At 30.3% G+C, this 243,793-nt stretch overlaps 1 protein-coding gene and 1 long non-coding RNA gene across 4 annotated transcripts; one reads left to right on the top strand and one right to left on the bottom strand.

Annotated features, from left to right (window-relative positions):
* The first annotated feature begins 12,113 nt into the window (after positions 1-12,113).
* On the top strand, positions 12,114-113,290 carry LOC129976316 (protein pangolin, isoforms A/H/I/S-like). Of its 3 annotated transcripts, none has more exons than XM_056089830.1 (10): positions 12,114-12,352; positions 12,465-12,552; positions 17,845-17,936; positions 99,700-99,826; positions 101,262-101,349; positions 103,243-103,440; positions 104,282-104,504; positions 106,627-106,786; positions 110,057-110,129; positions 111,680-113,290. In XM_056089830.1, the coding sequence occupies exons 1-10, from the start codon at positions 12,209-12,211 to the stop codon at positions 112,086-112,088; spliced, it is 1,602 nt and encodes a 533-aa protein (XP_055945805.1). In that variant the 5' UTR covers positions 12,114-12,208; the 3' UTR covers positions 112,089-113,290. The 3 variants fall into 3 exon arrangements, with proteins under 3 accessions (XP_055945805.1, XP_055945798.1, XP_055945815.1); XM_056089823.1 differs by having other exon boundaries at positions 104,258-104,504; XM_056089840.1 differs by lacking the exons at positions 12,114-12,352; positions 12,465-12,552; positions 17,845-17,936 and adding an exon at positions 99,194-99,268 and having other exon boundaries at positions 104,258-104,504.
* A 47,015-nt stretch (positions 113,291-160,305) lies between these two features.
* Positions 160,306-161,784, bottom strand: LOC129967281 (uncharacterized). Its single transcript, XR_008784363.1, has 4 exons — positions 161,683-161,784; positions 161,380-161,545; positions 161,067-161,252; positions 160,306-160,409 (listed from the first exon to the last, which is right to left on the bottom strand). It is a non-coding gene; the product is annotated as an uncharacterized LOC129967281 (long non-coding RNA).
* Positions 161,785-243,793: the final 82,009 nt, after the last annotated feature.

The following is a 243,793-nucleotide window of genomic DNA, read 5'->3' as shown; positions in this document are numbered from 1 at the left end:
AGATGGTATTTACAATTTATTCAAGAAATCAAAAAGAACCAAGAGGAGAAAAGTTACATTCGCATTTATGGGTTTCGAATGAGAGTTGTTTGCTCGTAAAAGTGGACAAAATGCTCTCAAAAATTTTCCTTGTTTTGAGTACTGTGTAGCAGTGACAGGCATAATATAGACACAATGACATATGATTCCATTCTTTTCCGGACTCTTTTGCATGGAATTTGAGCGAAGAACAAAAATAACCTCACTTTTCCAAGCTCATGGCACTTCTTATGTTTTAGAACACGGGTCCTAGAAGACTATTTGACAGCACTGTCTTTTTTTAGATCCTTACCATAGTTCCATTCTTCTGGTACAGCTTTTAGAATCATACATGAATGAAAGAGTTTCGAAATACAGGCGGACAGTTTCACGAGTTCGTTCACATCCTATTTTGAGATATTTTATGAAGTGAAGAATTTGATGGCTAATATCTATAATCAGATTTTTTCATGCTTCCCGCTGACAGAAATATTTTAAAAAAAGTTTAGAAAGCTTCAATTTTTTATTACTAGGGGCCTGAGTCCCTTGCTTGCTACCGGTTGCCAGTCCCCTATAATTGCTACGCTATTATCTTTTTGTTTGTTTCGCAAACAGAATTGACTATTCCATTGTAGAGCAATGCAATTAATTCTTATTTAACATTTTTTTTTTTTTTTTGCCGTGTGTTAATTACATCTCGGTTATTTTGCCAATAAATACTGTCAGTTTCAGAATATTCAGCTGTATGTTGCTATCGATAGCGTTTATAATAATCGCATCCATTATTCAGATTATTTTTAAGCAAAATTAATGCTCATAAACAACGTAAACAAAGCGTAGTTATGTTGAGCTGAGTTGTAACTTTTCAGCAGATATATGTTCTCGCTTTTCATTGGCTCTTTGGTGAAACTCATTGTTATGCCTTTTGTGATTGGTTATATGTTAATGTCCCATTAGCTTTTTATATTATATAGTGATACATAAGCATCATGTATCATACGCGTTTTATAGATAAATTTCTACACGCATGTTTTTTTTTTTAAAAATTAGGTGAAAATATCAGTAATCTATAAAAATATCTGTCTTTCCCTTTTTCATTAAATTAAAACCTGATCTCTCCGAAACTCTCTAATAAATGTGCCTGTACATCATTCAGGGCTTGCCATCGGGGGGGGGGGGCAGCAGATGCTATGCATCGGGTCCCAGCGATGGAGGGGGCTCCAGCATGATCAAGAACTAAAATAATGTTCTTAACAGTAATAGCGAGATGGAAAGAAGACTGAAAGAAATTTAAAGACTATATAAAGGCAGCCACGTATTAGAATATCCAAATGGACTCTGCTTCAGATATTTCCCATAAAAAACAAACCAGTCTTTATTAGGTATATAAATTTTGAAGAGAAAAAACTTAAGTATTAATGAACAATTTATAAATTTATTGGTTATTTCAACGTAGGTTATATTGAAATAACTGATGCGCCTGGAGAAGAAATAGAAAAAAACTCTATCGGAAATATTAACTAGATTTAGTACAGGCATACGACAACGGTGGCAATATGAAAGTGAAATATAAAGGTGTATAATCTAGAATAATTGTTCTAAATCCTCATGCAATTTATGTTCCTTGCTTATCACACTTTTTTAATTTATTAATTTGCGATTCCGCTTCCAGCAGTTTATATCGATTTTTTTTATTGCAATGTTTATATTACTTATTTTCTGAAAAAGATATTACTTCTTTTCTTTTTTCTTTTCACTCTCGAGAAATTCTACAAAAGCATTTAAACGCTACTCTTAAGCTACTATGCGTCACTTTTTGGGTAGATCACTCATTGGAACCAAAATAGATTCGGTTAAAGCAATGTATGTAAAGTGTGAAGAAACTTGTAACGCTCTGGAATAATTTATTGATGAAAATGACAAAAATGCAGCGGTATCCGAAGCTAAAAGTCTATTGGATGCAATGCAAGAAATGACATTTATTTTATGTTTAATAGTATGGTTTGCAATATTGTTAAAAATTAGTACTATCAATAAACTATTTCAAGTAAAAACAATTGTTCTCGACCGGGCTTTTAATTTACCCAATAAAATTAAAACTGATATTCAAAATTTAAGAACAAAATTTAACTCATTTTTAGACAAAGCTAAAGTGATGGCAAGTGATTTGAATATTATAGAACATTTTCCGATGTAGCAGAAGATGAAATTACAGAAAACCAGATTGAAGAATTTCGATGTTTTTTTAAACTCTGTAACAGATACTGTTATTGCACTGATAAAAAATAGATTTAAAAGTATTTCAAACTAATCACTGGTAAAAAAAAACTTTTAGAAGAATATGAATTAGAAAAATGTTCCAAAGCTTTATAATGTTTTATAACAAAGATGTAGATGAAGACCTAATCCAAGAAATTGTTTTGCTGTGGGATTTGATTTTGAATGAAAGAGATGTAAATAACGCACAAGACAAATTCCAATACATACTAAACAATAATTATAATGAGTTATTTCTAAATGTATTAATTGTGTTAAAACTTTTCGTCGCCGGCGTCCTGACATTGGGGTAGCGCGTCTTACTCGTGATCTGGGCGTCCTGGGTTCGAATCACGGTTCGAACATGGTTGTTCTTCATCTGTTCTATCTGTGAGAAGTGTGAATGTGCCCCCTTGTAAAAAGGAGTTGTGCTAGCGAATGTGATGCGTGAGTAGCTAAGACGTACTCTTGGCCCTAGTTGGCGCTACTAAAACAAGAGACGCTACCTTGGTTTAAGATTGCTGACTTCGTCAGTGAGCCTGTTCATGACAAGTGCCATTAGAAACAACCGCAAACTTTCCTTTACATTGACAGTTGCAATAATAGTTGTACTCACTTTCAGCAAATTATAATTAATAAAGAATTGTTTTCGGTCAAGTACGTGTACATAACGCTTAAATGCACTTGCTATACCAAGCGTCCAAACAGAAATTGTAAAAATATGTATTTTTCCTCAGTTAATTAATAGCAAAAACAAAATCACGCATTAAATAAACATGCAATAGTAATTTGTATTCGTCTTTGTAATTCTTTTTATTTACTTTGCAAAAAATTTAGGATCCCAAAGGGTTTCTTGCACTCGGGCCCCTTCAGAGAAAAAGCCGGCTCTGATGTCATTGATGAACAATAGTTATGAAAGTATTTATTAATTCTTAGGAAGTTGTTAATAAACAGATATCAGAAAACAGAATGTGTATTTTGGACCAATTGGAACCAAAATTTCATATAGAATTACGAATTTAGTCATAAAGTCAGATACCAAATTTCATATATTTAAGTCATTGAATTTTTGAGATTCCTCATATGCAGACTTCTGAAGATGCAAACCGACAGACGGTCAACCCCTTGACGGATTTTGCTTCAACTTTAATAAATATATACACTTTAGATGTTAAATCGGTGTAAGAAAATCCTGTCTAACTCTCTTCGTTTTGTAGATATCGTTTAATTTATATTCGAAAAACCGGACCGGTATGCGTTCTCTGAAATGATTCGTTCAAAATTTGAGAGAAATCTACAAATGTGGAGTAGAGACCATGTACCAAATTTTTCCTTCTACTTCAAAGCGTTTGTGAGTTATCGTGTTTACAGACTGATTTAATACCAAAAATGCATTTTTTTTTTAAATTTTATTCAGGGAGATCTGAAATGTGAAGATGCATCAAAATCTCGAGATTGAAGTCTTTGAGAATTGTAATATTTTCTCTTTATATAGTTCGTATACGGTCGAGATATTTCAAATTGTTCAACCTTCCATCAAGGGCGTATGGAAATTAAGTTGGGCTCGATTTGCAAATTCGTATCCAACAGGTCTTCCTTGGGTTAATCTGACATATTTAATTTTCAAAAGGTGTAGCAAATATATTAAAAAAATTTAGGTAAAAGACATTTCCCTCTCTAAAGAGCAAAATTAAAGTCGATAAGAAGAATTTTATCAGGTACATTTATATTCATGCTCTAAAATTCTTATGGTCCTTAAGTTTACCATTATTATATTAAGATTAAAATATGGGTCCAATTATATTTTCTTGTTCACATTTAATCATTAATTCTTATGCTAGCTAAAATTTTCAATTAATACTTTATTTGAATTATCCATTTGTTAAATGATAAAATTCATTTCATTAAATGTGCACCTAAAAACAAGATGGATGCATTTTCATCCTGAGAATTATCTTTTCTTGCGTCAGTCTTATATTCAGAAAAACTTTTTACCATAAACTAGGTTATTCGATAAAAATACATCGGCTAATAGAATTAATTCAAAAAAACAAATGTCACGGTAAACGCCACCAAACATCTATCTGCGTACTGTTTTGTGCTATGCCATCTATTTTTCCCCTATAATGGGCGCAAATTATATGATCTGGATTGATTTCTTTGCAGAGCTTTCAAATACATCCTCAAGATGCGCCCGAATTTCTGCCGCCGGTCAGTGCACATTTTTACAACGGCAATGGATAAAAGCATTGCAGATTTTTAAGATGGATATTGCAAATGGATAAAAGCATAGCAATTATGAAGTTTCAGAAATTATAATTCAAATGAAAAGAAGGCCTGCTGAAAGATACCGTGGGTTCAAAGGCCTTTTAAAGTTACGAGAATAAACTTAGAAGCGAGAGTCTTTGGCAGTGTTAATAAAGAAAGGCTCCTTTGCATCTAGTAAAATTTTTGAAAAAATACCATGCGCTCGAAGACGTTTAACCATATCTTGCTCAAGTTTCATTATGACTTAATTTTTTGTGTGCCTTTTTTTGATATTTTTTAATGAGCATTGCAATTCATCCAAATCAGTAATATGATTTTATTTTAAAGTATAAAATACACTGAAACACATTTATTTAAATAATAATTAAATGGTTATCGCATAAACAATTTTACATGATTGAATTACTCTAGAAGCGTTTTAAGTAAGTATTCGAAAGATTTGATTCTAGAAGCAATATATGCGTAGCAAATCCTATCGATGTAATTTTATAGGTGAGTGATTTCAATCCATTAAGCTTGAGCTATTATACATTTGAGTGCAAAGTTAAGCATTGTTCTTAAGTTTCGAAAAATTTGGAATTAATATAGATACACTCCTTCATAATTCTTTATGGAAAATGGAGGGAACTCGCATTTTACAGTGATGTTTCAAGCATCGGCCAGAAAGTGATAAAAAAATGATTTGTGCTCTGATTATGATTTGAAATTTCCATCCCTGATTTTGTTTATATATATATATAAATACATATATATATATCGCCAGTTAGATTGTCTAATTTTCATCATTTGTTTCGTTTCTTGAGAAAAATAAAATATACGAATGGTTATCTATGTTGTTGCGTCAGCAATTGAAAATCTCCAACCAAAATTATTGTTCTTATATTTTAAAACTGAAATGCTTTATTATGAACTACATTTACAAATATTTTTAAAAATTTACTAAGATTATAGAAAAAAAAATGGCGTTATTGAAAATTGATTCCAAAAGCTTAATTTGAGCTTCTATGGTTATAAAAATTGTGTTTGTGCAATGATCAAGGTTATCGGAGAAAAACATTGAAATAATTATTAATTTTTAATAAAAATTTAACAAAAATTTTGAAAAAAAATTCCATTACCTGCATTTACTACCTAAGAATTAATTGCATGTTAAATTTGATAACTCTAGGTTTAATAATCTGCTCTGTAGAGTGGTTCAAATGAGTTTTTTCAGCATACGTGTAACAGTTTACAGCTAACTTACACATATTGTAATTCGTTTTGAAATATGCGAAAGCGTTGAGTAGTAATAAACTGAAATGTCTCTTTTTTTTTTTTTTTTTTTGCTTAAAAGCTAAGAGTTGTTAATACATTCATATTAAGTATTCACAACTATGCTATTTAACGTTCACAATTACATAAAGGAACAACATTATTGAAAAATAACATTTAAAATTAACTTATTATTTAAAGTGAAAAAAAATTACACCGAAATGAAACTGATGTTAATATTTAAAACCTTAAAGTGTCGTAAACTGGTTTCAGTACGATAATATGCTTTAAATTTATAGAAAAAAAAAGCTTTAAAATTTCGATTACTAGTAAAGTAATTAAAAATTTAATTAATCTTCTAAAAGATTCTTACGAAGTAAGATCTTATTCGCCAAGGAGTAACTACGTTCCAGTTATGTAAGTTTTAGGCATAATGTTCTGCCCTAGAGAACGTTTCGTATGATTTTTGCGTCGCAGATGATACATCAAGCAATTTACAGATATATAAAAATAAAAAAATATCTCTATATATAAAAAGCTAACATACGTGGCACAGAAATCACTGTTATTATTTATTGTAGAATGGCTACAGTCAAATTTAATGAAATCTCTATTCGAACATTTCAAACTGCTTAACTGAACTATTTTTGTAGCTTCACTTAATCCAGCACCTCGCAAATTAGTAAAGCTGCAAATGCTTAAAAAAAAAAAAAAAAAAAAGACTGCCTGATGACATCGATTTCATTTTTTTTAACTTTTTAAAGTCTAATTTGATAAACAAACTATAACGATGTTATTATACTATATTTATTATTGAAATGGATAAATTGCAATTTTTAGCAGCAAAGGTTGTCATTCTCTAATACTAGAGGTCAGACTTCATAAATATCAAAAAATTTCAATAAAATATAACGTTATGCGGAAATTCAAATTCATCAAACAAAATGCTCAATCACGTGCTTTTGCCAATGCCAAAATAATAATAATAATAAAAAAATAAAAAAACCATTTGCTTTGTTTGGACCATAACTCCGACATACAATTCTCACTTCCGCTTTTATTTCGCAATACACATACTTTTCAATTTGCACGCAAGAGTTTAAGTGGATTAATTTAAAAAATTTCATTCTTTAAGTATGAAAAAAATTTAATATAATTACCTTCAAAACTCATTAATATGGGCGGACAAGCTGGTCTCCAAAGACGGCTAGTTTTTTTTATTTATTTTAAGATTTTATGATCCAGTGAAGTAGAAATACCAAATATTACTAAGAAAATGAAATACTAAAATGATGTGTTAGAAAAGGATGGATTAAAAAAAGTCTCATATTTTACAATAATATTTTTTTTCGTTATATTAATTTATGGAAGTTAAAGAATTTGACTAAAGCGTTTAATGTCCGGATTTTCAGCACTGCATGTTGGGTCTGTCGTTTAAAGCTGTTGCATAAATCATACCCTTTATACCCTTTCACCGTCTACGCCACATGAATCTTTTAGAAGGGTAGAGAAAGAAAGGGGAGGGGTTGAGATGCGGGGCTCGATAAGATTTGAATTATGTCTGTAGAACTGCTTATTTGCGGGTCCATTCATTTTCGTCTTAGGTGAGTCGACGCCTTAGTTTTAAGGACAAAAGAAGAGTCTAACTGTCCGCTCAAGAAAAGTTTTTCACATACCAAACAGACACATTTTTCTCTAATCGTACGCACCCCTGTGGATTCCATGAACTGGCGAGGGTGATCTTCCCGAAATTTTCTTGCATATTCTCTAATAAATGTGCTATCCCAGCGAACGCTTTGCATGACACCGGCGTACAATATGTATGAACTGTTGACTTTTGTCATCAATTTTGCAGCTTTATTGAATCTACCGAGTGATACTTGAAGATTGATACTTGAGATAGATAGTGAGTGATACTTGAAGATACGAGTGAAGATTAAACCTAATAGTATCCGCACATCGAATTAATGTTATAGAAGTATTTTATTTTCAACCGATGGAAACTAAAAGTTCAGAGCAACACTTGCAATGACAGAATCGCATTCTATTTACTTAAGTTTTTCTCATTTAAATCGATCGCCTTTACATGTTTCTGGAAGTATAGACCGACAGATGGTCAATCTTCAATTGGATTTGGCTCAAAATTTTGTATCTACAAGATAAAGGTTAAATCTGTGCACCGAATTTTATTGATCTAGCTTCCTTCATTTTGTAAGTATCGTGCTAACTTACAGTTGAACATTCGAACAGACAGACTTTCTTTGAATGGATTTGGCTCAACATTTGATCTAAATCTACAAATTAATGTAAAGACCATGTACCAAATTTTATTCATGTCGCTCGATGCGTTTTTGTGCTTTCTTTGTCTCAGACAGACATACTGCCAAAATTGTATTTTTAGAATTCATCGAGAATTAAAACATAGGAATTCGTCAAAAACTCGAATTCGAATTTTTCGATTATTACAATACTTTCTCTATACTTTGTTAATGAGAAAGTAAAAATAGGCTAATCAATTCTTGAAGAAATTCATTTACCTTTTTTGAAACATTTTAAAAATATTATCACTGGACGTTCTTTTTTTTACATATTTACAGATTTTACACATATTTTCTTTATACACTTTTCGCCATTTGGTTAAAGATACACTCTCTGTCTTTTTAAAAATAAACTGATAATTTTCGCCTCTGTTATTTTTATTATTAACAATAGCATAAACAATAACAAGAGGTAAGATGTTATGCCCTTTCTGTTAGAAATGATAAGAATAAATCAGATTGCTATTTTTTCCCTATCTTCTTCAGCATTTTTCCTTTTTCTTCAATTGTCATTAATATTCAATAGATGTTTATGGAAAAAATATAGCTATTGTTAACGCCATATACAAATTTTAAAGCAATTCTTCAATGGACACTTTGCCAATATGATCATTATCGTACGGTGTGCTTAGTAACTGAAGCTGAGTAATTTCCTCTGATAATTAGTATTCATTTCTTTCAAACATGTGTAAACATTTTTGCTTTTACTCAGAACATTTTAATTGTAATTCGAAAAATATCAGAATTTACAAATCAACTTTTAATAAAAATAAAAATGAAAGTGCCCTAAATTATTACTTTTAGCTTAAAAAACATTTTGCACGATGTGCTTTCATTTTGAAGGATCTCTCTCAAATGACTGTTAACTTTTTAAATTACATTTCAGAAGACAGAATGGCTCAAATATTCTTGTAAGCAGTTTTATTCAGTCTTCTCAAGTTCACACGGCACGCGTCAAGTATGCTGCTCTTGTTTAATCTCGGAATAAGTTCATTATACAATTTTAAGAAGGGAAAAATAGATATGACATCAGAATACAATGAGTAGCAATAAACAGTTCGATATTAGACGATGTTTTTTACGAGTTCATTCTTCACTGTGCCACAACCAACTATTGATTTCCCTTAGTCCCTTACGCGATTTAATTCAAACCTCTCAACTTAACAATTTCTTGTAAAATTCGCAAACGATAATTTAAACAAATTCTTTCAGAACTCTTTTTTCTTTCAATTCCTACTATTAGTTCACACTCTCCCTATATATATCTATATATCTAGTTCAAATTTTCAATCGTTAATAAAATACTTTTTATTCATTCATTCAAGTTCAAATACATTTTTTAAAACTTGTAATGGATGACACTTCATGTTAATACAGTTTTTTCAAATATTAATTCATTAATTAAATTTAATATTTTAAATAGAGTTTTAGCAGTTTGTAATGGAAATCGAAATCAACAGGTAGTAGCTCAATCGGTAAAGTGCAAGGATTTAAATATTTTTCACGTGAAGGTGAAGAATGCGGGTTCAATTTTTGCGAAAATCAATAATTTTTTGATACTTAATAATTTTTTTGATAATTATTTAATAAAAAATTTCTTTGTTAACCTAAGTAGGAATTAAATTTTTTTTTTAAATGATGTTCTTTTTTTTTTTTTTTTTTTTTTTTTTTTTTTTTTTGTAAATATTAGTTTTTATAAGAATTTTTTTCTTACAACTGTGGGCTTATTCTGTCACACAAGCTTCCAGTTTCATATCAATCTTATGGATTAAAAGAATCTGATATTCCAGAATTTTGATAATTAGAGAAGTTTAGTTAATTTGAGTTTCTTATTTCTAATATTTTTTCGTAACTAAATGTTGATGCAACACTCTTCAAAGAGTAATCCGTATCAGAACTTCTAAAATAGCGGATCATTAATCTTTAAGACAACAAACTGGAATCACGAAAATTTCTACAGGTATTTCTTTTCTTTTCTTTTTTTTTTCTTCAGATTTCCCCCTTTTTTATGTAAAAATAATTGAGAAAAAATTGATTTAAAAGACTTCTTTAACATGTTTTTGAATATTTTTTTTCTCATTGAATTTTTAAAAAAAATTATGACAGATAGATTATTTATTTTCGTTTTCAAAACTAAGAAGTTTTAAAGTTATTGTATTCTTTTATAGAACCTCTGCCTTAAACATCGCTTCTGTATTACTGAAATCTGTAAAATTCTTAACAAAATTCTAAAATTTCAGATAATGCTTCACCCAATAGCAAATTAAATTAATATTTCTGCATATATATGCATGGAATCAAAAATATCGAGAAAAAAAAATCTGGATTCTAAGAATACTTTTTTTTTTTTTTTTGCAAAATATTATACAGATGCGAATCATTAAAATGCCCTATAGCTTTAATCGTTCTTCGCAAAAGAATGCGGAAATAAGTCATACAATATGAAATTTCTGTTTTATTTTTTTCTGTAATTTTTGAAACATTCTCTTCTGGCCGAAAAGATGATATCACAGACCTATAACTGGGTAACAACGCAGTTAGCAACCAACAGCGTAACAGATTTCAGAATAAGATATATTGAAAGGATCTGAGATTGCTATCTATATTTAAAATAAATATAAATTTATAGTAACACAACTCGTCAACTACAATCAAACAGTTATCGACTTTTATTTGAAAACACTTTTTAGAGACATGAACAAAAGTATACTATCTTTTATGTTATGATTAAAAAAAAAAATATATGGGATAGGAGTGTGGGAAAAGCGGACCATTTCAGTACATTTTACTACTAAGAATAATTATTAAACCATGTTCATTTGAGAAGCATACACCTAGGGAAAGTAAAAAGAGAAAGAATCTGAGAATTATGAAATTTCTTGTAAATTTTATTTCTTAAGAAATTATAACATCTATAAGTAAAAATTTTGAAATTCAAAGTATCTGATTTTGGAAAAGATATTTCAAAATTAATAATTCAAAAGCATGTGGCAACAGTTAAAACTATTTAGACAATATCCTCCCCACCACAAAAATGGATGAAAATATAATTAGCAAAAAAGATAAAAAGCAATAGAAATTATAAAAAGCAATAAGGAAGAAAAAAAAAAAAAAACTATTGATATTAGTGTGATGAACGAAGCCTTAACTATATTGCTAATGAATTAAAAACTGGATATTTTTGTAAATACCAGCCAAAAATGTAGAACGAAACACACGCTCTCATCAGAGGTTTACGTCATCTAAATTTTTTCATTACGGAATTCGTTTTGGCCCGCAATAGATTGGTTAATCGAAATTCCTCTCCCAGCTTTGCAATAACCTGAAGAAGGAGTTTTAAATGCACCTGGGAATACAGAGCATACATATCCAATGTCTAATTGAAAAAAAAAATCAATAAAATCTTCTTCCTAATTGCCTCAATTTTCTAAATATGAGCCCACTAATATTTCTCTAATATCCTTTCATTTAATAGAGTATTTAAATTTGTTATTGTATATGATTCGAAATAAAGAATCTTTACATCTACTCTAAAAATGTTATTTCAGTAAATATCTAGAAAAATATTTTGTGAAATGCTTTATACGAGAAACCTGGTTAAGAATAAAAATTTTTGCGCTACGTCTGCTTACGTCGGTATTTTCAAGATAAAAAGTTAGCTAATTCTTTCTAATAAATGCCTTTAGTACTTATCAGGTGTTAATTTTCATCCGCTATGTTATCCTCGTTAACAAACTACTTTTTAACATTTTTTCAGATTGCTCCTTGACAGTAGAATTTCAACTTTAAACAATTAATGCATCCTAGTGCAACAAGGCGACGATTTCAGCGATTCGCCATTAGATATTTTTTTTATCACCAAACGAGCGTACGGTGAAAGAGTTGGCGTCCTAAGTTCGGAGTTCCTTGGCGCCTTCTCGTCTGTCGGAGTGCAGCAACCCTTGTGGCGCTCTCTGATTTGCCCGAAAGTTGAAGACATTCCCAGAGTAGAAAGAGTGATAGTAGTGTTCCACATGTCGGTGTGCGCTTTTATTTGTGTGTGTTCTTCGCGTGTTGGATATCCGTCACTTGACCGCTAAAACACTTGGACTGAAGGCATGCCCCACGCTTCGGACATTTCCCCTGATGATGAGCTCAAAGTGTATCAAAATGAAGGGGAGGCAGAAGACGAGGAACGATCTTCAGCTGAGAACCTCAAAGAGGTCAAAACAAGCCTTGTTACTGAGGTCGTCGACGAAGAGGTAGGCGTGATGATCGTTAAATAAATAAATAAAAAGCTACAATCTTCGAAAGATAATAAAAATATAATATAAAATATCGCTTCATTATTTTTCATTCGATTTTGTTTTTCAGGAGCAACATCGGAAGAATGCTTCGAGCTTCATACCTTCATCGAAACCTTCCAGATCCCTTGCCGAGCCGATCGGCCCTCATCTCCCTGGTGAGTGTGCCGGACCTTTTTTTGTTTTATTATGTATGAGGGTTTTGGAACGACCTTGACCGGGATTGTTTCCATTTGGCGTCGTTTACCATGTGTTTACATTTGATTGCATTGAATCTACACTTCGAAGTCTGTTGAAAATTAGCAGGTTTTAAAAGCCTAAACAGTTTTAAACTGCATACTTGGTGTGATCATGTTTTCAAAATACAGCTTCGCAAAAGAATACAATTCAGTTTCGTTAATTTTCTTATTTTCCCTCCGTAACTATGTAATTATTCCTCCACTTTATCATTTGGAAAATTATATGTAAAAAAAATGTTTCAATTGTAAGAAGATAATTATCAATTTTTGAGATAAGAACTGTGTGTGTCAAGTTTAAAGAGCGATTTTATTGCCTAATTTTAATTCCCCTCTTCTTTTAGAAAAAAGCAGATGAATTTAATAACTGTTAAATAATATCTAAATATAAAAATAACCACAATTTTTTTGTGGTTATTAAATTTAGTCAATTAAATCACTGGTTTGTTACCGATTCATTGACTTACATTGTTATTTTTAGTTTTATTATTAGATTTAAATAATTATGTTTCTTTAACAACTGTAATTTATTTGTAGTTATTTCTTAATTTAACATATATGGTTTGAAAACAAAACAATATATGTTAAATTAAGAATTGACAAGCCCATGCTTGATTAATTAAAATTTATAGTGCAATTTTTATACTCTTGATCAGATTTTTTTTACAAAGATGAAACACTTTTCAAAATCATATGTAATCAAAAACTGGAGTTCTAAATTTTCATTTTATGCTTTTATGAAAGTTATATCATAATATAATTCAAACTTTCTATGAAAAAATTGTTCAGGTTTGGAACTTAGTTTTAAGCATTTTCTAATTTTTGGTTTTAGCTATCTTAAATGCAGGCTTAATTGAATTTGAATGGAAGTTTTACTTGTAGGAAATATGTGATATTATTAATTCTTTTTGCAAAAGAATAGAAGCTTTTGAAATTATGATTATCAGATGTTCATTAAACATTACATTTTTATTCATAGTTTAAATAGCTAGAAAATTATCTTCAAATCCTGATATATTGCCATGTTTTTCTGTATAAAATTTATTATTTTTTTTAACATTATATTTGTATTTCATGTGCTTTTATGGCAATGGATCATAATGTTTCCATTTCTATTCTTTGGATTGAGATTTGAGGGTGATGAGCTAAAAAATTTTATTTATCAGTTTGGTAATTGGATTTTGAGCCATATGCTTTCCAGCTATGCTAGCTACTTTATATTAAATCGAGCAAAACTTCCTCTTGTATCCAGGAGTCAACCTCACTATTCAGTTAGTTGCAGTTTGTAACTGAAAATTTAAATAAATAAAATTTAGATTATCCATTATATAATTTACATATTTTCTAATTCTTATTATTGACATTAACAATTTTTGTAATCAGTTAGTTTCTGAAAATTTTATTTGAAACTATGCAGTTCTAAAAATTCTTATCTTTACCAGAAAATGAAAGATATGTTCCAAGTTTTGACTTTTCTTGAATAATGAAATTAGGTTTTGTTTTGACAGATTTGTGATTCTTTATACTTTATCGAAGGCTTTATATTATATTATAGATTAATTTCTCTGATGAAAAATACTAATTTTGATTGTGTGTTTTTAAAATCATTGTGTAATTTCATCATGAATTTTGCAGGTTTGCTCTAGAGTTTAGCATAATCTAAATTCGAATTGAATGGTATAAATTATGCCTCTAAATACTGCAAAATAATGACACTTTTAAGAAGGTCTAATTGTAATACTTCTCTTTTTATTGTTCACTATCACTTTTCTTTATGTATTTTTTAATGATTTAATAATCAATTTTATCAGATTTATAAAAGTATCATATGTTACATATAATATTCTAAGAAATATCCTTCATGGTGTTAATTTAGCTAACGCAGAATGAAATATATGCTTAAAAAATCAAAGTATATTCATATGTTTACATTCTTAAATCTGTATCATGCATTTTCTTTTTGATTTAACTGCTAAGTATTTTGATTCCAACAGTTCTATTTTTAAGATGATAATTAATATATGTTTTTTTTCTCTAAGAATTTTTATTTTGGAAAAATTCATAAGGGATATTGTTTTCTAATTTTTCTCTTTGAATAGGTCCCTAGATATCTTAAATCTAGTTTTATACTAATAAAACTATTCAAAGGAATATTAATTAAATGCATCCTCCTTCCTTCCCCAGTTTTTTTTTTCTTTATTTATTTTGCTGTATTTAATGGTACATGTTGTGGTTTTGTATAAAAAATATTATATTTTGGAAATTATTATAATCATTTATTATTTTTTTTGTACTTGCATGACTTGGTTTGCATTGTTTGGTTTTTGTAATTATTATTGAATTACATGTTGAGAAGGGAGATCTTTTCACAATGATGACTTTTGGTGACGCTGGAGCAAATTTGAAGTTGAAATCTACCTATAATAATGTATTATTTAGTTATACCTTGATATGCATAAATTGAAATTAAATTAAAAAATGCTATTCTAAGAAATACATTAGTTTTCAAATGTTATGATAGATATATTTTAATTCATATCATTGTTACAACATTAAATACTAATGCGTAAAGTGGGTAACCTTAAAAAAATTTATGAAAACAATATTCTAATTTTAATGTTTTATAACCTTTATCTAATAAATTTAAAAATTCACACTGAAATATTTTATGATTGAAATTGGTGTTGGCAAATTAACTGTTGTATCAATGTAATTCTTTTTTTTTTTTTTTAATTTCTACAAGAAATCAATAGTAGGAATAATTTTTTTATGGCAAAGCATAATTAAAATTGTCTTTTGTGCCATTTTATTCTACAAATCCAATCTATTCTCTATGTAACTGTGTATACTTCCAAAGATAGGGACTGAGATTTCTTAAAGTAATAACTCATGTTACCATTTTTTATGATTTTTATTTTATCTCTACTATCCTGAGCATTATTACAGTTTTTTCCCTTTTTAAAATATTGTTCATTTAACTGCCAAATTAATTATAAACTTGACCTAATTGCTGGATCTTTGGTTAGGTACTCCAATGTGCTGTTGACATTAAAGGATTGCAGCTCTTCATTTTTTATCAACTCATTATTATAGACAATATCATCCATTCATTTATATAAAATGTCATGTTGACATATCAGAAAAATCACTTAATATATGATGATATAGATGGAATTTCGAATATCAGATTTGCTCTCATAATTTACATGCAGTTATTATTTTTTGGAACAGTTTTCCATTTTACCTATAAAGCAAGTAAACAATTTAAAATTTATAGACACTTCATCATAATCACATTCCATTACAACCAAACAAAGCCAGTTTACCTATTAATGTGACATTGGGCACATTTACATTTGAGAATATTATCAAAATAGATTGGAATTATTATAAACTTATTTTATATTGCAGTTGGAAAATTTTTAATAGGGATTTTCTTTACTATGGATTTGATTTTTAAAAAAATCTTATGTGGAATTGATGGATACATTGCTATTGAATTAAACAAAAATACATCACTATTCTAATGATAAATAATTTATCAAATAAATAAATTTGGCTAAATTAGGTATATAATCCAGCTACATGAAATTTTTAGCATCTTTTTTTGTAAGATGTAAAGGTAATTTTTAATTGATTTCATTCCTGGTAATAGCTAAAATAAAATAGAAAATTTTATTTCAGCTGTTGCCATGAAGTGAAAATCCTCCAGTCAATCTGTAGTAGCACTTTTCTGTCTACGAACAGTAATTGAATTTATTTTATACTTCCTGTATATTCAAAGTAAAAAAATTGTTACTTAATAATTAAAAATAATTAAAACTTTGCTATTTTTAGTAAGATAATTTGGGAACAACCGACTCATAAGTAACAGTTAGCTTTTTTATTAATCACATTTCACTAGTAATGTAATTGCTTTATTTATGTGTTGTGAAACACAATTTAATTTGAGATGCATTAGGAAATTACTCATTTTATTGTAAATATTTTCGTTATACGCGGCAAATACATTAAAAATTCTTTATTTGCTATACAAATTTAATTGCATTTGATGTGAGAAGTTGTTTTACCTTTAAAATCTACAAAAACTACATTTTAAAACTTAGTGATATTGTTCCACTAAGCCATCTTTCAGTAGAGTATATTGTAAAAATATGCGTTTATTTTATAAATAAATACATTTAAGTGCTTCATAATGCGTAAATTTCTATTCTTAAATGTAAAAAAGTTCTTTGAATTTTTAATTATTTTCTTGAGAATCAGTTTTCTATGAATCTGAATATAGCTCACTGAAATAATATTTAATTTGTTTATGAGATAGACTTGATCAGTGTCACAGTTATCAAAGCACTCAAAGTCTGATTGTTATTAAAATTGCTGAAAACGTTACATTTTTAAAGGAAAGAATAATTTTGAAAAAGTTAGTTCTCCTCTCCCTCGTTTCTTTTTACAATTTGTATGGGATACAGTCTGAATTCTATCTTATATTAAATAAATTGGCGGCCCATAAGCCCATTTATGCGTAAAACTTAGGGATAGTTTTCAAAACTGATTATAAAACTATTATAGATAAATGCTTTAATGGGATAAAATGTGGAAAAACTTCTTATAAATATCACAAATATTTTTTTTTACAAATTCTGCAATAAAATTATTTTTTTTGGATTGTAATATTTTGTTTTTAATATTTTACTTTGTTTTTATACATTGAATAACTTCTAATAGTCAGTTTTATTTTAAAAATAATGTTTAGAAATTTAATAAAAATCATGTTTTGAAATTTTGGGTTTTTATTATTTTTATTTTCGGATTTTTTTTTTTATTTCTTTATAGTATCTGTAGAAGTAACAATTTCACTCATTATAAAACTTTATAAGAGCATTAATAATGAAAAGTTAATTTAACAAATCATATTTAAGTAGCACTTGCAGAGCTGATGTGAATTGTTATCCATTAATTCATTAATTATGAGAATTCAATGGTAGTAATTCTATAGCTAATTTCATTTTATTGGAATAAAGGATTAATTATTAACCCTATGCCACTACTAAACTTTTATCATTTGAAAAATAGTGTATGCAGATGAATGCATTAAAATATATTTAAAAGTGTGTCAAATTTTTTTTTATTGGCTTAAAAATAGTTTTCTGTATAAAAACAAATAAAATGAACGTATTTTTTTGTAATACGTAATTATATGTTCATTTCTTATAGGCAAACATTTTGAGTATCTCTCACCAACATTTGGATATGTTATGTCACCTTATCATCCTCATCCAAATGGACCTTATGGTGCTATATCCATGGTAAGTTACATTTTTTTTTAGTTGTCTAGTGAATAGATTAGTGTTTCCTTCCTCAATTAAAAAATGGTAAAAGATATAGGAATATTTTTGATGAGGTTTTAAAAAAATATAGAAAAAGAGAGTTCTAGAATTTTTTTTCAATGGAAAGTGGAAAAAAAGTAACTAAAATAAATTTTTATTTTTCGATTTATCTCCTATCTTCTTTCATTTTTCATTCTTTTCTGATTTTATCTGCTGACTATATGCAGATGATTATAAAAAAGAGCTGGGGGGACTAAAAAAATTAAGATAATTTTTATTTGTTCTGTAAAAAAAGAATCTGAATTCATAGATTACCTACACATTTAATTCTACGTGAATCATCAAAAAAATCAAATAAAAAAAATTTCAAGTGTTTGGAAATTGAATTTCTTATCAAAATGTATTAGTTAGAAAAAAAAAAAATGTTGAGGATAGAAAAAGCGAGGGGGGGGGTCTGTATTTTTCAGAATAAGCAACTTTTATTGATTATCATAAAGAAAGTAGTAATGTCGTCAATGTTAAAATAAAATAAATGAAAAGGAAATTGTTAAAACAGCATATAGTGGGGGGAGATACCTTTCTTATGTGCTGAAGGGGCGATGATTTTGAATAGTTCTATACCTTTTCTTCACGGGCGTGGGGGACACGTGCACTCATTTTTTGCTTCCCTCACAGTGCCCCCAGGGGTTTTGTTCTATTGTTCCTTTTTGAAGGAGAATGTTAAATCATTCTACACTTACAGAAATTGTTCCTGGCATAAGTAAGTAGGGAGGGTATGGGAAAAAAAAATTCATAAAGAGAAAGGAGGAAAAAATGGTTGTTGTTGATCGTCTTCAATGTTGAGTTATGACACTGAATACAATTCTATTTATTTCTTGGTTTAAGTTAGTAAAAATATATTTTCGAAAATTACAGTGAACTATATGTTGTACTAAAAATTACTATAATATACTATAAACTCGTTTTTATTAAGATTTATTTAAACCTTCTATTATGCTTTCATTTGAATTTGAAGTTAAAAGTGGAATTGTATTGCATTGAAGTTTAATGAAATTTTTTTCTCGTAAATTTGGAAATTTAATCTTTTTTTTTAAAAAAAAATATTTAAAAATAACTATTTACACATTAAATAAAACTACTCTACCATGTCATGGAAAGTATCCTTTTACTGAAAGAAATGATGAATTGGATCATGAAAATTCTTTAATAGCATTCAATATAAAGACAAGAAAAGTTTGAGTTTCCTCCTAAAAATGAAATTATTAAATAGTAGCCTTCAGTCTAAATTTTGTTTTGAATATATCAACAAAAATTGTCCAATTTTAAAAGTTATTTAATTTTACAGTGAACGCTTCAAACTTCGAGATGCTAATAGGTTTCGGTGTGTAATCTCTATTTTAACTTCTGTTAAAAGTCTATAACAGTCAGATCATGGATCTGCTGTTATTCATTAAAAATTTGACTACTAAAAAAAAGGAGAAAGAGTTTGTATTCACGACGAAATGTTAATTCGGAAGTTTTGAATTTTTTGCTTGTTGATGTTTAGAATCTTATCTACGTTTTCAGTAAATGTTTTGTTTGATATAACCTTATCGAAATCTGTTTGAGTTTGAAGAAGCATCCGTATTTACCTCAACGCATTCATCGAAAGCTCCGCACTATCTTATCGCAGTGTATTTATGAATTCTAATCGTTTGTTTGTTCTCTCGTGGTCAGTTCTAAGAACTTGTATTATTTTACAGACATATTATCAAATATTATATACTAATTTTTTCTCCTCTCTTTCCTGAACGGAGGAAAGAGTGTTTATGATAGTCTAATATCACTATTACTAGTTTGCTTTCGTAACTAGTTGTTCACCAATCATATTAATAGTATTAATCTAGCCATGATGATCAATATAAATTATATATTTTCAAAATACGGAAAAAAAAAAGCGCGATTTTAAAATTGAAAATATACGTACCATACTGTTTGGCTAGCAATATTTGCAAAGTTGCGAAAAAAACTGACGATATCGATTCGTTTGTAGAAGGTGCGGAGTTCTGAAAGGCTTTATTATATAAGGCTTTATTATGGCAATATCTCTCTAGAACAGCAAAGATGAAGGGAGTCGGCAATTAATGACTCATCTAGAAGTCAAGAACTTTCATATAAAGTAAAATATTTCGAAAAGGCTGTGACTTGGGAAATGTCAAAGTTTTTCGTCATAGAGTATATGTAATAAAGTAATGATCCCCCACCCCCCTGAAAAGGGAGAGTGATGGAGGGCAAGTGACCATTAGTGACATATCTTGAGGTCATAAGTTTTTATTTGAAAGAAAAAGTTACGAATTCTGAACAGTGATTGAAGTTAGGGGACTGGTTGCTTGGTTTTCCTTATTATTTTTAGTATATAGATTGACGAATAAAATGGACGTAATAAGTTCGCTTGTTAAGACTGAGGTCTGTGCAATAGCTTTATTTTGCGATATTTCTCGAAACTTTATGATGGTGAGGGATAACCGATCATTGATAATGGGTCTAGGATTCCTGAGCTTTCATATGAAATAAAAATAGGTAGTCTTTCTATAAGAAAATACCTAATTCGTAAAAACCGTACAGTGATTGTGATTGAGGAACAAAGTTGCGCTTTATATTTCCCATAGAGAATGTACATCGAAACTTCTCTGGTAAATGCAGGTATGTGGAATACATAAACTTTATATGACGGATCTAAAAATTGTGACCTTTCATATGAAATTTAAAAAAAATAAAATTGGTGCAGTGGCGGAATTGGAGAATTCTTTTATGATTTTTTCTAGTGAAGAATGTACAGTGAAATAGTGTCTTTGAATAATTCCTCGAAAATAGATGACAAACGATAGCATATCTAAAGGTCTTATTATGAAATAAAATTGATCAAAATCGGACCAGGCATTGGGGCTCGGGGAACTGGTTCATTGATTTCTCTAACTTTTTTAAATATGTAGATGTATTAATATCAATCTAAATTCGTGGCCAAAATTTTACTCTGATTGTTCAGCTCTTATGCAGCTTGGTGACGATTATGGAAATTTGTCGGACCATTATCTGACTCGTAGAGGATCAAATTTCTTCTCAAAATAGAGAAAATTCAAATGTTTACCTTATTTATTTCGTATTTATTACGTACTATTATTACTATTTATTTCATATTATTATTTACTAATTTTGAATCAGAAATCTTGTTACTAGCCATGAATTCGATTGTTTAACGAAACTGTCACCAATGTGCAACACAATTCGGATAAATAGTCTCTCTCACTTTTTTTTAAAATTTCACGAAACATTTTTTTTTTCTTTTATCAATTTTGTAAATCTGTAATTTTTAAAAATTGAAATGCAGGATAAAAAACCATCAAGTTTATGTACTTCCCAAGATCCTTGCCCCCTTGTTTCCGAATTTAGCTGAAACAACGATAAAATATAGAGAAAAGTCTCTTGGCTACGTAAGAAAGTTTTAGTGAATAGCTTATAAGCCAGTCATGTTACTGGGCTGCGAACCACAAGGTTCCAGGTTTTATCCTCGCTCATACTAATCCGCCACAAAGTCATTAACTTTCAATAGTTACTTTCCTTGTTTCCCTCCAAAACTATAGGGAATGATCCTATAAATAGTAATGAATTATTTTGCATTTTATATTTTAATTTAAAATTATTTTTCGTCAAACTAGCCTATAATTACTTGGAAACTTGAGCTACATTGGGTTGTGGTCGATAGCTGTTTCTGAAAATTACCTTTCTTTCAACGTCCGTTCCCTTCACTGATAGAATGACCGCAACATTATTTTATTTATTTATTCACTTCTATCTTCTCTGAGGATTTTTTAAAAATATGCCCGATGATATTTACCGCGAATATTTATTCCCGATGATTCTTTGAACAATTCAAGCTATATCTGTTGTGAATGAGTGAGTGCTTAAATTTGCCCTTTTCCATTTAATTATTTATTTAAAGGCAGGAATATTTTAAAATTGAAATTCAATAGACAAAAATTATTTCTGTATTTTTATTTAACAGTTTTGAAATGAGAAGAAATATACTGGTGAAAAACAACATGAAAATATTTTTCGTTAGCGCATCTTGTAATTCAGAATTTTGAAAGAGTTTTATTACGCCAGCTCTTGAAGAATTACCTCTCTGTTGATGTAATGAAACGTTTCAATATTTTGAGAAAGCCTGTTTGTTTCGGTGATTTGCAAGATTATTAGAATTAGTTTCATTTTTTTCTCTTCTATTTCTTTTAATTCTGTTTCGTTTAGACCCCATGTTTAGAGCTTCCACTATTTACATGAGTTTAAAAATCTTATTTCCCTTAGTTTTTTTGTGTTTCCGTGAACCACATTGAATGCTACCTCAAAACTTAATTACAACGAATGCATGTCGCTTTGGAACTATATGTACTCAGATATCTTGGAAAGAGGAAAGGGTTGATAATGTCACCGTTTTGTTCTTTTTTTTTTCCATTAGTTGATGAGCTATGGGCATTCCCGAATTTATGGCGTTCTATGAATTTTAAACTTAACGTCAAAAAATCGGTTATATACTATGTATAAAAGCAAAATTGTTTTGACTAGTTATCGCACTCTTGCAAATGGATCTTACATATTTGTTTCTTAACCTAGTTGTTATCTCCCCATTGATGACCACCAAGTTCCCTTTCAAGGTCATTTCCACCCGATACTGCGGAGAAGCGGGGAAAGTAATTCTAGAAACGACTTGTCTGAATTCCTCCTCCGTCCTCTCTGGAAAGGAGGGTGGAGGGGCAAGGAAAAGGATATGAGGGGTGCATTCGCTGATTTACGGCACGGCCATTATGAAACTGATGTTTATACGTGTGACTTGCTTGTGGGAAATCCGTTTACTTTCCCCTTCTAGATGGAAGTTACAGACTTCATTTTCTTGTTAGTTTTATTTTCAAACAAAACGATCATTATCATCATTGTGAAATGTAAATCTTATGAAATTGTTGATTTCATTTGTAAAAATTAAGGTTCGTGCGTTTCATCGCCATCCATTTTTGCAAGCCAAAACTCTTATTTTTTTTTCTTCTCTTGAGCGAATTTTGCATTTGTTAAATAATTAATAAAGTAGTGTACATTTGGAGAACGTTCGATGTTTCTTAGAAATACTGCAGTATATCCAAAATGTTTCGAATTCGAGGGATTGCACTGTAAAATATATATTTTATAACTTATAATTTGCTTTTACGAAACTATTTCTAACGTACGAAAATGATTAAAATATCGCGATCTACTTTATCACAAGGAATTTTTATTTCCAATCATGTTTTCTCACCTAATACAGTTTTTTCACGTAATGGCAAGTTGGTTGAATTTCTTTGACTACTACACGGAATTAATGGAACGGTTCTTTATATTTGTTTGAAACACATAACCATTTGTCAGATTTTTTTTTCCTTTATTTTCTGTGTGAATAATAATATATTGGTTGGATCAAGATTTTATGCGATTGGTGTGGTCCTTTGTTTCACTGGAATGAAAGGAGGAGAGGGGGGGGGAGCAAAAAAAAACCATTTTGAATTTCTCAACAATCGAGTAGTTTCGTCCGCGTCACGGGTGTCTTGACAGCCGAGAGGGATTCTTGAAGAGCAGCTGGCTTACCCGTAAAAAGAAAAGAAAAAGAGTTGGGGAGGGGGGAGGGAAATCGGGGAGAGAAGGCAGGTAGTGCGCTGCTGTGTAGCAGTTATGCGGGTGATTTGTCAAACACCGGACGGTCATCGGGGGTCATCAACAAATGGCAGATGTGCTTTAAAAGTTGTGACAGTCTATTCAGATTTATAGTATAGTTGAATTCCTTTCAGTATATGAAATAATTTGAAAAATGTTATTGTCGTAAAAACAGTAGCGAATAATACCCCGAATTAAATTATTTTTATGTAAATTTAACAAAAAATTAAATTTTAAAAATTTAAATTTTAAAACTTTTTATCGGAGCCAAAATATTTTTATATATTTGAGTACCATATTTGATGAAACTTTCCTATTGGAATGACATGTGCAATAGTTAAGGAAATAAAGCGCTTGTTCCACTTGTAGAGGCAATCTGTATAGTTCCGATGTATAGTTCCGATAAATACATGTACAATAAATTGATAAGCATTTTTTCCTTGATGTTGTGCTATAGTTAAATCTTTATATTTTTTTGGAAAAAAAATATTTCTGTAACTTTCCTTGCTTTCGATATTTTTGGAAGAGCTTTGTAAAGGCTAAATTTATTTCATTATTTTAAAACATTTAAAATGGTATTCCATGCGATTGCTCTCTTGGATTTCATTCAGTGCTTCTTTCCAATAATCTGTGCTTTTTCCCTGGTAACGGGAATGGGTGTTTTTATTATTTTTGGAACAGATGAATGTCCAGTGCGCTTTGATTCGATAGCCCAAAAATGAGCAGCTAGTGTTTATTAAAAATGATTTTACATTTGGCATTACCTTTTATACAGCTTTAAATTGTTATTCTGTCGAACTGTTTCAAATTATATGATTGATAACAAGATGAAAAATCGAGTACGATAACAAGGGGGAAAAATGCAGTTTTATCCATTTGAAGAAAACAGTCTCTCGACATTTAAGACCGATTGTTGGTGCGATTCATGGTATTTGGTTGCTGCATTTCCTGCTACGTAGATAAGTTTCTTCTCTGTAAACGTGACAAATTTTTAAAAATGAATGTCGCATCGGATTACTCCCAAGAATGTTAGATTTTCTTGACATATGAAGAGGATGTTCAGATTGATTGTCGCACTATGGAGCAAAACTGCTTATTAGATTTGTCTCTTCATTCATTTTGAAGAGACCTGAATTGAATATTAACGAAGGTTTGGTCTATTAGTTTCGATTCCAATTACCAGTTTTTGTGTCATCGATTATTGAAAATATTTTGTAAATTTTAACGTTGTTTCACTACCTGAAATGATTGAACTATAAAACGTATCTTTTGGAATCGAGAATTTGTATATTTAAAGTCAATGATTATGTTTGTATTAAAGTCGATTATGTTTGTAAAATGTTTTTTGACAAATTGATTTTTTCATAATTTTTTCATTATTTTTAGATACATTGCCATATTTTTTTCAAATGAATATAATATTTTTTTAGAAATAAGGGAATTTCTAATAAATTTCAATGAAATTTATCCAAATTGGTTAACACCTGCGCCAAATTATAATGGCAAAATTGTAATTTTCTTTGCACACAGTTTATTGGGGGACGATGATTTATAAATTTACCTAAAATTCAAGAAAAATTTTGAATCTTTTTCCAATTATTTACTAGTGAATTTTTATATAAACATCTATAAATGATAAAGTATTTCATCAAATGCAAAAATGTTGCCTCATTTCATTACCCATATTATATTTGAACCTTCCAAAATTTTCAGGCAATTATCTTCGTTATGTTTTCAGATATCCTGTTAATGATAAGGGGGGTTCTTGTGAAAAATAAAGTTTTGACGCAGTTAATAGATATCCTTTAATTGAAAAACATGACTGAAATAGTCGCAGAAGTTTAAAGTTCCCACAACGATAGATCGGATCTTCCTTTTTCATATTTTGTTGTACAAAAAGTTTTTTTTGCTTTTGGTGGAGAATGTCTTTTGGAATCATTAATAAGCTCATATTCAATTATTGTCAATCCAATTAACATATAACTTCAAACTCTCAATTTAAAACTGCTGTAACTTTATCATTCTAATTAAATGAAAGTACAAATATAAATGATCCTAACTGCATTGATTTTTTTAACTTTACCAAATGCTGTTTTTTAATTCCACAACATGCCATTAAAATATTCATTTTTGTTTTATGTTTTTCTGTGTACGCAATTATTATTACCATTTTATCTTTGAATGACTTGCCGAAGACCTCTTGCACCAGTTATCAGTATCTTTCCGGCATTGGCAATACGACTGAGAAGAAACAGTGCAATAATAGTGCTTTGCATACCTTGTAAATTGCCTTTGTTGCAACGAATTATAATTCTTTGATTGCAATGTATCAATAGATCAATTTTCCTTTTCCATTTAACTCTTTTGTTCATTTTTCTAGTTTTTGAGTGAAAACTCCAATCCTTTGTTATACATGCCCAACACATTGTAAATTTTTCACACAATTCTTACTATAAATGACCTTTACTGTACTAATGCAGAAAAATTGCAAAATATTACAATTATAAGGTGAATTTCTGTATTAGGATGGTGCTTTCGGTGTGGTTTTATTTGAGACAAGGTATATTGTAATTGTCATAACGTTTTATCTAATTCACTTAAGGAAATTTGAAAGCATTTTTGGAGAGAAAAAAGTGTGATCTAAAAAAATTAATTAATTAATTAAAAATTAAATTATTGTATTTTAATATTTCAATTCTTATTAAAATGTGGGATGTCTGGAATTTGTACTTCAGCTTTTAACTATTACTGAATCTTATTGTAAAGATTGAACATAGTGTTTCATAAAAAATTGACGGAATATTATCTCACTGTTTTGGTAATTATTATTGTTCATTTCACTAAAGGTTTGAAACAAAACAAAGTAAAAATGAAATTTCAAACATATTTAAATATACCGAACAAACATTCGTTACTTATGAAAAAGTAATGAGGCTGCTAAATATTGACTGGATTGTGGTTAAACACATGGACTTCTGAAAAGGACTTGATCGGGTGGGTCAATAAAATTGCAGTTCGATTTAGAGATGGATGGAAAATACTATTTTCATTGTTAAGTATTGTTATTTTTTAAACTATTTAATTGTTATTAATTTCCCTTGCTTCGTTACTTAATAATTGTATGAGGAATAAAGTAGTTTATTTTGATATTTTAATTCTTATTGAGCGAGTTGCTTGGCATTGTGCGTCAACTTTGACCTCTAATCGAATATCACTGGAAACAAACGTAACCATGATATTTTGTTGGGCGGGGGAGATGATAGATTATTGCCTCGCTATTTTGATAAAATTTTATTATTCATTTTGCTAGACGTTTAAAATTTAAAATAAAATGACATGTTACATATATTTTATTAGTAATATTTAATGTGCTACCTTCGTTTTTGAAGAAATATGAATAATTTATCTGCTATAAACTTATTCTTCAGTTTAAAATATTAAGAATTTTTTAAATTAAAATTTTTGTCAAAGGGTCAAGTTCATTAATTAATATTCATTTGGCACTACATCAGAAGATAAAAGATGCAACAAAGTGGTATGCATTCGACCTTTTGTGCTCGTGGATTAAAATTTTCAGCGTGGAGGAGACCCTTACGGGGTTTCTACCAGTCGCCTCCCCGCAACTGCTTCCGAGAAGGGAAGAGACGTGAAGCAATCAGAGGAGGGAGTCGAGATATAACTGGCGCCACATGTTGGCGTCCCTGTTGGGGATACAAACACCCCCTTTACCTAGAAGCTTTACCCATTAGTTTTCTTCCACAGTGGCATGTGTCTAACATATCTGTTGGATGCTCAAAATTAAAAACAGTCCATTAAAGAATGAGAGCTGCGCATTTTTAAAGTTTTGCCAAATCAAATTGAAAAAAAAAAAAAAATGTTCTTTTACTGCTCCCCCCCCCCCGAAATGGTGAGTATTTACGGAACTGCGCGATGCACATTGAATAATGTAAATGCGATGAATGATTTCCTCTTTATAAAACGCAATGCATAAACAATTAAAGGAAAGAAGAAAAAAAAAAAGGAATTTATTCTGTATCCACACTATCCAAAACAGTGATATAGAATTCACTTTATGTGTGTGTCAATGAGCACCGATGGACTGAATGATGATTGAAAGTAAAATAACAAAAATTTGAGGAAATGGCACAAATATTTTTTCCAACCTTTTGCTGTGTAGTACCATTGATTGTTTGGCCATATTTTCTCATAATTAATTGTCTACTCACATGTGCTTTAGAAAAAAATGGGATCCTCACCGTCATATTTTGCGTCATCATAAACGGCACCAGAGCAATGGCATAAAAACAAACAAACCTATCTAGCATGATTAATTTAATTTCTATATTTCCTACTTAAGTTCTTACTCTGATTTTGCGTGTTCGGATTATTAATCTATTTCAAATACAAAAATTGTACTTTCTGCCCTAATCTACGTATTTGAAATGGAAAAGTTATAAATTTTAAAACCCAATAAAAATTCAAATATCGTCAGAAAAAATGTATGAAAACTTCCATTTCCATTGATTGATTTAAAATTCTCTGCCGAAATCGTTATATTTGATTTCAATGATCCTTTGAAAAAGCTCGTGATTATGAAATCTGAGAAAGTTCTAGTGTCATTTATAGAGATGTACGGAAGCATCCACTTATTTTACATAATTCTTAAAATTCTATAATTATCTATTTTCTGCATTTCACTTTTAATATTCCTAATGTAGACTTGGAGATCTACAAAATGATGGTTATATTGCATTTTATTCACAAAATCACATACTTTTAGGTGAAATTCTTGAATTTTTATTTTTCTATTCTTGTCTGGTTGAAATCGTTTAAAGGTTTTTAAATCAGCTCAGTATTAATATTTTTCTGATTTTTATGTCTTATTTTAAATTAAGACTTTCTTAACCATTCGCTAGTTTTTCAAATTCAATTGAATATATTTGGCTTTTAGTATAATATTATTTGGAAATAATATTTGGCTTTTAGAATACACTTATTCGAATTCATAAACCAGAAACGAGTTTCCAAAGCTGTTTAAGAAATTTTAGTGAGATTTTTTTATAATATTGCTTCGGTAATTTAACAGTTTTGATCTTTCTGCAATGCTCTTTTACAGTTTCTTTTTGCTTTAAAAAGTACTTCACGTGAAAGATGAATAATAAATTTTGCATTTATAAGTAAAATTTCTAGATATATTATATAAAAATAAGTTAATCGATATGTATTTAGATAACATTTTAAAATTCTTTCTTCGTGCCATTGAAGATCCTCATATATAGCATATGTAAAGTTTTTGCTTCTATTTTTATTTACCCAAAAATATTCCTTTAAAAATAATTGACGAAATAAAATAAACCATATCCTTGATTTACAAAAGATTCGATACAGTCATGGTGTATTAACAGAAACAATATTTCTCTGCTAACGAGCGACTGCGAGTTTGGCTTTCGATTCTTAACCATAATTCAGAAAGAACTAAAAATATCTCACTTTTGCGTCATGTAGGGACAGAAAAAAACTGTTTGGCTTTCCTGTCCTTCTCTTCCTCTGCACACCCGAGAAGAACGTTAAAGTGGATGCGTGTTGTACATCATAACTACTCATTTTCTTGCAAAATCCGACTCAGGTCCAAATATACACGTTTCATTTGTAACAGAATTTACAATAATTCTAACACTAGTATCTTTGCAAATGTCTATTTAGCTGATATTTTTATTATATTGTAATTGCATGAAAGGCTTTTTTTAAACTGAAGTATTAGTAAGGTAAAAACATTTAAGAAACACCTGATCGATATCAAATTAATATAGTTAATACTAAAATTTGAAGTAAATCCTTTTATTTGGCGATTTGGCTACTAAATTGCTTTCTTTTGCTCTTGTCTTGTTCTGGTTTTTTGAAGAATTTATTATTATTATCATAAATATTTTCTCATATTTATGATAATTATATCGAACTTTGTTTGAAAGATCAAATCATACATTTATTTAGAATGAATTTTTGTAATTTTTAGGTTTAAAGCCGCAAATTTTTAAATTATCCGGGGATTTTATGAATGTTATGGAAAATGACACTATTTAACAAATCTTCTTGAGATTTTTAAAAAGGGCATTCAAATGGGGTTATTTGGATTCTATGAGTATAAAGGAACGGAATACGATATCGCCAAGTCTTCAACTCTAAGCTATATGGAATATCAAATTACAATTTACAATTACAAATTACAATTTTGTGGAATTTGCAATACCTTCCTCACATTTATTAGCAAATTTTATGTCAGGATATTAATATTTGGGTCAGTGTGCATAATAATAAATAACCACATTTTTTGCGATTGCAAGCGGGTCGCATCTTTAGATCTCCCAACATCCATTTCCCATCATGTCTTTTCTCAATAACCGCAGTGTTTTCGTGGCTGATATCAATGTTTTGATTACGTATGGATCACTATTTTTTTTTTTTTTTTGTCTCTTTTCATTGAATCTAAGAGACATGTGACCTCCAGGCTAACAGTAGCACATCGATTTTTTTTTTTTAATTGGACGCACACTCATTTTATTTTTCCCCAATTTGTCTCCCCAATCTAAAGACCTACAAAGGTATCCCTTCCTGTTTTGTATGAAGAACTATTGTTATCAAATGCTTGAAACTTTTACTTTCTTGTTGCCAACTTTTAGTAAAGCTCATTGGGTTTCGTTTGATTTGTAGTTTTTGTGTAGTAAAATCTTCTTGTAACTAATAAGAAAAAAATGTCGTTAATAGCTGAATTACAATTTTTCGCAGTCAACGTTTATAAAATAAAAATAAGAATTAATTATTAATTTTGTCCTATCCTTTTTTGCCGCATAATTTCATAGGTTCCTTTTGTTCAGTTTTCAGTATAATATTGTTATTGAATGACATTATTTATTCAATATCGTAATTGTTTGAAAGTATGCCATGAAATTATTTGGAATTTAGAACTCTGATTCTTAGAATTTTTAAATGGTTCAAATTTTCAGCCGTTTTATTTTATAAAAATAATAGATTTCTGTGGAAATTTATATTTTACTTCCTTTAAAAGTGCATTCAAGAATGTGTTTTTATGCAATCTCTCTCATTTATTTATAAAAGTGTTGGATTTTTAATTACCAACTTTTGGTGGGGAATATATGGAGAATTTATTGTTTACTTCTAGTTGCGACGTATCCTCTTATTTTGAAGTCCGCTTATAAAAAGCATTTAATATATTAAATATTTGAAGGAGAAAAAATCAGAGGGAAATTTTTACAGACTACATTGTAGAAAATGCTTAAATTTCTTAAATCCTAAGCTGAAAGTTATCTGAAACCTTTATTGTCCCTCATTCTGTTAGAATTTTTATTATTATGTCATCATTTAAATTTCATTTAAAAACAATGCTTCCTGAATGTATTTAGAAGTCATTAATTAGTAGCAAAATTCGAATAATTGGAATTCCGTTTTATTTCGCAGGTTGCTGTTTGTATTTGCGTTTATACTCTTAACTTACGAGTTTAGTTTCCATTTTTTGTAAGGTTCTGTTTAGTATCAAATTGGAAGCTCTTGGGTTCTCATGTCTATGTAAATAGGTAGTAGAAGGGGCCCCATCTTTGCTGATTCCTGCTCCTTCTTCAAATTAGATTTACTTCCCTTCGTTACTCGAAACTCCCCGGTTCATTGATCCGTCGTCGATCTCTCGTTTCAAAGTGAAGCCGTATTTTTTTAGGCATGAAGATCGAGTTTTCTCTTCATTTTCTTCTGACTCAAAAGTACGTTTGCCTCTCATAATCATGTAACCGTCGTTCTGGTTCTTTGAAATTAAAATGGATAAATACGTGTCCACAGCAATGCTTTGTGAATTTGGTGACAAGAGTTTTGATTTAAATACGTGTTAATATTTTCACGTACATAACGTGTTCCCAAGCCCTCATCCAAATACTGCAGAAATATAACGATCCATTTGTTTTAAGGATATGTAAATTTTTCAGTTTAACTTTTATTTAGTATTACAATGGATGATGTAATCGTTTTGGGTCCAAACCAAAGAGATCACTGCATCCGAATGATGTGTACATCCTAAGTTTAGAATAATACGGTTCTATAAGGATAGCAGAAACTCTAAGCAACCCAGCATAATTCTTATTAATTAGAAATAGAACAATTGTTAGAATATACAAGAATGAAAAATATTCATGCGTATTTAATTTTGCTGCATTTAGTCAGAGGCCTTTTAACCACAAAATTGAAGCAATGAATTTCAAAAGCCTAATCTCATCAACTATCTCCAAACCCTAATGAATGAATCCTGCCCCCCCCAAAAAAAGATCACTCTCTATTCAATATTTAAATGGTTCGTAAATTATATATATATATATATATATATATATATATAGGGTTAAAAATAAGTATTAAAAAGCAAGCGAAAATTATTGACAACTGATCAACATTCAAAAACTGACGGCACATTGACAGAATTACAATGTACCTATTTTGAATTTTGCCGATTTAACATTAATTTGTAAATGGCGGTATTAAAATGCAGATACGAATCCATTTGTACTTACACGTGCTCGAAAAAAATATTCGATTATAACATTCTAGCGCAGAAAGAGCATCAATTGAGGATTGTAATTAAAAAAACTGAGGGAATTGTAATTAAAAAAACAAAACAAAAAACAGCTGGAGTAGATTCCTCAAAATTTTCTCACACACTCTCTAATAAAAGTGTTATTCCAGAAACGCTTTCCATGGTATTGGCAAACAATACGCACGAAATATGAATCTTTGATGTGAATTTAGATTTTTACTGATTCTATCGTGTGATCCTTGGTGAGTTTTTTGGCGATTCATCCCAGGCATGCAATTAATTACGTTTTTCAGTTACTACGTTTACATGTTGTTGAAAATACAGACCGACAGACGGATTATTGGATTTGGCTCAAAATTTGATAGATGTCTGCACTATAGATGTTAACCCTAGCTCTCTTCTTCGTTTTGTAGATTTCTTGTTTAAATTTGTTCGATAAGCTGGACAGATAGGCTTCTTCTATACGGATATTTCTCAACATTTGACAGAAATTTACAAATAAAGACCAGATACTAAATTTCATTCATCTGGCACGGTGCGTTTTTGAGTTTCCTTTGTCACAGACGGATGGACATTTTCCAAAAATGTGTTTTTCGAGTTCGAGGAGTCTGAAACGTGGAGATTCGTCAAAATCTCTTGTTCAAATTTTTTTTTAACGCTTTCTGCACTTCATATACGAGAAAGTAATAAAACCTATTTTCCAGATATTGATAAAGTGTTGTGTTCGTAACGTCCAATTTGAAGATGGCGAGTTCATCCTAAGGAGACACCGAGCGCCTTTATTTCTTGGCTTGATGGCGAAAGACACAGCCACCGAGGTGTAGCGTGGCGTTGTTGAACGACAGGAAGGTGGGAAAGAAGTTGTGTCGTGATCAAGTGACAAGGGTCGTTTTCGCGCCCGCGGACGTTGCGTGCCGATGAAGTGGGCGAGCGTGTCTAATTCCTCGCCTTTATTTGCTTCGCGTGCGGGAAACCTTGTTCTCGGTGGCCATTAGGCGTCCTTTTTTGACTCAATTGTCGCTACGCAGAGGATCAAATCACTCCTGTCAACGGACGAAGTTGTATTTTACAATTCATTCATGTAACATCTCATTTAGGCAGGAGCTACTGTCGATTCCGATTTGAATACATGTTCCGAGTCCAATGAAGATTTGCTTTAAAAACGTTAACTGCAAATTTAGGTGATTTCATTGAATGAATGACAAAATAGACTTGGGGGGAGAACATTTTTTTTTTTACTATATTATAAATACATTTCTATTGTGGAATGAGGTGTTTGCCTTGAATTAAATTTGTATGTATTTTTTGTAATGAGAGTATGACCCCTTAATGGAAATCTTTTGAGTTTAAAGGTGAAGTTTGGCTTGGTGAAAGACTTAGAGTGGAATATGGACTCATAAAAAATATAAAATTTCAACAAATATTGAAATCAATAATTTTGAATAAAAATTGTTGTTATTTATACTTGTAATCATTGTTAATCTTTAACATTTTCTTTGTTTTAACGTAAAAATATTAGATGCGCGTTAATATTTTCATTAAAAGAAACTGAATGAAAAATTTACATTATGTATTTTTTCTGTGTATTGAAATTTCTAAACAACAAATTTTACTCTAGAAAATTTTCAATATGTAAAGGTTGGATTGTATATGCATTTCTATTCAGATTCATATTTACTAATTTTTGTTAAAAATCAAATAACAATAAAAAAATGTGTATTTGATATTCATACGTCTTCTAATATCAAATTTACAAATGATATTTATTTAAACTGTAACTTTTGATATTTCTTCGCAAGAAAGCTGTTTCATTGCAATTACGTTGAGAGCGTGGATATATTTGTTTTAATCAGAGTCGTCTCCTTTTATCGAAAACTGTTTTAATTTGCAAATCTGCGTTCACGGTTTGATCTTTCCCCGCTTAAGGGTATAATTGCGATCCCGTAAGCGGAGAACTTAAGCTCTTGTTGCATAATTGATCGTGCGCTGGGGATACTTCTTTCAAAGTGATGTCCTGATCTTGCGGATTTCTGCATTCAATTACGAGAGAACTTTCCGTTAAAACTATCGATTTGGGTCGCCCCTTGTCTTGAGAACATTTCCACAGAGCAGCTCTGCATTCTGTCCTTCTTTACCGATCAACGGATAAATTATGAGCACTTTTCATTGCTTTGCTGTACATTACTTTGGATTTTGATGCTGAAAATTCTCCTGGGAATAGATTTCATTGTTACGGTTGGAATCAGTTGCATGTTTGCATGCAATCTACATTAACTGCATGTTGTTTTCTGTTGTATCAGTTTTAATCATTTCAATATCAAAAAGCAGTGCATCTATTTACGTGGTATAGAAATACCAATTCTCTATCTATATCGCATGTTTGCAAATGAGTAGCGTGAAAATGTTTTTAATTCTTACTGATATATCCGACGTTCTCAGGATGGAAATAATTTCTAGTCTTTCTACAACAGCAACAACAACAAAAAAAGTAACTTTTTAATTAAGTATCGTAGAACATCGCTTATCATAAAAGCCCTTGGCGCAGTCTGCAAAGCAGCCAGCCTTCCTTTCCCGGAAAGCAAACTTTTTTTTTATTAATTGAAAAGGAGTTATCAAGTAACTGATTTTCAATATTTGTAGAAAAATTAATGAAATGATGGTAATGACATGATAAATATGAGTACCGATAGCTTGCGAAAATATAAATGATCATTATAATGGAATGAAGTAAATTCAAGATTTGAATTTATTTAATCAAGTGGCTTACTGATCTCACTTTGCCAGTGAAAAACAAATGTCTAAACTTGTGCAAGATATTTTTGAATGTACTTAGAGAACAACATTCCCGATCTCTTCGACATGCTCTGTCCGCATTCTGTTTTGTACCTGTTGACACATACTTTTTCATTGCACGTACGAGGGGAATGCGAGTCGCGATTTCCACCCTCGAAACGTGTGGCTTTTAGAGGATCTGTTGTGGAGTGGAAATAAGTGGATCACCGGCACGAAGACTGGGGGGGACTGTTCAAAAATTAAATTCGTTTTCAACCCGTGTATAATCGTTTTCTTTTCCATTTCTTTTTCTTTTGCTTGACTTGTGATGAAAATTAAGATTCATCTTATTTTTTTTAAACTCTATTATAGAATGGATGTTGTGAAGGTGCCTTTCTAACGTTTTACTCTTTATTATTATTATTATTATTTACTGTATATATAGCTAAAAACCAGATTTCTTACCATACGAAAACTTTTTAGCAATTTATAAATTACGGTGTTTACTACTTCCTTGTTTTCAAATATTTTATATTGAAATAATAACAAAAATCAATGTTTGAAGCAAATTTTGAAATTAAAAGCGCATTGTGAATGCTTTAAGCTAACACTAATATTCACACAAAACGCATTACTAAAAAGGACCCTCCCCCAGTATCTTAAGTGAGGCCGAATAATTAAAGATAGATATTGATTTTTAAACCTCAGCTCCATTTTCTTAGTTGACTTAGAATTCTTGCTCAGCTATGAGTCCTGGTGTAATGAATAACATTTTATAAACTTCTGTTCTTTATTCTGTGATAAATCTTTATCATTATTATGGATTTTCTTTTCTGTGAAAAATAATAAAAAAAATTATAAACTATTATTACTCACTAAAATTTACTTCTCGGTGTGTTTTAAAGAATTTTATTTTGTCTAACAAGGAATTGGATTTACTTTAAAATAGTTCTTTAATAGATTTCTTGATTTTAAAATTATTTTCCAGATGTTATTGGCGTTTTATGGAAGTTTAGTTTTTATTTTCAAACAAGATTTGTATATTAATATTGAGATAAAATTTCTTTCACGGCCTCTTTTGCTAAATGTAAAAAAATTTAAGTGTCTAAGGTGCTAAATTCTTGTAGAAAACTTTTATTTGTTTTCATCGAAATATCTTTACATTGCTTACTCGTAGATCTTTCATTTGATCTGTATTTTGAGAATTATGTCATATGAATTTCATTTTAATTATTATTTTATTTTTTCCACATTTCAGCAATTTTTTAAAAATCAGCCAGATTCTCCAATGAATCCTGAGAAATAAAGCATTTTTTTTTTTTTGCACAATTTACATTAGGTTTAATTTAATGTGTTAAAATTATTTCATTTCCATGAGGTAATGGAACAGAGATTGTTGTCAGTTTAGCCCAAGTTTTCCTTATTAGTAATTTTTTTTCCTATGATTAACGAATGATGTCCTTTTAAAATCTAGAATTTTGTAACGAAAAACAGGAAAAAAATGAAAATGTAACAATCTTGTTGATTGGAATACTAAAATAATAAAAATTACTTAGATTTTGATGATTAAAATAAAGAAAAGTGACCGGTTTCCCGAAATTTTCTTATACATTTTTAAATAAAGGTGGTATAGTTCGTCAACGGATTCTGAGATGACCACGACTCCATCTCATTAAGGGGTGAGACGCGGAATGATGAGTGCCTTTCCGGTATTCCCTTTGACCTTGGATTTTCCCTATTACATACTAGTAAACGTAAACATCTCCTCCTTTCCTCTTTCCTTTCACCCCTATTTTGAAGCATTAAACCCATCCTAACGTATGCGCAAAAACAATCCGTTGCTTAACTATATTATATCTTCCTTCCCTCGTATAGGAATGTTGAGATTTTTATTTTCAGTCTCACATACGAGAGTTACATGCTTAGCGGTGCAGAAAATTTGTACTTGTATATTAACAGCATAGCATTGTCGAACGATAGTTACAAAAAACCCTATTAGCGGGAGATCATTGGCTGACATTTAATTGATTGATTGCCGGATTGCGGTTAATATACAAATATCAAAAAATCGAACATATATTTTGGATATACCCCTTTCCCTCCACCGACTGAAACCAATTATTACAAATGTAGTAGTTGTAAGATCACATACCAAATTGGATTATTACACTTTTTTTTTTTGTTGTCGCGTTTACATGAGGAAAGTATCGACTGACAATCCTTTATCAAATTTAGTTCAACATTTAATGCGGATCTACATTCTAACATGTGTACCAAATGTTATCTGTCTAGCCATTCATGTATTGTAGTTATTGTGTTCCTTGTGCTTCGATAGAGCCATAGATTGACTTCCTCTGAATGAGTTTCGTTGAAAATTTGATATAAATCTACGAACTGGGCGTAGAACCTTATACTCGACTTCATGCACGCTCTGTCTGTGAGCACGTTTGTTGGCAGAAAAATGTGTTTCTTGGACTCGGGATGGTCTGAAATTGTCAAAATCTCGAGTTCGCACTTTTTTTGATGATCACAATACGAAGAGAGATACTTAATTCGTCTAAGAGAAAGTGAAAACTACAATTTGGACATTAAATAAGAACAATTTTCCATTTGCAGTTGGTCCCTTCATCCTTTGCATAGCAGAATCAGTATAACATGCGTACGATTGCATTTTGGGGCAAAATTATAATAGAGAATGGGGGATGTGTGCATGACCTCTCTTTATATAGTCGGTGTAAAATGAAGAGGGGGGGGGAGTGATGTCATTATAGGGCCCTGCGTGTTTGGAATATAGCATATCGTGTGGTATGGGAGGGGAAGAGGGGGTGACCTTGGGTGGAGTTGATAGGCGAGCGTCTTTTTAGAGGAAGATGAATTCCGGATTTTTATGGGCGTCAGGTATACGACCCGTTGTTTTTGTGTTCACTGCAATTTTTCTCGCACTTGTCAGGGAGGATGGGACTATCAACTTGACCTGTCTGCCCCCTCCCCCATGTGATACGAACTAGACGAGTAGTTTTCGCGACATCTTCCCGGTTAAGAACCCGATCTCAGATAAACAGTAGTTTTTTTTTTCGGTTATTTTTTCAGGGAAATGTTTTTATTTTTTTTATAATAACTGTGCACCATAGGAAAGATGTTCGTTTGAAATCGCTGTTCTACTTAATTTCAGTGTTTCGAACTCTGTTGGACGTTACTGACATTTGAATAGGCCTACTATTAATGCAGGTTGCCATTTGTAAACATTGTTTTTGAAAATACAGTTGCAAGTTATAGTAACCAGTGGGATGTGTTTGTTCATTATCATTTAAATTCTTGCATTCCCTTTTAAAGATGATTTACTTTCAACTATAATTATTTGACTTTGTATAAATCATTTGTTAAATCGTCGCGATTATAACCATCAGGTATTTTAGAAGCTCAATGTGATTTTCTTTTATCTTATAATTTCGAGCCATGTCGAAAATGCCTCTCATTTTTTTCATGAAATTTGATTATCTTTGCTGTTTATAGCTTTGAATGAATATAAATATCAAAATGCCTTGTTTTAAAAGTATTGAGATTTATTTTCAAGCATTACAGGTAAAACGCGATTTAAAATAGCCATCTATTTTTTCTGCGAAATTGATTGGAGAATTGTTATTTATTGTAAAAACCATTCTTTTCCCTCCATATTTGGTAGTTTCAACTCTAAGAGATATTTGAAGTCTTGAAAATAAATTCTAAACTTTACAGTAGTGCGTGTTTTATCTGCGTCGAGAAACGGATGACCGCGTTTCATTTTTCATAACTTCGGAAGAAGCCGAAAGTAACAATTATACCATTTTATTTTGTTAAATAGGCACGATTTAGGCATCGGGCGGCTCTGGGCAAAGCATATTTTGGAGCCCCCTGTTTTAATAATAAACGATTAGTTTGATGTTTCTCAACAATTTTTTTTCTTCATTGTTACGCTAATGATTGTAGCTAATTTTTTATTATTATTTTGGTCATTTGTGAAAATATATGTTTTTATTTATTCATTTTAGAATTTTATGTTTCAAAAATTCAAGTAAAAAAATTCTTAAAAAAATTAGCCATAATTATTAGTTAATGAATTTCCTATTTACGCATATAAACAATTAATTACTATCAAAGATTGTAAAAAAATGAATTTCAAACAGATATAATTCTGAAAATTAAAATTTTACAGAAAACCTGCTAAGTCAAACATAAGCATGAAGAGAAAATATTCTATTCTAAGAAAGTAATATTTATATTTTCGCTTACGATTTTAATTATTCAGTGTATGCACACATTGCAATCCCAAAATTTTATAATTCATAATATTTATGTGTCTTCCAAAAATTTTATAGCAAGACTTTTTTTTATATTAAAAAGAAAGACTTTTATATTGGTCATTTATGTCGGAACATCTAAATTTTTACTTTAAAAATCGATTGCCAATTAAAATATTAGAAGCTTCTTGAAATTCCTTTAGGAAATATTGCATTATTTTACTGCACTCTGAAGTACTTATTTTTGAATTGTTTAGAAAAATGCATTATTTGAAAATTTCGCCTGTTCTTTACCTTCTTGAGAAATAAAATGTTATTTTCAGCGTTCTAGTGCACAAGGTTATTTGAAAGTAACATGTGCTGCTACTCTATATTGTTGTAGTATTAGTGGTGTTGCGACTGGATGGCATGAGTGGTTGATATAGATGCCCTGGTGCTAGATTTATGTAGCGCCATTGGTCCATTGACATCATTTCTTGAAATAAATATCATGAGGGGCGAAAAGATAATGACATGCCCCGGTCGCCATCAATATTTAAAGCATCACAGTTGGCAAATGAGAGCAAAAAATATTACATTATGTTCTCGCTATGCTACTAAATAACATTATATGCTGTAAGCAATTTGGTTTGGTTGATTTATCATTTCTTGAATGGGTTGAGATCAATTGAATGGTTTTGTTGATGATTGTGCTGACTTTAATTATATAATTGTTTACTTTTTAAAGTTATCAAGACAGACGGGAGATGGTGAATGATTTGAGCTGTCAAATGGGTAGTTGGCATTGTTTAACCATTCTTTTATAATAATTATAAAAGCTTCATGGCCTTATTTTTAAACATAGAATAGGCTTAAAGTTAGTTCCATCAAACATTGTGTATTTCTTTACTCAATGTTTTAGGGAGAACATTTTACAATTATTGCAATAATTTAGGAAAGCGATAATTTTGAAATTTATCGCAAAAGCACTTTTTATTTTTCTAACATTTTTCATCAATAATAACATTTTGATGATCGCTCAGGATTATGAATTTTAACGGAGAAAAAAATTAAGATAGATTTCACAGGTTTTTGCACATACTAAAAGAACCTATAGATCTCAAAAACAGAATAAATTTTTTGTGGGCACCAGATTAGAAGAACAAGGTCATCATTAACCCCTTAACTGTTTTATTTTCTTAACTATCTAATAAGATGACACCTTACATTTTAGGAATATTTTCTTATTTGGATTCATGGAATGGAAATCTATTGAATACTTGACTGGTATATGTATTCGAAGTAATTTTAATATTGAATTATAATTGTTATGGTTTATTTTTTGCTTACAACTATCAAAATTCGATAAATCGATGCATGTATGGCACTCGGGCAAAACAGTTAAGCGGTTAAGGTACTTTTAAGAAATATGTGTGTCATCTCATCTTACAGATGAATAGCGTTATTTGAATTATTTAATGCCTTTTTTTCTGGGAAAAATTCTTTATATCAGTGGAGAAAAGTATTTAATGAATATATTCATATTTTAATGCTGCCCAGTCCTTTCACACATTATTTCATATGTAAAAGTAACTTCGCGATTCAAATAAGCTTTGGAAATATGGCAAATTTTCAGCCTTCACTGCCGTCCGCTAACATCTCGCCCATTTGTCGACGGTAGAGTTGACTACTTTCCTGGTAAGGGGTTACAAAATTGACAGCAAGTGTCCACAAATGTGCATCTGCCTTGCTGCGCCCTTTCTGTCGGGGGGAGGGGGTCTCTTTTGTACTGGAATTTCTTTTGTTAGTCACTGGACACAATCTTCAAAGAGCACGTGGCAAGCCTGAATCTCACAATAGATGGTTGACATTTACGTCTGTTTGTTAAACCTAATGATTACATATTCAAGGATTTACACGAAAGTCTCCTTTCGTACAAAGCGCAAACATGCGTTTCCCCCACTTTTGCATGAAATTTGTGTTTTATGGGTGCGACTACATTACTGAAATATTTTTTTTTCATTGTGTTTCTACGATATACAATGAAATATTTGCAATTGTATTTTTATTGTTGGAAACTGTAATATTTCTATTAATCATATAATATTTTATGACGCTTATATACATATTTATTAATAATTATTACTTATGATTTAAAAAAACACTAAAGCAAAAAATAATTAATTTGAAAACTAAAACTTTTTTAAATTGAGGTTTTATTTAGACTGCAGTCTTTCTTCAGCTTAGGACTCTGTATAGTTTCACTTCTTGTAGAGTAAGGGGTAATTATTTCGCTCATACTTTTAAATTTAAACTTCTTTTATCTGTTAGTTTGTAGTGATAATTATTGAGTTCCTGTAAGTAAAAGCTTTTGAATATCGAATTATTTAATTTTAGGCATCTGGTAATTTAAAGTAAAAATATATTTTTTTTGCAGACAATTAGTTAATCCCCCCCCCCTCTTCCTGAACATGCCATTAACTACACACTTTATCTGTGTGGTTTTGATTTCAATTATACTTTTAACTTTTTAAATCATAAGTTAAAATATTTTAATTTATATTCCTTTATTTTCTTAATCTTAAATCTTAAATTTGATACCATATTTATGCAATATTAAATTTAGATCAATAGATAAAAACTTATTTGAGATTAAAAATTGAAACGATAGAAATTGTAATTTGGAAACGAAGAATGTGGTCTGTTATTTGTAAGAAGAAGAAAAATTGATTTAACTCGCTTTCAAAACCAGCACTATTTTGGACTAGTCATAAAATATTTTGCAAACCCCCATTTGAATAGCTACCTGTGGTGTTGATTTGAAACAAGTCCATTTTTAATGTGTCATTCGAGCTCTTTAACCACCTCCCGTGACAGCCATTTTCTTGCTGCCGGAGGCTGTGCTTTTGTGTGCTCGAATTCAACAAGGTAAAGAGCAGGGAGAGAAAGCAAGGGGGGGGGGGGAGATGATAACAAAAAAAAAAAAAAGGCCGGCTTCCCCCACCCCACCCCCCATTCTGGCATTCTTAGACCGATCAGAAATTCCTCCCCTTCCTCGCGAGAAGCTGGTAGGTCCGGTTTTGTGTTGAAGCTGGTGATTGAGCCGAGTGACGCCTGTGGAAAATGGGGGTGCTAACTATTTGGCCACCCACGGTCTTTTTATTTATCGCCTGCTGATGATGTATCTGTCAGAATGTCTGCAAGTATATAATTAGAAATGGTTAAATATGGATTTGTGCATCGCACGTAATTAGTACTCTTTAGGATCAGTACTAGATTGGGAAGATCCTTTTCTTTGTCGTTAAATAAAAGAGAGGAGAATGAGATGAACGTCAGCACACGCACCGAGTCTTTTTTTTTTTTTTTTTTTGACGCCATTCTTTATCTTTTGTTTTGAAATTTAAGAACTTTTGGAAGTTTATACCTGTAAATATTATTTAATATCGTAATGAGGAACTGAAAGAAAATTAGAGCTATAGAAATCAATGAAGCAAGGTATCTCATTTTGTAGCAGAGGGTTGGGTTCAAATTGACCTCTGCCTGTGCTAGTGTTTGGTATTCGTTTGATGTTATGGCTATAACAGCGGCCAAATGTAAGCAACAGAGATCCAGAAAGCTTCACGTAATAGTTTAGAATATAACATACTGATTATGAAAATGGGGATAGCTCAGATCCATCAAATATTGATGAAATCTTGGAAAGTGATCGTGATATAAAATTGGAACAAAACGTAGATTCTGAGTACTTTAGAAATTCTGATCGAAAATCTTTTTTTCTGCTTGTGAAAAAAGAGGCAAACTTTTATATAAAATGTATTCATAATTTGAACAAACTGTCTTGAAATTTACATTTAAAATTCATTTTATTTTGTATGAGAAGTGATAAGTGATTTTGAGTATGTATGTAAAAATGAAAGACAAAAGTTATGAATTTTCAAAATTAGATTTAGAGTTTATTTAATTTTTGTTCCATTTTGACCCATTCAGATTTTCAGGGATTTGCAATATGTGTACGAAGAGGGTCATTGGTGTTTCAGATCTCCACTATCCGTAAACTAATTTTTTTTGTTTTAATCGAAATGAAAATTTCGTTAAAACGTTGAATCGTTTTGCGAAATGTGCATTTTGGAGCAATTAATTGCATCCTTCCCAAATGACAATAAAGGAAATTAAATTCTCTTGACATAATTATCAACCCGAGGGCTTGTGCAGTGGCATAGGCATGCAAATTTGCATGTCTTATCCAGAAAATATTGGTTAGTTTGGTACCTTTTTTTGAACGGGAGAAAAAATAAATTGTATGGAACTGCTTGTAGAAGGAGATATTTTAAGTACTCAATGATTACCCCCCCCCCTTCTTCATGGTTAAGATCATTCATTAGGTAACAAAGTTTGCTCAGTTGCCGTGTATCAATTTTTTTTTCTTCGTTTAAATACTAATATTTTTTTGTGAAAATATGTGCACTTATTTATATGTCGCTCATTATTTGAACTACAGATTTAAATACCATCACCCAAATATTTAAACCAAGCAAAAATGGACCCCATATTTATGAAGGGGGAGGAACAACTTTCATTAGAATAATGCCCTAACGAAAATAATTTTAGATTTTTAACAATAGATTAATTATAAAAAGCTGGATAATTTTGTGGAGATTCAGATCTTGGCGCCCATTTCACCCCTTTAGTTGTCGGAAATCTAACTAATGACTTTTTTTCTCTATCCTGGGATCTCACCAGGGGTTAAGGAGGGGAAAGCGTCTTTCCCTATCCATCTTCTGGGAGTCATATCTATTTAAGAAGGAGTGCTTTTGAAAGTCCAAGACCCCCGAGGGAGTGTGCCACTTCCTCTGATGGATGGACAACCCTTCGATTCTATAACCCATCATTTCTGTTCCTGTTTAGGAAAGATAACGACGCTGTTTGTGAGGCATGTGGAGTGTAAATATCAAGTTGCTTATTATTTATAAACTTATCATAGTAATTTTAACCCTTATCGTGGCAAGATTGCTTTTTTAAAGAAAAAGAAAAAAAAAAAAAAATGTATATAGGTTACGCTATAAAAATCATCAAAAAATAAATTAAAAAAATCGTGTAATAAAAATCGTTTAATTAAAGTAATTAATCGTTTAACTAAGTTAAAAATTATTTTATAGTGGTAGTATATTTTTATAAAGATGTATGTATGGTATACTATACAAAATGAACATAAGGGTTAATAAAAACAGTTTTCAAAAACGTACTTTAATTAGAATACTGAAAAAAAGTATGCTTTATAAAATTATCTTCGTTAGACAAGTTTTTCCTTTATAATTCATTATTATAAATATTATGCAGTTGTAAAAGAAGTTTTTTTTCCAAATTCACCATTAATACGGAATTAAAATTTAATGAATCATTTAAATGATTATTAAGTTCTGAAATTGTTAAAATACTACATTATCATTAAGAATGCAAAAGCATACAGAATTTTAAATGTACAAATCTTCAGGAAGTGAGTGCAAAATCGATTACAAAATTGCATCTTTATAAACGTGTAACAAGAGTTAAATGAAGATGTTCAAAACCAGAATACAAAAATCTAATCACATATTGTTATTTTTTCTTTTTCTTCGTTCCACCCACCTAAATGATTTATTGTAAAACAAATTCGCATTTTATCCTTGATACATATTGTACCCACTTGTTTTTTTTAAAACTCTCTATAGTTATTAATTTTTTTGCTGCATTGTTTACTTTTTTTAATACTTCGATTGAAGATTACGGTTATTTCAGAAACTGTTGCATCTTAAATTGTTCTGCCAAAATCAATGTTAGCCTATATAGATTTGCTATCCTCGAATAGATGATACCTTACCTGCATTATAATTTTAATGATTTATCGCCAATTCTGCTTGCTACCACACTCAATTTTATCTTTTTGATAAGCATTTATTTATAAGTAACTAGCAATTATTTTAGAAATGAAACTTCTATACTTTTCCCTGCCCCCTAATTGTGATTGAAGTTCTTTAGTATTTAAATTTTGTTCTTCTTATGGTACTAAAATTTTGTTCCTCTTATGTTACTGTGCTCGAATCGTAAGTTTATAAGCCTGTATCTAAGACCTACGTTTTTTTAAAATTCTTTTTATTGCTTTTTTTTTTTTTTATAATCCAAGGTAAAATTATTCGCTGCGACTTTGCTATTACGAATATCTCTAATGTTCTGCAAGTTGCTGAATACAAGTATCTTTATTTTAACCGGTAGATTGACTTTTTTTTTTATGAATATGACAGTTAATAATATGTCGTGGGGGAAAAAAAAAGTAAATCTTTCAATTTGTTCAACGTCCCTGTGCAGTATTATCGAATTGAATATGTATATTCTTTTTTTGTCTTCTATCCGGAGAAAATGGATGACTTCCCATTTATATCTCGACTCCGCCTTTTGGATGAAGAACAGTGTTGCTGACGTTGCACCCTTGCTTAACTGGCCACGTGCTTATGTGTGTAGCGTATGTATTTAATACCCTATAAAGAGAAGAAAAGTTAAATACTCCATTGAATGTAGTGAGTGGTCCGTTCCTTTGCTATATTATTCAAAGACGTTTCACCCCTTCATTACTTGCGCCATTTGTCACGCTTATGCATTTGTCTCTTTTTATAATTTCTCCATCTTCCCGCACTGAAAGGAGGAAGGATGTAAGCAGAAACACTTAAATTTTCAAATATAGAAGGAGACATTTTTTTAAAAATTAATTGAAGGATTTTTTAGAATTTTCGGTAATTGTCATCTATTTTTTTTATATATAAATTTTAGACTAAATTCATCTTGGTATGATTAATGTATTTAAATTTTTTTCTTAGCAATAAATTAGAAAAAAATTATAGTGAAAGCATTTATACGGCGAATTATGATACTGGAGTGGCGGATGCTGATAAAAAGGCAAGGACGATGAAACTGAAAAGTCGGTACTAATCATAAATTCTATAATCTTACATAAAAAAAAAAAAATGTTTTAACATGCTTGGGGGATTTGCTTGCTTAATTTAGTTATATTTGAGTTGTTCCTGAACTTTTTGAATCTGTTAAAAGTTTTTAAACAAGCATATACGTTGTTATACATATGGGATTTTATTTTAACCCTCTAAAAGGCCATTTTTTTCTAGTCATAGTATAGTAAAACATTTTTAGGAATGAGACTGGCTTAAGGAAAGTGATTCATTTAACTTATCAGATAAATTTAATTTGATTCATTAATTTATTGTGTTAATTAATAATTAAGTAACAAATCAAGACACACCATTTTGTGTGAGGCAAGGAACTGTAGCATCTAAGTTTCTGAAAAATTTCTTCTAAGTTTTTGAAAAATTTGTCAGAACTTAAGCCAATTTACATAACTTTACCCAAAGATTGATGAATTTGGTGGGAATCATACTTCCCATGGCCTTACAAAAGGTTAAATGAAAGGTTGTTATTTTTTTAAATTTTTTTCCTTCAGAAAATTCGTCATAGGATTTGCGAGGCAGTTTTTTTTTTTTTTTTTGAAAAATTGACATGCATTTTCCTGTTGATAGTTGTTTCGAGAAAGTTCTGAAATGTCTTTCCTAGCCGTTTTCATACAAGCGCCTCTTTTTCTCTGTTAACCATTCCCAGAAATGGAATCCCCACAACCGCCTCTCTGAACAGTAAGGGTCCTGAAAAAGGACATGCGAGAAATCTGGTCGACGTCGAAATCTTCAAAAGTAATGAGTAGTTAAAACATTTATGTTGTTTCATTTTCTTTTCGTTTACTTCTATTCATGTCATTTTCTGGTTGAGTGTCTTGATCTTCTGCTTAAAGCTATTGCACTGTTATTTTGAACACCTATCATGTATTTTGGAATGTTTAATTATTCAGCTTGTCATACATTTAGATATTATTAAAAAATTATTTGGTTTTCGAAGTATTCATTCATTTCTTTTAAAATTGTAAAATAATAATAATAATAATAATGAGTAAGAAATTTAAATCAACATGAAGATGGGAATCTTAACGGTTAACGACAAATATGTGAAGTAATTGATGTTTATTTGCCAATTATATGGGCAATGCTGTTTTCAGGTTTGAATGTATTTTGATCAGATTATTTTTATTATTTATTTTTTGGTTTCTTCCGCACTGTTTCAGAAAGTAATAAAAAAAATTTGTGACCATTTGACCATTCAGTCCATAGTTGTAGGGAGAAAGGATCTAATATATATTGAAGAGAAAACAAAAAAGTTCATACGAAAGCGCCATTTGAAATAAAGAGAACATTTTCTAATTTTTAAATAAATTCTATTGTCGTTTAGTTGCACAAAGAAGTTGCGGAATTAATATTTCGTTTAATTCTTTATTATAAACCGGTAACAATGAGCGTGTGTCGTATATTTTTTGGCTTCCTTTTTAAATCGGGAGAAGAAATCAATTTATTAGTAAACCTTGACCGAATCATTCAAATCTCAGTCCACCTTTTATTGTCGCATCTAGTAGCTGTGTTGAACACCGGCGCAGACCGGTTTATCTCCGTTTCTTGGGGGGAGAGCACTCGAAGTGGAAGCTCTCGAGGAGAAGATAATCTTATCACTCAGTCACAGTGCCTTTGTTACCTTAGCAAAGCTTTTCTCACGAATGACAGGATACCTCTTTCAGTATCTCTGGGGTGCAATCCAGCCTGTATTAAACATTAACCGGAATACCCGCCAAAAATGTATGTCACCAAGAAACCTTGATTGAACAATTTTATTACTGTAATTTATCTCTACGAAATTCACTGAGCTTGGAGATGAGATAAAATTGTGATTTCAAGAATAGTCTGGACTCACAAAAACAAACTTAGTGCCATGATATCATTTTTTTTTTATTCCTAGCTTAAAAGATTATTCTAACATTATCTTCCCTTACATGAATATTGCAATCTTGGGTTCTAACTACTTGAAATGACACCATAAATATATTGATTGAAAACGTATTCTTTTACATTAAATAGCATAATACTATCTATTATATAAAATTTTTTACGTTTGTTTTTTGATTAGTGGAAAGCGAGTCACCTGACCCATGACATTTAAGGTTTGTTTTGCCAGTATTGTTCGAAATATGAACATTTTTACTACGTCGTAATAAGTAATTACATTGCACTTGATGGTGAAATGGTGACAAAAAAGGAAAAAGAAAGCTTTATTTAATATTAAATGAACAGCAGTTCAATTTAAAATAATATTATTTGTTAATTTACTTTTAGATACATCGTTTATGGCAATGCTAATGAATAGCTTTCTGGTTTGTTTACCTTTTTCGAATAACGGAAATTTTTCATCTCTTGGCCAGCAATTGTCTGAATACCTTAGCAATACACCTGTTAACCCTACATTGTTTTTTTTTTTTAATAGTAATGGGGCGTCCAGCTTTATCAAATAAAGGTGGAAAAAAAAACATTCGAGAATTTGGCAATTTGAAAAGAAAAGCTGATCGCAAAGCTACTAACTTGACGAAATGTGAAAAATTGATTTAATATTTAGATTTTGGAGATTTAAGCAAATAATGTTCTGACTGTGGGGCTTTGAGTTTTGAATCAGGTAAATATATGTTGTCATCATAGAAAGGTTAAGCTTCCAGCATTGAAAGAATGGCCAGCGGAGATTAAAAACTTTCTAACTGGAACTGACGAACGTCGTGTACATTATCGGACAAAATCGGGGTTCACGTACGAAAACGAGCAGGGAGCGAAATCCCTTAGTATTATATAAAAATATATTCTATGCATTTTCCCAATCCCCCCTTCTCCTCCTACAAATATGTTAACGATGTGGTTATAATATTAAAAAGACTTATGTATTAATTTTCAAATTAATTTCTGCACTACTTTCTCTAAAAGATTTAACACCACTGTGGTGCAGTGAATCATTCACATTGTATCAACGAAAGTGAAAAGTTAACTAAACGAATTGTGTTAAAAATTATTATTTAATCTAATAGTGTACATTTATTTTATAACCGAAGTTGATTAATAAAATAATGATTGAAAATTGTTCATTTGAAAATTTAAATGATATTGATTGTTAAATGAATCCCATGTAGGGTTATTAAAATTTGTTCTAAGATATTGTTCTAAGATCATGTATCTGTGGGTGTACTTCCTGTTTTTTGTTTGCTACAAGACATCTGAAATGGCATTTATTTTAATAAGTCCAAAAGTAGGAATCAATCTTTTCAATTCATTGCAACTAGAAGCTTCTTTAGTGCTAACGAGTCTCTTTTTGTTGGTAAAGAGGCAGAGTGAATTGTCCTGAAAACGAGTGAAGAAGTCGAAGATGTAAGGGACTCCCCCCCCCCCTCTTTTCATTTATCACCATCAAAAAAACCTGTTGCACCTCTCTCCTCTCTCCCACCCGATTTCATCCCCCATCCCACCGCTTCGACGATCCACACCTATAATCAGGCCCCGGGCGACCACTGCCGATAAATCAAGGCCTAATTGACCACTCCGTGCAGATATCCCCCCTTTCTTGAATAGTTGAGGGGGGAGGAGGAAGTAGAAGTGATCGTTTCATGGATTTCGTTGTGGTTCACTCGATGAGCGAAGGCATTGGATTCGGAGCCGTTAAATAGTGTGTGCCTGAGGCAACTGACTCCTTTAACGCCTTGTTTTTATTTCATGATCAGCTGACTTCGTTTGACACCGCTAACTAGTTTCCATTTATTTAATAGTCTGTGCTGTTACATGAAGATAAGTGTTGAAGGCATTCCTTCATTAGATTTTGCACTGTCTAGTAACAATTTGTTAAACATGTAATGTAATGGTAATCATTTAATTTTGTTTGAAGAAACGAACAAATTGAAAGCAACTATAATAATTGTTCTCTAAAAATTTTTTTTAATTAAAAAATGTATTTATTCTAAAAATATTAGAACCTTTTCTAATGAAGAAATTTTAATTAATTTCAGTGTAGGACGTCTTTTTTATAATCATTACTAATTTTCCTTTGGTGATCAGTTGATTCTCCGGGAATATTGGCTATGTTTGATTTGCATTATTATTCTTTGGCATGCCTTGGGTGTTCATGGTCCCCCGAGGGAAAAAAAAAGAATTAATATTTGGCAAAGTTTAAAACCATATTTTAAAAATAATTTTGCATATGTTCTACTGATTGTGTTTACGACCCATCCGAATGGATTTAAACCTGATAAGATCATAGTGCTAATATAAATGTAACTGTCCATTTCATCTGACTTTCGCGGTACTTGTAACATCATCCTATTACTAGCTGGCTTTGACGATCTGTTGGTTCGCCGTGAGTATTGGTATTATTTCATTTTAGTTATATAGCTTCATGACCATGATTCTTTTAAATTGTCAGTTATTAAAGCTGTATTCTTTTAATTGTCTTGCATGTGGTTTGTCCATTTTGTACAAGAACCTTTTTACTGAAGATCAATCCCATTTCAACACAGCACATTGAAAGCGTAAATATCCAATTCTTCTATCATCTACATTTCAGGATATAGTAACTTCATTTTTTTATTCGTCTTGTAAATTTCACTAATATTATATTTTAGCTTTCAACATAAGAATAAAGTCACACGGTTAAATACTTTTAAAGAATTGCCAAAATTCAAGAAAAATTTATTCGGTTATTAAATTGGCATCGTTGAAAAGATATTTTTTAAAAATTTTAATATAATGTAAAAGTCATTTTTGAATTTTAATATTTTCATGTTATCGCGGGAAAATGCTAGAATTCAGCTTATTTTTAATTAATTAATGAATTTTAATTAAAATTTAAAAAGTCGCTTCGGAGTGCTGATATTTATCCTCTAAGGTATGTATGTGCCGAATTTGGTTTGTAGATCACCAATGCACATGCGCACTTTCATTTTTTATTATTAGTAAAGATACAGATATAAATCGCACAAATATTAAACATATATTTTTTTTTTCTTTTTTAACAGTGGGAAAAATCATGCTTTTAAATATTTGATGAAACCAAGAAAAGGGTTTGACATATAAAAGGTACTCAAATGATTAAAAATATGTTCCAAAGTTTCCCCCCCCCCAAAAAAAAAATCGCGATTAAATTGTTGTTATTAAAAAGACAGTTTTAAAAATTTGGAAATGTGTAGGAAACAGTTTTGTGCAAGAATATTTTCGGAAATTATCTGGGAAAAATCTTGAAATCTCGCATATTTTTAGTTAATTAAAATTTCAAAAGGTCCAAATTGCACATTCCCATCTTTCAAAATATGTCTGTCAAATTTGGTAGCTTCATGTCTGTCGATCTGTCCTGTGCAGCACCGACGCACATACATTCATCTTTACTTCTAGTAGAGATTTTGAGTTTCTCTGCTATTTGGCAATTTTCTTTTTAATAAAGATTTTAAAATTTATTAAAAAGGTTATTTTTATTGCATTTCTTTCCAAAATTAATTTTTTTCATTACATTATTATTAATATTTTTATTTTTAAGATAGGATGAAAAATAAACAGATAGAGGTTTCATGCACACTTCAAGAAAGGAAGATGGATTAAAATTAAAGCATTACGCTCATTTATTGTATTTGATTACATTATTGATTAATAAAAGTGAAGTTATACGAAAAACGTTACACTAATTGAAATGTCATGCGCTACATGAATTGTGGTTTTATAAATGTTATTTTTTTTGCATGAAAGATATCATTGTTAATAGACAGCTTTAATATTGTAAATTGAAAATATTTTTCTCATTGTAAATAATATTAATCTTTCAATTCATGCTCTCTCTCAAAATTAATTATCATTTTCGAATCAAATTGCGAAATTGTGACATAAAGAACAACTAGGAAAGTGAATGTATTTGCAAGCCACATAAATGTTGCATATTAAAGTAGCATATTTATATTATAATTACATATTAAAGTTAAAATATGTATATTTTATGTAGATATTTAGATTTCAGTGCTTATAAATCATGAAAAAATGAATCGGAATTGATTTTAAGGCGGATGTTGGTGTGCTGAAATATATGAAAATTTAAGCATTTCAATCTATTAATGTTCCCACATTTGTTGCAAAAGTAAACTGTGAAGCCCTATCAATGATGTGGTCTAGATCGAATTCGAAGTTCATTTTCGTCTTGCCTGCTTTGAAAAACTTGCCGGCCTGCTCAAAGTCTGGTTCTCAGTCTATAAAACACCTGCGGGTTCAGTAGAACGTCAAATTCGAGCTGTATAACAACGTCCCACATCAGTGACAAGCTTTTTCAGTTTTCTTTTACAGGAGTGATATGAAATACCTGCAGAAACTCCACAAAAACTGTTGGATAGTTTTCCTCATACACTAGCAACCGTAGTTGCAGCAAATGATAGCGGCACCTTTTATTACCTCTTTTATTAACCCATTGGCAGGATAAAAAAAGCATAATTGTGTCTGGATTCTCTTAAAATATATTGTAAATCCAGTTGCATATGTTTAGAACAATGTTTGTGCAACTAATAATGGATCTCATAATAGCTTTTTGTCATTTATGATGCTTAATTTGCTGTGATTGTGTTTTAAGTATGAAGAAGTTATATATATCTGGTATATGAAGTATTTTGCATATTGCTAACCTTTTATAAAATTTAGTGTTACTATCCGAAGATTGAATAGCAATTTTTGAAAAACACCTCATCATTTGGCCTCCTTTTAGAGAGTAACTGATATTCTGCTCATTACAATGCCGATGTCTCTGAATCTCAATGTTTTTCTGTTGAAATTTTTATAAAGGTTGTAATATTTAGCCGTGAAATTATGAAAGGAAAATATTATGTGTTTCGCCCATGTACAGCTAAATTGGTGTGTTAGAAACACTCATATTTTCTCGAACGCATATGAACTTCACTTTAAATTTTAATATGATGCTTATCACATATCTTGTAAGTTTCATTTAATTTGATTAAAATTGTATTTTATAAGGAAAAAAAACTTTTAGCAGCAGAGAATTGAACGTTGCGAGGCATTTTTCAGCTCCTCGAGAATTGAAAAACGAGCAAGGATTTTGTATTTCGAAGTTGTTATATCACAAGTTCTGAACGCAGAATATACTATTTATTTGATATAAGTGAAATAAAAGCGATTCTTTTCATTTTCCATATATTTTTGGGTCAGCTTATTTTGAATTTAAATTTTTTCACAAAATATCTGTGATATAAGCATAATATTTCTATTTTATAATAAACTTAGGATTCGGTATGCTAATTTTTTTTCGTGATTATTGCTTCGATTTTTTATTGGTTATTTCCTAAAATCGTTTGGTCATATACTTTTGAGACGCGCTATACAAGAATTATTTGATATGTGCTGTCGGTGACTCAAGAAGAAAATGTCGGAAATTTCTATTACTTTATGGATTTCGAATCATATGTTTATTTTAATTGCTTTTTTTAAATCATTATATAACATCTAGTATTATAGAGACGCTTTGCTCTGTTCCATTTGATTCAATATTGTTTGGAAAAATTTAGATAAAATGCGAAGAATCAGTATCCCTAATTTATGATTGGTTACAGAGGAAGTTTTAGGATTTGCTTAGCGCAATTATATTCATTATTATTATTTGTTGTATTAGCTAAGGTCTGAGTTTTTGAGGGTTACTAAAGGTTTGCAAATCTTTTACCTAATTAATAATTACTACTTTAAGCTTTTGATACAATTTGATTGAAAATACACGCGCATATTTTGTTTGCCTAGTGAGATGCCAGATTATGTATTTTAATTTTGTTGTTTTCTTATTTAAAGAAGCGTTTGGAGTGTCTTGTTTTGCAAGTCGTTTATAATGGACACCTTGCAATAAATCACTTAAAATGTATGAAAATCATTATTTATTAAAGTGAAAAGAAATTTGAATACAGTGATTTTCGCAAAATGATAACCATTCGAAAATTATTTCTATCATTATTTTTCCCCCCTTACGAAACGCGTTTCTTCTTTTGTGAATCGTTATCTCGTAATTGGTCTTTCAATATCGGGTGGTCGACCGGCTGGAACTGTGATATGAGACAATACACCGTAAACGTGTCCCGTACACTTGTCTGCCCGCTCTTTATGAATTCTTTGTCTTTGTTGTTAAAATCAGCACTAATATTCTCTAAGTCACATTCCTTCAATATGTCTATAAACTAGAATAAGCTTGAATCTACAAAAGTAGGACAAAATAAAATAAATGTTTGTGAAAAGAGTCAGAATCTTTATCAGTAGATTTATGGAATGAATGACACTTGTGACTTATGTGGTATGGACAAATATAAGCCCTATATATGCAATACATGACACGTGCCCTTTCCCCCAGTGAGTAGTTTTTTTTTAAAACTCAGAGGATCTTTGGCGATAGAAACTGAGTAGTTCGTAGTTATTTTTCGAAAGACCCTCCAAAGGCTCAGTTATACTGAAATCAGGGGAATAAAGTGACCATACTAGATGTTGTACTTCATCAGCGTGTTCTTTAAAGTAATTTTGAATGATTCCAGTACTGTGAATGGGTTTATAAACATATTATAACAAGGTCTTCATCAAGGAACACAATTTGCCCATTGGATGCGGACGATCAGCCAGAATACTGTCCGGTTACCCTCATTCTGGACATAACACCATTCCTTGCCTCTGCAACTATAATCATTACAATTATTCTGTTTAACCCCATACTGGACAACCAGTTGGCGGAGACCTCACTGTGATATCAGATCTCATAGAAACACTGAACTATGTTTTTTTTTAAACGTTAGAATGGGAACAATCAATACAATACGTTTCTGGTAACGTTCTCCAAACGTATAAACCTGTCATCTAGAATAATATGAACGATTGGCCTGATCAGATGATATTCTCCCATTATTGTTGTGTCCAGTTTGCTTGTAGCACCATTGTTATTTCAAGGTGTTGCATCGGGTAATAAATGGTTTTGGAATAGTCTCACTACATTCAATGATTACCATTTTAATTTTTCGGCTCCTAGAATCATGTCTCGTTTTAGGATAGAGAGATCAACCATAACGAAGTTTTAACGGCGCAGTGTATTTCGCATCTAATTACCAGCAGCGCTAGCAATAGATAGACTTATGTGTATGCATTTTCACTTGCTAGGTATCATACTTCAGAACCAGAGGATGGGAATATATGACAGTTTTCACTCGATCATTGCTATTACATAGGTGTTTATTTTGTCCAATCCCTGTTTATCCAATTATTAAGTAAATTTATAAAAGTAACGCAGCTAATTTTGATATTTTTTTTGTAAAAAAGTTAAAAATAGGGGTAAAAATTGGATCATAAATGGTGGCTAATTTTTAAACTCAAAGAATTAAATTATTATGACTGTTTTCTTTTGAATGTCTATTTTTGGTTATGTATTGTTTGGGTGAAAAATGTCATTTCATGCGACAAAAAAGTTTTTATTGTAGCTCATTTAAATATAAATAAAAAATGATGACACAATAAGATTCATTTGAAGTAAATTCTGATCATTATACTCTCCAGGAAAGATCGCAAAGAAATTTTTTAAACATAATGCTGATATTCTGCCATTTAGAATTTAATGATATGAACCATCTTCTTACATAAAGCTTAAGGCACTTCGGTTAACGAAACGTAATTTCTTCTTATTTTTCTTACCATTACTCAAATCTATTCAGCGGGAACCTCATGTATGGGGATAAATTTAAGCTTCTGGTAAGACGGTTGATTTTCGCCATCCAGCTGGATGCATGTTTGGCGTGGAGTCAGTTACCCCCTACTGTTCAGGGGTGGTGCTTCGGACGGGAAATGTTGTACCGTAGCCATTGATAACCCTTTGAACTCAAATGACCATCAATATTGGCGAAAGCCATTAGTTCTCGCCAATGCTGTCGTGGTGATCTGGTCTTTCAGTTTCTTCCTTTGCTTTCAAGTTGGGTCGGAGTATTCGCTAAAGCCATTAGTTCTCGCCAATGCTGTCGCAGCGATCTGGTCTTTCAGTTTCTTCCTTGTGCTTTCAAGATGGGTCGGAATATTCGTTTGTTTATCAGATACCAACAACTGTTTCCAACTGCTTAGTACTCTACAGGAAATGATTGCTATAATTTCCATTAAATAATTTGATGCACTATGTCTTTGGTAAGTGTTTTTGAGCTGCTGTACTAAAATGCTTTGTTCTGTCCACCAAATGATTTCAGCAGAATTGCGAGAAAAAAATTTTTTCGTATGCAATTTTTCCCCTCGCTTTCTGGTCATAGCTAGAAGTAAAAAGGCGAAGTAACAATTGTATTTTCCCAATAGTTTTCTAGACTTGTTCCTGATGTCGAAGCTCCTTTCTTTTAATCTTCACTATGTCACTGGATAACAAATGATTTTGTGCCACAAGCTTTCCTCCGTTTTCCAAAGTCTTTCCTGCATTGATAGGATTTTAGTTCGTTTATTTATTAAAAAATACTTTTATTTCTGTATAAATATTTGAATACAGAATAAATATTTCACTGGGATTAGAAATTCCAGTGAAAAATATAGTTTCTTTATATGTTAAAATATAGTTATTTATTATTCTATTGCTGTCCTAATTTAAATCATTTTGCAACTTACTTCAGTGCACGCAAATAATGCAATTAAGTTAATTTTTCTTTTAAATTCTGCTCCTTTTTAAAAATTATGATTACATTTTTTTTTAAATATTTATGCGCAATTTTTTGCTGTTTTAAATATTTTTATTGTATAGCAGTGATTTTTACTGTCAGTGTGTATATATATTAGACGCCTTTTGTGATCAAATTATTGACTTTTTAGACTGTTAAACTATTAATATGGGATGCATTTTTTAAAATTTCAATTTATTTGATACGATTTAATAATCTAAATTCAACTGAATCAATCTGCCACAAATTAAAAGTGTATATACTACGAAATTAAAACGGAAGTGAAATTCCTATTTCGGAATTAATGTTCAATGGAAACAGTTTTTTTTTTAAATCTTAATTTTAACAATGGCAGACATATGTGATTGAATATTTTGATAGGTGAGTTAAAATTTTATCATAACATAACATAAATTTTATCATAACAGTGTAAATTAAGCTTGAAAAAATATTTTAAGTATAATGTACAAAAATCAGATCAATATCATTAAAAAGATTTTTTTTTGTGTGTGTTTTAAAATAATTAAAGAAACCATTTTTTATGAAATTTATAGTTTTGGGAGATATGGCCATCTATATCCGTAGGCAAGTCAGTGCATTATTAAGCCTATTTTCGCACTCGATTAAACTTTCTGTTTTGACGAATATGTCTTTAGAATTCTTTTACATCTTTTTTTCTCTGAATGAATGAAGTGTTTGAGATGGCGAGAAGCAGTTATAATAATACATTTTCAGAACCATTAATTAGTGAAATATTGAATTGAGTGCGACTGTAAAAGCGCTGATTGTAACTTTCTGAAACGTTCGTTATCAATTTGTTTATACTTGATTGTTGCCATTCGACATAAGAGCGATTTCTATGCCACATACGCTAGCGTTTTATATATATATATATTCTTATTAACTCATCCGCCTAACGCTCACTTTACCTAAGCACGCTCTTTCGCGCTCACTTCTTGAGTGATCCTCTTATAGAACGGGCGAACCTTCTCAGAAATTACAGCCGCTGAGTAGAGTTGAACGCGCGCACTGCCGAATATGATAATTGGGCAAAGAAAGGGGGAAGCGAGAGAATGAAAAGGGAAATTGCCACGTTATTTTACAGCCCATTAAATATGCCTTACAAAAGGCTGTCCATCGTTTGCTCTTTTCTTCCATGGAAGAAACTAACGAACCATTGCTTAGGGGACCGTTCACCTGACGGCCAGCCGTGTTTACTGGTTGGATCTGCTTTCATCGGAGCTTTTTCTGGCGCAAATAGCAAATTTAAAAATTGTTATAAGTACACATTATATGGGATGAGACTTGATTGTTCGTATATTATCCTGAATCGTTCTTTTAATTTTAGTTTTTGGTATCTTTTCTTGTATGGAATCGCTGGTATAAGGTGGAAAAATTCAGTGATTAGAGAATCACGATTCCAAATTAGCATAGCAATGTAATTTGCTAATTGGTTGCAGTTAAAAAAATTCTTATTCTTCTAAAAATTAGGGAATCAAAATAAATAATTACGAAACATTTTTTTCATTAGTTGTGCATTGTCAATTCTCTTTCTTCAAATTTCGACTCTTTTTTTTTTTTTTTTGACACTACGCCATTAATTTAATTTTGGTTTGGTTTACAGGAAAAACCGCCGTGCAAGGGTTGCTGTTTACTGCGTTTTTAATGGAAAATCAACAAAACAATTATTTTGCTTATTATTGATATTCCATTAATGTTTGCTGATTTTTACATAAATTTTTTTTACATGGATTGCCTTTATTTGTATTGCACTTTAATACTTTTTTATTGTTGTTGTCGAAGTTATGTTTCTCGGTTTTAAACTTTTCAGTCATAATTTGTCGTGGTTTGAAAATGCAAGGGACTAAGCTTGATTCATAGTATGATTAAAATGTTATTAGTTATATGGTATAATTTTTAGATGAATTCTGGGACTTGTGCATGAAAAATATAAGGGTAAATATAAAAATAAATTTATATATATTTTGTTCGTCTCATATATTTTTCATGCACAAAAATTTTTAGTTCATCACTGTATATAAACACACACACATTAAGTTGCATCAGAAGACCAACTGATTCGCCAAGAACATCTACTATATTTGATTTCAGATGAATCATATCCAGAATCCTAAAAACTGTTTAGCATTAAGACCATGTTATTTTAATTGTTTTATTTAAATTTTGTATCTTACGTACATGAACTTTTCTAATGGTCCCATACGCATTGTTAGAAGCGTAAATATTTGGTTCATATATCTTTTAAATTTCGCGATATTTTAATTTTACTTTTTTGTCTTCTAAACTATACAAATGCTAGACAGAATCCTTTTCCTTAACTTTTAACAAAGGAGGAAAATTACGTGATTAAATATTTGATTATGCAATGAAAACGATTTGAATTTTAGGACAACAATCTTGTCTATTGTGGATTTTTTTTTTTTTTTTTGGCCAAAATTCATTGAAAATGCGTAATAAATTGTATCATTAAAAAGACAATATTTTAAATTTCAAAATCGCGTAAAATTCATTTTTGGGTACTAAATTTTCTGAAACTATTGGGGAAAAACACTAAAATGTAATTTAATTTTTAATTAATGAAAATTCTATTTAAAATTTAAAAAGATCACTCGAGGAGCATATTACCTCCTTACATGGTGTATATATGAAAAATTTAATATCTGCAAGTGAAACGGTCTAGACGCATGCACGCGGGCGCGAGCACACACGCACGCACGTACACACACACACACACACACCTCATTCATTCATTCATTCATCTATCTTTATTATTAGTATGTATACATTTATGTGTGGTATTTAGAACATGAAAATTCGTTGAAGGGTCTATCATGTAAACAGATCATCTAGGTGTTCGCTCCTCTAGGGGGAAACGAGGCTTGGCCACCCGTGGCGAATTAGTGCTCGTGCAGATTCCCTTCACGTCTAATTATTTTACGACTTCCTTTCGCGGGAAGTCATTCCGAGAATCCGAACCTGTCATCGTTTTCAAGCAGCTCCTCTTCGGAAGGGGCTGCTGAGCAGCTTGTTCGATGTTCATAATCGCTTGGCTGAGAAACTTGTTGCGAGACAGAAAGATTATCGAAGAAATGGGGCGATTCAGTTTGTCCACTCTAGGGATTGCAATACCGGACCAAAGTTTCAATACCGGTATTCGGTATTTTTTAAATCTTAATACCGGGATACCGGTATTAGAAATTTTAGAAAAAGAAAGAAAACACAGGTGTTTCTTTGTTTTATTTACCATTTTTGTTAGGGAGTGTAAATCTGACAAAAAATAATCTGCAACTTATAAATTATAACAGTATATAATCACAAAAAAGTAAAGAAACATCTTATTTATTTAAATACCAAAAAAAGTGTAAATATGACTATTCAGTCTGTGGTACTTTTACAAATTTTTGAAATATCATCTTAAAAAACATAATGCATCAATTGTACTGTCATTAAGACTGAAAAGTAATTTTGTGTAAAAATGACCCGCTGTCGAAAACGATGTTTCGGCATCTACACTAGTTGGTGGTACTGTTAGCAATACGCGATATACTTTTTCCAAGTATTTGCCTTTAAATCCCTCATCTTCAAATAAATCGATTTCTCGTCAAATGGTTTTGGATATAGCTGATTTCTGTATTGTAATTTGGTTCGTTGAATTTTTTTTATTTATCGCTAATTCTAATTTTTGTTCAAGAGACAATTCCTTTTAATTGTCGACAGTAGTTATATCATAATCTTCGATAATTTAACCGAATTCTACTGAATGTAGATAGGTTTGTGGGTAAAAAATTTTAAGAAAATTTACTCTAAGCTTAATCAGATTTGAATTGGTTATTTCCTTTTCTTCTTTTTAATTTTCATTTTTAAAATCATTATAATTATGTAAATACCATAAGACATTTTCTATTTAGGTATGCCTTTCTTCTGTGCGGTTTTTCAATGTAATATATAATTCTTCAGATAGTGATGTGTGCTATTCTTTCAGTGACTGCAACATGAAATTTATTGCTGCATTAGCTGTTAATAAATTAGAATCTCTCCGACATAATGTGTCAATAGTCAGTTTAATTGGAAGTAGAGCTGATATAGTTCTGGATATTAAGTCGAATTCACTAACTGAAAAATTAATTTACAGGTTTAAGTCGATTATTGCTTTTTGGATTGGATTTCTCAGTTTCAAAAATCGTTCCATCATTAGGAGTAAACTGTTCCAACGTGTTTTAGAATCTAATATTAACATATATTCTGTTTTATTTTCAGTTAGTATATATTTTAGTAATATATCCTTTTTATAGGGGAACGTTTAAATATCTGAACAATTTTTCGAACTTTATAAATTATAGGAAGCAATTCTTGATAGGTTAATATTTCATCCTTATTAGCAATATCTTCTTCAACAATTACATTGTCATTATCTTCATTGTCAATATCACTCTCACTCTTACTCTTTTCAAAGTTGGAATCCGAAGTTTCTATATCCACAGTATTTGGATTCTTCTGTTCTTTATTTTTTTGGTATAATACATCTATTACTCCTAATTGAATTTCATGTGCATAGCACAACTGCTGATTTGCACCAATCAACTTTCCAACTTTTTTCATAATTGTTGCTCCATCAGTCGTTATGGATACAAAATTTTCTTTCAGGGATAAACCATGTTTCGCTAATTTAGATTTAAGCAATTAATTAAGCCATTAATTAGCTAATTAATTTCGCCCTTTATGGAAATATAAAAACAAAAACGTATACTATTTTGCTATGTTCGTGATATCTGAACATATAGCGGAGACAATTTTAAAAATTTCTAGTAAATACCGAAAAACCGGTATTTAAACTTGTGAATACCGGTATTACAAAATTGTACAAATGGCTCAAAATACCGGTATTCGGTATCCCGGTATACCGGTATTGCAATCCCTAGTCCACTCAGAGCTAGAAAATTCAGAAGTATTTCATCTTTTGAGGAGGGATGCTTCTTTACAATTGCAATTTGGTTTAATAATGGGGATAGAATATGATGGAGACAGGGAAGGGAAATGCATGTGAAATTAAGAATGAAAGCCAGTAATAACTAATCCTGAGAATAACTTAAAAAAAAAGTCAGAACGATTTTAAATAATTCGATTATGCTGTTGTCACATGTCGTTATAGTAATGCTGTTGTCCTGAGATTTCTGTTTGGTTTTAAAGTTATTTGAATTTTTCTGATTTGAAAGCAATGGGAAAGGCTGCTCTTCTTCTCTCCTTCCAGATTACATTAACTTTTTTAAATTTCCAAATTTTTGAAATATATTTTTTATATTCCCTCTTGTTCAAAGAGAAAATGTTGGGATCTCAAGATAACGATGAATCACCAACTTTTAACCATCCTAAGTTCGAAATTATATCCCATTTTACCCAAACCTATTTCAGAAATTATGTCTGTCTGTCTTTCTGTAAATACGATAGCTGAAAAATGCATAGATGTGATTGGATGAAACATGACATAGTTTTGTCACTAAGATTGTAAATGTATACCAAACTCGTTGACAGGTTGTCGGGCTCTGCGTCTATGTGAATGCGATAATTTAAAAACGCAACGACTGAGACGAATGAAATTTCACATGTGGCTCTATGACCACCTTATAGATATGTAGCATCAAATGGACCAGAAGGAATCGTAAAGAATGCATATCTGGTTTCTTATTTCCCCCATTATACTATGAAGGACATAACACGCCGTATTGTATGAGTTTGTGATACATGCCTGTTGCATCAGCCCGACACGCCACCCATTTGTTACTTTCTCATATATTAAGTATAGAGAAAGTACTGCAATCGTCAAAGAATTCAAACTCGAGATTTTAATAATTTTCAGAACTTCTCAAGTTCGAAAAACACGTTTTTGGGATTGTGTCAGTCTGTGACAAAGAAAACTCTAAAACGCTTCGAGCTAGATCGATGACATTTTTATATCTATCTTTGCACCAAATTTGGAACAAAATATATTCAGAGGAGATTTTTCTGTCCGGCGTTCAAATATAAACACAATAATTACAAAATGAACAGAGCTAAATGGATAAAATTCGGTACATAGATTTAAGATCTATATTGTAAAGAGTAAGTGCTATCAAATGTTGAGTCGAATCAAACAAGGGGTTGAATGTTTGTCAGTCTGTAATTTTAAAAGCATGTAAATGCGATCATTTAAAAGCGCAAAGGCTTAAGTGTACTAAATTTGGCGTTTGATTTTGTGGCTAGAAGTATATGTTCATATTTAATAGAACTATGTTCATATTAAAATGTACTGATGTAAGTGATTTTATTTGAAACTTAATAATCGGAACTACCATATGCCAAATTATTATATATATATATATATATATATATATATATATATATTTTTTTTTTTTTTTTTTTTGGTTTGCAATAATTTTTTGAAACGGGAGAAAGACTTTGGCCACTCTGTATATCCTTCTGATTTCTTTATTCAAATTCTTTTCTGGTACTTTCTTTCTTTCTGCTCATTCTGATGATTTACTGTTGACAGACTTTGCAGCGACGAAAGGGGATAGAGACATTTTCAGAATAAAATTTCTTACTTTTGCAAATTATTCAACGTACAAAAAGCAAATGAAAATTGGTTTACAAAGAACAAACGATTCACCCAAAGAGCTGTTTCTAAGTGTTACTTAAAATTCGGAAGATTCATCTGCGTGATTTTGCACCGAATTAATTAGCTTGAAACAGAAGATTTTCAGTATTTAGAATTTAACTGAGGACTCCACCAATTTTTCATTTTTTTTTTTGTTGCACGAGAAACATAACTTTTAAAAATATATTTTTTATTATATGGGCATATTTTGGTATAAATTTTGGGACGTTTCTGGATTGGAAACTGTCATTGATGAAAAATAAAGCTAATCCTATTTTCTAATATTTTAAATTTTTGTGATGCACTTCTGCTTTTTTTCAAGTTTCCTTCTCTAAAAAAACGTACATTGAAATGGCTCAATTTTTTTCAATTCCATGTGTGTTACTATATATGTATATTTTTATTTTGCTACGCAATCAATTTAATATCTCATTTCTTTCGAAAAGGGCGTTCTTTAATGAATGCAACAATGGACAGAGAATAGTTGCTGACTAGAGGCGGGGAAAGGGTTAATGACAACCTCCCCCTCCCTCTCAAGATTCTCAAAAGAGAGTCTTCATTGGCACGGGACCATTCATTCGGGCACGCGCGCTACCAGTAGGTGGGGATCCTAATAAGGGTTGAAGGGGGACCATGTGAATGACACAATAGAGGGTCGTTGCGCCAAGAAAGCTATTTTTTTCTGTAATTTTTTTAAATAATTTTTTATGAGTGAAATCCGGTGTAAATGAGGGTGATGGAAGTTTCGCCTCGTTTCTTTTGGAAGCATGATCGGCTGTTAATCCTTTTTTAGACACATGAAAATTTGTAAATATGATGATTTATAACGCTTTAATACACAATGACTGTAATGTTACACTCAGAATCTGGTGCAGGTTTACCTGAATACCTCCCATGGATATATGTTCCATCTATGGTGCAATTTATTTGTTAGAATGCAGTTTTATTTCCTTATTGTTGTCCAGATAGTAGGGTCTACGAAATGCATTGGAATAAATAATAATAAAAAAAAATTCTGTATGATGACTTATGTTCTAAATAGCCTCTGATTTCTTTTTACTTCCTTGGCTACCTTGTCCTCTTGGTATCAGAAGATGGTTGAAAACTACCGGGACTGCCGCCAAACGGTTACTGTAAACAAACATAAGATGAGCCCCAGAATAATTGTGAGTAATAAAAGCAACACTCATAAAGTCGGGTCTATTTACCTACTTCTGACGCGAAGGTCCTTGGGCCCCAGGTGTTTTATGGGGCTTTCCGGAAAGGAATGTCTTGCAACCTCGGAGTTATTTGCTCTGGTGGAAGCTTGTGAATTTCGAAAATGTGCCATTTCATATATTAGTGTTCATTCTCTCAACTTTTAGCTTTTGATAGTCATTGATGTTAGAAATCTCTAAATATTTGAAAACTTTTGAAAAAAAAAATCTGTTCAGAAATTAAATTTTAAGGCATTTGATTGTTGAGTTTCCGTATTATTGAAGAAAGATTAACCTTGTTTTTGTGAGCTCTTTTAAGGGTTTTTTTTTGTTTTGTTAAATGGCAAGAACTTAAGGTGTAACTTTGTATTTCAGTGCATCCAAACAGGAGATGAAATTGTTTATTTTATAGAATGATGTATGTTGTCATTTGCTTGAGCAGTTATTTTTCTGCTCCATTATATAATTACTTTATTGTTTAATGCCAGTTCTGAGCTGTTAGTAAATATTGCTTTACTTCTTGAATTCTACGATCGATATGTGATAATATCATTTAATGAACAAATTTTGAAAGTTCTTAATTGTTGATTGAAGACTTTTTAAATAAGGCAAAATTTAAAATATTCTTACGTTTGTTTATGTAAGTTTATTTTCAACTAACTGCCTTTGGCGATCGGCTTATAAATTGTTGATATTTTAAACGATTAATATGGTGTAATTAATGCAATTATCCATTTGGCCTTAAGCCTATATCAGCGCTTGGTGAACTTTCGATTTGATGCCTATTTCTCTAACATCTTTCTCTATTTTCTTGGGATTAATATAATGTTGACCCCCTCCAAAGCATTTTGAATAACAGCTCCGTTAATCAGCGAAGCATTGGATGATGAAGCGCAACTGTAAAAACATTCAATGAACCGTTCGTATAGTTATTTGTCTACGCTTACTGTTGCTATTCAGTAATAATTTATAAAAGCGATTTCTTTGCCAAGTATGTATAAATTCTGATATTGGCTTGAATTTTGGATTGGGCTAATATATATTTTTATTATTACTTTAGTAACGATGTGGTTTATTGATTTTATTTTATGTCATTTGAAATCTGCATAATTTTTATTCGTTTTTAGAGTACGTTTGGACCTTGAAGTTTTGAATTCTAATTTTTGTTTCCGAATAATCAATTTAGTTCTACTTCCCTCCACTATTCTTATATCTTTGCGAGTTCTAGAAAAATGCGACTGTCTCACTTCACAAGTTCCAAGTAAGTTCGCACGTTGTTTAATTTCCGAACATTTCGTTTTAAAGTTATCAGACGACATAGAAATGGTCTCTGCTTCACGGACCGCGAAAACATGTAAATTGCGTTTTCTGGCATGGAAAAGGCGAGTCATCTACAAGTCATCAACGCCTCGCGGTCACTCTTGGGTGAAACTGATGTTGAGGGGTGCCGGTGTTGTTTGCTCACGTGGGCAGCGTCCCGCCCCTTCTCTTTGGTTCCTCTTTTCTTTTTTCCTCCCTCCTTTTTTCGCACAGAAGTTTGAGAATTCAAAGAAAGAGAAATGTAGAAAGTAGAAGTGTGAGAAGTTTCCAGCGAAGGATGAAGTTTTTCCGGAGGTGGGGAAGCTCGGTTTTTCTTCCACGATTCTGCGAAGTCTGGAACGGGGTGGAGGAGAGGTGTTGACGTGAGCCGGTACGTTTCTTCCTTCCTTTCTTTTTTTCCCCTCCCTTTCTGTCTGTTTATTTGTTTAGGCGTGAAAACAGGTTCACATTGCCCGCACACACAATATAATCGCACATCTTCTTTCTTTTGAAAAAAATTGGCACTTGTGAGAATCTTTATCCATGCATGATGCTTCTCGGGAAAAACATTGCAATTAGAAAATTACGTTGGAATAGAAAATTTCGGCGCTTTCTTTCTTTCTTTCCACATTTTCTCAAATATTCTGTGGCCGGTGCCGACGAATATCTCTAGTTCCTTCCAGAAGTGAGTTTTCTACCCTATCTTTAGTATAAATCTTTTGTTATTAGTTTTTTTACTCGCTGAAATGACGACAACGGTTATCCTTTCGTGAATGTGATTGAAGTGCATATATTTTCATTTTTATGAATTAAATTTTTTCTGTATTTACAGGAAAATTTTAAAGATATAACCTTTTTCTCTTTGTGATGAGAAAAATTCTCTTCCCAACTTCACCTGTGCTTTTATATTAGTCGTTAAATTTTCTCCCAAACAATCAATGCTTAAATTTCTTTTGAGTTATTGATCAGAATTTTTCGTACATTGATTGTCGAATGAATGCAGATATTTTAAATAGATTTATAAAAATTCCCACTAATAAGTATAATTTTTCATTTTATTATCAACGATCGTCCACTGTTTGTAAAAGCTGTGAGGGAATTATTGTCATTTTATTATGATTTCAAAGCAAGAGGTGCTATTCATACATATTTTTTCTCTTTAAAACGGAAAAAAAAAAATGTCGATGCATACAGCTAAAATAATGGAAACAATATAAGTATATTTTTATGATATTTAGATAAAAGAAAATTGCATATTGTGCACAATATTTTGTATATAGCGGGGCTTGTATAAAATATTGCTTGCTTTCAAATATTTACATGTTTGGATAGGAAGATCATTATAATAAAATTAGTTTATCGACAAATTAGAATTACGAAAAAATGGACGTAGAAATGAGTAAGTTTAATTACTCATTGTTATTGAATATACTCATTGAATTGGGAACGAATTTTGCAGAATGTCATTTGTTTCGATTTAAAATGATACTATGAGTTAGAAAAATAGACTTATTATTTACGTGAGTGCATAATCATGTTTTGTAGGGCTCATTGAACAATGCCATTTTTTTTCAAATTAATTTATTAAGTAAGCAATCTCGGTTACAGCGGCGTTTCATAACTACCCTGGTATGATCGCAGTTGTCATTGAGACTGTCATTGGGAACATCTGTTTAATTTTTGATTACAATAAAGGACTGATATCAAAAGAATATATTTGAAATAATTAGAAATTACTGTTTATTGCCACGCTATTAAATTTATTTTACCGCCCCATTCCAATTATACTAAAGTATAGCTTTGATAATGTTTTTCAATAAAAATATATTCCATTTCTTGAAATATTAGATATAAACTATCATAATTGTTTTACACCTTCTCTTTGAAGTGATTTATAATCATTCTGTTTATAATTTTATTGGGGAAATGGAATTTTCATAAAAACGGAAATGACTGAAATATCTTAACATTCAGAGTAAGGTCTAGTAATTCAATCAAGTAGTGGGGAGAGCAACTCTCACTTCAAATAGAATATTCAATCTCAACTCATTTTTTTACTATGACTTTTACGCTATCTATTTCTGCGATAGGATCTTGTCGAATAACTTTTATCTGTCTTTCGTAAATCACAAACTATTATTAAAAAAATTATTATTTATTTAATCAGATTGAAGCTCTTCAAGCTTCACTTATTCAGTTAACCACTGTCGATCTTGGCAGGCCTTCAGATAACGCATCTTTATTCTAGTGCCTTATCCGTAATCAATCAAATATTTGTATTTGTTGGAGAATCAACAACGGGTCATTGTTGTATCCTAATCCAAGAAATACATAACTTTTCCTTGTAAATTACCGATGTAGATAGTGAATAACGACGATATTCATTTTTTTTTAACGCCGTTGCGACTAAAATAAATAAACGCTAGAAAACAACGCTAAAAAAAGCGGAAAAAAGTAACGCGTCTTCCTCTTAAAAGAAAGTACATGCCTTCTAACTCGCTAAGGCTTCACCGTTTCCAATTACACTTGATGACTCTACAGCAAGAGAAAATGTAAGCATGGCGATATTTGTTTTAAATGTGTAACAATCTGATTAATTAATATGTAACTAATAAGTAAATAGTATATAATAATTATTCTACAAAATGCTTAATAATTTTAATATATCAGTATATCAGCATAAGTGTAATAGTAATTTAGAAACAACAATTGTACAACTAAGTAAACAGCCTAATTCACGCCTGATGTGTTCAAAGTTTTTTTTTTTTTTTTATCATAATTGAATTTATTGGTCAGTAGCTGAATCTTCATATAAATTAAAAGTTCTGAAAAAAAAATCTCGGGCAGTTATTGAAAACCCAATGTGTGGACATATTAAATTTACTAAACTAAATCAAATACAAACATTCTTTAGCAATTTCAGTATCGAATTAGTTAAAATAAATTCGATTTATAAGTGATGTGTTAACTATATATTAATAGGACTTCCAAAAGATCAAATAAAAATTTGAATTACCGACGGATTCGAATTGAAAACGTTAGAACCTGCCAAGTTCTATTCTATCTATTTCGAGCACTGTGATGAATGGAGAAAATTGCATTGTACATAAATTTTGATGAGAGATAAAAGAAAGAATTACGATGGAAATTTACTAGATGAAATAGCGTAAAATTAAGAAGAACAATAGTTGCTCTGAATGTATAGATTTTTTTTCCTTTCCCAAACGCATTTTAAGTCGCATTAGAATGAATCATGATTTTTATATGATGATATTAACGGAATTATTTTTAATAAAAAGTATTAAGTTGGTAAGGAATATTTTATGTAATATATGGGTAATAATACTGAACATTTTTCGAAACTCTTCGCTAAGCCGTATGGGCCAGTATCTCCAGCTGGGTTATTTTAAAATATTAAAGCGGAATGATTTTTTTTTTGAATGCTAAAGAACTGCCACGAAATGAAGCGTGTCATTTCATTAGGGTGAATGAATGAACCCGAGTTATTTAAGTCTCCCCATACTCTCCGTAACTAATGGACAATACGAACAATTTGGTGAGAGTCCAGATGAAACACTTTACTTCCGCAAAGCTGCTTTTGTGGTTTTGTGATTACGAGGGTGATTCGAATTGTTTGAGATAGGCTTGCGCGGTATGCCCCCGATAGTTTCTCCCTCCTGTTCTTAAACATCACCTGGAATCCAGATTCATGCCCGCTTAGAATTTGGTATAATTCCAAATTCATCTTCTAACTTGGAGAATTTGTGGATCGTGAATTTTTTCGTTTCGTCATCAGAGTTAGCATGCTTATAATTTTGTAACATTTAAATATATTCTGCCTTTTTAAATTGTCTTGGTATTAGTTTTAAGTCTCGATACCTTCCTATGCATTCTAGGTTGTGCTTCATTGTTTATGCTGCTTTATTCTCGAGAACTGACTATCATTTATCTAATATCAAAATAAATCTATAATTTTTCATGAAATTTTTTATATTATGAAATGCATAACAAGATTATGATTATGTAATATTTTTTTCTTTCTTATTCAAATTATTTCTTGCCGACAATTTCAAATGTTAATAATTTTATCCACCGAGAGTTCTTTATAGAAGGGCCTACTTTTAACACTATATTCGTAAGAATTCGTAAAAAATTTATATGTAATCTTAATTTTCTCTTATTTCCTGATCCAAATCTCACTTTTTAAAAATTTAATTAGTTCTAACACGCGCTCTAAAAAATTACTGATTCTGTAATTCTCACGCCGCAAGTGAAGGATAGAAATCTCCAACGTCCGAGGTATAACTTTCTTTGATACCTAAGATTCCCTTTCCTGACTCGAAACTAGGGATTGCAATACCGGACCAAAATTTCAATACCGGTATTCGGTATTTTTTAAATCTTAATACCGGGATACCGGTTTTAATACCGGTATTAGAAATTTTAGAAAAAGAAAGAAAACACAGGTGTTTCTTTGTTTTATTTGCCAGTTTTGTTATAGAGTGTAAATGTCACAAAAAATAATTTATAACTTATAACAGTATATAATAACAGTATCTGAAAATTTAATTTACAGGTTTAAGTCGATTATTGGATTGGATTTCTCAGTTTCAAAAATCGTTCCATCATTAGGAGTAAACTGTTCCAACGTGTTTTAGAATCTAATATTAACATATATTCTGTTTTATTTTCAGTTAGTATATATTTTAGTAATATATCCTTTTTATAGGGGAACGTTTAAATATCTGAACAATTTTTCGAACTTTATAAATCTTCTTAAAAAAAAATTCTTCAATTACATTGTCATTATCTTCATTGTCAATATCACTCTCACTCTTACTCTTTTCAAAGTTGGAATCCGAAATTTCTATATCCACAGTATTTCGATTCTTTTGTTCTTTATTTTTTTGATATAATACATCTATTACTCCTAAACTTTTTTCATAATTGTTGCCCCATCAGTCGTTATGGTTACAATATTTTCTTTCAGGGATAATCAATGTTTCACTAATTTAGATTTAAGCAATTAATTAAGCCATTAATTAGCTAATTAATTTCGCCCGTTAGGGAGACATAAAAACAAAAACGTATACTATTTTGCTATGTTTCGCTATACCTGAACATATAGTGGAGACCATTTTAAAAATTTCTGGTAAATACCGAAAAACCGGTATTTAAACTTGTGAATACCGGTATTACAAAATTGTACAAATGGCTCGAAATACCGGTATTCGGTATACCGGTATTGCAATCCCTACTCGAAACGTATCAAACAAATCCATGTTAAAATCCTCTTTGCAGAAGCATCAAGGGGAAATCTTTCAATTTTCTTTTGTGTCTCGATGTATACAGATGTGTTTCATCAGCCCTCCACATCTGCAAATCATGCCTGTGTGTGTGTGTGTGTGTGCGTGTGTGTGTGGAGAGAGATAGAAAAACACTTTACTTTTTGTTCAGATCTCTATTTCCACGATAACTTGATTATAGAGTCTTGTCTCCGAAACGGGAAGGTTTGAAGTTTCATTTCAAAGCTATCCACCTTGTGTTGCCGAGTAAAATTCGTTCTGGGTCAGCCCCTCCCCTCTCCACTGGTATGACAAGAAGCTTGGAGAGACGAACTGATTATTGCTCAAAATCATGATGTCTCCCTTTGATACCTATCGTGTAGCTTCAAAACGATACTTAAGTCAAACTAACTTGTATCCAAATTTACATTTTATTTTCATAGTTTTGGAGATTTTTTTTAAACATATTCTTTTCTTTTGAAAATCCTGTCTAATTCTTTAAAAGATATTTTAAACAGTTCCAAATTCGGATTAGTCATAAACTGATTCCCTGGCCCAAATTTTTCGTTTAAAATGAACTCAAAACTTATGGTTTGCTTCATATTAATTGCTTTTTAAATTATCTTCGGGACTTTCACAAAAGAGCTAGATATTGCCTTAACCCCGTGTTTGCTTGTTGGTATAAAAGTAAATGGAATCGCGTATTTAAATATCGACCCGTCGGATGATACAGACGAAAAGCACTGGAAACAGAAATACGTCCGGGCAAGAGGATGCGCCCTGGATTACTGCTTGTGCCTCGAGATTTGCGAATCGGATTTATTCCCTGCATCACATTAAAAGATTGAAAGTATGAGCTTTCAGCCCTTCGTGACCAGCAGCAGAAATGATGAATAAGTCAAGAAGGGATATCGAGCAGGCATATTCCAGGCAGGACATTAGAAATCCCTGGAGATGGGTAGTCCCTGCGATGGTCTCCTTCTTGCTTTTTACCGGCAGAAGGAGAGTGGAGAAAGTGAATATAGGATCAGATGGTGCTCCAGTTTTGTTTTTATGTTGCGTTTTCTTGCAACTCATTTACTTATAGTTCATTTCGTATTTATTTCGTTTCCTTTTGCCTCCCCTTTCTTCTTTAGCTTACAGTGAAGATATCTTCTTTGCTTTTTTTTTTTTTTTTAAAGTAAGAGAATTAGACGATTTCATTCTTTTCGCTTCGTAGGCCAAACAAATTGTAATTTTTTTTTTTTTTTGAAATTGTTCGTTTTTTGGGGGGGGAATCTATGGTTTGTATCGCTAAATAATTCCGTGTCCATGCCTTTAATTATTTTTTAATCATCTGTTGCAATAAATGAAATGTCTTTCCGTTAGAAGATCAAAAACATCATAATAAATAAGTATAATTGGAATTAAAAAAAGGATTTAGAAGAAATTGAAAGAAATAAAAATAATTTAATATGAGATGTTACTATTAGAATTGCAAAAAATGGGATAGTTTTTGGAAGCACAATATTAGCTCATTGCACTCTGAAAAGTACTTCGTTGCATAGTTATTCTCTCTAATACATACCTTGTTTAGTGCTCCGAAAAATAAAAATATATATTTGTTTTAAGTTGAATTTTCCCGGAAAATTAATCTACATCTTCTTACAACTCTGTAGGCATTTTTAACAAAAAAAAAAAAAAAAAAAAAAATAATAAGACATTTAAATGATGCACTATCTTGAATGGTGAGTGAGAGTCGCCATCCGAGTGCAAAGGGTTAATCATGAGCATTAACCAAAAGATAAGGAAGAAAATAGTGAACTCATAACACAGTGAAGAAGTGTTGTATAACCATGGTGCTCATTTTCATTTCCTATATTGTTGAATTACTATACCTTTTCTGTTTCATTATATTCATATAATAGTCCAGGAAGATTTTTTTTTTTTTGAATAATTTAAAGCCAAGATTTTTCTTTCAGTATTTATTTCATCAAAACTGATAAAAATCCCCTGTTTTCTTCTATATGTTTGTCATGCTTTGAAAATGTGCTGAAAACTGTATTTTAGCAACCTGAACATAGGATAATGCCCAAGAGAATTTAAATCGGAATAAAAATTATTGATTAAGACTTCATAGCTTTGATCACTTCATCTAGGTCCGTATCTCTGTAGCAAGCGTCCCACTCCACCCCCCTCCGGCAAGAGGAAATTTTGCTAATGGGTGGAAAAAGTGCAGTGAAATGAGATGCTTCTCATTTTTCCATAGATTACTCGAAAACTACTCATTCAATTTTAAAAATGATTTTTATAGAGATTACAGAATATAAAAATTACTTAAAATGAAAAGCGCCATTGTATACTTTCCTACAGAAACACGAGTATTAACTCTTATTAAAATTTCCAATGATTTTTCCGATTTTCATAAAAGAGGGGAATGATTCCTTTTGGCAATCTGGAAGACAAATGTAGCATAAAATATCATCTAATTAATACTTTATTAATATAATGATTCCTTTCAATGTTTAAGCAAAAACAATAATGAAATATTGTATATTGAAGCGACCATGCTTAATGATTTTATTGATATAGCATAATTCTGCATTTATTGCAAGATAAATATTTAATATGATCTGTATTGCCATATTTAAATAAATAAATAATGATTAGGAGCACAAAGAACTAGAGCATTTTTCAGCCTTTGAGGATGTTTCATATTGCTAGTGGAAAGATTCAGTTTCTTTGTAATAGTTTTAAGAAATGAAAACCTTTTTATATGAGCCTGATGCCGTGAATATGATGAATATGTAAATTATATGATCTATAATTTACATATTTGTGCAAAACATTTAACAGCAGTAATTGCTTTGGGTACAGCTAAGTAGTCACAGCACTTAACAGAAAAAAATCTTTCTTCGAATATAATAGTATGTTCAAAAGATAATTCTCTGATTTGAGGCATAGTTACTGGCACCAACTTAACAAATAACACCTCTAGTCCAGTGTGTCTCTTGACCCTTTGACCTATGAATTTATTTAACTTCCTAATCGGATTATACATTCTGTGGGGGCATTTATTATTACACGAATTCCTATAATAATATAAATGCATTTAACGTATTGAAGCGTTTTTAATTAATTTTTGCATTTTAAATTATTTAACACTTTTACTTATTTGCAGTTTTAAAATTAAAAGTTCAATAATGCGGTGCGCGAGTCAGGCTTGTCTTTATATATGAAAGGATTAATATATGTCTCCAATATGTCAATTGATTTAGTGTTTTTCACTAGCCTATCTGGGTATCCATCAAAAATGTCAAAAGTCATTTCTTGATTGTAATTTTTTTAATGTATACAATGCATTTGCTTTGAACTGAATATAGTTTAACAAATGAATAAAATAACTCATTCGAATCCAATAACTAAGATAAAAATTTTAATTAAAATGAAACTTGGAAACATAAACTTAGAATAAATATACATTTTTTAATTTTAAAATTCGTATCAAAGTTTAAAAAAAAATGGAAAATATGTTAAATGCTTTTTTGATTGCATAAACTGTACAGCGGTAAAACTGTTAAGTGAAAACTTTAAAAATTATTCACTGATGATGGTTGAAGAATGTTTAACTAACAAAAACAATTAAGACGCACAGACAGTTATTCATATTTTTTTCAGTTTTGATTCCGAATGAATCAAAATGTATTTGAATTATAGAATTATGATGTATTATTGTAGAATTATAGCGAAAGTCATCATTCAACTCTCACTTGTGATGATAACTTTGGGAGAAATCGTTAGTAGAAAGGCACTTTAAATTTTGACATGAAAGATGGCATCTTTGCTTAGTGTATTATTGGCTTCTGTAATCTAAATAATGAAAACCATTTTTTAAGAAATTAATTTACTTATATTTAATATATTGAAAAGTAAAAATAAACAACAGTGATGATAATTTTAATTTTTTCCTATTTGGTCTTTAATTCATTTATGTAAATTTATGTAATTTTCAATTATGTAAATATTCCCAATCTTGAAATTCTCTTCAAGGTAGCGCCAATGGATTAAAATAAAAAAAATTTAATTAAAATTATCAATCAACTGCTTTTTTTTAAAAAAAAAATATTGGATTTGGATTAATTCAAAACAAAGAAAATCTCGAAACTAAGCACATCAGGAAGTAATGGTAAATTTGTTTCAAAATTCCATCTTCACAATAATTTGACAGTTCAAATGAAGTAAAAACAAATGTGTAAAAAGTGAAGTCGTCATTATGTATTTCTGGAAGAAGAAATTAAGCTAATATCTTCTATTGATAATTAATTTTTACACCCTTTTGATTTTGTATTAACTGCTATTCTATTTTATACATCTATTTGTTAAAGCTAAGAAAATTAGGAAGAGGCGTGATTGTTCTCTAAAAGGGGTTTAAGGCCTTGATTGTTATAGTTTTAGTTATTATTCGGTATTTTAATCCATTAGCGCTTTGAACCTCATTTGGAGATTTTAGAATTTTACGCACACCACTCGGCGTCGAAATTATAATTGGTGCGTCTGACAGCTTAGTTCCATTTTATATTGTCTGTAGCAGAAAGCATGAATTCTGTTCTTCGTTTCTTTACAACAAACGAACAAATTTGAAATTAGGTTGCAAGTTGAACGGGACAGTATTGTCATATTTGAAACATTATATTTTTGGTTTGGTTTTTATATTATAATGAAATATAGTGCATAAATGTATAATTTAGAGGTTATAGTAACGATCTGTTACTTACTTCGTCTTTTTTTATATTGAAATGATTTTATTGATCATTTTATAACGATATCTTTTTATAAAAATATCCAATATTTTAAAACAAAATATAATTTGAATATAATTATATTGTAACACAACTTTTTGTGTATATATATAATTTATCCGGCAGAAATTTCACAAAAACAAAAACATTTTTCAAACTCGTCAATACAGTCATAATTCAAATTCATCATATAAGTCAAATTCAAATATATCATACAGTCATAATTCATTTCAAATACAGTCATAATTTAGTCCTTATGATGATGATGATGATGATCATCTCCTTACATGATATATAAGCTTTGTTTCTAAGTTTCTACAAAACATCTGAAATCTAGAAGCTTGGAAATGGATTTTGATTGTATCTATCAAGTTTATAGCGAGAACTATGAAAAATATCCCTCATTTCCCTTTGGGTACTCAGAATGATCCCTTACCCATTCGTGTCTTGCCCATCCAGCCCTCAATCACTGGAATCCCCGGAAAAAGGAATAAGCCCTTCTAATTTTCTGCGACCGATTGAGGTATTGTGTCTTATGTAGAGTGCCTTTTATATTAGATAATAGGAAAGCGACGGAGAGCATATAAGTTTTTTTTTTGTTTTTTTTTTTTGAAAATTGACTTATGTTATGGCATTTGTGATATTTTTTAAAACTCCTTATCAAAATGAAACTTCCATGCTCCGAATTTTATTTAAATTTGTTTGAACTTGAAATACATTCTTTAAAATAGTGTAGCTTTGTCAAAGATAATAGGAACGAAGACAGACAGCATAGACTCATATCATGAACGAGGGTCGTACTTACGAACACTTCTTCATTCCTATCTTGCTTCGTTTCTTTTTTTTTATAACTATTTCTACTATTGCCGTATAGATAAAAAAGAAAATACATATATAAAAAAGGTTAATAGCCGGTTTTAGGTTCTGCGTCGAGAATTCGACCTTTTCACAAAGAAGATGCTATAAATTTGCTTCTTTCCTTCAACGAAACGTTAGGCCCTCCCAGGATGATTATTTCTTTGCCTTTTCAAAAATAATTTTTACTACCGCTTCTCCCGTGTTTTGTGCGCACTGTTCCGTTTTACACGTCTCGCTTTTTTGCATTTTAGTATTATTCATAAGCAGAGCTTTTTTTATGCAGATGCATTCCCCGATTCAGGAATCGACGATTCATGCCTTTTTTTTATGTTCTCCTCATAAAGCTGTTGCTCCTTTTTTTTTTTTTTTTATTTTTTTATTTATTATGATTTTTTTTAACGACATCGTTTTATTTGCATCGGGTTCTTATTTCCGTGACTATTTTTTGTGTGCGCATCTTTACGCATCGAGATTTGATGAATTTTTTTCTGTCGTAGTTGTGATTATCGCCCCTTGTTTTAGATGATGGATTTTTTTCAGTGAGCGCTGGGTTTTATGATCACGTCACAAGTCTTTGAAAACCTGTTCAATTTGTTAATTTCAATTACAGCTATCTTTTTTATGTAAATATTATTTTCTATTCAAGAAGGACCCTTCCTTTTTTTTTTTATGAAACTCCCCCCCCCCCCCTTTTGTTTCTTTCTTCTTGAAATTCTCTAGTTTTTCAGCGTTGTTAATTATTGCTAAGAATAAAGAATTATATTTTGTTTTAAATTCAAAAATGTTTCTTTTTTTTTTTTTCACGCATTTGTCTGCTTAAGATATAATAAAGAGCTTTACGCAAATACGTATTTCTATGTTATTAACAGTTGCATTAAATATTTTCGTAGTAATTAAAAGACGATTTTGAGCATAGCGTATTGTTTGTGTGCTTGAAACTAAAGATATATGTAAAATAAAGATTGAATTCAAAGGGAAACTGCAGCATTCATTTCCTGTTTTTGTGATATGAAGTGATCCTGTTATTAAGTTGAATATTTCCTAAAATCAATATCTTCTGTCATTTGAAGTATTCAGGCTCATTTAATTTTTTTACGAGTTCCATAATTGATGTATGAAAATATTAATATTGACTATATGTTGAGCTACAGAATCGAATCATTTTTATTTTAACAATTTTTGATGCATTTATTATTTAAAATAAGGACCTTAATTTAGTTATTTATTATTTTAAGAGTAAAAAGGTATACTTTAAAGATATTTCTGGTTATTGTAATTAAAAATATTCAAATTGTTGAAAGGAAAAATGCTTCTTCAGAAAGGACATTTTCTAAGTTTCACACTATAGAATTAATTGCGTTGCGAAATACTAATTGTAAATGAGAATTTGATTGGACAAAACTGCGTTTCACTGACTATCCGTTTTCGATGGCCAATGATATTTATAATATTGGAAATGCCAACCGTCTTTGATGAATGACATCATATCACATCAAATGAAAGTGTTATTTTAAATTAGCTTTCTGATTCGTTCGCTGTGCATACTCGCAAAGTGTTGAAATGAGTTGGCAAATAAAATTTTCGGAATCGGTTTAGTTATTGAAGTTGGGACTGTGTCAAAGTTTAAGTGTAAAGTTTTCGAGTGAAATTTAACTTGTCGAAATCTACAGCGGTTGTGCTTGGGAAGCTCTGCCGTTGTTTTTTCTCATATAGAATAATAAACTGCGAAGTAATGCTTTCGAAACTTCTCGTGAAAGTGGAGGGTAGTTAAAGACAGGTATCGTGGAAATTGCATATTTAGATGTCATGAGCTTTTATATGAAATAAAAATGGTCGAAATCGGTCCGGTAATTGGATTGAATAATTTGTTTATTGGTTTTCTTTTTTTTTATTTCAAGTATATGTTTATTTTAGAAATTAATTTTAAATACTGATAGTTATACAATATTATTTTTCATTAAATATCTATAATTCTTTTTGTATGAATGATGTTTTGCATAAATTTATTAATTTTTGTACAAATATTATTTACTTTAGACTGCTATTAGGAGTACTTTTGTGGCGAACGCATGCATTTGCCGGCATTATAGACAAATCTCCGGATCGTATCCGTTGGGATATTGTGTTACTTTAAAAAAACTATAGGTAATTTAATTGGAATATAAAAATACTCTTTTTATTGTGCGATTTTTTTTTTCATTTTTGGTTGACGGATTTATTTATTTTGAAAATTATATATCATCTGTGAATAAATATCGCAGTAACTAAAATTAATATATCTGACATTGTTGGGAGTGAAAATATTTTCATGTCTTTGAGCAATAACAATTAATAATTTAATTAATTGTTTCAAAACTTTCATTAATTCTTCTTTGCACATTTATAATTATGAGCGAAATTTGAAGTATTTATATCATAACAAATGCATATGAGGCAATAAAGGCTACAGTTATCATATATCAAAAACGTTGTTATCGCATATCACAGTCCAAATATAACTAATAGTGTATTAGTTTCTCTCTATTCCATTGAGTTTATAAAAAAGTGAATTTTTTCTATATATATTCAATATTTTTTAATATAAAAAATACGTTTCTATAATATATTATGATGCATCAAATCCTCTTATTGTCTGCAACATTATGTTTCAGTTTGATTAGTAATGAAGTTCGCTTGTTAAGTCTCCCGAGAGAGAGAGAAGGTAATGCCATCTGGTGAAATGGCGGATAATTATATTTGTTATCGTTTTTAATTAATAAAAAGTAAACGAATAAATTGTCGGAGAACTTCCATCTAAATATATTTTTTTCCTAGTATTTGTGAACAAAATTTGGGGGGGGGGCTGTTTAATGGTTTGCATTTCTTAAGCTTACAAACAATCTGTTTTTTTAATAGTAGTAGTTTTTTGTTAAAACGAAATCACTAAACAGATACTAACTACCCTTTAAAAAAATACTGTTTTGGAATAAGACGAATAAGAGAATCCAAGTGATTCTGATTTGCTAGAAATTATTCCGAAATCAAAATCTAAAAGTAAACAGTTAAAATAGGCAGCGTATATCGTTGCTGCAATGTTTGTTTTTATCACGGGCACTTCGCAAAACTTTAAAAAAAAGTGAAAGAAATAATAATAATAATAAAAAGGTATTCTTATCTTCGTCACCAAAAAAAAAAAAAAAAAAAATGCACGTGAAAAATCCCTTTATAAGGCATTTATTTTTCTGAAAAGAAGCGAATTGCGTAAGTAATCCTTGTTACCTTCGGTGCTTGGATATCTTTCAGGATTCGAGTTTAACTTTTAAGCCCTGTTGCTTTTCGAGGTATATTTACGCCAGCAGTGTGAACTCATAAACTCGCCGCCCTCTAAAACTTTTCTCTTCGGTTGCACATTTTATATTCGCTGTTGCGTTCCGATTCCGGCTGACTTTTGTAGGCAGTTGCCCACCCTTCCACATTTTGACTTCAAGGATCATTTCTAGATCTCCTTCCTCTCGGCTTTAATCCGGTATCGGAACCTTCCATTTCCGAGGAGGGGGAGGGGGATTATCTTTCCACCCCTTTCGGAACCTGACACATGTTGCCGTTTGGTCGTAACTAAAAGGGATAAATTCCTAACGGAATGGGACTGAGAGGCGTTACTAATGCAAAAATCTTCTTTAAGGATTTTAAAACCACTCGCTCGGTAGTGATTTAAAGTTCTTTTTTTAAGAGGAGGAGAAGGTTTTCCGGTCGTAAAAATAGTAATTTTTATGCTGGATGGGCGGGCGTTTCGTTTTGAATATATACATGGTTGCTGAGCGATGATTTCCAGTAAAATTTCTTTTTTGCTGATATTTTATATGTCATGTGCATTCACTTTTTATCTCAATGATTATATAATATTAAATAAGAACTAACTTACCAAAGGAACATTGATTTAGTTAAATTTTTAAAAAATCAAAACACAGCGAGTGATCGTTTAATGGACAGTTCGACTTGTGAACGACAAACATGTCATCTCTATCTATATATAGATATTTGTGCGTGTGTGTTTGTGTTCGGACAATGAATGTACTTTCAGTTGGTTAACATATCACAAAACAGTTGCAGGAGGTGACTCTATTTGTAAGATATGTAGAACTGCCTCTTACTACCGTATGGCTGCAGTAACAGCAGCAGCAGCAGCAGCAGCGAAATCGTCAAGTGAACTAATATCGAAAGTGAGGTGTTATGTTTGAGAACAGAATTCTAACAATTATATGACTTCATCCCTTGTTTTCATCCTATTGCAAGTGCTCGACCGCAATTTTTACTTTAAAAAAAATGTGAATTATTTGACAAAAAAATGGATAGTCAAGAACTGTTTTACGAATCAGGATATACAAAAAATTGCTATTACGTCAAATAAACGTTGTAAGAATTTATATAATGCTTGTTTTCTATCCCCAGAACAAATGAATCAACTTCTAATAAAAATTTACTTTAAATTGAGGGTTGGTTTACAAATTATTAGGGTAAAAAAAATTAATCTGTCAGCGAATTATGTTCGCAACCCATTATGTTCGTTTTCATATCTCTTGACAATGATCATGGTATGTAATAATTAGGTTTACTAAAATTAAAAATTCATTAGAAATAAACTTGCATAAAGAGCAGTTCTGACATAGCTATTTTAAATTCGAAATTTCAGCCTTCAATTTCTAGCTAGTGGTCATTTGTGTAATTGGTTTCAAGTAGAGGAAACAGGAATTCTAAACAGATTTCGTTTTTATCAAATAATAATACTTTTTTTTTATTGAGATGCTAATTGTATTAATGAAACTAGCACTTTCTAACTTCAGGATACTGCAGTTTTAATATTGCTCCAATATTTAATATCAGTTAAAAATAAGCTATTGTTTATTAATTTACAAATTAATATATAATTGTTGTTATAGCCACTTTTAATAGAAAAGCTAAAATCGATCGCATTTGATATTAGAAATATGTTTGTTTATTTATAGTATTAAAATTTTTTTTGACCCTTTTATTCATTTACTTGGTTTAATAAATGAGTTTTGTCTTTTATATTCTTTAAAATTCCGAAGATAAAGATGAATGTTGTTTTTTTTAATTCATAAATGATTTCCAATTCTCTGACTATCTTGTGTGCAATTATTATTAAGAATTTGTTCAAAAAATTAAGGTTTCCGTAAAAAAAACAATAGCTATTTTACTTCTAATCACTTTTGTAGTTATTTCAGAGTATGTTTTTAGAAAAATACGACAATAAGGCTTCAACAGATATAGCAGAAATCGTGATTAAATTTAAGTTAAAGATACTTGAGTATCTGTACTCCATTAGTAATGAGCTTGGCTTATTGTCTTAAATGAAGGCATTCTTAGATCATTGTGTCCATTTTGCAGTCGTGATCTAACTGGGCTGGGAAACGTTTTCCGTTCTACAGTCTCTATTTTTGTCGACACATAGATGACTTCTGTCAAGGCCTTCGAAACGTAGAGCACCCTATTACACTCACGATTTACCAATAAAACCTGTTGCCGGTATGGGATGAGCTGAGTGATGACCATCGGACACTCTGACTTTTTGTTAAATGTCTGTGAGTCTCTTGAATGGCGGGCCAAAGTTTTGAAATATGAATTGACTATTGATGTGAATTGTTATTTCGTGTCTTCTGATTTGGATTCAGCTAAATATCTGCTGTAGGAGCATTGAAAGCCTTTTGTGGTCAGTTGTTTACAACGGTCTCCATTCTGGTAGGATACACGGGTGGAAGGGAATGACTATAAATTTAGAATACTTCCTCGGGACTGTAGGGTGATTTTTCTTTATTTGAAACTGTGTGGAAATTTTCTCGTTCTTTCGAAATTAAAACATAATAATTCTTATACAATTAAATTGAAAATCAAGTAAATCTGACCCTTCTTTCTCAGAAAACCTTATTCGAAGAAAAATTCAATTGATCTACTTTAGGAACAATTGAAACCATAACAATGAGTTCATATGGGAGTAACTGCTTGCTTTTCCCATTTTAATGAAGTATTTCTTTAAAATGTTCGATGTTCTTTTCAGTAGTACGATGACTTCCTGTTCTTTGATTTGGTGTGTTCGAATGTTGAGAAATATTTACTCAGAAGTATTTAATTTTTGTAAAAAGAAAAATGAACTGTTTTAATATTTGTTTTTTTTTTAGTGCTTTCAGAGGAAACTAATTCCCATAATATACAAAGTTCTATTTTTAGATAAATGTAATATTTTTTTGTTAATATATTGCTTATATTAACACACAATTTGGGTTATATATTGTGTGCATGTATTTTTGATTAAAAATGAGATTTAAAAAATAATTGTGCTATGTAATTTGGTTTTATTGATTATTTCAGGAAATAAATTTTGGATATGTAAGTAGATTGAGCAGAATTTTGAATTATTTTGCTGAGTATGGTTAAAGTTTGCGAAATATTTGAACAGGATTATTGTTTTAGAAAAGTTAACTTCTAATTTTGATATATTTATATTCATTTAGATGATTTTATAATGCGTCTTATATTATTATGAATTAAAAGAAAAATGACCCGAAAGGTTAGGTGCTCTAATGTAAATAAATTTTAATATTACGCATTTATGTTAGATATATTGTTCTTTTCTTTTCTTTTTTTAAAATTAATTTCCAAAAATTGCTAGAATTGTCCATAATATTGATTTAATTATAATAAATTTCTTAAAAATAGGTAATGAGGTTGGGTTATTCATTTGATGCTTTTAAATAAAGGTGAAAAAGCTCCCAGTTTACATCTTGATTTATTCAGGCTATTGTCTCCGGTTGTGGTGTTAGATAGTAACGTTAGTACAAGTTGTTGCTTGGTGTTAAAAATGTCCAGTTTCGTCTTAAAAGTTTATTTATATTGTTTTTTGTAAATTTGGAAATAAGGATTCAATTGAAACATCGATTTCATTTGTACGAGATTTGGAATTTCAATTTTGATACTTATCATATTCTCATATAAGATTTTCATCTTTTTTTTTACTTATTATTTTAATGGTTTATTATTTTTTAACATGTCTCTCTCTTCTTCAATATGGATAGATTTTTAATTAATTTATAAACCGTAGTTTAAAAAAATGAAGTGAATTGTAACAAAGGAATAAAAGAACTAAAATTTTTTGTCCCATTTGATTTGAGTTGTTTATTTAATTTTCCTATTTCCGAATGCATTTGAGTAGTCAGCATTGTGTATACAACTGTCTGTTTGTCCTGCCGCGAGCTGTCAGCGTCGAATTGCAGAGCGCCGCCCTGCAGCTCCACCCAATTTTCTTGGCGCATGGTCAGTTGTTTCTCTGACGCCCACATTCTTCTGCGCCCCTCGAGAGACGCCCTTCGTGAGAGGATATGTCCGTGAGAGATACTGCAGTAATCTGATCAGCTTAAATTATTCAACTTTGTATAGACATGAAATGGACATGCACGTTTTTCTTTCCGAGGGAAAAAAATGTTTGTTGATTCTGTAAACTTTTTTTATTTAGTTGTAAATTACTTTAAATGTAACTAATCTAGTGGGGGAAAAAAGTCTTTTTTGGAAATTCCATTTGTTGTACTGAATAAGCATGTGTTAGTATCTGTCATTAATAAGAATAAAAAAAATAATAATAAAACAGAGAATTCTCGACCTTATCTTAGGGTTAAAAATCGTGAAGAAGTATTCATTTTTTCACATTAAATCTAGAATTATCTCCGTTATGAAATAGATATTTAGACCTACTATCTTTTTTTAAAAATTATTATGTGAGCAATTAAAAAAATAAACGAAATAAGATTTAAAAAAAAAAATTGAGGAGTGATTGGGAACCTGTTTATATTAGTGAGTCCGGATCTTTTACTTTCTCATTCTTCGGATTCATGAAAGGTACTCGTTACCTCAGTTGCGAAGCGAAGATATATTGTGGCCTGGGTGTAATATGATTTTTCTGTCCTCGGTCGCAGTATTTTGTCTCCATAGTCGTAAGTGGGGATCACAACTTGGTGTTATTTTATCATCCCTTCATTGTATTTGATTTAAAAATTGATTTAAAATGTTTTAATATTTTGTCTCCATAGCGTCTTTTAAGACTGGTGGCATTCCTTACCTTCCCCCATCCACGATCCTTACACCATTGCATTACCTTTCTTAAATTTTGTTTTAGAGGACATATATCACTTAAAGATTAATTATATAAATGATAATATATCATAAAGAAGGTGAGATTTCCTTAAATATGATTCTTAAATGCGATACAAAATTATAAAATATTTAATTCTTATTAAACTATATGCGTATTAATTTTTGAGGCAACGTTCTTTCTCAGAATTCTATTAATATTTTATTTTTTATAAATATTTTAAAAATAATTTATTGGAAGTTATTATATCCTTTAGATCTTACTCATTCACCTGTTCAGCTATTAACAAATATGTTATCCTGGATTGTTTTGTTGCAGTTTTCCGAACTTCTGCTATAGGGTCACATTGAAATATATTTGTGCATATCATTGTGTCATCAATACATTCGAATATGCTCATGTATTATTATTAGTGAGCTTATATGTCTAATTGTTAGTTTAAGTCCCTGGCTGATAGAATTTAAAGGATGTCTTAAGAAAAAAACAATTCTAATAAATTATTTGAAAACATACTTGATAGAAGATAAATACGCATTCTAGTTGGTGCTCTTTTGGCAATGACCGTACTGTAAATTTTACCAAACTTTTATCATCTCTCCGTTCTTTAGATTGACTTAAAAGAGAGCTAAAGATTCAAAATAACTTTAAAAAAATCGAATATTAATAAAACTTTTGAAAAAAATTATGTTAAATAACCCTACCGCGGCCAAAAAAAAAAAAAAAAAAAAAAAAAAAAAAAAAAAATTGTTAATCTCTAATGATAAAGATGAATATGTTGTTTTGGGGGCTCTACAGAATTGACCATTTAACTTAGTGCTACAAAATTAGGTAAAAATATATTTTGCAAGGTGGAAATATGGATCTCAAAGCGACTTTTTTCACATTTCAATTCATTAAAAATTAAGCTAGATTTTGGCTTTTTGCGATAATTCCCGAAAATATTTTTGCATGAAATAGATTTTCTATGCATTTCAATTTTTTTTCACTGCTTTTTAATGATGCCAAATGAATTGTTTTCATTTTTCTAAACCTTGGCAAATTTTAAAAACAGATTTTTTGTTGTTGTTGTTGAACTGAATTTCCATTATCTTTCTTTATTCGTCTTAATTGTATGATTTTCTTCCTTTGTAAAAGTTTTAGGAAAAAGGGTTTTTTTTTTTTTTTAAATATCTGTTGTTTACACGAGGAATTCGCAAATGAATTTACAAAATTGAGAAAGTTAGAAAATTATCCGGCCAGTTACACTTTCAACATTATTATGATTTCATAGGATTTTATTAGGAGGGTTCAGAGGCACTATGATCAGAACAGGTACACAAGTATTAAAACAACACAATTTTGATATAAGCCATGATTTGATACCTTAAAATATTTTCTTGGCGGAAGATGGACATTAAATTATGCATAAGAGATTTAATTGAGAATAAACTTTGCCAGTGTTCTTGGCAAAATAGCTGATTGCCAAATGCGGCTTGTAAATAAATAAAAATGAAATCTTATGTCAATTGTGTTTTGAATGGTGGACTTTTTGAGGGATTTCAGTAATTCAATGAGCTGTTATAAAAATAACCTTAAATTTCTGAGTTTCGTTTTAATTCATTAAAGACCCGGAAAAGTGCAGTTGGTCATTATTGTTTTATTGACGTCATTTCATAATTTATATAAATGCATTTATAGATATTTTAAAAAAAAGATTTGCTCTTGTATCTCGAATGATTCATTCTATGTAAGAATTATTATTAATAATTCTATTTGCAAGGAATAATTTCATAAGTTTCACCTGTCAGCTTGGCTAATCGATATTTTGTATCGACGTATTAATATAATTTCTTACTATCACATTCACGGTCAGTTGTAAAATATGTGTAGAGCTAGCAGTGTTATATAATAATGAAGTGTAGAGAAAGTATTGTGATCATCTAAACATTCGAATTAACATCTATAACAGATTTAACATCTATAGAGTAGATTCTTATCGAATTATCAGCTGTATCCAACGAGGAATGGACCGTCTGTCGATGTGTACTTTCCGAAACATGTAAATGCGATAATTGAAAAACGTAATGTCTTAAATGTGTTTGCGATTTTGTGACTGCAAATAGAGTTATATTTCAAATTTTAGTTTCCGTTGAGTGGAGGAAAATTAATTTTAAACACAAATTAGATTTTCGAATACTATTGACCGCGTGCTAGGGATGAATCGCCAAAAAGCTCGACCTGTTTCACACGATAGATTCATTAAAAATGGTAAATTCACGACGAAGGTTAATATTTTGTAACTACTGTACGCCATTGCCATGCAGGCTTTCTCCGAGATAACACCTTTATTAGAGAGTATGCGAGGAAATTTTGGAGAGACTACTCCCATTGATTATCTTTTGGGTTAAAAAGACTTTTCTTCCGAAATATTTATCCTATTGGTTTTAGTAATTAAAAAAAAACAAATTTTTATAATTGCTTTTAATGAACAGACGTAACTAGCCTTTGTATTTATGGACGGAATAAATATTTGACTGCAATAACCGTACTGTCCGTGAATTTGTTAATTACCTGAGTTTTTATTTGTAAGTTCTAGGTTTTTGTTCTTCTTTTGCTTTGTCGGTATTGTAAGATAATAATACATTTGGAGCTAGAAAGATTTAACTATCTGCATAATATTCATACATAATCATGAGAAATAAACGCCCCGCTAGTTATAAATATAAAATAATAAAACAAAATGTGCGAAAAAATGGCTTATTTTAGTTTATTTCTTATTTTTGGCTCGATTTTTTTTTTTTTATATTTAAAAAAATTCTGATAGGCAGTATTTAACTCCTTGTAAAACTTCTCAAAATAAAAAACGAAATGAAGCTTTTATTTTTTTCTTAATGCGATTTGATATAAATTTTTGAAAATAAATAATTTTGTCTGAAATCACTCTTAAAAAAAAGAATGGAACTCATTTATTTGTCGATGCTTGATGCTGATTTTTAAAAAAATCACATTCAGAATTTTTTAGTCAGGAATAATGGACGATCGTGTGGTCCCAAATTCATGTTTTATCAATCATTTGTTAGTTCAGAACTGGTATACTTTTCACCACTATGAGACTTAACAGTGTTTTCGAAGACATCTAGTCTGGACGAAAATTGCATTTTAGAAGGCACTCTCGAAAATAGAAGCGATGGAGGGGTATTACACCTCTCCATACTTATTCCATTGCGAATTTATCTCACGAGCAGCCTTCGATCTAATTTGAAACCTGCCTGCCACTGGTGCTCGCATCCCCTCTTCCGCGCGGGCACAAAGTAAGTTTGTGGATTCCACAGAATGCATCTTTACTTTTCCCAACATCATCACTTTTTCTCTTTCTTTTACATTTCTCTTCTCTTTCTCTATATTTATTATTTGCTTTTAAGGAAGCCATGTGCCTCCCACATCAAAAGGTGCCGACGAAATCGGGGACTGCCCACTGATATATCGAACACTGTTTTGAGGTGTATTCTTTCTTTCTTTCCTTTTCTTTTTTCTTTATTTTTTTAAATCGTTTCTTAAGAAAACAGTTCGAAATGGTTGATAGTGCGTGGTGCTTTTCTGAGCATTCAGAGTGGGGATTCTTTCTTCTAGTAGATTAATTAAAAGATAGAATCTGTTCAGTGAATTGAATCGGTTAATGCGGTTTGGTAAAATGGAGCCTATACGTTTGTTGCCCACCATTTCTTTTTGGGGATTTTAGAATCTTTCGAAGTATTCTCATTTTAGGTTTTCTAATTTTTGATTTAGCTATTTAACATATACTAGATCTTTTATTCGTTAAATACCAAAAACATAATGGATCAAAATGACATTGAATGCAACGGCTAAGGTTTGCATTCATTGAATCTTTTTGCAACTTGTAAACTTGTATTCAATACTAGAGAAACTGTTTTTAGAAAATATTTTACATTCTCAAAGTTCTTTTCTCTAATATTTTTATTCTCGTCTGTTTAGATTTGCTTCAATTTATCCTTGCCTTTCATTCTTATGCCTGCTTTATTTTTTAAAAACGACCCATCTGCCTTTGATTATATATTTTTTTCAGTAGAAATAGCGTCAATCCGAATAAATCGTAAACCGATTTTATTTTAGACTATCTATTAATCAGTTTTATGTCATTGAAACTACTCCTTAACTCTTTGAATCGGGATTAAGTATTTTCTTAAATAAGTTATTTTTAATCATTGCGTCCTTAAATTAGACGATGTCAGTACTTCCCCTCTCAACATTTGCTATTTCTTGCTAGAAGATTGCAAATTTGGGAATTTTGCTAACATTTGCAATTATATCCTTCATCTGAGTCGCCATCTTCCCTCCAGATTTTCCGCACATTATCAGCATAAAATGCCTCACTGAGATTTAACGCTTATCATACCGATATTAACCGCAAATATAAATTGGAAGTGAAATTTAGTTTGTGATCTTCTTTATTTTTAAGGAGCTAAAACTCCCAACGAATCACCAGAACTTCTATAAATAGGAAATATTAGTGTTTTGTATATTTGATCGAGCTGGTAATATTTATGGTTTAGTTAATATTCATTGATATGTATTTGAAATTTGCGAGGACTTAGTGTATAACTCATTAAAAATGTCGGGGCCGATGATTCATTTGCCTTTTTCTTTATCGTGTATTTGTGTGTGTAGAAGAGGTATGTATTTTAAAATTCAGCTGATTGTAATGATCTTGTTATTTCTGAACTTTATTATTCAAACACTGAGATACTTTGTTGAATTTTAAATAAAATGGTAAAGTGCACTTTCCTGTCAATTCTCAGATACGTGAACTCTCGCATGTGCAGGAGCCATTTATTTTACCAAAATAAGAGTTAGTTAGAAAAGGAGCTACTTGAACTAGCTATATTGTTAGGGCCCTTGGCAATAAGCTAACCAAGGTCTTTTGTTAGATTTATTCCATTTGAATTCACAAGAGCCGTCATTCTTGCAAATGTTAGAGACGGGCTGCTTGACTTATAGTTTTTGGTTCTGAAAAATCTGTTACTGAATGATAGAATGATTCCTAACCCTTGCGTGGGATTTTAACGAATGAGAGAGTGATCCAAATACGTCAGATTGACGGAAAAATACGTTTAAAACCTTTTATTAGGACAAACATGTTTACAGTTACAACATGCCTTATAAAATGTATGCTCGTCCTATGACGCCCATAGTAATAATAACGTCTGCAGGCGCGTCATCGTATACAACACCAAAACACATAGTAAAGCTAGAATTTTTAATAATCTGCTAATATTCTGTAGATTTACATGACAGGTGTGATTATCCTATGGATGGTCATACGGTTCCGATTAAATAACTGTGAATTTAAATGTCAAATGTAGTGACTAACTTAAAACAATGGTGCAAAACCTTGAGGAAAGAATACTGCGAATGTTATAGTATAAAGTAATAGAAGCAATATGAATTTATAAACCAATGCGTGATAGTTCATGACTTCAATGCAAAAATTCTTAACATATCTGAGCAATCAATATGCAAGTTCTGAATTTAAATAAAGTAGTATAGTCCAAAACGTTTAAAAAAAAAACCGAAAGAAAATACTTCAAACGGAATGGAAGTCTTGGTTTAATTTAACAAAGAATTACGGAAATGCGTTCATCTTACTGCGTATCACCCCCTTTGAGAAGTAAAACCGTCCAAAAGGGCTGGCCATCGGATCCCGAAGAAGAGTAAAAGCCATTGTCTAAGAAATAATGACTATTTTCTTTGAATTGTTGTGAAATATTTTGTGTTTGTATTTATTACGGAGATTTAGTTTACTCTCGGAATGATGGTTTATTAAATAAAAGAACTTCTTTGAGATTAGCGAATAGAATTGTGCCATTAGTGATAAATGTTCGTGAATATTCTAAACTACTTTCAAATACATAATTGTTGAGAAATTCGAGAATATTCATCTGCAAATTGTGATTAGTTAAATTATCATTGGGAAGAATGAAGATACATTAACTTCATTTTTTTTAAAAAAAAAGATATTGTTACGGGTTGCAAAGATTTATTCTAATACAGTCTAGATTAAGTTTTGATTTAACATTGCGGTTTGTATATCGCTAACTGAACCGTGAAAATTATGAAATTTCTCTTTTTCCTTTGACTTAGACAACGTTATTGTGAAATTATAACATGCAATATTTTTAAAAAATAATTAACTTGCAAAAAAAAAAAAAAAAAAAAAAAGACATGTAATGGATATAGTGCTATTATAAGCATCATTAAAGTAAGTGCGTTTTAAATTCATTTTATGAATTCCCCATTAAACATCGTTTTACATATGTTGTAATAAAGCATTTTTCTGTACAATATTGATTGGATTCAATGAATCAGAAATAGAAGATACGTGATAAAGAAATTCTTGTTATTAAATATAGAAGTTATTTCCTCCATTATTATTTTTCTTCCCATGGCATCAGCCATACTGTTAAACAAGGAAAATTATTCTCATAATAATGAGTTTTTGCTCCCAAAAGCTGAAGCAAAATGAAAAATGAGTTCCAAAGAAGCAACTTGCCCTCTCAAAAGATGCTATTAAGATTGTTAAATAAACGCGAAATTTTTAATTTATTTGTATTGTGCTCTTCTTTTATCGAGAAATAACTTTTGGGAGTTCCTTGACTGATTCCGGTTTGATTTCTTTTTTAAATAAAGGATGGGAAATTTTATTATACTGTAAACGGAAGTTTATTGCTTTTCTTAAGAAATTTGTATCATGTACCATGATTTTAATTTAACATTAAAAAAGTATTTTGAAATTTTTTTCCTCTCTTTAATCAGTTTAATCTATTTCAAATAATAAGACCTCCACCGGAAAAAAAAAAAAAAAAAACTTAAGTCTTTAACTAACACTGATTTTATTTCTGCAATTTCTATACCACATGAAAGTTCACGACTCTCCTTATAAGTCTTTATTGATCTCCTCCTTTCAAACATCCATCCTCCAGTTCCGAAAAAAATCTCGGAAATTATTCTTGAGGGAGTCTCTGAATCACAACTATTGTCTCGATTTCGAAAATTTTTATTCCTTATGAAAACTTACAATTTCTAGATATGTTATCAAAGGTCGCCTACTTTGTAGTGAATAGCTTATAAGCCATTTAACAACTACGCTGCACGAGCCATTGCTTTTGTATCGTGGTCATGTGACTGGACTGCGAACCACAAGGTCCCAGGTTCTATCCTCGCGCATCTCAATTCGCCACAACTTCCAATCACTTTCCATTTACAAAGATATGGCATAAAACTTAGAATGTAGAGAGAGCGGCAACTGGAACATCTAGAGCGGATTTATTTTAACACTTTGTAAGCATAGCTTGCCAATGGGAATGCTCCGTGCTTATTCTGCAAGTTTAATTTAAACTGCACTCCCCCCCCCCCCCTCCACCCATGATGATATATAGTTCATCAAACTTGATTAATGTGACTAAATTTATTCTATTAATATGATAAGTGAACAACTGGCCGCTTAAGGCTGTTGTTGTTATTTTAAAGTAAACTTTTTGCGGTCTGCATTTGTCTTTTGTTTTGCAGTTCTTAAAATTATTATTGATATTAGGGAGAACTGGTAATATGAAGAGAATTTTATTGTTAGTTTGTTGCTTAGCATACGTAGTTTCAGTTTTCTTTTAAAAAAATTACAATTGCTTTAATTTTATTGTTATATTTTTTGTTTTGGTTGATTGGCTTAACGGTTAATTGAGATGTGTTTACAATGGTTTTTCTTCTCATTTACGCATCCCCCCCCCCGTTTGAATATTTTCTCTCTCTCTCTCTCTATTTTTTTTTTTTTTTTTTTTTTGAGATTAAGCAAATATAACCGCCTTTCCTTGCCTTCTTCGTTTCGTTATTGGCAAAAAAAAAAAAAAAAAAAAAAAACTTTTGTTTTGCTTATAAAAGCTTTTGCCTAAATTTTCCTTTGAGCTTTAAAAATGGGTTAAATTTGATCTTTCACAAACGTTAAGATTTGGATTTCTTTAATTTGCGAAATATTGATTGATCGTCGGTAAGCCTTAACTATTAAAGCCGATTTATTTTCATTGTGTTACACATGTTTTATTCATTTGTATGAATGAAATTTTCTAATGTAGACCAGTCACTTTATATTACAGAGCAATTAAAAATGCTATTGTCTGGTTCATCTGTCTTCTAAATTTATTAGGTATTGTAATTTCATATTTTTACTTGTCTTGTAAACTGCACAATCTTTAAACTGAGTTCTTTGTCTTAATAATAGAATAAAATCATGTGCTGATAACAACGGTTTAATAACGGTATAAAGAAGAAGTTGTATATGGCTTGCTCTTATTGCTGTGAAAGCATTATCTTCAAAATTTAAATGTGACATGAATAATTCGTACTGTATTTATTTCAGAATATTTTTTGTGATAAAATGATGTCGAAATTGTTTGAACGTGGTTGATGCTATGTTTTACTGGTATTCTAATATTACGCATTTGCATATCAGTTCAACCAATACCAAACAAATGTAGCTGCTGGATTATATTTAACAATATTTTATATTTGTTTGTTGTAGAATTCTAGGGAATGTGGTTTTGCAATTCCAGGGAATAAATAAACATTTGTACAACTTTTAGGCAACACGTTATTTGAACTGGGGGGAGGTTCATTAGGTCATTTTATGGGAACCCCCCATAATACTCCATATTATTATATAACCCGGGGGAAATAAGAATTGAGTCTATTGCGTTGCATTATTTATTCTCTATCCTGTAAGTATTTTATTGAAATTTTTAATTAAATGGTATAATTTTGAACATGTATTGTTATCTCAACCCATACAAGAAAGTAAAGTACACCTGAAATGCAAACCGTGTGATTTCTATCTGTTAAATTAATTGCCACTATGGTTTGTTTTCTCGACAAATTTAAGTATCAAGAGTTCTGTAATTAGATGCATGAGTTAAACATGTTATTGTACGCACAAGTTTTAAATATTTTTTGTTAAGATATCCATAATATTGGCACGTAATCTGAATAGCACATAAATATTTCATTGCGAATACAATTTGTACTTCTAATGTTAATGAATCACATTGATTCTATTATTTTTGGTCGATTAATGTTATTTTCAGTTTGATTTATTAATGTATCTCCTCCTCCCCTCTTTTGGATGGAAAAGTATCCGTATTGTGGCTGATTTTCCCTTCCTTGATAGGTAAAGTAAGGAATGGTGACGAGTAGCCTCTACTCTTATGAGACGTGCCTCATATGAGAGGGATTAGGTGATAGTCATTAGTTCCCACCTCTGTGTTGTGTCGATTTCCATTCAGTTACCTCAGATATTACTTGAGGGTGGGACTCGCTAGGCTGTTATTGTTGTCTTCCATTGCATAATAGAGTTCTTCTTAAATATCTCTTAATATTTTATATGTATGAGAAATTAAAACAGTCTCATTTGTTAATGAATGAACCTGAATGCTACAAAAATAGATCCTGATATAATGATAGCAATATTTATGTTCTTTCACCAAATTTTAAATGTTTATTTGTAACCAATATGTATTTGCATTTAATAATTTCTTCAATTATTAATATAAGATGAAACGCGCATTCATAAATATAATGAAAGATAATTATATCTGAAGATTTTCAACTGTTTTCTGTTGCCTATAAGGAATCGACCCCTTCCTACTTTTTTTGTTCGGAAAACAGCATTTTCATTCTCACCCTTGCCATTTTGAGTGCCTGTTTTATTTATTTATTTTTTCCCTCCTCCCTCACTTCATTTGATTCTGTTCTTTCTGCCACCTGGAGTATCCCCTCCCTCCTATATATTCCATGTTTCGATGATACAAGGGATGAGGGAAAGATAACCCGCATTTTTTTTTCTTCCCACCGAGTCTATGTTCTCCCCATCAGCACCTAAGATTCTGAGCCAGAGTAACTGGAGGAATTGAAGTCGAGTGTTTTTTCCCCCTTTCTCTCCCCCTCCCCCCCTTTTTTTTTTCTTCTTCCCAGTGTCATTTTCTCTTTTACAAAAAATTTTCTGCGCAGATGACAAGATTATGTTGGCGATTGGAAAATTCATGAAGGTCTGAGCATTTGCAACTTATTGCAGATGGCGTGTTTCTAGTGGATATAAAACAGTCTATAATTTTTCTTATCCTATTGATAACTTACCATTTATCGTCGCTCCATTTCACACAGTTTTCTGATGTAATGAATCTCAATCATGATTTTTTTAAAAAAGAATAATGAAAGGAAGTAAATTTGTTGATGAGTCAGTTTTTGTTCGCTAAATACTCATATTTTTATTATTTCTTAATGTTTTGAAATATCCGTTTCATTCGGCTTTCTCTTTTTTTCTAAACCATTATTTATACATAAGTGCATCTTTCTGCGAACGTCTTATGAATATCATAAGGAATCTGGTTCTAAGAAAAATAAAAGTTTCATTGAAAATTATGATTATTTATTGGCATTATTCCAACATAGACGGAATATTTAATGCTCTGTTTAGATCGATTATGCAATTTTTGTTACAACAAACACAAAAATATAAAGATACTTGGAAAACACCATGACACAATTTTTAACTGTTTCGGGTAATCATTTACATGATAATTTCTTAGCCGCTCTGCATCGTTAATAAATTTTGTATTCTGCATTTATTAAATTTTGTTGCGTTGGACATTTAGTTGCCAAAATTATTTAAGAGCTTTATTTCTTTGATTACAATGTTTAAAAAAGCGGTAACTATCATACGATGCTTTGAACACTCTGAGTTCGAAAAACACATTTTTGCAAAATTTTTTGTCTGTCCGTAACAACGATAATTCAAAAACGCTTTGAGCTAGGTTGATGAAATGTTACATATGGTCTTTACACCAAATTTGTGGATTTCTGTCAAATTTTGAAAAAAAGAAAAGGAAAAAAAAAATGTCAATTTGTTGTGAAAAAACGCGAATAAAACATAAATCCGTTTTTATTAGGGTGTGTGCGCGAATAAGTTTGGGGAGAATTTAAACCATACTGTTCTTCAAGAATGAAAGGGGAATCGTCTTTTACGGTAGCTACTCCATAAAATTAATTGATTTACAGAAATTTTTAAAAACATATTTGTATTCCGTATATTGTCTGACTAAAAACTAATTGTCTAACTTACCCATATAAATTATTTTTCTCTAAATGCTTTTTTTTTCTTCTTTTCATTGTCCCAAAAGCATCTGCATATCGGTTTGAATCTATCTGATTATTACTGATCGGAAATTTTCTTTTTTGCGAATTAAGAATATATTATCCTTTAAACAAACTTTTAAAGTTTTAACGGTTACGAAACAATTAATCACCATCAATACATTTTTTTTTGTATGAGTGTGACCGCTTTATATAATATTTGTCTACTCGGTTTCCTGTCACAAAGTTTCGGTGAATAAGTTGGAAGAGAATATTTTGACTTCTGTGGAAATTAAGAGCAAAGTATTTCGGAAAATTAATTGAATTGAATCTCCTGATAGTGCAAAAGTGTCAATTAGTAAAATGTTTCTCTTACATTCATCTATATATACAAAGTTTTATATTCCTATCAATAAAATTTGGATAGTTATGCTTATTTTTAACTTTAAAAATGATGAATTGAAAATTTAGATGGAGACATTTATTTCAGAATTGCATATTTATTCAACAAAAAAAGAAAACTGTCCTATATAAATATTTGTCTAGTACTACAAAATCCAATCATTATGACTTCAAAAAAAGAAGTTGCTAATCAAGCATAATTTTGTTCACTTTGATTGGTCGGCAGTTGTATTATCGACTTTATAAAAAAGGAATGAGAAACTGAACATTTTAAGATATTTCAAAGAAGCACTAAAATGTCAAGCCAATAGAATAAAAGCTTACATTTGTGTGCTTTGAATGACATGACATATGACAAATTTCTGTAATAAGGGACATTTGGAATTTTATGTAATTTTAATGCCGGCTTAGTTGTATAAGAATAAGAAAATCGTTTTCCGAATTCGGGACATTCTTGTTAACAAAACAGATTATCGATTATATATTACAGGATTCTTACTTTCTCGAACAGGAACGCAAAAAATGAGGCGTTTTGCATATGATGTAGAAATTGACATTTTGGAGTATTTTCAAGATACCCTCATGCAAGTGTGCGAACGTCTTTCACAATTAAACATTACAGTAGAGAATATTTCAATGGAATAAATGGCATCCTTACAATATTCGTGATGTCAATGGAATGATATAATAGTTACATGGACAACTGTTCTATGAATTTCTAGAATTTTACTTTTGGGCCCCTAGCTTAGTAAAATCAAATCCTTATTTTCTGAGAAATGCAATTTTTGCAGACAGATGTTACTTTAATCGAGTTGGAATTATCAAGCCATCACTTTTGGAATAGTTAAAATCCATTCTTCATACTAGAGTTTTCATCACTAGTGGCATTTTTTAAAACTATTGATGCTATTTTTTGCAACAGTATGATGAAATGGTGACCGATGTATTCAATTAATTTTGATTGACATTAAGTTTAAACTATAGGATTGATTGATTTTGGTAGTGCATTCTGTAAATTCAAAACTCTTTCTTTAAGTCGCAAGCGATGAATGCAGTTTTGAATCAATTAAGAAGTTTTTCATTTTGAGCAAGTTTTTAAGCAATTCATTTAATGCATTAGCTAAGCATTTAAAAAAATTAATGTAAGTTAATGAATGCGTTATTATTTTTTGATTCCGCCCTTTTAATAATCCTTTCTAGTGTATATATCAAGCCTGAAATTACGACGAAAGTCTGGCTTAAACACTAAGCCAATAAATTTGCTTTTTAATATTTCAGTAATGTTCACAGATAGGAATATAAAATTTTGTGTTTTGAAAAATGATGGTTAAAAAAAAACCGTTTTACTCATTAACATTATTTTGCTATGGAAGCCTTTTAAAAATAAGTTTTGTAATTCTTGATAATTTCCCTCCACAGGAATCAAGGTATTTTCAGACATTTTTGGTGCCTAATATTGTAACTGGAAGTATATGCCTAATTGAAATAGTTAAGAAAACAATTACTTGGTCCATTTTTTGGTGCCACCTTGTATAAACTATCCACCTTGGCCGACCATCTGGTTCACCCGGAATATTAGCTTTAGTACACTCTATTAGTTCACTCTCAGGATCTCTCTCGCGATAGATCTCGTGATCTCTCTTAGATCACGAATCCCACAATGAAATATTTGTAGACATCAAATTGAGATAAACATTAGAGTTGTGCTATTTTTAATAATTTTATGCCTGCTATATTTGGAATTATGCCCCATGATATCATAATGCTTTTGTACTTTAATTATATCTTCTATTCTAACTTCACTAACAGTATCTTTCTTTAGTTTTCAATGATAGAAGAAAATCATATGATTAAATATTTGATGGGACATTGAAAACGGTTTCAACTTTATTGCCTCAATGAAATATATTGTTGAAAATTATATTTAATTTTTTTTCTCAAAACTCAGGAAGAAATTACGGCAAATAAATAATTATCATTAAAAAAACTAATTTTCTGAATTTTAAAATGATATGAAAAAGCATTTTTGTGCAGTAATATATTCGGAATTTATCGTGTCGAAATATCTAAATTTCGCTTACTTTTTAATTTACAGTTGTAATTAAAATATTTAAAAGTTCGTTCGAGGGGTGTATTTTGACTTTTCAAAATATATTCATACCAAATCTGGTACCTCAAGGTCAAATGATATGGTCTATAGAGCGCTAACACACATTACAGACACAATCTAATTCTCTATTATTATTAGCAGATTATTGTCAACTAAGAAATGTTTCATGATTTACTGAAATTCCATTTCCCATTTTACTAAATCCTTATTTGGCGAAAATTCGCCAAGGTACTTGCGACTAAGCAACATTCGTTTCTGTTTCGCATAGTGCCTCATAGATGTCGCTTTATTCTCAGAACACATGTAGCCGCGGATGATGCGACCATGGCAGATGCTTCCTCCTCAAAAAACACAAGTTGTTCAGTAGAAAAATGGAGTGAAAGGTGTCTCGTGGAGAAGATATCTTTACAAGAAAACCATGTCTGCTGTCTTGGTGTTACTTCCCAGCATGGCTCATGGTGTCAGTGCCGGGAAAGTAAGTTAACGGATTATTCCATGAGCAGATGAGTCAGACTTGATATTCCAGCCTCGCATTTGTGTGAACGGCGCAGTGCACACTTATCGAAATTTTGCAATATAAAATTTAACTACTGTAATTTAAGCAAAACATTTTCGGGCTTATTAGGGACTTGAAATTTGCATTTTCTGTCAAATGTTTTCATTGTTTTGATATAGTTATTTTCTCTACCCATAGCGACACATTCAGTTTTCTTTATAATTATCATATTTAGTTTTATTTTATAAAATATATATTAATTTTTTTGTAATTGAAATTCCAATAAATTTTTAGCACATTAACACTATATTATTGAAGATGAAAACTTATATTTAAAGCTCTCTGATTGGGAAATTAATGTTTCATAATAATATTTTTATTTAAAAATATTTGTCCCTCTTTATTTGCAGGTCAACAGAGTTCCTTTGGTTCCCCCAAACCATTCACCCTCTCCCCTTCCTTTCATGATGTACAGCTCAGAACAGTGCCAGCCACCTCCTGCTCACATGGGTATTTCTCATCTCAATCACAAAACAGGCAAGTGATTTTTAAAATCATTGCTTGACAGTTTACATAGAATTATCTTGAGTACATGGATTAAGAATATTTCTACAAATAAATAATATTACTGCTGAACAGTTACCATTTCAATATACTTTTGATGAAGTATTTGAGGGACGGAATTCGAAAAATCAAATTTCAAATAAAAAATTCTTTATTTTTGGAATACATTTCATTAATTAAAGCACTTATAGATAACTAATTTATTGCCTTACTGTATTTGTATTGCTTTTCTCGTTAGTTCTAGTATTACTAACAATTAGTACATTTGATTTATTTGGTTAATAAATCTTTAAATGACAAAAATATTCTTTTGTCATATCTATTAAGGAATTTGTATAGTGGAAATTGAACTTATTAATGATTGTAAAAGATAACAGAGAAAGACTTATTGAGAATTTTAAGGCCCCCTTTTTATCGCTATAAAATAACAAATGGTCTATAGATTCTTTTTTTAAATTGTTGATTTTTACATGCTTTTCTGCTGATTATTTATTCATTTTGGATTCCTTAATACTGTACCACCAACCTTTAAAGGCTTAACATTGCATTCATATACTAAATCATTTATTGCATGTGTGAATCCAGTATAATATACTGATAGAATGACAAAAAAAAAAAAAAAAAAAAAAAAAAAAAAACTGCTATTGCATTCAAACAGTGGCAGTAACACTTTGTATGCTTTAGCAGCCAATTTTCCTTTGTAGCATTTTTCAATCCACATAGATTCATTCTAAACTTACTCAAAGTGACATTTAGTTATTTTGTTATCATAGGTAATGGACCTTATGTGGTCCACCATTTAATACACTTTTAATTTAATCTCGTATTCTGACACATTTTCAATTTAACCTTTTAATGATTTATTTTAGGTTAATTTTTTATTTAAATAACTGTGATAATATAATTGTTCTTATTTATTTACTTACATTTATTATCATGTTCACTGCATTGTATTTGTACTTATATGCAATATTGTTTACAGTTTAATAATTTAGTATTATATGCAATAAAATTTATTATTAAAGTATACACACATTCATTATAATTTTAAAATACTATATAACTATGTGAGCATTATTATGATACAGATAGTAACCTGTCTAATGTTATTTGATGAAGTATTAATATCATTCTACTATTCTTTTTATCTGCATGCCTTCCTTCCTTCTTATCAGTTCTTAGCATCTCTTTTGTCAGAAATCTTTTTCTGAACATATTCATTATAATAACCTTTTTTAAAAATTTTAATTTTGTTATTACATTGGCATGTAAAAAATAAATCTTTATAAAATCTAGGAAAAAAAAATATTTCCCAAATGTGTTACTTTCTCTAATTGTGTGATTAATATAATTTATTTTAAATATACTCTAGACATGAATTTTAATGTATTTTTTGTGATCTTTCTAGGTATCGGAAGAGCTCCTGTTTATCCACTGGCTTCACCTAGTCAGTTTCACCCTCCAATTTTTAGTCCTGACTTCCAACAGTTTCCATGGTAATTTTTTTCCCCTTCTTGTCTTAACTTTTGAAAGGTGCTATACTATTGAACTACATGCACATATGTGATTATAAAATATAGTATACATTGATGCTATTATTCTTGAGATTTATTCTTTTGATACATACAAATATTACTTTTAAATAACTAAAATAATGAAATTGAAAGTAGATTTTCTAAAATTATTTACAATGAGTGCAAAAGTTTGTTATAATTCAATTGTTGTTTGTGTTTATAATGTGCGTAAACTCCATCATTTTGAGGAAAGATAAAACTTTCTGTTTGTTAATCAGATGATGTTTTTGCTTTTATGGGTTATTTTTTTACTAAAGACAGTATTTTTGTAATTATTCACTGGAAAATTAGCTATAGCTAAAAGAAACTACTGAATGAACTGAAGAAAATGCCCAGTTATTTTTTTGTCAAAATTTCTTCTCACTATAGATTGAAATTTTTTTTAAAATTAGATTCCATATGTTTTGAATTGCAACATAGATTAAATTTTATTTAAATAATATTTTTGAAATATTAATTGATGACAATTATTAAGCAGAATTAATAAAAGCTTAGGAGAATATAAATAATATAGTATTTAATTAAGAAAAAAGGATAATTATTATACTTTACATGATTTGAAAAGAAGGGGGAAAAAAACTGAAGTAAGAATAAAACCAATAAAAATGAGTATATGATGCCAACAGCAAAAAAAACAACAACAAAAAACAAACAAACAGAGTAATTGTTTTCATACAAAAATATGATTCAAGAAATTTACAAATGAGGAATGATATCACAAATTTATAGCTACAGCATTAATGGTTTTTTTTTTTTTTGTTATTTAAAAAATTATAAACTATTTAGTAAAGGATTTTTTAAAGACATTTAGAAACTAAATATTTTTTTTTTATATCCTGATATGCTTAATGTTTTTTCCCCCCATTTTAAATCCATTTATCATAAACATGAATTTAAAGCAAAGCATAACTTTGAGTGGATAATTAGTTAGAAAGTTTGTAATATTTTCAGTAGATTCTGCAATCTAGCTGATCACCAACTCGTCAATAATTCGAAATTATCGGCAGAGTTAGTAGGAAGTATCAAAAGGAAGAAAAATTTCTGCCTGAAAATGTAAAGGACTTATACATAGCATAAATAATAAGCTGCATCTTGTATTTAATTATATTTTGAAAATATTTATAATATGTATGGTTATTTATTGTTTATTTTTGTATAGTTGTTGCAGTAAATCTAGAGTTGCTATTAAAACATATATTTTAATGAATCTCCTCTAATCCTTTCCTTTGTTAACCCTGCAGTCCTCAGGTATCTACAAGCTTATTGGAAACACTGCATTTTGCATTAGTATTACTTCTTTCCTGAAAATTTGTCAAAGTGTAATCACAACCAATACTTTTTTTTTACAGGCAAAAGAATTTCAGTTCTTTCCAAAAAAATTTTAATTACTAATTTGTTTATTATGAGAATTTCAGTGCTGTATTTTTTTCCTTTTGATTGCTAATAATTGAATCGTATAAATTGAGATAAAATTATCATGTTTTTTTATTTTGCTTAATATTGTGTAAAACTGTGTTCATACAGTTTCGGAAATAAATGTTAGATTTTTTGTCATTTCCTTATTCACAACTTGCTGCATGGGTGACTTTTAGATTAGATAAATACAAGACATTAATCCATTCCCCTATCCCCCAGAAACAATAGAAAATTTTCAAGTTGTTTTAATATTATATCATTATAGTACATTTCTTAGTAGCAATTGATTCTAGTAAATAAATTTTACACAGTAAGAAAACAGTTGAAAAAAGCTGAGTGCTAAAATTATTTTTGAAAGCTCTCTTGTGTTTTTGTTTTCACACATTATTTTCTCTCTAGGTCTCATCCAAGCTCAATGTATTCAATGGCTTCAAGCTTTCGTTACCCTCCAGCCATGCCAATACCTCCTGCAAATATGCAAAATAAGTACCCTTCATATCCAGGAATGTTTTCACCTGGTATTCACAATAGCATGGGGAATCATCCCATCATGACACCTGGACCAAAAATTGAATCATCCGATCATCAGGATAATAGGTATTTTATTATCTCCTTCATTAAAAAGTGTATTCTTGATGTCTATATATGTCAATAAAACCTACCGCTTTTTTATTTTATTGACCTATATTGTAGGATGTATATGTTTTCAAACTCTTATTAAAAAAAGGTAAATTACTTTTGTACTATCCATTCTTCAGTGCCCAAAAATTAAAATATATGAATTAAAATTTTTGTTATTAATGGAAAATATTGTAATTTTATTAAATTTTTATTCTTGAATTTGGTTTTTTTTACAACAATTATTCTTTAAATATAAGTTTTTGTAAATTCTATTAAAATGCACAGAAAAATATTTTTAATATTATCAGTAGCAATAAAAAATAATTTTAAAGAAGAATAATTTCCAATAGTTATTTCATTATTGTTATCTATTTCTAAAATGCTTTCTTGCAATTATTTCATTGTACTTATTTTTCAATTTCCCTCTTGGTGCATAATTTCTGTTTGAATTATGGACATGGCTTTCAAGAAGAAAGAAATGTAACTATTTAATTTAAAGATTTTAACTTTATTTTGTAATCTAAATGGGCTGAAATGAAAATTTTATGGTTGTCTTTGAAAATGCATGGCTTGTAATTTTATTTTCATTCAGTGCAAAGAAACATTGAATCATTTGTTTCCCTTATGTTAAGTTTTTTTTAAAATTTTATTTTCAAATTTTGGATTAAAATTATTAGGTGATTGGAATAAAATAATTAGACAGTAAGAGTTTTCTTGCTGAAATCTTACTTTTCTTTACTTAATATTCTATCTTACATTGTTTTATTAGTTGAATATTTATTTGAATGCACAGTTACCTGTGCAATTTTCCTTACAGGGGATTTTCCAGTTTTAGTCCGATTTCTTCACCTTTATCCCAGACACAAAACACCAGTAACCATGCAGAGAACACACCACGTAGTCGTAGTGAACAGAAGAAATCTCATATTAAGAAGCCTTTGAACGCTTTCATGCTGTTCATGAAAGAACAACGTCCTCTGGTTGTCAAGGAAGTTACTCTTAAAGAAAGTGCTGCCATCAATCAAATATTAGGCAAACGTGTGAGTTTTATGCATTTTGATATCATGGGTTAGTTTAAACTAAGCTAGTATATAATTTATGTATATACAAAAAGATTGGAAAATTGCACACACTTACTCTGATGGGCTGAGCGAGTCATCTATATAAAGGTATTTGGGTGTAAAAAATCCTTGGTGATCTTAATGAAGGCAAAAAGAAAAGAAATCAAAATGTATTTTAAAGATATTTGATGAAAATTATATATGGTTAAATATAGAACATTTTTGTTTCTTGTTATATTATATAATATATATAATTATAAATCAGCTTAATAAAAGTAATTAAGTATACATCAGTAGAAGGAAAATGGAATGAAAACAACAAAATTTTAGAGTACTTATTTGTACTGAGCCAGAAAAATTACTTAAATTTAAAATTGATAAATGACTTTCTTAACCAAATATAAATTTTAAATCCGAACTTTAGTTTTGATATTAAGTAACTTAAGAATATATATATATATATATATATATATATATATATATATATATATATCCGAAAAGAGAAGATACTTTTGAAAATTTTAAAACTTCGTTTTATTCCATCCTGAGGGGCATAATTTATGTAAAATGAGTGATATTGAAACTGACGTCCATTCACAAGCTATACAAGAGCGGAAGAGACAGAAATTTTCCCCCTTTGATTATTTTACTATGAGATTTTGATAGGGCGTGACACGTGTCGATTTAGGTATCTTTAAAAAAATGTAATAAACATGAAGGATTTTAATTCCTTCACTTGGAGCGTGAGAACCTGCTGATTAAAGCAGTTTTACAGAGCTTGTGTAGCATTAATTAAATAAAAAAAAAGGTGGAATTAGATCAGGAAATAAGAGACCATTTTTAGAATTAAGTTAATATGGGTTTTGAATAAAGTTAAGTAGGAATAAAAATTAATATGGGTTTGTAAATTTCTCACTTTATTTACATTATTTTATGCTGGATTGTAACAAAGGTCAATGAGTTGAATTCTGCAATATTTTTTATTTTACATTTATGCTGCTAATTCATTATATTCTCCATTTACTGATTTGTGAGAGTTATTGCTAATATTTCATTCTCAGCATTTTTTTATTTTATATTTGGCATTGCATTTTTATTTGTTAGTGAATCATTAGTTGTTTTGATCTATTTTTAATTATTAATTTTGATTTCTAAAGATATTTAATTCATAGAATTGAGCTCTTCTATGTTTACTTTCAATTTTAGTATTGCATCTAAAATGCACTACATATTTTTAATTATTAATTTTGGTTTCTGAAGGTATTTAATTCATAAAATTCAGGCCTTCTATATTTACTTTCAATGTTATTATAAGTTTACATCTAAAATGCACTACATATTATGACTTTTTAAAATTTCTTAATATTATTATTATCTATGATATTATCTGCTGCAACTTTCATGTTTAATGTATGACAATCAGAGCTGAAATATTGTTAATAGGATTCGTCTTGTGTAGACAGAATATCTTCTAATACTTAGATATTTATTCTTCATGCAGGGACTCCATTTAAGTCTTCATTAAGGACAAACATATTTAAGGGATAATTGTTAGATTACAAAGAAACATAGCACTTTTTATGCTGTGTTAAAAGCTTTATATTTTTATATTTTCTTTTTTAAGATTTACTATGCTTTTTTTGCTTTGCGTGTTTCTTTGAAGATGTTAGCAAATGTCAGTGCACAATATTTTCCTTTATTTGTGATTCAGAAAATTACTTCAGAGCATGCATTTTTCAGATAAACTTTTTATATTTTTAAAATTCTACTTTGTTCATATAAGAATATAAACATTTTATGTAGTGTAAATGTATTTCATAAATATATATCAATAAATTTTATATAAGGATAGAAACATTTTACTTAGAAACAAATTTGGTATGCAAAATTTGTAATCATTTTGTTTAAAAAGTATTTGAAATAGTTGTTGAACTTATATTAATGCCTTTTGTGTCATTTGGGGTAGGCAGATTATTTCCTTGCATTGAAGAATTTAAATTTCAGTTTGACACAAAATGCTATATTACAATTTTACAAGATTGTTCATTTATATTGTTATTTTTATGCTTCTTAATTCTTTATAATTTTTTTCTTTGATTAGTGGCATGCTTTATCTCGTGAAGAACAAGCAAAATATTATGAAAAAGCTTCAATTGAACGGCAACAACATAGACAAAGATATCCTGATTGGACTGCTCGTGACAATTATGCAATTAATACCAAAAAGAAAAAGCGCAAACGGGACAAATCTCAAGATGGAGGTAATGTTTTTCTTCTTCTTTTTTTCTTTTCTTGAGCATCTCATTACTTTTTACAAAATTATAACAAACAATGCAATTCTATCTGTTTCCCTGACTTATCCAACAGATAATAAACAGCTGTACTCAACAACACCGATTGCTGTTAACTGTTATCGCTTACAAAAGTTAAGTTATTTGCATAAAATCAATGACATTTAGGAAGAATTATTTCATCTAGATGAATTAAATTACTAGATTCTACACCCATCCCTACCATTCTGAGATTCTTAGGATATGCAATTTTCTTTTTTATTTCTTTCTTTGAAAACTGACAGATGCCTTTGGAAATGAATGGATTTATGATGACATGTTTCAAAGTGGCAGTATAATTTTAATTTGCAATTTGTTACCATGTGAAAATAAAAACAGATAAGAATCAATCTTTTAATTATTTATGATTTCAATATGTTCTAATAGGTAATACCAAATAATTTGGGCATGCTGAAATGTGATGATTTTTAGAGCACATGACATACTTAGTAATTTCTACATCAGATACAAAATATTTTATATACATTTTTCACATTTGCATTCTTATGATAATTTTCAAGCATTATTTTACCTAATGATGTATAATAGAAACCTGTTTCTTTTTTTTTTTTAAAGTTCGTTAGGTCTAAATCATTTATTCCCATGTCTCCTGCTAATGTATAATGTGGTTTCTTTTTCGAATATTTGATACAGTCTGTCAGATTCGACTTCTGTTTCAATGTTTTGAAATCAGATGCATCTCATAAATAATAATCAAAATTTGTTAATATACTCTTGAACATCATATGTGTTTTCTTGTGATAATACATCACCTTTTTAAACTTCAATAAAAAAGAGTAGATTAAATTTCTCTAAGTACAAAATCTTTTAAAATAATAAAGCAAGTCCTCATCTTTTATTTAAGTTATTACATCCTAAGTTATCTGTCCTACTAAATTTAACAGAGACTCTACTTAAAACTCTGCAAATGCATTTATTGCACTTAAAGCTCTTTTTGTTGACAAAAAAAAAAAAAAAAAAAAAAAAAGAAGTTTCATGGATCATTTTATAGTTAGAGTTAGTCTATTGTTAGAGATTCTAAAGATTTTTGTGATTTACCTTCACAGCTGATATTTTCTTTGTGGACTTTGCCTAAATCTAACACCAATTTTGATTTTTCTAACATGAGATTTATCCCCCCCTCAATAATTAAGTTAGCAGTTTCTTTTATGGATTTAACATTTTCTTTGCAAATGTCAGGGTTTAGAATTAATTTTATAATTTTCCATAAAGTATTTTATCATCAACTTTAAGATTTAATTTAGACTATAAATTTTTAATATTTTTTTCTTTTCCCTTCAAATTTTTTTTGTATGATAAAAAATATTTGTACAACTCAATAAAAAGTCACTTCAAAGAAATGCTGAAATATTCACTGACTCTTTGTACTGATACTGCCAGTTTATTCGAACTCGCAAATAATCTATGAAGAAGATAATAAAGTCCTGTTATCTTACAAATCAATAAAGTCCTCTTATAGAAACAAATACCAGAAGTTTTGACAATATCTCTTTTATTTATATATCACCTGTCTCCCTCCCCCCCCAATATATATATATATATATATATATATATATATATATATATATATATATATATATATATATATATATATATATATTATTGACTTTCTTGATGCAAGAATTAATAATTGCTCTCTCTTCAAAAATAGTTATTTTCATTTTTTATATGACATTTTTATTGTTATAATTTAGCATTTACTTTTACATTATTCATTTGTTTAATACGAACTACAATAATCACTTAGGCTTTTAATAGCTTTTATATGACTTGTTCATTGAATAATCATAATTTCAAGTAATAACCTAATTATTTGAAAAACCTTTATTTTGAACCGAGTCTTAGGTCTTATACAAAAAAAGCGAAAACACATTAAAGTAAAAAGCATATGGTATTCATATAGATCGCTTAACCAATAAACTGTTAATGATTCCAAATGATAGTAGGTTTTCAAAATATGAATGTGTTATTTCATAGATTCTTAAAATAAATAAATAAATAAAATTAAAAAAAAAATATTAAGGAGCTAAAATCAGAATTTTTAAGAAGCTAAAAACTGAATGAATTTCTATAATAAAATTGCATGTAAAATCCTCTTCAATTTATCTTTTAATTAAATCTTTTTTTGTAAATAAGTTTTATCATGAATGTTATTATAATTTTAAATTTTTTTCATTATAATAATATATTAAAAATGATTGCCATGTAGTGCACATGTTAAAGGTTATAGTGAAGGTATACAAAGCAGGATCATTATATTTTGACATATATATTTAAAATCACTATTGGTTAATGAAATTATTTAGATTAATGAAAAAAGGAATGAAATTCTGGTGTATGAATTAACATAATATGTTCATTATAGTATATTTAATTAAATAAGCTCAGTGAAATAAAAACAGAAAAACATAAAAAATTTATGAATAAATGTTGAATATTAAAGAACTAATTTGCCGGAGAAAATTTTTGGTGACAGAAAAAAAAAATCTTTATATAATGAAGAAAAACTGAATTAAAAAAGTAAATAAAAGGACAAGTAAAACAGTTATTTCTATACAGAATTTAAGAAAACTTTAAATACTTTGAAACAATAATTCAGGAAATTAAAGTAATGATTCAGAGAGTGGTTTTTTTGATGAGAAAGTTTCATTTCACTTAAAAGAGGAAAAGAAACATGGGGGAGAAATGAAATACAATAAATTATTGATTTTATTCCCTCAGATTATGATTAGAATTTCTTTTGAAAACTATCTTAAGGTATATTTATATATTCATAGACAATGAAATTTCTTTATAATATCTATTTAAATTTGCAAAATTAATGATGCTTATGTATTCAGGAAACGATCTTATGTATTCAGGAAACGATTGTTGATAGAAATGAGTGTCATCTTCTGTATGAAATAACTATGCTTATAATTAGTGCCAGTGATTGTAATTATTAATGAATCTTTTCTCTTCAAAAATATATTTGAATATTATCAAAAAATTATTATTTGCAATTAAAAATTGTCAAAAAAGATTGTATTATGGTTAGAGGGAAAATGCTTGCAATGGAAATCCTTTAATATTATAAACTTTCTAAATTTCATGTGTTTTGCATACTTTTTTGAGGTATTTAAATTTTATTTCAATGAAATGAATTTTTAAATAACCAGGAACTGTTGTTCCTTTTTGTAGATGGAAATAATCCAAAAAAGTGCCGTGCCAGGTTTGGACTTGATAAACAGGAAAGTTGGTGCAAACCTTGCAGGTATGTAAAATCGTGCTTTTTAATTTTTACTATTTTATTTTTTTGCTTTTCTTATCGTAAGAAATTTGTTTAATATGGTTTTATTTTCAATATGAACTGATGAAATCTATAGACAGATATTTTGATATACTATATCAAGTGCAATATGGAACACAGTGGCCTGTAATAATTTGCAAAGGCTAGGAAAATGAAAATTTTAATGCAAGATTTAAATTATGCCTGGTTCATGTAACTGTATTATAATAGTTTTTGCAGATATTCAATATATGCTTTCTATGGGTGTTCACTGTAACATTGAAGAGATTGGGAAAATATGTTGTATAAATCATGCCAAATGGTCATCATTATGATGATTTTATGTGTGGATAGAGAGTTGGAAAGCAACACATAGCAGATTTTAATAGGAGATTTGGCATAGATCACTATGTTTTTTGCTTTTCAAAAGCAAAATGAAAATATAAAGCTTTGCTGCAAAATAGAAACTAAATAGAAATTGATAGCAAAATAGAAACTGCTGCAACATAACTGAGACAAATCAATTATATGTAGCCGCAGGGGTTCAGATATTTCAGAAAATTGCCACAGGGCATTTATAATAGACAAGACTATATGCCAAAAGGCATATTGTTTATATCTCACTCATGGATGTTTATGGACTTAATAATGTGTCAATTTTAAAATATTTAGTTCATATCAGATTTTTTAACCTGTGAATAGCTACACAAAATCATTTTGATATTGTTTAAAAAAATGTATATATATTCTCCCCTTCTATTGTCATGTTTTTCGTTTAATGTATCTGGAATTTTGTTAAAAATTTTTTTCAAAATGTACATAGCATTCATGAAAATTCAGAAATATTCAGTTTTAATTTGCTGTTTTAGTATTATCATGGTTGGATAATTAGTTAATAATTTTATATTTATATGTCACAATATTTCTTTTCTATGTGTCAAGTAAAACCATGCCATTTTATAATTAACATTAAGGACTGTTTTATTTCTTAATATGTATGTAATTATGGTATATCCATGTCATTTGGTATTTTGAAAAAGTAAAATGCATTTAACTGCATTTTAAACTTTATCCTTCACGTTAATTAATTTCTAAAACATCAAAGTGGCAAACAATTTTCAGCATTCAAAATATTTATTTTAGACTTCTTCAAATTCAAATTCATTGCCTCTACATTGAAAATTGGCAGTTATAACTACATGCAGAATAAGGCAATGAACTATTTCATATTTATGATGTTACAGTATTTAAACTCACATAAGCAACACTAATACCTTTATGGAAATTAAATGCATTTGAAATAAATGATATTTGGTATAGCCTGCGATTGGCCAAGAGCAGCACTTGTGAACATTATGACTGCCATAATGAGCCAAGAATTTTTTAATTATCATTTATAATTTTTTATATATTTATTGTAAATGAAATTACTATATGAAAGCTATCATTTGTATTGTTTTAAGTTTAGTATATATTTTTTATTTCTGTGTTTTAAAAATTGTTTTGCTTATAAAGTCTAAATTATTTCCTTCTAGGAGAAAAAAGAAATGCATTGCATATCGCAGTGGTTCAGATAACACAGCTGGAGAAAGCGAAGACAACATAGGAAGTGTTGAGAGCATGGGTAGCCTGGAGGCACCCACACCCGATTCCCGGTATAGTGCAGATACTAATGACGGGAGTGATTCTGGCAATCATGAGCCTGAATCCTCTGAATTTAGCCTTTCAAGCCCACCAATTGATTCTTTGCCTTCGGTGTCTAGCCCCACCTCAGTTCCTAGGCCAGTGGAAAGAGTGCAATCCTTAAATGGTGACAGTCATACTTTTAACATTCAGCACCTGACAAATGATCGTCACCCTGTGGAAGAAGGAGACGTACATCATGTTGGTCTCCCAACACCACCTTCAACAGACTCGTCCACAACAGCCATGGCTCCATCGTAGCAAAAAACACATATATGTGATTACTATCATATTTGCATTTGGGACTACTGTGGACTCTCCATAGGACTTGTGATACTTTTGTTTTCATGAGCTCGTTGAGCTGTGTCATTGTTTTTATATATAAGTGTATTGTTTTTATGTTAAAACAAATAAGAGACCTCTGTACAGTGATCATATATCTATGAAGCGAGTGAAAATGTTATTAACACATTGAAGTCTCACTAGCCACTGAATTTAAGTCAGAGTGGTTCACTGGTAATCATCCTAAAATGTTTTGTAGTTTTCATATGTTCTACAAATGCCTCAGTGTAATGTCAGCTACAAAAGAGTCAGAAGCCAGATTTCTGTTCAAATTATTTATATCTTTTAAATATGAATATTTGTATATAACTTCCATTGTGAACTGTTTTTACTGTGATTTGGGTCAAGCCTTACAATTTTTAATATATGTTTCCATATGTAAATACAATTTTACAAAAATAATGATACAATGCCATTGGCGATATTTTTTCTAAATAAGAAAGCTATATTAAATGCAACAATTTTTTTTCTCTAAAGAGATGATGGACTTATTTTGAGCATTACCATTGAATATTTTACTATAAGATTACTATTTCTTGCATTTAAATTATAAAAAGACTTGCTACTTTGTAATCAGCTAAATTTTTCCTCCAAGTTTTTTAAAGAAGTCATTCTTCAAATTTACAATAATGCTGTTTAAAAAAAATCAAGCTAATCATATGCCATTTCAAGTTCTTGAATTTGTTTGCTGTATAGATTTTAGTAGCATTTAATCCTGTTTCTACTACTAACTATTCAGGTAGAACCACATATTACTATAGTGATAGTTTTGAGTTTTCCCTACTATTTTTTTTTTTATCTAGTACTTTTTCTATTTTATATTTCAGTGCTCTTTTTGATGTAAGATTTTTTTAAAACTTTCCTTTTTTACTCCAGATTCTTTTTGAAATTAATTTTTCTTCTAATTTGAATAATTATGTCAAGTTATTTCTGATTATTAATCAAATTCTCACAAAAATGATATTGCCTAATAGCTGTTTGTATAAGACATGACTGATTATAAAGGATTTTTCTATATAGAAAAAAATAAATAAACCAAATTATAGTATTTGATAAAAGATTATCATTTGTTTGGTTATCTAATTTATACTACACTAGGAAATCAGATATGCATTGTGAAATAAATCTGTCACATTTTTATATATTTTTAGCATTTTTTTTTCAATTTTTTTTTTATTTTTCTGTTTTGCATCAAGCAATGAATTATTATATTTGAAATAAATATTTTGATAAAATCATTCGGCTCCTTATTAATAAAATTTGCATTGTTCTAATTTAATACTAATGTAAAGTGTTTGGAATACAGGGACCTTGAATTTATTTTATTATTATTGTAACTAAAAACAATTAAAATTGATAGTACATAGAAAACTATGACAGGACATAGTATAAATGCATGGCATGATTTGTTTCTACTTAAATATCTTGTCTTTCATATATTAAACATACAGGATTTTATTAAATGGGATGGTAGTTATTGATATTTACATATGAATTGACTTTTAAATGCATTTGAATCATGTTCATGGGAAGCATTTTGAATTCATTATAATGATACACCATATAGTTTTCCTTATACTGTCAACTTGAGTCTCTATTTTTTTTTTTTTTTTTTTTTTTTTTTTGCCAGAATTAGGAATTTATAGTATTGATAATGGTCATATTAAACTTTGTTGCACTTACATTTTTTACAATATCTTTTATATGTAAATCTGATTTTTCCTTCCCTTGACATAGTGAGGCCATCAACATTAATTTATTTTTTAGTTCTTATATATTTTGAGACATTTATTTATTACATTGAAATCACTATTTTTTTCAACAAAATTTACATTCTTTTAATAAATTCAAAATTTTTTTAATGCATTCAAGTTGTTGGAACTCTTTTTAGGAAATAAGCTGCATTTGGAGGTGGAGGGAAGAGAGTTTGTGATGGTGTGTATATTTTAAATACTATTTGATTGCAGCTTTTAAAAAAGTGCAAATTTGAGAAGAAGGAAGGATGAAGTAGTGTGAATTAGAATATATTTATAATTTGCTTATTTAATTCAGTGGAATTTACTCAAATAATTTTGCTATAAGGGAGCATCATAAATATACATCTCTTTGCATTAAAGCATGTTTTCATTGAAGCCAAGGTAATACCAATGAAATAAATGCAATGCCTTATAGCATTACTAATTAAAATGCTATGAATTTTAATGGAACAATTTAAGCATATGCATATGAAAAATATCTTTTCAAAGTGTTTGTTTTATGTGGATGAAGCAGAGATAGAAATGTCTCGTCCTTGCTCGAAGAACAGAATCCATTCTGTGTTGTATTCAATGTGTTAAAAGCATTTTCATTCTCACAATTGTATAAAAGCCCATATTCCAAGTGCCCATCTTGTAATTATCATCTGATTTTACAAGAGCTTCAATTTCCTCCTTTTTTTTTTAACTATCAGCTCAATGTTTGATAAGCCCATTTTTGTTGTTATTGTATAATATGCTGTTTGATCATTCGAGTATCTTTATTATATGGTGAGTTGCTCTAATATATGCCAAAATGTTTAATTTAAAAATACTATTTTACATATCTTTGTTTTGATATTTTACAACATTATATATTTTTCAGATTATTCAAAAATTGTAAGTTTTATTAACATTTTAATTAAGTTCTTTATGATTTCTGAATTACTTAATATTTTTTTTGTAATTTTGTATAATATTTTATTATTCTTAAAAAAAGTTTTTAAAAATATAAGGCCCATGAAAAAAATTTATGTTCCATCTGCCAAATTTTATCCATACCTTTCTTTGCAAATGGAATTAATATTGATGATGTGAAATAAATGAAATAAAAAGTAATTGTAATTTCTAAAAATGTAAATTTTATTGATTTTAACTGTATTATAAATTTTTTTTTCACCAAATAATAATGAAGATTGAAATGTGCAAAATAATGAATAATTTCTTTTAAATATAATGAACTTTTAGTAAATTTTAAAAATATATAAGTGAATTAATTGATATTTAATAAAATTAAATAAAGTTACATTCTTTAATATGTAATTTTTGGTAACATCTCTTACTGAATGAACTTGAGATTAATTTCCTTAGTGCACATACGAGTTAATAAATTACTTAGAAATCACTATTGAAAGTTATACTTGACACCAAAATATACGAAAAATTACTCAATTAAGAACCAAATTATTTTACACAGCTTCTTCAGCTGTTTGAAAGGGCTAGGGGCAATCAAGTCGCATATGAAATTTTTGCATTTCCTTTTATTGTTATGTTTATGATTTGAGATAAAAAAAAATAAAAAGAATGTCCCTCCATGCACAAGAAGCTTAGCAAAACTTGGAATATTTTTTGGTCATCCTAATTCTCAGATTAGTGATAAATGGGAAATGAATAATAAAAATTTATTTTTACAACTATAATAAATATCAAATTGATTTTTAGATTTGTAAAAAAAATGCATTTTTAAAAATTTACTAGCATTTGGATGACATATTTCTTCTTAGTTGAAATGTTTTTGAAATTATAATTTTCTGTTTATGAATGTGATACTTGGAATGAAATTTCATGAACTTTGTGCTGGAGTTATTGAAATATAAATATATCTTAAACATTTTTTTCTTTTGCATCATTTGTTGTCTCTTTATGTGGCTGAAATTGAATTATTTAACTAATTAATAGACCTTTTTATTAAAGTTAACCATCGTTTTAACGTTTTATTTATTAACCTTTATTTATTTAATTTCAATTCATATCTACCTCATTTCAAAATTGCTTTAAAAAAACAACCTGCTGTGATAGCAGAGGTAATTGTTTTTGCTTTAAAACACGGAAATGGATTTCACATTCGAAATAGACTAAAATACTTCCTGAATTAATTTTTCATTGGAATAATATGTACTGTTAAAAAAATCTGTTAAAGAGTTTTTTGTTTGTTTGTAGTTTTTTAGTTTTGTGGAATTTTTGATCATCTTGAGCTGCAACATTCATGAATTCAAATAGCATGATAATTTCATATATTCCACTTTAAAGTTTAAACTCAAACAACTATAACAAAAGCTGCAGGCAATCTATTTATGCCTAAAGAAGTCTGCAAGTAAAATTTCATAAAGATAGCACTCATCATTTTGAAGTTATGAGTATTCCATTAACTGGATCATATGCAACAGGAGCTTTGAAAGTGAGAGAGAATAAGTAGTTCAAGATAGAACCAACAAAATAATATAGAAATTATTTTTCCAACTTTATTATTTATTTTTTGTGCCAGAAAAAAAAAAAAAAATGGATAAAATTCCTTGAAAAATAGGCTTTTAAATACCATGCTGTACCTGAAAATTATGGATTTTCTTGATTTGTTCTGCTATCTAATATTAAAGAAGTAGTTAAAAGTGAATCCTTAAATTGAAAGTGAATCCTAAATCTATCATTTTCCATTTTTAGCAGAATTTCAAAGTTTGTGAAATGAATGATGTAGTTTACCACTGGATACAAACAATTAAGTTCAGAATTTATCTGTAGTCTGAAAGAAGGTTTAAACAATATTATTATTATAATTATTATTTTACTTAATTTTGTTAGATTTATATGTATTGTCTCTTTTTCAACTCTGGCAATTAAGACTATGTTTCAAAGTGGAATATTAGTGGATTAATTTTTTATCAAAAAAATATAAAGGATATCAAAAAACTGAAATAATATGAAATTTCTATATAAACATTTTATCTGCAAAATATATGCTTTTATACTAATAAAATGATATTGACATGTGGAATGGTAAATAAAAATAATAATTAAAAAGTTCAGATGAATAAGTATATTTTCAAAACGATACTGTTTTATATTTAAATGTATTTGAAAATTTTCAAACATCTTAATTTTTAAGAAAATAATATAAAATTTATCCCAAAGATTCCTATTTTATATTAAAATAAATATGAGCTTGCATTTTAGGTTAGGATTTCTTTTAGATAATAAAAAGTCCATTTTAATTTAGAATAGCATAAAATTCTATGTATGAAAATATTTTCAGAAAATTAGTTTTCAAATGGAAGCTGCAATACGACTTGTAGATTCATTCCAAATTTATTTTTATTTGATAATTATGAAAAATTAAACGGAAATATAAAATTTAAAAGGTATAAAATATTTTAAAAGTTGGAACTTTTTAAGATTGTTAAAAATATTATATTTAGTTTTAATAAGTTATTTAAGGATATTTGATATATTTATATTCTAATATATATACATACAAAATTTCGTAATTCTAAATCGGAAGATTTACAAATAAATAAATAAAACCATATGCTCTTAAACTGCCTTGTCTATTGGATATAACTATCAGTCTGATCAATCTATGTTTAATTGATTAAATCTACCAATCAGTGTGATATTTGACATTGCTTAGAAAACAGTCGGATAACTTTCACTTTTAAAAATGAAATTTGGTTTATTACCTATTTAGGATCTTGTTCTGTGAGATCTGTTGGGTTTTTCATCTTGTGCAAAGATATATGCTGGGAAAAGAATTGCTCATATTTATGTTATGGTTTGCCAGGCTTCCACAAAAGTAATAGAATAATTAGTTTCATATGCTGAATGCTTTACAGCATGTAATCAGTGAACTGAATTCAGAAAGGAATCTTGTTGTTGTGCATAAATTTTATATGTTTTCTGAAAAGTATTTATCCATTTTAAATTGATAATGTGTGCATATTTCAATAGAGGAGAAGAAATGGGAGATGATTGCTATTAAAGTAGAAAATAATTTTTTTTTCTGACTTAAACCAAAAATAGAAAAAAATTTCTTTATAATCATGCATATACATAGTGTGTCTCAAAATAGTGGAACAAGAGTTTATTTTCTAAACTATTGCAATTAGCCATATACTTCCAATCGCTAAGTTTCATCAAATGTATCACCCAAATATATGAAAATACTTTTCTTCTATAGATAAATGTAATGAAAAATGAATTAAATTTATACATCCCTTTTATTATTATTATTATATATTGTGATTCATCTCAAAAAATGTTTACTTGATAATTTTGGAAAGTTTTAATAATTTTTAAGGGCCTTAATATGGGGCAGTGTAATATTTTCAGTGTTTGACAAAACATATGTAGACAAAAACGATATATATATATATATATATATATATATATATATATATATATATATATATATATATATATATATATATATATATATATATATATATATATATATGAATTGCTTTTTTTTTTTTTTTTGCTAAACAGTTTGTTTTAAAATCTTCCAAGCTATCAGGGTAGAGAATTTCTTATCTTCAATTTAATTTAAAACTGTTCAATTGTTTATTAAATGTCTTAAAAGTCAATGAAAAAATTATTTGAAATTCGCTGTCTATCGAAAATAATGGTTTGAAAACTCATTACTCAAATTTGGAATTTGCTTCATCAAGGAGAGGAAATTGATTCTAATTAAGTCGCAGTATATGCTAACTGGCTATTATCCTTACCCTTTTTCTCATGCAAAAAAAAAAAAAGCGTTTCATTTTAAAATTTAATTTGCGTATGTTACATCAACCTGAATTAACTTTACCGTCGCTTGGAGAAGCTAGCTCTAATTGCCTAAGCCACTTGATCAATTGAGAAAACATGAAATCTGTTTTTCATTACTTTTAACTTGTGATTGTTTCAAATTTTGAAGGTCAGTTATTGTATAAATACTGAGAGTTCGATATTGAGTTAAAATAAATTTTCAATTTGAATTCTATCTCAATTTTACAAATGACAATCATCTATCATTCATAAGAGAAATTAATCTAATGGATGCCTGTATAAAATTATCTATTCTGGTTTCAAATGCTAGACCATTTACATCCTGGCATTTTAATAGACCAGCTGTAAAAAAATATTGTTCATGTAGCATTTTGTGTAACTATTCATCTTTTGCAAAGAAAATAAAAACAAATTAATTTTGTACTTTGTGTTCACGCTTTTTTTTATTTTATTTTTATGCGCATCTGTACATAATCCAAAGTTAATAAATTTCAGATGAGTAAGTACTGCTCCAGTGGCTTGGTTTGTCGCACTTGGAAATCAACGGTCTTCGGAATAACATCAGTCACGCCGGTCCCCTGCTGCGTATGTCCGATAAATATCAAATAAACCGCTTCTCGTCAATATACGTTATCGGGCGTTTTTGAATTTTATTTGCTTCTTTCTTTAGTGTTGAGTAATTTTTTTGAAATAATTTATAATGAAAATAAATTGGATAGTGACGAGGAAGTAATTTTTTGTTTACTGATCTAGAGGAGTCGCTCTGCTGATCCAGCCACCAAGCCTCGTAACCCGAGAGCTGCTGACCGGTCTAAGAGTCACATTACGACTGTCCTGTATAATTTTAATTACGGTGTCAATCTGGTCTAAAAGCACAATGCTAAGAATACGAATGAATTCTGCGCATGTGTGCGAACTTGACTCGTAAAATTTCGATTAAATATAGAAATATTTTGATATTAAACTCCATTTTTGACTTATAGGATTTGGAATTATTCAATTTATCTTTAGGAATGAAGGAGAAAACTGGCTAAAATAAATTTAAGAAAAACATGAAAAATATAAAAAAATTTTTGTCGGCTTCGAGTCTCGAACTTAAGACCTGCAAAACTAATCGCCACACTCTGCCGAACCAGCCACCAAGCTTCATACACCGAGAGCTTCTGAAGGGTCTAAGATTTTCATTACGACTGTCCTGTATAATTTTAATTACAGTGTCAATCTGGTCTAAAAGCACAATGCTAAGAATAAGAATGAATTCTGCGCATGTGCCTGAACTTGACTCGTAAAATTTCGATTACATATAGAAATATTTTGATATTAAATTCTATTTTTGACGTATATGATTTGGAATTATTCAATTTATCTCTAGGAATGAAGGAGAAAACTGGCTATAAAAAATATGAAAAATATATAAAAATATTTATCGGCTTCGAGTCTCGAACTGAAAACCTGCAAAACTAAGCGCCATACTCTGCCGATCCAGCCACCAAGACTAGTTACTTGAGAGCTTCTGAAGGGTATAAGAGTCTCATTATGACTTTCCAGTAAAACTTTAAATACGGTGACAATCTGGTCTGAAAGCACAATGTTAAGAATACGAATGAATTCTGCGCATGTGCGTGAATTTCGAATAAATATAGATATATTTTGATATTAAATTCTATTTTTGACGTATATGATTTGGAATTATTCAATTTATCTCTAGGAATAAAGGAGAAAACTGGCTAAAATAAATTAAAAAAAAAAATATGAAAATTATATAAAATTTTTTGTCGGCTTCTAGTCTCGAAATAAAGACCTGCAAAACTAAGCGCCACACTCTGCCGATCCAGCCACCAAGCCTCGCAACTCGAGAGCTGCTGAAGGGTCTAAGAGTCACATTACGACTGTCCTGTATAATTTTAATTACGGTGTCAATCTGGTCTAAAAGCACAATGCTAAGAATAAGAATGAATTCTGCGCATGTGCCTGAACTTGACTCGTAAAATTTCGATTAAATATAGAAATATTTTGATATTAAATTCTATTTTTGGCGTATATGATTTGGAATTATTCAATTTATCTTTAGGAATGATGGGGAAAACTGGCTAAAATAAATTTAAAAAAAAATATGAAAAATATATAAAAATATTTATCGGCTTCGAGTCTCGAACTGAAAACCTGCAAAACTAAGCGCCACACTTTGCCGATCCAGCCACCAAGCCTCGCAACCCCAGAGCTGCTGAAGGGTCTAAGAGTCACATTACGACTGTCCTGTATAATTTTAATTACGGTGTCAATCTGGTCTAAAAGCACAATGCTCAGAATACGAATGAATTCTGCGCATATGCGTGAGCTTGACTCGTAAAATTTCGATTAAATATAGAAATATTTTTTATATTAAATTCTATTTTTGACTTATAGGATTTGAAATTATTCAAATTATCTCTAGCAATGATGGAGAAAACTGGCTAAAATCAATGAGAAAAAGTAAATATATATATATATATATATATATATATATATATATATATATATATATATATATATTTCTCGTATTCGAGCCTCGAACTGAAGACCTGCAAAACTAAGCGCCACACTTTGCCGATCCAGCCACCAAGCCTCGCAACCCGAGTGCTGCTGAAGGGTCTAAGAGTCACATTACGACTGTCCTGTATAATTTTAAATACTGTGTGAATCTGGTCTGAAAGCACAATGCTAAGAATACGAATGAATTCTGCGCATGTGCGTGAGCGTGACTCGTAAAATTTCGATTAAATAGAGATATATTTTGATATTAAATTCTATTTTTGTCGTATATGATTTGGAATTATTCAATGTATCTCTAGGAATGACGGAGAAAACTGGCTAAAATAAATAAATAAAGAAAAAAAAAAGAAAGAGAAAAATATATATATATCGGAATGATGCAGAAAACACTCAAAAATAAATTAAAAAAAAATTAGAAAAATATAAAAAAATATTTGTCGGCTTCGAGCCTCGAACTGAAGACCTGCAAAACTAAGTGACTCTGCCGATCCAGCCAACAAGCCTCATAACCCGAGAGCTTCTGAAGGGTCTAAGAGTCTCTTATCGACTGTCCAGTAAAATTTTAAATACGGTGTCAATCTGGTCTAAAAGCACAATGCTAAAAATACGAATGAATTCTGCGCATGTGCGTGAATTTCGAATAGGTATAGATATATTTTGATATTAAATTCTATTTTTGACATATATGATTTGGAATTATTCAATTTATCTCTAGGAATGATGGAGAAAACTGGCTAAAATAAATAAAGAAAAAAAAAAGAAAGAGAAAAATATATATATATCGGAATGATGCAGAAAACACTCAAAAATAAATTTAAAAAAAATATGAAAAATATATAAAAATTTTTGTGAGCTTCGAGTCTCGAACTTAAGACCTGCAAAACTAAGCGCCACACTCTGCCGATACAGCCACCAAGCTTCGTACACCGAGAGCTTCTGAATGGTCTAAGATTTTCATTACGACTGCCCTGTATAATTTTAATTACTGTGTCAATCTGGTCTAAAAGCACAATGCTAAGAATAAGAATGAATTCTGCGCATGTGCCTGAACTTGACTAGTAAAATTTCGATTAAATATAGAAATATTTTGATATTAAATTCTATTTTTGACTTATATGATTTGGAATTATTCAATTTATCTCTAGGAATGATGGAGAAAACTGGCTAAAATAAATAAATAAAGAAAAAAAAAAGAAAGAGAAATATATATATATATCGGAATGATGCAGAAAACACTCAAAAATAAATTTTAAAAAAATTAGAAAAATATAAAAAAATATTTGTCGGCTTCGAGCCTCGAACTGAAGACCTGCAAAACTAAGTGACTCTGCCGATCCAGCCAACAAGCCTCATAACCCGAGAGCTTCTGAAGGGTCTAAGAGTCTCTTTTCGACTGTCCAGTAAAATTTTAAATACGGTGTCAATCTGGTCTAAAAGCACAATGCTAAAAATACGAATGAATTCTGCGCATGTGCGTGAATTTCGAATAGGTATAGATATATTTTGATATTAAATTATTTTGATATTAAATTATTATTTTTGACATATATGAATTGGAACTATTCAATTTATCTCTAGGAATGATGGAGAAAACTGGCTAAAATAAATAAATAAAGAAAAAAAAAAGAAAGAGAAAAATGTATAAAAATATTTTTTGGCTTCGCGCCTCGAACTGAAGACCTGCAAAACTTAGCGACTCTGCCGATCCAGCCAACAAGCCTCGTAACCCGAGAGCTTCTGAAGGGTCTAATAGTCTCTTTACGACTGTCCAGTAAAATTTTAAGTACGGTGTCAATCTGGTCTAAAATCACAATGCTAAGAATACGAATGAATTCTGCGCATGTGCATGAACTTAACTCGTAAAATTTCGATTAAATATAGAAATATTTTGATATTAAATTCCATTTTTGATGTATATGATTTGGAATTATTCAGTTTATCTCTAGGAATGAAGGAGAAAACTGGGCTAAAATAAATTTTAAAAAAATATGAAAAATATATAAAAATATTTGTCGACTTCGAGTCTTGAACTGAAGATCTGTAAAACTAAGCGCCACACACTGCCGATCCAGCCACCAAGACTTTTAACCCGAGAGCTTCTGAAGGGTATAAGAGTCTCATTATGACTGTCCAGTAAAACTTTAAATACGGTGTCAATCTGGTCTGAAAGCACAATGTTAAGAATACGAATGAATTCTGCGCATGTGCGTGAATTTCGAATAAATATAGATATATTTTGATATTAAATTCTATTTTTGACATATATGATTTGGAATTATTCAATTTATCTCTAGGAATGAAGGACAAAACTGGCTAAAATAAATTTAAAAAAAAAATGAAAAATATATAAAAAATTTTGTCGACTTCGAATCTCGCACTTAAGACATGCAAAAGTAAGCGCCACACTCGGCCGAACAAGCCACCAAGACTGGTAACCCGAGAGCTTCTGAAGGGTCTAAGAGTCTCTTTTCGACTGTCCAGTAAAATTTTAAATACAGTGTCAATCTGGTCTAAAAGCACAATGCGAAAAATACGAATGAATTCTGCGCATGTGCGTGAATTTCGAATAGGTATAGATATATTTTGATATTAAATTCTTTATTTGACATATATGATTTGGAATTATTCAATTTATGTCTAGGAATAATGGAGAAAACTGGCTAAAATAAATAAAGAAAAAAGAAAAATATATAAAAATATTTGTCGGCTTCGAGCCTCGAACTGAAGACCTGCAAAACTAAGCGCCACACTCTGCCGATCCAGCCACCAAGACTGGTAACCCGAGAGCTTCTGAAGCGTATAAGAGTCTCCTTATGACTGTCCAGTAAAACTTTAAATACGGTGTCAATCTTGTCTGAAAGCACAATGTTAAGAATACGAATGAATTCTGCGCATGTGCGTGAATTTCGAATAAATATAGATATATTTTGATATTAAATTCTATTTTTGACGTATATGATTTGGAATTATTCAATTTATCTCTAGGAATGAAGGAGAAAACTGGCTAAAATAAATTAAAAAAAATATGAAAAATATATAAAAATTTTTGTGAGCTTCGAGTCTCGAACTTAAGACCTGCAAAACTAAGCGCCACACTCTGCCGATCCAGCCACCAAGCTTCGTACACCGAGAGCTTCTGAATGGTCTAAGATTTTCATTACGACTGCCCTGTATAATTTTAATTACTGTGTCAATCTGGTCTAAAAGCACAATGCTAAGAATAAGAATGAATTCTGCGCATGTGCCTGAACTTGACTAGTAAAATTTCGATTAAATATAGAAATATTTTGATATTAAATTCTATTTTTGACTTATATGATTTGGAATTATTCAATTTATCTCTAGGAATGATGGAGAAAACTGGCTAAAATAAATAAATAAAGAAAAAAAAAGAAAGAGAAATATATATATATATCGGAATGATGCAGAAAACACTCAAAAATAAATTTTAAAAAAATTAGAAAAATATAAAAAAATATTTGTCGGCTTCGAGCCTCGAACTGAAGACCTGCAAAACTAAGTGACTCTGCCGATCCAGCCAACAAGCCTCATAACCCGAGAGCTTCTGAAGGGTCTAAGAGTCTCTTTTCGACTGTCCAGTAAAATTTTAAATACGGTGTCAATCTGGTCTAAAAGCACAATGCTAAAAATACGAATGAATTCTGCGCATGTGCATGAACTTAACTCGTAAAATTTCGATTAAATATAGAAATATTTTGATATTAAATTCCATTTTTGATGTATATGATTTGGAATTATTCAGTTTATCTCTAGGAATGAATTAGAAATCTGGGCTAAAATAAATTTTAAAAAAATATGAAAAATATATAAAAATATTTGTCGACTTCGAGTCTCGAACTGAAGACCTGTAAAACTAAGCGCCACAAACTGCCGATCCAGCCACCAAGACTTTTAACCCGAGAGCTTCTGAAGGGTATAAGAGTCTCATTATGACTGTCCAGTAAAACTTTAAATACGGTGTCAATCTGGTCTGAAAGCACAATGTTAAGAATACGAATGAATTCTGCGCATGTGCGTGAATTTCGAATAGGTATAGATATATTTTGATATTAAATTCTATTTTTGACATATATGATTTGGAATTATTCAATTTATCTCTAGGAATGATGGAGAAAACTGGCTAAAATAAATAAAGAAAAAAAAAAAAGAAAAAAGAAAAATATATAAAAATGTTTGTCGGCTTCGAGCCTCGAACTGAAGACCTGCAAAACTAAGCGCCACACTCTGCCGATCCAGCCACCAAGACTGGTAACCCGAGAGCTTCTGAAGCGTATAAGAGTCTCCTTATGACTGTCCAGTAAAACTTTAAATACGGTGTCAATCTTGTCTGAAAGCACAATGTTAAGAATACGAATGAATTCTGCGCATGTGCGTGAATTTCGAATAAATATAGATATATTTTGATATTAAATTCTATTTTTGACGTATATGATTTGGAATTATTCAATTTATCTCTAGGAATAAAGGAGAAAACTGGCTAAAATAAATTTAAAAAAAATATGAAAAATATATAAAAATTTTTGTGAGCTTCGAGTCTCGAACTTAAGACCTGCAAAACTAAGCGCCACACTCTGCCGATACAGCCACCAAGCTTCGTACACCGAGAGCTTCTGAATGGTCTAAGATTTTCATTACGACTGCCCTGTATAATTTTAATTACTGTGTCAATCTGGTCTAAAAGCACAATGCTAAGAATAAGAATGAATTCTGCGCATGTGCCTGAACTTGACTAGTAAAATTTCGATTAAATATAGAAATATTTTGATATTAAATTCTATTTTTGACTTATATGATTTGGAATTATTCAATTTATCTCTAGGAATGATGGAGAAAACTGGCTAAAATAAATAAATAAAGAAAAAAAAAAAGAAAGAGAAATATATATATATATCGGAATGATGCAGAAAACACTCAAAAATAAATGTTAAAAAAATTAGAAAAATATAAAAAAATATTTGTCGGCTTCGAGCCTCGAACTGAAGACCTGCAAAACTAAGTGACTCTGCCGATCCAGCCAACAAGCCTCATAACCCGAGAGCTTCTGAAGGGTCTAAGAGTCTCTTTTCGACTGTCCAGTAAAATTTTAAATACGGTGTAAATCTGGTCTAAAAGCACAATGCTAAAAATACGAATGAATTCTGCGGATGTGCATGAACTTAACTCGTAAAATTTCGATTAAATATAGAAATATTTTGATATTAAATTCCATTTTTGATGTATATGATTTGGAATTATTCAGTTTATCTCTAGGAATGAAGGAGAAAACTGGGCTAAAATAAATTTTAAAAAAATATGAAAAATATATAAAAATATTTGTCGACTTCGAGTCTCGAACTGAAGACCTGTAAAACTAAGCGCCACAAACTGCCGATCCAGCCACCAAGACCTTTAACCCGAGAGCTTCTGAAGGGTATAAGAGTCTCATTATGACTGTCCAGTAAAACTTTAAATACGGTGTCAATCTGGTCTGAAAGCACAAAGTTAAGAATACGAATGAATTCTGCGCATGTGCGTGAATTTCGAATAAATATAGATATATTTTGATATTAAATTCTATTTTTGACATATATGATTTGGAATTATTCAATTTATCTCTAGGAATGAAGGAGAAAACTTGCTAAAATAAATTTAAACAAAACATGAAAAATATATAAAAATTTTTGTCGGCTTCGAGTCTCGAACTTAAGACCTGTAAAACTAATCGCCATACTCTGCCGATCCAGCCACCAAGCGTCGTACACCGAGAGCTTCTGAAGGGTCTAAGATTTTCATTACGACTGTCCTGTGTAATTTTAATTACGGTGTCAATCTGGTCTAAAAGCACAATGCTAAGAATAAGAATGAATTCTGCGCATGTGCGTGAACTTGATTCGTAAAATATCGATTTAATATAGATATATTTTGTTATTAAATTCAATTTTTCACTTACAGGATTTGGAATTATTCAATTTATCTCTAGGAATGATGCTGAAAACTCCCAAAAATAAATTTAAAAAAAAATAAGAAAAATATAAAAAAATATTTGTCGGCTTCGAGCCTCGAACTGAAGACCTGCAAAACTAAGCGACTTTGCCGATCCAGCCAACAAGAATCGTTACCCGAGAGCTTCTGAATGGTCTAAGAGTCTCATTATGACTGTCCAGTAAAACTTTAAATACGGTGTCAATCTGGTCTGAAAGCACAATGTTAAGAATACGAATGAATTCTGCGCATGTGCGTGAATTTCGAATAGGTATAGATATATTTTGATATTAAATTCTATATTTGACATATATGATTTGGAATTATTCAATTTATGTCTAGGAATAATGGAGAAAACTGGCTAAAATAAATAAAGAAAAAAGAAAAATATATAAAAATATTTGTCGGCTTCGAGCCTCGAACTGAAGACCTGCAAAACTAAGCGCCACACTCTGCCGATCCAGCCACCAAGACTGGTAACCCGAGAGCTTCTGAAGCGTATAAGAGTCTCCTTATGACTGTCCAGTAAAACTTTAAATACGGTGTCAATCTTGTCTGAAAGCACAATGTTAAGAATACGAATGAATTCTGCGCATGTGCGTGAATTTCGAATAAATATAGATATATTTTGATATTAAATTCTATTTTTGACGTATATGATTTGGAATTATTCAATTTATCTCTAGGAATGAAGGAGAAAACTGGCTAAAATAAGTTAAAAAAAATATGAAAAATATATAAAAATTTTTGTGAGCTTCGAGTCTCGAACTTAAGACCTGCAAAACTAAGCGCCACACTCTGCCGATCCAGCCACCAAGCTTCGTACACCGAGAGCTTCTGAATGGTCTAAGATTTTCATTACGACTGCCCTGTATAATTTTAATTACTGTGTCAATCTGGTCTAAAAGCACAATGCTAAGAATAAGAATGAATTCTGCGCATGTGCCTGAACTTGACTAGTAAAATTTCGATTAAATATAGAAATATTTTGATATTAAATTCTATTTTTGACTTATATGATTTGGAATTATTCAATTTATCTCTAGGAATGATGGAGAAAACTGGCTAAAATAAATAAATAAAGAAAAAAAAAAAGAAAGAGAAATATATATATATATCGGAATGATGCAGAAAACACTCAAAAATAAATTTTAAAAAAATTAGAAAAATATAAAAAAATATTTGTCGGCTTCGAGCCTCGAACTGAAGACCTGCAAAACTAAGTGACTCTGCCGATCCAGCCAACAAGCCTCATAACCCGAGAGCTTCTGAAGGGTCTAAGAGTCTCTTTTCGACTGTCCAGTAAAATTTTAAATACGGTGTAAATCTGGTCTAAAAGCACAATGCTAAAAATACGAATGAATTCTGCGCATGTGCATGAACTTAACTCGTAAATTTTCGATTAAATATAGAAATATTTTGATATTAAATTCCATTTTTGATGTATATGATTTGGAATTATTCAGTTTATCTCTAGGAATGAAGGAGAAATCTGGGCTAAAATAAATTTTAAAAAAATATGAAAAATATATAAAAATATTTGTCGACTTCGAGTCTCGAACTGAAGACCTGTAAAACTAAGCGCCACAAACTGCCGATCCAGCCACCAAGACTTTTAACCCGAGAGCTTCTGAAGGGTATAAGAGTCTCATTATGACTGTCCAGTAAAACTTTAAATACGGTGTCAATCTGGTCTGAAAGCACAATGTTAAGAATACGAATGAATTCTGCGCATGTGCGTGAATTTCGAATAGGTATAGATATATTTTGATATTAAATTCTATTTTTGACGTATATGATTTGGAATTATTCAATTTATCTCTAGGAATAAAGGAGAAAACTGGCTAAAATAAATTTAAAAAAAATATGAAAAATATATAAAAATTTTTGTGAGCTTCGAGTCTCGAACTTAAGACCTGCAAAACTAAGCGCCACACTCTGCCGATACAGCCACCAAGCTTCGTACACCGAGAGCTTCTGAATGGTCTAAGATTTTCATTACGACTGCCCTGTATAATTTTAATTACTGTGTCAATCTGGTCTAAAAGCACATTGCTAAGAATAAGAATGAATTCTGCGCATGTTGCTTAACTTGACTAGTAAAATTTCGATTAAATATAGAAATATTTTGATATTAAATTCTATTTTTGACTTATATGATTTGGAATTATTCAATTTATCTCTAGGAATGATGGAGAAAACTGGCTAAAATAAATAAATAAAGAAAAAAAAAAAAAAAGAAAGAGAAATATATATATATATCGGAATGATGCAGAAAACACTCAAAAATAAATTTTAAAAAAATTAGAAAAATATAAAAAAATATTTGTCGGCTTCGAGCCTCGAACTGAAGACCTGCAAAACTAAGTGACTCTGCCGATCCAGCCAACAAGCCTCATAACCCGAGAGCTTCTGAAGGGTCTAAGAGTCTCTTTTCGACTGTCCAGTAAAATTTTAAATACGGTGTCAATCTGGTCTAAAAGCACAATGCTAAAAATACGAATGAATTCTGCGCATGTGCATGAACTTAACTCGTAAAATTTCGATTAAATATAGAAATATTTTGATATTAAATTCCATTTTTGATGTATATGATTTGGAATTATTCAGTTTATCTCTAGGAATGAAGGAGAAAACTGGGCTAAAATAAATTTTAAAAAAATATGAAAAATATATAAAAATATTTGTCGACTTCGAGTCTCGAACTGAAGACCTGTAAAACTAAGCGCCACAAACTGCCGATCCAGCCACCAAGACTTTTAACCCGAGAGCTTCTGAAGGGTATAAGAGTCTCATTATGACTGTCCAGTAAAACTTTAAATACGGTGTCAATCTGGTCTGAAAGCACAATGTTAAGAATACGAATGAATTCTGCGCATGTGGCTGAATTTCGAATAAATATAGATATATTTTGATATTAAATTCTATTTTTGACATATATGATTTGGAATTATTCAATTTATCTCTAGGAATGAAGGAGAAAACTTGCTAAAATAAATTTAAACAAAACATGAAAAATATATAAAAATTTTTGTCGGCTTCGGGTCTCGAACTTAAAACTTGCAAAACTAAGCGCCACACTCCTCCGATGCAGCAACCAAGGCTCGCAACGCGAGTGCTGCTGAAGGGTCTAAGAGTCACATTACGACTGTCCTGTATAATTTTAAATAAGGTGTCAATCTGGTATAAAAGCACAATGCTAAGAATACGAATGAATTCTGCGCATGTGCGTGAACTTGATTCGTAAAATTTCGATTTAATATAGATATATTTTATTTTTAAATTCAATTTTTGACTTATAGGATTTGGAATTATTCAATTTATCTCTAGGAATGATGCTGAAAACTCCCAAAAATAAATTTAAAAAAAAATAAGAAAAATATAAAAAAATATTTGTCGGCTTCGAGCCTCGAACTGAAGACCTGCAAAACTAAGCGACTTTGCCGATCCAGCCAACAAGAATCGTTACCCGAGAGCTTCTGAATGGTCTAAGAGTCTCATTATGACTGTCCAGTAAAACTTTAAATACGGTGTCAATCTGGTCTGAAAGCACAATGTTAAGAATACGAATGAATTCTGCGCATGTGCGTGTAATTCGAATAAATATAGGTATATTTGACGGCGTATTGGCATAGGGGTAGCGCGTCTTCCCCGTAATCTGGGCGTCCCGGGTTCGAGTCCCGGTTTGGGCATGCTTGTTCTTCTGTTGTTCTATCTGTGAGATGTGTGAATGTGCCCTCCTGTAAAAAGGGGTTGTGCAAGCGAATGAATGATGAGTGAGTGGAAAAGTCGTACTGTTGGCCCTAGTTGGCGCTGCTCTAAAAAATAAGAGACGTTCCCCCTCAGGCTTAAATCGCTGTCTTCGTAACAGCGGGCTTGTCAGTGGCAAGTGCCATAAGAAACAAACAAACAATAGGTATATTTTGATATTAAATTCTATTTTTGACGTATATGATTTGGAATTATTCAATTTATCTCTAGGAATAAACGAGAAAACTGGCTAAAATAAATTAAAAAAAATATGAAAAATATATAAAAATTTTTGTCGGCTTCGAGTCTCGAACTTAAGATCTGCAAAACTAAGCGATACACTTTGCCTATCCAGCCACCAAGCCTCGCAACCCGAGAGCTGCTGAAGGGTCTAATAGTCTCATTACGACTGTTCAGTAAAATTTTAAATACGGTGTCAATCTGGTCAACTTTGTCGTATATGATTTGGAATTATTCAATTTTTCTCTCGGAAAGATGCAGAAAAAAAGGCAAAAATAAATTAAAAAAAATTAGAAAAATATAAAAACATATTTGTCGGCTTCGAGCCTCGAACTGAAGACCTGCAAAACTAAGCGACTCTGCCGATCCAGCCAACAAGCCTCGTAACCCGAGACCTTCTGAAGGGACTAAGAGTCTGTTTACGACTGTCCAGTAAAATTTTAAATACGGTGTCAATCTTGTCTGAAAGCACAATGTTAAGAATACGAATGAATTCTGCGCATGTGCGTGAATTTCGAATAAATATAGATATATTTTGATATTAAATTCTATTTTTGACGTATATGATTTGGAATTATTCAATTTATCTCTAGGAAGGAAGGAGAAAACTGGCTAAAATAAATTTAAAAAAAATATGAAAAATATATAAAAATTTTTGTGAGCTTCGAGTCTGGAACTTAAGACCTGCAAAACTAAGCGCCACACTCTGCCCATCCAGCCACCAAGCTTCGTACACCGAGAGCTTCTGAATGGTCTAAGATTTTCATTACGACTGCCATGTATAATTTTAATCACTGTGTCAATCTGGTCTAAAAGCACAATGCTAAGAATAAGAATGAATTCTGCGCATGTGCCTGAACTTGACTAGTAAAATTTCGATTAAATATAGAAATATTTTGATATTAAATTTTATTTTTGACGTATATGATTTGAAATTATTCAATTTATCTCTAGGAATGAAGGAGAAAACTGGCTAAAATAAATTTAAAAAATTCATTAAAAATATATAAAAATTTTTGTCGGCTTCGAGTCTCGAACTTAAGACCTGCAAAACTAAACGCCACATTCTGCCGATCCAGCCACCAAGCCTGGTAACCCGAGACCTTCTGAAGGGTATAAGAGTCTCATTATGACTGTCTAGTAAAACTTTAAATACGGTGTCAATCTGGTCTGAAAGCAAAATGCTAAGAATACGAATGAATTCTGCGCATGTGCTTGAACGTGACTCGTAAAATTTCGATTAAATATAGAAATATTTTGATATTACATTCTATTTTTGACGTATATGATTTGAAATTATTCAATCTATCTCTAGGAATTATGGAGAAAACTGGCTAAAATAAATAAAGAAAAAAAAAAAAGAAATAGAAAAATATATAAAAATATCTGTCGGCTTCGAGCCTCGAACTGAAGACCTGCAAAACTAAGCGTCACACTCTGCCGATCCAGCCACCAAGACTGGTAAGCCGAGAGCTTCTGAAGTGTATAAGAGTGTCATTATGACTGTCCAGTAAAACTTTAAATACGGTGTCAATCTGGACTGAAAGCACAATGTTAAGAATACGAATGAATTCTACGCATGTGCCTGAACTTGACTCGTAAAATTTCGATGAAATATAGAAATATTTTGATATTAAACTCCATTTTGACTTATAGGATTTGGAATTATTCAATTTATCTCTAGGAATGAAGGAGAAAACCGGCAAAAATAAATTTAAAAAAATTAGAAAAATATAAAAAAATATTTGTCGGCTTCGAGCCTCGAACTGAAGACCTGCAAAACTAAGCGACTCTGCCAATCCAGATAACAAGCCTCGTAACCCGAGACCTTCTGAAGGGTTTAAGAGTCTGTTTACGACTGTCCAGTAAAATTTTAAATACGGTGTCAATCTGGTCTAAAAGCACAATGCTAAAAATAAGAATGAATTCGGCGCATGTGCGTGAATTTCGAATAAATATAGATATATTTTGATATTAAATTCTATTTTTGACGTATATGATTTGGAATTATTCAATTTATCTCTAGGAATGATGGAGAAAACTGGCTAAAATAAATTAAAAAAAAATATTAAAAATATATAAAAATTTTTGTCGGCTTCGGGTCTCGAACTTAAAACTTGCAAAACTAAGCGCCACACTCCTCCGATGCAGCAACCAAGGCTCGCAACGCGAGTGCTGCTGAAGGGTCTAAGAGTCACATTACGACTGTCCTGTATAATTTTAAATAAGGTGTCAATCTGGTATAAAAGCACAATGCTAAGAATACGAATGAATTCTGCGCATGTGCGTGAACTTGATTCGTAAAATTTCGATTTAATATAGATATATTTTATTATTAAATTCAATTTTTGACTTATAGGATTTGGAATTATTCAATTTATCTCTAGGAATGATGCTGAAAACTCCCAAAAATAAATTTAAAAAAAAATAAGAAAAATATAAAAAAATATTTGTCGGCTTCGAGCCTCGAACTGAAGACCTGCAAAACTAAGCGACTTTGCCGATCCAGCCAACAAGAATCGTTACCCGAGAGCTTCTGAATGGTCTAAGAGTCTCATTATGACTGTCCAGTAAAACTTTAAATACGGTGTCAATCTGGTCTGAAAGCACAATGTTAAGAATACGAATGAATTCTGCGCATGTGCGTGTAATTCGAATAAATATAGGTATATTTGACGGCGTATTGGCATAGGGGTAGCGCGTCTTCCCCGTAATCTGGGCGTCCCGGGTTCGAGTCCCGGTTTGGGCATGCTTGTTCTTCTGTTGTTCTATCTGTGAGATGTGTGAATGTGCCCTCCTGTAAAAAGGGGTTGTGCAAGCGAATGAATGATGAGTGAGTGGAAAAGTCGTACTGTTGGCCCTAGTTGGCGCTGCTCTAAAAAATAAGAGACGTTCCCCCTCAGGCTTAAATCGCTGTCTTCGTAACAGCGGGCTTGTCAGTGGCAAGTGCCAAAAGAAACAAACAAACAATAGGTATATTTTGATATTAAATTCTATTTTTGACGTATATGATTTGGAATTATTCAATTTATCTCTAGGAATAAACGAGAAAACTGGCTAAAATAAATTAAAAAAAATATGAAAAATATATAAAAATTTTTGTCGGCTTCGAGTCTCGAACTTAAGATCTGCAAAACTAAGCGATACACTTTGCCTATCCAGCCACCAAGCCTCGCAACCCGAGAGCTGCTGAAGGGTCTAATAGTCTCATTACGACTGTTCAGTAAAATTTTAAATACGGTGTCAATCTGGTCAACTTTGTCGTATATGATTTGGAATTATTCAATTTTTCTCTCGGAAAGATGCAGAAAAAAAGGAAAAAATAAATTAAAAAAAATTAGAAAAATATAAAAACATATTTGTCGGCTTCGAGCCTCGAACTGAAGACCTGCAAAACTAAGCGACTCTGCCGATCCAGCCAACAAGCCTCGTAACCCGAGACCTTCTGAAAGGACTAAGAGTCTGTTTACGACTGTCCAGTAAAATTTTAAATACGGTGTCAATCTGGTCTGAAAGCACAATGCTAAGAATACGAATGAATTATGCGCATGTGCGTGAATTTTGAATAAATATAGATATATTTTGATATTAAATTCTATTTTTGACGCATATGATTAGGAATTATTCAATTTATTTCTAGGAATAAAGGAGAAAACTGGCTAAAATATATTTAAAAACAATAAGAAAAATATAAAAAAATATTTTTCGGCTTCGTGCCTCGAACTGAAAACCTGCAAAACTAAACGCCACACTCTGCCGATCCAGCCAACAAACCTCGTAACCCGAGAGCTTCTGAAGTGTCTAATAGTCTCATTACGACAGTCCAGTAAAATTTTAAGTACGTTGTCAATCTGGTCTAAAAGCACAATGCTAAGAATACGAATGAATTCTGCGCATGTGCGTGAACTTGACTCGTAAAATTTCGATTAAATATAGAAATATTTTGATATTAAATTCTATTTTTGACGTATATGATTTGGAATTATTCAATTTATCTCTAGGAATGATGGAGAAAACTGGCTAAAATAAATTTAAAAAAAAATATGAAAAATATATAAAAATATTTATCGGCTTCGAGTCTCGAACTGAAAACCTGCAAATCTAAGCGCAACACTGTGCCGATCCAGCCACCAAGACTGGTAACCCGAGAGCTTCTGAAGCGTATAAGAGTCTCATTATGACTGTCCAGTAAAACTTTAAATACGGTGTCAATCTTGTCTGAAAGCACAATGTTAAGAATACGAATGAATTCTGCGCATGTGCGTGAATTTCGAATAAATATAGATATATTTTGATATTAAATTCTATTTTTGACGTATATGATTTGGAATTATTCAATTTATCTCTAGGAATGAAGGAGAAAACTGGCTAAAATAAATTTAAAAAAAATATGAAAAATATATAAAAATTTTTGTGAGCTTCGAGTCTCGAACTTAAGACCTGCAAAACTAAGCGCCACACTCTGCCCATCCAGCCACCAAGCTTCGTACACCGAGAGCTTCTGAATGGTCTAAGATTTTCATTACGACTGCCATGTATAATTTTAATCACTGTGTCAATCTGGTCTAAAAGCACAATGCTAAGAATAAGAATGAATTCTGCGCATGTGCCTGAACTTGACTAGTAAAATTTCGATTAAATATAGAAATATTTTGATATTAAATTTTATTTTTGACGTATATGATTTGAAATTATTCAATTTATCTCTAGGAATGAAGGAGAAAACTGGCTAAAATAAATTTAAAAAATTCATTAAAAATATATAAAAATTTTTGTCGGCTTCGAGTCTCGAACTTAAGACCTGCAAAACTAAACGCCACACTCTGCCGATCCAGCCACCAAGCCTGGTAACCCGAGACCTTCTGAAGGGTATAAGAGTCTCATTATGACTGTCCAGTAAAACTTTAAATACGGTGTCAATCTGGTCTGAAAGCAAAATGCTAAGAATACGAATGAATTCTGCGCATGTGCTTGAACGTGACTCGTAAAATTTCGATTAAATATAGAAATATTTTGATATTACATTCTATTTTGACGTATATGATTTGAAATTATTCAATCTATCTCTAGGAATTATGGAGAAAACTGGCTAAAATAAATAAAGAAAAAAAAAAAAAAGAAATAGAAAAATATATAAAAATATCTGTCGGCTTCGAGCCTCGAACTGAAGACCTGCAAAACTAAGCGTCACACTCTGCCGATCCAATTTTATTTACGGTGTCAATCTGGTCTAAAAGCACAATGCTAAAAATAAGAATGAATTCTGCGCATGTGCCTGAACTTGACTCGTAAAACTTCGATTAAATATAGAAATATTTTGATATGAAATTCCATTTTAGACGTATATGATTTGGAATTATTCAATTTATCTCTAGGAATGATGGAGAAAACTGGCTAAAATAAATTTTTAAAAAATATGAAAAATATATAAAAATATTTGTCGGCTTCGAGTCTCGAACTGAAGACCTGCAATACTAAGCGCCACACTCTTCCGATTCAGCCACCAAGACTGGTAACCCAAGAGCTTCTGAAGGGTACAAGAGTCTCATTATGACTGTCCAGTAAAACTTTAAATACTGTGACAATCTGGTCTGAAAGCACAATGCTAAGAATACGAATGAATTCTGCGCATATGCGTGAACTTGACTCGTAAAATTTCGATTAAATATAGATATATTTTGTTATTAAATTCTATTTTTGACTTATAGGATTTGGAATTTTTCAAATTATCTCTAGGAAAGATGGAGAAAACTGGCTAAAATCAATAAAGAAAAAGTAAAAAAAAAGAAAAGAAAAGAAAAATATATAAAAATATTTCTCGGCTTCGAGCCTCGAACTGAAGACCTGCAAAACTAAACGTGACACTCTGCCGATCCAGCCAACAAGCCTCGTAACCCGAGAGCTTCTGAAGGGTCTAAGAGTCTGATTACGACTGTCCAGTAAAATTTTAAGTACGTTGTCAATATGGTCTAAAAGCACAATGTTAAGAATACGAATGAATTCTTCGCATGTGCGTGAAGTTGACTCGTAAAATTTCGATTAAATATAGATATATTTTGTTATTAAATTCTATTTTTGACTTATATTATTTGGTGTTATTCAATTTATCTCTAGGACTGATGCAGAAAACTGGCTAAAATCAATAAAGAAAAAGTAAAAAAAAGAAGAAAAATATATAAAAATATTTCTCGGCTTCGAGCCTCGAACTGAAGACCTGCAAAACTAAACGCCTCACTCTGCCGATCTAGCCAACAAGACTAGTAACCCGAGAGCTTCTGAAGGGTCCAAGAGTCTCATTACGACTGTCCTGTATAATTTTAATTACTGTGTCAATCTGGTCTAAAAGCACAATACTAAGAATACGAATGAATTCTGCGCATTGCGTGAACTTGACTCGTAAAATTTCGATTAAAGATAGATATATTTTGATATTAAATTCTATTTTTGACATATATGATTTGGAATTATTCAATTTATCTCTAGGAATAAAGGAGAAAACTGGCTAAAATAAATTTTAAAAAAATATGAAAAATATTTTTTGGCTTCGAGTCTCGAACAGCAGACCTGCAAAACTAAGCGCCACACTGTGCCGATAGAGCCACCAAGACTCGTAACCCGAGAGCTTCTGAAGTGTCTAAGAGTCTCATTACGACTGTCCTGTATAATTTTAAGTACGGTGTCAATCTGGTGTAAAAGCACAATGCTAAGAATACGAATGAATTCTCCGCATGTGCGTGAACTTGAGTCGTAAAATTTCGAATAAATATAGAAATAGTTTGATATTAAATTCTATTTTTGACGTATATGATTTGGAATTATTCAATTTATATCTAGGAATGAAGGAGAAAACTCTCTAAAGTAAATTTTTAAAAAATATGAAAAATATATAAAAATATTTTTCGTCTTCGAGTCTCGAACTGCAGAACTGCAAAACTAAGCGCCACACTTTGTCGATCCAGCCACCAAGACTCGTAACCCGAGAGCTTCTGAAGGGTCTAAGAGTCTCATTACGACTGTCCTGTATAATTTTAATTAATGTGTAAATCTGGTCTAAAAGCACAATGATAAGAATACGAATGAATTCTGCGCATTGCGTGAACTTGACTGGTAAAATTTCGATTAAAGATAGATATATTTTGATATTAAATTCTATTTTTGACGTATATGATTTGGAATTATTCAATTTATCTCTATTAATGAAGTAGAAAACTGGCTAAAATAAATTTTAAAAAAATATGAAAAATATATAAAAATATTTTTCGGCTTCGAGTCTCGAACAGCAGACCTGCAAAACTAAGCGCCACACTTTGCCGATCCAGCCACCAAGACTCGTAACCCGAGAGCTTCTGAAGGGTCTAAGAGTCTCATTACGACTGTCCTGTATAATTTTAATTACTGTGTCAATCTGGTCTAAAAGCACAATGATAAGAATACGAATAAATTCTGCGCATTGCGTGAACTTGACTCGTAAAATTTCGATTAAAGATAGATATATTTTTATATTAAATTCTATTTTTGACGTATATGATTTGGAATTATTCAATTTATCTCTAGGAATGAAGGAGAAAACTCTCTAAAATAAATTTTTAAAAAATATGAAAAATATATAAAAATATTTTTCGGCTTCGATTCTCGAACTGCAGACCTGCAAAACTAAGCGCCACACTTTGCCGATCCAGCCACCAAGACTCGTAACCCGAGAGCTTCTGAAGGGTCTAAGAGTCTCATTACGACTGTCCTGTATAATTTTAATTACTGTGTCAATCTGGTCTAAAAGCACAATGCTAAGAATACGAATGAATTCTGCGCATTGCGTGAACTTGACTCGTAAAATTTCGATTAAAGATAGATATATTTTGATATTAAATTCTATTTTTGACGTATATGATTTGGAATTATTCAATTTATCTCTAGGAATGAAGGAGAAAACTGTCTAAAATAAATTTTAAAAAAATATGAAAAAGATATAAAAATATTTTTCGGCTTCGAGTCTCGAACAGCAGACCTGCAAAACTAAACGCCACACTCTGCCGATCCAGCCACCAAGACTGGAAACCTGAGAGCTTCTGAAGGGTATAAGAGTCTCATTACGACTGTTCAGTAAAATTTTAAATACGGTGCCAATCTGATCTAAAAGCACAATGCTAAGAATACGAATGAATTCTGCGCATGTGCGTGAACTTCATTCGTAAAATTTCGATTTAATATAAATATTTTTTGTTATTAAATTCAATTTTTGACTTATAGGATTTGGAATTATTCAATTTATCTCTAGGAATGATGGAGAAAACTGGCTAAAATCAATAAAGAAAAAGTAATATATATATATATATATATAAATATTTCTCGGCTTCGAGCCTCGAACTGAAGACCTGCAAAACGAAACGCCACACTCTGCCGATCCAGACAACAAACCTCGTAACCCGAGGGCTTCTGAAGTGTCTAATAGTCTGATTATGACTGTCCAGTAAAATTTTAAGTACGTTGTCAATCTGGTCTAAAAGCACAATGCTAAGAATAGGAATGAATTCTGCGCATGTGCGTGAACTTGACTCGTAAAATTTCGATTAAATATAGAAATATTTTGATATTAAATTCTATTTTTGACATATATGATTTTCAATTATTCAATTTATCTCTAGGAATAAAGGAGAAAACTGGCTAAAATAAATTAAAAAAAAATATGAAAAATATATAAAAATATTTGTCGGCTTCGAGCCTCGAATTGAAGACCTGCGAAACTAAACGCCACACTGTGCCGATACAGCCACCAAGACTGGTAACCGGAGAGCTTCTGAATTGTATAAGAGTCTCACTACGACTGTCCAGTAAAACTTTAAATACGGTGACAATCTGCTCTGAAAGCACAATGCTAAAAATACGAATGAATTCTGCGCTTGTGCGTGAACTAGACTCGTAAAATTTCGATTAAATATGGATATATTTTGTTATTAAATTCTATTTTTGACTTATAGGATTTGGAGTTATTCAATTTATCTCTAGGAATAATGCATAAAACTGGCTAAAATCAATAAAGAAAAAGTAATAAAAAGAAGGAAAATATATAAAAATATTTCTCGGCTTCGAGCCTCGAACTGAAGACCTGCAAAGCTAAGCGCCACACATTTCCGATCCAGCCACCAAAACTAGTAACCCGAGAGCTTCTGAAGGGTCTAAGAGTCTCATTACGACTGTCCTGTATAATTTTAATTAATGTGTCAATCTGGTCTAAAAGCACAATGCTAAGAATACGAATGAATTCTGCGCATTGCGTGAACTTGACTCGTAAAATTTCGATTAAAGATAGATATATTTTGATATTAAATTCTATTTTTGACGTATATGATTTGGAATTATTCAATTTATCTCTAGGAATGAAGGAGAAAACTGGCTAAAATAAATTTTAAAAAAATATGAAAAATATATAAAAATATTTTTCGGCTTCGAGTCTCGAACAGCAGACCTGGAAAACTAAACGCCACACTCTGCCGATCCAGCCACCAAGACTGGTAACCCGAGAGCTTCTGAAGGGTATAAGAGTCTCATTACGACTGTCCTGTATAATTTTAATTACTGTGTCAATCTGGTCTAAAAGCACAATGATAAGAATACGAATGAATTCTGTGCATTGCGTGAACTTCACTCGTAAAATTTCGATTAAAGATAGATATATTTTGATATTAAATTTTATTTTTGACGTATATGATTTGGAATTATTCAGTTTATCAATAAGAATGATGGAGAAAACTGGCTAAAATCAATAAAAAAAGAGAAAAAGAAAGTAAAATATATAAAAATATTTCTCGGCTTCGAGCCTCGATCTGAAGACCTGCAAAACTAAGCGCCACACTCTGATGATCCAGCCACCAGGACTTGTAACCCGAGAGCTTCTGAAGGGTCTAAGAGTCTCATTACCACTGTCCTGTATAATTTTTATTACGGTTTGAATCTGGTCTAAAAGCACAATGCTAAGAATATGAATGAATTCTGCGCATGTGCGTGAACTTGACTCTTAAAATTTCGAATAAATATAGAAATAGTTTATATTAAATTCTATTTTTGACGTATATGATTTGGAATTATTCAATTTATCTCTAGGAATGAAGGAGAAAACTGGCTAAAATCAATTTTAAAAAAATATGAAAAATATATAAAAATATTTTTCGGCTTCGAGTCTCGAACTGAAGACCTGCAAAACTAAACGCCACACTCTGCCGAACCAGCCACCAAGACTGGTAACCCGATAGCTTCTGAAGGGTATAAGAGTCTCATTACGACTGTTCAGTAAAATTTTAAATACGGTACCAATCTGGTCTAAAAGCACAATGCAAAGAATACGAATGAATTCTGCGCATGTGCGTGAACTTGACTCGTAAAATTTCGATTAATTATAGAAATATTTTGATATTAAATTCTATTTTTGACGTATATGATTTGAAATTATTTAATTTATCTCTAGGAATGATGTAAAAAACTGGCTAAAATAAATTTAAAAAAAAAGTAAAATATATAAAAATATTTCTCGGCTTCGAGCCTCGAACTGAAGACCTGCAAAACTAAACGCCACACTCTGCCGATCTAGCCAATAAATCTCGTAACCCGAGAACTTCTGATGTGTCTAATAGTCTGATTATGACTGTCCAGTAAAATTTTAAGTACGTTGTCAATCTGGTCTAACAGCACAATGCTAAAAATACGAATGAATTCTGCGCATGTGCGTGAACTTGACTCGTAAAATTTCGATTAAATATAGAAATATTTTGATATTAAATTCTATTTTTGACATATATGATTTTCAATTATTAAATTTATCTCTAGGAATGAAGGAGAAAACTGGCTAAAATAAATTTTAAAAAAATATGAAAAATATATAAAAATATTTGTCGGCTTCGAGCCTCGAACTGAAGACCTGCAAAACCAAACGCCACACTGTGCCGATCCAGCCACCAAGACTGGTAACCTGAGAGCTTCGGAATTGTATAAGAGTCTCATTATGACTGTCCAGTAAAACTTTAAATACGGTCACAATCTGCTCTGAAAGCACAATGCTAAAAATACGAATGAATTCTGCGCATGTGCGTGAACTAGACTCGTAAAATTTCGATTAAATACAGATATATTTTGAAATTAAATTCTATTTTTGACGTATATGATTTGTAATTATTCAATTTATCTCTAGGAATGATGTAAAAAACTGGCTAAAATCAATTAAAAAAAAAGAAAAAAAAAGTAAAATATATAAAAATATTTGTCGGCTTCGAGCCTCGAACTGTAGACCTGCAGAACTAAGCGCCACACTCTGATGATCCAGCCACCAGGACTTGTAACCCGAGAGCTTCTGAAGGGTCTAAGAGTCTCATTACCACTGTCCTGTATAATTTTTATTACGGTTTGAATCTTGTCTAAAAGCACAATGCTAAGAATATGAATGAATTCTGAGCATGTGCGTGAACTTGACTCGTAAAATTTCGATTAAAGATAGATATATTTTGATATTAAATTCTATTTTTGACGTATATGATTTGGAATTAATCAATTTATCTCTAGGAATGATGGAGAAAACTGGCTAAAATAAATAAAGAAAAAAAGAAAAGAAAAAAAGAAATTGAAAAATATATAAAAATATTTGTCGGCTTCGAGCCTCGAACTGAAGACCTGCAAAACTAAGCGCCACACTCTGCCGATCCAGCCACCAACACTGATAACACGAGAGCATCTGAAGGGTATAAGAGTCTCATTACGACTGTTCAGTAAAATTTTAAATACGGTGTCAATCTGGTCTGAAAGCACAATGCTAAGAATATGAATGAATTCTGAGCATGTGCGTGAACTTGACTCGTAAAATTTCGATTAAAGATAGATATATTTTGATATTAAATTCTATTTTTGACGTATATGATTTGTAATTATTCATTTATCTCTAGGAATGATGGAGAAAACTGGCTAAATTCAATAAAAAAAAGTAAAATATATAAAAATATTTCTCGGCTTCGAGCCTCGAACTGAACATCTGCAAAACTAAACGCCACACTCTGCCGATCCAGCCAACCAACCTCGTAACCCGACAGCTTCTGAAGTGTCTAATAGTCTGATTACGACTGTCCAGTAAAATTTTATGTACGGTGTCAATCTGGTCTAAAAGCACAATGCTAAGAATACGAATGAATTCTGCGCATTGCGTGAACTTGACTCGTAAAATTTCGATTAAAGATAGATATATTTTGATATTAAATTCTATTTTTGACGTATATGATTTGGAATTATTCAATTTATCTCTAGGAATGAAGGAGAAAACTGTCTAAAATAAATTTTAAAAAAATATGAAAAATATATAAAAATATTTTTCGGCTTCGAGTCTCGAACAGCAGACCTGCAAAACTAAACGCCACACTCTGCCGATCCAGCCACCAAGACTGGAAACCTGAGAGCTTCTGAAGGGTATAAGAGTCTCATTACGACTGTTCAGTAAAATTTTAAATACGGTGCCAATCTGATCTAAAAGCACAATGCTAAGAATACGAATGAATTCTGCGCATGTGCGTGAACTTCATTCGTAAAATTTCGATTTAATATAAATATTTTTTGTTATTAAATTCAATTTTTGACTTATAGGATTTGGAATTATTCAATTTATCTCTAGGAATGATGGAGAAAACTGGCTAAAATCAATAAAGAAAAAGTAATATATATATATATATATATAAATATTTCTCGGCTTCGAGCCTCGAACTGAAGACCTGCAAAACGAAACGCCACACTCTGCCGATCCAGACAACAAACCTCGTAACCCGAGGGCTTCTGAAGTGTCTAATAGTCTGATTATGACTGTCCAGTAAAATTTTAAGTACGTTGTCAATCTGGTCTAAAAGCACAATGCTAAGAATAGGAATGAATTCTGCGCATGTGCGTGAACTTGACTCGTAAAATTTCGATTAAATATAGAAATATTTTGATATTAAATTCTATTTTTGACATATATGATTTTCAATTATTCAATTTATCTCTAGGAATAAAGGAGAAAACTGGCTAAAATAAATTAAAAAAAAATATGAAAAATATATAAAAATATTTGTCGGCTTCGAGCCTCGAATTGAAGACCTGCGAAACTAAACGCCACACTGTGCCGATACAGCCACCAAGACTGGTAACCGGAGAGCTTCTGAATTGTATAAGAGTCTCACTACGACTGTCCAGTAAAACTTTAAATACGGTGACAATCTGCTCTGAAAGCACAATGCTAAAAATACGAATGAATTCTGCGCTTGTGCGTGAACTAGACTCGTAAAATTTCGATTAAATATGGATATATTTTGTTATTAAATTCTATTTTTGACTTATAGGATTTGGAGTTATTCAATTTATCTCTAGGAATAATGCATAAAACTGGCTAAAATCAATAAAGAAAAAGTAATAAAAAGAAGGAAAATATATAAAAATATTTCTCGGCTTCGAGCCTCGAACTGAAGACCTGCAAAGCTAAGCGCCACACATTTCCGATCCAGCCACCAAAACTAGTAACCCGAGAGCTTCTGAAGGGTCTAAGAGTCTCATTACGACTGTCCTGTATAATTTTAATTAATGTGTCAATCTGGTCTAAAAGCACAATGCTAAGAATACGAATGAATTCTGCGCATTGCGTGAACTTGACTCGTAAAATTTCGATTAAAGATAGATATATTTTGATATTAAATTCTATTTTTGACGTATATGATTTGGAATTATTCAATTTATCTCTAGGAATGAAGGAGAAAACTGGCTAAAATAAATTTTAAAAAAATATGAAAAATATATAAAAATATTTTTCGGCTTCGAGTCTCGAACAGCAGACCTGGAAAACTAAACGCCACACTCTGCCGATCCAGCCACCAAGACTGGTAACCCGAGAGCTTCTGAAGGGTATAAGAGTCTCATTACGACTGTCCTGTATAATTTTAATTACTGTGTCAATCTGGTCTAAAAGCACAATGATAAGAATACGAATGAATTCTGTGCATTGCGTGAACTTCACTCGTAAAATTTCGATTAAAGATAGATATATTTTGATATTAAATTCTATTTTTGACGTATATGATTTGGAATTATTCAGTTTATCAATAAGAATGATGGAGAAAACTGGCTAAAATCAATAAAAAAAGAGAAAAAGAAAGTAAAATATATAAAAATATTTCTCGGCTTCGAGCCTCGATCTGAAGACCTGCAAAACTAAGCGCCACACTCTGATGATCCAGCCACCAGGACTTGTAACCCGAGAGCTTCTGAAGGGTCTAAGAGTCTCATTACCACTGTCCTGTATAATTTTTATTACGGTTTGAATCTGGTCTAAAAGCACAATGCTAAGAATATGAATGAATTCTGCGCATGTGCGTGAACTTGACTCTTAAAATTTCGAATAAATATAGAAATAGTTTATATTAAATTCTATTTTTGACGTATATGATTTGGAATTATTCAATTTATCTCTAGGAATGAAGGAGAAAACTGGCTAAAATAAATTTTAAAAAAATATGAAAAATATATAAAAATATTTTTCGGCTTCGAGTCTCGAACTGAAGACCTGCAAAACTAAACGCCACACTCTGCCGAACCAGCCACCAAGACTGGTAACCCGATAGCTTCTGAAGGGTATAAGAGTCTCATTACGACTGTTCAGTAAAATTTTAAATACGGTACCAATCTGGTCTAAAAGCACAATGCAAAGAATACGAATGAATTCTGCGCATGTGCGTGAACTTGACTCGTAAAATTTCGATTAATTATAGAAATATTTTGATATTAAATTCTATTTTTGACGTATATGATTTGAAATTATTTAATTTATCTCTAGGAATGATGTAAAAAACTGGCTAAAATAAATTTAAAAAAAAAGTAAAATATATAAAAATATTTCTCGGCTTCGAGCCTCGAACTGAAGACCTGCAAAACTAAACGCCACACTCTGCCGATCTAGCCAATAAATCTCGTAACCCGAGAACTTCTGATGTGTCTAATAGTCTGATTATGACTGTCCAGTAAAATTTTAAGTACGTTGTCAATCTGGTCTAACAGCACAATGCTAAAAATACGAATGAATTCTGCGCATGTGCGTGAACTTGACTCGTAAAATTTCGATTAAATATAGAAATATTTTGATATTAAATTCTATTTTTGACATATATGATTTTCAATTATTAAATTTATCTCTAGGAATGAAGGAGAAAACTGGCTAAAATAAATTTTAAAAAAATATGAAAAATATATAAAAATATTTGTCGGCTTCGAGCCTCGAACTGAAGACCTGCAAAACCAAACGCCACACTGTGCCGATCCAGCCACCAAGACTGGTAACCTGAGAGCTTCGGAATTGTATAAGAGTCTCATTATGACTGTCCAGTAAAACTTTAAATACGGTCACAATCTGCTCTGAAAGCACAATGCTAAAAATACGAATGAATTCTGCGCATGTGCGTGAACTAGACTCGTAAAATTTCGATTAAATACAGATATATTTTGAAATTAAATTCTATTTTTGACGTATATGATTTGTAATTATTCAATTTATCTCTAGGAATGATGTAAAAAACTGGCTAAAATCAATTAAAAAAAAAGAAAAAAAAAGTAAAATATATAAAAATATTTGTCGGCTTCGAGCCTCGAACTGTAGACCTGCAGAACTAAGCGCCACACTCTGATGATCCAGCCACCAGGACTTGTAACCCGAGAGCTTCTGAAGGGTCTAAGAGTCTCATTACCACTGTCCTGTATAATTTTTATTACGGTTTGAATCTTGTCTAAAAGCACAATGCTAAGAATATGAATGAATTCTGAGCATGTGCGTGAACTTGACTCGTAAAATTTCGATTAAAGATAGATATATTTTGATATTAAATTCTATTTTTGACGTATATGATTTGGAATTAATCAATTTATCTCTAGGAATGATGGAGAAAACTGGCTAAAATAAATAAAGAAAAAAAGAAAAGAAAAAAAGAAATTGAAAAATATATAAAAATATTTGTCGGCTTCGAGCCTCGAACTGAAGACCTGCAAAACTAAGCGCCACACTCTGCCGATCCAGCCACCAACACTGATAACACGAGAGCATCTGAAGGGTATAAGAGTCTCATTACGACTGTTCAGTAAAATTTTAAATACGGTGTCAATCTGGTCTGAAAGCACAATGCTAAGAATATGAATGAATTCTGAGCATGTGCGTGAACTTGACTCGTAAAATTTCGATTAAAGATAGATATATTTTGATATTAAATTCTATTTTTGACGTATATGATTTGTAATTATTCATTTATCTCTAGGAATGATGGAGAAAACTGGCTAAATTCAATAAAAAAAAGTAAAATATATAAAAATATTTCTCGGCTTCGAGCCTCGAACTGAACATCTGCAAAACTAAACGCCACACTCTGCCGATCCAGCCAACCAACCTCGTAACCCGACAGCTTCTGAAGTGTCTAATAGTCTGATTACGACTGTCCAGTAAAATTTTATGTACGGTGTCAATCTGGTCTAAAAGCACAATGCTAAGAATACGAATGAATTCTGCGCATGTGCGTGAACTTGACTCGTAAACTTTCGATTAAATACAGATATATTTTGATATTAAATTCTATTTTTGACGTATATGATTTGGAATTAATCAATTTATCTCTAGGAATGATGGAGAAAACTGGCTAAAATAAATAAAGAAAAAAAAAGAAAAGAAAAAAAGAAATTGAAAAATACATAAAAATATTTGTCGGCTTCGATCCTTGAACTGAAGACCTGCAAAACTAAGCGCCACACTCTGCCGATCCAGCCACCAAGACTTGTAACCCGAGAGCTTCTGAAGAAACCAGAAATATTTTGAAATTAATTTTTATTTTTGCACTATGTGATTGGGTATAATTTATAGAAAATGTAGGAACAATGGAGAAAATATTTAAAAAAAATTTTAGAAAAAAGAAATATATATAAAAATAATTTTCGATTTCAGACTCGAACTGAAGACCAGCAAAAGAGAACGGCGCACCCTACCCATCTAGCCCCCAAGTCTCTTAGTCCGAGAGCGTCTGAAGAGTCTAAGATTCTCATTACGACTATCCAAAAAAAGTTTTAAATACGGTGTCAATCTGGTCGAAAAGCAGAGTGCTAAGAATAGGAATGGCTTCTGCGCATGAGCGTGAATTTGATTCTTAAAATTTAGATTAAAAATAGAAATATTTTGAGATTAAAATTTATTTTTGAAGTATATGGTTGGGAATAATTCATAGTAACTGCAGGAACAATGGCAGAAAATATTTAAAATCCATTAAAGAAAAGAAAAATATATTAAAAATAATTGTCGATTTGAGACTCGAACTGAAGACATGCTGATGTCAACGACAGACCCTGCCGAACTAGCCAACAAGCCACTAATCACGCGAGCAATTCGTATTCTTAGCATTGTGCTTTTAGACCAGATTGACACTGTATTTAAAACTTTAATTCTATAGACGTAATAAGAATCTTAGTCCCTTGAAACGCTCTCGAGAGTCGAGGCCTGGCGGCTTCATCATGAGGTTGTGGCGATGAACTTTGCTGGTCTTCATTTTTAATCTGGAAACCGACAAATAATTTTATATACTTTTTTTAAAAATTTATTTTCGCTATATTTCTTCATTATTCCTATAGTTACTATGAATTACTATAAATCTATTATTTCAAAAATAAAATGTTACTTTAAAATATTTCTATTTTTAATCAGAATTTGAAGATTCAAGTAACGCACGTGCGGAGAATTCATTCCTAGTCTTAGCATTTTCTTTTAGACCAGATATACATCGGACTTAAAACATTTATTGGATAGTCGTAATGAGAATCTGAAAGTCTTCAGACGGTCTCGTGACAGGAGGCTTGGTGGCTAGATCGGCAGGATGATTTCCTGATTTTTGCAATTATTCAGTTTGTGTCTCGAAACCGACAAATATTTTTATTAATTTTTTTAAAACTTTTAGATATATATTTCTATCATTCCGATAGCTACTATGAATTATTCAAAATCATATGCATCAAAAATATAATTTAATTTTAAAATATTTCTATATTTTATCGAAAATTGAAGTGTAAATTTCACACACATGCGGAGAATTCATTCCTGACATTGTGGTTTTAGATATGACTGCTTAGTAAGCTTTAGTTATGGGTTGCCTTGAGGGAGGAAAACGACCGAATATTTCTGTGACATATGCAACAATAATCTTTCTTTACGTATTGAAAATTGTGTGAAAAAATTTCATACATAAAAAATTTATATATTTGAAGTATTTGAAACGTGTCTATTGATATACTCATTGAAAAAATAATGTCTTACAAAAATATTTTTTTATATTAATGAAAATGCTTTGCATATTTAACTAAACATCAGCAATAACCAAAGAGAATCAAGTATAAATTTATAGTGTCCGATAAGGGAAAGTCCGAAAAGTGATATTGACGGAAACGTAAAAATAGTTAAGTAGAGTAACTTTTGACAGAAATCAACTCACAAGATTAAATTCTTCAACTCAAAGCAATAAAAACAACCCTCATAATCAGAAAATAATCATGTATCTGATTCCTTTCCGGGATAGAAAAGTAATTTTGGAAACAATCTTTAAGAAACTTGTTATATATACCAATATTATATTACTGTACTTGCAGAAAAGTAAGGAATCTCGATCATTAACTAATCCAAATTTTTAAAAATTCATATATCATCGACATAATTATAAAATAATGTGGATTAAAAATTCAACTCTTTAATGCCATTTTAAGAATTGGAGAGATTTTCAAAATCAATAATTCTCTATGCAACAGATTATCTCAGTACTTCGTCCTCCTAACTTTCATTTGACACACATGGTGTTATTTATCTCCCCGTTAATCAGGCTGAGGGTTCCGTTTATGCACTCCTAAACGATTCTGTTTTGTTTGTGCGTTTTCAACCTGCATATTATTATTATTTGACGCTAAACCATTGGTAGTAGGGATTGCAATACCGGTATACCGAATACCGGTATTTTGAGCCATTTGTACAATTTTGTAATACCGGTATTCACTAGTTTAAATACCGGTTTTTCGGTATTTACTAGAAATTTTTAAAATTGTCTCCCCTATATGTTCAGGTATCTTGAACATAGCAAAATAGTATACATTTTTGTTTTTATGTCTCCCTAACGGACGAAATTCATTAGCTAGTTAATGGCTTAATTAATTGATTAAATCTAAATTAGCGAAACATGGATTATCCCTGAAAGAAAATATTGTATCCATTGTATATTGTATTGTATTGACTGATGGAGCAACAATTATGAAAAAAGTTGGAAAGTTGATTGGTGCAAATCAACAGTTGTGCTATGCACATGGAATTCAATTAGGAGTAATAGATGTATTATACCAAAAAAATAAAGAACAGAAGAATCCAAATACAGTGGATATAGAAACTTCGGATTCCAACTTTGAAAAGAGTAAGAGTGAGAGTGATATTGACAATGAAGATAATGATGATGTAATTGTTGAAGAAGATATTGCTAATGAGGATGAAATATAAACCTACCAAGAATTGCTTCCTGTAATTTATAAAGTTCGAAAAATTGTTAAGATATTTAAACGTTTCCCTATAAAAAGGATATATTACTAAAATATATACTAACTAAGAATAAAACAGAATATATGTTAATATTAGATTCTAAAACATGTTGGAACAGTTTATTTCTAATGATGGAACGATTTTTGAAACTGAGAAATCCAATCCAAAAAGCAATAATCAACTTAAACCTGTAAATTAATTTTTCAGATAGTGAATTCGACTTAATATCCAGAACTGTATCAGCTCTACTTCCAATAAAACTGACTATTAAGACATTATGTCGGAGAGATTCTAATTTATTAACAGCTAATGCAACAATAAATTTCATGTTGCAGTCACTGAAAGAACAGCACAGATCATTATCTGAAGAATTATATATTACATTGAAAAATCGCACAGAAGAAAGGCATACCGAAATAGAACATGTCTTATAGTATTTACATATTTATGATGATTTTAAAAATGAAAATGAAAAAGAAGAATAGAAAATAACCAATTCAAATCTGATTTAATTTTAGAGTAAATTTTCTTAAAATTTTTTTCCCACAAACCTATCCACATTCAGAAGAATTCGTTTCAATTATCGAAGATTATGATGTTACTAAGATGTTAGAGTTAGCGATAAATAAAAAATTTCAACGAACCAAAATACAATACAGAAATCAGCTATATCCAAAACCATTCGACGAAAAATCGATTTATTTGAAGATGAGGGATTTAGAGGTAAATGCTTGGAAAAAGTATATCGCGCATTGCTAACATTACCACCAACTAGCGTAGATGCCGAAAGAGCGTTTTCGACAGCTGGTAATTTTTACACAAAATTACTTTTCAGGCTTAATGACAGTACAATGGATGCAGTATGTTTTGTAAGATCACATTTTAAAAATTTGTAATAGTACTACAGACTAAATAGTGATATTTACACTTTTTTGTGATTTAAACAAATAATGTTTCTTTATTTTTTTTTGTGATTATATACTGTGATAATTTATAAGTTACAAATTTTTTTATTTTTATATTTACACTCTCTAACAAAACTGGCAAATAAAACAAAGAAACACCTGTGTTTTCTTTCTTTTTTTCAAAATTTCTAATACCGGTATTAAAACCGGTATCCCGGTATTAAGATTTAAAAAATACCGAATACCGGTATTGAAATTTTGGTCCGGTATTGCAATCCCTAATTGGTAGTCATACGGTTCAAAAGATGAAAAATGAGTGCTTAGATCGTATAGGTTCTGCTTTACTGTCGGGATCTGGTTAGATCATGGTATCTGATTCTGCAACCAAAGAACACTCAAGCTGACAAAGCATTAAAAATTACTGGCAAAAAATTCACATTTTTACGTATTTAAAACCGAGTATTTTTTTTTTTTAAAGATATTTAAATAATCGTATCGTGGTAAAACTTGACTAATTCTGTATTTTTTTTGTCCAAATTCATCAGAAATGTATATATATTTTTTAAATTTAATTCTTGAAATCTAGATTTACAAACTCGCAATATTAAAACATCATCTCCAGCAGAAAAGAAGGAAACGTCAAAAGTGGACTTCCCCTTTAAGCATTGGGAAAAGTGCGTGAGTGATGTATGTCATTGATCTTTCAACAGGAAAATCAGGATCTTTCAACAGGATTCTTATAAACTGGGTTTAAAATAATTTTGAAAAAGTAGTTAAAATTAGAGAAATAATCATACAGAAACGAAATCTAGGTCACTGAAAAGCTAATATCTAAAATTTTTTAAAAATGTAAAAATGATTTATTTTCCAATGACATGTTCTGAAGCTATGGCGGGAAAAAACCTAAAATCATTCTGCTCTTGTTCCATTCATTTTAGAGGTGTGTAATAATTTTAAAAGCGCATTTAACCCTTCTATGTGCTAAGAAAGGTGTACTAAATTTCGTTCAATTCTGTTAAAGAATACAGAATTGTATTTGTTTAAAACAAACATTTAAAGGGTCATTCCATTTTATTTTTATGGATTGTTGTTGATTATAATGGCACTTGCCATGCACAAGCTCGCTGACTTCGTCAGCGATTTTAAGCCAAGGGAGCGTCTCCTGTTTTAGTAGCACCAACTAGGGCCAAGAGTACGTCTTAGCTACTCACACATCTCATTCGCTTGCACAACCCCTTTTTACAGGGGGGCACATTCACACATCGAACGGAGGAAGAACAACCATGCCCATACCGGGACTCGAACCCAGGACGCACAGAACACGAGGAAGACGCGCTACCCCTATGCCAGGATGCCGGCATATTTATGGATTAAAAGTAGCGTAGGATGTTTTTATTTTCAAGCTTTAATTCGATCATTTAATTCTTGCAGCATTCTGAAAATTCATTTATGTCCAAATATTCATTTCCTACCCTTTCCTATTCATTTAAATATTTTTCAGAAGCATTTTGCCTTAATAGAAGTGCCTTACTAGAGCTCATCTATATCTATATACTTATAATAAAGCTCAATGTGTGTGTGTGTGTGTTGGCGCTCTACAGGCCAGGTCATTTGACATACAGCTATCATATTTGGTACATGTATACCTTAGAGGTAGGGAATGTGCACCTGGGGTCCTTTTTTTGAAATTTTAATTATTAATTAAAAACTAACTTTCCCGCCAAAAAAATCTTCCATTTTCCCCACCGCCAAATGAGTAAGGCTTCAGTTTTTTTTCTTCCAACAGTAATTAGGCTAGGGTTAACATTTTTCGGCGGATTATTTCAAACGATTCTGTTAATTTTCTTAATGTTTTATGCATTTAAAATTAAACATTGTTAATTAATCCATGTTTCAGATTCATTCTGAAGTATGGATTAATTAACATAACACAGAATAAAGGAAATTAAAAATGTATAATCTGCATAGCGTTACCCCAACTGGCGTAGAAAAATTCACGCATTTGCATTACCGTAACTGGCGAAGAAAATTCACGCATGCGCATTGAGTTCTGATCGTTGGCATGACAACCATTATCAACGGATGATTTAAATTATTTTTAGATTTGTTGCATGCTTTTGTAAGTAAATTGTATTTATGTTAGTTACATATTTTTTGTATATGCTTATAGTTTTAAGTACATCGTTTTTTAAGTAGTTTTTTTTAAACCTGTTTTAGACCGATTATTTTAAACGATTCATTTTATTTTCTTAGTGTTTGATGCATTTAAAATTAAACATTGTTAATGAATCAATCTGTTCATGATGAATCTGAGAAAATTTTGTTGACAAATTCTTGAGATATTACATAAATTAAGAAAGATATTCTTTAGTGCCTATAAAGTTTAAACGCTCAGTGACACTATTATCAGTAATCATATTATTAAAAAAAAATGCTTTGTTTCAGTAAAAAATATTATTATATTAATTGCAGATTAATCATTTACACTTTAATTTAAAGCCAAAACTCTACGAAGGGTAACAGAAAATTAGAGAGACACATATCACGTTATGACTGAAGGCCTTTATAATATTATGAGTAAATTATATGACTATTAAAATTTGAAGTTTTAAAATATTTTGCTGAAGAATCTATTAAAGTTGGAATTGCATAAAATAATTATTAAAATTTTAACGAACATTAAGATTGGCGAACCGGCTGGTCGCCAAAGGCGGCTAGTATAAAATAAAGGCGATTTCTTAATACCCAGCTTTCACTTTCTTTACTTAATTGATAAATCAACAAAATAAAAATATATTAGTCCGGGCAAACAAACAATTTTATAAATTTACAAAACAAATATAATATAATTGATTTTAATAATAAAAGGTATTTCATATGAAACAGAAATAAAGAACAGTCAAACCTGATTTGTGTGGTTCTTTATTATGAAATTTTATTTTTCTGCGTTTTTGTTGCGGTATATAAATTTCAATGGTGCTGGACAGATTAAATCTAAATTAATAGAATGCCAAGTAGGAGTTGAAAAAATATAAATTGGTAAAAATTATATAAATTGATCTAATCGAATCGCTATCGCCATCGCCATTAAATGGACATAGTGCAATGTTTGACCTGCAATGTTTTCACAGTTTTAGAACATTTAAATGGAAGTAAAATATGAGTGGATGTAAAATGAAGAGAAGTATGCGCATTGAAGACTAAAATTTGAGAAATAAATCTAATATAACTAAATATGCAAATGTATACATATATGTTGCATATATATATATATATACACATATTCGACAGTGAAATATCCCCTATTTGTTTCGAAAATTCACTTTTTTTCTTTACATTTCCCCCCTCCCTATTTTCCCCAGCATTTCTCGTATTTTCACCAAAATTTGAAATTTCTTCCTGTAAGATTTTTACAATTTATTCATATTCGACAGTAAAATATCCCCAATTAGTGTCTTAAGTATTAACAGTCAGTGAAAACAGTTTTAATATTAGCGGAATATCGGGGAATCAACTGGGGAAGAGATTCGCGAAATTTCCTGAAGAATTTCAATTTTGAATGTCCATGATACTGTTTTGTGCAACGGATGAAGAGCATCGAACTCGATATTAAAGCAACATTGTTTTCTACACATTCAATTTTTGGGAATGGATTAATATACGAGTAAGATCAGAATATTTATATCCTACTGATCATGACATAGACGAAACTAATGGGATTATTAAGCTGAATTAAAGATTCATATTCGATAAATCTCGGCAAGAATCTCAATTTTCTTTAATTACAATAACCGACTATCAAAAAGAGATCCAAGTTAGCACTCATTGAAATTTTATTTATTTTGGCATGTTGAGATACTAATTTAATACTATGACTAAAATTGAAGTGGAATATAGAATTGATAGGATTTTTCCTGATTGAGGTTTTTTAACTACTAAAATATTTCCCGAAATGTTTTCGTTTTAAAATAGAGAAATAGATGATATTCTAAACTTATGTTAAAAGGAAGTGCAAAGAACAAGATATTGGATGAATTTGTTAATTTCTAGAGAGCATGACAAGTTTCAAACAAGTCCCAATGTAATTCTATTTTTAATTCATTTAAGGATATTTTAAATTAAAGTCACTGAGGAGAAATTCAGTGTAAAAATAAGTTTCTATAAATTCATAGAAATAATGCAAATATAGTAATTACGAATACTTGTATAAATACACCATGAATCTGAAATAAATAAACTTTATTTGCAAGTTTGTCATGAATAAAACAAAGCGACTTGTTTACAAGATGAATACAACAGAAGTAGCATAAGAATGTATTGGAAACAAGAATTCAATGCAATATTCAGAATATATCTAACGATTTAAAATTAAGTTTCATAATATCAATTTACGCGAAGTTTGCATATTTCATCATGGGATGTTAATACATACAAGAATTCTAGAGAAAAAGGTACACATCAGTAGAAAGAAAAAATTACAATCACATTAATACATAGCAAAAACAAATTTAATACATTTAATTAGTGCTTACTCGAATGTAGAATTTAAAATAGAATGTAATGATTTAACTGTACAAGTCAGAAATATTAATATTCCATTAATATATTAAAAATATTCCTTAAAATAAATTCACTTTCCCCCCTCACTATTTTCTAAACCCCTTTCTCATCTTATTACTTTAAAATAAAATTAAAAAGCAATTTATTCTACATTTACTTTTCATCACATCCATTCACTATTTTTCAAAAAACGAGCGAGATATTTTATTTCTGAAACTTACCAAATGAATTAAAATTGTTAGGCTAATCATGTGAGCACATCATAGTTACTCTTAAGGCATGTTAATCATCGCGTTGATCAGGCACGATGATCAAATGCTTCCTAAGAGTTCACGAATATTTTTATTGGTTGACCGGCCGAACCAACAAAAATATCTTTTATCCGCTCGGGAATATAAACATTTACATAAATTAAGAACCGAAATGTATATAAATTAAAAATTCAAATTTTAAACTGGCTATTAATATTACTAAATTCAACTACTTTAAATTTAACATAAAAAGTTATTAAACGTATTTGCAAATGGATGCAATGAAATGATATTTAAATATTTAGAGAACCATTAAAAATATTTCTGAAACCAATTTAATTAGAACTAAATGAATGAGCATAGTTTAAAATTTCAGCCAGAAATAATGTTAAGAAATTTTAGACAGGGAAGTCTAAACACACGAAAGACTTGCAATATTAAAATGATTACATTAACAATGGTCAGCTATTCTCGCATTAGAAATTAATATTTAATACAATTCATATTATAGAATAGCAAAAATACTGGTATCAAGACGCAGCATTGTCACCGTCTCCCTAATGCAATTTAATTTAGAATATTTGTCATTTCAGTCCATCTCGTATCGAACAGTCTTCAGGAAAACAAGCTTGGACGTTGGAAATGCATTCTTCACTTCGTCTTCTATACACAGTACACTTGATTTTTTTTCCATTGAGGAAGACTATTCATGCATTATATAAAAACAAACATGAATATATAAAACAACATATTACATATAAACATATATACACATATATTTTAGAGATCTTTTGGAACAAAGCACTTATTCTCAAGATCAAAATTTTCAATAACCGAAAATAAACAAATGCCTGAGTTAAAAGTCAATATTACAAATAAGAACGTTAAGATTTTCACAAAAATTCGAAGTTTGATATAGATACTAGAATCATACATATTATATTTTAAGTATTTAGTATTCTTTGATAATCATTTTATATTCCCAAAATGAAGTTTTGAAATGGTCAGGCAATTCACTTGATACTGCAGTAAAAAGGGCAACAATTTTTATAAAATTGTTGACAGTAGACAAGATATTCCACCGATATAACGAAAATTAATAATATTTCGAAAATAGAAATGCTCAGTTTTGAATATTATACAATGGCAGTACGTCATTTAAAATTAACAAATCATTAATACCATAGTATTAATGATAAATTCCGCTTAATGTCAAAAGAGGCAACAAATTATGAGTAAAAATAGCTGGGATAACTCCAATTCTCAACTCTAAAACCCTTTTCTATTCATTCGGAGCTTATTATGATATGCTAACTAACATATCTAGCTTTTAATAGTTATGACCATAAGAATAGAATGCAGTTTAATATTCTACATCTTATAGCGAACAAAATGTAGCAAGTTTTCATCCTTTAAGAAAAAATTTAAAATGCTATCAAAATGGTGAAACACAAAATATATCAGCAGGAATTGTTACGATCTAAAAATCATTTCTTGGGCCTATTTTTGAAAGAATAGAAGATACACTTCGAAAGTACAGAATAGGCATCTCAATATTTATAATTAGTTTTATCTGAATAAAACATTATCAATAATATAAATGCCAAGTATTGATTGATATTTCAAATAATTGTTTTGAATGTCAAATAATGGCAATACAAAACATACGGAAGTTACAACTCTGACATTAGGCTTTTGTCAAATTTGAAACCAAGAATTTCAGCATTTCCCAATAGATTTCTTCAAAAAAGTAAATATTCAAATATCTTTTACCTTAATACAGGAGCAAACATTTTAAAGATTTATGGATATTCAGAAATAACGAAGATCGCAATAACATTTCTCCTGTGCAGATTGTTCACATGATGGTAATTTTATACTAATCTTTGATGACACACAGTGCTTGAAATTAATCGTAAGCTTTACAAAAGCTCAATTGGATCACCTGCATCTTCGAAGCTTCTCCAGGAGAAGTGTGGGCGAATTCAAAAATGCATTCGATGAAGGTTCACGATTTTTCCATTGTAATGGTTGTTAAAAAGGCATCTGAAAAAATATTTCAAATACAAATTAAATACAGTTTCATCTGTCAAGAAAATTACGAAATGCGAGAGCATTCATAATTTATTTTGCTCTCTCAACTTATGTAGATTATTCTAAAATAGAATTCGCTTCATTACGTTATATACGGAATTAAATCTACTTTTTAACTAGGAAATGAATAGAGCTCGCGCCAGTTGAATTATCTATTAGCAAAAATATTCGCAGTATTTGAAAAATATTATCTAAGTGACCTTTTTTTTTCCATTCAAAAGCCAGATCTTGCATATTTTGAGAGTTCTGCGTGCATTAAGTCTATAAAGGACATAGACTACCGATTATTTTAATAATATTCCGTCATTCACAAATGATTAAACTCAACTCTTTGCTTTCTAAAAGTAATGAGATTTATTATACATATGCGGGTACGAGAAATCTTTTGAAGGCTTAGAAACATTTTCCGATTTCTTACAATTCCTAGAAAGATTGATGTGGATCTAACTGTTATAAAAACAATACAGACGTGTTTTCACTAGAACGCAAGGGTTAGCATTGTGATACGATTTCTTCGCCAACAGTTCAAGTGCTTTCCAAAGAGAAATCCTTACTTTTAATGAAAAAAATATTCGAGGAGCACTATTTTCGTTACCCCCGAGTTTCATATAATATTTTGATTGCTATTGAGACGCTTGGAAAAACCTACAATAGGTGAATATAAATTTGCTAGTTATTACAATTAGAAAAGAATTGTAAATACGAAATTTTAATTATGAATAGTATAATATTTTATTTATCCGAAAAATTTCTCCGAAAAATAAACAGGCGAAATAAAGTTACACCCGTTAACAATTCTTCATCTGAAGAGTACTTTGTTAGATATTTTCCTATAGAAGGCAATGACGTGCAAACGATTGTGGCATTCTCAGGCGGCTGGTAAATTCTATCCCTATATAGAGAAGTTAATCTCGATGAATGCGCTTCAATTCGTTGATTCCTATATTGAAAAGTGACTGGAAATGCTGCCTCTGTTAGAATAAATGTCTCCAAATAATTATGGCTTCAATTTGCGTCATACCCTTGAAGAACTTATTTTCAAAGCTATAAAATTAATTTAAGAATACCATGTTTTGTTATTAAAATGCATTAAACTTACTGTATTTGTTTTTCTATTTCGGTTTCATCTGCTTCCTGTATCCGACATAGATTGTGTCAATTCATGAAGGATGAGTTGTAAATGTAGTCGGTCTTCTGATTGTGGATGGCAAGACTTTATTGAAAATAATTTAAGGACGCAAAACCTCCAACCTATAAATATCAATTTGAAGAGTTTTTCCATTTCAAAATTTTCATAGGTTTATTATTAAAATTTCAGTAATTTCGTTATTAAAAAGATTATACCCAATATTCATTGAAGTATGACAATTATAAAAATTATAGCAACTAACCAATTTCCCAAGTTGGTACCCAAGAGATAATGTATATGACAATCCAGATTTCTACTGTCCGTAGAATTTAGGTCAGGAACTGAAATAAACGAATGCATAAATGTCTAATCTCTTGTACTTAAGATCGAAATTCTCAGAGATGTATAGACATCTAAAAATATTGCTTACCACACGGGTATAGAATTAGCACAGTGGAGATTAATTTTATATTAATAATTCAGTCCTGTAGATCTTTATTCGTAATCAGACATTTTTAGCATAGTATAAATTGAGATACAGATTGTCAGCTATATCTGTGGGCTCTCCATCCATAATTGGAAAATATAACCCCAAAATGAGCTTGATGAGTCTTATTTCGCTGTCCTAATTTCGGTTAAGTCATGTCAGCAGACATCTGAAGAGTATCTGAAAGAGTATTAAATATGTAAATGAACGAATTCTAATCCATAAAACGCAATAGCATTAAGGAGCAAAAAAAAAAAAAAAAAAAAAAAATATTTAAACTACATAGATAATTTGAAGTATGAAAAGGAATTTATTCCGATAACCTTATTTATGGAACTAAATACTTTTCCACGTTTCTTATTAGGAAATGTTTTGAAATCTCCGAGTATCTGATGGCAGTAAAAAATATCGCAGTATCAAACACATTTGTGAAACGATTAATCTAAACATGCTATTTTTAATATAGAGCCAGCACCTCAATTTTTCTACATTTATATGCAGATTAAAATAAATTGCACTAATTAACCTCTAGTAACAAATACAGCTTATGTTTAAGAATTCAAAATGTCCTCCAAATGGACACTACCTTGTATACAAATGAAATATGAAGTTTCGTTAAAAAACATTCAATTTTCATTTTGTAGCTTAGGGAAAATTAAGAATCGTCATATTTAGATACGCGATTACATTTTAGCAGCCTCAATTTATGAACACATTAACTACTACAATATTGAAGGAGTTGACAGAATATTTCTCGATACAAATATTAATACAGGTTGTTCGTTTCTCAGAAAATAACTTACCTTCAGGCCGTACAGAAAAGCAAAACAAATTTACCTGGATCATTTTTTTGTACTAACTGATTCAACTCCTGAAGAGGTTCCCAATTGAACACATGGATGTCACATGCCGATTCCATTCTCCGATTCCGGATTACTTCGACTCCCTATGTACACAGAATGTTCTCTGAATACACGTGCTTGAATTCCTCCGTATTTCATGTGAAAGTTGAATGCTCTGTAACTGAAAAAATGTTTTCAGATCACTATGATTTGAATTTCTTTCCAGTATTTGGTAAATTTGTTTCCTAGAAGAACAAATAAAGCACTTTAAAAATGCATGCAATTTAAGAAAATTTATAGTTGTTTACCTGATCTTGAATTTCTATTACTACAAGTCATCTTAAAATAATTTTTTCGAATCCAGTAGAAGCGACAATTCATAAGTCATATGGAACGTAAAAAGCAGTCTTCCTGGTTGTGGTAGATGGCATGCCTTTATTCAGCAGGAAAAATTCAGGTTCTAAATTTCCCAATCTATAAAGACCAAATAACCTTTTGAAAAATTCTAATTATGTAACAATAGACGGAATTGTACATAATTGAAACAAAGTGAATTTTAATTCTTATATCGAAACTGTTCAGTATTAGAATTATAATTCCCGAAAACTTACCAATATAATTTCAGTATATCCTGAAATGGTTTCTTGGCTATCCTGTTTTCAATAAAATTTTGGTCTCTATGTGGAACAGCAGTATTCGAAGCTACAAAGGATATTGTCACTTCCCCAGTAAATATTACACATTTCAACTAACAATGAATCCATATGAATCGATAGAAAAATGTTTGGTGTAAATAATGCAATACAAACTGAAAATACGAGTTGCTATTTTTTTCCCAAAACAAAAGTTGCCACATTCATATTTATTCTCTCTTTTCCTTAATATCAGGTGACAAATGGCAAAGATTCTCTCATCTACTGCATTAGACAATACCAAGTAATGACCACATAATTGTAGCAATCTAGCCGCTTAGAGGTCGCTTGCATAGGATATCCGAAGATTACGAATATTACTTTCGCATTTTATGAGGATATCAAATATTGATTAGAATGTATTCTGAAGGCTTTCACATCTTAAAGGGGTAAACGAGAAGGTTCTCAGAAGTGAATTTCCAATTGAGTAAGAAAACCCAATAGAATCTATTCGATACTGCACCACTGAGAAATTTTAAAGACACAATTTTTAAACTATTTAAAATAGGAATTCCATAATCTCATAATTTTAAAATATTCATCCTAAAATCCACTGCCGATTTGAGCCGGACGAAACTTATTTCATGCCCTTCTCCACTTGAAGACCAAATTCGTTCAAACAGTCTAAATTATTTCATTTTAATCGGAACAAATCGTTTCAAGTTGCCTTTTAAATACCTGCCCTATTTTATAATGGTTACAGTATACATTTACATATGTAAACACATAGATAAAATACAACACTAATTTTGTCCAAAACATTTTTGAATGTCCAGAATAGTTTCATGTTGGAACATTTTTTATTGAGACTGAAAGCTTCGTCCAACAAAATGGCATTTCTGTTAAAATTTAAATTTACATTTACTTTTGCCAATTTTGCTGTTTGAAGTATAGTTTTTATTCGGCGGAATTCAATATATGTTTGCATTGTAACTTCTACTTACAAGTTGCGATATGAAAATCCGAATTTTTCAATTGGCGTGAAATTGCATTTGTTAGATTAGAAATGTGAATATTACATCAGTCTCCATTACTTCACGAAAAGAAGATGCAATTATTAATCCCCTTGGTTAGTTTGTTTTTAAAGTTGAATAATACGCAGGACAAACACTAGAATTTGGGAGATATCATGAATTATTTCGTTACTTGGAAACAATAAAGATGAAAACCAAAACAAAGACTTGCTAGATAATCTTGCTATATAGATAAAGGAATTTAATTCTAAGATTATGAAAAAAAAATTAAATCTACAAAATTTTAAAACATTTCAGATTATAATGAAGGTAAAATATGCATCTTCAAAAAGGAGGTATTGCATTTCTAGTTGGTAATAAGTGGGATTAAGAATTTAAACTTTATTAAAGCGACAGTTTCTTTCATCAAATGTGTAGAAGTTTTAGAACAATCCATGATTAAATAAAATACTACCATTTTTGAAAGCAACAGTAAGGAAGGGGGAGGGAGTAAGATATAATTCGAAGAAACTGAAAGCTAAAAACCATTAGTCGTGTTTTTTTTAATCCGACTCCTTTACGAGATTGTAAATCCAAGGATGCTTTTAGTTGGAGCACATGAATTTCAACAAAAATTCTTCTGTCAATCAAGGAAGAAAAATTCTAATACTATTTATCAATTCTTTCTCAACAACCGCCTTTTCGATTATTGGTTTCAATCATTATGAATTACAGTTGTTGGGGAAGTGTTGCAATTTCGAGGGTCTGAAATACCGTTAAGAGTTGCAGCAGTTGAGTTGACTTATTAATTTGTTTTTAAGCCATGCTCGTAATTTGAGGTTATTCCAAAGAAAGATGGGAATTCAGCATAATTCGATCTTGTATTCACCCAAATAAAATTCCATCTGCTGAATTTGTGGGATTTAAATTCAAACGAGCATTAGTTTTTTAAATTATCAACAGAATTCTCGTAAAACGTTAAATCCGGTCGACGTTAAAACTAATACGTTATAATCATACCTTTATTTTCCTATTGAAACTGCATGTGCCAAAATATTCACAGTATCGTTGCTCCGATATTATATGCCTCAAAAGATGGCTCACAAAGAGAAGCAATCATCCAAGTCACATTACAAGCTAGTAAACCTTCGTACAGACATGCAGCAGCGATGTTTTTTTCCCATTTCGCTTACATTACCCAGGCTTCATAGCCGACCACAATTCCACAGCTCTCTCTCACACACACACACATTACCCTGGCTTCAGAGCCGACCACAATTCCACAGCTCTCTCACACACACACACACACACACACACACATTACCCAGGCTTCAGAGCCGACCACAACTCCACAGCTCTCTCACACACACACACATTCCCCAGGCTTCAGAGCCGACCACAACTCCACAGGTCTCTCTCTCACACACACACATTACCCAGGCTTCAGAGCCGACCACAACTCCACAGGTCTCTCTCTCACACACACACATTACCCAGGCTTCAGAGCCGACCACAACTCCACAGGTCTCTCTCTCACACACACACATTACCCAGGCTTCAGAGCCGACCACAACTCCACAGGTCTCTCTCTCACACACACACACATTACCCAGGCTTCAGAGCCGACCACAACTCCACAGGTCTCTCTCTCACACACACACACATTACCCAGGCTTCAGAGCCGACCACAACTCCACAGGTCTCTCTCTCACACACACACATTACCCAGGCTTCAGAGCCGACCACAACTCCACAGGTCTCTCTCTCTCACACACACACATTACCCAGGCTTCAGAGCCGACCACAACTCCACAGTTCTCTCTCACACACATTACCCAGGCTTCAAAGCCGACCACAATTCCACAGCTCTCTCGCAAGCATTTCCCGCGCCACCAGCACAAGTGCAATTGAACAGCTTTCACAGACATTACCCGCGCCACCAGCACAAGCACAATTCCACAGCTCATACATAGTGCCCATACTTTCAACCCCATCAGGATTCCACAACTTCCACATACATTGCCTACGCCACCAAAACCACAAATCCGCACTGCTGAACATTACATTCAACATCCAATTGACCATGATAATGCATTTCTTTTCACTAACCCACAGCGGAAAGTCGCTCAGTTTTGGATCACATACTGCCTAATTCCACATTACTCTTATGCTGAAAATCCTATCCGTATACCGAGACATTGTACAGATTACGTTTTTCGCACAGCTACCAATTACTATTTCATACATTTCATCGGATTTTTGTAATGCACATCAAAAGGCAGTTTCCCATTTGAATAATACATCTGTACCAGGTAATAGAATTGGTTCCACCGCCCTACTTCGCTAAATGGGCCAAATTATCAGCCTTGGTATGGGTGCATGAAGACTATTTTTTAAAAAAACTCATCCAGTAGCAAGTCAAGCATGCAAAATTTCTTAAATTTTATAAATTCCATTAAAATACTTTCTATATTCGGTGCTATACAACAAGCTCGGCGTCAACTTTGTCATTCTGAAAGCAGTTAATACTTTGTCATTTCTATTGTACCTTGCGACTGACGAGTTATGAATGAAATCATAGCTTAAGTATTCTTCATATCAAATAGTGCGATTTAATTCTATTCTAATGTGGCATTTGAATGCAAGAATTGGTTTTAAGACGTACAGAATTATTTAAAGTTTTTCTATGACATTTTTACAGTTTGCATTTTAATTTGGAAACTGGTTATCCGAGAGCTTTATACTACTTATAAAAAGGTGGATACAAAAATGTAGAAAATAAAGGATATTTTTTTCTAAATTTCAACCAAAATTTCGAAAGTTAGTTAACTTAAATAAGTATTTTAGGCTAGAATCAATTGGAACTATGAATTTTTAATGTAGTAACATGTCCGACGATTCAGAATTTGGTCAAGCAATGGAAATAGATATTAACTATAACAATTATAAAATATACAATTACGATTTAAATTTACTCCGTTAAAGAAGTTGAATATTAATTTTCCTTACCCCTACGCATACAACGAGGTATCCGAAATGAGCATCGCATGAAGCGTTTACCTCTGCATTTAAGTGAAAGTAATAAGTAATTAAAATTTAAAAGTCACAAGACCATCAATGCTTCAAATGCCTGGTTTATTATAATTAAATTGGCATGCTATTTGGGATATTTATAGCTATCTAATTAGAAAGTCAAGGTATTAATGTAAATAGGAAATAAGACTAATTACACAAACTCATAATAAAAATCTATTTTATTTTATTAAATTAGAATTATATAAGAAAACGTTTACGAATTAATTCAAACGGAAATTAAGTTTCTTTAGGATTTCGAGGTGTGAGTTAAAGAGGCATAACATAAATTAGCGATATTGTCTAAATGTAACAAACTTGAGATAGTTTCATTTAATATATAAAGCGGCTATTAAAATTGGTCAGAATTAGAATAATAGCAACTTAAAATTAAGGTTACTTTATTTTAGTGAAAAAAGCAAGTTAGAGAATCAGTTCTAAAATTTCTTAGTCGTCAGGGGGAAAATATATGCATCATTCTTTAGCAAGTTATCACTAGTTATTTCAAAAGTAATTCCCTTCCCCAAAAAATGCAAGTCTAACTTAAAATTAAACGTAAATCTAGAAAATTTCATTCATATTTTAATCTTTATGTAAATGCTTAGAAATTTCGGATAATCACTTACAGATGTATACATTTAAAAACTCTTTCAACCTAACGAACAAGTTTAAAATAGTTCGTTATTTGAAAATAAATCCTTTTTTACTGCATTAAATATTTGTGATAATCGGATTTTCCAGATGAAATATTTGCAATCAGCCTTTATAATTAACTGAACGCAGTCGGAATAAATTCCTTTTTGCAGATTTACAAATTTAATTTATATTCAGCAACCTGAAATTTACACCATTATATAACATCACCAAGTAGTGATTTGTACTAAATCACTTATGATTAAATGTACCTAACTGAACAAAAGCCAGGCACCAGTAATTTTAAATACGTTGGATGGAGAATCCGAATATAATAAGAAATACAGGAATTAAGAAACGTTTAGGTCAAAGTTTGAATCGATATTTAATGAATGAACCGATTATGCTAAACCTCAAAAATTCGCACCGACTTGTTTCTACAACAAGCTTGAAAGTCATTTTCAACTTTTTATTTGGATTCATTTTTGAAAATTCATTTACCTAAAGCTTATATCAGAAGTATTTTTCCCAACTCCAGGAAATTCACTGCCGCATTAATCGCAATTCGCCATTAACTTTTGAGAGAAAACCTACCATTTTAAAAATGGAACTGTTAGTCTTAGGATTAGAAATAGATTATTAAAATCAGAAACTATTTCCCTGAATGAATAGGAAACAATATTAACAATCACCGAATACTCCACACAAGCAGCCTCTGAGGAGCTAGGTACCGCAATTATGTAGACATACTTAGATCGTCCGATGCAACAGACGGCAATCTACATGAACATATTTTCCATTAACCATAAGCGACTCAAATGGCATGGCACGGTGTGCTTTGCGGTGATCCAGATGGTGTTCTCGAGCCAAAAGGAAACTTGTACTGGATTTTATCAAACTGGAAAAATCCCACTTGCAGCGATACATTCTTTCGCATAAGGAATTATGAAAGTAAAGATGCACTCGTAATTCCAGAGCATCTTCTGCGATGTGATCTGTAAGAAAATTGCAATCAGTTATGGTGCAGATTATGAATGGTTATTAGCTTTCATGAAACATGAAGTTTTGTATAATGGTTTGATAGAAAATTTAACAGTTTGCACCATACACAAGTCTAATAAGAATATGCAATTAGTTCCAAATATTAAAATACAAATTGTTTTGAATGTTTGAATTAAATATGTTGGTATTTTAACGATAAAGAACATTTCTCATTTTCTAATTCTTTACACGTCATAATATTTCATGGCCTTTGGCAAGAGCCTTAAATGGTAACCATTTGGAATATTGATATTCTGTTTCGCGAGAGGAGCCATTCCAAGATGGATTGATTTTGTGCCACGATCAGTAGAAAAGAACGACAACCGATAGAGCACACCTTCCCTTTTCCGAAACAGCTTCTGCATGAAAAAGAGGCATTCTAAATACTTAAAACTAAGTCTAGTAAAATATCATCTCATTCATTTAGGCAATACAACCTTGTTAATGGAACTGAAACGCTCAATGAAAATTCTATACAGGGTTCAATATAGCGCTACAATCATGTTGAAAATGTAGAATCATTAAAAAACTTTGAAAAGGCAGGGTATAACAATGCGCGGGCATTTTCTACATTTTAAATTGTAGCACCACATTCTATTTTTTTAATAGCAATTTCTTAAAAATGCACTTTATTAATTTTTTAGCTATGAAAATACAAAAAAGAAAATAGCGCAAAAGGTTTTTCCAAACTTCAATTTAACAATCCCGAACTATGAAAAGATAGCCATTCGCAATTTGAAGGAGGGCTTTATGTCCTACATTACAGCGGATTAAATATTACGCATACTTTCCATAAACTGCGAGATGTAACGCAGCTCGTTATCTACAAATCAACGCTAATAGACAAGTAGAATTGCCAATTTTGACCTATAATGGCCTTTGGAGGAAAAGTAATCATGATGGAAGTCTTATAACCTAAATTTTTAATAAAATATTCGTTGAATAGATTTTCGGATGTAAATATAAAACCTTTTTAGAAATATTTTCCAGTCGGTTAAAGAACAGAAGTTAAAATTTCATTAATAGTTCTAATCAAAACTAGCATGAATATATTTCTTGCACTCCTTAACAGTAGAGATGGTGCACTGCCTAAAAATTAACACAAAATATGTATATATTTCTTCAGCATATCACTTTATGTAGAATGAGAATTCTAAATGTGCAACTCTTATGATATAGAAATATACGTAAAATTATTGCTAAAAGTGTAACAATTTTGAAACTCTTCTCAGAACACGTCTTGCACATTAGAACTAAAAGGCCAAACAAGTTTTACTTCAATATTATAATCCTGCCCATTTTTTGAAATGAATTTGACACAAAAATAAAATTTCTAAAAAATAATAATAAATATATTAAGTTTTATATTCTGTGTTTTAGAAATACTTAATTTCCGCATTTAAAATCAACCTTTTCATTTAACAAACGGAATGCAATTCATAAAGAAGTGGTCGTCACCAATAACATAAACGAGGAAATGCATTTGGTTGTCTAAAAAAACCTTGATTTAAAATAAAAACATTAAAATCTTTCGGGAGAAGAATTAATTGTTAACGGATATTTCATGGAAAAAATTTTCTAACTTACAATAAATATTAAACGAAAGAATCGAATCGTAAATGAATGAGAGACTTTAAAAAAATGCAAACGAACTTACCCAATATTAATAAAAATTATGACATAACTACATATCAACGTTTATTCTCTCTACGTCATTACTCAATCACGTAAAAGAAACTACTAAATTTTAATATCCATCGATTTCAGATTTAACGAGGTTATTTAAGCTTATACGAAAATCATGAAAAAAAAAATTGACCAATATTTAGAGCTTTTATAAGGTCATAAGAAGATGGGCGTTGATATAAATCGTCCTTTTCTTACAAATATTTGTACAAGGTGGTTTATCAGCAAGCACAGGGATTTTAAGGCGTTAAAGAAATACTTATTCAAATTCGAATCCGGAAGCAGCAGCCATAAGATATATAAATGATGTTAAATAAACCGCAATTAATGCGATAAATATAAAAATAATTTTTCCACTGTTGGAAAATGTGAAATAAAGGAGGTCAGTCATCAATTTAGCAGATATGATGATCAATTTAAATACTATCTACCGGGATTTTATCTCAATGACAAAAGTAATGCTCCGGAATCATAAATGGTAGTGAAGGGAAAAAGAATTAAATATTTGGAATTAAATATATGGAAAAAGAATTAAATATATGGTGGCTAATCTTTATTGAAATATTCCAACACGATGTCGTCCAAAAAAGCCGATTATGTGGTTCGAAATTTACTTTTCATGACGTCTCTTTTTCATATACAACAAACAAGACATAGAGAGTAATTTAATCATCGTAAAACTCAACAAATCTTTCGGTTTATATCTGTTCATATGTATGCTGCTGAACCATTACTTTTGAATGGCCGCAAAATAAAAATCATTTTGATAGAGTTTAAACTAATTAGTATGCTCGTTGAATGAATGCTAGGTCACCTTTCTTCACTTTTTACGAAAGCTGGCAGATTTAATTTTTAATTTATCGCAATTATTCTTATTTAGTTAAGAATATTTATATTCCCATTCCTTTATTAATATCTAGGCTGCTGGGCCATTACCTATTGTTTGTTCCTGAAATAAAAATCTCACAAATAGTATTTGAAGACATCACTACGTTTGCAGAATGAATGGAAGCCACGTCTTTTATAACCTTGTCCTATTTTTTTAGGAAGGTTGGCAGATTTATTGTTTCATTTATGAAATATTTGTTGTTTATTCAACTTCATTTATAAATCTTATGCATGTCTTTTACGGATTCAAATTTCGAAACTACTTTTGTACTATTTATATCTCAATGCTTGTTGAACGACCACTTTGTATGGATCTTTGGAAGAAGAGGACTTGCTAATACTAATTTTTTTACAACTTTATAAAGACTCAAAAATTTCTTTATAAGACATGGTAGATTTCTATTAAGGAAATCTTGAGACGCATTTTTTTAAGTATAACTGAATTGGACTTTTTTTTTTAACCGCTTAGAAGTTTCTTTAATGAAACTGAATTACAGTTTAATTATCTGTTGGTATTGGATACAATATTGGCTCCAGAACTGCTTTCTATTGATATTCTGGTTAATAATGGGTAAGCTGCACTTTTTTTTTCTTCGCATAAATCCGAAAGTTGACTATGAATACTTAATTCGTTTTTTATCTATCTAAAATAAGTAGGCCTTTTTCACTGAAATATCTCTTTACAATAAGTTTATTTTGGAAAGGCTTATAATATTTTGAACCGGATTTTTTTTTTTCGAAAATTGATACCTTTTTATAATCTACATTACCGTTTGAACAAGATCATTGCCCGAGTGAGTGCATTAATTTTGATTTCAGTAGTCGTTTTTTATTTATTATGGAAATTTGTTAGTTTAAATGAACGAGGAATCCAACTTTGTACAAATATTATATCATTGAAAATCGCTGGAAATTATTTATATTTTAAATCTGTTTCTATGTATTGCATGAAGGCAAAAAAAAATCGTTTTTTTTTTTTTTTTTTTTTTTTTTTTCCAGTTACGATGCATAAAATTTTATCCAAAGCGGAACCTTACCAGAAATGAAGAATACTTCATGAGATATTTTATAAGTATGTTCGCATCAAAGAGAAATGGTTTTAGTCATTTAATAGTTATTAAACATAAAATGTTATACTTTGAATAAGTACAAAATTTATGAATGTTTTGTTTGCATAATATTACTCGAACGGTTTGGAGAATACATAAAACGCGTATTCGAGTGCATTTTTAATAAAGCTGTTATTGAAACTGTTGCATATTCCCACATCTACGAGATAGTCTGCTTCATTTTTTAAAACTTTAATTTATTTTCTTTGGTTTAGAATGGCATTTCTATCAAAAATCTACATATTATAGTAATTTGTCATTGCAGCTAGCCGTTTGACTATACGTTCGTCGTTCTCGTTTCATTCTTTTATATTTGATTCGCGAGTTAATTGCTACTGTCAATGCGATTCATTTTGGTGCTAAAGAATAGCTTTATAGTGTTGCAAATAGTCTATAACGTATCGAAAACTTGCAGCACTATGTTCTTAAATTTTTACTTTAATTATATTCGCCTTTCGGTTCCAGTGTCTTTGCACTTTTCTTCAACGTCTGAGAATAAAATTTTATATTTATGAAGATTTCGAAAAGAGAAGAATAGAGGAGACTTCTTTATTCTGTGAAAACATTTTCATATTTTATTAAACAATTTCTTACTTTTGTAATATTCTTCATACCCGGATACTATTACTTAAAATTAATAATCCATTTTTTTTTTCAGATCGCAATTTCGCAGAAGATCATCTAGAATATAAAGTGGCATTTGCACCTTTATGAACAACCTGCCTTATTTGATGGAATGTGCACATGGTGGAAGAAAGTCGTAGCAAGTGACGTACGTTGCTTAGTTACAAACCAATGCTAATTCCTCGATGACTCGACAAAACACAATCACACCGTTTTAGTTCTTCTTTGGATGACGGATAAAACTTTTAGGTATTCCCTTCTGTCGCACTGGATTTCGCTGGGTCATTGTGGCATCTTAGCTGCTCGGAGACTGCTTCTGCAGATATTCGTAAACCATGAATATTTCTTCCCTGTTCATTCAAAATACTCGAGTTCCAGTTTTAATGCGTTCAAATCTTTCGTTTAGTTCAAAATGCCATATAATTCATACATTCACTCTCGGATAGGGGTAAGAATCGTAAAATTTGCAGTAAGAGAAATTCTCTAAAATTAAAAATGAGAATTATTTCCTTATTTTGGAATATTCTGTTTGTATAAAGATAATTTTCCAAAAGGAATCTTATTTAAAAACTAAAATTTAATTTTATTCTTAATGATGAGTTCTAAAGTATTTGGTAGTTCAGCGACAAGTTCCATTAAATATTATCTAACTTTGTTCAAAACATTTCATTTAATTTCGCGCACAATTTCATCTCGGGATATTTTTAACGCATCCCGAATGCTTCAATCAATTTATTTACATTTTTTGTGTTTAGAGTTTAGCTTTCCCCGCGCTTAGTTTCTTCAAATGAAATGGAAACATTCAGTGCACATCGCTATTCAAAGTTTCATTTATGAACCGATTTAGCAAATTTCAGGTTACTTAAGGGAAAACTATATATTGAACTCGCAACCTGTTTAAGTTTATTATCAGTTTATTCAGTTATTTTATTAAAATGCGATATAAATTATTGTATCTTAAGAATTTCTATGATTTCAGACTACTTTATTGAACGCATATGTAACTGCATATAATAGCATATTAATTAAGCAAGTTACAGAATGCTATTAGAAATGCTCAGTAAGCTTGCCTTGCTACCAAGAACTCCAATCAGTCAATGAAAAAATATCATGATAGAAATAGACTTCAAAGCTTAATCCAACATGAAATTTTAACCGTTATTAAATAGTTAATCGGTATATCTTGCTTTGTTAAAACATGAAATCCTTTATTTCGTACAATACAAATTATTTTATAAAGTAACTATTAATCTTAATTTAACTATTATACCCTTTAACAGAAAATAGGCATTTTAACCCTCTAAGGGTTCCACACGTATTTCGACGTAGCCCCATAGATGTCTTTAAAGTGCACTGCACGGATTTTAACGTAGGGTAACGAACGATGCAAATTAGTTTTGCACTGAAAATCACGTAGGGGTGTTACTGCACCGCAGATGGTGTCGACGTATTTTAACGTATTTCTTTCCCCCTACCAGTTTCGACATCTTGATGAATTGGAGGGGAGACAACACAATGAAGTTTTACTGCCATTTAAGGAAGTCACAGGATCTGAGAGCCCGAAGATTCCTTTAGGCATAGGGCATTGTGATAGTGCCGGCGTTATGGAAGAATGAGGGGTGAAAAAGGAAAGGGCTCGCCCAAGAAAAGAGGAACAGGAATTTTTCCCCAATTGTGTCTCCCATAATGGCTCTATGTGGACTTAAATTTAAATTGCATTTTGTTTCAATAGTTTTTGTTTGATATCGATAGGGATAGGATTTCTTTGATCTAAGCGTTGCCTCAAAGTTCCATTGAGTTATTTTTTTCTTAATGCAGTTTTATGCTTACTTGTGATTAAACATCACATTGAAGTACTAGCAACTCGAAAGGGATATATTTGAAAAATTGCCATCAATATATATTTAAAATATTAAATATATTTTTCATTCTTAGTTCAACTGTTATTATGATTCAAATTTATATTTTTATGCTAATCTATACCTCCAATTATTTTTCACGAAGTAAATACATGCAAATGAATTTTGCGTTTTTAAGCAGTCTAAATTTCACAGAATATAATAAAATATATTATTATATTGTTTCTCTTATCTTGTAAAAATTTGGAATAATGTGTCGCTTTTTATAATACGACTCCTTTTCAAAGTTTTTTTTTAAAGAACTTAATAGAATAATTTCATTCAAATTCATAAAAGAAACAAAAACATTTTTTTAAGAATTATGTCTATTCAGAAAATTATTAATATTTAGTCTTAATATACCTTGATGTAGATGAAAGCAAATAGTAAAATAAATTTAATTCAGGGTTTGATTTATTTTGTTAGGAATATTAAGAAACGAATCGCATTGTAAAAGTCTTAACATTGTAAACTATCTGAAGATATTTTTTCAACAGTTTATCAAAGAAGATATATTTCTTAGATAAAATTATAGATCTCTAAAGCACTTCTAAAAAAAATAAGTAGGTAGTTCAAAAATTCTGTTCTTATTTTACAGGTCTTTGAAGCAGTATTTTTTTTTTTTTTTTTTTTTTTTTTTTTTGTAGATAAGTTAATGAGCATTCTTCAATATAGAATAAAATCTGAGTGGATAAATGAGAACTTTTGGTGAATCTTGTGCTAAGTACAGAATGAGTTTTAACTATACGTTTTTAAGGATGTTCTAATACAAAATGGTGCAGATAAATTCCTGAATGGTGCATGGATAATAAATTATTTTTGAATATTCAAAAGCTTAGCATTCATAGTTTTGAATTGAAATCACAACCTCCTATTTTCTCCTATCAAATAAATGACTTTGCATTACTTTATTCAGATTTTGTTACTGATGCTGGTGTTACTTATGGAAGAAAACTTCATAAACTGCACACTAATGCAGGATCGACCTTAAAGGTTGTTGGGCCCAAAGAGGAAAACAATTATTATTATTATTAAAAGCAATCCAAGGTTTACAATCAAGGTAAAGATCAATGGTAGCATCAGCATTCTTACTTTTTCCTATTCATCTGCTTATGCAGTGTAGCGCTATCTATATTTCTTAGCACATTTTGAATAGAATCAAGTATGAATTTGGTGCGTCTTCCTATCCTTTCAGACTGGAGCAAAAATTCGACACATTCGCAATAACGATATCAAACCAACTTACCAAACTTCATTTATCTATTTTGTACGTGTGCGTGTGATTTCAAATAATTATTTAAACACTCATGTGTAATAAATCCTTTGTCAGAATACATTTAAAAAAATTAATACAAATCTACATTTTGATAAAATTGCATGATACATTTAATTTATCTCGATGCTTCCATTTTGGGATATCATGTACATGCATACATGACTTTTACATACAGATTTCTCATCAGTCAGTTTATCTAATATTTGAAGATAAGATTACATATAAATTAATTACAATTAATTATAGAAAGATTGCTATATGTTGATTTACGATAAATAAAGAAATCGTTTCTCAAATTCTTTGACTGGAATGATTCCTAGTGAATCCTCAGCCTTTTTAACCCAAGCTATTGAATGGGGAGGTTAAAAAAAAGTTAATAAAGGGTTTTAAAGGGTTGAAAAAAGGGATTGAGCCATATCCAGTATGCTATATTAAACTGAAATTTGAGAAACAATTGTTTATTTTTTAAACCAACCAATTATATAAATAATATTGTCAATCATATATTAATTTTCTTTTTATATGAGGGCTAATGACTATTGATATATCATCAATGATCACCTATCATATATAACATCTTCTCAGTATATTCAGTTGATACGTCTATGGCGGAATTACTTCCAAAACCTTTTGGTATTCTACTTACCCCAGTCATTCGACCAAATCTGTCAATTTATATTTCATAATAAAACCATTGGCCATTAGATATATCATCAATGATCGTCTGCTCTATATAATTTTTCAATTTCGAAAGAAGAAAAAAACGCCTTTTTTTAATGTATTTTCATTTTGAAATAAATAAATTATTTCTTTCCACTATTTGGCTGCATGATTCATCAACAATTCAATCAAGTTTATTAATTTTTTCTACCGCTTGGAGATATATTTGATTAATTATAAAAATAAAGTATCAAGCGTTGTGGATGGGTACAATTTGTTTCAAACATTTTTTTTTTTTCGTAACCATGTTTCTCTGCGCGCTGGGGAACGTGAATACAGAATTTCTGCGAAACATGCGAATAACTTTGTATAATAAATTTCACGAAAACCAGTTCTGTGATACTTGAAGTTTATAAATATTTTACTGAAGCAGATATGCATTGTAATGCTTAAAACTTGTTAAATGAATATTATAATTCGGTATAACTATACTGCATAATATTTTAATTATTCTAATAATTTATATATTAAAAATTTTCTGTTCTTTATATAATATATATTATAAAGTGACAAAAGAAAGCGACAGGAATTTGAGGTTGAAATGAATTTCTCTTCATGATTCCTCTATGAGCTTATACTGCGGCTATGAATTTATACTTTTGTTCCTTTTGCTTGGCTCCTTTTTAGTATTGGTTTCTATATATGTATTTCCTCTTAAAAAAATTAAAATTACTGAATTTGTGTATTTTAGTAATGCGTTTATTATTCTTGTTGTCACGTGAAGTATTTCCTTTTAAAATATTTTCATTCTATTACTTTTTTTAAAAGATTTTGTTGTTGAATTCTGTTCATAATTGTCCTTATTGTGAGGATATAGAAATAACGCAAGAATAAGCAACACATTGAAAATATTTAAAAAGTATATCAACTTTTTTTTATTGAAATGGCTGTTATTTAATTATATAAAGTTTTTATAAAGTAAAATGCGTTTTCCTGTATTAAATCCAACATCCTACACCACTGTGAAAAAGATTTCAATTTTTGGTTAGTTCTTTTGGAAGTTATCAAGAAGTACAGTAAGTAAAATGTTCTGTTGAGTAAAATGTTGAGTTGAGTAAAATGTTCGGTCTGTAGAAAAACGGCGGCCCAAACTCATAGCGACACGGGTGGCATTTGAATCCGTATAGCGTGAGACGAGCCTTAGGGCCACGCGGATGGTTAATCGCGAAATGGTCTTTCTGATTTAAAGGGGGGGGATCCATAAATCAATGGAATAGCTTATAAATTAGAAAGTAACTGCTTTATAAAGGCTTTTTTTTATCAAGATTTAATTTGATAAGTTTGTGAAATTAAGTCAGTAGATGTAATCGTTTAAACACTATTATTAATTTTCGACGAAAAATATGATTAAAAACTAAAATCAACTTTTGATAATAATATGACGTGATGTTCTAAGACTGGGCATATTTTGTAAGTATCAAATTTCGAGAATCTGTGAATTATTCTTTTCAATAACGAAATGCAAAGAGTGATTATTTAGTTATGGTAAAAGATAGCTTCATACTTAATGAACTAAGGTATGCGAATAATATATTCCTTCTAATATTGAATGTGTTTATTTACTAAATGCGATCTTCAGATTTATTTTGAATTGCTCTGAATAATCATATCATAAATCACCATAGCACTCATGACATAAATCATCATAAAACAGATTTCAAAACAAACATCATAATATTGATTTATTTAGAGGAAAGAACAGGAGATGTAAATGTTATTTATGATTTTCAGGTATGTTAATTGTTGTAATATAATTAAGAATACGGTTTATTAAGTTATAATCAAAATAAGAAGTGTTTACGTCCTACGCGCAACTACTAAACCTTTTTTTACTAATTAAAAAAAAAAGAAAGAAAAGAAAAAAACTTTATTTTTGTGTATTTCAAAACCGATTCAAGGCTAATGTCAATGATTCTGGATATAACAAGGCTTCTTTCATAAATGAAAGTAATTGCTTACACCGGTAATTACTTATAAATAAGGAACCAGTTACCTCTTACGCTGGTTTTCGAGAGTTTTCAAACTATGCTGTCAAATATTTGTAAAATTTATACATCCCAATTTCACTGAAATACGAATATCACTATTTCTTCACTAAATCCATTTACTTATATAGTTTGATATTTTTACAATGTCTATGGAGGTAATCAACAAAAGTAAAAACTTTTCTAGTAAGCAATTAAAACTTCCAAACTTTGTTTCAAATACAGTTCTAAGACATAAAATTTCTTAATTCAATTGTGGAATTGTTGCGGTTCCTACCAAAGCAAGACGCTTATTCTTTTATTGAATCCATCGTCATGAATTGTTGTTAAAAAAAATGTTTTCGGTGATTGTTATCTTCACTCCTAGCGATCATTAGAAAGAGAAAGAAAATGGAATGTTGCAAAGATACGTTAATGCAACATATGCTTTACAATTTTAATTTTACATATTTAAATCATCAATTACTTTTGCACAGTAAATTTTATAAAAATATGTAAGCACAATTGAAACTTTTGTCATTTAAATTTTTTTTGGATAAAACTAGCAGAAATAGCAATGAATAAATAGTGTTTTCTTTTTTTAGAATGTACGAAAATTAGAAAATTATTACGTCCATTGCATTTTTTTAAAGAACATCATAAATGTATCGAAATTTACGAGGAATGAAATACTCCTGTATAATATTTTAAAAGAATCATTTGTTTGTTCCTTTGAATATTTTTGAAGATAGCAATTTCTTTGAATATGCACACAAAATAGTGAAAAAAGGTGGGAAAAAATAGCAAAAAAAAGTCGATAATTTTAATAAATTTCTAAAACATTTTAAAATTAATAGAACAGTCTATAATTTCAAAAATAAATTTTAAATAAGGTCATTTAATCTGCATTTACCCTGATATATTTGATGAGGTTTTAATTGAAATTTTCATTATTTTGAAACATTTAAAAGCGAATATGCCATTATTTTTCAATAAAAAAATGATTAAAAAAAGTATTGAACTTTAAAAAAATTGATGTGATATATTTTAGAGCCTGGGTCATTAATACATAAGTACCAAATCATATGGCTCTAGATTTGGATATTTTTTAAGCTACTCAATCAATTTGCTGATTTGCATATTTTATTATAATAGAAAATAATGCTATTTTAATGATAAATCGGTTATATATTGTTATTTATACACATCTAATTGACATAACTATTTGTGATTAGTCCTAATTTTAGACAAATGCTATTCAGTAAAAAATTACTCAGTAAAAAATATTACAATGATTTATTTGAAAGAATAATAAAGGAATATGAATGGAATTTGAATCCTCATTAATTACTTATTATATATATATATAAATAGTGAGACCGATGAGAGTTTCTGTGCTTAAAATACCTAGCAAAAATTAAGAGAAAACCCTTCTGTTTACATTTGCTCTGTACAACTTTTTACAGAGCGATATTATCTACTATCGGGGTTAAAAAGCAACAAAACTGGATCCCCATACACTATTCCTAGAAACCATCTGACTTTTCTAGCCATAAACGAAAGCTATAAGATCTGACATGAATGAACGGTAATTTGCGCATACCCCAGGGTGTGTAGACCACCCGTGAAGAAGAAAAGGGGAAAGAAAAAAGTGCTCGCCCTTGCTGTACATTTCTTTAGGAAAACCGAAACGATTGTGAGAGAGAATACTAGTCAAGTTTAGTTAACTTTTTAGAGGTTTCAGACGTAGAATGAAAACGCTCAGAGGGTTAAGTATTGTGTAAATCTGGTTTTAAAAGCACAATGCTAAGAATATTAATAGATTCTGCGCATGTGCGGGAACTTTACTCTTAAAATTCCGATAAAGTATAAAAATATTTTAAATTTATAATATTGTTTTGAAATTTATGATTTGTTATGTTTCATAGTAACTTTATGAATAATGTAGAAATAAAGATAAAATTTATTTAAAAAAAAGAAAAAGTATAAATTATTTGTCGATCTCGAGATTCGAGCAGAAGACTAGCTAAATACAATGACACACCCTGCCGATCAAGCCACCAAGACTCGTAGCTGGAGAGCTTCTGAAGGGTCAAAGATTCTGAATAAGACTCGGCAATAACTTTTAAGTATTGTGTAAATCTGGTTTTAAAAGCACAATGCTAAGAATATTAATAGATTCTGCGCATGTGCGCGAAATTGACTCTTAAAATTCCGATAAAATATAGAAATATTTTAAATTTATAATATTGTTTTGAAATATATGATTTGGATAATTCATAGTAACTCTATGAATAATCGAGAAATAAAGATAAAATTTATTTTAAAAAAATAAAAATTATAAATTATTTGCCGATCTCGAGATTCGAACAGAAGAGCAGCAAAATACAATGACACACCCTGCCGATCTCGCCACCAAGACTCTTACCTCGAGAGCTTCTGAAGGGTCAAAGATTCTCATTAAGACTCGGCAATAAGTTTTAAGTATTGTGTAAATCTGGTTTTAAAAGCAAAATGCTAAGAATATTAATAGATTCTGCGCATGTGCGGGAACTTGACTCTTAAAATTCCGATAAAATATAGAAATATTTTAAATTTATAATATTGTTTTGAAATTTATGATTTGTTATGTTTCATAGTAACTTTATGAATAATGTAGAAATAAAGATAAAATTTATTTAAAAAAAAGAAAAAGTATAAATTATTTGTCGATCTCGAGATTCGAACAGAAGAGCAGCAAAATACAATGACACAACCTGCCGATCTAGCCAACAAGACTCGTACCCCGAGAGCTTCTGAAGGGTCAATGATTCTCATTAAGACTCGGCAATAAATTTTAAGTATTGAGTAAATCTAGTTTTAAAAGCACACTGCTAAGAATAATAATAGATTCTGCGCATGTGCGGGAACTTGACTCTTAAAATTCCGATAAAGTATAAAAATATTTTAAATTTATAATATTGTTTTGAAATTTATGATTTGTTATGTTTCATAGTAACTTTATGAATAATGTAGAAATAAAGATAAAATTTATTTAAAAAAAAGAAAAATTATAAATTATTTGTCGATCTCGAGAATCGAACAGAAGACCAGCAAAACACAATGACACACCCTGCCAATCTAGCCACCAAGACTCGTACCACGAGAGCTTCTGAAGGGTCAAAGATTCTCATTAAAACTCGGCAATAAATTTTAAGTATTGTGTAAATCTGGTTTTAAAAGCACAATGCTAAGAATAATAATAGATTCTGCGCATGTGCGCGAACTTGACTCTTAAAATTCCGATAAAATATAGAAATATTTTCAATTGAAAATATGGTTTTTAAATATATGATTTGGAATGATTCATAGTAACTCTATGAATAATGGAGAAATAAAGATAAAATTTATTTAAAAAAAAGAAAAATTATAAATTATTTGTCGATCTCGAGATTCGAACAGAAGACCAGCAAAATACAATGACACACCCTGCCGATCTAGCCACCAAGACTCGTACCGCGAGAGCTTCGGAAGGGTCAAAGACTCTTATTACGACTCGGCAATAAGTTTCAAGTATTGTGTAAATCTGGTTTTAAAAGCACAATGCTAAGAATATTAATAGATTCTGCGCAGGTGCGGGAACTTGGCTCTTAAAATTCCGATAAAATATAGAAATATTTTAAATTTATAATATTGTTTTGAAATATATGATTTGGAATGATTCATAGTAACTCTATGAATAATGGAGAAATATAGATAAAATTTATTTAAAAAAAAGAAAAATTATAAATTATTTGTCGATATCGAGATTCGAACAGAAGAGCAGCAAAATACAATGACACACCCTGCCGATCTAACCGCCAAGACTCGTACCCCGAGAGCTTCTGAAGGGTTAATGATTCTCATTAAGACTCGGCAATAAATTTTAAGTATTGTGTAAATTTAGTTTTAAAAGCACAATGCTAAGAATAATAATAGATTCTCCGCATGTGCGCGAACTTGACTCTTAAAATTCCGATAAAATATAGAAATATTTTCAATTTAAAATATGGTTTTTAAATATATGATTTGGAATGATTCATAGTAACTCTATGAATAATGGAGAAATAAAGATAAAATTTATTTAAAAAAAAGAAAAATTATAAATTATTTGTCGATCTCGAGATTCGAACACAAGACCAGCCAAATACAATGACACACCCTGCCGATCTAGCCACCAAGACTCGTACCCCGAGAGCTTCTGAAGGGTCAATGATTCTCATTAAGACTCGGCAATAAATTTTAAGTATTGTGTAAATCTAGTTTTAAAAGCACAATGCTAAGAATAATAATAGATTATGTGCATGTGCGCGAACTTGACTCTTAAAATTCCGATAAAATATAGAAATATTTTAAATTTATAATATTGTTTTGAAATATATGATTTGGACTCTATGATTAATGGAGAAATAAAGATAAGATTTATTTAAAAAAAAGAAAAATTATAAATTATTTGTCGATCTCGAGATTCGAACAGAAGACCAGCAAAATACAATGACACACCCTGCCGATCTAGCCACCAAGACTCGTACCGCGAGAGCTTCTGAAGGGTCAAAGATTCTCATTAAGACTCGGCAATAAGTTTTAAGTATTGTGTAAATCTGGTTTTAAAAGCACAATGCTAAGAATATTAATAGATTCTGCGCATGTGCGGGAACTTGACTCTTAAAATTCCGATAAAATATAGAAATATTTTAAATTTATAATATTTTTTTGAAATATATGATTTGGAATGATTCATTGTAACTCTATGAATAATGGAGAAATATATATAAAATTTATTTAAAAAAAAGAAAAATTATAAATTATTTGTCGATCTCGAGATTCGAACAGAAGACTAGCAAAATATAATGACACACCCTGCCGATCTAGCCACAAAGACTCGTACCTCGAGAACTTCTGAAGGGTCAAAGATTCTCATTAAGACTCGGCAATAAATTTTAAGTATTGTGTAAATCTGGTTTTAAAAGCACAATGCTAAGAATATTAATAGATTCTGCGCATGTGCGGGAACTTGACTCTTAAAATTCCGATAAAATATAGAAATATTTTGAATTTAAAATATGGTTTTTAAATATATGATTTGGAATGATTCATAGTTACTCTATGAATAATGGAGAAATAAAGATAAAATTTATTTAAAAAAAGAAAAATTATAAATTATTTGTCGATCTCGAGATTCGAACAGAAGACCAGCAAAATACAATGACACACCCTGCCGATCTAGCCACCAAGATTCGTACCGCGAGAGCTTCTGAAGTGTCAAAGATTCTCATTAAGACTCGGCAATAAGTTTTAAGTATTGTGTAAATATGGTTTTAAAAGCACAATGCTAAGAATATTAATAGATTCTGCGCATGTGCGGGAACTTGACTCAAAATTCCGAAAAAATTTATAAATTATTTTTCGATCTCGAGATTCGAACAAAAGACCAGCAAAACACAATGACACACCCTGCCGATCTAGCCACCAAGACTCGTACCGCGAGTGCTTCTGAAGGGTCAAAGATTCTCATTAAGACTCGGCAATAAGTTTTAAGTATTGTGTAAATCTGGTTTTAAAAGCACAATGCTAAGAATATTAATAGATTCTGCGCATGTGCGGGAACTTGACTCTTAAAATTCCGATAAGGTATAGAAATATTTTAAATTTATAATATTGTTTTGAAAAATATGATTTGGAATGTGTTCATAGTAACTTTATTAATAATGTAGAAATAAAGATAAAATTTATTTAAAAAAAAAAGAAAAATTATAAATTATTTGTCGATCTCGAGATTTGAACAGAACAGCAGCAAAATACAATGACACACCCTGCCGATCTAGCCACCAAGACTCGTACCGCGAGTGCTTCTGAAGGGTCAAAGATTCTCATTAAGACTCGGCAATAAGTTTTAAGTATTGTGTAAATCTGGTTTTAAAAGCACAATGCTAAGAATATTAATAGATTCTGCGCATGTGCGGGAACTTGACTCTTAAAATTCCGAAAAAATATAGAAATATTTTGAATTTAAAATATGGTTTTTAAATATATGATTTGGAATGATTCATAGTAACTCTATGAATAATGGAGAAATAAAGATAAAATTTATTTAAAAAAAGAAAAATTATAAATTATTTGTCGATCTCGAGATTCGAAAAGAAGATCAGCAAAATACAATAACACACCCTGCCGATCTAGCCACCAAGACTCGTACCGCGAGAGCTTCTGAAGGGTCAAAGATTCTCATTAAGACTCGGCAATAAGTTTTAAGTATTGTGTAAATCTGGTTTTAAAAGCACAATGCTAACAATATTAATAGATTCTGCACATGTGCGGGAACTTGACTCTTAAAATTCCCATAAAATATAGAAATATTTTGAATTTAAAATATGGTTTTTAAATATATGATTTGGAATGATTCATAGTAACTCTATGAATAATGGAGAAATAAAGATAAAATTTATTTAAAAAAAGAAAAATTATAAATTATTTGTCGATCTCGAGATTGGAACAGAAGACCAGCAAAATACAATGACACACCCTGCCAATCTAGCCACCAAGACTCGTACCGCGAGAGCTTCTGAAGGGTCAAAGATTCTCATTAAGACTCGGCAATAAGTTTTAAGTATTGTGTAAATCTGGTTTTAAAAGCACAATGCTAAGAATATTAATAGATTCTGCTCATGTGCGGGAACTTGACTCTTAAAATTCCGATAAAGTATAGAAATATTTTAAATTTATAATATTGTTTTGAAATATATGATTTGGAATGTTTCATAGTAACTTTATGAATAATGTAGAAATAAAGATAAAATTTATTTAAAAAAACGAAAAATTATAAATTATTTGTCGATCTCGAGATTCGAACAAAAGAGCAGCAAAATACAATGACACACCCTGCCGATCTAACCGCCAAGACTCGTACCCCGAGAGCTTCTGAAGGGTTAATGATTCTCATTAAGACTCGGCAATAAATTTTAAGTATTGTGTAAATTTAGTTTTAAAAGCACAATGCTAAGAATAATAATAGATTCTCCGCATGTGCGCGAACTTGACTCTTAAAATTCCGATAAAATATAGAAATATTTTCAATTTAAAATATGGTTTTTAAATATATGATTTGGAATGATTCATAGTAACTCTATGAATAATGGAGAAATAAAGATAAAATTTATTTAAAAAAAAGAAAAATTATAAATTATTTGTCGATCTCGAGATTCGAACAGAAGATCAGCAAAATACAATGACACACCCTGCCGATCTAGCCACAAAGACTCGTACCTCGAGAGCTTCTGAAGGGTCAAAGATTCTCATTAAGACTCGGCAATAAATTTTAAGTATTGTGTAAATCTGGTTTTAAAAGCACAATGCTAAGAATATTAATAGATTCTGCGCATGTGCGGGAACTTGACTCTTAAAATTCCGATAAAATATAGAAATATTTTGAATTTAAAATATGGTTTTTAAATATATGATTTGGAATGATTCATAGTTACTCTATGAATAATGGAGAAATAAAGATAAAATTTATTTAAAAAAAGAAAAATTATAAATTATTTGTCGATCTCGAGATTCGAACAGAAGACCAGCAAAATACAATGACACACCCTGCCGATCTAGCCACCAAGACTCGTACCGCGAGAGCTTCTGAAGTGTCAAAGATTCTCATTAAGACTCGGCAATAAGTTTTAAGTATTGTGTAAATCTGGTTTTAAAAGCACAATGCTAAGAATATTAATAGATTCTGCGCATGTGCGGGAACTTGACTCAAAATTCCGAAAAAATTTATAAATTATTTTTCGATCTCGAGATTCGAACAGAAGACCAGCAAAACACAATGACACACCCTGCCGATCTAGCCACCAAGACTCGTACCGCGAGTGCTTCTGAAGGGTCAAAGATTCTCATTAAGACTCGGCAATAAGTTTTGAGTGTGGTGTAAATCTGGTTTTAAAAGCACAATGCTAAGAATATTAATAGATTCTGCGCATGTGCGGGAACTTGACTCTTAAAATTCCGAAAAAATATAGAAATATTTTGAATTTAAAATATGGTTTTTAAATATATGATTTGGAATGATTCATAGTAACTCTATGAATAATGGAGAAATAAAGATAAAATTTATTTAAAAAAAAAGAAAATTTATAAATTATTTTTCGATCTCGAGATTCGAACAGAAGACCAGCAAAATACAATGACACACATTGCCGATCTAGCCAACAAGACTCGTACCGCGAGAGCTTCTGAAGGGTTAATGATTCTCATTAAGACTCGGCAATAAATTTTAAGTATTGTGTAAATTTAGTTTTAAAAGCACAATGCTAAGAATAATAATAGATTCTGCGCATGTGCGGGAACTTGACTCTTAAAATTCCGATAAAATATAGAAATATTTTGAATTTAAAATATGGGTTTTAAATATATGATTTGGAATGATTCATAGTAACTCTATTAATAATGGAGAAATAAAGATAAAATTTATTTAAAAAAAGAAAAATTATAAATTATTTGTCGATCTCGAGATTCGAACAGAAGACCAGCAAAATACAATGACACACCCTGCCGATCTAGCCACCAAGACTCGTACCGCGAGAGCTTCTGAAGTGTCAAAGATTCTTATTAAGACTCGGCAATAATTTTTAAGTATTGTGTAAATCTGGTTTTAAAAGCACAATGCTAAGAATATCAATAGATTCTGCACATGTGCGGGAACTTGACTCTTAAAATTCCCATAAAATATAGAAATATTTTGAATTTAAAATATGGTTTTTAAATATATGATTTGGAATGATTCATAGTAACTCTATGAATAATGGAGAAATAAAGAAAAAATTTATTTAAAAAAAAGAAAAATTATAAATTATTTGTCGATCTCGAGATTCGAACAGAAGACCAGCAAAATACAATGACACACCCTGCCGATCTAGCCACCAAGACTCGTACCGCGAGAGCTTCTGAAGTGTCAAAGATTCTCATTAAGACTCGGCAATAAGTTTTAAGTATTGTGTAAATCTGGTTTTAAAAGCACAATGCTAAGAATATTAATAGATTCTGCGCTTGTGCGGGAACTTGACTCTTAAATTTCCGATAAAATATAGAAATATATTTAATTTATAATATTGTTTTGAAATATATGATTTGGAATGATTCATAGTAACTCTATGATTAATGGAGAAATAAAGATAAAATTTATTTAAAAAAAAGAAAAATTATAAATTATTTGTCGATCTCGATATTCGAACAGAAGACCAGCAAAATACAATGACACACCCTGCCGATCTAGCCACCAAGACTCGTACCGCGAGAGCTTCTGAAGTGTCAAAGATTCTCATTAAGACTCGGCAATAAGTTTTAAGTATTGTGTAAATCTGGTTTTAAAAGCACAATGCTAAGAATATTAATAGATTCTGCGCATGTGCGGGAACTTGACTCAAAATTCCGAAAAAATTTATAAATTATTTTTCGATCTCGAGATTCGAACAGAAGACCAGCAAAACACAATGACACACCCTGCCGATCTAGCCACCAAGACTCGTACCAAGAGTGCTTCTGAAGGGTCAAAGATTCTCATTACGACTCGGCAATAAGTTTTAAGTATTGTGTAAATCTGGTTTTAAAAGCACAATGCTAAGAATATTAATAGATTCTGCACATGTGCGGGAACTTGACTCTTAAAATTCCCATAAAATATAGAAATATTTTGAATTCAAAATATGGTTTTTAAATATATGATTTGGAATGATTCATAGTAACTCTATGAATAATGGAGAAATGAAGAAAAAATTTATTTAAAAAAAAGAAAAATTATAAATTATTTGTCGATCTCGAGATTCGAACAGAAGACCATCAAAATACAATGACACACCCTGCCGATCTAGCCACCAAGACTCGTACCGCGAGAGCTTCTGAAGTGTCAAAGATTCTCATTCAGACTCGGCAATAAGTTTTAAGTATTGTGTAAATCTGGTTTTAAAAGCACAATGCTAAGAATATTAATAGATTCTGCGCTTGTGCGGGAACTTGACTCTTAAAATTCCGATAAAATATAGAAATATTTAAAATTTATAATATTGTTTTGAAATATATGATTTGGAATGATTCATAGTAACTCTATGAATAATGGAAAAATATAGATAAAATTTATTTAAAAAAAAAGAAAATTTATAAATTATTTTTCGATCTCGATATTCGAACAGAAGACCAGCAAAACACAATGACACACCCTGCCGATCTAGCCACCAAGACTCGTACCGCGAGAGCTTCTGAAGGGTCAAAGATTCTCATTAAGACTCGACAATAAGTTTTAAGTATTGTGTAAATCTGATTTTAAAAGCACAATGCTAAGAATATTAATAGGTTCTGCGCATGTGCGGGAACTTGACTCTTAAAATTCCGATAAAATATAGAAATATTTTGAATTTAAAATATGGGTTTTAAATATATGATTTGGAATGATTCATAGTAACTCTATGAAAAATGGAGAAAGAAAGATAAAATTTATTTAAAAAAAGAAAAATTATAAATTATTTGTCGATCTCGAGATTCGAACAGAAGACCAGCAAAATACAATGACACACCCTGCCGATCTAGCCACAAAGACTCGTACCTCGAGAGCTTCTGAAGGGTCAAAGATTCTCATTAAGACATGGCAATAAGTTTTAATTATTGTGCAAATCTAGTTTTAAAAGCACAATGCTAAGAATATTAATAGATTCTGCGCATGTGCGGGAACTTGACTCTTAAAATTCCGATAAAATATAGAAATATTTTAAATTTATAATATTGTTTTGAAATATATGATTTGGAATGATTCATAGTAACTCTATGAATAATGGAGAAATATAGTAAAAATTTATTTAAAAAAAAGAAAATTTATAAATTATTTGTCGATCTCGAGATTCGAACAGAAGACTAGCTAAATACAATGACACACCCTGCCGATCAAGCCACCAAGACTCGTAGCTGGAGAGCTTCTGAAGGGTCAAAGATTCTCAATAAGACTCGGCAATAACTTTTAAGTATTGTGTAAATCTGGTTTTAAAAGCACAATGCTAAGAATATTAATAGATTCTGCGCATGTGCGGGAACTTGACTCTTAAAATTCCGATAAAATATAGAAATATTTTGAATTTAAAATATGGGTTTTAAATATATGATTTGGAATGATTCATAGTAACTCTATGAATAATGGAGAAAGAAAGATAAAATTTATTTAAAAAAAGAAAAATTATAAATTATTTGTCGATCTCGAGATTCGAACAGAAGACCAGCAAAATACAATGACACACCCTGCCGATCTAGCCACAAAGACTCGTACCTCGAGAGCTTCTGAAGGGTCAAAGATTCTCATTAAGACATGGCAATAAGTTTTAATTATTGTGCAAATCTAGTTTTAAAAGCACAATGCTAAGAATATTAATAGATTCTTCGCATGTGCGGGAACTTGACTCTTAAAATTCCGATAAAATATAGAAATATTTTAAATTTATAATATTGTTTTGAAATATATGATTTGGAATGATTCATAGTAACTCTATGAATAATGGAGAAATATAGTAAAAATTTATTTAAAAAAAAGAAAATTTATAAATTATTTGTCGATCTCGAGATTCGAACAGAAGACTAGCTAAATACAATGACACACCCTGCCGATCAAGCCACCAAGACTCGTAGCTGGAGAGCTTCTGAAGGGTCAAAGATTCTCAATAAGACTCGGCAATAACTTTTAAGTATTGTGTAAATCTGGTTTTAAAAGCACAATGCTAAGAATATTAATAGATTCTGCACATGTGCGGGAACTTGACTCTTAAAATTCCCATAAAATATAGAAATATTTTGAATTTAAAATATGGTTTTTAAATATATGATTTGGAATGATTCATAGTAACTCTATGAATAATGGAGAAATAAAGAAAAAGTTTATTTAAAAAAAAGAAAAATTATAAATTATTTGTCGATCTTGAGATTCGAACAGAAGACCATCAAAATACAATGACACACCCTGCCGATCTAGCCACCAAGACTCGTACCGCGAGAGCTTCTGAAGTGTCAAAGATTCTCATTCAGACTCGGCAATAAGTTTTAAGTATTGTGTAAATCTGGTTTTAAAAGCACAATGCTAAGAATATTAATAGATTCTGCGCTTGTGCGGGAACTTGACTCTTAAAATTCCGATAAAATATAGAAATATTTAAAATTTATAATATTGTTTTGAAATATATGATTTGGAATGATTCATAGTAACTCTATGAATAATGGAAAAATATAGATAAAATTTATTTAAAAAAAAAGAAAATTTATAAATTATTTTTCGATCTCGATATTCGAACAGAAGACCAGCAAAACACAATGACACACCCTGCCGATCTAGCCACCAAGACTCGTACCGCGAGAGCTTCTGAAGGGTCAAAGATTCTCATTAAGACTCGACAATAAGTTTTAAGTATTGTGTAAATCTGATTTTAAAAGCACAATGCTAAGAATATTAATAGGTTCTGCGCATGTGCGGGAACTTGACTCTTAAAATTCCGATAAAATATAGAAATATTTTGAATTTAAAATATGGGTTTTAAATATATGATTTGGAATGATTCATAGTAACTCTATGAATAATGGAGAAAGAAAGATAAAATTTATTTAAAAAAAGAAAAATTATAAATTATTTGTCGATCTCGAGATTCGAACAGAAGACCAGCAAAATACAATGACACACCCTGCCGATCTAGCCACAAAGACTCGTACCTCGAGAGCTTCTGAAGGGTCAAAGATTCTCATTAAGACATGGCAATAAGTTTTAATTATTGTGCAAATCTAGTTTTAAAAGCACAATGCTAAGAATATTAATAGATTCTGCGCATGTGCGGGAACATGACTCTTAAAATTCCGATAAAATATAGAAATATTTTAAATTTATAATATTGTTTTGAAATATATGATTTGGAATGATTCATAGTAACTCTATGAATAATGGAGAAATATAGTAAAAATTTATTTAAAAAAAAGAAAATTTATAAATTATTTGTCGATCTCGAGATTCGAACAGAAGACTAGCTAAATACAATGACACACCCTGCCGATCAAGCCACCAAGACTCGTAGCTGGAGAGCTTCTGAAGGGTCAAAGATTCTCAATAAGACTCGGCAATAACTTTTAAGTATTGTGTAAATCTGGTTTTAAAAGCACAATGCTAAGAATATTAATAGATTCTGCGCATGTGCGGGAACTTGACTCTTAAAATTCCGATAAAATATAGAAATATTTTGAATTTAAAATATGGGTTTTAAATATATGATTTGGAATGATTCATAGTAACTCTATGAATAATGGAGAAAGAAAGATAAAATTTATTTAAAAAAAGAAAAATTATAAATTATTTGTTCATCTCGAGATTCGAACAGAAGACCAGCAAAATACAATGACACACCCTGCCGATCTAGCCACAAAGACTCGTACCTCGAGAGCTTCTGAAGGATCAAAGATTCTCATTAAGACATGGCAATAAGTTTTAATTATTGTGCAAATCTAGTTTTAAAAGCACAATGCTAAGAATATTAATAGATTCTGCGCATGTGCGGGAACTTGACTCTTAAAATTCCGATAAAATATAGAAATATTTTAAATTTATAATATTGTTTTGAAATATATGATTTGGAATGATTCATAGTAACTCTATGAATAATGGAGAAATATAGTAAAAATTTATTTAAAAAAAAGAAAATTTATAAATTATTTGTCGATCTCGAGATTCGAACAGAAGACTAGCTAAATACAATGACACACCCTGCCGATCAAGCCACCAAGACTCGTAGCTGGAGAGCTTCTGAAGGGTCAAAGATTCTCAATAAGACTCGGCAATAACTTTTAAGTATTGTGTAAATCTGGTTTTAAAAGCACAATGCTAAGAATATTAATAGATTCTGCACATGTGCGGGAACTTGACTCTTAAAATTCCCATAAAATATAGAAATATTTTGAATTTAAAATATGGTTTTTAAATATATGATTTGGAATGATTCATAGTAACTCTATGAATAATGGAGAAATAAAGAAAAAGTTTATTTAAAAAAAAGAAAAATTATAAATTATTTGTCGATCTTGAGATTCGAACAGAAGACCATCAAAATACAATGACACACCCTGCCGATCTAGCCACCAAGACTCGTACCGCGAGAGCTTCTGAAGTGTCAAAGATTCTCATTCAGACTCGGCAATAAGTTTTAAGTATTGTGTAAATCTGGTTTTAAAAGCACAATGCTAAGAATATTAATAGATTCTGCGCTTGTGCGGGAACTTGACTCTTAAAATTCCGATAAAATATAGAAATATTTAAAATTTATAATATTGTTTTGAAATATATGATTTGGAATGATTCATAGTAACTCTATGAATAATGGAAAAATATAGATAAAATTTATTTAAAAAAAAAGAAAATTTATAAATTATTTTTCGATCTCGATATTCGAACAGAAGACCAGCAAAACACAATGACACACCCTGCCGATCTAGCCACCAAGACTCGTACCGCGAGAGCTTCTGAAGGGTCAAAGATTCTCATTAAGACTCGACAATAAGTTTTAAGTATTGTGTAAATCTGATTTTAAAAGCACAATGCTAAGAATATTAATAGGTTCTGCGCATGTGCGGGAACTTGACTCTTAAAATTCCGATAAAATATAGAAATATTTTGAATTTAAAATATGGGTTTTAAATATATGATTTGGAATGATTCATAGTAACTCTATGAATAATGGAGAAAGAAAGATAAAATTTATTTAAAAAAAGAAAAATTATAAATTATTTGTTCATCTCGAGATTCGAACAGAAGACCAGCAAAATACAATGACACACCCTGCCGATCTAGCCACAAAGACTCGTACCTCGAGAGCTTCTGAAGGATCAAAGATTCTCATTAAGACATGGCAATAAGTTTTAATTATTGTGCAAATCTAGTTTTAAAAGCACAATGCTAAGAATATTAATAGATTCTGCGCATGTGCGGGAACTTGACTCTTAAAATTCCGATAAAATATAGAAATATTTTAAATTTGTAATATTGTTTTGAAATATATGATTTGGAATGATTCATAGTAACTCTATGAATAATGGAAAAATATAGATAAAATTTATTTAAAAAAAAAGAAAATTTATAAATTATTTTTCGATCTCGAGATTCGAACAGAAGACCAGCAAAACACAATGACACATCCTGCCGATCTAGCCAACAAGACTCGTACGGCGAGAGCTTCTGAAGGGTCAAAGATTCTCATTAAGACTCGGCAATAAGTTTTAAGTATTGTGTAAATCTGATTTTAAAAGCACAATGCTAAGAATATTAATAGATTCTGCGCATGTGCGGGATTTTGACTCTTAAAATTCCGATAAAATATAGAAATATTTTGAATTTAAAATATGGGTTTTAAATATATGATTTGGAATGATTCATAGTAACTCTATGAATAATGGAGAAATAAAGATAAAATTTATTTAAAAAAAGAAAAATTATAAATTATTTGTCGATCTCGAGATTCGAACAGAAGACCAGCAAAACACAATGACACACCCTGCCGATCTAGCCACCAAGACTCGTACCGCGAGAGCTTCTGAAGGGTCAAAGATTCTCATTAAGACTCGGCAATAAGTTTTAAGTATTGTGTAAATCTGGTTTTAAAAGCACAATGCTAAGAATATTAATAGATTCTGCACATGTGCGGGAACTTGACTCTTAAAATTCCCATAAAATATAGAAATATTTTGAATTTAAAATATGGTTTTTAAATATATGATTTGGAATGATTCATAGTAACTCTATGAATAATGGAGAAATAAAGAAAAAATTTATTTAAAAAAAAGAAAAATTATAAATTATTTGTCGATCTCGAGATTCGAACAGAAGACCAGCGAAATACAATGACACACCCTGCCGATCTAGCCACCAAGACTCGTACCGCGAGAGCTTCTGAAGTGTCAAAGATTCTCATTAAGACTCGGCAATAAGTTTTAAGTATTGTGTAAATCTGGTTTTAAAAGCACAATGCTAAGAATATTAATAGATTCTGCGCTTGTGCGGGAACTTGACTCTTAAAATTCCGATAAAATATAGAAATATTTTAAATTTATAATATTGTTTTGAAATATATGATTTGGAATGATTCATAGTAACTCTATGAATAATGGAAAAATATAGATAAAATTTATTTAAAAAAAAAAGAAAATTTATAAATTATTTTTCGATCTCGAGATTCGAACAGAAGACCAGCAAAACACAATGACACACCCTGCCGATCTAGCCAACAAGACTCGTACCGCGAGAGCTTCTGAAGGGTCAAAGATTCTCATTAAGACTCGGCAATAAGTTTTAAGTATTGTGTAAATCTGATTTTAAAAGCACAATGCTAAGAATATTAATAGATTCTGCGCATGTGCGGGAACTTGACTCTTAAAATTCCGATAAAATATAGAAATATTTTGAATTTAAAATATGGGTTTTAAATATATGATTTGGAATGATTCATAGTAACTCTATGAATAATGGAGAAATAAAGATAAAATTTATTTAAAAAAAGAAAAATTATAAATTATTTGTCGATCTCGAGATTCGAACAGAAGACTAGCAAAATACAATGACACACCCTGCCGATCTAGCCACCAAGACTCGTACCGCGAGAGCTTCTGAAGTGTCAAAGATTCTCATTCAGACTCGGCAATAAGTTTTAAGTATTGTGTAAATCTGGTTTTAAAAGCACAATGCTAAGAATATTAATAGATTCTGCGCTTGTGCGGGAACTTGACTCTTAAAATTCCGATAAAATATAGAAATATTTAAAATTTATAATATTGTTTTGAAATATATGATTTGGAATGATTCATAGTAACTCTATGAATAATGGAAAAATATAGATAAAATTTATTTAAAAAAAAAGAAAATTTATAAATTATTTTTCGATCTAGATATTCGAACAGAAGACCAGCAAAACACAATGACACACCCTGCCGATCTAGCCACCAAGACTCGTACCGCGAGAGCTTCTGAAGGGTCAAAGATTCTCATTAAGACTCGACAATAAGTTTTAAGTATTGTGTAAATCTGATTTTAAAAGCACAATGCTAAGAATATTAATAGGTTCTGCGCATGTGCGGGAACTTGACTCTTAAAATTCCGATAAAATATAGAAATATTTTAAATTTATAATATTGTTTTGAAATATATGATTTGGAATGATTCATAGTAACTCTATGAATAATGGAGAAATATAGTAAAAATTTATTTAAAAAAAAAAGAAAATTTATAAATTATTTTTCGATCTCGAGATTCCAACAGAAGACCAGCAAAATATAATGACACACCCTGCCGATCTAGCCACCAAGACTCGTACCTCGAGAGCTTCTGAAGGGTCAAAGATTCTCATTAAGACTCGCCAATAAATTTAAGTATTGTGTAAATCTGGTTTTAAAAGCACAATGCTAAGAATATTAATAGATTCTGCGCATGTGCGGGAACTTGACTCTTAAAATTCCGATAAAATATAGAAATATTTTAAATTTATAATATTGTTTTGAAATATATGATTTGGAATGTTTCATAGTATCTTTATGAATAAGGTAGAAATAAAGATGAAATTTATTTTAAAAAAAAGAAAATTTATAAATTATTTTTCGATCTCGAGATTCGAACAGAAGACCAGCAAAATATAATGACACACCCTGCCGATCTAGCCACCAAGACTCGTACCTCGAGAGCTTCTGAAGGGTCAAAGATTCTCATTAATACTCGGCAATAATTTTTAAGTATTGTGTAAATCTGGTTTTAAAAGCACAATGCTAAGAATATTAACAGATTCTGCGCATGTGCGCGAACTTGACTCTTAAAATTCCTATAAAATATAGAAATATTTTTAATTTAAAATATGGTTTTGAAATATATGATTTGGAATGATTCATAGTAACTCTATGAATAATGGAGAAATAACAATAAAATTTATTTAAAAAAAAAGAAAAATTATAAATTATTTGTCGATCTCGAGATTCGAACAGAAGACCAGCAAAATACAATAACACACCCTGCCAATCTAGCCACCAAGACTCGTACCTCGAGTGCTTCTGAAGGGTGAAAGATTCTCATTACTACTCGGCAATAAGTTTTAAGTATTGTGTAAATCTGGTTTTAAAAGCACAATGCTAAGAATATTAACAGATTCTGCGCATGAGCGCGAACTTGACTCTTAAAATTCCTATAAAATATAGAAATATTTTTAATTTAAAATATGGTTTTGAAATATATGATTTGGAATGATTCATAGTAACTCTATGAATAATGGAGAAATAACAATAAAATTTATTTAAAAAAAAAGAAAAATTATAAATTATTTGTCGATCTCGAGATTCGAACAGAAGACCAGCAAAATACAATGACACACCCTGCCGATCTAGCCACCAAGACTCGTACCGCGAGAGCTTCTGAAGTGTCAAAGATTCTCATTCAGACTCGGCAATAAGTTTTAAGTATTGTGTAAATCTGGTTTTAAAAGCACAATGCTAAGAATATTAATAGATTCTGCGCTTGTGCGGGAACTTGACTCTTAAAATTCCGATAAAATATAGAAATATTTAAAATTTATAATATTGTTTTGAAATATATGATTTGGAATGATTCATAGTAACTCTATGAATAATGGAAAAATATAGATAAAATTTATTTAAAAAAAAAGAAAATTTATAAATTATTTTTCGATCTAGATATTCGAACAGAAGACCAGCAAAACACAATGACACACCCTGCCGATCTAGCCACCAAGACTCGTACCGCGAGAGCTTCTGAAGTGTCAAAGATTCTCATTCAGACTCGGCAATAAGTTTTAAGTATTGTGTAAATCTGGTTTTAAAAGCACAATGCTAAGAATATTAATAGATTCTGCGCTTGTGCGGGAACTTGACTCTTAAAATTCCGATAAAATATAGAAATATTTAAAATTTATAATATTGTTTTGAAATATATGATTTGGAATGATTCATAGTAACTCTATGAATAATGGAAAAATATAGATAAAATTTATTTAAAAAAAAAGAAAATTTATAAATTATTTTTCGATCTAGATATTCGAACAGAAGACCAGCAAAACACAATGACACACCCTGCCGATCTAGCCACCAAGACTCGTACCGCGAGAGCTTCTGAAGGGTCAAAGATTCTCATTAAGACTCGACAATAAGTTTTAAGTATTGTGTAAATCTGATTTTAAAAGCACAATGCTAAGAATATTAATAGGTTCTGCGCATGTGCGGGAACTTGACTCTTAAAATTCCGATAAAATATAGAAATATTTTAAATTTATAATATTGTTTTGAAATATATGATTTGGAATGATTCATAGTAACTCTATGAATAATGGAGAAATATAGTAAAAATTTATTTAAAAAAAAAAGAAAATTTATAAATTATTTTTCGATCTCGAGATTCCAACAGAAGACCAGCAAAATATAATGACACACCCTGCCGATCTAGCCACCAAGACTCGTACCTCGAGAGCTTCTGAAGGGTCAAAGATTCTCATTAAGACTCGCCAATAAATTTAAGTATTGTGTAAATCTGGTTTTAAAAGCACAATGCTAAGAATATTAATAGATTCTGCGCATGTGCGGGAACTTGACTCTTAAAATTCCGATAAAATATAGAAATATTTTAAATTTATAATATTGTTTTGAAATATATGATTTGGAATGTTTCATAGTATCTTTATGAATAAGGTAGAAATAAAGATGAAATTTATTTTAAAAAAAAGAAAATTTATAAATTATTTTTCGATCTCGAGATTCGAACAGAAGACCAGCAAAATATAATGACACACCCTGCCGATCTAGCCACCAAGACTCGTACCTCGAGAGCTTCTGAAGGGTCAAAGATTCTCATTAATACTCGGCAATAATTTTTAAGTATTGTGTAAATCTGGTTTTAAAAGCACAATGCTAAGAATATTAACAGATTCTGCGCATGTGCGCGAACTTGACTCTTAAAATTCCTATAAAATATAGAAATATTTTTAATTTAAAATATGGTTTTGAAATATATGATTTGGAATGATTCATAGTAACTCTATGAATAATGGAGAAATAACAATAAAATTTATTTAAAAAAAAAGAAAAATTATAAATTATTTGTCGATCTCGAGATTCGAACAGAAGACCAGCAAAATACAATAACACACCCTGCCAATCTAGCCACCAAGACTCGTACCTCGAGTGCTTCTGAAGGGTGAAAGATTCTCATTACTACTCGGCAATAAGTTTTAAGTATTGTGTAAATCTGGTTTTAAAAGCACAATGCTAAGAATATTAACAGATTCTGCGCATGAGCGCGAACTTGACTCTTAAAATTCCTATAAAATATAGAAATATTTTTAATTTAAAATATGGTTTTGAAATATATGATTTGGAATGATTCATAGTAACTCTATGAATAATGGAGAAATAACAATAAAATTTATTTAAAAAAAAAGAAAAATTATAAATTATTTGTCGATCTCGAGATTCGAACAGAAGACCAGCAAAATACAATGACACACCCTGCCGATCTAGCCACCAAGACTCGTACCGCGAGAGCTTCTGAAGTGTCAAAGATTCTCATTCAGACTCGGCAATAAGTTTTAAGTATTGTGTAAATCTGGTTTTAAAAGCACAATGCTAAGAATATTAATAGATTCTGCGCTTGTGCGGGAACTTGACTCTTAAAATTCCGATAAAATATAGAAATATTTAAAATTTATAATATTGTTTTGAAATATATGATTTGGAATGATTCATAGTAACTCTATGAATAATGGAAAAATATAGATAAAATTTATTTAAAAAAAAAGAAAATTTATAAATTATTTTTCGATCTAGATATTCGAACAGAAGACCAGCAAAACACAATGACACACCCTGCCGATCTAGCCACCAAGACTCGTACCGCGAGAGCTTCTGAAGGGTCAAAGATTCTCATTAAGACTCGACAATAAGTTTTAAGTATTGTGTAAATCTGATTTTAAAAGCACAATGCTAAGAATATTAATAGGTTCTGCGCATGTGCGGGAACTTGACTCTTAAAATTCCGATAAAATATAGAAATATTTTAAATTTATAATATTGTTTTGAAATATATGATTTGGAATGATTCATAGTAACTCTATGAATAATGGAGAAATATAGTAAAAATTTATTTAAAAAAAAAAGAAAATTTATAAATTATTTTTCGATCTCGAGATTCCAACAGAAGACCAGCAAAATATAATGACACACCCTGCCGATCTAGCCACCAAGACTCGTACCTCGAGAGCTTCTGAAGGGTCAAAGATTCTCATTAAGACTCGCCAATAAATTTAAGTATTGTGTAAATCTGGTTTTAAAAGCACAATGCTAAGAATATTAATAGATTCTGCGCATGTGCGGGAACTTGACTCTTAAAATTCCGATAAAATATAGAAATATTTTAAATTTATAATATTGTTTTGAAATATATGATTTGGAATGTTTCATAGTATCTTTATGAATAAGGTAGAAATAAAGATGAAATTTATTTTAAAAAAAAGAAAATTTATAAATTATTTTTCGATCTCGAGATTCGAACAGAAGACCAGCAAAATATAATGACACACCCTGCCGATCTAGCCACCAAGACTCGTACCTCGAGAGCTTCTGAAGGGTCAAAGATTCTCATTAATACTCGGCAATAATTTTTAAGTATTGTGTAAATCTGGTTTTAAAAGCACAATGCTAAGAATATTAATAGATTCTGCGCATGTGCGGGAACTTGACTCTTAAAATTCCGATAAAATATAGAAATATTTTAAATTTATAATATTGTTTTGAAATATATGATTTGGAATGTTTCATAGTATCTTTATGAATAAGGTAGAAATAAAGATGAAATTTATTTTAAAAAAAAGAAAATTTATAAATTATTTTTCGATCTCGAGATTCGAACAGAAGACCAGCAAAATATAATGACACACCCTGCCGATCTAGCCACCAAGACTCGTACCTCGAGAGCTTCTGAAGGGTCAAAGATTCTCATTAATACTCGGCAATAATTTTTAAGTATTGTGTAAATCTGGTTTTAAAAGCACAATGCTAAGAATATTAACAGATTCTGCGCATGTGCGCGAACTTGACTCTTAAAATTCCTATAAAATATAGAAATATTTTTAATTTAAAATATGGTTTTGAAATATATGATTTGGAATGATTCATAGTAACTCTATGAATAATGGAGAAATAACAATAAAATTTATTTAAAAAAAAAGAAAAATTATAAATTATTTGTCGATCTCGAGATTCGAACAGAAGACCAGCAAAATACAATAACACACCCTGCCAATCTAGCCACCAAGACTCGTACCTCGAGTGCTTCTGAAGGGTGAAAGATTCTCATTACTACTCGGCAATAAGTTTTAAGTATTGTGTAAATCTGGTTTTAAAAGCACAATGCTAAGAATATTAACAGATTCTGCGCATGAGCGCGAACTTGACTCTTAAAATTCCTATAAAATATAGAAATATTTTTAATTTAAAATATGGTTTTGAAATATATGATTTGGAATGATTCATAGTAACTCTATGAATAATGGAGAAATAACAATAAAATTTATTTAAAAAAAAAGAAAAATTATAAATTATTTGTCGATCTCGAGATTCGAACAGAAGACCAGCAAAATACAATGACACACCCTGCCGATCTAGCCACCAAGACTCGTACCGCGAGAGCTTCTGAAGTGTCAAAGATTCTCATTCAGACTCGGCAATAAGTTTTAAGTATTGTGTAAATCTGGTTTTAAAAGCACAATGCTAAGAATATTAATAGGTTCTGCGCATGTGCGGGAACTTGACTCTTAAAATTCCGATAAAATATAGAAATATTTTAAATTTATAATATTGTTTTGAAATATATGATTTGGAATGATTCATAGTAACTCTATGAATAATGGAGAAATATAGTAAAAATTTATTTAAAAAAAAAAGAAAATTTATAAATTATTTTTCGATCTCGAGATTCCAACAGAAGACCAGCAAAATATAATGACACACCCTGCCGATCTAGCCACCAAGACTCGTACCTCGAGAGCTTCTGAAGGGTCAAAGATTCTCATTAAGACTCGCCAATAAATTTAAGTATTGTGTAAATCTGGTTTTAAAAGCACAATGCTAAGAATATTAATAGATTCTGCGCATGTGCGGGAACTTGACTCTTAAAATTCCGATAAAATATAGAAATATTTTAAATTTATAATATTGTTTTGAAATATATGATTTGGAATGTTTCATAGTATCTTTATGAATAAGGTAGAAATAAAGATGAAATTTATTTTAAAAAAAAGAAAATTTATAAATTATTTTTCGATCTCGAGATTCGAACAGAAGACCAGCAAAATATAATGACACACCCTGCCGATCTAGCCACCAAGACTCGTACCTCGAGAGCTTCTGAAGGGTCAAAGATTCTCATTAATACTCGGCAATAATTTTTAAGTATTGTGTAAATCTGGTTTTAAAAGCACAATGCTAAGAATATTAACAGATTCTGCGCATGTGCGCGAACTTGACTCTTAAAATTCCTATAAAATATAGAAATATTTTTAATTTAAAATATGGTTTTGAAATATATGATTTGGAATGATTCATAGTAACTCTATGAATAATGGAGAAATAACAATAAAATTTATTTAAAAAAAAAGAAAAATTATAAATTATTTGTCGATCTCGAGATTCGAACAGAAGACCAGCAAAATACAATAACACACCCTGCCAATCTAGCCACCAAGACTCGTACCTCGAGTGCTTCTGAAGGGTGAAAGATTCTCATTACTACTCGGCAATAAGTTTTAAGTATTGTGTAAATCTGGTTTTAAAAGCACAATGCTAAGAATATTAACAGATTCTGCGCATGAGCGCGAACTTGACTCTTAAAATTCCTATAAAATATAGAAATATTTTTAATTTAAAATATGGTTTTGAAATATATGATTTGGAATGATTCATAGTAACTCTATGAATAATGGAGAAATAACAATAAAATTTATTTAAAAAAAAAGAAAAATTATAAATTATTTGTCGATCTCGAGATTCGAACAGAAGACCAGCAAAATACAATGACACACCCTGCCGATCTAGCCACCAAGACTCGTACCGCGAGAGCTTCTGAAGTGTCAAAGATTCTCATTCAGACTCGGCAATAAGTTTTAAGTATTGTGTAAATCTGGTTTTAAAAGCACAATGCTAAGAATATTAATAGATTCTGCGCTTGTGCGGGAACTTGACTCTTAAAATTCCGATAAAATATAGAAATATTTAAAATTTATAATATTGTTTTGAAATATATGATTTGGAATGATTCATAGTAACTCTATGAATAATGGAAAAATATAGATAAAATTTATTTAAAAAAAAAGAAAATTTATAAATTATTTTTCGATCTAGATATTCGAACAGAAGACCAGCAAAACACAATGACACACCCTGCCGATCTAGCCACCAAGACTCGTACCGCGAGAGCTTCTGAAGGGTCAAAGATTCTCATTAAGACTCGACAATAAGTTTTAAGTATTGTGTAAATCTGATTTTAAAAGCACAATGCTAAGAATATTAATAGGTTCTGCGCATGTGCGGGAACTTGACTCTTAAAATTCCGATAAAATATAGAAATATTTTAAATTTATAATATTGTTTTGAAATATATGATTTGGAATGATTCATAGTAACTCTATGAATAATGGAGAAATATAGTAAAAATTTATTTAAAAAAAAAAGAAAATTTATAAATTATTTTTCGATCTCGAGATTCCAACAGAAGACCAGCAAAATATAATGACACACCCTGCCGATCTAGCCACCAAGACTCGTACCTCGAGAGCTTCTGAAGGGTCAAAGATTCTCATTAATACTCGGCAATAATTTTTAAGTATTGTGTAAATCTGGTTTTAAAAGCACAATGCTAAGAATATTAACAGATTCTGCGCATGTGCGCGAACTTGACTCTTAAAATTCCTATAAAATATAGAAATATTTTTAATTTAAAATATGGTTTTGAAATATATGATTTGGAATGATTCATAGTAACTCTATGAATAATGGAGAAATAACAATAAAATTTATTGAAAAAAAAAGAAAAATTATAAATTATTTGTCGATCTCGAGATTCGAACAGAAGACCAGCAAAATACAATAACACACCCTGCCAATCTAGCCACCAAGACTCGTACCTCGAGTGCTTCTGAAGGGTGAAAGATTCTCATTACTACTCGGCAATAAGTTTTAAGTATTGTGTAAATCTGGTTTTAAAAGCACAATGCTAAGAATATTAACAGATTCTGCGCATGAGCGCGAACTTGACTCTTAAAATTCCTATAAAATATAGAAATATTTTTAATTTAAAATATGGTTTTGAAATATATGATTTGGAATGATTCATAGTAACTCTATGAATAATGGAGAAATAAAGATAAAATTTATTTAAAAAAAAGGAAAAATTATAAATTATTTGTCGATCTCGAGATTCGAACAGAAGACCAGCAAAATACAATGACACACCCTGCCAATCTAGCCACCAAGACTCGTACCTCGAGTGCTTCTGAAGGGTGAAAGATTCTCATTACGACTCGGCAATAATTTTTAAGTATTGTGTAAATCTGGTTTTAAAAGCACAATGCTAAGAATATTAACAGATTCTGCGCATGTGCGCGAACTTGACTCTTAAAATTCCTATAAAATATAGAAATATTTTTAATTTAAAATATGGTTTTGAAATATATGATTTGGAATGATTCATAGTAACTCTATGAATAATGGAGAAATAACAATAAAATTTATTTAAAAAAAAAGAAAAATTATAAATTATTTGTCGATCTCGAGATTCGAACAGAAGACCAGCAAAATACAATAACACACCCTGCCAATCTAGCCACCAAGACTCGTACCTCGAGTGCTTCTGAAGGGTGAAAGATTCTCATTACTACTCGGCAATAAGTTTTAAGTATTGTGTAAATCTGGTTTTAAAAGCACAATGCTAAGAATATTAACAGATTCTGCGCATGTGCGCGAACTTGACTCTTAAAATTCCTATAAAATATAGAAATATTTTTAATTTAAAATATGGTTTTGAAATATATGATTTGGAATGATTCATAGTAACTCTATGAATAATGGAGAAATAACAATAAAATTTATTTAAAAAAAAAGAAAAATTATAAATTATTTGTCGATCTCGAGATTCGAACAGAAGACCAGCAAAATACAATGACACACCCTGCCGATCTAGCCACCAAGACTCGTACCTCAAGTGCTTCTGAAGGGTCAAAGATTCTTAGTACGACTCGGCAATAAGTTTTAAGTATTGTGTAAATCTGGTTTTAAAAGCACAATGCTAAGAATATTAATAGATTCTGCGCATGTGCACGAATTTGACTCTTAAAATTCCGATAAAATATAGAAATATTTTAAATTTATAATATTGTTTTGAAATATATGATTTGGAATGATTCATAGTAATTCTATGAATAATGGAGAAATAAAGATAAAATTTTTTTTAAAAAAAAGAAAAATTATAAAATCTTTGTCGATCTCGAGATTCGAAAAGAAGACCAGCAAAATAGAATGACACACCCTGCCAATCTAGCCATCAAGACGAGTACCTCGAGAGCTTCTGAAGGGTCAAAGATTCTCATTACGACATGGCAATAAGTTTTAATTATTGTGTAAATCTAGTTTTAAAAGCACAATGCTAAGAATATTAATAGATTCTGCGCATGTGCGGGAACTTGACTCTTAAAATTCCGATAAAATATAGAAATATTTTAAATTTATAATATTGTTTTGAAATATATGATTTGGAATGATTCATAGTAACTCTATGAATAATGGAAAAATATAGATAAAATTTATTTAAAAAAAAAGAAAATTTATGAATTATTTTTCGATCTCGAGATTCGAACAGAAGACCAGCAAAACACAATGACACACCCTGCCGATCTAGCCAACAAGACTCGTACCGCGAGAGCTTCTGAAGGGTCAAAGATTCTCATTAAGACTCGGCAATAAGTTTTAAGTATTGTGTAAATCTGATTTTAAAAGCACAATGCTAAGAATATTAATAGATTCTGCGCATGTGCGGGAACTTGACTCTTAAAATTCCGATAAAATATAGAAATATTTTGAATTTAAAATATGGGTTTTAAATATATGATTTGGAATGATTCATAGTAACTCTATGAATAATGGAGAAATAAAGATAAAATTTATTTAAAAAAAGAAAAATTATAAATTATTTGTCGATCTCGAGATTCGAACAGAAGACCAGCAAAATACAATGACACACCCTGCCGATCTAGCCACCAAGACTCGTAGCTGGAGAGCTTCTGAAGGGTCAAAGATTCTCAATAAGACTCGGCAATAACTTTTAAGTATTGTGTAAATCTGGTTTTAAAAGCACAATGCTAAGAATATTAATAGATTCTGCGCATGTGCGCGAACTTGACTCTTAAAATTCCGATAAAATATAGAAATATTTTAAATTTATAATATTGTTTTTAAATATATGATTTGGAATGTTTCATAGTATCTTTATGAATAATGTAGAAATAAAGATAAAATTTATTTAAAAAAAAAGAAAATTTATAAATTATTTTTCGATCTCGAGATTCGAACAGAAGACCAGCAAAATATAATGACACACCCTGCCGATCTAGCCACCAAGACTCTTACCTCGAGAGCTTCTGAAGGGTCAAAGATTCTCATTAAGACTCGGCAATAATTTTTAAGTATTGTGTAAATCTGGTTTTAAAAGCACAATGCTAAGAATATTAACAGATTCTGCGCATGTGCGCGAACTTGACTCTTAAAATTCCTATAAAATATAGAAATATTTTTAATTTAAAATATGGTTTTGAAATATATGATTTGGAATGATTCATAGTAACTCTATGAATAATGGAGAAATAACAATAAAATTTATTTAAAAAAAAGAAAAATTATAAATTATTTGTCGATCTCGAGATTCGAACAGAAGACCAGCAAAATACAATGACACACCCTGCCAATCTAGCCACCAAGACTCGTACCTCGAGTGCTTCTGAAGGGTGAAAGATTCTCATTACTACTCGGCAATAAGTTTTAAGTATTGTGTAAATCTGGTTTTAAAAGCACAATGCTAAGAATATTAACAGATTCTGCGCATGAGCGCGAACTTGACTCTTAAAATTCCTATAAAATATAGAAATATTTTTAATTTAAAATATGGTTTTGAAATATATGATTTGGAATGATTCATAGTAACTCTATGAATAATGGAGAAATAAAGATTAAATTTATTTAAAAAAAAAGAAAAATTATAAATTATTTGTCGATCTCGAGATTCGAACAGAAGACCAGCAAAATACAATGACACACCCTGCCGATCTAGCCACCAAGACTCGTACCTCAAGTGCTTCTGAAGGGTCAAAGATTCTTAGTACGACTCGGCAATAAGTTTTAAGTATTGTGTAAATCTGGTTTTAAAAGCACAATGCTAAGAATATTAATAGATTCTGCGCATGTGCGGGAACTTGACTCTTAAAATTCCGATAAAATATAGAAATATTTTGAATTTAAAATATGGGTTTTAAATATATGATTTGGAATGATTCATAGTAACTCTATGAATAATGGAGAAATAAAGATAAAATTTATTTAAAAAAAGAAAAATTATAAATTATTTGTCGATCTCGAGATTCGAACAGAAGACCAGCAAATTACAATGACACACCCTGCCGATCTAGCCACAAAGACTCGTACCTCGAGAGCTTCTGAAGTTTCAAAGAGTCTCATTAAGACATGGCAATAAGTTTTAATTATTGTGTAAATCTAGTTTTAAAAGCACAATGCTAAGAATATTAATAGATTCTGCGCATGTGCGGGAACTTGACTCTTAAAATTCCGATAAAATATAGAAATATTTTAAATTTATAATATTGTTTTGAAATATATGATTTGGAATGATTCATAGTAACTCTATGAATAATGGAGAAATATAGTAAAAATTTATTTAAAAAAAAGAAAATTTATAAATTATTTGTCGATCTCGAGATTCGAACAGAAGACTAGCTAAATATAATGACACACACTGCCGATCAAGCCACCAAGACTCGTAGCTGGAGAGCTTCTGAAGGGTCAAAGATTCTCAATAAGACTCGGCAATAACTTTTAAGTATTGTGTAAATCTGGTTTTAAAAGCACAATGCTAAGAATATTAATAGATTCTGCGCATGTGCGCGAAATTGACTCTTAAAATTCCGATAAAATATAGAAATATTTTAAATTTATAATATTGTTTTGAAATATATGATTTGGATAATTCATAGTAACTCTATGAATAATCGAGAAATAAAGATAAAATTTATTTTAAAAAAATAAAAATTATAAATTATTTGCCGATCTCGAGATTCGAACAGAAGACCAGCAAAATACAATGACACACCCTGCCGATCAAGCCACCAAGACTCGTAGCTGGAGAGCTTCTGAAGGGTCAAAGATTCTGAATAAGACTCGGCAATAACTTTTAAGTATTGTGTAAATCTGGTTTTAAAAGCACAATGCTAAGAATATTAATAGATTCTGCGCATGTGCGCGAAATTGACTCTTAAAATTCCGATAAAATATAGAAATATTTTAAATTTATAATATTGTTTTGAAATATATGATTTGGATAATTCATAGTAACTCTATGAATAATCGAGAAATAAAGATAAAATTTATTTTAAAAAAATAAAAATTATAAATTATTTGCCGATCTCGAGATTCGAACAGAAGACCAGCAAAATACAATGACACACCCTGCCGATCTAGCCACAAAGACTCGTACCTCGAGAGCTTCTGAAGGGTCAAAGATTCTCATTAAGACTCGGCAATAAGTTTTAAGTATTGTGTAAATCTGGTTTTAAAAGCACAGTGCTAAGAATATTAATAGATTCTGCGCATGTGCGGGAACTTGACTCTTAAAATTCCGATAAAATATAGAAATATTTTAAATTTATAATATTGTTTTGAAATATATGATTTGGAATGTTTCATAGTATCTTTATGAATAATGTAGAAATAAAGATAAAATTTATTTTAAAAAAAAGAAAATTTATAAATTATTTTTCGATCTCGAGATTCGAACAGAAGACCAGCAAAATATAATGACACACCCTGCCGATCTAGCCACCAAGACTCGTACCTCGAGAGCTTCTGAAGGGTCAAAGATTCTCATTAAGACTCGGCAATTATTTTTAAGTATTGTGTAAATCTGGTTTTAAAAGCACAATGCTAAGTATATTAGCAGATTCTGCGCATGTGCGCGAACTTGACTCTTAAAATTCCTATAAAATATAGAAATATTTTTAATTTAAAATATGGTTTTGAAATATATGATTTGGAATGATTCATAGTAACTCTATGAATAATGGAGAAATAACAATAAAATTTATTTAAAAAAAAAGAAAAATTATAAATTATTTGTCGATCTCGAGATTCAAACAGAAGACCAGCAAAATACAATGACACACCCTGCCAATCTAGCCACCAAGACTCGTACCTCGAGTGCTTCTGAAGGGTGAAAGATTCTCATTACGACTCGGTAATAATTTTTAAGTATTGTGTAAATCTGGTTTTAAAAGCACAATGCTAAGAATATTAACAGATTCTGCGCATGTGCGCGAACTTGACTCTTAAAATTCCTATAAAATATAGAAATATTTTTAATTTAAAATATGGTTTTGAAATATATGATTTGGAATGATTCATAGTAACTCTATGAATAATGGAGAAATAACAATAAAATTTATTTAAAAAAAGAAAAATTATAAATTATTTGTCGATCTCGAGATTCGAACAGAAGACCAGCAAAATACAATGACACACCCTGCCGATCTAGCCACCAAGACTCGTACCGCGAGAGCTTCTGAAGTGTCAAAGATTCTCATTAAGACTCGGCAATAAGTTTTAAGTATTGTGTAAATCTGGTTTTAAAAGCACAATGCTAAGAATATTAATAGATTCTGCGCTTGTGCGGGAACTTGACTCTTAAAATTCCGATAAAATATAGAAATATTTTGAATTTAAAATATGGGTTTTAAATATATGATTTGGAATGATTCATAGTAACTCTATGAATAATGGAGAAATATAGTAAAAATTTATTTAAAAAAAAGAAAATTTATAAATTATTTGTCGATCTCGAGATTCAAACAGAAGACTAGCTAAATACAATGACACACCCTGCCGATCAAGCCACCAAGACTCGTAGCTGGAGAGCTTCTGAAGGGTCAAAGATTCTCAATAAGACTCGCCAATAAATTTAAGTATTGTGTAAATCTGGTTTTAAAAGCACAATGCTAAGAATATTAATAGATTCTGCGCATGTGCGGGAACTTGACTCTTAAAATTCCGATAAAATATAGAAATATTTTAAATTTATAATATTGTTTTGAAATATATGATTTGGAATGTTTCATAGTATCTTTATGAATAATGTAGAAATAAAGATAAAATTTATTTAAAAAAAAAGAAAATTTATAAATTATTTGTCGATCTCGAGATTCCAACAGAAGACCAGCAAAATACAATGACACACCCTGCCGATCTAGCCACCAAGACTCGTACCTCAAGTGCTTCTGAAGGGTCAAAGATTCTTAGTACGACTCGGCAATAAGTTTTAAGTATTGTGTAAATCTGGTTTTAAAAGCACAATGCTAAGAATATTAATAGATTCTGCGCATGTGCGGGAACTTGACTCTTAAAATTCCGATAAAATATAGAAATATTTTAAATTTATAATATTGTTTTGAAATATATGATTTGGAATGTTTCATAGTATCTTTATGAATAATGTAGAAATAAAGATAAAATTTATTTAAAAAAAAAGAAAATTTATAAATTATTTGTCGATCTCGAGATTCGAACAGAAGACCAGCAAAATACAATGACACACCCTGCCGATCTAGCCACCAAGACTCGTACCTCAAGTGCTTCTGAAGGGTCAAAGATTCTTAGTACGACTCGGCAATAAGTTTTAAGTATTGTGTAAATCTGGTTTTAAAAGCACAATGCTAAGAATATTAATAGATTCTGCGCAAGTGCGGGAACTTGACTCTTAAAATTCCGATAAAATATAGAAATATTTTGAATTTAAAATATGGGTTTTAAATATATGATTTGGAATGATTCATAGTAACTCTATGAATAATGGAGAAATAAAGATAAAATTTATTTAAAAAAAGAAAAATTATAAATTATTTGTCGATCTCGAGATTCGAACAGAAGACCAGCAAAATACAATGACACACCCTGCCGATCTAGCCACCAAGACTCGTACCTCAAGTGCTTCTGAAGGGTCAAAGATTCTTAGTACGACTCGGCAATAAGTTTTAAGTATTGTGTAAATCTGGTTTTAAAAGCACAATGCTAAGAATATTAATAGATTCTGCGCAAGTGCGGGAACTTGACTCTTAAAATTCCGATAAAATATAGAAATATTTTAAATTTATAATATTGTTTTGAAATATATGATTTGGAATGATTCATAGTAACTCTATGAATAATGGAGAAATATAGTAAAAATTTATTTAAAAAAAAGAAAATTTATAAATTATTTGTCGATCTCGAGATTCGAACAGAAGACTAGCTAAATACAATGACACACACTGCCGATCAAGCCACCAAGACTCGTAGCTGGAGAGCTTCTGAAGGGTCAAAGATTCTCAATAAGACTCGGCAATAACTTTTAAGTATTGTGTAAATCTGGTTTTAAAAGCACAATGCTAAGAATATTAATAGATTCTGCGCATGTGCGGGAACTTGACTCTTAAAATTCCGATAAAATATAGAAATATTTTGAATTTAAAATATGGGTTTTAAATATATGATTTGGAATGATTCATAGTAACTCTATGAATAATCGAGAAATATAGTAAAAATTTATTTAAAAAAAAGAAAATTTATAAATTATTCGTCGATCTCGAGATTCGAACAGAAGACTAGCTAAATACAATGACACACCCTGCCGATCAAGCCACCAAGACTCGTAGCTGGAGAGCTTCTGAAGGGTCAAAGATTCTCAATAAGACTCGGCAATAACTTTTAAGTATTGTGTAAATCTGGTTTTAAAAGCACAATGCTAAGAATATTAATAGATTCTGCGCATGTGCGGGAACTTGACTCTTAAAATTCCGATAAAATATAGAAATATTTTGAATTTAAAATATGGGTTTTAAATATATGATATGGAATGATTCATAGTAACTCTATGAATAATGGAGAAATAAAGATAAAATTTATTTAAAAAAAAAGAAAAATTATAAATTATTTGTCGATCTCTTGATTCGAACAGAAGACCAGCAAAATACAATGACACACCCTGCCGATCTAGCCAAAAAGACTTGTAACTCGAGAGCTTCTGAAGGGTCAAGGATTCTCATTAAGACTCGGCAATAAGTTTTAAGTATTGTGTAAATCTGGTTTTAAAAGCACAATGCTAAGAATATTAATAGATTCTGCGCATGTGCGGGAACTTGACTCTTAAAATTCCGATAAAATATAGAAATATTTTAAATTTATAATATTGTTTTGAAATATATGATTTGGAATGATTCATAGTAACTCTATGAATAATGGAGAAATATAGTAAAAATTTATTTAAAAAAAAGAAAATTATAAATTATTTGCCGATCTCGAGATTCGAACAGAAGACCAGCAAAATACAATGACACACCCTGCCGATCTAGCCACAAAGACTCGTACCTCGAGAGCTTCTGAAGGGTCAAAGATTCTCATTAAGACTCGGCAATAAGTTTTAAGTATTGTGTAAATCTGGTTTTAAAAGCACAATGCTAAGAATATTAATAGATTCTGCGCATGTGCGGGAACTTGACTTTTAAAATTCCGATAAAATATAGAAATATTTTAAATTTATAATATTGTTTTGAAATATATGATTTGGAATGTTTCATAGTATCTTTATGAATAATGTAGAAATAAAGATAAAATTTATTTTAAAAAAAAGAAAATTTATAAATTATTTTTCGATCTCGAGATTCGAACAGAAGACCAGCAAAATATAATGACACACCCTGCCGATCTAGCCACCAAGACTCGTACCTCGAGAGCTTCTGAAGGGTCAAAGATTCTCATTAAGACTCGGCAATTATTTTTAAGTATTGTGTAAATCTGGTTTTAAAAGCACAATGCTAAGTATATTAGCAGATTCTGCGCATGTGCGCGAACTTGACTCTTAAAATTCCTATAAAATATAGAAATATTTTTAATTTAAAATATGGTTTTGAAATATATGATTTGGAATGATTCATAGTAACTCTATGAATAATGGAGAAATAACAATAAAATTTATTTAAAAAAAAAGAAAAATTATAAATTATTTGTCGATCTCGAGATTCAAACAGAAGACCAGCAAAATACAATGACACACCCTGCCAATCTAGCCACCAAGACTCGTACCTCGAGTGCTTCTGAAGGGTGAAAGATTCTCATTACGACTCGGCAATAATTTTTAAGTATTGTGTAAATCTGGTTTTAAAAGCACAATGCTAAGAATATTAACAGATTCTGCGCATGTGCGCGAACTTGACTCTTAAAATTCCTATAAAATATAGAAATATTTTTAATTTAAAATATGGTTTTGAAATATATGATTTGGAATGATTCATAGTAACTCTATGAATAATGGAGAAATAACAATAAAATTTATTTAAAAAAAGAAAAATTATAAATTATTTGTCGATCTCGAGATTCGAACAGAAGACCAGCAAAATACAATGACACACCCTGCCGATCTAGCCACCAAGACTCGTACCGCGAGAGCTTCTGAAGTGTCAAAGATTCTCATTAAGACTCGGCAATAAGTTTTAAGTATTGTGTAAATCTGGTTTTAAAAGCACAATGCTAAGAATATTAATAGATTCTGCGCTTGTGCGGGAACTTGACTCTTAAAATTCCGATAAAATATAGAAATATTTTGAATTTAAAATATGGGTTTTAAATATATGATTTGGAATGATTCATAGTAACTCTATGAATAATGGAGAAATATAGTAAAAATTTATTTAAAAAAAAGAAAATTTATAAATTATTTGTCGATCTCGAGATTCAAACAGAAGACTAGCTAAATACAATGACACACCCTGCCGATCAAGCCACCAAGACTCGTAGCTGGAGAGCTTCTGAAGGGTCAAAGATTCTCAATAAGACTCGCCAATAAATTTAAGTATTGTGTAAATCTGGTTTTAAAAGCACAATGCTAAGAATATTAATAGATTCTGCGCATGTGCGGGAACTTGACTCTTAAAATTCCGATAAAATATAGAAATATTTTAAATTTATAATATTGTTTTGAAATATATGATTTGGAATGTTTCATAGTATCTTTATGAATAATGTAGAAATAAAGATAAAATTTATTTAAAAAAAAAGAAAATTTATAAATTATTTGTCGATCTCGAGATTCGAACAGAAGACCAGCAAAATACAATGACACACCCTGCCGATCTAGCCACCAAGACTCGTACCTCAAGTGCTTCTGAAGGGTCAAAGATTCTTAGTACGACTCGGCAATAAGTTTTAAGTATTGTGTAAATCTGGTTTTAAAAGCACAATGCTAAGAATATTAATAGATTCTGCGCATGTGCGGGTACTTGACTCTTAAAATTCCGATAAAATATAGAAATATTTTGAATTTAAAATATGGGTTTTAAATATATGATTTGGAATGATTCATAGTAACTCTATGAATAATGGAGAAATAAAGATAAAATTTATTTAAAAAAAGAAAAATTATAAATTATTTGTCGATCTCGAGATTCGAACAGAAGACCAGCAAATTACAATGACACACCCTGCCGATCTAGCCACAAAGACTCGTACCTCGAGAGCTTCTGAAGGGTCAAAGAGTCTCATTAAGACATGGCAATAAGTTTTAATTATTGTGTAAATCTAGTTTTAAAAGCACAATGCTAAGAATATTAATAGATTCTGCGCATGTGCGGGAACTTGACTCTTAAAATTCCGATAAAATATAGAAATATTTTAAATTTATAATATTGTTTTGAAATATATGATTTGGAATGATTCATAGTAACTCTATGAATAATGGAGAAATATAGTAAAAATTTATTTAAAAAAAAGAAAATTTATAAATTATTTGTCGATCTCGAGATTCGAACAGAAGACTAGCTAAATACAATGACACACACTGCCGATCAAGCCACCAAGACTCGTAGCTGGAGAGCTTCTGAAGGGTCAAAGATTCTCAATAAGACTCGGCAATAACTTTTAAGTATTGTGTAAATCTGGTTTTAAAAGCACAATGCTAAGAATATTAATAGATTCTTCGCATGTGCGCGAAATTGACTCTTAAAATTCCGATAAAATATAGAAATATTTTAAATTTATAATATTGTTTTGAAATATATGATTTTTATAATTCATTTTAACTCTATGAATAATCGAGAAATATAGTAAAAATTTATTTAAAAAAAAGAAAATTTATAAATTATTCGTCGATCTCGAGATTCGAACAGAAGACTAGCTAAATACAATGACACACCCTGCCGATCAAGCCACCAAGACTCGTAGCTGGAGAGCTTCTGAAGGGTCAAAGATTCTCAATAAGACTCGGCAATAACTTTTAAGTATTATGTAAATCTGGTTTTAAAAGCACAATGCTAAGAATATTAATAGATTCTGCGCATGTGCGCGAAATTGACTCTTAAAATTCCGATAAAGTATAGAAATATTTTGAATTTAAAATATGGTTTTTAAATATATGATTTGGAATGATTCATAGTAACTCTATGAATAATGGAGAAATAAAGATAAAATTTATTTAAAAAAAAAGAAAAATTATAAATTATTTGTCGATCTCTTGATTCGAACAGAAGACCAGCAAAATACAATGACACACCCTGCCGATCTAGCCAAAAAGACTTGTAACTCGAGAGCTTCTGAAGGGTAAAGGATTCTCATTAAGACTCGGCAATAAGTTTTAAGTATTGTGTAAATCTGGTTTTAAAAGCACAATGCTAAGAATATTAATAGATTCTGCGCATGTGCGGGAACTTGACTCTTAAAATTCCGATAAAATATAGAAATATTTTAAATTTATAATATTGTTTTTAAATATATGATTTGGAATGTTTCATAGTATCTTTATGAATAATGTAGAAATAAAGATAAAATTTATTTTAAAAAAAAGAAAATTTATAAATTATTTTTCGATCTCGAGATTCGAACAGAAGACCAGCAAAATATAATGACACACCCTGCCGATCTAGCCACCAAGACTCGTACCTCGAGAGCTTCTGAAGGGTCAAACATTCTCATTAAGACTCGCCAATAAATTTAAGTATTGCGTAAATCTGGTTTTAAAAGCACAATGCTAAGAATATTAATAGATTCTGCGCATGTGCGGGAACTTGACTCTTAAAATTCCGATAAAATATAGAAATATTTTAAATTTATAATATTGTTTTGAAATATATGATTTGGAATGATTCATAGTAACTCTATGAATAATGGAGAAATATAGTAAAAATTTATTTAAAAAAAAGAAAATTTATAAATTATTTGTCGATCTCGAGATTCGAACAGAAGACTAGCTAAATACAATGACACACCCTGCCGATCAAGCCACCAAGACTCGTAGCTGGAGAGCTTCTGAAGGGTCAAAGATTCTGAATAAGACTCGGCAATAACTTTTAAGTATTGTGTAAATCTGGTTTTAAAAGCACAATGCTAAGAATATTAATAGATTCTGCGCATGTGCGCGAAATTGACTCTTAAAATTCCGATAAAATATAGAAATATTTTAAAATTTATAATATTGTTTTGAAATATATGATTTGGATAATTCATAGTAACTCTATGAATAATCGAGAAATAAAGATAAAATTTATTTTAAAAAAATAAAAATTATAAATTATTTGCCGATCTCGAGATTCGAACAGAAGACCAGCAAAATACAATGACACACCCAGCCGATCTAGCCACAAAGACTCGTACCTCGAGAGCTTCTGAAGGGTCAAAGGTTCTCATTAAGACTCGGCAATAAGTTTTAAGTATTGTGTAAATCTGGTTTAAAAAGCACAATGCTAAGAATATTAATAGATTCTGCGCATGTGCGGGAACTTGACTCTTAAAATTCCGATAAAATATAGAAATATTTTAAATTTATAATATTGTTTTGAAATATATGATTTGGAATGTTTCATAGTATCTTTATGAATAATGTAGACATAAAGATAAAATTTATTTTAAAAAAAAGAAAATTTATAAATTATTTTTCGATCTCGAGATTCGAACAGAAGACCAGCAAAATATAATGACACACCCTGCCGATCTAGCCACCAAGACTCGTACCTCGAGAGCTTCTGAAGGGTCAAAGATTCTCATTAAGACTCGGCAATTTTTTTTAAGTATTGTGTAAATCTGGTTTTAAAAGCACAATGCTAAGTATATTAGCAGATTCTGCGCATGTGCGCGAACTTGACTCTTAAAATTCCTATAAAATATAGAAATATTTTTATTTTAAAATATGGTTTTGAAATATATGATTTGGAATGATTCATAGTAACTCTATGAATAATGGAGAAATAACAATAAAATTTATTTAAAAAAAAAGAAAAATTATAAATTATTTGTCGATCTCGAGATTCAAACAGAAGACCAGCAAAATACAATGACACACCCTGCCAATCTAGCCACCAAGACTCGTACCTCGAGTGATTCTGAAGGGTGAAAGATTCTCATTACGACTCGGCAATAATTTTTAAGTATTGTGTAAATCTGGTTTTAAAAGCACAATGCTAAGAATATTAATAGATTCTGCGCATGTGCGGGAACTTGACTCTTAAAATTCCGATAAAATATAGAAATATTTTAAATTTATAATATTGTTTTGAAATATATGATTTGGAATGTTTCATAGTATCTTTATGAATAATGTAGAAATAAAGATAAAATTTATTTTAAAAAAAAGAAAATTTATAAATTATTTTTCTATCTCGAGATTCGAACAGAAGACCAGCAAAATATAATGACACACCCTGCCGATCTAGCCACCAAGACTCGTACCTCGAGAGCTTCTGAAGGGTCAAAGATTCTCATTAAGACTCGGCAATTATTTTTAAGTATTGTGTAAATCTGGTTTTAAAAGCACAATGCTAAGTATATTAGCAGATTCTGCGCATGTGCGCGAACTTGACTCTTAAAATTCCTATAAAATATAGAAATATTTTTAATTTAAAATATGGTTTTGAAATATATGATTTGGAATGATTCATAGTAACTCTATGAATAATGGAGAAATAACAATAAAATTTATTTAAAAAAAGAAAAATTATAAATTATTTGTCGATCTCGAGATTCGAACAGAAGACCAGCAAAATACAATGACACACCCTGCCGATCTAGCCACCAAGACTCGTACCTCAAGTGCTTCTGAAGGGTCAAAGATTCTTAGTACGACTCGGCAATAAGTTTTAAGTATTGTGTAAATCTGGTTTTAAAAGCACAATGCTAAGAATATTAATAGATTCTGCGCATGTGCGGGAACTTGACTCTTAAAATTCCGATAAAATATAGAAATATTTTGAATTTAAAATATGGGTTTTAAATATATGATTTGGAATGATTCATAGTAACTCTATGAATAATGGAGAAATAAAGATAAAATTTATTTAAAAAAAGAAAAATTATAAATTATTTGTCGATCTCGAGATTCGAACAGAAGACCAGCAAATTACAATGACACACCCTGCCGATCTAGCCACAAAGACTCGTACCTGGAGAGCTTCTGAAGGGTCAAAGAGTCTCATTAAGACATGGCAATAAGTTTTAATTATTGTGTAAATCTAGTTTTAAAAGCACAATGCTAAGAATATTAATAGATTCTGCGCATGTGCGGGAACTTGACTCTTAAAATTCCGATAAAATATAGAAATATTTTAAATTTATAATATTGTTTTGAAATATATGATTTGGAATGATTCATAGTAACTCTATGAATAATGGAGAAATATAGTAAAAATTTATTTAAAAAAAAGAAAATTTATAAATTATTTGTCGATCTCGAGATTCGAACAGAAGACTAGCTAAATACAATGACACACACTGCCGATCAAGCCACCAAGACTCGTAGCTGGAGAGCTTCTGAAGGGTCAAAGATTCTCAATAAGACTCGGCAATAACTTTTAAGTATTGTGTAAATCTGGTTTTAAAAGCACAATGCTAAGAATATTAATAGATTCTTCGCATGTGCGCGAAATTGACTCTTAAAATTCCGATAAAATATAGAAATATTTTAAATTTATAATATTGTTTTGAAATATATGATTTTTATAATTCATTTTAACTCTATGAATAATCGAGAAATATAGTAAAAATTTATTTAAAAAAAAGAAAATTTATAAATTATTCGTCGATCTCGAGATTCGAACAGAAGACTAGCTAAATACAATGACACACCCTGCCGATCAAGCCACCAAGACTCGTAGCTGGAGAGCTTCTGAAGGGTCAAAGATTCTCAATAAGACTCGGCAATAACTTTTAAGTATTGTGTAAATCTGGTTTTAAAAGCACAATGCTAAGAATATTAATAGATTCTGCGCATGTGCGCGAAATTGACTCTTAAAATTCCGATAAAGTATAGAAATATTTTGAATTTAAAATATGGTTTTTAAATATATGATTTGGAATGATTCATAGTAACTCTATGAATAATGGAGAAATAAAGATAAAATTTATTTAAAAAAAAAGAAAAATTATAAATTATTTGTCGATCTCTTGATTCGAACAGAAGACCAGCAAAATACAATGACACACCCTGCCGATCTAGCCACCAAGACTCGTACCTCGAGAGCTTCTGAAGGGTCAAACATTCTCATTAAGACTCGCCAATAAATTTAAGTATTGCGTAAATCTGGTTTTAAAAGCACAATGCTAAGAATATTAATAGATTCTGCGCATGTGCGGGAACTTGACTCTTAAAATTCCGATAAAATATAGAAATATTTTAAATTGATAATATTGTTTTGAAATATATGATTTGGAATGATTCATAGTAACTCTATGAATAATGGAGAAATATAGTAAAAATTTATTTAAAAAAAAGAAAATTTATAAATTATTTGTCGATCTCGAGATTCGAACAGAAGACTAGCTAAATACAATGACACACCCTGCCGATCAAGCCACCAAGACTCGTAGCTGGAGAGCTTCTGAAGGGTCAAAGATTCTGAATAAGACTCGGCAATAACTTTTAAGTATTGTGTAAATCTGGTTTTAAAAGCACAATGCTAAGAATATTAATAGATTCTGCGCATGTGCGCGAAATTGACTCTTAAAATTCCGGTAAAATATAGAAATATTTTAAAATTTATAATATTGTTTTGAAATATATGATTTGGATAATTCATAGTAACTCTATGAATAATCGAGAAATAAAGATAAAATTTATTTTAAAAAAATAAAAATTATAAATTATTTGCCGATCTCGAGATTCGAACAGAAGACCAGCAAAATACAATGACACACCCAGCCGATCTAGCCACAAAGACTCGTACCTCGAGAGCTTCTGAAGGGTCAAAGATTCTCATTAAGACTCGGCAATAAGTTTTAAGTATTGTGTAAATCTGGTTTTAAAAGCACAATGCTAAGAATATTAATAGATTCTGCGCATGTGCGGGAACTTGACTCTTAAAATTCCGATAAAATATAGAAATATTTTAAATTTATAATATTGTTTTGAAATATATGATTTGGAATGTTTCATAGTATCTTTATGAATAATGTAGACATAAAGATAAAATTTATTTTAAAAAAAAGAAAATTTATAAATTATTTTTCGATCTCGAGATTCGAACAGAAGACCAGCAAAATATAATGACACACCCTGCCGATCTAGCCACCAAGACTCGTACCTCGAGAGCTTCTGAAGGGTCAAAGATTCTCATTAAGACTCGGCAATTATTTTTAAGTATTGTGTAAATCTGGTTTTAAAAGCACAATGCTAAGTATATTAGCAGATTCTGCGCATGTGCGCGAACTTGACTGTTAAAATTCCTATAAAATATAGAAATATTTTTAATTTAAAATATGGTTTTGAAATATATGATTTGGAATGATTCATAGTAACTCTATGAATAATGGAGAAATAACAATAAAATTTATTTAAAAAAAAAGAAAAATTATAAATTATTTGTCGATCTCGAGATTCAAACAGAAGACCAGCAAAATACAATGACACACCCTGCCAATCTAGCCACCAAGACTCGTACCTCGAGTGCTTCTGAAGGGTGAAAGATTCTCATTACGACTCGGCAATAATTTTTAAGTATTGTGTAAATCTGGTTTTAAAAGCACAATGCTAAGAATATTAACAGATTCTGCGCATGTGCGCGAACTTGACTCTTAAAATTCCTATAAAATATAGAAATATTTTTAATTTAAAATATGGTTTTGAAATATATGATTTGGAATGATTCATAGTAACTCTATGAATAATGGAGAAATAACAATAAAATTTATTTAAAAAAAAAAGAAAAATTATAAATTATTTGTCGATCTCGAGATTCGAACAGAAGACCAGCAAAATACAATGACACACCCTGCCGATCTAGCCACCAAGACTCGTACCTCAAGTGCTTCTGAAGGGTCAAAGATTCTTAGTACGACTCGGCAATAAGTTTTAAGTATTGTGTAAATCTGGTTTTAAAAGCACAATGCTAAGAATATTAATAGATTCTGCGCATGTGCACGAATTTGACTCTTAAAATTCCGATAAAATATAGAAATATTTTAAATTTATAATATTGTTTTGAAATATATGATTTGGAATGATTCATAGTAATTCTATGAATAATGGAGAAATAAAGATAAAATTTTTTTTAAAAAAAAAGAAAAATTATAAAATCTTTGTCGATCTCGAGATTCGAACAGAAGACCAGCAAAATACATTGACACACCCTGCCAATCTAGCCATCAAGACGAGTACCTCGAGAGCTTCTGTAGGGTCAAAGATTCTCATTACGACTCTGCAATAAGTTTTAAGTATTGTGTAAATCTGGTTTTCAAAGCACAATGCTAAGAATATTAATAGATTTTGCGCATGTGCGCGAACTTGACTCTTAAAATTCCGATAAAATATAGAAATATTTTAAATTTATAATATTGTTTTGAAATATATGATTTGGAATGATTCATAGTAACTCTATGAATAATGGAGAAATAAAGATAAAATTTATTTAAAAAAAAAGAAAAATTATAAAATCTTTGTCGATCTCGAGATTCGAACAGAAGACCAGCAAAATACAATGACACACCCTGCCGATCTTGCCACCAAGACTCGTACCTCAAGTGCTTCTGAAGGGTCAAAGATTCTTAGTACGACTCGGCAATAAGTTTTAAGTATTGTGTAAATCTGGTTTTAAAAGCACAATGCTAAGAATATTAATAGATTCTGCGCATGTGCACGAATTTGACTCTTAAAATTCCGATAAAATATAGAAATATTTTAAATTTATAATATTGTTTTGAAATATATGATTTGGAATGATTCATAGTAACTCTATGAATAATGGAGAAATAAAGATAAAATTTATTTAAAAAAAAGAAAAATTATAAAATCTTTGTCGATCTCGAGATTCGAACAGAAGACCAGCAAAATACAATGACACACCCTGCCGATCTAGAAACAAAGACTCGTACCTCGAGAGCTTCTGAAGGGTCAAAGATTCTCATTAAGACTCGGCAATAAGTTTTAAGTATTGTGTAAATCTGGTTTTAAAAGCAGAATGCTAAGAATATTAATAGATTCTGCGCATGTGCGCGAACTTGACTCTTAAAATTCTGATAAAATATAGAAATATTTTGAATTTAAAATATGGTTTTTAAATTTATGATTTGGAATGATTCATAGTAACTCTATGAATAATGGAGAAATAAAGATAAAATTTATTTAAAAAAAAAGAAAAATTATAAATTTTTTGTCGATTTCGAGATTCGAACAGAAGACCAGCAAAATACAATGACACACCCTGCCGATATAGCCAATAAGACTCGTAATGCGAGTGCTTCTGAAGGGTCAAAGATTCTTAGTACGACTCGGCAATAAGTTTTAAGTATTGTGTAAATCTGGTTTTAAAAGCACAATGCTAAGAATATTAATAGATTCTGCGCATGTGCACGAAATTGACTCTTAAAATTCCGATAAAATATAGAAATATTTTAAATTTATAATATTGTTTTGAAATATATGATTTGGAATAATTCATAGTAATTCTATGTATAATGGAGAAATAAAGATAAATTTTTTTTTTTTAAAAAAGAAAAATTATAAAATCTTTGTCGATCTCGAGATTCGAACAGAAGACCAGCAAAATACACTGACACACCCTGCCAATCTAGCCACCAAGACTCGTACCTCGAGTGCTTCTGAAGGGTGAAAGATTCTCATTACGACTCGGCAATAATTTTTAAGTATTGTGTAAATCTGGTTTTAAAAGCACAAAGCTAAGAATATTAACAGATTCTGCGCATGTGCGCGAACTTGACTCTTAAAATTCCTATAAAATATAGAAATATTTTTAATTTAAAATATGGTTTTGAAATATATGATTTGGAATGATTCATAGTAACTCTATGAATAATGGAGAAATAACAATAAAATTTATTTAAAAAAAAAGAAAAATTATAAATTATTTGTCGATCTCGAGATTCGAACAGAAGACCAGCAAAATACAATGACACACCCTGCCGATCTAGAAACAAAGACTCGTACCTCGAGAGCTTCTGAAGGGTCAAAGATTCTTAGTACGACTCGGCAATAAGTTTTAAGTATTGTGTAAATCTGGTTTTAAAAGCACAATGCTAAGAATATTAATAGATTCTGCGCATGTGCACGAATTTGACTCTTAAAATTCCGATAAAATATAGAAATATTTTAAATTTATAATATTGTTTTGAAATATATGATTTGAAATGATTCATAGTAACTCTATGAATAATGGAGAAATAAAGATAAAATTTATTTAAAAAAAAAGAAAAATTATAAATTATTTGTCGATCTCGATATTCGAACAGAAGACCAGCAAAATACAATGACACACCCTGCCAATCTAGCCACCAAGACTCGTACCTCGAGTGCTTCTGAATTGTGAAAGATTCTCATTACGACTCGGCAATAATTTTTAAGTATTGTGTAAATCTGGTTTTAAAAGCACAATGCTAAGAATATTAACAGATTCTGCGCATGTGCGCGAACTTGACTCTTAAAATTCCTATAAAATATAGAAATATTTTTAATTTAAAATATGGTTTTGAAATATATGATTTGGAATGATTCATAGTAACTCTATGAATAATGGAGAAATAAAGATAAAATTTATTTAAAAAAAAGAAAAATTATAAAATCTTTGTCGATCTCGAAATTCGAACAGAAGACCAGCAAAATACAATGACACACCCTGCCGTACTAGAAACAAAGACTCGTACCTCGAGAGCTTCTGAAGGGTCAAAGATTCTCATTAAGACTCGGCAATAAGTTTTAAGTATTGTGTAAATCTGGTTTTAAAAGCACAATGCTAAGAATATTAATAGATTCTGCGCATGTGCGCGAACTTGACTCTTAAAATTCTGATAAAATATAGAAATATTTTGAATTTAAAATATGGTTTTTAAATTTATGATTTGGAATGATTCATAGTAACTCTATGAATAATGGAGAAATAAAGATAAAATTTATTTAAAAAAAAAGAAAAATTATAAATTTTTTGTCGATTTCGAGATTCGAACAGAAGACCAGCAAAATACAATGACACACCCTGCCGATATAGCCAATAAGACTCGTAATGCGAGTGCTTCTGAAGGGTCAAAGATTCTTAGTACGACTCGGCAATAAGTTTTAAGTATTGTGTAAATCTGGTTTTAAAAGCACAATGCTAAGAATATTAATAGATTCTGCGCATGTGCACGAATTTGACTCTTAAAATTCCGATAAAATATAGAAATATTTTAAATTTATAATATGGTTTTGAAATATATGATTTGGAATGATTCATAGTAACTCTATGAATAATGGAGAAATAAAGATAAAATTTATTTAAAAAAAAGAAAAATTATAAAATCTTTGTCGATCTCGAAATTCGAACAGAAGACCAGCAAAATACAATGACACACCCTGCCGATCTAGAAACAAAGACTCGTACCTCGAGAGCTTCTGAAGGGTCAAAGATTCTCATTAAGACTCGGCAATAAGTTTTAAGTATTGTGTAAATCTGGTTTTAAAAGCACAATGCTAAGAATATTAATAGATTCTGCGCATGTGCGCGAACTTGACTCTTAAAATTCTGATAAAATATAGAAATATTTTGAATTTAAAATATGGTTTTTAAATTTATGATTTGGAATGATTCATAGTAACTCTATGAATAATGGAGAAATAAAGATAAAATTTATTTAAAAAAAAAGAAAAATTATAAATTTTTTGTCGATTTCGAGATTCGAACAGAAGACCAGAAATACAATGACACACCCTGCCGATATAGCCAATAAGACTCGTAATGCGAGTGCTTCTGAAGGGTCAAAGATTCTTAGTACGACTCGGCAATAAGTTTTAAGTATTGTGTAAATCTGGTTTTAAAAGCACAATGCTAAGAATATTAATAGATTCTGCGCATGTGCACGAATTTGACTCTTAAAATTCCGATAAAATATAGAAATATTTTAAATTTATAATATTGTTTTGAAATATATGATTTGGAATAATTCATAGTAATTCTATGTATAATGGAGAAATAAAGATAAATTTTTTAAAAAAAAAAAGAAAAATTATAAAATCTTTGTCGATCTCGAGATTCGAACAGAAGACCAGCAAAATACACTGACACACCCTGCCAATCTAGCCACCAAGACTCGTACCTCGAGTGCTTCTGAAGGGTGAAAGATTCTCATTACGACTCGGCAATAATTTTTAAGTATTGTGTAAATCTGGTTTTAAAAGCACAAAGCTAAGAATATTAACAGATTCTGCGCATGTGCGCGAACTTGACTCTTAAAATTCCTATAAAATATAGAAATATTTTTAATTTAAAATATGGTTTTGAAATATATGATTTGGAATGATTCATAGTAACTCTATGAATAATGGAGAAATAAAGATAAAATTTATTTAAAAAAAAGAAAAATTATAAAATCTTTGTCGATGTCGAAATTCGAACAGAAGACCAGCAAAATACAATGACACACCCTGCCGATCTAGAAACAAAGACTCGTACCTCGAGAGCTTCTGAAGGGTCAAAGATTCTCATTAAGACTCGGCAATAAGTTTTAAGTATTGTGTAAATCTGGTTTTAAAAGCACAATGCTAAGAATATTAATAGATTCTGCGCATGTGCACGAATTTGACTCTTAAAATTCCGATAAAATATAGAAATATTTTAAATTTATAATATTGTTTTGAAATATATGATTTGGAATGATTCATAGTAACTCTATGAATAATGGAGAAATAAAGATAAAATTTATTTAAAAAAAGAAAAATTATAAATTATTTGTCGATCTCGATATTCGAACAGAAGACCAGCAAAATACAATGACACACCCTGCCAATCTAGCCACCAAGACTCGTACCTCGAGTGCTTCTGAAGGGTGAAAGATTCTCATTACGACTCGGCAATAATTTTTAAGTATTGTGTAAATCTGTTTTTAAAAGCACAATGCTAAGAATATTAACAGATTCTGCGCATGTGCGCGAACTTGACTCTTAAAATTCCTATAAAATATAGAAATATTTTTAATTTAAAATATGGTTTTTAAATTTATGATTTGGAATGATTCATAGTAACTCTATGAATAATGGAGAAATAAAGATAAAATTTATTTAAAAAAAAAGAAAAATTATAAATTTTTTGTCGATTTCGAGATTCGAACAGAAGACCAGCAAAATACAATGACACACCCTGCCGATATAGCCAACAAGACTCGTAACGCGAGTGCTTCTGAAGGGTCAAAGATTCTTAGTACGACTCGGCAATAAGTTTTAAGTATTGTGTAAATCTGGTTTTAAAAGCACAATGCTAAGAATATTAATAGATTCTGCGCATGTGCACGAATTTGACTCTTAAAATTCCGATAAAATATAGAAATATTTTAAATTTATAATATTGTTTTGAAATATATGATTTGGAATAATTCATAGTAATTCTATGAATAATGGAGAAATAAAGATAAATTTTTTTTTTAAAAAAAGAAAAATTATAAAATCTTTGTCGATCTCGAGATTCGAACAGAAGACCAGCAAAATACAATGACACACCCTGCCGATCTAGAAACAAAGACTCGTACCTCGAGAGCTTCTGAAGGGTCAAAGATTCTCATTAAGACTCGGCAATAAGTTTTAAGTATTGTGTAAATCTGGTTTTAAAAGCACAATGCTAAGAATATTAACAGATTCTGCGCATGTGCGCGAACTTGACTCTTAAAATTCCTATAAAATATAGAAATATTTGTAATTTAAAATATGGTTTTGAAATATATGATTTGGAATGATTCATAGTAAGTCTATGAATAATGGAGAAATAACAATAAAATTTATTTTAAAAAAAAGAAAAATTATAAATTATTTGTCGATCTCGAGATTCGAACAAAAAACCAGCAAAATACAATGACACACCCTGGCGATCTAGCCACAAAGACTCGTACCTCGAGAGCTTCTGAAGGGTCAAAGATTCTCATTAAGACTCGGCAATAAGTTTTAAGTATTGTGTAAATCTGGTTTTAAAAGCACAATGCTAAGAATATTAACAGATTCTGCGCGTGTGCAGGAACTGGACTATTAAAATTCCGATAAAATATAGAAATATTTTAAATTTATAGTATTGTTTTGAAATATATGATTTGGAATGATTCATAGTAACTCTATGAATAATGGAGAAATAAAGATAAAATTTATTATAAAAAAAGAAAAAATATAAATTATTTGTCGATCTCGAGATTCGAACAGAAGACCAGCAAAATACAATGACACACCCTGCCGATCTAGCCACAAAGACTCGTACCTCGAGAGCTTCTGAAGGGTCAAGGATTCTCATTAAGACTCGGCAATAAGTTTTAAGTATTGTGTAAATCTGGTTTTAAAAGCTCAATGCTAAGAATATTAATAGATTCTGCGCATGTGCTTGAACTTGACTCTTAAAATTCCGATAAAATATGGAAATATTTTAAATTTATAATATTGTTTTGAAATATATGATTTGGAATGATTCATAGTAACTCTATGAATAATGGAGAAATAAAGATAAAATTTATTATAAAAAAAGAAAAATTATAAATTATTTGTCGATCTCGAGATTCGAACAGAAGACCAGCAAAATACAATGACACACAATGCCGATCTAGCCACAAAGACTCGTACCTCGAGAGCTTCTGAAGGGTCAAGCATTCTCATTAAGACTCGGCAATAAGTTTTAAGTATTGTGTAAATCTGGTTTTAAAAGCACAATGCTAAGAATATTAATAGATTCTGCGCATGTGCTTGAACTTGACTCTTAAAATTCCGATAAAATATAGAAATATTTTAAATTTAAATTTATTGTTTTGAAATATATGATTTGGAAAGATTCATAGTAATTCCATGAATAATGGAGAAATAAAGATAAAATTTATTTAAAAAAAAAGAAAAATTATAAAATCTTTGTCGATCTCGAGATTCGAACAGAAGACCAGCAAAATACAATGACACACCCTGCCGATCTAGCCACCAAGACTCGTACCTTGAGAGCTTCTGAATGATCAAAGACTCTTATTACGACTCGGCAATAAGTTTTAAGTTTTGTGTAAATCTAGTTTTAAAAGCACAATGCTAAGAATATTAATAGATTCTGCGCATGTGCGGGAACTTGACTCTTAAAATTCCGATAAAATATAGAAATATTTTAAATTTATAATATTGTTTTGAAGTATATGATTTGGAATGATTCATAGTAACTCTATGAATAATGGAGAAATAAAGATAAAATTTATTTAAAAAAAAGAAAAATTATAAAATCTTTGTCGATCTCGAGATTCGAACAGAAGACCAGCAAAATACAATGACACACCCTGCCGATCTAGCCACCAAGACTCGTACCTCAAGTGCTTCTGAAGGGTCAAAGATTCTCATTAAGACATGGCAATAAGTTTTAAGTATTGTGTAAATCTGGTTTTAAAAGCACAATGCTAAGAATATTAATAGATTATGCGCATGTGCGGGAACTTGACTCTTAAAATTCCGATAAAGTATAGAAATATTTTAAATTTATAATATTGTTTTGAAATATATGATTTGGAATGATTCATAGTAACTCTATGAATAATGGAGAAATAAAGATAAAATTTATTTTAAAAAAAGATAATTTATAAATTATTTTTCGATCTCGAGATTCGAACAGAAAACCAGCAAAATACAATGACACACCATGCCGATTTAGCCACCAAGAGTCGTGTATGGAGAACTTCTGAATGGTCAAACACACTCATTACGACTCGGCAATAAGTTTTAAGTATTGTGTAAATCTGGTTTTAAAAGCACAATGTTAAGAATATTAATAGATCCTGCGCATGTGCGGGAACTTGACTCATAAAATTCCGATAAAATATAGAAATATTTTAAATTTATAATATTGTTTTGAAATATATGATTTGGAATGATTCATAGTAACTCTATGAATCATGGAGAAATAAAGATAAAATTTATTTAAAAAAAAGGAAATTTATAAATTATTTTTCGATCTCGAGATTCGAACAGAAAACCAGCAAAATACAATGACACACCATGCCGATCTAGCCACCAAGACTCGTGTATTGAGAGCTTCTGAATGGTCAAAGACTCTCATTACGACTCGGCAATAAGTTTTAAGTATTGTATAAATCTGGTTTTAAAAGCAGAATGCTAAGAATATTAATAGATTCTGCGCATGTGCGCGAACTTGACTCTTAAAATTCCGATAAAATATAGAAATATTTTGAATTTAAAATATGGTTTTGAAATATATGATTTGGCATGATTCATAGTAACTCTATGAATAATGGAGAAATAACAATAAAATTTATTTAAAAAAAAAGAAAAATTATAAATTATTTGTCGATCTCGAGATTCGAACAGAAGACCAGCAAAATACAATGACACACCCTGCCGATCTAGCCACCAAGACTCTTAGCTCGAGTGCTTCTAAAGGGTCAAAGATTCTCATTACGACTCGGCAATAAGTTTTAAGTATTGTGTAAATCTGGTTTTAAAAGCACAATGCTAAGAATATTAATAGATTCTGCGCATGTGCGCGAACTTGACTCTTAAAATTCCGATAAAATATAGAAATATTTTGAATTTAAAATATGGTTTTGAAATATATGATTTGGCATGATTCATAGTAACTCTATGAATAATGGAGAAATAACAATAAAATTTATTTAAAAAAAAAGAAAAATTATAAATTATTTGTCGATCTCGAGATTCGAACAGAAGACCAGCAAAATACAATGACACACCCTGCCGATCTAGCCACCAAGACTCTTAGCTCGAGTGCTTCTAAAGGGTCAAAGATTCTCATTACGACTCGGCAATAAGTTTTAAGTATTGTGTAAATCTGGTTTTAAAAGCACAATGCTAAGAATATTAATAGATTCTGCGCATGTGCGCGAACTTGACTCTTAAAATTCCGATAAAATATAGAAATATTTTGAATTTAAAATATGGTTTTGAAATATATGATTTGGCATGATTCATAGTAACTCTATGAATAATGGAGAAGTAACAATAAAATTTATTTAAAAAAAAAGAAAAATTATAAATTGTTTGTCGATCTCGAGATTCGAACAGAAGACCAGCAAAATACAATGACACACCATGCCGATCTAGCCACCAAGAGTCGTGTATTAAGAGCTTCTGAATGGTCAAAGACTCTCATTACGACTCGGCAATAAGTTTTAAGTATTGTGTAAATCTGGTTTTAAAAGCACAATGCTAAGAATATTAATAGATCCTGCGCATGTGCGGGAACTTGACTCTTAAAATTCCGATAAAATATAGAAATATTTTAAATTTATAATATTGTTTTGAAATATATGATTTGGAATGATTCATAGTAACTCTATGAATAATGGAGAAATAACAATAAAATTTATTTAAAAAAAAATTATAAAATTATTTGTCGATCTCGAGATTCGAACAGAAGACCAGCAAAATACAATGACACACCCTGCCGATCTAGCCACCAAGACTCGTACCTCGAGTGCTTCTAAAGGGTCAAAGATTCTCATTACGACTCGGCAATAAGTTTTAAGTATTGTGTAAATCTGGTTTTAAAAGCACAATGCTAAGAATATTAATAGATTCTGCGCATGTGCGCGAACTTGACTCTTAAAATTCCGATAAAATATAGAAATATTTTGAATTTAAAATATGGTTTTGAAATATATGATTTGGCATGATTCATAGTAACTCTATGAATAATGGAGAAGTAACAATAAATTTTATTTAAAAAAAAAGAAAAATTATAAATTGTTTGTCGATCTCGAGATTCGAACAGAAGACCAGCAAAATACAATGACACACCATGCCGATCTAGCCACCAAGAGTCGTGTATTAAGAGCTTCTGAATGGTCAAAGACTCTCATTACGACTCGGCAATAAGTTTTAAGTATTGTGTAAATCTGGTTTTAAAAGCACAATGCTAAGAATATTAATAGATCCTGCGCATGTGCGGGAACATGACTCTTAAAATTCCGATAAAATATAGATATATTTTAAATTTATAATATTGTTTTGAAATATAAGATTTGGAATGATTCATAGTAACTCTATGAATAATGGAGAAATAACAATAAAATTTATTTAAAAAAAAGAAAAATTATAAAATTATTTGTCGATCTCGAGATTCGAACAGAAGACCAGCAAAATACAATGACACACCCTGCCGATCTAGCCACCAAGACTCTTACCTGGAGTGCTTCTGAAGGGTCAAAGATTCTCATTACGACTCGGCAATAAGTTTTAAGTATTGTGTAAATCTGGTTTTAAAAGCACAATGCTAAGAATATTAATAGATCCTGCGCATGTGCGGGAACATGACTCTTAAAATTCCGATAAAATATAGATATATTTTAAATTTATAATATTGTTTTGAAATATAAGATTTGGAATGATTCATAGTAACTCTATGAATAATGGAGAAATAACAATAAAATTTATTTAAAAAAAAGAAAAATTATAAAATTATTTGTCGATCTCGAGATTCGAACAGAAGACCAGCAAAATACAATGACACACCCTGCCGATCTAGCCACCAAGACTCTTAGCTCGAGTGCTTCTAAAGGGTCAAAGATTCTCATTACGACTCGGCAATAAGTTTTAAGTATTGTGTAAATCTGGTTTTAAAAGCACAATGCTAAGAATATTAATAGATTCTGCGCATGTGCGCGAACTTGACTCTTAAAATTCCGATAAAATATAGAAATATTTTGAATTTAAAATATGGTTTTGAAATATATGATTTGGCATGATTCATAGTAACTCTATGAATAATGGAGAAGTAACAATAAATTTTATTTAAAAAAAAAGAAAAATTATAAATTGTTTGTCGATCTCGAGATTCGAACAGAAGACCAGCAAAATACAATGACACACCATGCCGATCTAGCCACCAAGAGTCGTGTATTAAGAGCTTCTGAATGGTCAAAGACTCTCATTACGACTAGGCAATAAGTTTTAAGTATTGTGTAAATCTGGTTTTAAAAGCACAATGCTAAGAATATTAATAGATCCTGCGCATGTGCGGGAACATGACTCTTAAAATTCCGATAAAATATAGATATATTTTAAATTTATAATATTGTTTTGAAATATAAGATTTGGAATGATTCATAGTAACTCTATGAATAATGGAGAAATAACAATAAAATTTATTTAAAAAAAAGAAAAATTATAAAATTATTTGTCGATCTCGAGATTCGAACAGAAGACCAGCAAAATACAATGACACACCCTGCCGATCTAGCCACCAAGACTCTTACCTGGAGTGCTTCTGAAGGGTCAAAGATTCTCATTACGAATCGGCAATAAGTTTTAAGTATTGTGTAAATCTGGTTTTAAAAGCACAATGCTAAGAATATTAATAGATTCTGCGCTTGTGCGGGAACTTGACTCTTAAAATTCCGATAAAATATAGAAATATTTTAAATTTATAATATTGTTTTGAAGTATATGATTTGGAATGATTCTTAGTAACTCTATGAATAATGGAGAAATAACAATAAAATTTATTTAAAAAAAAGAAAAATTATAAAATTATTTGTCGATCTCGAGATTCGAACAGAAGACCAGCAAAATACAATGACACACCCAGCCGATCTAGCCACGAAGTCTCGTACCTCGAGATCTTCTGAAGGGTCAAAGATTCTCATTACGACTCGGCAATAAGTTTTAAGTATTGTGTAAATCTGGTTTTAAAAGCACAATGCTAAGAATATTAATAGATCCTGCGCATGTGCGGGAACTTGACTCTAAAAATTCCGATAAAATATAGAAATATTTTGAATTTAAAATATGGTTTTGAAATATATGATTTGGCATGATTCATAGTAACTCTATGAATAATGGAGAAATAACAATAAAATTTATTTAAAAAAAAAGAAAAATTATAAATTGTTTGTCGATCTCGAGATTCGAACTGAAGACCAGCAAAATACAATGACACACCCTGCCGATCTAGCCACCAAGACTCTTAGCTCGAGTGCTTCTAAAGGGCCAAAGATTCTCATTACGACTCGGCAATAAGTTTTAAGTATTGTGTAAATCTGGTTTTAAAAGCACAATGCTAAGAATATTAATAGATTCTGCGCATGTGCGCGAACTTGACTCTTAAAATTCCGATAAAATATAGAAATATTTTGAATTTAAAATATGGTTTTGAAATATATGATTTGGCATGATTCATAGTAACTCTATGAATAATGGAGAAGTAACAATAAATTTTATTTAAAAAAAAAGAAAAATTATAAATTGTTTGTCGATCTCGAGATTCGAACAGAAGACCAGCAAAATACAATGACACACCATGCCGATCTAGCCACCAAGAGTCGTGTATTAAGAGCTTCTGAATGGTCAAAGACTCTCATTATGACTCGGCAATAAGTTTTAAGTATTGTGTAAATCTGGTTTTAAAAGCACAATGCTAAGAATATTAATAGATCCTGCGCATGCGCGGGAACATGACTCTTAAAATTCCGATAAAATATAGATATATTTTAAATTTATGATATTGTTTTGAAATATAAGATTTGGAATGATTCATAGTAACTCTATGAATAATGGAGAAATAACAATAAAATTTATTTAAAAAAAAGAAAAATTATAAAATTACTTGTCGATCTCGAGATTCGAACAGAAGACCAGCAAAATACAATGACACACCCTGCCGATCTAGCCACCAAGACTCTTACCTGGAGTGCTTCTGAAGGGTCAAAGATTCTCATTACGAATCGGCAATAAGTTTTAAGTATTGTGTAAATCTGGTTTTAAAAGCACAATGCTAAGAATATTAATAGATTCTGCGCTTGTGCGGGAACTTGACTCTTAAAATTCCGATAAAATATAGAAATATTTTAAATTTATAATATTGTTTTGAAGTATATGATTTGGAATGATTCATAGTAACTCTATGAATAATGGAGAAATAACAATAAAATTTATTTAAAAAAAAGAAAAATTATAAAATTATTTGTCGATCTCGAGATTCGAACAGAAGACCAGCAAAATACAATGACACACCCAGCCGATCTAGCCACGAAGTCTCGTACCTCGAGATCTTCTGAAGGGTCAAAGATTCTCATTACGACTCGGCAATAAGTTTTAAGTATTGTGTAAATCTGGTTTTAAAAGCACAATGCTAAGAATATTAATAGATCCTGCGCATGTGCGGGAACTTGACTCTAAAAATTCCGATAAAATATAGAAATATTTTGAATTTAAAATATGGTTTTAAAATATATGATTTAGCATGATTCATAGTAACTCTATGAATAATGGAGAAATAAAGATAAAATTTATTTAAAAAAAAGAAAAATTATAAATTGTTTGTCGATCTCGAGATTCGAACAGAAGACCAGCAAAATACAATGACACACCCTGCCGATCTAGCCACCAAGACTCGTACCTCGAGATCTTCTGAAGGGTCAAAGATTCTCATTACGACTCGGCAATAAGTTTTAAGTATTGTGTAAATCTGGTTTTAAAAGCACAATGCTAAGAATATTAATAGATTCTGCGCATGTGCGCGAACTTGACTCTTAAAATTCCGATAAAATATAGAAATATTTTGAATTTAAAATATGGTTTTGAAATATATGATTTGGCATGATTCATAGTAACTCTATGAATAATGGAGAAATAACAATAAAATTTATTTAAAAAAAAAGAAAAATTATAAATTGTTTGTCGATCTCGAGATTCGAACAGAAGACCAGCAAAATACAATGACACACCCTGCCGATCTAGCCACCAAGACTCTTACCTCGAGTGCTTCTGAAGGGTCAAAGATTCTCATTACGAATCTTCAATAAGTTTTAAGTATTGTGCTTGAACTTGACTCTTAAAATTCCGATAAAGTATAGAAATATTTTAAATTTATAATATTGTTTTGAAATATATGATTTGGATTGATTCATAGTAACTCTATGAATAATGGAGAAATAAAGATAAAATTTATTTTAAAAAAAGAAAATTTATAAATTATTTTTCGATCTCGAGATTCGAACAGAAAACCAGCAAAATACAATGACACACCATGCCGATCTAGCCACCAAGAGTCGTGTATTGAGAGCTTCTGAATGGTCAAAGACTCTCATTACGACTCGGCAATAAGTTTTAAGTATTGTGTAAATCTGGTTTTAAAAGCACAATGCTAAGAATATTAATAGATTCTGCGCATGTGCGGGAACTTGACTCTTAAAATTCCGATAAAGTATAGAAATATTTTAATTTTATAATATTGTTTTGAAATATATGATTTGGAATGATTCATAGTAACTCTATGAATAATGGAGAAATAAAGATAAAATTTATTTTAAAAAAAGAAAATTTATAAATTATTTTTCGATCTCGAGATTCGAACAGAAAACCAGCAAAATACAATGACACACCCTACCGATCTAGCCACCAAGACTCGTACCTCGAGTGCTTCTGAAGGGTCAAAGATTCTCATTACGACTCGGCAATAAGTTTTAAGTATTGTGTAAATCTGGTTTTAAAAGCACAATGCTAAGAATATTAATAGATTCTGCGCATGTGCGGGAACTTGACTCTTAGAATTCCGATAAAGTATAGAAATATTTTAAATTTATAATATTGTTTTGAAATATATGATTTGGAATGATTCATAGTAACTCTATGAATAATGGAGAAATAAAGATAAAATTTATTTTAAAAAAAGAAAATTTATAAATTATTTTTCGATCTCGTGATTCGAACAGAAAACCAGCAAAATACAATGACACACCCTGCCGATCTAGCAACCAAGACTCGTATATTGGGAGCTTCTGAATGGTCAAAGACTCTCATTACGACTCGGCAATAAGTTTTAAGGATTGTGTAAATCTGGTTTTAAAAGCACAATGCTAAGAATATTAATAGATTCTGCGCATGTGTGGGAACTTGACTCTTAAAATTCCGATAAAATATAGAAATATTTTAAATTCATAATATTGTTTTGAAATATATGATTTGGAATGATTCATAGTAACTCTATGAATAATGGAGAAATAACAATAAAATTTATTTAAAAAAAAAAGAAAAATTATAAATTATTTGTCGATCTCGAGTTTCGAACAGAAGACCAGCAAAATACAATAACACACACCCTGCCGATCTAGCCACCAAGACTCGTGCATTGAGAGCTTCTGACTGGTCAAAGACTCTCATTAAGACTCGGCAATAAGTTTTAAGTATTGTGTAAATCTGGTTTTAAAAGCACATTGCTAAGAATATTAATAGATTCTGCGCATGTGCGGGAACTTGACTCTTAAAATTCCGATAAAATATAGAAATATTTTAAATTTATAATATTGTTTTGAAATATATGATTTGGAATGATTCATAGTAACTCTATGAATAATGGAGAAATAAAGATAAAACTTATTTTTAAAAAAGGAAAAATTATAAATTATTTGTCGATCTCGAGATTCGAACAGAAGACCAGCAAAATACAATTACACACCCTGCCGATCTAGCCACCAAGTCTCGTACCTCGAGATATTCTGAAGGGCCAATGATTCTCATTGTGACTCGGCAATAAGTTTTAAGTATTGTGTAAATCTGGTTCTAAAAGCACAGTGCTAAGAATATTAATAGATTCTGCGCATGTGCGCGAACTTGACTCTTAAAATTCCGATAAAATATAGAAATATTTTGAATTTAATATATGGTTTTGAAATATATGATTTGGCATGATTCATAGTAACTCTATGAATAATGGAGAAATAACAATAAAATTTATTTTAAAAAAAAGAAAAATTATAAATTATTTGTTGATCTCAAGATTCGAACAGAAGACCAGCAAAATACAATGACACACCCTACCGATCTAGCCACTAAGACTCGTACCTCGAGTGCTTCTGAAGGGTCAAAGATTCTCATTACGACTCGGCAATAAGTTTTAAGTATTGTGTAAATCTGGTTTTAAAAGCACAATGCTAAGAATATTAATAGATTCTGCGCATGTGCGGGAACTTGACTCTTAAAATTCCGATAAAGTATAGAAATATTTTAAATTTATAATATTGTTTTGAAATATATGATTTGGAATGATTCATAGTAACTCTATGAATAATGGAGAAATAAAGATAAAATTTATTTTAAAAAAAGAAAATTTATAAATTATTTTTCGATCTCGTGATTCGAACAGAAAACCAGCAAAATACAATGACACACCCTGCCGATCTAACAACCAAGAATCGTATATTGGGAGCTTCTGAATGGTCCAAGACTCTCATAACGACTCGGCAATAAGTTTTAAGGATTGTGTAAATCTGGTTTTAAAAGCACAATGCTAAGAATATTAATAGATTCTGCGCATGTGTGGGAACTTGACTCTTAAAATTCCGATAAAATATAGAAATATTTTAAATTTATAATATTTTTTTGAAATATATGATTTGGAATGATTCATAATAACTCTATGAATAATGGAGAAATAAAGATAAAATTTGTTTTAAAAAAAAGAAAATTTATAAACGATTTGTCGATCTCGAGATTCGAACAGAAGACCAGCAAAATACAATGACACACCCTGCCGATCTAGCCACCAATACTCGTACCTCGAGTGCTTCTGAAGGGTCAAAGATTTTCATTACGACTCGGCAATAAGTTTTAAGTATTGTGTAAATCTGGTTTGAAAAGAACAAAGCTAAGAATATTAATAGATTCTGCGCACGTGCGCGAACTTGACTCTTAAAATTCCGATAAAATATAGAAATATTTTGAATTTAATATATGGTTTTGAAATATATGATTTGGCATGATTCATAGTAACTCTATGAATAATGGAGAAATAACAATAAAATTTATTTAAAAAAAAAGAAAAATTATAAATTATTTGTTGATCTCAAGATTCGAACAGAAGACCAGCAAAATACAATGACACACCCTACCGATCTAGCCACCAAGACTCGTACCTCGAGTGCTTCTGAAGGGTCAAAGATTCTTATTACGACTCGGCAATAAGTTTTAAGTATTGTGTAAATCTGGTTTTAAAAGCACAATGGTAAGAATATTAATAGATTCTGCGCATGTGCGGGAACTTGACTCTTAAAATTCCGATAAAGTATAGAAATATTTTAAATTTATAATATTGTTTTGAAATATATGATTTGGAATGATTCATAGTAACTCTATGAATAATGGAGAAATAAAGATAAAATTTATTTTAAAAAAAGAAAATTTATAAATTATTTTTCGATCTCCAGATTCGAACAGAAAACCAGCAAAATACAATGACACACCATGCCGATCTAGACACCAAGACTCGTGTATTGAGAGCTTCTGAATGGTCAAAGACTCTCATTAAGACTCGGCAATAAGTTTTAAGTACAGTAGACTCCCGATTATCCGCGAGCGGGTTATCCGCGCCTGCCGCACAAAGTTTTTTTTTTTTTCCCAAAAAGGTGCAGTTTTACAGTTATGCTTTTGTAATTAGATAATACATTACAGTATTAAAACAGTACATATGTATTAATTTTTCTGTGCATCCTTGACGCCTCTCGTAAATACAAAGCACTTTTCTGTTTTCATTAACAAAATGCATTTTAGGTTAGTTTTGAGTGATATACTAAAATATTAAGCGTTAGTTAAACATTTCCTGCTGTTTATTTTACGTTTTATTGTACATAAAACGATTTTTCAAAGTTGTAATGACTGTTTTCTCTTTTGCTATACCCGTTTTTAGCTTTTTTCGGATTATCCGCGATTTTTGTTATCCGCGGCGGCTGCGCCACCCAATTCCGCGGATAATCGGGAGTGTACTGTATTGTGTAAATCTGGTTTTAAAAGCACAATGCTAAGAATATTAATAGATTCTGCGCATGTGTGGGAACTTGACTCTTAAAATTCCGATAAAATATAGAAATATTTTAAATTCATAATATTGTTTTGAAATATATGATTTGGAATGATTCATAGTAACTCTATGAATAATGGAGAAATAACAATAAAATTTATTTAAAAAAAAAAGAAAAATTATAAATTATTTGTCGATCTCGAGTTTCGAACAGAAGACCAGCAAAATACAATAACACACACCCTGCCGATCTAGCCACCAAGACTCGTGCATTGAGAGCTTCTGACTGGTCAAAGACTCTCATTAAGACTCGGCAATAAGTTTTAAGTATTGTGTAAATCTGGTTTTAAAAGCACATTGCTAAGAATATTAATAGATTCTGCGCATGTGCGGGAACTTGACTCTTAAAATTCCGATAAAATATAGAAATATTTTAAATTTATAATATTGTTTTGAAATATATGATTTGGAATGATTCATAGTAACTCTATGAATAATGGAGAAATAAAGATAAAACTTATTTTTAAAAAAGGAAAAATTATAAATTATTTGTCGATCTCGAGATTCGAACAGAAGACCAGCAAAATACAATTACACACCCTGCCGATCTAGCCACCAAGTCTCGTACCTCGAGATATTCTGAAGGGCCAATGATTCTCATTGTGACTCGGCAATAAGTTTTAAGTATTGTGTAAATCTGGTTCTAAAAGCACAGTGCTAAGAATATTAATAGATTCTGCGCATGTGCGCGAACTTGACTCTTAAAATTCCGATAAAATATAGAAATATTTTGAATTTAATATATGGTTTTGAAATATATGATTTGGCATGATTCATAGTAACTCTATGAATAATGGAGAAATAACAATAAAATTTATTTTAAAAAAAAGAAAAATTATAAATTATTTGTTGATCTCAAGATTCGAACAGAAGACCAGCAAAATACAATGACACACCCTACCGATCTAGCCACTAAGACTCGTACCTCGAGTGCTTCTGAAGGGTCAAAGATTCTCATTACGACTCGGCAATAAGTTTTAAGTATTGTGTAAATCTGGTTTTAAAAGCACAATGCTAAGAATATTAATAGATTCTGCGCATGTGCGGGAACTTGACTCTTAAAATTCCGATAAAGTATAGAAATATTTTAAATTTATAATATTGTTTTGAAATATATGATTTGGAATGATTCATAGTAACTCTATGAATAATGGAGAAATAAAGATAAAATTTATTTTAAAAAAAGAAAATTTATAAATTATTTTTCGATCTCGTGATTCGAACAGAAAACCAGCAAAATACAATGACACACCCTGCCGATCTAACAACCAAGAATCGTATATTGGGAGCTTCTGAATGGTCCAAGACTCTCATAACGACTCGGCAATAAGTTTTAAGGATTGTGTAAATCTGGTTTTAAAAGCACAATGCTAAGAATATTAATAGATTCTGCGCATGTGTGGGAACTTGACTCTTAAAATTCCGATAAAATATAGAAATATTTTAAATTTATAATATTTTTTTGAAATATATGATTTGGAATGATTCATAATAACTCTATGAATAATGGAGAAATAAAGATAAAATTTGTTTTAAAAAAAAGAAAATTTATAAACGATTTGTCGATCTCGAGATTCGAACAGAAGACCAGCAAAATACAATGACACACCCTGCCGATCTAGCCACCAATACTCGTACCTCGAGTGCTTCTGAAGGGTCAAAGATTTTCATTACGACTCGGCAATAAGTTTTAAGTATTGTGTAAATCTGGTTTGAAAAGAACAAAGCTAAGAATATTAATAGATTCTGCGCACGTGCGCGAACTTGACTCTTAAAATTCCGATAAAATATAGAAATATTTTGAATTTAATATATGGTTTTGAAATATATGATTTGGCATGATTCATAGTAACTCTATGAATAATGGAGAAATAACAATAAAATTTATTTAAAAAAAAAGAAAAATTATAAATTATTTGTTGATCTCAAGATTCGAACAGAAGACCAGCAAAATACAATGACACACCCTACCGATCTAGCCACCAAGACTCGTACCTCGAGTGCTTCTGAAGGGTCAAAGATTCTTATTACGACTCGGCAATAAGTTTTAAGTATTGTGTAAATCTGGTTTTAAAAGCACAATGGTAAGAATATTAATAGATTCTGCGCATGTGCGGGAACTTGACTCTTAAAATTCCGATAAAGTATAGAAATATTTTAAATTTATAATATTGTTTTGAAATATATGATTTGGAATGATTCATAGTAACTCTATGAATAATGGAGAAATAAAGATAAAATTTATTTTAAAAAAAGAAAATTTATAAATTATTTTTCGATCTCCAGATTCGAACAGAAAACCAGCAAAATACAATGACACACCATGCCGATCTAGACACCAAGACTCGTGTATTGAGAGCTTCTGAATGGTCAAAGACTCTCATTAAGACTCGGCAATAAGTTTTAAGTACAGTAGACTCCCGATTATCCGCGAGCGGGTTATCCGCGCCTGCCGCACAAAGTTTTTTTTTTTTTCCCAAAAAGGTGCAGTTTTACAGTTATGCTTTTGTAATTAGATAATACATTACAGTATTAAAACAGTACATATGTATTAATTTTTCTGTGCATCCTTGACGCCTCTCGTAAATACAAAGCACTTTTCTGTTTTCATTAACAAAATGCATTTTAGGTTAGTTTTGAGTGATATACTAAAATATTAAGCGTTAGTTAAACATTTCCTGCTGTTTATTTTACGTTTTATTGTACATAAAACGATTTTTCAAAGTTGTAATGACTGTTTTCTCTTTTGCTATACCCGTTTTTAGCTTTTTTCGGATTATCCGCGATTTTTGTTATCCGCGGCGGCTGCGCCACCCAATTCCGCGGATAATCGGGAGTGTACTGTATTGTGTAAATCTGGTTTTAAAAGCACAATGCTCAGAATATTAATAGATTCTGCGCATGTGCGGGAACTTGACTCTTAAAATTCCGATAAAATATAGAAATATTTTAAATTGATAATATTGTTTTGAAATATATGATTTGGAATGATTCATAGTAACTCTATGAATAATAGAGAAATATAGATAAAATTTATTTAAAAAAAAAGAAAAATTATAAAATTATTTGTTGATTTCGAGATTCGAACAGAAGACCAGCGAAATACTATTACGCACCCTGACGATCTAGAAACAAAGACTCGTACCTCGAGATCTTCTGAAGGGTGAAAGACTCTCATTAAGACTCGGCAATAAGTTTTAAGTATTGTGTAAATCTGGTTTTAAAAGCACATTGCTAAGAATATTAATAGATTCTGCACATGTGCGGGAACTTGACTCTTAAAATTCCGATAAAATATAGAAATATTTTATATTTATAATATTGTTTTGAAATATATGATTTGGAATGATTCATAGTAACTCTATGAATAATGGAGAAATAAAGATAAAATTTATTTTAAAAAAAGGAAAAATTATAAATTATTTGTCGATCTCGAGATTCGAACAGAAGACCAGCAAAATACAATTACACACCCTGCCGATCTAGCCACCAAGTCTCGTACCTCGAGATATTCTGAAGTGTCAACGATTCTCATTGTGACTCGGCAATAAGTTTTAAGTATTGTGTAAATCTGGTTCTAAAAGCACAACTCTAAGAATATTAATAGATTATGCGCATGTGCGCGAACTTGACTCTTAAAATTCCGATAAAATATAGAAATATTTTGAATTTAAAATATGGTTTTGAAATATATGATTTGGCATGATTCATAGTAACTCTATGAATAATGGAGAAATAACAATAAAATTTATTTAAAAAAAAGAAAAATTATAAATTATTTGTTGATCTCAAGATTCGAACATAAGACCAGCAAAATACAATGACACACCCTACCGATCTAGCCACCAAGACTCGTACCTCGAGTGCTTCTGAAGGGTCAAAGATTCTTATTACGACTCGGAAATAAGTTTTAAGTATTGTGTAAATCTGGTTTTAAAAGCACAATGCTAAGAATATTAATAGATTCTGCGCATGTGCGCGAACTTGTCTCTTAAAATTCCGATAAAATATAGAAATATTTTGAATTTAAAATATGGTTTTGAAATATATGATTTGGCATGATTCATAGTAACTCTATGAATAATGGAGAAATAACAATAAAATTTATTTTAAAAAAAAGAAAAATTATAAATCGTTTGTCGATCTCGAGATTCGAACAGAAGACCAGCAAAATACAATTACACACCCTGCCGATCTAGCCACCAAGTCTCGTACCTCGAGATCTTCTGAAGGGTCAACGATTCTCATTGTGACTCGGCAATAAGTTTTAAGTATTGTGTAAATCTGGTTTTAAAAGCACAATGCTAAGAATATTAATAGATTCTACGCATGTACGCGAACTTGACTCTTAAAATTCCGATAAAATATAGAAATATTTTAAATTTATAATATTGTTTTGAAATATATGATTTGGAATGATTCATAATAACTCTATGAATAATGGAGAAATAAAGATAAAATTTATTTTAAAAAAAAGAAAAATTATAAACGATTTATCGATCTCGAGATTCGAACAGAAGACCAGCAAAATACAATGACACACCCTGCCGATCTAGCCACCAAGACTCGCACCTCGAGTGCTTCTGAAGGGTCAATAATTCTCATTACGACTCGGCAATAAGTTTTAAGTATTGTGTAAATCTGGTTTTAAAAGCACAATGCTAAGAATATTAATAGATTCTGCGCATGTGCGCGAACTTGACTCTTAAAATTCCGTTAAAATATAGAAATATTTTAAATTTATAATATTGTTTTGAAATATATGATTTGGAATGATTCATAGTATCTCTATGACTAATGGAGAAATAAAGATAAAATTTATTAAAAAAAAGAAAAATTATAAATTATTTTTCGATCTCGAGATTCGAACAGAAGACGAGCAAAATACAATGACACACCCTGCCGATCTAGCCACCAAGACTCGTGCATTGAGAGCTTCTGAATGGTCAAAGACTCTCATTAAGACTCGGCAATAAGTTTTAAGTATTGTGTAAATCTGGTTTTAAAAGCACATTGCTAAGAATATTAATAGGTTCTGCGCATGTGCGGGAACTTGACTCTTAAAATTCCGATAAAATATAGAAATATTTTAAATTTATAATATTGTTTTGAAATATATGATTTGGAATGATTCATAGTAACTCTATGAATAATGGAGAAATAAAGATAAAATTTATTTTAAAAAAAGGAAAAATTATAAATTATTTTTCGATCTCTAGATTCGAACAGAAAACCAGCAAAATACAATGGCACACCATGCCGATCTAGACACCAAGACTCGTGTATTGAGAGCTTCTGAATGGTCAAAGACTCTCATTAAGACTCGGCAATAAGTTTTAAGTATTGTGTAAATCTGGTTTTAAAAGCACAATGCTCAGAATATTAATAGAGTCTGCGCATGTGCGGGAACTTGACTCTTAAAATTCCGATAAAATATAGAAATATTTTGAATTTAAAATATGGTTTTGAAATATATGATTTGG

This window comes from Argiope bruennichi, chromosome 1 (genome assembly GCF_947563725.1).
Source record: "Argiope bruennichi chromosome 1, qqArgBrue1.1, whole genome shotgun sequence".
NCBI lineage: Eukaryota > Metazoa > Arthropoda > Arachnida > Araneae > Araneidae > Argiope > Argiope bruennichi.
The sequence above is the reverse complement of the archived record's forward strand: the minus strand, read 5'-3'. Positions and strand labels throughout refer to the sequence as shown.

Bases quoted from the DNA above. Each gene is read 5' to 3' on its own strand.
- LOC129976316 (XM_056089823.1), top strand. From the start codon at position 12,209: ATGCCCCACGCTTCGGACATTTCCCCTGATGATGAGCTCAAAGTGTAT. The intron at 101,350-103,242 runs GTAATTTTTTTC...TTTTCTCTCTAG, and splicing joins GACTTCCAACAGTTTCCATG to GTCTCATCCAAGCTCAATGT. The intron at 104,505-106,626 runs GTGAGTTTTATG...TTCTTTGATTAG, and splicing joins ATCAAATATTAGGCAAACGT to TGGCATGCTTTATCTCGTGA.